The following is a 243,793-nucleotide window of genomic DNA, read 5'->3' on the forward strand; positions in this document are numbered from 1 at the left end:
AGACGCCTTTCCAGGCCGTGGGAAGGTCCGAAGCCCCCTTTCCCTCCCCAGAACCCATTCTCTCCTTCAGAGGAGTTATGTTTATTTTCCTAAACTATAGTATTTCCCAGGCCGGCAACCGGCCCTGGGCCACCGAATGGCCCCTTGGGAAAAGTAGTTCGATTTCGCTTCCAGATAAGTTCCCTTCCTCTCGCCCGCCATTGCCTCTCATTCTCGGTAACTCAAAATTTTAGAGGGTTCCACAAGCGCCCAAAAAGTTGAAGTCGCGGCCGTCCCTGTCATCAGGTGTCCAGCGTCCCGGAGAGGCGTGGGAGCGAAAGACTACACCTCCCAGCGGCCACCGCGCGTCTCAGTGCGCAGGCGTAGCCGCGCCTCGCTACCCCTCCCCCTCCTCCAACTGCTCCCTTCGGTCCGTTCCCGTATTCCCCCCATCAGTTCCAATGTCCTCTCTGCCTCTCCGGCACTTCACACTCACCGCGAACTCGCGGCGTCGGGTACAGCCGCTGCGCCTTCTCCAGGAAGCGGAGCGCCCGGTCGGGCTGGTTGCTCTGGATGGCCTTGAGGGCGATGCTAATACAGCGCTCGGCTTCATCCTTGTTGGACTCCATGGCGGAACCACAGCGCGGAACCAGGGAGGGGGAGGCCGGGCGAGCGGAGGGCTGCGCCAGCAGCCGGCACGTCGCGGGGCAGGCGGGCGCAGGATGATGACACAAACCCCTCGCCCCTCCTTTTCCGAGATTGGAGCGCGAGTTGAGCGAGGGCGGAAGTGCTACCGTATGTATTCTAAGAGGAGGACGGCTAGGAGAGGTATTAACGAAGGTGCATGCCCAACATTCCTGGATTCCAGAGGGTCCTATTAGGAGGTCTTAAAGTTGCATATGCTTGCACGTTCTTGGTAGTAACTCTGTGAGTTTGAGACGAAGGTCATTTATTTATTCGTTCCAGAGATACTTGCGAGGTTGGGTGTACAGTGGTGAACAAAACAAAGCCCCTGCCCTCATAGACCTTAAATTCTAGTGTGTGTGTGTTGGGGGGGCGGGGGGGGGGGTAGGAGGGAGACCGAAATACTCAGATAGTGACAAATACTATGAAGAAAATAAAGAAAAAAGGAAATAGAGAGTGGTAGGTGATATTTTATTTTATGTTTAAAGATTTTATTTATTTGACAGATCACAAGTAGGCGGAGAGGGAGAAGCAGGCTCCCCGCTGAGCAGAGAGCCCCATGTGGGCTGGATGTGGGGCTCCATATCGGGCTCGATCCCAGCACCCTGAGATCATGACCTGAGTGGAAGGCAGAGGCTTAACCCACTGAGCCACCCAGGCAGCCCAGTGGATATTTTAAATAGGCTGATCAGAAAAGTCTCTCAGAAGCTGGCATTTTAACAAATCTGAATTCAGGAGAAAGAGCAGGTACTCCAGATATGACTCTCTGGAGGGACGATGGTCCAGGCAGAAGGAAGAGTTTGCAAAGGCTCTGCACGGAAATTTTCTTGGTGAGTTATTACAGGAGCATGTAGGTTTACACCGCAGAGTGGAATCTGTTCTATCAGGCTTTCTTTCAAGCCTGCCACTCCAGTGAAAGCAGTCTTGTCAAGGTTACCTGTTGGGTCCATGGTCAAAGGAGCGAGACTGATAGAAAGCGAAGGTCAAGCAAAGCTTTGTTTCGTGCCAAGCATCGAGAATCAAACTGACCAGCCAGGGCCGTCTCTTGCAAAGAGGCAACCCCTCCCAGCCTCACAGACTTTTAACTTTTATAGAGCAAAGGCCATGTGGTTGAGCCTGGCCACACACAGGTGGCCAACTGAATTACAATTCACCCTATAGTAGCTATTTGAACTAGCCCATCACTCTGGTCGGAATTGGCACCCAAAAGGCAGGACCCACATTCTTGGGTGGTTAGGGAGGTGCTTTCCTGATTGGATGTCTCCACCTGGCTTGACTCATCCTTGTATTCTGGGCTCTGTTACCTCCCCCTGACTTGACACGTCCTGGTATATGGGCTCTGTTATCAGGAGCTGGTCAGCCATATTTTACTGGTTTCCCAGACTTGTTTCTAAGTAAGGTCCTCTGTGGGGGGACAGGGTCAATCTAAGTTTACTGCATAAACAACAAAATGGCTCGCTCTGGCTAAGTAGGCCCTTACATTACCCACGTTGCCAACTCCACTGGTCATTTCTCATCCTTCTACTGGACTTTCCTGCAGGATTTGGTAAGAGGCTACTACTATAGTCCAGGTGAGAATTACCGGTAACTCAGAGCTGGGAAATGGGTAGAGGTGGTGGGAAGTAGTCAAATTCTAGATATATTTTGAAGACACAAATCAAACAAGTTTGCCAGTGGATTGGATGTGGGATGTGAGGAAGAGGGGAGTTGAGAATAGATTTCAGGGTTTTGGACTGGTCAGTGTGAGAACAAAGGCTGCCTTTACTGAAACTGGGGAAGCTGGAGAGGAGCAGTTTGGTAGAGGGGATATTAGATGTTTGATTCAGAGTGTGTTAAGTTTTTGATGCCTTTTAGAGTCAAGTGGAGATGTCAAGTAGGAAGCTGCATATTTGTAGGGTTTAGGGAAGAAGATGAGGACGAAAATACAATTTTGGAAGATAACAGATGGTATTAAAGCTATGGGACAAATGAACAAGGGCAGGTAAATGGTATTTACAGTTCTGGCCCTGGATGCATCGAGGAAGAGAGGGTAGATAGGAAAGAATATTAGTCTGATTACTGAGTCCTGTGGCTCGCTTATTTACAGGTCTGGGAGAGGAGGAGGAACCAGGAAAGGAGAATGAAGAAGCAGCTTGTAAGTAAGAAAATGAGTTCTCAGAAGTCAAGTGAAGCAAATGTTTCAAGAGGGAGGGCGAGGCGCAACTTTGGCAAACCCTGTGGGGAGGCCAAGCAGCAGGATGACTGAGAAACGACCCCCGGATGTGACCAAGTGGAGGTCAGTGCTGACCTTGACAAGGTTGCTGTCAGTGGATGGTAACGGTGAAAACCTGCTAGGAATGAATTCGAGAGACTGAGGGTGAGGAAGAAGTGGACTGGTGGTGGAGAGGAACGTGGAGAAGTTTTTGGTTTTGTTTTTTTAAATCTGGGACAGGAATCATTTAAGTGGTCAAGAAATGTTGGTGATGCAGGAGAGAGGGGAGACAATTAGAGCAGTCAGTGGGGCATCTGGGGCACTAGTGAGGGGATGGCCTTAGACAGCTGTGTGGATGCCTCTTTGGCTTTCGGGAGGGAAGACAGTGTGCTAGGCACACGCAGGGCAGCTGGTAAATTTGGAAGTGAGAACATAAGGACATTCTTTACAAATAGGTTTTATTTTCTCTGTGTCATAAGAAGCAGGGCATCCTTGGCTCCACGTGCTCACACCTTGGAAATCTCTTCACGTCCAGCTTTCCTTTCCATCCCCTCAGTTCCCTTCCTAAGGGCAAACCCTTCGGACTGCCAGCTGGCCTGCGAGAGAATAGCCTGGTGGCGAAGAAATCAGCCCCTCCTTTGAAGACAGCCCTATCCTTGGAGAGAAGGCCTCCACAGGTCTTCTAACATGTGTCCCTAACATATGTTAATGGATAAACACTAGGACCCCTCTCAGATGGCCTTTGTGTGGTGTGTTGATCTAGGACCGCCACGCCCATCTTCCCCTCTTCCGCTAAGTATCCTGAAGTTTCCTCTTCCATTTCCTGAGTATCCCGAGGCCCCTCTTCTCTGGCTGACCACAGGCCCTTCACTTTGTGAAGAGGGCACTTGTGGAAAAAGAGGCCTGCAATTTCATTGCGTTAAGGAATGATCGCCCCGATACTGGCTGGTGAGCCGTCTTCTCCTTTCCCACAACACATATAAATGATAAAACCTTACTTAAATTTTGAGTCTGTAGTCAATAATTTGGCCTGGTTGGCAGGGTCTAGAGCAGTAAGGCTCTGGAGAGACAGGCTGAGCCTGTATATGTGGTAGGACTTTTCTGCATTTCTCTCCTTCCTTCCTCTCTGCAGCTGGGCTGGGGTTCAGAATTGTTTCAATTCAGGAAGGCTTTGTTGTTTCAGAAGGGATTATAAACTGCACCTCAATGCTGATCGGACTAGCCTCCACGTTATTAATCCTAACCTTTCTTCTAGATCTCAAACTGGGTGTATTGTTTTTTGTCTTGAGGCAATTTGACTTTCTATGGGTCCTTCTCAGTCCAAAGGCCAGGAAGGGAGCCACACTCCTGCTCAGTTCGAGTTAAACATTATGGTCCTTGATCTATCGATTTTGTTTAAAAATGGAACTGGCATGCCAGCTTGGAATTACAGTTTCTCCTTGATAGTTCTTGAAGCCAAGATGTCATGATTTTGATCTGAGGGAAAAATTGGAAATGTCTCTCCTGACTAGCTGGGATCCTGGTGTTTGTGGGAGGATAAGGCTCAAAAAGAGTGGGGGAAAAAGTCCTTAATTGCCTCCACAGATACCCAGGAGAAGACACTGGGGAAATCAATCTGCAAATGACTCTCAGCATCTCCTCATTTTGCTTTTAGAGCAGACACGGTCTTTGTGTTCCATGACCACCAGCCTCCGTATTTCTCTCCTCTGCGGACACCAAGAATTCAGTCTGACCTTACCAATCTCCTATGGTCCCCTCCCCATCTCTGCTAAGACAGTTCTTCCCAGTGCTATCTGCCTGTCCTCCTAAGTCATTTCCCATCTGGCCAAGCTAACCTGCTCTTCCAGGCTCAGCTTCACCTCCATCTCTGTGAAAAGGTAGAATTAATTTTTTAAAAGATTTTATTTCTTTATTTGACAGAGAGAAAACACAAGCAGGGAGGAGAGGGAGAGGGAGAAGCAGGCTTTCCCTTGAGCAGGGAGCCCAGTGTGGGGCTCCATCCTAGGACCTTGGGATCATGACCTGAGCCGAAGGTAGATGTTTAATGACTGAGCCACCCAGGCGCCCCAAAGTAGAATTGACAGCCAGATGTGTATATGGGAAGCCAGGCACTGTGCAGAACTGAAGGGATTCAGAATGCACCATGACTAAAGCACAGCGCCCGACCTCCGGGAGCTCACAGTCTAATAGGGGAGCTCGATATTAACGAGAGCTCAGTGTGGCAAGTACAACAGACAAGGCTCGGGAGGGGAAGTTGCTAGTTGTGTCTGTAAGATCCTCGATGACATCCGAAGCAAGATCTGAGGCTGGGAAGCGACCTCCTCTGTCAGTCCGGCCTCTCCACGGACCCTCACCCTCACTGCCCCCACAGCTGGCACACCTGTCTCCAGGAAAATCAAGATGGAGATTTTGCCCTTATGTTCCCCATGGCCTGAGCACAGGGCCTGATACCTACTATGGGCTCAACAAATGAATAGTAAGTGAATCCTAGAGACAGGTTTTTCTCTCTCTAAACAGTTTATTCAGAGTTTCCCTGAACTAGCCCAGGGGCTAAATTCCTGCCTAAAAACTTCAGGAGGAATTGCCGAGTCAGTGGAGTATCCCCCACTCCCTGTCCTTTGCTCTTTTGCTCCCTGGTTCCCCAGTGTCCCTTGCTGCCTCCAAATGTGACCCACCAAGCCCTTCAGAGAGCTCCAGGCTCCAAAATCTTTCCCTGAGAAACTACTTTTATTGATTAAACCATGGTTTACAACGGAATACTATGCAGCTGTGGGAATGGCTGGGAGGCTTTCCAACGTATGCCTTTTTTGTTTTTAAAGATTTTATCTACCTATCTATCTGTGAGAGAGAGAGAGAGAGGACGGGGAAGAAAAGAGGGAGAGGGACAAGCAGACTCTGTGCTGAGCTTGATACCCGATGCATGGCCCGATCCCACGACCCTGAGACGAAACCCAAGTCGAAACCCAGAGTGGGATGCTCAATTGACCGAGCCACCCAGGCACCCCTGTACACCTTTTAATGTTAGGGTTGATCTTGGAACCATATGAATGTTCACATATGGGAAAAGAAAGAAGAAAACCTAAACCTCACACCGAAGATAGTGAAAATTCACATGTGTATGAATGACTGACAGGTGATTGAATATTCAGTTTGATTTTCAACAAATTGTTGAGTGAATGCATAAATATTTCCCCATCACATCTGTGGATCTCTGCTGTAGTCTTTCGCCTTCTCACTTCCCCTAGAGAAAAAGGTCTTGACACCTAAGCGGGGCTGGAGACTGGAGGACAGCACAGAGCACAGGCAGCCCTTTCTTTCTTTTCTTTTTTTTTTTAATATTTTATTTATTTATTTGACACAGAGAGAGGTCACAAGTAGGCAGAGAGGTAAGCAGAGAGGGAGGGAGAAACAGGCTCCCCACTGAGCAGAGAGCCCGATGCGGGGCTCGATCCCAGGACCCTGAGATCATGACCTGAGCCGAAGGCAGAGGCTTAAACCACTGAGCCACCCAGGCAAAATTTTATTTTTTTACTTGACAGAGAAAGATCACAAGTAGGCAGAGAGGCAGGCAAGAAGAGGTGAGAAGCACGTTCCCTGCTGAGCAGAGAGCCCGATATGGGACTCGATCCCAAGACCCTGAGATCATGACTTCAGCAGAGGCTTAACCCACTGAGTCACCCAAGCACTCTGGGCAGCCCTTTCTACCAAACCTGTCTCCTCATAGGTAACCCACCCACCAAGCACAGGTTCTTTGATTCAAAGTCCTTTTACTTGAATGATCTTTACTTCTAATTTCCCCTGGGGAAGACACGGAGCTGGTGTTAGTATTTTAGAGTTGGGAAGACAAGTCAGACTTTATGTGTTTGTGATTAGCTGGCCTTGAACCTGGGAGAACCCAGGGTTTTAGGATAGATTCCTACACCATATCTCCACCCTAGATCCCTTTCCTGGGTCCAGATTTTTTATTTATTTATTTATTTATTTATTTATTTAAAAGATTTTATTTTATTTATTCGACAGTGAGAGAGAGAGATCATAAGTAGGCAGAGAGGCAGGCAGAGAGAGAGGAGGAAGCAGGCAGTTAATGTTTCATATATTCTTTTTTCCCTTTTTTTTGTAAAAAGATTTATTTGAGAGAGAGCGATAGCAAGTGAGAGCGAGCAAGCACGTGAGTGGGGAGAGGGGCAGAGGGAGAGAATCTTCAAGTAGATTCCCCGGCTGAGCACCGACGGGATGCAGGGCTCAATCTCACGACCCTGAGATCATGAACTGAGCCGAAACCAAGAGTCAGATGCTTAACTGACTGAGCCACCCAGGCGCCCCTGGGTCCAGATCAATATACCTGAGCACCCATCAGACATTTCTACCTGGATGTCTTAGGCACCTGAGCATGTCAAAGAAGCCTCCTCTTCCTCCAGCCACACCTGGTTCTGTTTCCCATTTCCACAGAGGAGCACTAACATATACTCCCGTTACCTAAACAGAAATCTGGGTGTCATTCTTAATTATTCCCTCTCCGTCATCATCCTCCAGCTTACATGACCCCACCCCCACCCCCTGACTTGACGTAGACATCTCCCAATTCTGTTAGTGACTCCAACTCTGCAGCCATTGCCCTAATCCAGGCTCCCAGCATCTGCTAACTGGATTATTATAGCAGTCTCCAACCTGGATCCCACTCCAATCCATCTGTGGCTTTGCATGCAAAGTCATCATTCAAAAATGCAAAGCTCATTACATCATCTTCCGGCTTAAAATCTTTCAGTGGCTCCTAATTATAATGAAGATAAAGTCCCAACTCCTTAATGGGGCTTTAAGGATCCTACAGGATCTGGTTCTATTTTTTTCCTCTCATAAAGCCATCTGTGTTTGGTATTTTTTGTCGTAAGTGGATTTTTTTTTTTTTTTTTTTTTTTTTTTTTTTTTTAAAGATTTTATTTATTTATTTGACAGACAGAGATTACAAGTAGGCAGAGAGGCAGGCAGAGAGAGAGAGGAGGAAGCAGGCTCCCCGCTGAGCAGAGAGCCCGATGCGGGGCTCGATCCCAGGACCCTGGGATCATGACCTGAGCTGAAGGCAGAGGCTTTAACCCACTGAGCCACCCAGGCGCCCCTGTCGTAAGTGGATTTTTAAACTACTGATTCACTTTATTATAGCCTAGTTGGATTTTAAATTTTTTCTTGTGTTATATTTTCTAGGAAACTATCCGTTTCAAATTTATTGGCATAAGTTGTTCCTAATATTGTTTTTAAACTTCTGTATTATTTAGTTATATACATTTTAAATTGTCTAATATTTTTTATTTTTGCTCTTATTTTTTTGGATGATTTTTTCCCCAACTTCTTTTAAAACTTCTGAACTTCTAAAACTTTTCATTTATTTATTAAAAGATTTTATGTATTTATTTGAGAGAGAGAGAGAATAGGCAGAGCAGGAGAGGGAGAAGCAGGCTCTCCATTGAGTAGGGAGCTCGACACAGGGCTCAATCCCAGGACCCTGGGATGATGACCTGAACGGAAAGCAGAGGATTAACCAACTGAGCCACCTGGACACCCTTTTTCCAACTTCTTGAGGCAAATGTTTAGGTTACTGTCAGCCTATCATCTGTAAGTATGGAAGTTAAGTTTCAAGTTTCCCTTTAGCTGTGTCCCACAAGTCTTAATATTTAGTATTTTCATTATCATATTCAGTTCTAAACATTTTAGAATTTCCATCATGGGGTGCCTGGATGGCTTAGTCGGTTGGGTGCCTGCCTTTGGCTCAGGTCATGATCCCAGGGTCCTGGGATTGAGCTCCCGCGCTGAGCAGGGAGCCTGCTTCTCCCTGTCCTACCCCTCTCCCCGATATTTTTCGCTTTCTCTCAAATTAAAAAAAAAATAAAATTTCCATCATAATTTTTTTCTATAACCTATGTGTGTTCTATAATCCTCAAATGCATTTTTAATCTGTGTGTGTGTGTGAGGATTGCCATATTAATTCATTCTTAGGTCACAAAATCACTCCCCAATCTGTCCTGGATACTCCTTAGAACTCAGTTCCCAGAAACATGCTTTTTTGGCCTTCGGATCTTTTCAAGCACAGTGGCCTCTGCCTGTCCCCATGCCCCACCCCCGTCTCCAGTTGTTAGCTCCTTCTCAACTCACAGACCTTAGTGACTTTTTTTTTTTAACCTTAAAAATAACTCATTTCCTCTGCAAGCCTGACATGAGCTCCCAAACCTGGACTGGGTGGCCCTTCTGCTGTTCTAAGTGCTCTCATACCAGCATGTATTTAACCTTGTTGTTTCCTTTCTCTAGAACACAAACTCCTTGAAGACCTTGCTCAGTGCCTGGCACATGGCAGGTGAGCAGTCAAGAGCTGTGGAGTGAACAGAGTAACTCACATCCTCTCATTTGCTGGTAAAAATTCCTATTCCGGAGCCACAGGAACAATCCCCAAGCATTGCTCCTTTCTGCTTCTCCGTTATAATCCTATCCATATCGTCTCTCTTCATGGTTAGGGTCCATCTCTGGCTGTTCATCCTGCCCCCCACCGTGCCACTCTGGTCCCTGGGGGGGCCTACTCTCAGGAGCAGGGCTGGGGCCAGGCTGGATTCAGGGAGCCTCCCCTCACCTGCTCCAGACCAGACTCCCTGTGCTAAGCCTTCTTGCCAGCAGGTGGCATTTGAAGCCTGAAAGCTGAACTCGAGCCTCCAGTCCGTCCTTCCTTCTGTTAGCCTCTTGGGGGCACATAATCTGGCTTGGGCCAGGCTCACGCTTGGAGAGGATGTTCCAGCTGGGGGACCTGGTTGCTGGCTCCCAGGCTGCTGTCCCTTCTTTCTATCTGGTAGCAGCCGTGGTCTGGACTTCTCCTTCCTTAGCCTCCAATTCAAGTGCATATACTTCAGCCAGAGCTAAAATTAGGTGGGGCACTAAAAGCTATTCGTATGATGATTTTTGAAGAGTACACATATCCTTAAGCCCATTTTCCTTAGTAATTCTCTCTCGGTATTCTCTCTGCTTGTGCTTGTGGATGATGCTGAGCCCAGGCTTGCAAGGAAGCCCAGCAGCCTGGGTCCCCCACTCGGTTTCTTTCCCTTCCTGAAGCCTAAGGGCTAGAGCTGGACAATTCTTCTTGTTTTGTTCTTTGTTTTTTAAAGAAATGAAAAACAGCAGCAAACAGAGAGAAGGGCTGTGGGTAGGTGGGAGCAATTTATGGAGGCATTGCTAATACTTTTACATCGTCCAAGAGTTATTATAACATCAGCTTTTGGTGGTGGACTGTTTCTTTGATCATGTCACTGCTCTGGGTCTGAACTTTGGGAGTGATGATCTCACAAACATTACATCGATTACAGCCGTGTTGTTAGGGGCAGGTCCGTGAGCCTTGGGACGGAGAGGAGGGGCGACTTGTCTTGTCAGGAAGATGGCCCAGGTGGGTCTCTCAAGCAGGGGAGCGGAGGCTTGAAAGAAGAGGGGGGAGATTATTCTATGCAGGCAGAGCAACAATCTGAATGAACAGAGAAGCATGTTATCAGCCTTTTGTGTTCCCCCCTGCTCCCAGCCTATCCCAAATGCTGCCTGGTAGACCCTCTCAGCCCGCTCCCATGCTACCTTGCTCAAGGATTCCTTTGGGGGACCCTGGCCTCCTCTGGGTGACTTAGCTGGTACCTCTCACCTGACCATTAAACCCTATTGTGCCAAAGTACGGCCATCCTGTCTTGAGCACCTGGACCCCGGGTGCTGCCTCGGGCACTCCTGGTGGCTAAAGGAGCTCAGCTGGAATTCCGTGTGCCTGTGATGGGTGAGGGCCCTTGACGCTGGGTTTCAAGATGTAGGGAAGATCTTTACCCTCCCCTGCCGTGCTCTGCTTTTCAGCTTCAGTGAACCCAGGCCAATCAGCAGTTCTCTTTTTGCGGGGGAATGACTGCCCCATGAAGGCTGTGAATGGGACTTCTCTTTCAGGCTGGAGAAACGAGGATTGTGGAGAATAGTGATTTGGGGATCCTGGGACCCATTTAAGACAAGCTCACATTTCGCTGATGCCTCAGCTCCGGAGCAATGAGCAAGGCAAATGCTACACTTGGGTGCCAGGAATTCCAATCCCAAGAACGGAGAGAAAGAGCAGAGGGTAGACGAGGTGGGTGAGTGGCAAGCTCCTTTGAGAGAGAATTGAATCTGCTCCCAGAAAGGATGTTGGAAACGAGGCTATTAGCTTGCTCTGGAGAAAATGCTGGGGTTGATACTGTCAGAGGGGCACAGATCCAGGCCTCTGCTCTTATTTGGCAGATAAACCCTCCCTGCCAACTTGCAGGCCTCACAATTAGCACTGGAGTTTCAGTGTGGAGGTTATTACACTGGACTGGAGACGCTCTGATGCCAGGGAGCATCACCGGGAGGCTCGGGAGGCTGCAGGCATTCTAGAAGAGAAGCGAATGAGAGGCTTTTGGACCTGGAGGAAATCTGAGAGCCCATTAAAGCTCAACCCTGGCATTTTAGAGTTAGGAAACAGATGGGAAATTGCTTGCTTGTTCAAGGCCACCGGAGTTCGTGAGAGTGGAGTCCATATAACACGCTGGGTGCTGGGCCTCTGACATGGCGGTCCACCACACTGGGGGATTCTCTTATACTCTCCCGCCCCATCTCTGTTCCTAATCGTGGGGTCCCAGTTATCAAGGAATGTGCATCTGGCCCAAGATGAAATGCCATCCAAACCATGTGGGGACAGCGCCACCGCTAACCTCCTAACGCCCTCACTTTTTGTGTCTACAGTTGCCCTTCAATAGAACCAGACACTGGTAGAAAGAAACCCAGTGGAGAAATGAAAAGAGAAGTACCCCAGAGGATCCTAAAATAAAAGACATAAGAGCCTTTGGCGGGTTGGGGGGGAGTTTACTGCAAACTATTATAATTAAAGTGATATTTTACAAGTGTTTAAGACAGCGGGCAGACAGGCTGTGAGCCAGGCTTCGGCTTCAGAGACACACTCCTGGAGGGAAATGGCACTTGCAGGGAACACGGACTCAATCACTGCTGCTCTTCAGGCACCGAGTGCTGGCGGAGTCCTCTCAGGGAGCCTGAGAGCCATGAAGCAGCTGCTCGAAATTCCAAACCCTGCTCCATTCCCGATGCGCATATCACCTGCCCGGAGCAGGCCTCAGAGCCACCCTGGGGACCGACATGGATCCTTTCCCTGGCCCAGACTTCCCGCCAGCTCAGGCTGCCCGGCTCCTCCTCATGACTGTTCATTACAGTCTTCCTTCTGCCCTTCAGACATCTGCCCAACTTGTGGCTGAAAATCACCAGCGGGAGGAAAAGCAAGGAATGCTCCCGATGTAAATCCACAGCAAAAAGGACTGAAGAACTGAGCGGTCGCCAGGGTTGGCAGGTATGTGGATGGTTCCCTGCATTCTTTATCCATAGGGTGCTTGAAGGCATAGTGCTGAGGAAGGTGCCAGAAGTCTGACTTTTTAGGACTTGTTCATGTTTCTGAGAATCTGTGGGGATGATCACTGGGCAGAAGCAGAGCCTAGAAGAAACGCCGAGCCAAGGGAAGAGGGGAGAGGGGAGACTGGTTGAATGCTGAGATCATTCCCAAGAGGAAGGGAGCACTACTTCCAGAAGCAGCAGCCGGAAGGGTTGTGCCAAGGCTCTGTCCCAGGGGTCAGGGTGCTCTGGGTGGAGGAGGAGGTCCCTCCTGCAGTTTTGCGTTTTACTGTTTAGGCAAAGCGAAGTCCCAGGCAGTTTCCTGTGCACATTTCCACATGGCCTGCATGAGGCGGGTGAAGCCCATGTCTTTGGGCTTCTCGAGGCCTCTCATCAGCCGCTGCTTCATGATGGAAACAAATTCCTTATTGCTCAGCTCCCCGTTGCCTAGAGGAAGAGGCAAACACAAGAGGGATAAGTGAAGGCCTTGGAACAAAGACACTGAGAAAATTCCATCGTTCACACAACGTGGGTTCCAAAGCCCAGTGTACTCTCACAGCCAAATTCAAACAAACGGTTTGCTCCTTCCTTGATATTTCCGATTACAACTCGGTGACAGTTTAGTGTGTGTGGCAAAAGTTGAACAAGCATATTCTGTAGGTTAGGTCCTGTACTAGGAATTGAGAATAAAGAGGTAAATAGGACTTTGTCCCTTGAGATACTCCCAGGTTGTGGGAGAGACAGATACATTATTTCAACAGTGCGGTAAATTCCATCATGGGGTAAAGAGAAGATGCTCTGTGGGCACAGAGGAAGGGATCGAACCAGGGCTGGGGGTGGTGCAGTACAGAGGCGTAAAGGCTTCCTGGAGGTGACTCCTAAGTTGAATCCCAAAGGATGAGCAGAAATTGGCCAAGTAAAGGGGAGTGGGACAGGGAGGCATTCCAGGTAGCGGCAGAAGCATAAACAAAGGCACAGGCAGGGAGCAAGGCGACTGCTGAGTAGTTAGGAAGTACACACACGGCTGGGGAAGTAAACGGAAGAGGCGGGCAGGAGACAGGTCCCCAGAGGTCTTGTATTTTCACTAAAGGGTTTGTGCTTTATCTTCTAGGCAGTGGAGCACCAGGAAAGGACTGCCAGTAAGTGAGAAAGAGTTAAAGATACCCATTTTGGGTGGATTCCTCTGGCTGGATATATGTAGATGGGACTGGAGAACGGCAGTAGGGAGTCAGTCAGGAATAGTCCAGGTGAGAGAGGGGAGGGGTGAGGTTCATGGTAAAAACCCAAATTAAAATCTGGTTTTAGGTTAAACCCATCTTCTCATGGCCTCCCACTCCACCCTCTTCAGTGACAGACTTTCAGGTCTGGAGAGGAACTTGGAGAACATCTCATTTAACCAAAGGTCAACCTCTCAAGCCACACGGAAGAGTAACCACTTCAACAGTAGAGGATAGTTACCCATTGACTACATGCCCAGGAGTAAATGTCTGCTTGAAAGAATGGCAGCCATTACTGGTGGTGATAAGACAATAGGAAACCATAAAACAGACTTTTACTAACGATTGATCGGTCTGGGAAGAGAGTGGAAAGAAGAACAACTTCTGTACTTCTGTACAGAGTACCTGAAAACCTATACTGGCTCATGTTTGCTGGCTGAAGGGAGCATGGACAGCCTCAAAGATACCTCACAGCAAGATCAAACAAACAAGCAGACCCAGCGAGCCTTAACCTATGGTACCAGAAGTCAGGAGAGGGACTGCCGGTGGGAGAGGAAGTGGCTGGAAGGTGGCACCAGGTTCTGTTTCTGGACCAGGACCTCTGTGTCCTGCCAATGTGATGTTTCTGGATAATATTGCTTACACAGGTCTGTTCAGTTCTTAAAAATTTAGCAAGCTGCATACTTAATGATATTTGCACTTTTCTGTATGTGTATACTTCAACATAAAGAGTTAAAAAGTAGCCTGGCTGGCTCAGTGGGTTAAGTATCTGCCTTTGGCTCAGGTCATGATCTCAGGGTCCTGGGATCAAGCCCCACATCGGGCTCTCTGCTCAGCGGGGAGCCTGCTTCCTTCTCTCTCTCTCTCTGCCTGCCTCTCTGCCTACTTGTGATCTCTGTCTGTCAAATAAATAAATAAAATCTTTAAAGAAAAAAAAAAGAATGTAATTAAAAGGGTACCTGGGTGACTCAGTCAGTTAAGCGCCTGCCTTCAGCCTCAGGTCATGATCCCAGGGTCCTGCAATGGAGCCCTGGTAGGGCTCCCCGCTCAGCAGGGGGTCTGCCTCTCTGCCCTTCCCCAACTCCGGCACACACACTCTCTCAAATAAATAAATAAATAAATAAATAAATTTTAAAAATCTTAAAAAAAAAAAGAATATAATTAAAAGGATTAAAAAAGATCCAAATGAGATTCTTAATATTTTTATAAAGAGAGGCTTAAAAAATCTGAGGTCATTTAGACTGCCATGTGATTTGCTTCCTTCTTCCCTAGGGCCAGAGGTGATCAAGGTGAATGGCTTACTTATGAAGCAGGTACATGACTGAATTGTCATCTGTGTGCATGTGTGATCTGTGAGTGCAACTCTAAATTCTCAGGTCAGCAAGTCTGAAAAGTCAATGTCCTTTGGCATTCTGACCTAAGATCTAGTGCGTAAAAATAACAATGGGTTTTTAATTTAATATATACTTCGTTTTTCTATAGATTAAGAAAATAAGCCCCAGAGATGTTAAATTATTTTTTAAAAGGTGGATTCAAGTAGATACTGACAGAACCTCCTTCTGAAAGGCAGGAAAATCAAATTTCATTTCTCAGGCCTTCCTAGGAGAAGAGGGGAGCTGTGAGGCTGCTTGCCTTTATTTCCGTGTTTACTTTGCAGACCAGCTCTCTGGCTTCAAAAATTATAAAACTGTGGTTTTTGGAAAAAACTCAAGCCACCCAGAAGTGATTAGGATAAAAACCAAAATCTGAGGAACGGTAACCTCTTTAGAGGAGTGTTTTCCTTAGAACCTTCTTTGATGAGGGAAATTTTTAAATTTGTGTTATTTAAGACAGTAGCCACTGGTCACATGCAGCTAAGTACTTGAAATGTGGCTACAATGACCAAGGAAATGACTTTTAAATTGTTTTTAAGTTTAGCTAATTTAAATTTGATACCCACATGAAACTTGAAGAATATCATGTCGGACAGGGCAGCACTGGAGAATGACCCACCCCTACGTGAGGGTGAGGCCATCTTCTTGCCCTCACCCTGCAGTTTTCTTCCACTCAGACCTTGGTTGTGGGTGCAGGTGGGAGGTTTAAATAACTCAAGTTCAACGAGATAACTTCAATAACTCAAGTTAATGACATCTGTTATGTGCAAAGTACTACCCGAGGTCTTATGGAGGGGTCCAGCGGAATAAAGAACTTGCAACGACCCTTTAAGAGCTCAGAATGTATTTACAGCAGCATTATTTACAATAGCCAACATATGGAAGCAGCCCAAGTGTCCATCATCTGCTGAATGGATAAAAAAGGTATGGTGTGTATGTATGTGTGTCCACACACACACAGAATGGAATATTATTTGGCCATAAAAGGAATGAAATCTTGCCATTTGTAATGACATGGATGGAGCTAGAGAGTATAATGCTAAGCAAAATCAGAGAGAGACAGATACCGTGTGATTTCACTCATGTGGAATTTAAGAAACAGAACAAGCCAAAGGGGGGAAAAAAATAAGAGAGATAAAGCAAGAAACAGACTCTCAACTGTAGAGAACCAGTGGCTGGTTACCACAGGGGAGGTGGGTGAGGGGATGGGTGAGACAGGTGATGGGGGGATTAAGGAGGGAGCTGTGATGCTCTCCCGGCGGGGCCGAGGTGGGGGGATGTATAGCGTCATTGAATTTCTATACGGTACACTTCAAACTAATGTAACACCCGCCTCATTGGAATTGAAGTAAAAACTTAAAAAAGCTCACAATATAGTAGGGAAGTTAGGTCACGTACACAGAGTGTAACACGTAGTAATGAAGACAAACTGAAACAAGCTGAGGAATGAAAAAGCCAGAGTGTTTCATTATTATGCCGGGACCAGAACGAAGGTTTCACCAAGGCAGGAACTTTTGACCTGGTTCCAGGATTCCATTAGCTTCACTTCCTGGAGGAAGCTGAGCATGAACCCTGGCTGGGAAACAAGCAGGGGAGGGAACAGAACATAGAGGGAGGCGGCCAGCTTGGATTCACAGCCTAGCTGTGCTCCCTACCACTACCTGTGTGCTCCTGGGGAAATGACCTCACCTGAGTCTCACCGTCCTTATCTGGAAAATGTGAAAAACAGTTTCTACTCAGAGGGTTACCTGAGCAGCTTATCACAATGCCTGGCTCTTAGTAAGCATTGAGAAAAGGTGTGAGCCTCCATGGTGAATAGTAGTATTGCATCGGGCAAGTAGCTGAGAACCGACGCCACAGGGGAACCAGGACCTCTCCTGTGGGCTAACCTACAGAGCGGTCGCAGACACACCGCTGCGAGCTGGAAGGCAGAAATGGGATGTGAATGACTGCGATGTGCTTTGGGGGGTGCGGGGAAGATCAGGACCACCTTCCTTCTAGACACAGATAATCATGTGCTCCTAGTCTATGAAGCAGCAAGTTGGATCTAATATTTTGTCTCCTTTTCTGAGCTTTTATATTTGAGTTTATTTCCCTTTTAAAATCACCACTAGAGTTGAATTGTTTCCTTTTTAAAGATCCTTATGGTCATACATTCATTTAGGTCTACAGGCAAATTGGAATTACAAGAAGAAATGGAAAACACAAGCCCAGACCGGGGGTTCTAGCTCTCAGTGTCACGGCGCTGAGGGCTGAACTACTGCTGTGGGAAAGGCGTAGGCTCAAGAGGCGCAGGCCAGTGCACTGGAGCGCTGTGCTGGCCTCCGGTATCAACAGTGTCCACTTCAAGGATCGTCATTTTTCCCGCCAGACTCCAGAGGGCCCCACTCACCATCGCAGTCGAAGAGCGCAAACACCACATCACACACGTGGTCCGAGAGTTCCACTTTGGCCACGGTCCTGGCCACCTGCTGCATGGTCACTGCAAGAAGAAAGATGCTGAATTAGCACATGGCAGAGGGACTTTCAGTCTGCTTTCTCTGAATGCATGGGATACAACTACTCAATTGTAATAAAAAGTTTTCAACTATATTTAAGAGAATGAGAATTTGGTTTTTAACCCTCAAACAGCCTTTCCTTTTCACCTCAGGTTCCATTCTTTTCTACTGATGCTACATTTTAGGAGGTGTATACAGTTAAGTGAGAATGCCTGGGGGGAGGGCGCCTGGATGACTCAGGTCATGATCCCAAGGGTCCTGGGATCAAGCCCCACATCAGGCTCCCTGCTCAGTAAGGAAGCCTGCTTCTCCTTCTCCCACTCCCCCTGCTGCTGTGTCTCTCTCTGTCAAATAAGTAAATAAAATCTTTAAAAAAAAAGTAAGAATGGCTGGTATGAAGTTCATAGAGACAGAAAGTGGATTAGCGGTTACTAGGGGCTGGGGGGTATTGGGAATGGGAAGTTAGTGGTCAGCGGATACAGATTTTCTCTTTGTGGTGATGGAAACACTTTGGAAGTAGTGGTGATGGTTATACAACAGTGTGAGTGTAATGAAAGCTGATAACTTGTCCACCTAAAAATGGTTTAATTGGCATCTTTATGTTAATATACATTTTTACCATAGTACAAATTTTTAAAAATTTTTTAAAAAGATTCATCCATTTATTTTAGAGAGAGAGAGCATGAGTCTGTGTGGTGCAAAGGGCAGAGGGAGATGGAAAGGGAGAGAGAATTTCCAGTTGACTCCCCGCCAAGCACGGAGCCTGGGAGCCTGACTGGGGCTCGTCCCCATCACCCTGTATCAATTATGACCTGAGCCAAAACCAAGAGTCTGAGGCTCAACCCACTGAGCCACCCAGGCTCCTCCATCACAGTAAAAATTTAAAAGGTGCAAGTCCACATAATATTTAAGGATGTGAATCTAATGGTCTAGAGTATTCATTGGCGGCTTTCCTAGTAAATTATCACCAGAAGAGTGCCTAGAAAAAACCCCCAAAAAACTGAGAACGCCTGATATTACAATAGTCTCCATCTTGGCATTTTCCTCCTGCAGGGAAGAATATGATAATAAGGGGTGGGCCTGGGTGGCTCAGTGGGTTAAAGCCTCTGCCTGTGGCTGAGGTCACGATCTCAGGGTCCTCGGGTCGAGTCCCGCATCGGGCTCTCTGCTCAGCATGGAGCCTGCTTCCCCTTCTCTCTGCCTGTCTCTCTGCCTACTCGTGATCTCTCTCTGTCAAGTAAATAAATAAAATCTTAAAAAAATATATGATAATAAAAAGTCAAGGAAATAAGTAGGCAGCGAACAACGGGAGCTGGGGAATGAGGAGGCCTGTGGCAATACCCTAGGACATCACCCTTCCACTGCTGGCTGCCAGGAAATACCTGCACGGATGAGCTCCTTGCCCCTCCTCCCTACAGGCTGCCCACCCATCACTTTGTCTCTTCCAACCATGCCCCCTGGGGTAACAGTGGGCCCCATCTCACTAGTTCAGTGTCAGGCAGCCTTTTTTGTTTTTCTTCTTCCAGACCTCCACAGAAAATCTCTCCTCTCTTACCATTTTCTTTTTATCTGCCATTTACTGTTAAACACTGGCAATCGTGTGCGAATTGGGTTCTTCTGAAAAATAAGCCAGGAAGGGCTAGGCTGTTTCCATTGCCTTTTCTCCCTTCTGTCCTCCAACCTGATCTAGGGGCACGTATAAACTATGCTATTGCTTACAGACACACTCTTAAGTGAGATGAACCTTGGAGGAAAGAAAAGGATTGATTTTTACTTATCAATCACCTGGCAATGAAGTGTTCTAAGTATCAGATTAGATTCATCCAGAAGCAGTGGGAACTTGAATTAGAGTCATTGTGCCTTCTCTACTGATTTCAGTCCTGTAATCTCAGTTCTTTCCTGTCATTTTCTTCTGCATTCGGCCTTTCACTTGGCCTCTGTCACCTCCCTGTATTCACTGCAGGGCCCCTGACAGAGCCAGGCAGGGGGTAAGGGGGTGCAGGAGAGAGAATCCTTGGAGTCACCAGACCCACGCCCTGGTCCCAGCGCCACCACCCACTTGCTGTGTGACCCTGATGAAGTCGCCTGATCGCTCTAAAAATTTACTTTTTTCCTATTCATATGAGGGGATCCACAAGATAACCGCTAAGATGGCTTAGTAGTGCAAAGAAGAGTTGATCGGTGTCTTCTAGAATCTGAGGGTGGAGGTGTACAGAAACAGCTGACGATCTGTGTGAAGAAGGGCAGAGAGAAGTTGTACCGGCCACAAGCTAGGCTATGCCTTGGTGTTCACAGCCTACAGCTTGAGGGGGACGGCTGCCCAAGAGGGCAGGAAGAGCCAGGTTTCTCATCCCGCACCCAGGACGGAGCTGGGGTGAAGGAGGAACCAATGTCCCTTGGACCTTTAAGACTTAAGCAGAAGACATTATTTTAGCGGATGTTCAGGAGACGTTAACTACTGACAGGGGAGCTGGAGAATCTGCACGACTGTAGAAGTTCTAGGGTTTTAAAAAACTTTGCCTAGTTGGTCTAGACATCTGATTTTTTTTTTTTTTTTTTTTTTTTTTTTTTTGCTGGCCCAGGAAGAACGGATTCCTGCTAACTAAACTGCCCAGGGAAGGAACAGAAATCAGCAGGCCAATTCACAGCAAGAATAGTTACTGTTACGAGAACTAAAATGATAACAGCTGGTTATTATACTTCTCAGTTGGAAAATCTACTAAGGAAATTCAATTCACCTCAGAAGATTGCTCAGTGCAAACAGTATCAGATCAGAAGAAACTGGATGCTCTCAAACTGTGACAGAATTACCCTCTGCAGTCACAGAGATATGTTCTGAGAAATGGATTAAAACATGTTTTGTATTAGATAAACAGGAACACCCTGTTATTAGCCATTCCTTTTTCTGCATTTCACATCAGTCTCACATTTCCATCATAAAGCCTTTTTTTCCTCTTTCCAAGTTCCCTCCATTCTCTTGGGGCAGAGTGCCTACTGTTGATCCCTCTTGATATTCCAAGTGCCCATCCTTCGCCCCGTGAAGATGGGCCTTTTTCTCTAAATAAACTGTTAACTAAAATAATATCCAAGGATGTCAGTGAGAGCTCCTGACAATTTTTAGGGAAAAGCTCATTAAAGTGGTACTTAGTGGTTACAGAATAGGGACCTCTGGAGGCCACCAGCAGGAATGCCTCATTACAAATGCTAGTTCTTGGCAGAATAATTACAGAGTATATTCTGTTTCACTCAGAGAGGGTTCTGATACCATTTGTACTATGGGGGAGAAAAACGAGGGCAGCTGAGTCATTGTAACTCAAACCACTGGGAAGTTACCAGCAGCAAAGAGCCTAGCTGGGGAGCCCTTTCCCTGTCCAAGATCCTCAGGTCCCCAGGGTATGAATTAGAGCAGTGGAGGAAACAGATATTTCACTAGCTGGTGAGCTGTCAAACTGTGAACTCTTTTTGGACAAGGAGGATGACAGCAGATTACAAGCCACATGCTTGACAGTTGGTCCTAAGAGTTGGCTCATTGATAGTTGCTTCCACATTCCTGAATCAGAAAATCATAATTAAATCATAGCAAGCAGAACACTGCGCACCCCCCCCCCCCAAGCCCCACCCAGGTCTTGACCTCCCCAGGTAGACCAGGTATTGGTACTGGAGTCTGGGTCTCTCTCATTTGATGATGCTAATTGATTGATGGCTGGGATTCCAGTTTCTAATCTGAAAGATGTCCACCTGGAGCATGAAGTCACCCCAAAGAAGGTCTAGGTTCCCCAAGGCCTACGTATTTCTTTGGTACAAATGTGGTCCGGCTGCCTGAACAATAGATGCACATGAGGTTGGGTGACTTCTACTAGATTTGGATAAGGAAGAATTTGTAGACGCGGGTGCAACTGGCTTTTAAAAATGTAATACCGCTGGGCCTTTTGAAAAGTCCAGGCAGAATCTGAATCATGCCTGGTCTCCCGTTTACTCTCTGGCATACGGTGCGTAACTGGAGAATTCAACGGGAGAAAGAACACGTGCTGAGTTTGTGGGTCTGTAATGTCAGAAGCTACATGATATAAAATTATTTACCACAGTAGTCAGACAGAAGAAGGGAGAGTTCTGGAGGGATAAGAGCCCAGAGACCCACTTGGAAGGATATACTCTTAACTAAAACCAGAAGAGACCTCAGAGAAAGTGTGAAAGCCAGAGAAGTTAATAGCTCGCCCAGGGTCACACAGCTAGCTGGCAGCAGAGCTGGGTCTAGAATCTAGGCTCCTGACTTCCAGCCCAAGGATCTTTCCCCTGTGCATGCTGGGGCACCCTGAACCCTTACACGGACAATACTAGCTCCCCCATGAATCTGTCCCCATAAACAACAGAGAAAGCTCAGGTGAAAGAAAGGCTGAATCAGCAAGTACTCGGGGGTGAACGACCAGACAGCCGGAGGCTGTGAGGAGTCAGCATTACAGCTTGATCACAGATCCGATCGCCCTACATGCTGGAAGACATCAGCAAGCATTCCCTTGGAACTTACACCGGCAATTCTGGGGACAACGTAAAAGGCTCATTAAACTGCAACTGAATGAAAAACATGTGAGATAGAGGCGGCCCTGGGAGCTCTTCCCCACAGTTGCCTCTGATGCCCAGAGACGGGGTCCGAAGAGCAGGCCTGACCCAGTTAGCAGCTGCCTGTCTCCTCCTAATTGCAAAGGTGTTTGGAAAGGTGATTCGCCAAGTTGGGCTGACAGCCTCTAGCTGTGTGGCCATGTGATTATTCCTGCCTTCCTGGACTGCAGCAGGGAAAATGAAAAGCTGGCTCGTTACTGCCAAGGTTAAGTGAGGGGAGACAGTTCTGCTTCGGCCCTGGAAAGGCTTATGATACAGATGTCTTCGTTTCTTAAGTCCATCCAGAGATGGCTTTGGGGGTGGGGTGGGGTGGGGTGGGGTGGGGAGAGGGGGAAGGATTTTCCTTTGGAGAGCCCCTGTCCTTTCTTTTGTATCTTCTTCCAAGGTACTCTGGGTAAGACAACACACACATTTCAACCTGATCCTGGGGTTCGGGGGAGGTGGGCAGGACAGCATTCAAGGCAACTAGCAATTTAAGGAGCCAAGAGCAATGCAGCATACTAATAATGAAAATGGTAACAATTCCTTGTTCTGGCTGGGGCTTTTAAGCTGCAGGCCCGTGGCTCCCTCTGTGCCCTCAGGCTGCCCACTTGTCAGAGGCGATGCTGGTGGTTCTGGCTTCTGAACACCAGTACCAGCCACAGAGACAACGTGCAGTCAGGTTTCCTAAACCTCAGAGCATCATCTCAGAGGACTGCTTCAATGGGGTTACGTGCTTAATCTCGTACAAACCCATTTACAGTAAGGTTTACTGCCATTATCCATGATTATATCTGGCTTCATCAAAAATCCTCATCACATTCTGTCCACAAAAGGCAATCGTTTCTACCAGCACCATTAGGCAGTGATTTCAGCTGACACACCCAGAGAATGATCAGTTTAGTGGGGGAGACCATATGTATCATGAAGATTGAGAAATATGGAGGAGAAATGTCAGACATAGTAGCAGACACGTATGGGCTATAGTGGAATAGTGTGTACTGGGGAGGAGGCACATTCTGGATCTGAATACTAAAGGACTAATGGAGGACCGCCCCAGATCTGGGCATGGATGGTAGTGGATGATGTGGGGTGGGGGGTGGAGGAGTCAGTCTGAATAAAGTCCTGAAAGCAGGAAGGGATGCTAATGTCAGGCTAGGGAGCTACAACAGAAGGTGCAGGTGTAGGCAACATGGCCCTTTGCAAGGAAACCTTGATAACAAAGCCAACTCTTATCTGGAGACCGATTTCCAGTATTCACTTGTTTTTGTCTCCCTGTCTCTTTAAATTCTCATTCCTTTTACTTGACAAAGCTGTTTTTCATTAGGTAATACATGCGTCTGTTTGAAAATTCAAATGGTACCAAAGGGCTGAAGTACCATTCCCAACGTTATTCCCCAGTCACCTAGTTGTCCAGAGGCAACCAATATCTCGTTTCTCCAGAAATATGGAAGTAAAATCAAATATTTGTTCTTCATTTCTTCCCAGAAAAATGGTAGTATACTAAATATATGGGTTTTGCTTTACTCATTTAACGACATATCTCAGAAAGCATTCCATACCTGTACATAAACAGGCTTTTTTTTTTTTTTTTAAGATTTTATTTATTTATTTGACAGTGAGAGAGAAAGCAAGAGAGGAAACACAAGCAGGGGGAGTGGAAGAGGGAGAAGCAGGCTTCCCACTGAGCAGGGAGTCTGGTGCGGCAGGATCCCAGGACCCTGGGATCATGACCAGAGCCAGAGGCAGATGCTTAACAACTGAGTCACCCAGGCATCCCAATGGTTCTTTTTTTTTTTTTAACAACTGCGTAGTATTCCACTGACAGGATATATCATTTATTTAACCAGTTCCTAATTTATCCAACTTCGGTTTTGAGGAAGTACCTTTGATTCCCCCTTCCCTTACAACACTACTTCCTTGGTGGCCTATAGTTTTCAGGCTCAACAGAATTTGAATCTCTGATAGCTAAGGGGAGAGGCATGGATATATTTAAAATTTGGCTTACTGAAATAACGTAAAAGGCTAAATACTCTCCAGCTTTACAAGAGTCTCATCAAAGTCCCAGAGGCTTCTAAGGGCAGTAAACCTTGAAGTCCCTAAAGAAACAGGGCTTGCAATAAATACTAAGCTCTATACTTCCCCATGGTGGAATTACTTTCTGATCCTTTTCTCAGTGGGACAGAATGTTGGCTTACTTTGTCCTTATGTAGCTATTTATGTGGATTTTGGTCAGTTTATCCTCCCCCACCCTCCCCTCTCTCCCACTGGTAATCATGAATCCCCAAAGCAGCTCTCTCCCACCTTGGAGCACTTATATAATTTTACTAAATCACAATATAGCCAAGGTAATGTAGTTAACTCAGAATCAATCTTTGGAATGGCTAAGTGACTTTAAATCTGGGAAAATAAACGAGGTCTCGGCAGAGAAACTGCCTCATAAAACAAACATTTCTTTCAGAATTTGAGCTTCCTTGACTTCATCATGAGTCATTTTAAACACTGATGACTTTGTCTTAAATGAATGGAATTCTGGCCAACACTCCTCTTCACATATAAATGTTTTTACAAAATGCAATGATGAACTGAAGCACAGGGCTTGCCTCTCACAAATTTTAACAGAATTTATAAAATAGGAGCTTTTCCCCCCATATAACCTGTTCCTCACACATCTTTATGACATTCCTTTTCCTGCCTTCATGCTATGGCTGTCTGAGGGATGGCCTCTCATACGTTTTTGCTGTGAACTTTTCCCATTTCTGCTTTCACATATACACACTGAATCCCTTATATAATTCTCCAGCAGCTGCCATGAACCAAAGAAAACAATGGTGTGGAAGTCAGTGAACCTCAATCTTTGGTCTCAGTTTTGTGTCACACTACCTGTGATTTGAGCAAGTCATTTGCTTCAGGTGTAAATGAAGGGGTTAAAAACAATAAAGCAGGGGTTTAAATCAAATTATTTCTAAGCTCCCTTCTCACACTAAAATTTTATGGCTGCCATGTTATTTTTTAGATAACAAGGCTTAAATCAGTTAAAATGTCCATATCTTCAGAAGTCTTCAAAGAATAAACATAAAGGTGTGAATTTCTGGAATTATGGTTGGTGTGGTGGGCAGAATTCTGAGACGTTCCCCAACATTCCCATCCTCTGTGTGTGTGTGTGTGTGTGTGTGTGTGTGTGTGTGTGTGTGTGTGTGTGTGTGTGTGTATCCTCTATAATGTCCTCTCCTTGAGCACAGGCAGGACCTGTGAATATAATGGGATACTACTTCTGTGGTTAAGACCACTTTATATGAAAAACATAATGGGACAGTCGCTCCCGTGGTTAAAACCACTTTATATGAAAAACATAATGGGACAGTCGCTCCCGTGATTACAATTATATAATAAGAGAATGCAACACAGCACACCGGGGATAGAGAGTCTCCTGCTGACTGTGAGGAAGCGAGCTGCCATGTTGTGAGGGGGCCACATGGCAAGGATCTGCGGCAGCCCGCTGACAGTGATCTCTGGCTGGCAGTCAGAAAGGAAAAGTCCCACAACTGAAAGGAACTGAATTCTGCCAGGATCCTAAATGAGCTTGGAAGAGGACCCTGAACTGCTGACGAGGATGCAGCCCTTCTGACACCTGTTATACTTTAAACATTGTTATGAGCCGAGTAGAGAAGCTTCGGCTTCTGCTCTTCCCCGCTGCTCATGCGCTCTCTCTCTCTCTCTTTCTCAAATTAAAAAAAACAAAAAACAAAAAAACAAAGACCTAAGCAGAAAAGCCAGTTATGCTGAACCCAGATTCACAGAACATGAGGTAACACATTGGTGTTTTCAGCTGCTAAATTTGTGGTCATTTGTTATGCAGCAAGAAAGCTACGCGGAGAAGGTATTTATGGCTGGGAATGTCCTTCCGAGGTTCCTGAAATCATACTTCATATACAGCTGCACTCATGTAGGTCCATTTTACAGGACTGTTGGTCTTCCGCAACCACTATACCAAACTCCACAAACGAGATCTCTAGATACACTGGCCAGAGTCTAATTACGTTTTACATTTCTTAACAAGGAAATAAATTAAAACTGCCACCCTACTTTTGGGAATTCAGCAGTGCTGCTCTGATTTCAAATGTATCTGATAAGTATAAGTTGGTTCATTTTCATGCAAATCTGGATATAACTTTAGGCTATAACATGTCCCTTAAAACATTACTACATTCAGTAAAAAAGCTGATATAATTATAGTCCTAAAATTTCCAATCTGGAAGAACCTTTGGAGACATTTAGTATCACTTTAACCTGAGGGTCAGAGAAGTTGTGACTTGCCCATGGTGTCAAGAAAACTAATGACATGGGAAGGTGACAGAGTTGTATCATTCTCCCCCTCACTAGGCTTTTATTAGGGCATTTCACCATCCTTACCAGGATCTGATCATGTCTAGAATTAATTCACTTGTTTAGTCAACATTAGATGAACATCTACTGTATATAAAGAATTGTTCTATGATCAAGGGGCGCCTGGGTGGCTCAGTGGGTTAAAGAATTGTTCTATGATCAGAGTCAGACACAAAAGATGTGGAAAACATGGTTCATGTCCTCAAGAGTTTATGGGTAGTGAACCCCCCCACCCCCCTTGAATGCTGAGGATACTAGGAAGAGTGAACGTAGGTAAGGATAATGCCTTCTGAAAGCAATGATCTCAAGAATTTTTGGATGAATCATGAAACTTAGGAAAGGCTCGAAGCTCCAGTCCTCCTTATTAATAAGTACAAACAACCTGTAATTTCTAAACTAATATGAATCTCAAAAATGACTGAAAAAAAGCAATAGGTACTACTTCCTAAGAAAACAAAAGTAAGCCCCACTAGGCCCTAGGGTAATCTTTTTACTTTTGTTTAATAACTTTTTGCTAAGTTCTCACATTGGGATAGCTTGTTTCCAGTCTATAAGCTCCTTAAGAAGATAAGGGGGCAAAGGAAAGACAGTATCTAAGGACTAAAAACCAGAACAGGCATCTGGGTATAGTTATACTTTCCAACTGGTATATTAGTATAGTATTCTCTCATTAATTGTCACAATAACCCTGAAGCAATATTCTATTATCACCATTCTACAGATCAGGAAACTGAGGCTTTGAGAACTTACGTGATCTGCTGAAGGCCACAAAGCTAGTGAGTAGCAGGGACTCGAACTCAGATTTGAGTTTGAAACCAAAATTTATACTTACAGATTTCATACATATAGTTAACTCTGAATAAATGCTAGGTGTTAGGACAGTATCTAAAAGTGTAACAAAACATTGCCACGCCAATGAGTAGAGGTGGTGAAGAACATCTTGATTATTAGAATCTGAGAGGTCCACATCTGTATATCCTATGTTTCAACTGAGAAATGGACCATTTAGTATATACACGTCTTTTTCTGTTCTGTGGTAGCCTTTAAAGGGATACCAACTTTTCTTGTTATGTGACCTTTTTAAGTGACTTCAGGCTTCTGTGTATTGGTTTCTTTACAGAGAGTGATACGATTAGAAAGGTGAAGAACACAGATGTGCCTAGTAAGACGTTCCTATGTGGGATAAGAAGCTAGATTAGGTAACTTCAAGTCTATGTCCCTATAAGGTGTTCATTACAGAGGTCAGAAGAACTTGGTCCTGAACAGAAGAGACAACTGCATGGGGAAAATGTCATGCCATAGTTCATATTCAAGAGAAGGGCACCAACTCCAAAACACCACAGTTTACTAAAAGGCCTTTATTCTCACCCTAAGAAAGGTCTACTCTTAGCCAAAGGGAACTGAAAAGAAATAGCCTAGAGCCTGTCATTCTTTTTTTTTTTTTTTTGAGCCTGTCATTCTTAAACTACTGAAAAGGATGGTTCAAAATGGTGAATCTTCATTGCCTTCAGGATTGTGTTTCAGCAAATATTTCCAAGTTCCAGTGGCGTTTTGGTAACTACTGAGAGGCAACATAATGGTGTGGGAAGAATACACAGACTGGGATTAGAGAGGCTTGAGGCTGAATCCTGGCTCTATCTGCTTAGCTGGGTAACTGTGAGCAAGCTGCTTTATTTTATATTTCCTTGTCCACAAAGTGGGGGATAATACCAACTACTTTTCAGGTTTCAAGGATTAAGAGAGATAATGTTCCATAAAGCACTAGAGTTATGCTTGGCATACAGAAGTTGCTATGAAATGATAGTCGCTATTAGTGTTCCAGATGCGTGATGGCCTCACAGTCCTCCAAATGATAACGCTATGCGATTCTTACGGCTCAGGAGAAGGTGGCGGATACAGCAGTTTTTTGTGTATTTAGAATTTACTCCACTACTAATTTCTAACTTCCCCAACAACCCAGTAGGGACCTAAATATCAAAAGACTAAGACCCCTTTACTCATTCAAAATAAGAGACTCAAAGAATTTCAAAGCCACAAAGATTCTTAAAGATCATCTATGCCAGCCGGTCCCTTCAGAAATAAAGGCAACAGAGACCATTTGATATGACTGATACTTTAGAAAAAACACCTGGGGTTGTAACAAGAGCATCCTGTAGGACTTATGCCACAGGCCTTACTAGTTATTCTCTTGGCTTGTCAGACAAGAAGGTAAACTGCGCATATAGAATGTCTATAAAAAATTAAGGACAACCATCTCATAAATGATGCTTTTCAATCTAAGCAGGCTAATGGGGGACATGAGTATTAAAGGCCATAGTCTGTATTTGTGTGGTTATTTTCTTGTCTTACCATTCAAATGACACAGGGAACACTACTGGACCTACAAGTTGACCAAATCTGTACTATCCTGAGGCGCTTTAAAACGGGGCCTCACCATACCTGGAAATCTTTTATTCTCTTCACGAAAGTAAGACTATTCTAAGCTGGAGAGCCTGGGTGGCTCAGTCGTTAAGTGTCTGCCTTCAGCTCAGGTCACGATCCCAGGACCCTGGGATCGAGCCCTGCATCCGGCTCCCTGCACAGCGGGAAGCCCGCTTTTCCCTCTTCCACTCCCCCTGCTTGTGTTCCCTCTCTTGCTGTGTCTCTCTCTGTCAAATAAATAAGTAAAATCTTAAAAAAAAAAAAAAGAATATTCTAAGTTATACAAACCATAGCTCATTCTAGAGCTCCAATTCAACTTTTAACTTTTCCATCATAGGATGCCATCTGGGAGGAAGTCATGTTGTTTTCCATTACCTTCTTCAGACCAGGTAAATCATTTAGACAGCACTTGAGAGGTTATATATCTAAGTTTATGCCCCGTATGTGTACGAATAAGCAAGAGAACCAATTCCTCTTAAGTGCTAAACAAGAGACGACCTATAGGGGAAATACACACTATTTCACCGAGGAAGGTTCTTTCTTCAAATGGTCAGAATTCACCAAGGACATTTCACATTTGCCTGGGAGTTTGTTATTCTCACATGGGCCATGGAGGAACTAAAGAAAGCGCCTTAATGAACTTTGTTATTTTTACTCTGGAGGGACTGGATCATGCTGTCGTGTGGTAAATTTGTAGCTGCCACCTGCCTGGGTTCTCAAACTGTTCATTAGCTCCATAAGTTGTTAAAAAACATTTTGGGGCAAATCAAGTTTGAGAACTCTAACGGCTCTCTTGGAGATTAATAACGCACATTAGCATATTAAAAAGTTGGCAGGAGTAGAGCTGCAGGAAGAAATTCTATATAACCTGGCATTTTCCAAACTGACTTGGACCATGGAACTTTTTTTTTTTTTAAACCCACAGAACCATTAACATATTGCAGTAAATAGTGTTCTTCACAATGCTGTTGGGGAAATTCTGTGCTAAATTATGTCTAAAGACAGGTTTGCGAGTTCTAAAATAGCCAAGGAAGAGACAGTGCCAGGGCCTCTAAAAGATGCCAATTTCTGAAGGTCCTAACCTTTTGGGGAAAAAAGAAGACAGCCAAGACTGAGAGCAGAAGGCAGACAGAAGTCCTCTCATTCTATCCCCACCCCACTCTTTCCCCACTCCTAGTATGGCGCAGAGGCTCCACTTTTAATCTCTGCCACACCAAACTGGAACAGTGTGTATATTTCTCTTTCTCCCCTGTGAGACTGCGAGCTTCTGAGGGTAGAACCCAGCACAGTACCCATGCTGCTGGCTGAACAAACGGACAAACCACCCTAAATCTGGTTTACATCATCAACTTCATAAACGAAATGTTCATTTACTGAACAGGCGCTGAGTGATAGGCACAAGGTTAACAGCCTATGAGATAGGGATCATGATCCTGATTTTAAAAACATGGAGACTAAATTCAGAAATGGCCCAAAGCAAATCAGCCGGTAAATGATAAGAGCCAAGCTTAAATCCTGGACAACAGGGGCGCCTGGTTCGGTGGGTTAAGCCTCTGCCTTCACCTCAGTTCATGATCCCAGGGTCCTGGGATCGAGCCCTGCATCAGGCTCTCTGTCAGCAGGGAGCCTGCTTTCCCCCACTCTCTGCCTGCCTCTCTGCCTACTTGTGATCTCTCTCCCTCTGTCAAATAAATAAATAAAATCTTAAAAAAAAAAAACACAACAAAACCCAGACAACAGGACTTCGGAACCTGTGTTCTTAACTACTACACTTATCCCCCTCCCTTCCAAGTTCCGTCTTAGCAGTAAAGTTCCAGGATTCTGCAGAGGGAGAATTCGGATAGATCTCAACCCAGTGGAAAAATCACCTAGGGCTGTCAGGATTAGGAAGGTTTGAAAGCAAAGGGGAAAGTGCAAGGAAAGGCTGCAGAGGACAGGCACAACTGGCAGAGTAAGGGAACGTGGCGCGGAGAGCTGAACACACGCCAGCCTTTCCAGGCACGTGCTAGTGTGTGAACAGTTCACAGTACTGATATCACCCTTTTAAGCATGCAACAAGGTGACACAATGTCAATTCTAAAAGATAGGGATCACCGAAGAACATGATGAATTAATGGCATGAGTCTGTTCTCTGGGTCTACTGGGAAAGGTGAGGGTTTACTGGCTTGAGATCCAATGTCTTATTCAATCCATCAAAATGTTTATTCACTTATTCATTTGTTGGTCAAGTATTTACAAAGTGTCTACTGTATCCCGAGGATTGTCCAGGCGTGGGGATGGGGAATATATCCATGAATAAGTCAAAGAAGCATGCTAGTATGCGGAGTCAGAAGAAACACATGAGAAAATATTGGGTGGTGACAACTGTTCTGACACACAGGGCGACGGAGTTACTTTAGGACGCGATGGTCTTCCTGGGGAAGTGATTTATACGCGATTCGGATTCCGGGGGCCCAAATACACCGACCGCATGGGAAAGAGCACTTGAGGTGAAGGCACAGCTAGAACAAAGGCCTTCGGGTGGGAATGAACTTGGTACGTTTAGAATATAAACACAGAAAGTGTGGGGTGGAGTGAACTGGGAAGGAAGTGGTATTTGATGAACTCAGAGTATACAGGGCCACGGCATATGGAACTCCATAAGGCAGTGTAGAGAGACTGGCTTTAGCAGGCGAGATGCAGAAAGGGAGTCAGATGCAGGGTGTATTTTGGAAGTAGAGAGAAGGATTTACTGAAGAAATGAATATGGGAGTGAGAGAGCAAGAAATCAAGGCTAATGCTTACTTTTTTTTGAGCTCCTGGATAGGTAGTAGATAATTCAGTAAGTTACTGAGGGCCTATTACATACAAAATATTGTTGTTAGTGGTCTCAGCTCTGCCCGATTAGCCACATCTGTGGAAATTAAAGCCCTTGTCCATAATTTATGCTAGGAATTGATGACAATCATGAAGACAGAGGATTTTAGGTTAATGTGTCTTTTAAAAAACTGTAAGAATATAGACAATATAGTTAGTTTTTTATAATTTATATTGAGTAGTTAGGGAAGGCCTCTCTGAGGAAGTTTGGCCCTTGAAGTTGAGTCTTAAAAGATAAATAGAAGTTACCCAGGTAAGTAGCATAATTAGGTTTCTAGAAAAATTTAAGCTTTTAAACAGACAATAAATTCGCTCTCCTCCCTGCTTCCCATTTTAGTCTTACTTGGTGGACTACTTATGGGTGATATTTAGTTCTTGGTTGCTATGGTGGGTTGAATGGTGGCCCCCTAAGAGATATGTCTACATCTTAACCCCTAGAACTTGCGAACGTGACTATGTTTGGAAGAAGGGTCTTTGCAGATGTAATTAAATTGAGATGAAATCTGGGCTAAGGATTACCCAGCCAGACCCTAAATCCAATGATAAGTGTCCTTTTAAGAGATACACAGAAGAAAGACATGGGGAGAAGAAGGCGAAGGCCACGTAAAGACAGAAGCAGTGACAGGAGTTCTGCAGTCATGAGCCAACGAGTGACTAGAGCCGCAAGAAGCTGGAGGAGGCAAGGAAGGATTTTCCCCCCAGAGCCTTCAGAGGGAGCACGGGCCTGCCATCATCTTGATTTCAGCTTTGTGGCTTCCGGAACTATGAGAGAATAAATTCCTGTTTGTTTTTTTTTTTTAAATCACGATGTTGGTGGTAATTTGTTACGGCAGCCCCAGGAAATGAATATACTTGGCTTCTCCCTGCTACTTAGTATGAATCTAGGTCAGCTTCCCCTAGATGTCTATCGTTTTACACCCAGGGAATCCAAAGTTACACAGATAAAACAAACCAAGAAGTCAAAACAAATGCTAAATATCATATATCTCAAAGCCAAACATGTATTTGGATATCAGATATGACTGTATAATTTTTAACATTGCCTCTATTAGCAAAGATAATGAGGCATGGATTATATGGAGACGAAACATCCCAGGAAACGGCCTGAAGTCATTTGAAAGAATCACTGTCTTTTTTTTTTTTTTTAACTACTAGGTTGCACTTTCCTTTGCCACTACTACCCCAAATCATTCTATTTTATACACCCTGTAATTTTAACACAGACAGTGATTCATCCAGGATAATTGTGCTTTAAAGCCATATCTTTAGATGAGTTTTTCAAAAAGGTATGCAAATATAAAGAGGACCTTATTAATTTTATTTTTATAATAAATGACCACCTCCTATCTTTGGATTTTTATCTTATATCTTTGGATTTTCAGATGCTGTCAAATCCGTTTTGTAAAACGGAGCAATAGAACCAAAGCTATTCTGGAGAAATAACCCTGTGGTATTACACATACATACATAACCTCTATGATACCATTTGTTTTTTTCAAGGGATTCTACAAAGGTCAGAGGAGGTATTCTTTTACATAAAGAAACAAGCAAACAAGCAACTGTTCTTTAAAAAACCTATGTCAATTAAGAAAATGAAGTAAAAGGCATCCAGTTTGGAATGGAAGAAGTAAAATATTTTCTATTTGCAGGTGGCATCATCTTGTATTAGGGAATCTTAAGGAATCTATCGAAAAGTGCTGAATAAGCAAGACTGTGTTTATAAAAGCTATCAGAGCTTCGGAGAGATTTAAAACTTACACATTGCAGTACCCAACAGTGAAATAAAGACATTGTCAGATCAACCAAAATCTAAGAGATTTCATTGCTAGCAGGTCTGTACCATAAGGAATAACAAAAGTTCTTCAGACCAATGAGAAATGATACCAGATAAAAGTTTAGGGGCGCCTGGGTGGCTCAGTGGGTTGAAGCCTCTGCCTTCAGCTTGGGTCATGACCCCAGGGTCCTGGGATCGAGCCCCACATCGGGCTCTCTGCTCAGCGGGGAGCCTGCTTCCTCCTCTCTCTCTGCCGGCCTCTCTGCCTACTTGTGATGTCTGTCAAATAAATAAATAAATAAATCTTTAAAAAAAAAAAGTTCAGAGACTTAGGAATAAATGGAAAGCACTAAAAATGGTAAGTACAAGTAAATGGCAAATGTGGGTAAGGATAAAAGATTATTTTTTTTCTCTTTATTTCTTAAAAAACTGTTGGAAGCAAGAATCCTAATATTGTATTGTAGGGATTATAACATACACAGAAGAAACACAAATGACAACTATAGCATAGAACACAGGGCGATGGTAAATGGAACTATTTGACTGCAAGGTTCTTACACTTCACTGGAAGTGGCACACTATTAACTTTAAGTGAACTGTGAAATGTTATAATTTCTAGAGAAACCATTAAGATATGAAATGCAAAGAGATATACCTAACAGGCCACCAGATCCAACTATATGTCTAGAAGAGATACACTTATCTAAAGACACAGATAGGTGGAACATAAAGGAATAGAAAAAGACATACTATGCAAATAATAACCATAAAAAAAGCTGGAGTAATTATACCACTATCAGATAAAATAGATTTTTTAAAAAGGCATATTACTAAAGATAAAGGGGGAACATTTCATAATGATAAAAGGATCAATTCATAAGGAAAGCAAAATAATCCTAATCAATAAATATATATTCTCTTAATACCAGAGCTCAAAATTCATGAAGCAAAGAAATAAATTTATAGCTTCAAAAGCTTATCTTGGAAAAGGTTGGAAAAGGTAGGTAAAGGGTGCCTGGGTGGCTCAGTCTGTCTGCCTGGGATCAAGCCCCGAGTCAGGCTCCCTGCTTAGCAGGCAATCTGCTTTGCCCTCTCCTTCTCCTTCCCTCCCACCCCCACTTATGTTCTTTCTCTCTCAAATAAATAAATAAAATCTTTTAAAAAAAGAAAAAGTAGATAAAGTTCTATCAAAAGCTAGAAAAAGAAAATTTTTTTTTGTACAAAATAATGTACAATTTATTGTACAAAATAATGTACACTGCAAAGTCAAAAATTGGTTCTTTGGGGGCACCTGGGTGGTTCAGTGGGTTAAAGCCTCTGCCTTCGGCTCAGGTCATGATCCCAGGGTCCTAGGATTGAGCCCCACATCGGGCTCTCTGCTCAGCAGAAAGCCTGCTTCCCCATGTCTCTCTGCCTGCCTCTTTGCCTACTTGTGATCTCCGTCTGTCAAATAAATAAATAAAATCTTTAAAAAAAAATGGTTCTTTGAAAAATTTAACAAAATTGCCAAACCCCTAGATAGACTAAGAAAGAAAAAAAAAAAAAGATAGAAGCTGTAATTCACGAGGGTTAGGGGAAAAAGGTGATTTCAGATTCTACAGATTCTAGATGGTAAAAGGATAATAATGGAATATTATGAGCAACTTTTTGTCAATAGATTCAGTAATTTAGGTGAAATGTGAAAATTCCTAAAAAAAACCCCATAATGCATAAAAATTCACACAAGATAAAACACAAACTCTGAATACCTATGTATTTATCAAAAAAATTAAGTTACCAAAACCTTCTCACAAAGAAAACTGCAGGCCCAGATAGTTTCATTGGTAAGTTCTACCAAAATATTCAGAAAGAAAGAACAGTAATCTTTCACAAACTTTCTGAAAACAAAGAAGAAAAATTTCCCTGATTCATTTTATGAGAACAGTACAAAACCTGAAAAGATATTACAAAAAATAAAATTACAGACCAATATCCCTTAATATTTAATAAAATGTTAGCAAATCAAATCTCACAATATATAAAAGTCTAATAATACATTATTATAAAGCTGGGTTTATTTCAGGACAATAAGGGATAATCATATCTCTTATGGTAATCTATCATATTAACAAAATAAAGGAGAAAAGTCAAATAATCATTTATATATACACAGGGAAAGTATTTGACAAAACTCAATAGCCACTGATGATAAAAACCTTTTTTAAAAATTAGAAAGGGAAAGGAATTTCCTTAATTTGATAATGGGCATCCGCAGTCTAATATCTAACTCAACAATGAAATACAGAATGCTTTTCCCCTAAAATCTAGAAGGAGTCAAGGATCAGGGATGCCTTCTCTTACTACTTGTATTCAACATCATACTGGTGGTTGAAGCAAGTGCAACAAGGCAAGAAAAAAAGGCATAAATCTCAAAAAAGAAGTGAAACTATCTGTTTGCAGGTGACAACTGCCTATATAGAGAAACCTAATGGATCTATGAAACAACTAGAACAGTGAGTGAATTTAGCAAGATTGCAGAGTACAAGATCAATATACAAAAACCAATTGTATTTTAGTAACAGTAGCAAATACTTGGAAAATGAAACAAAATTCCATTTATAATAGTATCAAAACCATAATATGCTTAAGCATCAATTTCTAAAAACATGTGCCAGACCTGTCTACTTAATACTACAAAACCGCTGCTGAGAAAAATCTAAGATCTAAAAAAATGGAGAGATGATATTATAATATGCTCATGAATGGGAAGACTCAATATCACTAATATGTCAATTCTCTCCAAATTAATATATAGTCAATGTTATTGTAATCACAATCCCACCTCTTTTTTTTTTTTTAAAGATTTTATTAGAAAGAGAGTGAGAGAGAGAGAGCCGGTACACGAGTTGGGGGGAGGGACAGAAAGAGAGAGAGAGAGAGAGAGAGAGAGAGAGAGAGAAGTGGACTCCCAACTGAGCAAGAAGTTCGACATGGGGCTTGATCCCAGGACCTCAAGATCATGGCCTGACTTGAAGGCAGATGCTTAACCGACTGAGCCACGCAGGCACCCCAATCCCACCTCTTCTTTACATAGGAAGCGATAAGCTGATTCTAAAATTTAAGTGGAAATACAAAGGACCTAAAATATCTACAGGAATCTTGAAAAAGAAGAAGGAAGTTGAGAGATTAATAGTACCTGACACGTCAAGACTTCCGATAAAGCTACAGTAATCAGACTGAGCATGGGCAGAGACATTATAGTAAGTGTAACAGAACAGAGAGCTCATAAACAGATAAACACTTAAAAGGTAATTTGATTTCTGTTAAAGGTGCCAAAGCAAAACAAGGGAGGGCTTTTTCAGCAAATGGCACTGGTTCAACTGGGTATCTATGAGGAACACTCTCCTTCACACCATATATAGAGATTAATTTGAGTGGATCACAGAAGACACGTAAGCGCTGAAGCGCTAAAGCTTGTAGGAGAAAATACAGGAGACTATCTGCACAGTTTGGGGGTAGATAAAGCTTTTATTAGGAGCAGAAAGTAATGATTAAAAAATAAAAATTCAATAAATTAGACTTCACACAAAATTGAAGAAAACTTCTGCAAATGAAAGAGAGACCTTTAAGGGGTGCCTTGGTGGCTCAGTGGGTTAAGCCTCTGCCTTCGGCTCAGGTCATGATCTCAGGGTCCTGGGATTGAGCCCGGCATCGGGCTGTCTGCTCGGTGGGGAGCCTGCTTCCCCTCTCTCGCTGCCTGCCTCTCTGCCTACTTGTGATCTCTCTCTGTCAAATAAATAAATAAAATCTTAAAAAAAAGAAAGTGAATAGGCAAGTCACAGTCTAGAAAAATATTCACAATATATGTAAATGATAAAGCATTAGTATCCTAGTATGTATCAAGAACTTTAATAGGGGCTCCTGGGTGGCTCAGTGGGTGAAGCCTCTGCCTTCAGGTCATGATCTCAGGGTCCTGGGATCCCCGCATTGGACTCTCTGCTCAGCAGGGAGCCTGTTCTCCGCGCCCCCCTGCCTGCCTCTCTGCCTACTTGTGATCCTTTTCTCTCTGTCCAATAAATAAATAAATCTAAAAAAAAAAAAAAAAAAAGAACTTCAATAAGTGAATCATAAGACAAGCAACTAATAAAAATGGGCAAAAGATTTCAACAGACACATCACCGAAGAAGATATCTGAATGATAAGAACACAAAAGAGCTGTTCAATAGCAGAAGTCATTAAGGAAATACAAAAGAAAAACAAAATGAGATGTCTTTATCTACACTCCAGAATACTGCCAACCTGTGGACAAGAATGTGGAACAACGCGAACTGTTGTCACTGCTGGTGGGAATATAAAAACACCGTGCAAAAGGGAATGACAGTTTAAAAAAAAAACTAAACACCTTCCCCTGGACCCAGCAATTCATTCCTAACAATTTATCTGAGAGAAATGGCAAGACATGTCCTGAAAAAGACTAACACAAGGATACTCAGCTTTATTCAAGATAGCCAGTAACTGGGAACAGGTAAGGTAACCAATGGAAGAATGGACAGATTGTGGAGCAGTCCTCCCAACAAATTACCACCCAAAAAAGGAATGAACTACTCTGCCCATGACAATATGGATGGACCTCAAAAACACACTGAGAGAAACTTTACAAGATTATACATCGGATAATTCCATTTTGAAGAAGCTCTAGAACAAACAAAATTAATCTATGCTAGAAAAATACACAGATTAAGGTTGTCTCCAGGCATGGGGGCAGAAAAAGACTATGAAGGGGCACAAAGGAACTTTAAACAAAATATTGGACTTCAGTTAGTATTCATGCTGAAGTATTTAGACATGCTGATGTCTACAACTTACTTTGAGTGCATCAAAGAATAAGACTGATAGAGGGATGAATATATACACAGAGATACTATCTGGGAAATAAAGAAAAATGTTAACGGAAGTAGATATATGGATGTTCCCTGAATAATTACTTCAACTGTTCTCAATGTTTTAACTTTTTCATAATAAAATGTTGGGGGAAAAATAATGTTTTCACTTCCCCTGCTCTCTCACATCGCCTGTACTAAGTCGCACTGAATTTGTAGGAAGTAAGCCAGTTTTGTCGGGGGGTAGCTGTTCTGAGCCATGATTTTATCTAAAAAACAAAGCAAAAAACCATATTAAACCATATGAACACAGGAAATAAACCAAACTACTGCTTCCCACCAAAGAATGGATTGAAATGCACACTGACTTTAGCTTCATATTAAGTATGTCATGACTCTGGCTCCAATGAGAGAAGTTCCAAAGTTTCTAAAGATGGGCGTCTGCCTTGACCCAGCCTTTGACACAAGAAAATGCATTTGCTAAGCTTGGACACTCTGGGTGAAATGCAAGGCTCAGGCAATGGCAACAAAAGGAAACAAATCAAAAATAATGTCAAGAGAAACTCCTATTACTGTTAAGGAAGGGTAGTCACCTAACAGATTACAGATTCAATGTTTATACCCTCAAGAAAACATTTTTTGGGTTTCATTACCTTTATCAAGAGATGCCCCGGCCATATGGTAAAAGCTTAATGCAGTGTCCACATCATTAATATTCTTTAGGAAAGTAAAGAAGTTCTCCACTTCCTGAAATGTCAGACCCTGAAAGAAGAGAGACAGCAAGATCAGGCAGGAACCTGTAACAAAAAGCAGCTCAAAATGCAAAGAAGTAGGCAGTTATTCATGTCTATAAGTCAGAAATTTATGCTATGTTTGGAACAGAAACTGCATAAATTCATCAAGAAATGCCTAATTTGTATACAAGGGAATACAACTCTAGAATTTTACCCTGAGAAAGGCAAGCTGGCTAATTGCTTTCCCCTCCCATGTAAAATCTGACATGAAGCTGTTTACAGTGATGGCTGGATATCTTCAATGAGAATATTTCTAAGTGTGCCCTCCAATTAGTCACAGTATCTATTATGACATTTCCTAAATGAGCTGTAGTCTCTTGAACTATTACACGTTACACATCTTAACAAGTTGGACTGGAGTCAGGACTTCCATTTTAATAATCTACCCTTAGGCCAGCTAAGCTTTTTGAGGCTTAAGTTAATTAAAAAATCACCAGAGTCAGTGATACACAGGCGAACGGTTTGACCTGGGAAAAGCTGTTCATTATGTCAATCTAAAAGCTACTAATGAAGCAATTTGCCACTTAACTTTAATTGGATGATATTCTCTGAATGAAGCAGCTCTTTTCAAAAGCTGCTCCTAGGATTTGCTGATCTCTGATTGGACTTTCTCTGACGGCTCGAGAGAGAGTAGCTGTATAACGAGGGGCAAGGGAGTCTCCCTACAGGGTGAGGATTGCTTCTATTTGACTATTTCCCACTTCTCACACATCATGCTGTGATGGAAATGAATACAATTTCTAAGAGGTGAGCAACACTGGAGAGAAGCTGAGGTGAATGCCTTTTAGTGAAGCATCAGGTCCTTAACATTGCCCATGCTGACTGGCCTCTAATGAGCGCTGCCCCTCTTCCAATCTCCATTTCCGCAAACTAGAGAGCCCTGCAGTCCACATGGGGAACTTACAAATAAGGAAACTTCATTACTGACAGTATACAGTTCTTTTCTGGTACTCTCCAAACTGGGTCAATGGTCTCTTTCTCATTTAATCAATCAAACGAAGAGCTAAAATACTATGAGAGCTAAAATGATTATATCACGTGATCTTTTATAATTTTCCCTAGAATAATAGGAGCTAAAAAAATTTTTATTGTGGGCTATTATGACCATATAGGAAGCTGCATAAAATATAAATGTACAAGAAACTGCTGTACAAGGAACACCCATAGAACCTCCACTGAAGTCAAGGAACAGACTATCACCAGCATCCCTTAAGCCTTCGGGTCTCCCCTCGAGATAGCCTGTCTCAGTCATAACCCCCTTTACTCAGTGTTAATCACTATTCTGACTTTTAGTGGATTCATTGCCTTCCTTGCCTTTTTAAAAAATTGTGCTACTATTGGGGCACCTGGGTGGCTCAGTTGGTTAAGCATCTGCCTTCGGCTCAGGTTATGATCCCGGGGTCCTGGGATGGAGCCCTGTGGTGGGCTCCTTGCTTAGCAGGAAGCCTGCTTCTGCCTCTCCTTCTGCCTGCTGCTTCCCCTGCTTGTGTTCTCTCTCTCTGTCAAATAAATAAATAAATAAAATCTTAAAAAAAATAGCTTTACTATCTATTTATGCATCCTCAAACAAACAGTTCAATTACGTTTGCTTTGAACTTCATCAATGGAATCACACGGTATGCATTCTATTATATATGGCTTCTCTCTTTAATATTTGTCTATGTTTTGTATTCTGTAGTTAACTCATTTTTATTGTTGTGTGAATATACCACATTTTTTTTTTTATCCATTCTGTTTGGACTGTTACCAGTTTCTGGCAATTATGCACAGTGGTACATCTGTATTTACGCATTCAAACATTTATGGACTACCTACTATGTGCCAAGTTCCATAATTTTTGGCAGTGAACTGGAAGGCTTAGAGTAAATAGTTTTTCCCTAACTTGAGGCCATTCTCTTGGCCTTGACTTAGAGCATTCGGAAATAGGACTTATTCCTTATATGAATGCCTTAGTATGCTATCTAATGGAAACACTAGGCTAGCATCAATCTTAGAGAGGAGAATTCTCCTGGACCAGAAGTACAGACTCTATAAAATCACCTGCTTGTGGATGGATACACTAATACCATCTTCTCTCCACTCCATCGAAAGACATGCAGTGGTCGAAATGTGAGCGATTTCACATTTCAACCCAGTGTCCACTGATGGATGAATGTATAAACAAAATGGAATATGATTCACCCTTTAAAAGGAAGGAAAATTTTTAAAAAAATTTATTTATTTGACAGACAGAGATCACAAGTAGGCAGAGAGGCAGGCAGAGAGAGAGAAGGAAGCAGGCTCCCCGCTGAGCAGAGAGCCCTTTGTGGGACTTGATCCCAGGACCCTGAGATCATGACCTGAGCCGAAGGCTGAGGCTTAACCTACTGAGCCACCCAGGTGCCCCAAAAGGAAGGACATTCTGACATAAGCTATAATATGGATGAACCTCGAAGACATTATGCCAGGTGAAACAAGCCAGTCACAAAAGGTCACATACTATATGATTCCACCTATATGAGGTACCTAGATTATTTAAGTTTACAGAGACAGAAAGTAGAATGGTGGTTGCCAGGGCTGGGGGTGGGGGAGGAGGAATGGGGATTTTTTTTTTTTTTTTTTTAAAGTAAGCTCTGTGTCCAGCATGGGGCTTGAACTCATGACCCCAAGATCCATGCTTTATTGACTGAGCTAGCCAGGTGCCCCAGGAATTGTTGTTTAATGGGTACAGAGTTTCAATTTGGGAAGATGGATGGTGGTAATGCTTGTACACAGTAGGAATGTACTTAATGCCACTGAACTATACACTTAAAAATGGTTAAAATAAAATTCCTAAAACAAAGCACACGGTACAGGAAATGCTACCCTACTCTGACAAATAAGCTCTAATGTTTGCTAGTAAATTTATTGTGAAACATCAAATACAAGAGGCCACAGTACTCATGCTGAGAATTATTTAAGGACAGAATGAAAAATCTGAATTGAATGGCTATTCATTTGATGACTTAGAAAAACAGTGGGATACAAATCACATTAATGCCATTATTAAGTTGAAATACAAAACATTTTACCTTTTATTATATAGATATAATAAAAAATATTTATTGAGCACTTCCTAACAACTCAGCACTATGCTAGGAACAGTGACGGAAATAAAATTGCTTTGGACATGGGCCTTGGACATTTTATAGAGCTTACAATTTAGATAGGTGTCCTTAAAGGAAAGATGATGCGGTCACAAAATTCTTCTTCCTTTGTAACAACTTAGCAAAAAATCCAGAGGAGTTTTTAGCAAGAAAGCTATCATAAGACTATAAGATGAGGTTTGTGGATGCAAAGTGAGAGGACGTGCTTTCTGCAAGTTGAGGTGTTCAGACAGGAAGGCATTAGCTCCAAGCAGCCTTTGGCAGGTGACCTGACCTGCAGAATAGAATTCAAAAGGAAATAATCTTCCCTTAAGCATGGCATCAAGGGGAATGTCTTGACACACTATGGGGAAGTGGAAGAAAGAGGAGTTATTTTATCCTGTGACCAACTGTTCAACAAACTGGTTATCTAGCTACTTTAGGGATGACGGACTTATATAAAACTGGACTCTAGGTGATTAAAAAATATATATACATAGTGTGGACAGTACAAACACTTGAAACACTTCTTTATGTTTATTAAAACATGAATTCAATTAACATTAAATTTGTTAAACAAATAAAATTGTCTTTTTTTATTTAAAGGTTTTATTTATTTGAGAGAGAGAGAGCATGAACAGGCAGAGGGGCAGAGGGAGAGCTAGAAGCAGACTCCCCGTTGAGCAGGGAGCCCATTGGATGTAGGGCTCAATTCCAGGACCCCGGGATCATGACCTGGGCCAGGCAGGTGCTTATAGATTTAGCCATCCAGGTGCTCCTAGAGTTGTCTTTCAAAACTAAAAGCAACTGATAAAGTGTTTGAAGAAAACATAAAAAAAAAATCTTCATAACCTTGAGTAAGACAAAGAGTTCTTAGATATGACACCAAAAGAACAATCCGTAAAAGAAAAAAAAAAAAGATAAATTAGACTTCATCAACATTAAAACCTTTTGTGCTTCAAAATACTGAGAGAATAGGGGCACCTGGGTGGCTCAGTCACTTAAGCTGCTGACTCTTTTTGGCTCAGGTCATGATCTCGGGGTCCTAGCATCAAGTCCCAAACTGGGCTTTGTGCTCAGCGTGGAATCTGTTTCAGGATTCTCTCTCTCCCTCTGCCCCTCCCCTTCCTTGCTCTAAAATAAAGAAATCTTTAAAAAAAAAATTACTGCAAGAACAGACAAAACACAGACTGGGAGAAATATTTTAAAATATTTAAAAATCATTTATCTGATAGAGGATTTGTATCCAGAACTACGTAAAGAATTCTCACAACTCAATAATGAGAAAAAAATAATACAATTTTAAAAAGTATCTGAATAGATGTCTCACCAAATAAGATATATTAATGGTTAATAAGTTCGTGAAACAATGCTCAGGATCAACAGTCATTAGGGAAATGCAAATTCAAACCACAATGAGAAACTACTACATACCTATCAGAATGACAATAATAAAAAAGATAGACAATAACAAGTTTTAATAAAGATGTAGAGAAACTGGAACTCTCATACATTGTTATGGAAATGTAGTACCCACATTGGAAATCAGTTTGGTGCTTTCATTTAAAAAAAAAAAAAAGTTAGGGTGCCTGGGTGGCTCAGTTGGTTAAGCATCTGCCTTCAGCTCAGGTCATGATCTCAGGGGTCCTGGGACAGAGCCCCACATGGAGCTTCTAGCTCAGTGAGGAGTCTGTGCTTCTCCCTTTCCCTCTGTTACTCCCATTTGTGCTCTCTCTGTCAAATAAATAAATAAAATCTTAAAAAAAATTAAACTCAATTTTCCATACAACCCAGCCATTCTACTCCTAGCAGTATTCTTTTTTCTTTAAAGATTTTTATTTATTTATTTGACAGACAGAGATCACAAGTAGGCTGGGAGGCAGGCAGAGAGAGAGGAGGAAGCAGGCTCTCCTCAGAGCAGAGAGCCCGATGTGGGGCTCGATCCCGGGACCCTGGGATCATGACCCGAGCCAAAGGCAGAGGCTTTAACCCACTAGCACCCAGGCGCCCCTACTCCTAGCAGTTTTCTTAAGAGAAAGGAACGGTTAGGTCCACATAAAGATCTGTATGCAAATGTTCATAGCAATATAACCATACAGTGGAATTCTGTTCACTGTGTTCAGCAATAAAAACAGTAATACAAGCAACAACATGGATAAACCTCAAAACAGGATGATAAGTAAAAGAAGCTAGACACAAAAGGCTACATTATTTTATGAATGCACTCCTATGAAATGTCCAGAAGAGACAGATCTGCAGAGATAGAAGATGCCTGGCTGTTTGGGGGCAGGGGTGGAAATGGGTACTGAGTGCAAGCTAGCATGGGGATTTTTTTGGGGTGATGCCAACATTCTGAAACAGGATCGCAGTGATGACTACATGACTCTGTAAATTTACCAAAAATCATTGAACTGTTCACTTAAAGTTGGGGACTTTTATGGCCTAAATTATACCTCAATAAAGCTGTTAACAACAACAAAAAAAGCAGCTGGAGTAGAAAAAGAGATAAGGAAAATTTGGCTTCCTTTGGAGTCGTCCGGTAATGCTAGCGACCCAGTGCTGACCGGCATGGGTGAAGGTGAGACCTGATTACAGGGCAACACACTGTCACACATGATTTCCTTCCCTTGTCTTTTAATCAGTCACAGGAAATCCATCTGCCAGGAATCAATCCCACTGCCGAATTCCCTCTATGGCTCACTGAAAAGATAAAATAGCCTCCTTTCTACTTCTATATTTGCTACGCCTTGTACCAGTCTTATCACTTATCATCTGCTCAGTCTTCTGCTTAGTTTTTTAAAACATTTAATTATTTTTCGAGTTTAAAAAAATTTATTTTAATATATGAACAGCACAAAGCAAATTCTTCCTCTACCCTTGTCTTCCAGTCTCCCACCCTACAAGCGGCCACTGTCACCAATTTTGTGGGTACATTGTCAGGGGTGTAACTATGCCGATCTTGCTCCAATAAAGCATCTTCCCATTGCAAACCCCAAACTTCAACTGTTGCCTGGCAGTGGGGGGAAAGTACACCACTTCTATTACTTACATTTCTACAAGTACCTAATCACCCCGCAACATCACTTTCTTCCTAGTTCTTCCTCCTACTCACAAAAATATCAGTGATTTCTCACTGTCAACTGGATAAACTCAACTTTTTGCCTAGTACTTAAGGTCCTCCACAAATGCTTCCATAAACTAACTTTCTAGCCATCTCCCTAGAGGCTAGGGTCTAGCAACATGGTTTTGTTCCCCCCAAACCCTTATGCTTCTTCAAATCATGGAGAAGAAGGAGCGGCAATGAATAGGCTCATTAGTGGGAAGACTGCCGACTATGGAATGACAGTCCTGGCTTGGACTCCTGGTGCCACCTCTTAACACCCTGTGTGATCTCAGGCAAATCACTAAGGCTCAGGAAAGTATTTTTCATCTGAAAAACAGGGATTCTATTCATCATGCAGATGTGATAATTAGGGAGAAGATAGGTAAAATGCCTAGTACTTGGCAAGTACTCAGTAAGAAGTAGGTTGAGTCTTCAGTAAGCCAGCGGGCCCACTGCTACAGAGCAAATGGCAATGACTTTATTCAATTAAGCTCTGAAATATACTCTCTTCTCTGGTATGTGCAGGACCTTGAGGGACAGATAACAGGGGAAAGTATACCACTCACATACCTTTGAAGTTTATGAGACTAATAGCAGAGACAAAACAGAAATATAATAGGGGAAAAATCCACAAATTCTTTTACTAGTAATTCACAGCTTAATACTTTGGGGGAAGTACAAGTTTCAAAGCTAATCAGTAAAACAAAGCTAATCAATAAAGGAGAGTTCTGGTCTTTTTAGTTTAATGGCCACACCTCAGATGTTCTACTACATGGTGAAGCTGATACAAAAGCAAACTGATTTATAACTTTTGCTTGTGAAAACTGTACTTTTTCTTTCTTTCTTTCTTTCTTTTCTTTCTTTTTTTTTTTTTTTTTTTTTTGTGCAGAAAGGTGATTTTTTTAAAGCACAGGGACCGGACCCTTGGGCAGAAAGAGCTGCCTTGGGGTTGTGAGGAATGACTGATTATATACTTGGGAGTTGGGGGAGGTAAGGAAAAAGGGAGATGTCCAAAAGGACCTTCATATGCTAAAGAAACTCTCAGGATACTGGAGGCCTGGCTATTGTCAAGCTAAGGTGGGTTTTCCCTCTAGCTGCCTCCACCTTTCCTAACTCCCCTATACATACCCCAGCTGACCAATACTGACCCACAGGTAGGGAAATTTCTACACCCCTCTTCAGCAAGAAGGGATTACAGAAGATGAGACCTTCTGCCTTCTCCAACCTGAAAGATTTAAGGATCAACACTGTTCTGGAAGAAATGATGAGGGAGCAGAAGGCAAGTTGAGGACAAAGCACAAACTGACACCCTGCAAAATCCTACTCTGCTCTTAAGACCAAGTTCAAATTGTATCTCTGCCAAGAAATCTTAGTCTCTTCAATTGATTCTAATCTTTCTTGTTGGTGTTCCCAAAAGGCTTCAGAGATTTATATGTATACTTAATACATTCACCAATGCGTTTGACAAAGATTTGCCTATGGACACTCACTGTACTGGGGACATGCAAACATGAGTACGACCATGCTCTCAAGAGGCTCAAAGTCAAGTGAGTTGCCTTGTATTATAATTATTTATCACCTGTGTCCCAGCACTAGGAATGTCAAGTTCAAGTTCTGTGAAGCAGAGACTTGTTTTTGCTCATTATTGTATTCCCAATATTTATAAGAGTGCCTAGCACAGAGTGGACGCTCAGTAAATACTGAATATGAAATTACATAGTTCTTTGCACGTGTGTGTATATATGTTTTCCTACTCAATTATTACAGACTATATATTTCTTGGGGATAGATGACGGTTTTTGTTTATCTTTTATCTTTCCCACAGCACCTAGCTTAGTGTCTTGCACATAGCAATGTCTGACATTGAACTCAATATCATTTTCTACTCAGCCTTAAGTGGATTTGCTAAATTATTAAAGCTTACAGCTTCTGTGCTCTTAAGCATAGAGAACCATCCCTGTGAATTACATTTATAAACTCTCAGAAAATTCTTTTAATGAGAAGACAATATGGAGCAAGGAAAATAGGCAAATTTTAGAGCTCAGTCAGATTTGGCCTAGAAGAATTATCCCAAGAAAAAGGATAGTGAACGGAATGGGAAAAATCTGATAGAGGATAGGGACTGATTTTTAAAATAAAGGCCATACAAACATGTTCCCCATTAAAAAAAAAAAAAGGAAGAAATGAAAACTGTCTTTGTTAAATAAGAAACACGGCAGTTCCACAGGGCATGAATAGAGCAATCTGTCCAGCATGCCAGGTTCCCCCAGTCTGTCCAGCTATTATTCAGGGGCAGAAGATCTAGAGACACGGACAGAGTACAGCCCTCCAGACCAGTGGCTCACAAGCTAAACTGCATCCGAGAATCCCCTCGGGAGCCTTTTAAGAAACACTGATGCCTGGACCCACCCACTGAGCTGCTGATTTAGTTGGTTTGAAGACGGCCCCAACAATCGCATTTCTGAAAAATCCCCCAAGAGATACTGGGAGACTGGGCTTGAGAAGCGCTGCTTTGGACGAAGGGTATGGCTAAGGAGAACTCTGCTATGGAAAGGACAAGATATGGACTAGAAAGCCTTGGATTACAGTCCAGACTCTGGGTGGGTGATTCATTTCTCTTTCTTTCTGTCTCTAGAATCTCAAAGGCAAAAGGAGATCTGTTGGAAACACAGAGAAAGAACAATGTGAACGGCAGTGAAACATCGCAGAGTCATTAAGTGATGTGCAAATATTTACTTAATATCACCACTAGGACCGCCAGTCCTTTAGGTCTGAGTTGATAATCTGTGCAGAATCCCACGCAGAAAATGATTAATATGAGCCAAATGAAAAGTTACATTTTCATGATAACAAATCCAGAGTGGAATAAAAGAAACAATTAGGAAGCAGATGGTGATTCCCCTTTAATGAGACATGGTCCTACAGAGATGGACTGGTAACCTCAGGAGCAAAGGCCCTTCATTAACTCTCATTTTAGTTAATTGCTATGTTCACAAAGTTAATCAACGTGAGAGGGCAATCAATCTCAATCTCCTGGCTAAAGCAGCCTGGAAATTCTGGGCCAGAAGTAATTTAGCACCCCAGATTTTTCTCATCTGACAAAAACTGTCCTTTTGCTTCACAGCTCTTCTGTAAGATCTCCAGGTCCTAAATTAACTCCTGCCAAAGACACCTTATTCCTTCAAGGGAGATGTCTCCAACAACCAATTTATTGTTTTTAAATATGAATTAATCATAAAATACAAATTAGGCTATTATGGCAGTTAATTATTTTAAGGTCAAATAAATGAGTGAACCAAACTTATTTAAAAATTACTCCGGGGGCACCTGGGTGGCTCAGTGGGTTAAGCCTCTGCCTTCGGCTCAGGTCACGATCTCAGGGTCCTGGGATCGAGTCCTGCATGGGGCTCTCTGCTCAGCAGGGAGCCTGCTTCCCTCTCTCTCTCTCTGCCTGCCTGTCTACTTGTGATCTCTCTCTGTCAAATAAATAAATAAAATCTTAAAAAAAAAAAATTTACTCCGGTAAAACGAAAAGAGTGTTTCCTAATGCAAACACCATGCTTTCGGCCTAAGGGCTAAAATTCCACCTAAACATTCACCACTAATTTTTGGAAATCATAATTTCTAACAGATATGAGCTGGGTACTAAGCACTGTAAAAGCTGTCTCTAAGAGACAGGATTGTTCTCTGTCACTTTCTGTTAATGATGAGTCCTCCCCCCATTAACCGAGAGAACACCTGCTGTAGGGACAGAACAATTTTAGTGCCAGGTCAGTTTCTTTGGTCATGGCCAACTGGTAATCACTGTACAGGGGAAAGGGTATTGGGCTGCAAATGAGAAGGTCTGGCAACCTGGGGCATGTGTGCGTGTGCATATGTGTGTGTGTGTGTGCGTGACGATTAAGAGGTATGCCTCTTTAGTGATCTCTGCTTCAGTATGTCCATCCCACACCCTGGCAAAACCCCAGTGCTGACTCAGTTCTACCATCTGCCCATTCCTGCACCAGGTGCAGCTGGTGTGCAAAGCTATCAGAGAGCAGTGCTAGCTGGTGCCGCCACCAACTCATGGTTTCCAATCGCAGTGCTGCTCAAAAAATGCTCCATCATCTCTTCCTGAATTCTCTCATCATCTGAGTATCAGACTCTCTCTGCTTGACTTATTTCGCTCAGCATAATCTCTCCCAGTCCCGTCCATGTTGCTACAAAAGTTGGGTATTCATCCTTTCTTTTTTTTTTTTTTTTTTTTTTTAAAGATTTTATTTATTTATTTGACAGAGAGAGAGATCACAAGTAGACAGGCAGGCAGAGAGAGAGAGAAGCAGGCTCGTTGCCGAGCAGAGAGCCTGATGCGGGGCTCGATCCCAGGACCCTGAGATCATGACCTGAGCCGAAGGCAGCGGCTTAACCCACTGAGCCACCCAGGCGCCCCGGTATTCATCCTTTCTGATGGAGGCATAATACTCCATCGTGTATATGTACCACATCTTCCTTATCCATTCGTCCGTTGAAGGGCATCTTGGTTCGTTCCACAGTTTGGCGACCATGGCCATTGCTGCAATAAACACTGGGGTACAGATGGCCCTTCTTTTCACTACATCTGTATATTTGGGGTAAATACCCAGCAGTGCAATTGCAGGGTCATAGGGAAGCTCTACTTTTAATTTCTTGGGGAATCTCCACACTGTTCTCCAGCGTGGATGCACTAACTTGCATTCCCACCAACAGTGTAAGAGGGTTCCCCTTTCTCCACATCCTCTCCAACACACGTTGTTTCCTGTCTTGCTAATTCTAGCCATTCTAACTGGTGTAAGGTGATATCTCAATGTGGTTTTAATTTGAATCTCCCTGATGGCTAGTGATGATGAGCATTTTTTCATGTGTCTGAGAGCCATTTGTATGTCTTCATTGGAGAAGTGTCTGTTCATATCTTCCGCCCATTTTTTGATATGATTTTCTGTTTTGTGTGTGTTGAGTTTGAGGAGTTCTTCATAGATCCTGGATATCAACCTTTTGTCTGTACTGTCATTTGCAAATATCTTCTCCCATTCCGTGGGTTGCCTTTTTGTTTTGTTGACTGTTTCCTTTGCTCAGCTGCACTACTTTCTCTAACTGCTTCCTTCCTGTGCTTTTTTTTTTTTTTTAAAGATTTTATTTATTTATTATTTGAGAGAGAGAGAGAGAGACAGAGACTGAGAGAAAGCATGAGAGGAGAGGTCAGCAGGAGAAACAGACTCCCTGTCAAGCAGGAAGCCTGATGTGGGACTCGATCCCAGGACTCCAGGATCATGACCTAAGCTGAAGGCAGTCGCTTAACCAACTGAGCCACCCAGGTGCCCTTTCCTGTGCTTTTTAAACATCTCATGGAGGGGGATGAGGGTGGGGAAAAAAGAACAATAAATGTCTAGTGGCTTTAACCTGAATAATGTATTGATGATTCCCAAACCTATCTCAGTCATCTGAAGTAGATGTGAATATCCAAGTGCCTGCTAATCATCTCTAACTGGAGAGTCCACAGGCATTTTCTTTTTTTTTAAGATTTCATTTATTTTTTGAGGGAGAGAGAGAAAGCACAAGCAGAAGAGCAGCAGAGGGAAAGGGAGAACCAGGCTCTCCGGCAACAAGAGAGCCTGACTCGGGGCTGGATCCCAGGACCCTGGGATCATGACCTGAGCTGAAGGTAGACGCCCAACTGACTGAGCCACCCAGGCGCCCCATACATAGGCATCTTAAATCAAGGTATCTGTAACTAAACTCTTTCTCTTCCTCTGGAAACCAGTCTCTCTTTTTAATTTCTCTCCAGATAGACTTTCTGAAATTTTTTTTGGTAAGTTCTAAGTCCATTGTGGGGTTTGAACTCACAACCCTGAGACCAAGGGCTGCGTGCTCAACCGAGTGAGCCAGACAGGTACCTATTTGATTTCTCAATCTAGTTCACAGTGCCACCCCTTGAACAAGAAACCTAAGGGCTTATTCTGCCATCTCCTTTCTTCCTCATCCACTGCTTGTGTTTTTTGAAGCACCAGAGATGAATTAGTTATAATCTTTGTTTCATGACACTCTCATTATGATAGTACCTTTGCAATATAACCATACCTTCCCATGGTTCCTTTTCTTCCTATAAACAAAGATACCTACCTTTCCTTCTTTGAAGTGCTTCTTGAGCTGCTTCTGCATGGCGGTCAACTTCTTGGACTGCACCCCACTGTAGGCCAGCAGCATGCCACCAAACTGCCTCTCAGTAATTTTCCCATCCACAGGGTCATGGCGTTCGAACTGGGAGAGAAACAGAGTGTTCTTGGGGTCAAACGCAAAGAATTTTGACATGGAATGTGGAATGATCAAGCTGGATGCCAGAAAATAGTTGGTGGCCACAGAGACTGTTATTTTTGAACTGTAATTCTCACTAAGATTTGAAAAAAAAATCAGAAACAGAAGATTTGGGTTCTTATTCCAGCTTTGTCACTATTTATGACTTTAGGAAAGTCACCCAACTTCTCTGGGCCTCAACATCCTCATGGATAAAACAGAGCTGCTATAACACCTTACACCTTACAGAGCAGGAGCGTCCTTGTGGGGATAAAAACAATGTTAAAACTCCATTCCAATTCATGAGTAATATTATTGGTAATAAGCGCTCTCTGGATCATCCATGTCCCTGCTACTCAGAAATAACTTCTAAGCTAATTATGGCCCCCTGCCAGTACTTATTATAATCAATAAGGAATGACAAAGGAGGGGGATCCTCCCCCAGGAATCAAACTAGGGAAGACCATCTTCCTGTCACAGACTAGAGGACTGGCAGCTAATTATGGAGCAGATGGGACCAGATTGAAGGAATGTAGTAAACACCGATTCTCAAATCCCCCTGCCTTCTGGGAAATCAGTGCAGTCTCCCAAGAAATGGTGGAGGACACTGGCAGAAGCTCACTGAGCCCTTGGACAAGAACACTCGCAATGAGTGCTACAGGTGAGAGAGGGCCATGCAGAAGCTCCTCACAGTGGGAAGGAGGTGTTCTCAGACAGTGGGGAATATGCCAGAAACTAGAAGTTAATGATGGATGTCTATGGAAGTCACAGACACAAAACCTGCAATTATGTACTGTTAGAAATGAATGGGAATGGGAACACGATAAATCAAATCTTAGAAGGTATGGCCAAAGGTGATCTTCCAACTGCCCAAAATGTCCCCATAAAACTTCAGTTTGTCTAATCAAAAAAGAAAATCCTAACATACAAAATCAGAAATGATAAATTATTAAAAAAATAAAGACACTGAAGATGAATGCACTTTATAATTTTAGGCTGCGATCTTAAATCTCAAGAAATGGAAGATTATTGGGGTGGGGAGGGACAGAAGGAGAGGGAGAGAAAGAATCTTAAGCAGGTTTCATGCCTAGCACAGAGACCAATGGGACTTGATCTTGATCCCACAACCCTGAGATCATGACCTGAGCCCAAAATCAAGAGTCAGACACTTAACCAACCGAGCTACTCAGGTGCCCCAAGAATGGAAGATTCTTTTTTTTTTTTTTTCTTTTTTACAGAGAGAGAGAGAGAGAGATTACAAGTAGGCAGAGCAGCAGCCAGAGAGGGGAGGAAGCAGGCTCCCTGCCAAGCAGAGAGCCCGATACGGGGCTCGATCCCAGGACCCTGAGATCATGACCTGAGCCGAAGGCAGAGGCTTAACCCACTGAGCCACCCAGGCGCCCCAGAATGGAAGACTCTTAAGAAAAATATTAATTACCCACCCCTCCAATTAAGTCAAGAAGTAGAAAATCTGAACAGGCCAATTACCATTAAAAAAATACTCTGAAAAAAAGCTAATTATAAATTTGATCAACTGTATATTTGTAAAGTCGTATCAGTTCCTCAATCTGTATTTAATATTGTTATACACTCACACCTTTAAGGATTTAAAAGAAAAGTAATGCATTTCCAGGTTTTCCCCAAAATGGCAATCAAATACTAAGACATCAACAGAGCTTGAAAAAAAATACATAGTGTAGGATGCCTTAATTAGACATGCTTATTTACCACAAAACTACTGAAAAATCATTAAATATATTTAGATATGCAGATGGAAAGGTTAAGTATAAAGGACTTCTAACTAATTTCAGTAGTATCAGAAAACTAAGATTTTCATTAAAAAATAGAGACAGGAAAGGGTGCCTGGGTGGTGCAGTCAGTTAAGCATCTGACTCTTGGTTCCGACTCAGGTCATGATCTCAGGGTCGTGAGATCAGGCTCCAAGTCAGGCTCTATGCCAGGTGTGAAGCCTGCTTGCAATTCTCTCTCCCTTTCCCTCTGCCCCTTCCTGCCCTCTTAAAAAAAAAAGGAAACAGCAAAGTTATTTCAGTGCTAACTGTAGTGTTAATGAAACTTATAAATGCAAAAATAACAAAATGGCTAAAGATGAGCCCAGAAACCAATTAGAAAGCAAAAACAATTTGAAGATGGTAAAATATCCCTCCAGTTTTACTGGAAAATAAGTTACCAGGAAATTTAAGATTCTTATGTGGCAGGGCATAATCCTATTCTCATAAAAGGGATATTAGAAAGACATAAGACATTTACCAAGTAAGGTCATGTCAACAAACATTTCTGGAATGTCTACTAGTTATCTAGCACTGTTAGTCATTGTGGAGTATGGAAAAGATTCAGTTTCTGTCCTCAAGAACATCACCATCTAGTAGGGAGATAAGACTTACATATGAGACACAAAATAAGGAAATATATAGTCAAGAGTGAACTGCTCTTTCAATTCTTATTTCCTCAGCACGGTAAGTTGATATGCACTCATACCTTCCCTAGTGAGACTGCATCAGTGGGCAGGACACAAGAACGACATTTTAACAACAGCAACAATTTTCTGTACTATGGGCCAGGAACTTCGCCCATATATGCCTTTATTTAATCATTTGACAATGCTATGGAGTAGATATTATCAGTTCCATTTTACGGATGAGAAAACCGAGGCAACAGGAGTTCCCTGTGGCAGAGCTGGGACTGCTCATAACCCAGCTCTGTTACGGATCCAAAGATTCTTTCTCAATATCACAGTCTCATCCTTCTAAGCAATGGTACATATTCATTCCATGGGGTAGCACTGCACTGTTTTAGATAAACTAACACAGCCATGGGGCTTGGTCGTATTTAAAACTACTGAGAAATTGCTCTTGAAGCAAAACTTCAAAACTATTTCCAAAGAAATCAACATCGTCAATATTAAGGGAAGGCCTCTTTTTTTATTAACTCAGCTACTCAATGCTTCATTTTTGTTACCCTGTCACTTCTACACAGCTGATTAATTTTTCTGATTAAGTTTTGACAATATCAAAAGTTTTCAGTGTTCAATTTAAGTTTGATTTATGGTTCAATTTACCACCGTGAAACAAAAGGGAGGGCTGGTAAGAGTTCTGCAAGGCCATGTTTCCATCAGATTATTAGTGAAAGGTGGTACCCAGGCAGAAGCTGGAGATCGAGGCGCTTCGAGAGGCGAGAGAAACGGAGCTGTGGTCCCTGCTCCCTCAGGCAGGCTTCAACAATTTAGGGTGCTCATTTTACCTTCATCTGGGAGACTGGACAACTATGGAGAAATTCCATCTATCTGCATTAGATGAGTCTGAGGCTTTCTCCTACATGACAGACTCAAGGGTGAAATGCTTCTTGTTTTTAATGTCGGCAGCAGCAGCAGCGGCTTGCTCCAGGCTTATGAAAGGCCTGTATTCATCTGCTCTCCACAGGGGCATAAGGCCTCACCTCGGTGATTTTCAAAGACAACAAAAACAATTTCCAGGAGAAATTTCCGAGTGACAATTCTAATACTCAAATTATTATTTTTATTAATGTTCTTCTGAGGACTCAGACTTGACTTTGGGCAACGGGTTCTACTATTGTCATTATTTTTGTGTGGCTGGAACCTGAAAGGGCCTAAAAACTAGAAAATTCAGCTCCATGGAGCCCACTTCAAAGTCACTACCTGCTCTGGAATTTGATTTCGGACAGCACTTCTTCTTTTAGGTTTTTAGGCTCCTTTGAGGCAAGACTGCCTTATTTCTGAGGTCTTTTTTTTTTTTTTTTAATTTTTATTTATTTATTTGACAGAGAGAGAGAATGAGAGAGGGATCACAAGCAGGGGGAGTAGGAGAGGGAGAGTCGTTTATTTCCACTCCTGCTCAGCAGGAAGCCTGACACGGGGCTCGATCTCAGAACCCTGAGATCATGACCTGAGCTGAAGGCAGACACTTAATGACTAAGCCACCCAGGCACCTTATTTCTGAGATCTTAATGCAGCTGGAGGAGGTGGGAGTGGGAGAGAGCGGTTTTTCTTCACATACAAAACTGCTAATGGAAACTGGCTTGAACTAATGTGCTATTCATTCAACATTTATTAGCTGAAGACCTCCTACGCTGAGACTAGGGAGCTTCAAGGGCAATTTCTCAAGGACATTTGTTGGGGCTACATTTTCACAGGCTATCGCTAGATACCGTGTGGTTCTCAGGATGAACTGTTTATCTTAAGCCTATAAAATCCTGGGGGTGCAACTCCTGGAGCACAGTGTGCATGTAATTCCCCAGGTCATGAGACTGTCTTTGGGGAGAGAGGTTATTACAAAATTATCACAATGCAGAGAGCTTCCAACTGTGTATCTGGAAGGAATTCAAATGACTAGCTTGCATTTTACTTAGTCAAACATTGATAGAGCCTCTTATGCTCCACTTCAATAAGAAATCCCAATCTATTTGGTCTTGTGGCACAGAACGTGTACATTCCAGCACACCATCCACCATTTGTATTGCTTTTCTGTCTAGGAAGAGAGCTGAACAGCTTAGCATTTTCTCTTCTGTGGCCACTATCACTTTCTCAAATGGATACAAACTGTTGGCTCCTTGTCATTCCCTAGGGGGTTGCAAAGAGGGGCCAGGGAAGAGGAGCCAAAAAACTGTCCAAAAGATTTTCCCTGGCTTTCTTTCCATATTGTGCCTCTTATTTCCACTCCTGCCCCTTGTTGAGAGAAGGAATAGCCTTTTGGAAGGACAGATGGTCTATATATCTAGATGAAATGACTTAAGGAATATGGGAAGCCAGAAAAAGAAAATATGTATTATGAACCAAAAAGATTTTAAAAAATCATAAAAGGAAAAGGAAATCAGTATCTGCAAGTGGATCTTAATTTATTAAAGACATTTGACATTAATATATTTCAACAAATGTAAACTTCAACCATATTCTCTTTTGTGCAGTTATCTTTCAGGAGATTTTATCTATCTCCTATGGTAAATCCTGAAATACACAAGTGTTTCAGAATGATAATTTTCTTAATAGGCTTATTCTAGTTTTTGAACCACACAATGCAATTAATATAGGGTAATCTTAAGCCACTGAGATGAATACAATCTGTTTTTCAACTTCACTATATTTGTCTTTTGATTTTTTTTTTTTTTTTAATTTTAAGTAATCTCTACTCCCAACGTTGGGCTCGAACTTATGACCCTGAGATCAACAGTCACTCACTCTACTGACTGAGCCAACCAGGTGCCCAGAGTATTTGCCTTTTGAGATCTTCACCATGCCACTGCTGCTCCTACCAGAGTCTCAGGACAACATCTGTTAGGTCCATGAAAAGGCAAAACAATGACAGGCCACGTTCTCTACTGCAAACCCACGCGGAGAGCATGACATACACACTTCACTGTCTGCATGGGAAATCTGTTTCTATAGTTGGCAGGGGACATCAGAGAGCCCCAGGTCAAAGTGCCTGGAGTCTGAATTTTCTTGATGATTAAATATAAGACGCATCTTCACTGTCAATACTAATATCACACCAAACTAAACTAATGAACTTTTCTATTTCAAAACCAAGGATATTTTCCATTTTAAAATGATTTTTAAGTTCAGGGTGGTGATCAAATGAAGTAACTAAATGGCATGAGTGTCAATCACATATAGTTAAACCAGAAGGTTAACTTTTCAGTCTGACAGTCAAAACCAGAAGATAACAAGACTGATACATGAACTTATTACAGGATAGTAAAAACCAAGGTATACTTGACTGAGGGTGTCTGGGAAAAAATGTTTTAGATCTGGAACAAGGGGTTTGAAGATATGCTAAGTTTTGGTTTCATTCTACGAAAGGTAATATATTAAAGTGACTAAGAACAAGGGCTTTAGAACCAGCAAGGCCTGGGTTGAACCCATATTTGCTGCTGAGACTTTAGCTAAGTGGCTTACTTCCTATAAGGCTTCAAAATCTTCCCACCAAAAAAATGGAGATAATATTCACAAGCTCAAAGTGCTGTAAGGATTAAATGAGGTATTATATGTAAAGAATTAAGCAAAGAGTTTGGTGCATAGTTAGCATTCAATAAATGTAGCAATATTTTTATCATCATGATACCGCTTTCCAGGAAGCTAAAAGCCTCAATTAATTATTCTGTTCTTAGCAGGTGTTAACTAAGTTCAATTACTATTTCTCACTATTCTTTTCATAATTGCTTTGACCAGTCTTTGATTGCAGAGTATTACTTTCACATTTGGAAAGCAGAAAAAGTAAACATAACAATTTTTTTTTTAAGATTTATTTATTTGACAGAGATTACAAGTAGGCAGAGAGGCAGGCAGAGAGAGAGAGGAGGAAGCAGGCTCCCAGCTAAGCAGAGAGCCCGATGCGGGGCTCGATCCCAGGACCCTGGGATCATGACCTGAGCTGAAGGCAGAGGCTTTAACCCACTGAGCCACTCAGGCGCCCCAACATAACAAATTTTATTTATTATTCAACACATTAGAATGATTTCAAGATTAGACTACTTACAGTTGGCTGAATATTTATCCATATTTATACTTTTCAGACAGAAAACGTGCATAAAGGATGTGCCTGATAAATATGTATTAAGTGAACACAGAAAGAACACTAGAACATTAATTCACAACACTGTCCTACAATTGAGAGGATTTCCTACCTGAGATGAGGGTGACCTTTCCATTTCTCCCATAATGGTATCTACTTTCATGAGTGTTTTCTGTACGAACACTTTAAAAAAAAAAAATTTATTTATTTATTTATTTGAGAGAGAGAGAGAGACAGAGATGGAGAATGAGCTACTGCATGCACAGCGGGAAGGAGCAGACAGACTCCCCACTGAGCAGGGACCCCCCCCCAGGACCTTGGGATCATGACCTAAGCCAAAAGCTGATACTTAAACAACTGAGCCAGCCTTGAGAATGTCATTCATTATGGCTAATCAGTAACCTACCTGAGTGATTATTACCTGGTAGGTGCTTTCCGGGGAACTTAACCTTATGTAAGCTGCACAACACCATTATTAAGAGGTACTGTTACTCTGTTTTACTGAGGAGGAAACACAGGCAGAGAGAATGTAAGTAAGTTGCCTGCAGAGTTAATCTGAGGAGAAGTTTCCCTCTGGTCTCACTAAGAACAGTTGATTTGCTCTTATCTTAAGTGCACCATGAATCATCTTTCCTTTTTTATCCTGGTTACTGGAAGCCTGGAGTCAAATTTGTGGCCTATCTCTAGTAAGAACAGGAGATGTTTTAATTTATCTAGTTCAGAATAACCTTACTCCTGGCTTTTTTTTACCTTCTTCCTTTAGCTTTCACTTCTCGGCAAATTCTAATTAACTTTTATCTCACTTAATATATTTAAAAAATTTTTTTTATTTAAAAAAATTTCTTTTAAAAGGTTTTATTTATTTATTTGACACAGAGAGAGAGAGAGAGACAGACAGACAGACACGGGAACACAAGCAGGGGGAGCGGGAGAGGGAGAAGCAGGCTTCCGGCCAAGCAAGGAGCCTGATGCAGGGCTTGATCCAAGGACCCTGGGATCATGACCAGAGCCAAAGGCAGACGCTTAACGACTAAGCCACCCAGGCACCGCACCCAGACACTGCACACTTAATGTATTTTTTAAGGCTTTTTAAAGTCCTTTCTTGGGCACCTGGCTGGCTCAGGCAGTAGAGCATGTGACTTTTGATATTAAGAGTTGTGAGTTTGAGCCCCATGTTGAGTGCAGAGATTACTTAAAAAAATAATAGTGCTGGATATCTAGTTTTTTTCAGTTTGGGGTCACAGTAAATACCACCACTGGGATAAACTTTTTAGCACTTATTTTTTATTACTGTTTTGGGATTGATCTCCAAAAATGGAATTATGAAGTAAGACTCTACAAGCTCTTTTAAATTATTAAATATTTTATATATATGAAATAATATACATAATAGACAAGTTATAAAAATAATAACAATAAAAATAAACACCATGAATCTCCCAGTTAACCTCAGAGAGGAAGAATTAGCACAACATTGGAAGCTCACATCTCTCCCTCCTTTAAGAAGTAACTACCAACTGGATTTCTCTTTCTTTTGTTCTTTTTCTTAGTTCAAAATACGTTTGTGTCCCAAAACAATATATTATTTCTGCTTGCTTTTGTACTTCATAAAATGGTATCTTAGTGAGTGTATTCTTCCATAATTTTTTTTTAAAGATTTTATTTATTTATTTGACAGAGAGAGAGATCACAAGTAGGCAGAGAGGCAGGCAGAGAGAGAGGAGGAAGCAGGCTCCCTGCGGAGCAGAGAGCCTGATGCGGGGCTCAATGCGGGGCTCGAACCCAGGACCCTGAGTTCATGACCTGAGCCGAAGGCAGCGGCTTAATCCACTGAGCCACTCAGGCGCCCCTCTTCCATAATTTTTTTTAGTGCTATACATTTTTTCAGTGTTATATTTCTAAGACTCATCAATGTCAGTACATTTATGCATACTTCTTTCAGTTTTATTGTTATAGATTTCTATTGTTTGAAAGTACTACGTTTTCCTACATATGAATATCTGAGTTATTATCAGCTTTTTTGCTATTATGAACAATGCTATTATGGATATTCTTCTATCAATGTCTGTGAAACACGAACTAGAGTTCCGAGTAAAGGGGCAGCTGGGTGACTTAGTTGGTTAAGTGACTGCTCCAGCTCAGGTCATGATCTCGGGGTCCTGAGATCGAGTCCCATGTCCGGCTTCCAGCTCAGCAGGGGAGTCTGCTTCTCCCTCTAACTCTCCCCCTTCTCATGCTCTCTTTCTCTCTCACTCTCTTTCCGAAATAAGTAAATAAAATCTTAAAAAAAAAAAAAAGAGTCCTAGTCTAAGGTATAGATTTAGAAATGGAACTGCTAGCTTATGAATATCCAATTATTATTATGTTCCTTTTAAATATTTATTTTATTAATTTTAAATTTTATATTATTTTGGTCACATTTTTGGTCTCTATGCATTGTATATGATATTACAAAATATATGTTATTATTTATTATATATTATAATAAATTTTGATATAAAATATCAAAAGAATCTCCAATACTTTTATCAGCTATGTATAAGAGTTCCCATTGCTTCTCATCTTCAGCACTTGGTGTTGTCAGAATTTTAATTTTTTGCCCAATCTAGTGTGTTGAAAAGTGGTAGGTATAAAGTCTTCAGTGCTCTTAATTCCTATTACCAAATTAATTTCCAGGAAGATATTTCAATTTACAGTCCCAGTAGTATATATGAATACCTATTTCTCGGTATACTTGACAATATCAAGCATGATAATAAAATATTATTACTAGGGGAAAAATAGTAAAGATTTCATTTATTTGAGAGAGAGAAAAAGAGAGAGAGAGAGCATGAGTCGGGGGGAAGGGACAAAGGGAGAAGTAGACTCCCTGCTGAGCCAGGAGCCCAATGGAGGACTCCAGCCCAGGATCTTGAGATCATGATCTGAGCCGAAGGCAGTTACTTAACTTACTGAACCCCTCAGGTGTCCCAAATGGTAACTTATCTTAATGAATATTTCTTTGATTACTAGTGAGGCTGATGAGAATTTTTCTAACACACGGACTGGCTGGCCATTTCTAGTTCTTCCTTTGAATTTTTTGTGTATGTTCTTTGCCTATTTTGTTTTTTTAGGAGAAATGCTCATATTTGTCTCATTAATTTATAAGATTAAAATATTTGCTTTATTAATATAGTTTGTTTTATGCATAGAAGTTTTATTTATTTTTTGAAATGTTTTAAATCTTTATTGCAGTGAAATGCATGGATCTTTTTCTTTATGAATTGTATTGTTGGTTTATATCTAGCAACTCTTTCCTTGTGAGTTAAGAAGCTAAGTATTGACTTATAGTTTCTTCATTTAAAAAAAAAAAAGAAAACGGGTGCCTGGGTGGCACAGTCTGTTGAGCGTCTGACTCTTGGTTTCAGCTCAGGTCGTGATCTCAGGTGATGGGATAGAGCCCCACATTGGGCTCTGTGCTCAGTGTGGAGTCTGCTTGAGATTCTTTCTCCCTCTGCCCTTCTTCCTTGTACTCTCTCTCTCTAAAATAAATAAATCTTTTTAAAAAAAAGAAAACATAGCAAAATATTAAAACATATCTCTTAATACCAACCAAAGGGATTAAATCCTCAGAATAAAAAAGATTATCAGTTTAAGTTTGTTTTAAAAAATCCTCCAGTCTGGGGGCACCTGGGTGGCTCGGTGGATTAAGTCGCTGCCTTCGGCTCAGGTCATGATCTCAGGGTCCTGGGATCGAGCCCCACATCGGGCTCTCTGCTCCGCAGGGAGCCTGCTTCCTCCTGCCTCTCTGCCTACTTGTGCTCTCTCTCTGTGTCAAATAAATAAATAAAATCTTTTAAAAAAAAAAAATCCTCCAGTCTGTTGACTTTGAAACTAGTCTGAATGGGAATTTAGACTAACATGGGGTGGTTTAAGCCTAATAATGTCAAGTAAATGCAGTCCAGTTAACTTCCTTGTTTTGTTTAAAGTTATATAAACGAATATTGAACAAGGGAGAAAGCAGGGAAAAAACCCATAGTTCAGCGCCAGAGAAAAATAAGGCATAAAAGGGTAATACACTTACTTGAAAAAATTTCTTAGGTTGTTAAAGAATAATCCATACTTTATCATCTACAATACAAACATTTATATAGTACTTACTGTGTGCCAGATCCTGTTCTAAGTGCTTTCCATATATTAACTCACATGGAATTCTTAATTACACAAAATTTGTGTGGCTATTTTTCCCTGAGATAAGACTTTGATCAATATGAACAAGAGATTCTGGCAAAATTAACTGTTATTTAATATTCCAATCAATCTATAAAGTTAAAATCTATAAAGTTAAAAATCTATAAAGTCAATCTATAAAGTTCCACATGGAATTGGTATATAGGATTATTCTCAAGTTATTTTTCCTTTAAGATAACTCTTTCAGCAAGCAGATCTTATCATATCCAATTCTGCTTTCAAATAACCATTTTACTCTAAACCACAGCAACAGAAAAAGAAGTCTGTCTTGTGTTAATGTGTTCCTTTGAGAGTTGAGGCTCAGCATTATTCAGAGTTCAAGGACATTCTTCTTTCATAGGAGATCACAAGAGTTTTGGAGACAATCTGACTGTTGGAAAAAAAATATAAGAGCTCCAATTTTAGAAGGTAAGAACCAAGGTCTAATTGTAGTAGGAAAGCAAAAAGTGCTGTCTCCTTTCACTGCATGTCACTGTTTTCCTCTGACTTCATCCTTTCTTAGACAGTTCTCTGGGATCCACTGTCAAGGTGAAAAATACAACATTTTTCCATACTGTTTTTGTCCTAGCATTGCTGACAGCATGTCAGCATTCATAAGACAGCTGGAGATTTAGCTTGTTCATTACTTGACACTTAATGACCACTCTACGAGCCTCAATGTGCCAACTTTACCTAAAGGTGTGGCAAACTGTGGAAGACAGCAGCCAGTGTGAAAAGCTGTTAAAAAATAATGATGACAGTTAAGATAAACAATTTACTTTGGCCTCGGTGTATTCACAGTTGATCATTTCCTCATCACAGTGAGTGACTGAATAAAGAAAAATGAGTTTCCGTAAAACACCAGCAAACCAAACCTAGCAACATACAAAAAGGATTATATACTATGACCAAGTGGAATTTATCCCATAAATGAGAAGGTAGTTTAACACCTGAAAATTAATTACTGGAATATATCATATCAATAGAATAAAGACACAAGGAGCCTGGGTGGCTCAATTGGTTGGGCGACTGCCTTAAGCTCAGGTCATCATCCTGGAGTCCTGGGATCAAGTCCCACATCAGGCTCCCTGCTTGGTAGGGAGTCTGCTTCTCCCTTTGACCCTCCCACCACCCATGCTCTCTCTCTCTCTCTCTCATTCTCTCTCATATAAATAAGATCTTAAAAAAAAAAAAGAATAAAGATACAAAAATTTCATGAAGAAATTGCAAGAAAAAAGGAAAATAAAAAACGAAATCAAATACTTTCTAATAGCAATCTTGGGGGGAGAGGCACCAGTTTCTTCATGTTAACATTTTCATAAGAGAATATGGGTAATTTCTCCCATTATTATAATGGGAGAAAACTCTCTAAGTCAGTAGGTGGTAATCACTGGCAAATGATCAGAATATCAAAACTTGTATAACAGAGGCAAGGAGGATATTAATTTTTAGTGGGCTCCAGCATGATGTAAATTAGCCATCAACTCACTAAAATATGTAACATGTCCCCCAAGCTGGGACGATCAAGTGCCTAATGCTTTTTCACAGCAATAAAATATAAACACAAAAGCCTTTCTATAGCTAGGGGAATCCAATCAATTTCAGACCTTCTATATTCCAAAGGAAACTTTCATCAGCTGTGAAAGGACTTGGACTCCCTCCTGGTTCCAGAAAAAGACTTGTTTTATGTTCAGCATTTGGGTTTTTCTTTATGTTATTTTCCCTTTCTGGGGAAGGGTATAAATTATATGGGGAATATAAATGAAGCCAGTATGTTTCAGTGGCAAGAATTCAGGTTGTGGGGTGCCTAGGTGGCTCAGTTGATTAAGTGTCTGTCTTCGGCTCAGGTCATGATCTCAGGGTCCTGGGATCGAGCCCCAACTGGTTCCCTGCTCAGCAAGGAGCCTGCTTCTCTCTCTGCCCCTTAACCTGCTTGTGTTCTCTCTCAAATAAATAAAAATCTTAAAAAAAAAAAAAAAAAGAATTCAGGTTGTACAGACTGACTTGGTCACCACCCGAGCAATTTATGTAATCTTTCGAGCTTTGGTTCCCTTATTTGTAAGATTGGTGTAATAAGTACTTTCCTCTTGGGATTATTGTGAGAGTTAAGTCAGATAATGCTTGAGGAATAATCACCCTAACTTATCTTTCCGAAGATGCATTTACTTATATTTTTTTACATTTAATACCTCTAAACTCAGTATACTTTTACAATTAATGTTGGTTAGGCAGCAGCTGTGACGTTGTCACTGGCTGTATGAGTATGTTACAGCGTGTAGAACAGGGACCCATGGCTCAGAAGAAAATCCCAGGTAGCAGTGCAGTGTTCCTTTAAGAAATGCTGCATTACTAATGCTCTTGAGAGCTCAAAGAACAGTACTATGTGGAAAAACACAGATTTTCAGTCAAAGAGAAATTTAGAAGTGTTAGACCTGAATATAATGAAGTTTCAGGCCAATTTATTTTGTTCATAATTCCTTTTAATGTGTGTACAAGAGTGACACATAATATATCTTAAGTTACAGGAGCATTTTAATGGATATTAACCAATATTTTTGGTGTAAAGAGAGCATTTTTATCATGGTTTACTTGACAGCTTTTTTTTTTTCTTTCTTAGTGGCACATAAAATCATGGTCTCTCTTCCCACTGTTGTTTTTTCTTTTTTCCACTGTTTATGTTTTAGATTCCATGAAATATGGTAGTACCACACCCACCTAGCACATACGAAGAGCAGAATAAACATCAGCTATTAGTAATGGTATTATTAGCAACTACAATAAATGTCAGCTACAAATAATAACTAGGGGGTCACACTTGCTTCTGTTAACTTCAGCTCTACTTAAAGAGAAATAAACCTCGTTCTCTAGAAAGACAATACAGAAAAGAAATGGAAAAAGGAAAGAAAAACAGTTCAGTCATTCTCTTAACTCTCCTTTCTACTCTCACATTCACATTTTGCATGTTTATGAGGAGGAAAAGCAGCAGGAGTGGAACTAAGTTTAGGGCCTGGAAAGTTAAATGATAAAACTCTCTTTTCCCATTGAAACTGGACTTAGACAAAAATTTATGGAAATAGGAGCTGTAAGAATAAATTGTAAGTCCTGTAGTCACTACATATGGGATATAAACAAATGGACTTAGGGATAATAATGTACAAAATGTTTCCTAATCATTCTCTTATTTGAGTCTCATAATTACCCTTGAGATAGGTGTATTAGCTATAGTCTCCATTTATGTAAAAGGAACCTGAGATGTGAAGACTACAACACAGCCTGGTAGATTTTAAAGTTACTCTACATGGAGGGGCACCTGGATGGCTCAGTTGGTTAAGCATCCAACTCTTGATTTCAGCTAAGGCCATGATCTCAGGGTCATGAGATCAAGTCCCACATCGAGCTGTACCCTGGGCGTGGAGTCTGCTTGGGATTCTCCCTCTCTCCCCCGCAAAATAAAATAAAATAAAATAAAAATAATAAAATAAAATAACTCTACAAGGATGTGTATTACTGGCATGATTACAGTCATGACAAAATTGCATAATATTGTTTCTAGAAAAAAATGATTTAACAAAGCCATGACTAGGGGCTAAGATCACATAAGTGTACATATTCCTAATAAATAGAAAAAAACAAAAGAGCAAATTATAAGTTACACTGCCAAATTGTACTCAAGAGGAGATAGCATCATAAATAGTTATTAGTTGATGTTTTCTGTAAGGACAACGTCCAGAGACACAAGATATGAAAAAAATCAGATGACTATATTATTAATGACGTCAAGAAAAAGTACAGGGCGCTTTGGAAACATCTAATATAAAAATGTGGTCTAATTTGGGTTTGGAAGACAGTGAAGCAGGGAAGACTTCCTTGATTGAGTGAGGAATAACTGAGCTCTGAGGTAACTAGGGGAAGGGAAAGGAGGACAAGAGTGTCCAGGCAAATCAACAGTAGTAACAAAGGTCCCTGGTGGAAGACTGATTGGTATGAGATGAATTTGGAGGAGGCAGCTGCAGAGCTCAAATAATACCGAGACTCTAGGCATGGGTTTAAGTCTTTATTCTAAGAAGGACAAGGATAACAAGAGTGGCTATCCTAAGACTAGTAAGGAGGCAACTGAAGTAATCCAGGCAGAAGATGACTTTAGTTTGGGCTAGAATGGTGGCAGAGATGGACAGAAGTGGTTGGATGAGATGATGTTATTGACAGTGACTGCAGGAGTAGGTGTGATGAAGAGATACGGGCTTAAGTAGGTACTTTCCTGATGGAAGAGATCTGGGCCAAATTAGGTTCTTTTTTGCTTTGCACACATTTTTCTAAGTGTGTGATTCTAGCTACGTGCAAAGCCTATGGTTGCTTGACTTTCTTGCTGCTTAACCCTAAGCCTTTACTGAAAGAAAGTCAGGTGACTCCTCGTTTCTGTCCAGCAGGTCTTGCTCTTGCTGGTGCTGGCAGAATGTTTACGTTTGAAATTATACTCCCTTAAATATTTAAATTATTTTTAATATCTTTCCTTCTTGGGGTCCTATTAGATTTGAAACATCCAATACATCAATGTGAATGGCCAATGCAGGGTAATGGGGCCGAGGTAACTATTAAAGAAACTGCTCTTATCATCTCCTGTAGCTCCCCAAGATGGCAGAGATCCCCCACTTCAAGGGTATTTAACTTGAGGAGCTAGACGTAACACAGGAGACAAAGATACTGATATTAGTTGGTCATTCTCAGTTCTATCCCTTTACTACAATTCAAATACTTACTTCCTCGCCTCCAGCTGTCACGTGGCTGGGCAGCAACAATAAGCCCCAAATCACCTAGGGAGGATACATGCTGTCCGTGGCTTTGCAGTACCAGTAAAGACTACAATCATAAACCAGAGGCCAAGGTTACTCCACTGCTTTTAGTATGGAGGCAGAGAGGAAGTTAACCAGTATTTTCGATCACAGTCAACTCATGGAATACACTAAAATCATGGGAAAACTGCACATTGTTCTATCATGTATTTACCAGCAAATGCTGGCAGAGAGAGGCAGGCATTTTAAATATTTGAAGCTATCTAGGAACTAGGGTTTGACATATACTAATTACAGCTTAGCAGTACTCATTTATCAAGATGATGTAGCTTTTACTCTGCTCTAAGGATCTGCCCGTTGAGCCCTCTGGCAGATGAATGTGGTGACTACTGAAACATCTATGTGGGAAGGTGAGTCATTTTGGATGACCTCTATAAAGCAGGTTTAGAAGGGACTGGAAACCTATGCCCCATTTTGCTGGTTTGAAATTAATTATGTTTCACTAAGAGAATAGGCTCCCGGGCACAGTTGACAAAGTAGATCTAAAATCTGATTAGCTTTGGTGAGTTAATGATTGTACATTCAAATAAATGGACTTAGTATACTCACTGGATCAACCAACCCCACAATTTATTATTATTCTTGGGCAGAAATAGAATGTAAAACCACAATAACATCACACCTGAGGTTACACATACTCACAAGTGAGGAAAACCAAAGAGATTGCTCCCCCAGCTACCATAACCCTGTCAGAGCATAAAGATATATATTTAAAGTGAACTATAAAACTTAATTTGAATCCACAGAGAAAAAAAAAATCCCTCATAGGCTTTCTGAAGTCAGACTGAGATAAAATCAGTAAACCAACCAGTATAATTTCCCAAGCATTATAAGAATCCCAGTCATTATTTTAGATCCAAATTTTAAAATGAGTCTCAGTCAGATTCAACCTGATACACATTTACTTAACACGAAATGCCAGAAGTTCCCTGAAAACTCTAGCTCAATTTGAGGTGATAGGGGAATTCCTGATGGACAGCAGACTTTGTTCCCATTTCTTTAATTAGTATCACAGATGGTTAAGATGAGAGATTATACCTAGGTGAATAATTGGAAATTATGTAAAAGCATAGCTAGAGAGTAGCTACTTCCTGCTTTCAAAGTTCAGGGATGCCTGGCTGGCTCAGTCAGTTAAGTGTCTGACTCTTGATTTTGGCTCAGGTCATGATCTCAGGGTCGTGAGATCAAGCTCTGGATTAGGAGCCACACTGAGCGTGGAGCCTGCCTAAGATTCTCTCTCTCCTTCTCTCTCTGCCCTCTGTCACCCACTCTCTCTAAATAAATAAATGAATGAATGAATAAAAAAAAACAAAAGTTCAAAGTTCATCACACTTAAGAAATGAACATTTTCAGGCACCCAGAAGGCTAACACTAAGTCATACATTATCTAAGTGTTTTTATATGTATCATATTCTGTGTATCAGAGAGTAAAATTCCTTACATCTTGAGTGAAAACGTAATTTGTTAGGCTTTTAACACACCACCATTATGTCAGTGGGAATTTCCCAAGTTGATTATAAAATATCATGGAAAAAATTTATTCTCATAATAGATACTAAATTAGAGAGTGATCTTTAAAGACATTTTCCTTAAATTGAGGGAATAACCAAAACAATGAACACTGTTATGCTGTAAATAAGCAAATAAAAATAAATAAATTAAAAAAAAAAAAAGAACACATTCTGTAATAAATATTCAAAGCCAAAAAAAAAAAATTGAGGGAATAAATTTATAAGCATGGAAACTAAACACATCCTAATGCTTTGGCCATAAAGTGAGATTTATTTAAAATATTCAATACTTCTGCCACTAATGGTAGCAATAAACCATGGTTTATAGTATAAAAGGGACTAAACCCCACTCTGGGGGGAAAATTGAATCCTGAAGTTTTAGGGGAGCCCTCCCCCTCAATTCAAAAGCTACATAGAAGACGCATTCCTCTGGGGATGGAGGGGCCTGGGATAGGAATACAGCAAGCATTTGCATGGCCTGGATTGCAAGAACATGTGACTGGGTATCTGGTGAAGCAGAGACAAACTATTAACATACAGTGCTTCAATACTCCTACGAAGCAAGGGAAAGGAATGAGGCTGCCATTCTGCTCACTAGATTCAAAGTTAATGAAACACGGGGAAGACTGGGGTGACCCTGAGCAGTGCCAAGTGGTGCAGACAGGCAGGAAGGCATCTGAAAATAAAATCAGCACAGAGCTGAAAGATAAACTGCTGGGTCAGCCTCTACAACGAGCCAGCTGCTGGAAAAGCGTGCAACGGCACTGTGTCCATGAGACAGCATGACTGTTGACAGCATGTCACTGGAACGGTTTTTGTCACAGCCCTCCAAAGGCCAGTCTTTTTTTTTTTTTTTTTTTAAGATTTTATTTATTTATTTGACAGAGAAGCAGGCAGAGAGAGAGAGGAGGAAGCAGGCTCCTTGCTGAGCAGAGAGCCTGATGCGGGGCTCGATTCCAGGACCCTGGGATCATGACCTGAGCCGAAGGCAGAGGCTTAACCCACTGAGCCACCCAGGTGCCCCTCCAAAGGCCAGTTTTATCTTCTGGGGAAGGTGGTGAGTTTATAGGTGTGGTAGTCTGTATAAAGACGTCCCCCTGTGTTCCCCCGGTCTTCAGAATCATGCTCTTGTGTAGTCTCCACTTATAATGGTCCACGATGGGCCTTTGTGGCCAAAGCAATGCAGCAGAAGGGATGTCACTCCTGAGAGTATGTAAGAAAAGACATCTTGGTTCCACTTTCTCTCTTTTGGATCACTTGCTGTGCAAGGCGCCAGCTGCCATGTCACGAGAGCCTTGTGACAGCATCCACAGAGTGAGGAACTGAAGCCTTTGGCCCACAGCCGTGTGAGTGAGCTTGGCAGAGGATCCTCTAGCCTCGTCAGGCTTGTAGAGCACTGTAGCTCGGGCTGATGGTGTGAGATGGCTGGAACCACCCAGCTAAGCTGCGCTCGGATTCCTGTCCCTTAGAAACTGTGTGATAGAGTATTTGTTTTAAGCTGCTAAATTTGGGGATAATTTCTTAGGTAATAATAGCTAACTAATAGAGCTCTAATGCTCCAATTTTGGAGAGAAGGGGTTAGAAACTATCTTCTTACTTTGCAAAACCACTAGAGCTTGAGCAGGTGTCTACACTAGCAGTGGTGGCGGCACCAGAGCTGGAGTTGCAGAATCAGACAGGTTACCTCAGACAAGAACAACCGTTAAGTTGTCCCCTATGAACATTAATTCATCCCAAATGTCATTTTGTTATACAGAGAGAGGGAAGAGGGAGAGAGGTGGGGAAGGGAGGGAGAGAAGTAGAGAGGGAGGGAGAGACAGAGAGAGAAAGAGAAACAATTATCACAACAAAAAGCTACCAGACAGGGAAGGTAATTCCACTACAGCAAATGCTTCCAGATGCTTCCAGAATTTCTCAGTTTTCACTTTGCCAACTTTTAACAGTACAGAAAATCCATGAGAACTACTGCTCTGTTTTCAAAGATTTTGTTTGAGAGAGAGAGAGAGAGCAAGCATGTATGCACAAAAGAGGGGAGGGTGGGAGAGAGAGAAGCAGACTCCCTGTTGAGAAGGGAGCCCAACATGGGACTCAATCCCAGGTCCCTGAGATCATGACCTGAGCCGAAGGCAGATGCTTAACTGAATGAGCCACCCAGGTGCCCCCATGAGAACTATTTCTACACTAAAAGGAAAATATAGTATATTAATACTCTTAACAATGATGACAGATACACATAATTCTGTATATGATGTCCAATAAAGAGAACATGACCAATCCTGTATTCAAGGGAACTACTTCAGTTTCTGCCTTAATTTCTGGCATCATGCTCCATAAATGTATCTACATAGAAATATAAAAAATATTATTAAGCATCTCACTGAGCAATATTTCCAGCACAATGAATTCAACACACCTCACTTATTTTTCTAGTTGGATACAATGTAAATCACTGATTTGGGATTATAAATCTAATCCACCCAATGACTATGAAGTTGGCAATTTCCTGGAATCTTTCCTGGAATCAAACTTTAATGGCAGTAAAGCTGCAGAAAATATCAAGATGGGCCCTGGCCAGAGATGTCAGGAAGCACAGGTCACCACTCTTCCCTTACTTCCTGTGCTAATAATGGAAGATGTGCAGGAGACACCAACAGTCTGTAGGAAGGTGCTCTGGATAAGGAGCAGCTGGACACAAAACAGCTCAGTGAGAAGCAGGCGGCCATGAAAGAATGAGGAAATGAACCAACCACCCTAGAGCACATGGTGGGTGTCAGGCATTGCCCTGGCTGCTTCCTTATCTCAGGAAGACTTCCTGACAACTTTGTGAGGTAGATATTACTATGACTGTACATTTGAAGAAATTAAGGCTCCCAAGGTCAAAGTGTAAAATTTAAAATCCAAATGACATCACTGTATACTGATTATTCTTTGGACAAATATTTACTGTGCACCTACTGTGTGCATACCTCTATTGTTGTACTTTTCTTCCAGGGCTGTAATAACTGTCTAATTTCTAGTCTGATTGTAACTCCTTCTATTCAGGAACTAACTGCTTTTGTACCTAACCTAATGTCTGGCACGTACTTAAGAACTCGCTAATTTTGTGATTAGTAAAAACAAAAAACCCAAGCCCCAAAACCCCAAGTGTTACATTCTTTGGCTTTATTTTTCTGCTAGGTAGACAGGATATGAGATTTCAAGGAAAGACTGGTGAAGAGTAGAGGAATCCTAAAAAAAGATGTTTTGGCATTACTTTATTTGGAGGCTTTTTTTAATGCTAAAAAAATTACTGACGTAGCTTGTACTTCATTAGTCCGAGAAGCTTTGATAAGAAAAACCATTCATGCTAATGTGGTAGATTTGATATAAAACAAATGAGGAGAATGGGGGGGGGAGAAAAGGCATTCTATTATAATAGGAAAAAGGAGAAATGAAGGAGACTTGAGAAAAAAACTTTTTTTCTATGCTGTTAACTGAATTCGGAGGATAATAACCTGATGTAATATATATGATCCTCTAAAGTGGCATTTGCTTGGAGTCTGAATTCAACAGGCTGTAATGCATTATTTATTCACAAATTACTGCAAAGCTGGCTCTCGTTCCTAAGACATTGTCTAGACTCCTCTAAGGCTGAATGGCAGGCTAGAGGCTAAAGTTATTTTTAAAAAATCTCCTTTTCCTCTAAAAGAGAAAAAGATCTATTAGAGTCATTTGAGAAATTAGTTTAAAGAAGGGTGGAGAAAAAGGACAAAAAAAGCTTCTTTTTTTTTTTTCTACTCACGACTACAACTGTCATTCTTTAAAGCCCTAATTCTTTATATTTAAATGTTCATGAATCCCAAAGACTGCAATTCTGAAAGGCCTTTGTGGCTGAAGATGGCTCGAAGAGGAAGAAAAATGAAAAGGTCTACTCAGACACCCTGCCCATCATTTAGTCCAGATTTCTTCATTCTAAGTCTGGGTCAGAGGCCAAAATTGATCTGCCCTAGGGCCCAGCTAACTGTTGGAGAAATCTGGAGAAAGCATCTTTTCTTATCTTGCCCCCTGCTTTCTGTTTCTTGATGATCTCTAGAGACCTGGACTTGAGGGCACAGGGCCCCTTTCCCAAAATGAGAACACCCTGGAGACACATTAATTTCAGCCTGGTTTGGGAAGGACCTGATAAGAAAGGTCATTTTCTCTCTCACCCTCTCCTGGCTCCAATCCCAGTGTGACTCAGGGCTCCCCTGCCTCTTCTCATCTATCCTACAACCAGAACAAAAGATGAATAAAAATTAACCAACCTATTCTTCGTACAGAATGAATTTTGGCAAGAGCTGACTCAAATATTGCGCTCTTCACAGACTGATCGACATGTCCCCTTTTATATTCCCACTGCACCATAAAAATACATCTGGTACTGTACTTAGAACACTGCAAGAATCTGTGGTTCACTTGTCTCATCTTTGTAAGCTTCTTGGGAGAACACTGTTTTGTTCATCTCATTTAGTAAAACTTCTAGAAAGTGCGTATAAGTTTTAAGAGCAGACTCTGAAAGCAGACTGCCTGGAAGAAAATCTCAGCTTCTCTTTGGGCAAGTTACTTAATCTCTTTGTGCTTCAGTTTCCTTGTTTGTTTAGTATTGATAATTATAATACCAACCTCGTAGCTTGTGAAAATTAAATGAAATATTGTACATAAAGCACTTAGAATAGTGCCTGGCTCAATGGTAACCTCTCAAGAAATGTTGGCTAGTATTTTCACTTTACGCAGTATGTACTCAAACCTTGGTTAAAATAGGTCATATTGCTAGAGGTCTATATCCAAGAGTGCTGTGGCTAGAAGGATACGTACAAATTAAACAGTGACTATCAATTCACACAATCATCTTCTTTCATACTACTTCTCATTTCACTATTATTGCATTCAACAGTATTTTAAGAATTCTGTTGCATACAAAACGGGGGGAAAAAAAGTATCACTGCATTCTGAATTCCAAATAACTGACCTATGAACTTTTGATACCTTGGTACACAGCTCACTCATAAATTGAGAAGCATTTGTGTTCTACTAAAAGATGGCTGATAAGACTATATGAATGACATATTGAGGAACAATTTCCAGAGAAAGATCAAATCTTCATGATTTATTTGAGCTCTTTTTGTCTTGCACCCAGTTTAAAATTAACTTAGAATATAAAGTTAAAGATGTTGATGATAGGGGCACCTGGGTGGCTCAGTGGGTTAGGCCTCTGCCTTCAGCTCAGGTCATGGTCTCAGGGTCCTGGGATTGAGCCCTGCATCGGGCTCTCTGCTCAGCAGGGAGCCTACTTCCCGTCCCCCGCCCCCCACCGCTTGCCTCTCTGCGTACTTGTGATCTCTCTCTCTCTCTGTCAAATAAATAAATAAAATCTTAAAAAAAAAAAAATATATATATATATATATTGATGATAGGAAAATCCCGGAGATTTCCCAGCATTGCAAAGGTATCACTAACATACTGACTTTGGAATCCTAAAGCTAGCTGCAAATCAAAGAAAAATATCAATCTCTAACAGTTTTCTGCACTTCAATTACTAATCCAAAAGGTCAGATTCAGAAGTGTCAATCAATGCCTTTTAAAAGTCCTGTCTAAAAGGCTGAGTATAGGTTTTCCAGTGGCCTTGAGCATGTCACTTCCCCCACTCTGAGCCTCTGTCTGTCTCCTCTTCTGTAACTGAGGGGAGAATATGCTCTGTGAGAGCAAGCCAGATAATGATAGAGAAGCTGACAGTGTTTCAGGGTAACAAAGAGCTTTTCATACAGTGGATGTTATTGTTATGCACCTGGTAGGTTTGCCAAAATAAATATCCAATACAGAAGGAAAAAAAAAAAGTCATGTCTAGGGGCGCCTGGGTGGTTCAGTTGGTTAGGTGTATGCCTTCCATTCAGGTCATGATCCTGGGATCCTGGGATCAAGTCCTGCATCGGGCTCTGCTTAGTGCGGACCCTGCTTCTCCTTCTGCCTCTGCCTCTCTTTCTCTGCTTCTCATGAATAAATTAAAAAATCTAAAGGTCATGTCTAGAATCATATATTGTAAGCAACAAAGTATCACTCTCTGCCTAGTTGTGATTTCTCTCTGTCAAATAAATAAAAAATATTAAAAAAAAAAAAAGTGTTGACATCAAGTCATGGGTGACTTATAAATAATTGTTGAAGGCAATTAAACTTTTATTCTATTATTTTTATATATTTCTATTTTTTTAAAATTAATGATCATTTCCTAAAACATCCCTTGGTATCCCAGGCAAAGAAAGACTAGTAGGTTGGATCGATCATGGTTCTAATTCAATTTTTTGAAGATTTTATTTATTTATTTATTTGAGAGAGAGAGAGAGAGAGACAGAACATGCATGTTCTTGCATAAGGAGAGGGGCAAAGGGGGAGGGACAAGCAGACTTACTGCTGAGCATGGTGGCTGATGCAGGGCTCCATCCCAGGACCCTAAGATCATGAACTTAGAGGAAATCATGAACTTAGAGGAAATCGAAAGTTAGACACTTAACTGAGTCACCCAGGCACCCCAACTTGTTATTTTTATAAAAGAAACAGATGCCTGGATTTAAGAAATAAGAAAAGGGATAAAAATAAATAACTTGAAAGAAGAAATAAAAATATTTTATATGGCTAAAGAAATAGATCTCTTTTTTTTAAAATATCTGGGAAAATAATGCTTGCTATGGCCTTTTCTCCTCAGAATTTTATAAGGTGAAGTAGTTCATGTTGGCTAAGTACTTTAAATTTTTTAGAAAACATGAACTAGTAAAATAATTTCATCATTACAACCAAATAGCAAAGTTACAATTTTTCTATAGTGGGGATTATTACCTTAATAGGTTTTTACTTTTTACCTTTAAACATATCATTGGCTCCTTAAGTTATAAATACCTAAAAGAGACAAGTACTATTTAATAACCCATTTAATGATTTTTGGAAATTCAAGCTGAAAACATCTAAGGATGAAATAAGAAACTACAGATTTATTATTGACATTCTACTTTGTATTGGCAAAAGCTGAAGACTAAAATTAAAAGAAACGCCATTGAACATATCTCATTTAGTTCCTTAGACTTAATTAAATCAAGAGTCAATTTTCATCTTTGAGTTTACATAAGAGTTTCTCAGAAGAAAGAACAAGAAACAAAACTGGTATTAGGATAAAAAGCAATCTGATCTGTCAAGGGTCTTCTAGTTCCAGAAAGTGTTTGGTTGAAAGCCTTCTTGCCTTCTGGTCTCCTACTTCAAATCTTTGGGCCAGGAAAAGAGCTGAGGTTTGTCTCTTAATATGGTCCTCCGCATTGGAGCAAGACAGATTTAATTCTACTTTAACACTTTAGAGAGTTGAGTGCAAAGATGTCAGCTTGATGATATAAAGTAGGTGATCTGGAATTTCCTTAGGCATTTTCAATCATGCAGTTGTAGCTATATAAATATGAATTATGTAAGTTAACTCATTTTAAATAATTGAGTTTAATAATTAATAGTTAAATAACTAAATTATATAAGTTATATATGCTTATAGAGCTATAAATTATATTAAGTTATATAACTATAAACTATAGTCATATAATTTTTAAAAAATCTAATATTTAACTTAACCTTCTCTTTTCTTTTTTTGCTCTACTTTTATTGACAAATGAAAATAATTAGCATTGTTCTTTATGCCTCCCTTTTATCTTCCTGACTGAAAGATCTGTTAACTTCAATTTTTTTTCTTGAAGACTGGGAATATAAGACAGACACTATTATTCTTTTTAATTTTTTAAAAAAATATATTTTGGGGGGGGGGATGCCAGAGTGGCTCAATGGGTTAAGCAGCTGTCTTTGGCTCAGGTCATGATCCCAATGTCCTGTCAAGTCCCCCATCAGGCTCCCTGCTCAGTGGGGAGCTCACTTCTTCCTCTCCCTCTGTCACTCCCCTGCTTGTGCTCTCTCTCTCGGTGGTAAAATCTTCAAAAAAAAATTTAAAAAATTAAAAAAATATTTATTTTTTAGAGAGAGATAGCCCATGCACACAAGAGCACTTGTATGTGCCCATGTGAGTAGGGGAGGGGCAGAGGCAGAGAGACTCAAGTGGACTCCCCGCTGAGCTCGGAGCGGAAGCTGGATGCAAGACTCCATCTCAGGACCCATGAAATCATGACCTGAGTTGAGACCAAGAGTCCATCACTTAACCAACTGAGCCACCCAGGCACCCCTCACTGTTATCCTTCGAAGTATATCCAGTTTGCCTTCATATAATTGATACTCATACCTTCTTAAAATGCAATAATCTGATTGGTTATGCAATAAGCACGTGAACCCCAAAACCTATAAAAAAAGGATCATGCTACAGCCTGGAATTTTATTAGATGATGCTCTTTCAGTTTTCTTGTATATTCTGGAGTTGGCTTCTTCCTTCTTGTATAAATTAGCTTTTACTTTTCTTTGATGACATGACAGCTCCTTTTTCCCCTCCCCCCAAATTAAAATTAATTATACTCTTTCAAAGAGTTTTCTATTACCTTTCATTTTTGACTGACATCCTACTTAACTGTAGTCTTCAAGAAATCAATGAATATATTAATTGGAATCAGACTTGGTACCTGTCTCTAAGGAACTCAACTCAATAGTTCTCTGTAGCCTTAGATGGAATTTTTAATAACTTCAAGGTATTTTTTAAAAAGCCAACTGTGTATCCTTAAGTTATTCCTTCAAACCCATGTTTTTTTGAGTTTCCAGATAGAGAAATAAGGGTGTAATAAAATGACCAAAATTAAAAGCATTAAAACATTTATAAAAACCTAACAAGTTAATGATTATAATAAAAATATATTAAACAACTAGCTTAGGTAATATAAACACAAAAGAGGAGTGCATTTCTTTTCAGTTGTAAGACTCAATTTGAGGGGCAAAAGAACTAGGAAAAGATGGTGCTAAAGCAGGTAGACCATAGATATTCAAGAAATTTGGTCTTTTTCTGTTCCTAAAATTCAGAACATTTCCTTTTTCTTTACAGTTCCAAATGAGTCAGGCAAAAAAATCTTGTACTAGACTAAAACTAATAATAATCAAATAAAGAACAAATGATAGTTCTGAAAGACTGAGCTTGAATTCTCACTCTTACCCTTTGATAGCTCTACGACTTTTATCTTTTTGAGTTTCAGTTTCCACATCTGAAACACAGGTATAACACCACTGAACATAACAGGGTTGGCAAGATTTAAAATAAAGGCATGTAGTATTTGTAAGGTGTCTGGCTCATAGTAGGCCCTCAAAAATGTTTATGGACCGTCTTTTCCCCTCTTCCCTGACCCTGCTGGAAATTAAATTTGACAGATAAATAGTATTCTCTTCACTCTCAAAGTTACTGTAATGAGAAAAAGATAGAAATAACTAAATGGGGTGTTTGGGTGGCCTAGTCCACTGAGCATCCAACTCTTGAGTTTCGGCTCAGGTCGTGGCATCGGGCCCTGCGTTAGGCTCTGTGGTCACCATGGAGTCTCCTTCAGACTCTCTCTCTCTCCCTCTGCTGCTGTGACCCCTAAAATAAATAAATAAATCTAAAAAAAAAAAAGACTAAATGGAATAATAACTTTCCCGGATCTGAAAATTTAAAGTAAATAAATTATGAAATAAAACTAGTAAGAGGTAAAAGGGGTGCCTGGATGACTCAATTGTTAAGCGGCTGCCTTCGGCTCGGGTCATGATCCCAGGGTTCTGGAGCCCATGTAGGGCTCCCTGCTCGGCAGGAAGCCTGCTTCTCCCTCTCCCACTTCCTCTGCTTGTGTTCCCTCTCTCGCTGTCTCTGTCAAATAAATAATAAATAAATAAATAAAATCTATTAAAAAATTAGTAAGAGGTAAATAGAATGATGGAATTATAAAAACCCATATGAAAGTTAAGATATTATTAATCACATCCATTTTCCTCTTGGCTATGATTATGAGATCATGTTTCATATTCAGTGAAGGGAGAAACTAACCAAGCTTTGAAAAGTGATATCAAAAGTGTTTCATAAAAACAAAAATTTGCTTCCATTTTACAGAAGTTCTATCAATAAAAGTATTTCAAGAAAGGGCCTTTCAGTCATTCGAGATGACCCATTTACGTGCATCATATATGCCAACTGCCATACTAAGGGGCAGAGGATATACAGAGAAGATAAAAATACTATTAAAAGTATAGAACAGGTCATGTGGCATCAGGCATATCACTGTATTAGTCTGCTAGGGCTGCCATAACAAAATACCTAGAGCTCGGTGACAAACAACAGAAATTTATTTTTTCACAGTTCTGGAGGCTGCAGGTCTAAGATCAAGGCATAGGCAGAGCAGGTTTCTTCTGTGGCTTCTCTCCTTGCCTTGCAGTTGGCTACCCTCTTGCTGTCTATTCACATGGCTGTCCCTCTGTGCATGGCACCACTGGTCTCTGTGTCCCTAAATTTCCTTTTCTTACAAAGACACGGGCAGAACTGGGTTAGGACCCACTCTAATGGCCTCATTTCAACTCAATCACCTCTTTAAGGACTTTATTTCCAAATATGGTCAGATACTACAGTACTGGGGGTAAGGGCTTCAAAATAAAAATTCTGGGGGAACAGAATCCAGTGCATAAGAAACATGATTAACCACTGCCCTGTTTTACAAATGTGGAGCTAGGCTCTAAGAGAGTAAATAACTCAACAAATGTCACATAGCCAGTAAGTGGTGGAAACAAAATTTTAACTCAGGTCTCATTATGAGAGCACCAAAGGTGTGTATTTTTCTTTTAGTCACACACCTCCTCAGAGAATTACAAATCTGATTGGAAAGACAAAGCACCGATTCATGAAATTATAAAATATGGGGGTTAGTGATAAAGAGGCATTTATTCACTGGACTTGTACCATCACATGGAAAGAATGGATTCAGGACTAATAGACATTTATAGAATATTTATTACATGTTAGGCTGGGCTCTTTCACAAGAGTCTACTGATGGCCTTTCATGAGGAATTGCTGAATGGCAAGGAATAGTTTTTGGTAGTCTTGGAGCAAAGCCAGTGTCAAAATACAAAAGAGCTTTCTGTAGTAAGTTATCTTACACACAACTGTCTTTCAGATCTTTTTTTCCCTGCACTTGAGTGTAGGCTCTGTGCTGGTCCACATGTATGAAACCCCTAATCTGCTTGATAATATTCTACCTCATTGATAATCTACCTCATTGACAATCTTAGGGGGCTTCCAACTCTATAGCATCTCAAAGTGAAAGACAGAAAAGTCCCCTGCTGTGTCTCTTAAGAGTCCCACCTGTGTGTCCATGAATGAGTGTCAGGCTAGACTGTGTGTAAATATATATGTGTGTGTGAGTGTGTGTGTGTGTGTATACACACACACACACATATGCATATACATACACACACATACATAGCACTAACTATTTATTATAGGGGCCAAGAACTGCCCTCAAGAAGTCTGATAATTGGGGCGCCTGGGTGGCTCAGTGGATTAAGCTGCTGCCTTCGGCTCAGGTCATGATCTCAGGGTCCTGGGATCGAGCCCCGCATCGGGCTCTCTGCTCCGCGGGGAGCCTGCTTCCTCCTCTCTCTCTGCCTGCCTCTCTGCCTGCTTGTGATCTCTCTCTCTGTCAAATAAATAAAATCTTAAAAAAAAAAAAAAAAAAAAAAGAAGTCTGATAATTTGGGCACCTGGGTGGCTCAGTGGGTTAAGCCACTGCCTTCGGCTCAGGTCATGATCTCAGGGTCCTGGGATTGAGTCCCACATTGGGCTCTCTGCTCTCTGCTCGGCAGGGAGCCTGCTTCCCTCTCTCTTTCTCTCTGCCTGCTTCTCTGCCTGCTTGTGATCTCTCTCTCTCTCTCTCTCGCTGTCAAATAAATAAATAAATAAATAAAATCTTTAAAAAAAAAAAAAAGAAGTCTGATAATTTGGGGGGCGCCTGGGTGGCTCAGTGGGTTAAAGCCTCTGCCTTCGGTTCACATCATGGTCTCAGGGTCCTGGGATTGAACCCTGCACTGGGCTCTCTGCTCAGCAGGGAGCCTGCTTCCTCCTCTCTCTCTGCCTGCTTCTCTGCCTACTTTCGATCTCTCTGTCAAATAAATAAATAAAATCTTAAAAAAAAAAGTCTGATATTTTTTTTTTTGAGGTAAGTTCTTTGGATATCAATTATACCATTTTCAGAAAACAAGTACAAAAGCACATTTCAAAGTTTGATTTGATTTTTAGTATTATCCATACTTCTTTCCTAGAGTAGGGACATTCAGTGGTGCTCTTACCAATAATGAGAATTCAGTTGTGATTTTTCAAACTGTCTCAATGGAGTTAAGTGGGTGGAAGAGGTGGGAGTACCTTATCGGAATCTTGGAGAAAAATGGAAAAGCAGATAAAGAATGTACATAGTTTAAAAAACAAAGCAGTGCTTTTCTCCAGTAATGTTTTCAAATTTCAAATAATATTAAAAATGTTTAAAAAAAAGAAGTTGAGAAACACCAAGGTGTGGGAATTTTTAAAACTCTGAAGATCAGATTTCATTTTTTTCCAGGAAAAAAAGTGCATTAGGAGGCATTTAGTGAATGTTCTGAATATAATAGACTTAGTAGCCAATTAACCCAAAATACACTTAATTCACTAAATATACACATAGAGAAAGGCAATGCTCTCACAGAGTTGTGTCTAGGAAGTCAACAGCATGATGGTCTAAACTGTAGGTGGAAAACTAAATCTCCAAACACAATATGACATTTCTGCAACTCTGAGCACGGATATTTTTATTCAGCCATTTTTGTGTTTCTAGTTGTTTTTTGCTTTGTAAACTTTCAAAGAAAGATCTACTTATTATCCCCCCTCAACTCTACCTCCCAGTGCCTTCTATGAAATAAACATAAAACTGGGATACATGCTCAAATTGAGAAATGCTCTTACCCCTGAATTTCTTTTTCCTCAAGCTGAGAATCCCAAGACAACTAAGATTTTCAATTTAGGCTTTTTTGGTTTTCAGTCCCAGAACCACCTACCTCCAAACATCTTCACAGAACATAGTATTTCCTATCTGCTGTCAGGTTCAAACCAATCAGTTCTCACAGCTGGAGACAGACTGAAAGAATGTCTATAGTGCATGCCCTCCCCACCCAGCGGCTCTATGTGCTTCCATGATGCCCTGTTCCTCTGAAGTCCAAGGAATACCTACCTCTAATTTCAGAACATCATGTTGAAGTTTACGCTGAAATTCAAGGAAGTTTTTGATTGTCAGCTTCCCCTTAAGATCAGCTCCAAAGAAGTAGGTCGTGAGGGCTGAACACAAGCCAGACTTGAGGGTGTTACCAGTAGTAGGACGATCTCTGTGACGCATACCCATACTGGTTTGGGAGCGAATGATGCTCTGAACCTGTAAGAGAAGCAAAGCCCCATTCAGAAAAACATTACAAAGTACAAAACTATAAAAAAGTAAGAACAATAACTGACTACTGATTATTTATTATTTGCCTACACTGTGCTACAATTCTCTTTTAATGCTCACAATCCTATTAAGTCTTATGACGGTCCTCATTTTACAGATGAGGAATTTGAGGCACAGTGTTTAATAACTTGCTCAAGGGCAAGTAGCTAGCAAGTAGCAGAACCAGGATTTTAACAGACACCTGACACCTTTGTAACTGAGACGCTCTTAAAAATCTCTTTCAGAAAAGAGCATGCATTTGTTTTTGAGGCTCAAAACCTCTCACAAAACACCAAAATAAGCATCAACCTCTCAGTAATACATTCCATATCTGAGGAGACTTTTCACACTTTTCATACTTCTAACTACTGACTCTCTAGTTATGACAAGAGGTAGTATAGCTATAGGCAAATATGACATCTAAGAGAGAGAGCACATTTATTAGAATGACAAATTTTTAAAATAGATTTTATTTATTTATTTGAGAGAGAGAGAAAGAGCATGAGAGGGAGGAGGGGCAAAGCGAGAAGCAGACTCCGCTGACACTCAACGGACGGAGACTACCCAGGTGCCCCTAGAATAATAAATTAAATACAAAGTTTGTATGAAATAATTCCCCAAGAAAAGTTGGGAAATTAATTTAGTCCTTGAGAGGTTTTATTTTTATTTTTATTTTTTAAAAAGATTTATTTATTTGAAAGGTGCCTGGGTGACTCAGTCAGTTGAGGTTGAGTGTCTGCCTTTGGCTCGGGTCATGATCCCGGCGTCCTGGGACTGATTCCTGCATCAGGCTCCCTGCTCAGTGGGGAACCTGCTTCTCTTTCTCCCTCTGCCACTAGTGCTCGTTCTCTCTCTCTCTCAAAGATAAATTTTTAAAATCTTTAATTAAAAAAAAGTTTACAAAAGATTTATTTATTTGAGAGAGAGAGAGGGAGAAAGCATGCATACAAGTCAGGGGAGAAGCAGAAGGAGAGAGAATCTCAAGCTTGACTCCCCCATGAGTGGGGAGCCCCATGCTGGGCTTGATCTCAGGACCTATGAGATCATGATTTGAATCAAAATAAAGAATCAGACTCAACCGACTGAGCCACCCAGGCACTGCCTTTGAGAACTATTTATTTATTTATTTATTTGACAGTGAGAGAGAGAGAGAGAGATCACAAGTAGGCAGAGAGGCAGGCAGAGAGAGAGGAAGAAGTAGGCTCCCCGCTGAGCAGAGAGCCTGATGTGGGGCTCAATCCCAGGACCCTGAGATCATGACCCGAGTTGAAGGCAGAGGCTTAACCCACTGAGCCACCCAGGGGCCCCTTTTGAGAACTTTTAAATGAACTTTTTGAGAAAGGATGTTTTTTTTTTTTAATATTTTATTTATTTGATAGACAGAAATCACAAGTAGGCAGAGTGGCAGGCAGAGAGAGAGGGGGAAGCAGGTTCCCCGCTGAGCAGAGAGCCCGATGCAGGGTTCGATCCCAGGACCCCGAGATCATGACCTGAGCCGAAGGCAGAGGCTTAACTCACTGAGCCACCCAGGTGCTCCGAGAAAGGATAAGTTTTAGAACTAGCAACTATGGCCTAACTATACAAATGAGCTTTTGAAGCAAGTCTATGACTACTGTAGCATTTTTTTTTTACTAGTTCCTGCAATCTTTTCTACCTCTTTAGAATCTAAAAAAGCAATTATTCAGAATAATTAAAATTGGGATATGTAAAGATAAATAAGGAAGGTCTGTTATATAAATAAACAATACAGAAAGCTTTGTAGGTAATTTTTTTTTTAAAGATTTTATTCATTTATTTGACAGACAGAGGTCACAAGTAGGCAGAGAGGCAGGCAGAGAGAGAGGGGGAAGCAGGCTCACCACTCAGTAGAGCCCAATGCGGGGCTCGATCCCAAGACCCTGGAATCATGACCCACGCTGAAGGCAGAGGCTTTAACCCACTGAGCCACCCAGGCGCCCCTGTAGGTAATGATTTTTAAATTGCCAAATTAGAAAAGCATAACACTTAGAAATTTAAGAGCTGTAACAACAGATTTACCTTAATTAAATGTATCATGTATTTCATTTTTTACCTGTGACCATAAAGAAGATTTAAGTTAAGTCTATGGCTGTATAAACAGTGGAGTAGTATAATGGAAAGACATGAGACAAGGGGTCAGGAGACATGAGGTCTGACTATTGTTCTGAGAAAGAATTTATGAGAGCAGAATTTATGCAGGTCAGTGAAACTCTATGGGCCTTACTTGTCTCACTAGAAAAGTCACAGAGTATATTATCTTTAAATCTCCTTGTAATTCTAGGTTAGTATCATACTTGGTTTTGACATGATATCTTCGGGGTCCACATTTTATTGTGGTAATAAGATAAGTTGAATTTGTTTCTTATGTACACAGAGATTTGAAAGACAGATATTCAATGGATTTTTTAAATTCTTTAGGTTGAGGATTTTTAGACTTTAAACTGAATACAGGGGATGTCTGGGTAGCACAGTTGGTTAAGCATCTACCTTCTGCTCAGGTCATGATCCCAGGGTCCTGGGATTGAGTCCCACACTGGGTTCCTTGCTCAGCAGGGAGCCTGCTTCTCCCTCTGCCTGCCACTCCCCATTTGTGTATGGTCTCTCCCTCTCTCAGACAAATAAATAAATAAAAATCCTTTAAAAAAAGGACTTTAATAATTAAATTGAATACAGGATAATCAGAACATTTTTTTGTTGTTGTTTTGAACATAATACACAATTCATTTTATCTGCTTAACTGTGAGTACTCTGTGAGGGCTCTGTGAGAAGAATTTTCACTAACAGTGAACCAGTACTGAGAACCTATGATTTATGTTTTGCCTGTGGCTGAAAATATTGCAGCTTATATCCTTCCTATGGTGGAAACCGTGTGTTAAGCTTCAAGTGTGTGGTGCTGGGAATGTGTGTGGGTAAGTGACTGGGAAAAAGAGTTTAGGGAAAATTAACTAACTCATGCTATATGGTCTTCATTAGTGATTAATAATCACATAGTCTCAATACTACTGCATTATATAGAAACTACTATTTATAATAGGCATTCTTTTAAAACTTTGAGAAGTATCTTTTTTTTTAAGATTTTATTTATTTATTTGACAGAGAGAGAGAGCAAGAGAGGGAACACAAGCAGGGGGAGTTGGAGAGGGAGAAGCAGGCTTCCCACTGAGCAGGGAGCCTGATGTGGGGCTTGATCCCAGTACAGTGAGATCATGATCTGAGCTGAAGGCAGACGTTTAATGACTGAGCCACACAGGTGCCCCTCTTTTTTTTTTTTTTTTTTTTAAGATTTTATTATTTGAGAGAAAGATAGCATGCATGAACACAAGTGGAGAGGAAGCAGAGGGTGAGGGAGAAGCAGGGAGCCTGACAAAAGGCTCAATTCTGAGACCTGGGATCATGACCTGAGCCAAAGGCAGACGCTTAACCAATGAGTCACCCAGGAACCCCAATATTTTCTTAAAATATTTTATGTAGATAATTTGTTAAGGGTATAACATGAGAATCAATCAAAACATCAACTCAACTAGTCATGTGAATGCTTACTACATGCTTTATGCTGTGGAGAAAATCAAAAGAAATATAAAACAAGATTTCTGAAATAAAATTTCATTCTTCTATCTCAAAAATGAGTTATTATTTCTCATACTTTCATACTAAAAAAACATTTTCTGTCATGGCATTGGGTGAAAGGAGCCCAAACAGTTATGAGGGTTGTTTTTTGTTTTTTTTAAATTATCTTTTGCTACGATCTTTTGCTTTGATCTGCTATGAAATGGGTTAGAGAAAGGATCTGTGTGATAGAAAGGTCAGAGAAAACTCACAGAGTATTAACAGTAGATTAATGCCTTTTAGTAATATGTTTATGCATGATCAAAGTGATTTTAGAAAAAGATGAATCAAGGAATTAGCTATTAGTTTGCTTCATGCAACATTAACTTTGAAATATGTGAGGTCCTCTTCCTGCTTCTGTTTAACTTTTTTTTATAAGCTTGATGAATACACTGTCAAGAAAACACCTGTTTACCTGGGAAGTAAGTGCAAAGTTTGAATGTTTGGAAGCCTAGAGCACTGTCAACTTAATAAATTCTTATATTTCCCAAGAATGTAAAATGTATAAAGATGAAGCAGAGAAACGTCTAAAGAGAGCCATTTGTTCATTAGCTACCTTATAATTATTTTTTTGTTTTTGGTCTAAAAGGCTTTTTACATCAAGATTCCTTGTGGTCAATATTAGATGTTGTATCAGTTTAATGTGCCCAATTATCAAGGGATCATATTAGATGAAATAGCACTCCCTTCTCTAACATCTGAATAGACATTTTCCCAAAGAAGACATAGAGATGGTCAACAGGTATGTGAAAAGTGCTCAATGTCACTCATCATCAGGAAAATGAAAATCAAAATTACAATGAAATAACCCCCCACACCTGGTAGAATGGCTATTATCAAAAGGACAAAAAATAACAAATGTTGGATAGGATGTGGAGAAAAGGGAACCCTTGTGTACTATTGCTGGGAAGTAAATTGATGTGGTCACTATGGAAAACAGTATGGAGGTTCCCCTGAAAATTAAAAACAGAACTACCATATGATCCAGCAATTTCATTTCTGGGCATTTATAAGAAGGCAACAAAATCACTATTGCAAAGAGATATCTGCACCCATCCATGTTCATTGCAATATTATTTATAATAGCCAAGATATGGGAACATCAGTATCCACCAATGGACGGCTGGATGAAGAAAATACATGCATTATGTATGTGTATATATATGATGGAATATTATTCAGCCATAAAAAAAGAAGACAATTCTGCCATTTGTGATAACATGGATGGACCTTAAGGGCATTACGCTACATGAAATAAGTCAGAAAGAGAAAGACAAATACTGTATGATTTCACTTATATATGGAATCTTAAAAAAAAAAAAGGCCTAACTCATGCATACAGAGAATATTGTTGGTTCACAGAGAAGGGGGGATCCCCATGGGTGAAGGTCATCTAAAGGTGTAAACTTCTAGTTATAAGATAAATAAGTCCTGGGGATGTAATGTAGAGTATGGTGATTATAGTTCACTGTATTGTACTGTAAATTTGAAAGTTAAGAGAGTAGATCTTAAAAATTTTCATCAAAAGGAAAAAATTTGTAACTGTGTGGTAATAGATGTTAACTAAGCTTATTGTGGTAACCACTTTGCAATATATTCACAGATCACATCATTATGTTGTACACCTAAAACTAATACAATGTTATTAGTTATTAATGATACCTATAATTAGCCTCAATAATAATACCTCAATAATAAATAATAATAATAATACCTCAATAAAAGTAAAATTAAGTAGTTTTATATAAAATAAAATCCAGGAATGAGTTGAATATGTGATGGGGATTAAAGATGTACTTGTGATGAACACAGGGTGAAATATGGAAGTGTTCAATCACTATACTGTACACCTGAAACTAATATATCATACATTAACTGGAATTAAAATAAAAACTTAAAAAAAAAAAAAAAGAAAAGTGGGGGCAGCAGGAGGAAATTCAGTGTTTTTAAAGTCCAAATGAATATAAAATTACCCCTCTTCTCCCCTAGATAAAATAAACTTTTAAAAATACCAAAATATAAATAAAATCTTAAAAAAAAAACAACTTTAAAAATACCAAAATAAGTTCTACATGTAATGATTTGATGCCACCTGTCAATATCAGGAAAGTGCAGGATTATGGAAAAGTGAAGGTATTTGATGGAAACAGGGTGCAGATTTGAATAAATGTCTCCAGGTATTCAAAAATATTTGTCTCTGTGGATTTCTTATTTAAAGATGTACTGTACTTCATACTTTCTCCAATTTCCTTTTTGCTACATTCCTTATTTTAAATACAAAATGCTTTCTCCCATATATCCATATATATTTTGTCAGTCTGAGAATCATAAACATTCCATCTACAGAGGTCTCATGGTCCACCAACGATAGAAGTTTTATGGAAATGTAATCTCTTCCTAGGATTCATCAGAAACTGTACACATCTCTGGCTTGGACCTCCTACAGATACCTCCTATCATTTTTCCTTCTTTTATAGAAATTCTTTCAGAACATCCTTATATTCTGAACTATCTGGCAGAAAGGAGCTGTTTAATAAACACTGACTAAACATATGATTGAATAGCCATAATTTTTCCTCTCAGCATCATAGTCTAATCCATGTTGGAGAATCAGAACTTTGACCTTAATCATACGCTCAAGTAATTCCTTATATTTAGAGTAAAAACAAACAAAACCCGCTTGTTAAAAATAAGGATTTTTTTTTAATGACATATTAGGTACTTCAAAAATTGTACAGCATCTGAGTATGCTGATCAAGACCAGAATAATTCCAAGATACATGAAAATGTATTAAATATTATTGTACTTAAAGAAACTTTCCAGGACAACTTGCCTGTTCAAATTCCTCCATGTCTACTTCTCCATCTCCATTCAAGTCAAACATCTTAAAGGCGATTTCAAAATTTCTCTGAGGAGCTGCAAGTAGAAAGGAAGGAAAGGATAGGAGAGAAGGAGAAGGAGTGGGGGAGAAAGAAAAGTATTTAGACGGCATTGACTAAAAATAAAAAATCATCCCTTTAAGAAAAACAGATGGTTAGACACAAAGTATTATCAAGTCACAGAATGCCACTCTATTTATCTAGATTAATATGTAGTGATACTCTTAAAACCAAAAGAGAAACTTGACTATGGCCAGTAAAGCCATATAGCACTTGCCTCTTGAGTTTCAACACTAATCTCCTAATCTTCTAAATACTTCTGCTTTGCTTTATTAGAAACCATCCTCTTAACTCTGTATTAATGTTGTGCTATTACTTAAATATAGCTTTATTTATCTGGGCATGAAAAGTCTGCTTGGAGTGAGACATACTGCTGCAAAGAGGCTGAAACTCTAAGCCTTCGTCTTGCCTTTTAAAAACCAGCTAGGTTTGGGGGCACCTGGATGGCTTAGTCAGTTGAGCATCCGGCTCTTGGTTTTGGCTCAGATTGTGATTTCTGGGTTGTGGGACTGGACTGCATCGGATTCCAGGCTCAGTTGGGAGTCTGCTTCTCTCCTTCTCCTTCTGTCCCTTTCCCCTCTCTATTTCTCTTTCTCTGTCTCTCTGTCTCTCTCTCTCACACACACACACTCCCTCTTTCTAAAATACATAAATATATCTTTAAAAAAAAAACCCAGCTAGATTTCTACTTTGGTCTTTCTAGTCTCTCCATTTTTAAGTGCAATCAGGAGTTCAGCAGATGTCATTCAGCCATCAGGTTACTATCTATAGGCAGAAAAGCATACTGGTAGTTACACAGCCTCCTACTTCAACCATGTCAGCTGGGTACACAAATTACTGAGCAAAGTATATGTAAATGCTAAAATAAAGCTGAGTTTAAAAATAAAGAGAAAAATGCAAAGCTTGAGAAGATGCATGTATATATTTTCTTTCCCTTAACTGAATGGTAAAAACTCTTCAAGATGTCTTAGAGTTCCTAGATCAAGCAGTATACTATAAATATAATTAATATACTTGTATATTAGAATAAAATGTAATGTCCCTTCTTCCTTACCATGCTAAATATTCTGGTAAAGAAAACAAAGTTATTTACTTCTTTCCTTTGGTACTTCAAATTTATATAGCTGTGGAGAATAAACCAAAATAAAACATCCTATATATGCTAATACTATTGAATTAAATTTTCAGTTAACACAACTTTTATTTAAAAATTTAAAGATTATATGTAGACAAAAAAAGTAAAAAAGGCTTAGCACATTATCCACAGTTACAGAGAATCCATAGTCCCATCTTGCTCATGAATTTGTCAGTAGTAATACCTTGTAGGGTTAAATTCCACTTTCGGCCAGCTAGCCAGCAGCTAGGCTGGTGAGCTCCTGGTTTTTAGTGGCCTGGGTGAATCACATATGTGCTTGTCAGCTTCCAAGTGCCTGGCTTACTTGATAATGGCTTCCAACGGGTTTGTGCTTCTTTATGTCACAAGTACAATTGTTGCAAAGGATATAGCTGGGGAATTAGATTTTTGTATACTTACTGTCACTTCTTTAGTTTTTCCTACTTGTCTGGGTGCTTTTACTGAAGAGTTACTATGCCAAGCATTGAGCTCGATAATTTAAAGCTTGATAATTATCTGATTTTGTATGCTTAACCCTGAAAAGCCATACATGACTAGCTCAAAATTGCATAGATAGTATGTGGCAGAAATGGTAGGTGAAACTAGATCAACGATGACTCCAAAGATAATAAACTTTTTCATTATGCTCCATGGCATCCAATAGTAAGACAGTGGTTCTGAACAATAACAAACACATACTCTATTCTGGTATGTTTTAACCTAGAAAAACAAAAAACAAAACATGACTCACTGATTACATCAGTCTCTGCAATAGCTGAATTCCAAGCTGTTTATTTCAAGGACATAGCTGCCGTAAGAGAAACATTGCATATGCCACGTTCATACGTTAGAACTGGCTGCACTAACTGAAAACCCACAAGCAACATTAGATTCTCAGGTTTGTCACCTGTTTTTAAGGATTCTGAAAATGAATTGCTTTAGGCAGGTATGTATTCCCCTATTCTTCCCTACTGTCTTACACGTGGACCACTTCATTCAAATACATTACTTGCCTATTCCTGTAGATACCTGAGATTATAACAACTGCAGAAAATATGAAGCTGCTGGAAGTTTTCAGTGGGGGAGTAGCACCATCAAACAGGCATTGTAAATTATTTCTCTGGCTACAACGTGAATTGAAGGATGAGCTGGAAAAGAAGAACCAGCTTCAGAGATCACACAAGCTCTCGTAAAGGTTGAAAATGTGAACTGAGGTGATGGCAGTGGTAATTGAGAGGAAGAAACACATTTGGAAAAAGGAGGTGGAATTATGCAAGTTAATGATTAATTAGCTGTGAAGAGTTGAGAGTAAAAAAGGCTGACAGCATGACTGCCTTAGGCTACTGGGTAGCTTGCATGTTATTAACCAAGAGCTAAAACAGATGCAAAAGGTTTGAGAAATAAAAGGAATTCAGAGCCGACCTGCTGAATTAAGGGGTCCACAGCCTGTTCAGATGAAAACGCTGAGAGAGTGGGAAACAAGGGTCTATAGGTTCAACAAGAGGGTTGAAAGCTGGCAGTTGTGGGCACAAAGAGCCTGAAGTGGGGGTGCCCACAGAGAAATGAAGGGTTGAGGAGAAGGCGGAGGGAAGGATAGAGTGTAGCTGGAATGCCAATATTTAGGGTAAAAGGAAGGAGAAAGGAAGCAGTGACAGAGGACACGGCATCAGGAGGAATATAGACCTAATGAACAGAAATAGGGAAAAACTTGGCAAGAGCCAGTAACTATGTTGAATTAAAGCTCAAGAATTAAAGCAGCATTCCCATTCCCTAGCTCTACTGATTACAGAGGGTGCACAGAGTGCTTAAAATTTTAGCTTTATCATCATCTTTCATTCTTACTGTCCTGTGAGTTTTGTGAAGGCACAGTCATCATTTAAATGATGTAATGAGTTATTTCAGCAAATCATAGTTTATATGGCTTCCTACAACTAAGGTTAAATTAATTTTACCAAACAAAGCACATCCTGTACTTTCTTGAGCTTTCTATATCTCTTGATCCTGGCTTACTTTCAAACACAGGATTTGCTTTATATGGAGCTCTGCAGAGCATTCATTGAAGTATGTGTACAGACACTACTCCAGAGGCTGAGCTTCTAGAGCACCGGCCACGAAAAGACAAGTCAGGGCAGCGGCTTTGTGCACTCTCAGTTAGGCCTTAACCAGTCTATCAGGAAAGGTCCTTATAGGAGTAGTTCTCTCAGCCTATTTAGTCTTCATCTGCTGATCATGTTCTCTTGTACTTCCCTGTCTCCCTTTAAATGTAGGCTTCAGGATAACAAATATATTCACTTTTTTTCTTCAAGATTTATTTATTTATTTGAGAGAGAGGGAGAGAGCAGGGGGAAGGGCAGAGGGAGAGAATCCTGAAGCAAACTCCCTGCTGAGCATGGAGCCCGATGTGGGGCTCGATCCCAGGAACCCTGAGATCATGACCTGAGCTAAAATCAAGAGTTGGGTGCTCAACCAACTGAGCCACGCAGGTATCCCTCAGTGTAATTTTTAAATCTAGCTGTTCTGGAAAGCTTTAAGGTGTCCAGGGTTTCTGCTAACTCACAACCCATTTCCACAGAAAGGAACTGAGAGAGGAATTCTTTTGAATCCCAGGCTACTTAGACAGTGAACAGTGAAGTTTTCCCCAACTGTGTTGACGACATAATCTACCTCCTATACAATGATTTCCAAAATGATAGCATATGTTGGAACTGATTAAAACAGCAAGATTCTAATCAAAGTTCATTACTGTACAACTTTAACTTAGAATTCCAAGACCAGGGGGCGCCTGGGTGGCTCAGTGGGTTAAGCCGCTGCCTTCGGCTCAGGTCATGATCTCAGGGTCCTGGGATCGAGTCCCACATCGGGCTCTCTGCTCAGCGGCGAGCCTGCTTCCCTCTCTCTCTCTCTGCCTGCCTCTCTGTCTACTTGTGATCTCTCTCTGTCAAATAAATAAATAAAATCTTTAAAAAAAAAAAAAAAGAATTCCAAGACCATCTCTGGTACTAGGAAATGGAGATGCATTAGGTCTGTTCTAGTCTAGAATCTGTATTTATATTATTCAATCATTAACAGTAGTGATAACAATAATGACTCTAGATTGGAAGCACAGCAGATTTTTCTGCTTCCTTTCAGTAATAAGAAAAAAGCAGCATCTTTGTCTATGTGTAGTAAATCAAATAATCACAGCAACAACACTGTCTCAAGACTTTCATGACTGTTTTCACTGTTTTTTAATAGAAAAGGCACAAGACCAGGGCTCTAATTCTGGCTCTTCCAACAACATGAGTCATTATGCTTTAAAATTCTTTTTGGTAGTACTGACAGAATAAACAAAAACATGAATAGGTTAGATTCTTATTTCCTGTCAGTTTGATTCTCCTACCACAGAATTCCTACCTGCACTATTCTTGTTTTAAAATGATGCTATAGGATAAATGAGGTAATTAATATGCAGTATCAGAGAACTCTGAATTAGAAAAAAACCCTTTAGATTATGAACAACCTCTATTTAATGACAAACTTGCCTACTGAATTTGTAAGGATAATCACATAGCTTCTGATTATTTCTGAGAGAGAGAGGTCACCCACTTCTGAAGTCTAATAAGCACTGCTGGCTGTATTGAGTTTTTCTTCTCATACAGAATACAAATCTATTTTGTGTAGCTCCTGCAAGCTAACGTAGCTTAACTTTCTACAGAGATAAAAACATAAATCTGCTTCCTCATCTCTATGATGGCCTTCTCAATATATAAAACATATTATTTGTCTCTATTAGGGTTTCTCGGAACTTTTTTCCAAATTCAGCACTCAACAGCCCTCCCCTGGGGTACTTCAGATGGCCATTGTCTCCCATGAAAGCAGAATATCCTAAATGTAATTTAGGATTAATTCTGGAATTCCTTAATTCTGGAATGCCATTATCCTTTCTAGAAACAACAGGATTGCTTCTTTGCTAATTAATGTACTAGCATTCCTTTTCTATGAAGGCTTAGTGTCTTGCTTTCTATCTGTCTTGCTTTTTTGGCGGGGCGGGGGGGGGGAGAAGAGGGGAAAAAAATCTATAAGATTAGATTTCAAAACATACCCCTCCCTGAATTCTTCTACGTATGATGGTTATATGCAGTCTGAAAGAAATCTTTCTGCCTTTTATACAGAGGAGAGAAGGAAAGTTCTCATAGCACAATATGTTGTAGCTGTGCATTTCCTTGGGATGATTTAGCTTCAGAAGAATGGTGTAAATGATGTTTACAAAATGAAAACATCCTAAGAATTATTTTAAACACACTTAAGCAGTAGCAGATTGATTTTCTTTTCATCAATAAGTTGCCTTGAAGTCTAATTTCATTTCTCTTAGTATTTTACAGGAAGTAAATATGATAATGTTAGCTTTTTCAGCATTTTCTAAAGTTTCATGGCAAGTGTCACATTAACACTATAGCTAATGAAAAAGGCTGCAAATATTTGAAAAATATAAAAGACGTAAAGAATGACAAAAGATACGTACAAAGTCAAGAACAACTTTTTTTATAAAGTTATGTAATTTACATTTAACTTTTATACACAGTTAACTGGCATATTATGTGAAGTAAGGTATAATGAGAGTACGTACCAGTGGTTCAAAACTTTAACTATTATACTTTCTGCCTCAACTCAGAAGTCCCATTGTCCAGCTTCCCCTTATCTTTGTCTTGTAGAATTATCTACTGACCAAAATATCCATTATTAATCTTGCCATTTGAAGTTAACAGGGATGATGAGAATAACTATGGCATTCTGCTCTGAAACTAGGCAAAGAGTTGTTCTTGAAATACAAAATATGGAATGGTAAATTTAAGAAATTCACATGGAGTATAACTGGTTCATAACCAGTTACTGTGAAATAACATGGACACTGTGTTATGAAATAAAGTTAAAATCAAAGGGTTTTTCCCTGTGGATTGTGCTAGAATTATAATTTTAAAAACTGTAATGAGTTTATTATACATTTTAGTTCCTTATCATTTTGTGATTTAATATGCTCAAGCAAGGGTAATTCAATTAGACTGTTTCTTGACTTAAAAAAAAAGATTATTTATTTATTTGAAAGAGAGAGAGGGCATGGTGGCAGGGGAGGGAGCAGGAGGGGGAGAGAGACTCTCAAGTAGACTCCCTGCTGAGCACAGAGCGAGATTGTGGGGCTCAATCTCACCTGAGTTCTTGATCTGAGCCAAAACCAAGAGGTAGATGCTTAACTGACTGAGCCACCCAGATGCCCCTCCTGAATGTTTTCTGTGGCTATTCAGCTGTATGCTTCCATTAAACAGGAACCAAACTATATAATACAAAATAATGAACATTCTGCCACTTAAAACACCGTATCACACCATATGCAATTCAAAATGATAAACAATGTTCATTGCTAACTTCTGGAATACTATATATATGGAAAATGTCTTTAGTGGATGAAAACAGACAATAATGCAATCTGAAATAGCCAAGTTCATGGTACATCAATCCAGTTCTTCTCTTTAGCCTTGTTGTTTTAGCACAGAATAGAAAAATAGTTCCCCTGGTGAAATGACAAATGTCAAGGATAAAGAAAACAGAAATCCTCAGCCATCCAGGAGGAAAAAAACATTAGTTGTCATAAAGAAAGAAGAATTGGGTTGTATCATAATTGTCTGCAACCCTTGAACACTACAGAGCAAGCTCTATAAAGTCTTGAGGGAAAACAGCTGTCATCTAAGAGTTACATACACATGAAGTCATCATTTACCTACATTAGTGACAGAAGATATTCTCAGACATGCAAGAGTCTGAAACTGTATAATCCACATACCTTAATTAGATTACACAAAAAAGAAAAAGAAAAAAAAAAGAAAAAAAGTGTTGGTAAACTATGCCCTCCTGGTGAGCCACTGGTTTATGTACTGCCTATGGCTGCTTTGGAGCTCAAAGCAACGGAGACCTCTGTAGTTAAGTAGTAGTTGTCATGGCCAGCAAGCCTAAAATATTTATCAAGCCCTTTAAGAAAAAGTTTGCAATCCCCGGTTCAGGAAATTCTTTAGCCAACAACCAAAATCAATCAAAGAAAGAGAAGAGGAAATCAATTAAGTGAGCAATAAATTGAGTCATAAAATCAGTATAACAGAGTTAAGTTTAAATAATGGTTATTAATACAATAATAATCATGGCAACTGGCATGACATTTATTAAATGTCATTTATTATGTATAGGCACTTTATATCAATTATTTAATCCTCCCAACGGCTCTGTGACATTGTACTATTATACCCATCCCTTGTTAAAGAAAAGTAAACTAAGGTACAGTGTGTTCAGGGTCAGAGAGCCAGAATTCAAATCCAGGCAGGCCACTAGTACACATACACACTTGGCTATTCTCCCCAAATGTAAAATAGATAATAATGAAGTATAAGAAATATCCCTGAAAGAGAAAATATGTAATGTAAAGTCATTTAAAGAAATAACATGGGGGTGCCTGGGTGGCTCAGTTGTTAAGCGTCTGCCTTTGGCTCAGGTCATGGTCCCATGGCCATGGAATTGAGCCCTGCATTGCGGCTCCCTGCTCAGCGGGAAGCCTGCTTCTTCCTCTCCCACTCTCCCTGTTTGTGTTCCCTCTCTCACTGTGTCTCTGTCAAATAAAGAAAGAAAGAAAGAAATAACATGGAATAAAAAAAGTCAGATTATTAAAATTGTGAAAACTGAGTAGAGAGAAGAAAGTGAAAGGAAGCTAAATTTCTCAACTCCTAAAACATCAAAAGAAATGGATGACTTCATCCTGGATAAAAGTCATGTTACCCCCACACTCCCAGAGACACACACACACACTCATAATTTAATTCAAATGCTACCTGTATTGTAAGCCTTGACAGCGTTCTTTTTTGTAATGCAAGTGCATTAAGCTTTGGTGGCCAAGGCATGCACTTCAAAGAGAGCTATCTCAAACAGACATATTGCCAGCTACCGGACCACGAGAGCTGGGCCACCTCCTTGCACTGAGGCTCCTTTGTTCTAGAGATGGTGGGTGATTTTGATCACTAACCATTTGGGTCGCTTATCTTTTCCCCACACTTTAAATTCTGGTCCTTATGTTTTATTTTCAAAATTAAAATTTTTTTAGAACATTTACGAGAGAGAGAGAGAGAGAGAGAGAGAGCAGAGGGAGCTGGAGGGGCAGAGGGAGAAGCAGGCTCGCCACTGAACAGGGAACCCATCATGGGGCTCAATCCCAGGACCCTGAGATCATGACTCTAAGCCCAAGCCAGGAGCTTAACCCACTGAGTCACCCAGGCGCCCCCCCACTTCTGTTTTAAATTCACCAATGAATGGTAAGCCTGTGAAACCCTAGGCCCCACCCTCAATCCAATAAAAGCAGAGCCCCAGGCCAGTGTACCCTTGGGCAATCTCTACGTGTGACAGCACTCACTGTGTAGGCCTAGGTGTACTGTGTAATTTCCAGGTCTTTTAAATAATAAACCTTTATTTTTTCAAAGTTTCCTGATGGTTGTTACTGAAGGGCATATTGCAATTATAATAACCACAGGGTCGGTCCAGTCATAACATTGTTTCTGGAAAGGGAAGATGCCTGTGGGAAGCTCACCGGGAGGATGACTCCCCCCAGGGCATTTCTAGGTGCCTGAGTTACTTTCTATGAGGCCGAAGCTAAAGCCCGGGCAAAGCAACCGGCACAGGCAACAGAAACGCATGGTTGTCTGTGTGGTTAACTGAGGGGAATGCCCTTTCCCAGCAACTTGCTTACTAAATTACCTAACTCAGGAGGTAACACCATCAGAGAAACGAGCACTGCTTGCTTGGGAGGGGGGGCGGGGGGGGCAGGTTGTCAGGCTGCCCCATGCACTCTTCCCCTTGCCTCTGTTCTGTGTTGCCTGGGCTAGCCAACCCAAAATGCAGGGCTGCTGTAATAATTCTAACTATCTCCCTAGAGCAGCATGATCAACGGCATCTGGTCTAACAAGACTACTAGACTACTAATTACAAGGCCTTAATTGACTATCAATGTATATCAGGGTATTCCGTGCCTCAAGGCCATGGCGAGTTAAGGAGAGCTGACTGGATCACAAGGCTTTGTCACTGCCTCTAGGCTAAAGGCACAAGGCAAAGATTGCCTTAGGAGACCTCCACCTTTGACCAGGAAGCCTGTGGGCCCCTATATGTTCTTCTCCAGAAGAGTGAAATAGCCTTGCAAATGGAAACCAGTGGCACAACCAGAGGAAGAATACAACAGAGGAAAACAAAACAGGCCTATGGTCTTTGCGCATTACTACTTCACTTACTACTGCTGCTCTTCATTCATTGACCCAGTGGGATATCATGAGTCCAATTCCTGGTGTGAGGTTGCTAAAACAATTAACGGATAAATATAAATGTTCTGAACATCTGGTGCCAGCCAGTGTCTCCTAAGAACCCTGAGAAGGTACATCAGCTCTTTGATAAATGCAAAACCTCATGGATGCTTTCCAGATGTCATTCATTTCATGTATACCAACATGCTAAGACAAGTATCACACTCCAGAGGCCTCAGGACTTTTCCCAAAGACCCTCTGCATATCACACGAGTGGAGGCAGACCTCAGTTGTGGAGAGGTCTCTTGGGACACCCTGATAAAAGAAGCACCCACCTATGAAGAGGGCTCAGAGTGATGTCATCCAAAATTTTCTGATAAAAACACGTAAGACTGGGGCGCCTGGGTGTCTCAGGGGTAAAACGTCTGCCTTCAGCTGGGGTCATGATCCTAGGGTCCTGGGATTAAGCCCCAGATCAGGCTCCCTGCTTAGCAGGAAGCCTGCTTCTCCCTCTCCCACTCCCCCTGCTTGTGTTCGCTGTCAAATAAATAAAATCTTTAAAAACAAAACAAAACACATAAGATTAAGGTAACAGGAAAAAAATTAAGAAGTAGAAACTGAGATGAAAACTACTATATCTTATAAGTCAAGCAGAGAGAGTCAATTATCATATGGTTTCACTCATTTGTGGAGCATAAGAAATAACACGGAGGACATGGGGAGATGGAGAGAAGGGAGTTGAGGGAAATTGGAGGGGGAGATGAACCATGAGAGACTATGGACTCTGAAAAACAATCTGAGGGTTTTGAAGGGGTGGGGGGTGGGAGGTTGGGGGAGCCAGGTGGTGGATATTAAGGAGGGCACGTATTGCATGGAGCACTGGGTGTGGTGCATAAACAATGAATTCTGTTACACTGAAAAGAAATGGAAAAAAAAAAAAAACAACCTATACCTTAACTGAAATTCAAACCATTAAGATTTTATGTAGCAGGACACAAAGAAGGGAACTAATTGGTTATTCCAGGTTTTCTTGTTTGAAAGGGCTCTGGATTGTTAGTCACAACTGCCAAAATGTGTCAACTGGACAGTATCTCTAATGACCCTAAAATCTGTAACTTTCTTGAAGATCTGGGCTATATGCCTGTTTCTTCCAAGATACTACAGATCCTGAGACCCATCAGTTTTTCCCTGGGCAGAAGCAAGAAACACACCTCAGGAGACATCCCTGCCACCAGTGAAATAGCTGCCTGGGTTACTGAGGCCTCTAGTGGGAAGGAAAAAGAAAAGGGGAAGGAGAAGTCCTCTTGAGCTACTAATACTCATACCAGAGCCCTCCCTCTCCTCACCTATTTGCTGCCTGGATCTCCGTGCCCATCCTTCCATTATGGTGATCATGGCTAAGGCTCACAGTAAATAGAAAACATTAAGATAAAGCCCATGTCCTGCTGTGCAAAATTGGCCTGGTCCAATGGGTTTATCATTTCCATGACCATAGTGACCCAAATGACACCCCTCCTTCATTTCCAACCCTTAGAGAGGCCCCATTTGACCCCGAGTCCAGAGAATTATTTTCAGGGCACTCCCTCCAATCACAGGGTGATGCTACTACATTTTACTTGGGACTGCCAAAACCATCCAAAAGACACTAACATTCCCAAGAGTTTCTTTCTAGGTCCCTTGAAGAGTAAATCTTACCATGTTGCTCAAATGTAAATACCTCAGGGGGTAACCAAAATACTGCTAAAGGAAAGAAAAAGGAGAAAGAGGCCTTCTAAAATACAAACTGCCATATAAAAGCTCCATGAAAAGTGTAATGCCTAGAACAAAAGTTTAAAAGAAAAGAACAGCAAGAAAGTGTAGAAACATGAGGTGAAAGACCAAATAAAATCACAACAAAGTTAAATGAATGAATTTCCTCTACTAAAAGACAAATGCTCTGAGATTGAAGCAAACCATGTTATTTATAAGACATATATCAAAAAATTATAAAGATAAAAAGATTGTTGAAAGTGGAGTATTGAAGTCCCCTAATATTAATGTATTGTCACTTACCCCTTCAGATCTGTTAGTATTTGCTTAATATACTTAAGAGGTCCAATGCTGGATGTATGTATATTTAAAACTATTATTGATGAATTAATCCCTTTATCATTATAGGATGACTTTGTCTCAGTTGTTTTTGACTTAAAGTTTACTTTGTCTTGATACAAGTATAGCTATTCCTGCTCCCTTCTGGGCTTCCATTTGTGTAGAATCTTCCTGCATACCAGTACTTTGAACCTATGTGTTCCTTTAGATAAAGGGAGTCTGTTGAAGGGAGTATATAGTTGGGTCTTGTTTTCTATGAATTCAGCAACTCTCTGCCCTTTGTTTGAAGAATTTAATCCACTTCATTTAAAGTAATTATTGATTGGTAAGGACTTAGAGTTGCTATCTTACAGTTTTCTAGATTTTCTGTAGTTCCTTTGATCTTTTTTTTTTTTTTTTTCTTTTCCTTGCTGTCTTCCTTGGTGAATTTATGATTTTTTATAGTGGGTATGATGAGGGAACAGAAGGCAAGCTGAAGACAAAGCAGAAGATAACACACCTGCACCCCCCCATCCCTGGGGCACCGCCCATGGGATATATGTGACATTCCTCAGGCACTCTTGGCTGCCCTAAAGCTAAGGAAAGGAAAAACATAGTTAAACTTATAAAGATTACAATCCTACAAGACAGGAGTCTCCCTCAGTTTATAAATATTTTAGCAATCTATAAGAATAAAGCATTTCTACCAATAACTTAGCTTCCAGAAGGTAAAGTAAATACAATTAAATGTCCTTATAACCTGCAGACCACTGACAGATACTTGATGTAGGCCGAGTGTAACTTTCTTTCAGGAAGTTCCCAACTGTCTTAATGTTAATGCCGTACTTGAGGGATAAACAACCTAAACCTGACAATGGCAAGGCCTCTGGTATCCTGTGAGTCAAAGCTTTAACATATATCAAAGTTTTTTCTCAAAACCTCCCTTTTTCCTTACCTCTCCCAACCCCATAGAATGTAATCAGCCACCCCTCAAAACCCTGCAGTAGCAGCTCTTTCTGCCCACGGGTCCTGCCCCTGTGCTCTAACAAACCACCATTTTTGACCAAAGATGCCTCAAGAATTCTGTCTTGGTCATCTCACTTATATTCTCAAACCCCATCACATACACTTTAGTTTCCTTCTCTTTATCTTGTGGGTCTCTACTGTAGCTTTTGATTTTGTGGTTACTATGAGGCATACTTGAAACATCTTCCTAGAGGTGGAGTTCCCTCTTGGTGCTGAGCAATGCTGATTTGAGGGATGGGATGGCACAGGAAAGTGTAACTGTTTTTCCTTCCTTTTTGTGTGGTTATTCACAAATTATTTGTTCCACTGTGTTGAAGTTTCTTTTCTTTTTAAAGATTTATTTATCTTAGGAGCACCCAGGTGGCTCAGTCAGTTAAGCATCTGCCTCCGGGTCAGGTCATGATCCTGGGATCTTGATGGAGCCCCAAGCTGGGTTCCCTGCTCAGCGGTGAGTCGGCTTCTTCCTTTCCCTCTGCCTCTCCTTGTGCTCCTTCTCTCTCTCTCTTGCTTACTCTCTCTCAAATAAAATCTTAAGAAGAAAAAAAAAAGATTTATTTGAGAGAGAGAGAGCGCGTGAGCAGGAGGGCCAGAGGGAGAGGGACAGAGAGAGAGAATCTGAAGCAGATTACACCCTCAGCACAGAGCCCAAGGTGGGGCTTGATCTCACCACCCTGAGATAACAGCCTGAGCCAAAACCAAGAGTTGTATGCTTAACCAACTCTACCATCCAGGCACCCCTGCTAAAGTTTTTCAAGTAGACTTCAGAGCTCTCCTAGGGCTGCTTCTGTTTGTAGATAGCCATCTAATTGTTGATCTTTATTGGAAAGGATGGAGGCCGGGTTCTCCTGCTTCCTTGTCTCTGTGACATCACTAAGTGGGACAGTCACTGGGGTGGTTCCATTTCTGGAACTCCAATTTTTTCAGAGAAGTCTTTGGGATTTCAAATTAAAGTCAGATTCCTATCTTCATGGATCTTATTATTTTACTACTATACCCACTGTATGAACCCCATCATTTAGAAAATGTTATGGACCTACAAACGTCTTCTTGAAAATATTTCTAGACTATGGGAATTTACAGTCATTTATGATTTAGAATGAATTCATTTAATCTGAGGATTTAATTTTTTTTTAAATTTATTTACTTTCCCAGTAATCTCTATACCCAATGTGGGGCTTGAACCCATGACCCCAATATCAAGAGTAACATGCTCCTCTGACTGAGCCAGTCAGGCGCCCAAGATTTAATTTTTTTTAAATCTAAATTCGTTGTGGGAAAGACAAATTTGTCTTTTGGAATGCAGGATGAGGAGAGGCAAATATAGATATCCCTCTGGTGGCTTAGCACAAAGCTGGCTTAGTAGATATGAATTAGCTCAATTAAAGAAGATGCTGATATCACCCATGGAGTGGAAGCTCCCTCTTTCTAACAAGATCACTTTGTCAACCAGGATGCTCTCATTGTTATATAGCTTCTTGGATGTTCTCTGCCTCCCATCTCTGTAATTACAGAGAGTTATGGGGGCTATATCTTTTTCCTAGAGTCCTTTCTATCATGCGTTCCAGCTGTGTCTGAAATAACTAAGCATACTTTCTTCTGCTAAATGATAAAAAGATGGGGACTGGGTAATTTTGCTGCCTTTGTCCCCATGAACTGCTCCACTATTTTATTTTAAAGATCTATTTATTTGAGACAGAGAGGAGAGAGAGAGAGCATAGGGTGGGGGCATGGTGGGAGAGAGCAGAAGCAAGTTCTGCTGAGCAGGGAACCCGCAACATGGGGCTCGATACCAGGACCCCGAGATCAGACCTGAGCTGAAGGCTGACGCTTAACCGACTGAGCCACCCAGGTGCCCCTGCTTCACGATTTTAGATTACATTTAGACTACACAGTACCAGTAGTATATGTGTCTGTGTTCCTTTTGTACAACAAAGGGGGAAAGTAACTTTTTGGATGAAGAATTTCCTAGAAGGCAAAGAATTTAGTCTCCTTTGACACTGAAGACCAGCCTTTTTTTTTTTTTAAGGTTTTATTTACTTGTCAGAGAGAGAGAGAGAGAGAGAGAATGGACAAGCAGGCACAGGGGAGGCAGAGGCGGAGAGAGACGCAGGCTCCCTGCCGAGCAAGAAGCCTGATGTGGGACTCCATCCATCCCAGGACCCTGGGATCATGACCCGAGCCAAAGGCAGTGGTTTAACCAACTGAGCCACCCAGGCACCCCAAGACCAGCCTTTTGATACTGAAGACAAACCTCATTTGTCCTGGTACAGATATAAGGGCTTCCTTCCATCTGTGGAAAGAACCTAGGCAAGAAGGAAGCCCTATTTGTCTAATTAATAATGTTCCACTACTGGAAAGCCTAGAAAGCCATGCACAAAACAGATTTCTGAGCAGGGTTACTCCTACAAAAGGCTGAGGAAATATTTCCTGATGAATTCTGCAGAAAACAAGAAGACGGATGACCCCCATCTGTGAAAAAAAAAATGGTGTTAAGATAAAACAATGCTCTCCTTTGAATATTTTTACCTCTGGGCGCTGAAACAAGTTGAATTAACAAAGTCATTCTAGCTCCTGTATTGAGAATGGATTGTAGAGATGCAAGAGTGAAGAAAGAATAACCAATTCAGGAGGTACTAACATGATCCAAGAGACATGAGAGGACAGTGAAAAATAGTGGGATTCTGGACTATTTCAAGGTAGAACTGACAGGATTTGCCACAAATCAGAAACACAAATATTCAGACTATTTTTTAAACACACACACACACACACACACACACACACACACACACTTTTCTCTTTTCCCAAAATAGATTCATGCAATATGTATATTTTGACTTATCAACACCTTGTGAATGTTTTCCATGCTAACAAATCTGTGTTACATACATAATATTAAGTGCTGTACTGAAAATCACTGCACAAATTTATTGTAATTTGTTCAGCCATCTGACATTTGCATTATTTCCAATATATTTTTTGACCATCAACATCATTATACATGTGATCATTTTATTAGTCTAAACTTGTACAAATGAGATTGCTAGGCTAAAGCTTAGCACTTTTATTTATTTATTATATAGTATTTATTTATTTATTAGTCCTTTTGAAAGTGTTTGATAAATACTGTCAAGATTCTAAAAAGGTATGCCAATAATTCATGCTTTCAACAATACTATATATTGTCAATTAAATTTAAGTATCATTCCAGTAGTTAATTCTGATGCATAAATGGTTTTGAGTATAATATGAACCTGGTAGTCAAATGAGAAGAGGAAAAACTGCCCCTTTAAAAGAGGTAATCAACCCTCATCTTTACCCCAGTTTCTCAGAGGTCTAAAGGATTTCACCTTTGAGAGTGATCTCAGGTTAGGAAAAATTTGATTCACCTCATGCAGTTTTGAGGACTAAGCCCAAGTCTAAGCTAGTTTAACTGTAGGGCAGATGGGGGATAAAGTTGCCCAGGATGCAAGGGACAGCCATGATGCCTACTCTTTGTATAGCTCCCAGACAAACCCATAGTATCTCTGATTTCCTGGTCTAGAGTCAGTCACAGGATAGCCAGGACATTTATGAATGCAGGGTGTAGGGGGCAGGAGTTAGGCTGCTTTTCCTAGCAACACTTACTGAAAGGATCTGACTAGAAGATCCATGTTTTTACTCTAATAAAAAAAATTTTTTTTTCAAACATGGAGCTTGATCTCATGACACTGAGATCAAGACCTAAGCTGAGATCAAGAGTCAGACACTTAACCAACTGAGCTACCCAGGTGCCCAGTAAATTCTGACCATGATGAAAAAACATTTAGAAATGTAATGTATATTGGAACAGACTTAAAATTCACATTTACTTAGTCTTGCTTTTATTTGGAAATCCTAAAAATGAAAACAAACTACATGAGCTTTACCATCATGACATATAGACTCTGCAATGGCTATAAAGAGAACTCTTTATTCTTTATTGCCTCTCAGTGTAATTTAGTTATTTAATGTCAGTTGGCAAGGCTTTGTTGTTGCTGTTATTGTTTTTTAAAGAATATGAAACACTACATGTCAAGTACCTGGATTTGAAAAATTCATAAGGTTGTGAAAACTATCTGAATTCCTTCAGCAAGGCTTCAGCTGTATAGACTTATTCCTTCTAATTATTCCATTTACATTTTTCTAGAAAATACGTTTCAGCCCTGATTCTCAAAAAAAGATTTATAACTTCCTACCTGAAGAGAAGAAAGAGCTATGTTTCCAGTTCATAGTATATAACCTGTCTTCGAGCTGCATCTCAGCCTCAGTTACTGGATGACCTTCTGAGAGCTGCCAGAAACAGTCTTTCATTTAAATTGCTCTTCCTTACACTGTTGCTTGACAGCTGTGTTACAGGAGAGTATTCAATGCCAGAGATGTCAAAAAGCTTGGATTCCCCAAGCGTTCCTGGGAGCAAGATTCTGAAAGGCATGCCAGTGCTTTACTCTTGATTAAGGTCATGCTCTACTTTAGGAATATATTTTCTTCAAATGCATGTTACTATTTTTAATGCCCAAATTACATATGCTATGAGACGGATCCCCACTCCTGTCTTGAAAGATCTTAAAAAATAAACACCTACAGGGGTGCCTGGCTGGCTCAGTCGGTAAAGCATGAGTCTCCTAATCTTGGGGTTGTAAATTCAAGTCCCATGATGGGTGTAGAGATTACTTAAAAATGTTATTTTTAAAAAATTTTTTAAAAAGATTTTTTATTCATTTATTGGACAGAGAGAGAGATTACAAGCAGGCAGACAGGCAGGCAGAGAGAGGTGGGAGGAAGCAGGCTTCCTGCTGAGCAGAGAGCCTGATGTGGGACTTGGTCCCAGGACCCCGAGATTATGACCTGAGCTGAAGGCAGTGGCTTAACCCACTGAGCCACCCAGGTGCCCAAAAATAAAATCTTTAAAAAAAATTATCTTGCTTGACTTTTATTTCATTCTATGTGGTTTTAGTCCACTCCATATACTCAATCATAGCCACAGTGACAGCTTATGCCAAGATGCAACTTACTGCATAGATGCTTAGGATTAACTGCTTTAATAAAGAGACTGGATGTTTGATACTTAATTCTTGCTAATTTGAAGGACCCTCTTTACGTGTGACTTGGTTTGGCGTTCACCCAAAAGTTACTTGTTTTTTCAGTTTAGTGTCCAAATAGAAAAATTTAGCTGTTCTAATTTTCTAGATTTTATCATGTATATATTCATGAAGAATAACTGTTATTTTATTTATTTATTTATTTATTTATTTATTTATTTTTAAAAGATTTTATTTAGTTATTTGACAGAGATCACAAGTAGGAAGAGAGGCAGGTGGAGAGAGAGAGAAGGGGAGGCAGGATCCCTGCTGAGCAGAGAGCCTGATGTGGGGCTCAGTCCCAGGATCCTGGGATCATGACCTGAGCCGAAGGCAGAGGCTTAACCCACTGAACCACCCAGGTGCCCCAAGAATAACTATTATTTTAAAACAATTTTAAATACTAAGCAGGATTACTAGTATACATTGGTATTGTATACTAAAGTAACCATTCAGAAAAATTCTTAGATACTTATTTAGCCAACAAATATACATGGGTACTTATTATGTGCCAGATACTGTGTTGAACACCTCTTCAGAAGCAGCAGTGTGATTGGGTGGCTCAGTTGGTTAAGCATCTGCCTTTGGTTCAGGTCATGATCCCAGGGTCCTATAATGGAACCCTGTGTCCGGCTCCCTGCTTCTGTGGGCAGCGGGCAGCCTGCTTCTCCCTCCCCTTCTGCCCTTCCTCCTGCTTGTGCTCTCTTGTGCTCTGTGTCAAAGAAACACATAAAATCTTAAAAAAAAAAAAAAAGGTAGTTATTAAGGAAACCATTCCATGACAACCACTATTTTCGCCTTGATTTCCCTTGTGTACCCTCAAATTCCCCAGCACAACAAATAAGCATTTTGTAAAATTGTTACAGGAAAAGGTAAACACCACAGAATGAAGCCTAAGCATACCAAATACCATTAAGTTGTGGTTTTAAGGAAAGGTCAACATATAGGTAGACAGATATTTGATTCCAGTCCAACTTCTAAGAGACAAACAATGTGAAAGAGTGGGGCTCAGGAGGCATAAACAAAGATCTTTAAATATCATCAATTATTAAGGACTGAATTCTTATACAGCCATCCCAACTATCAACAGAACAAAACCAGGACAGGATGGAGCTTGAGGAAGACAGGATAGAAGAATTAGGAGAGGCTGAAATCTGGAAAACTTTCTATAATTTGTTCTAGGTAAAAAAGAAAGGTAAACTGAGATCCATTTCACACTGTAATAAAGGGTATGGAGATGGGTGGGGGGCTGGGTCTCCTTTCTACTTAAAGGGACTCAGAGAAGCCACATCCCAAACATCCTTTCACTCACATATTCTTAGAATGAACAGTATTAGTAGGATATAGTGTTAGGTATTTTGGGGATACAAAACCACATGACACACAGTTCCTACTTCAAGATATTATTTACTGATATATATCCATTGTCTAAACTTTCACTAATTAGAGATTCTTTTGAATAATAAGCATTTTCCTGCAAATATCTCTGAAGCCATAACGAGTCATAATTCAATGTCAAGAATTTTTTTTTTTTAAATTCTAATGTTTGTTTTAAAAAACACAAAATCCTAATTGAGGTATGCTAAGAGAAAGGTAGTTTTGATCTAAGAATGAAGGGAGAAAAAGAAATAATTTTATAGGTGAGGGAACTTTCTTGAAAGCAGAGAATTTATTCTATTTTGAAGTTTTATTTTTCTTGTTCCATGAACTTTAGCCCATTGATAAATGCAGCCAATTAGGTTTCCGTTTCCAAGCGCCTAAGGCAGAGACGTAGAACCAGGAGAGACCTCCTCTCTTTTGTCCCTTCTGGAGTCCCTACCTGAATCTCAGCTATCAGAGAGAATTGACTCCCTGGAAGAGCAGCACAAAGCCAACATAAGCCACCCACGAGTGGACAAAGTATGTGCAGACATAACTGTGGTGGCAGCATCAGTCCACTGAGCATACAGAAAACACTGCTAACTATCTCACTCATACCCTCTTCTTTAAATCACAGCCCTAGCTTGATTATTTTTCCTGAAAGAGGAGAGCTCCAGACATCATGTGCCCTTAACCAGATTTCTCTAACATTTTAAGTCGATATTAGAATTTTATTAGAATTTCCAAAAATGAAAATGGATCAATTCAAATAAAATATACGTACGAAAAGGCAAACAACTAGTTTCCTTAAAGTGTAAAATTATGAAATCCTCAAGATACAGTCAAACTACATTTTGGTCTTATTTTTGTTACAAGCCATAATTTGCTTCTTTTTGGTCTCCGTTCTCCTCTAGCCTTGTGAACCCGCAGAAGAAATCTTAAGCAATTGTTCCCAAAACATTTTAATCTTCTCAGTCATACGCAGATCTAAGAGCGTTAAACACAAATACCACTTACATCTTGCTCATCTGAGCTAAAATTCTTATGTGGTTGTTCATACAAAGATGAAAATGTTTCAGCTTTCTCTAACAGCGGGGTTACTGAAATGGCATAGTGTTCTCAGATACAACTGGCTGAAAATAAATTTAGCATTATAAATATTTGATACACTTAAAAGCATTATTTTATTGTTTTGAGAAAGCTGATTATAAAATCAACAAATTAACCTCAAGATCAGGTAATGCCACAGAAAGTAGTTACTGGTAATCAATACAATGAAATACTTTTGGCTTTAGAACATGCAAATTAGTATTTCTAAAATTCTAAGCATCTCTTATAGGCAGAGAAATACCATGGAATAAGGTCAGCCTTTCATCTCCTTTGTCTCCTCATAATGTCAATTTAGCAATGGTAGATAATCCTAGACATAAGAAACATACCCAGATGAATAGCTAAACCAAATTTTTTCCGTAACTTCCCCAACTCTGATGTCCCAAAGATGTGTAGCTGCCTCTTATCTGTTGATAGGTCTCAGTATGTCACCTTGCCCAAATTTTTCAACAGATCACTTAGGCTGAAAAACATTTTCATCTCTAACTTCTGTAACATTTTCATTAGATGGAATGGCACTAATCAGCACCACTATCTCTAAGTCACATACACTTTGTGATCGGCTCCTGAGTTTAGAATGGCAAGAGAAATAAATACAAACTTTCACTTGAATGCTGTTGTAATTTCTCAAAACATTTGTGAGAAATAAGCGTCACAATGAGAATGTGGTTTACTTGTCAGTGTATCAAATCCTGCTATAGTGAAAATCAATTCAATTTCTCCACTGATTGCTCAAAATCTAAAGAGGGAATCAAAATCAGAATACACTGAATTATGCCTGACTTTCATTAGGTCTGTTCCTAGGTACTGAACATGCCGTAGCATGTTTGGCTTTTGATTTTTCTGATTAAAGATTAGTAACTAGTAAGGAAGATGCTTAGTAATCAGCTTTTATAATTGTTTTATTACTACTTACTTAAGCTATCTAGAATTGTTTTCATGCTACAAGCCCACCATGCCAATAACTTCAGTTAGAACACATATGGAGACAAAGAGCACAAAAATAAATATTTCATAATTGTCAGTGGCCAAGATCCAGATCCTAAGTCATACCATCATTACCTATGAATCTTAGCATTAGCAAGAATGATCCAAATCAATAAATGCTGTGTAGCATTCTAGAAGAATCTGGATGACCTTTCTCTGCATCTGGTTATGAGAAAAACCTCTGACCTCTATTATAAGATTTAAGACCAAGAGAGGAGCAAGATGGCGAAGGAGTAGGAGACCTGTCTCGTCTCTGGAATTCAGATTGATTAGTTATCAAACCATTCTGAACACTTACGAACTCAACAGATCAAAGAAAAGAATAGCAGCAATTCTATGAGCAGAAAAGCAACCATTTTCTGGAAGGTAGGACATGTGGAAAAGTGAATCAGAGGAAGTATTTGGGAGGACAGACCGCAGAGGTATTTGGGAGGACAGAGCCTCCATCAGCCGGCTACTGGCAAATGACAGAGCAGCAGAGTGCAAAATCAGAACTTTTATAAGTCTGCTCTGCTGAGGGATGTCACTTCAATGGCTAAGTAGGGGGTGGAACCCTTGCTGGGACAGTATGGTCTCAGGACCCTCAGGGTCACAGAAAGATCAGGGGTACCTGAGTGTGACAGAGCTCCCCGGTATCGGAGTGGGGAAGCCGGCTACAAAGACTGAGCGGAGGAGTGGGCTCTCAGTTCAGGGTTGCCATAAACTGTAATCTGTGGCACAATCGGGCCACTACTCATCAAGCAGGGACCCTACAAGTGGCAGATCTGGGGAGACTCCTCTCTCTCCCCTGGGAGGAGCAGCACAGGAGCACACTGCAGGAATCTGCTGGGTTTGGAAACTCCAAACAGGGCTGTGAGCCAAAGATAGAAACGCTTGGTACAGGCTGGGTAGCACGGAGCGCTGCTGGAGACCAGGGAGACAGGAGGGATTGACTGCTTTTCTCAGAGGGCACACTGAGGAGTGGGGCCCCGAGCTCTTGCTCCTCCAGGACTGGAGATTGGGAGGCTGCCATTTTAATTCTCATCCTACAAAGCTTTCAGGGAACAAATGCTACCGAGAGCAAACCCAAGCAGGTTACTTAGCCTGGACCCTTATGGGGGGGTGCAATTCCGCCTGGGGAAAAGACACTTGAGAATCCCTGCAACAGGCCTCTCCCCTAGAAGATCAGCAAGAACATCCAGCCAAGGCCAAGTTTAGCGATCAATGAGAACAGAAAAATTCCAGCACTAGGAGAATACAGTACATAGAATTCATGGCTTCCCCCCCCCCATGTCTGTAGTCTTTCAAAGTTAATTACTTTTTATTTTCTTTAATTTTTTTCTGTATTTTTAGAAAATTTTCTTTCCTTTTCAACCAACATCTTATCAATTCCTTTTTAAAAATCTTTTTAAAATTTCAATTTATTTCATTGTATTTACCCTTATTTTGTGTGTGTGTGTGTATGTGTGTGTATATGTAAGATATATACACGTAAAAAATATACATATATATGTACATATTTTAGGTGTGTGTGTGTGTGTATACATATATACACATACATATACATTCTTTCTTTTTAAAATTTTGGGAGGCAATTTCTTCTTTTGTTTTTTTTTAAGATTTTATTTATTTATTTGAGTGAGGGAGAGAGCACAAGCAGGCAGAGTGGCAGGCAGAGGCAGAAGCAGGCTCCCCGTGGAGCAAGGAGCCTGATGTGGGACTTGATCCCAAGACATTGGGATCATGACCCGAGCCAAAGGCAGCCGCTCAACCAAATGACCCACCCAGGCTACCTGAGGCAGTTTCTTCTAACAGACCATAATACTACCAAAATCTAGCTCTATTCTATTCACCAACCTGATCATATTCTTTCTTTTTTTTTCCCCTTTCTTTTCCCTATGGTTTCAGGTCTCTTCTGATTTGCTTAGTGTATATTTTCTGGAGTTGTTGTTACCCTTTTAGCACTTTGTTCCCTCATTCATCTATTCTTCTCTGGATAAAATGACAAAACGGAAAAACTCACCTCAAAACAAAAAACAAACAAACAAAAAAAACAAGAGGCGGTACCAACTGCCAGGGACCTTATCAATACAGACATTAGTAAGATGTCGGAACTAAAGTTCAGAATGACAATTATAAAGACACTAGCTGGACTTGAAAAAAACAAAGAAAATTCCTTTCTTGAGAATTAAAATCTAACAAGTCAAAATCAAGAAGGCTATTAATGAGTTGCAATAAAAAATGGAGGCTCTAACTGCTATGATAAATGAGCCAGAAGAGAGAATTAGTCATATAGAAGACCAAATGATGAAAAATAAAGAATCTGAGAAAAGGAGGGAAAACAACTACTGGATCACAAAGGGGAGAATTCGAGAGATAAGTAATGATATAAGACCAAACAATATTAGAATAATATTTAGGAATAACTGAGATCCCAGAAGAAAGAGAGGGGCAAAAGGTATACTGGAGCAAATTATAGCAGAGAACTTCCCTAATTTGAGGAAGGAAACAGGCATCAAAATCCAGGAGGCACAGAGAATCCCCCTCAAAATCAATAAAAAATAGGTCAACACCCCAACATCTAATAGTAAAACTTACAAATCTTAGAGACAAAGAAAATCCTGAAAGCATGTCAGTACAAAAGGTCTGTAACCTACAACTGTAGAAACATTAGATTCACAGAAGACCTATCCACAGAGACTCAGCAGGCCAGAAAGAACTGGCATGATATATTCAGGGTATTAAATAAGAAAAATACTATATCCAGCTAGGCTGTCATTGAAAATAGGAGGAGAGATAAAAATCTTCCAGGACAAACAAAAAGGAAAAGAATTTGTGATCACCAAACCAGCCATACAAGGAATATTGAAAGGGGTCCTCTAAGCAAAAAAAAGAGCCCAGAAGTAACATAAACCAGAAAGGAACAGAGACAATGTACAGTAACAGTCACCTTATAGGTAATACAGTGGCACTAAATTCATATCTTTTAATAAATAGTTACCCTGAATGTAAATGAGCTAAATGCCCAATCAAGAGACGCAGGGTATCAGCTGGGATAAGAAAACAAGAGACCCACCAATATACCGCCCATAAGGGACTCATTTTAGACCCAAAGACACCTCCAGATTCAAAGTGAGGGGGTGGAAAACCATTTACACCATGCTAATGGACATCAAAAGAAAGCTGGAGTGGCAATCCTTATATTAGAAAAATTAGATTTTAAACCAAAGACTATAATAAGGGATGAGGAAGGACACTATATTATACTTAAAGGTCTGTCCAACAAGACACAACAATTGTAAATATTTATGCCAATAACATGGGAGCAGCCAATTATATAAGCCAATTAACAAAAAAATCAAAGAAACACATTGACAATAATACAATAATTGTAGGGGACTTTATCACCCTCCTCACTGAAATGGACAGATCATGTTGATCTAAAAAAAGATCAACAAGGAAATAAGGGCTTTAAATGACACACTGGGCCAGATGGACTTCACAGATATATTCAGAACATTCCATCCCAAAGCAACAGAATACACATTCTTCTCTAGTGTACATGGGACATTCTCCAGAATAGATCACATCCTGGGTCATAAATCAGGTCTCAACTGGTACCAAGAGACTGGGATCATTCCCTGTATATTTTTTGGCCACAATGCTTTGAAACTAGAACTCAATCACAAGAGGGAAGTTGGAAAGAACTCAAATACATGGAAGCTAAAGAGCATCCTACTCAAGAATGAATGGGTCAACCAGGAAATTAAAGAATTTAAAAAATTCATGGAAACAAATGAAAATGAAAGCACAACTGTGCACATGAAAAAGTGGTCAATATCACTGGCATCAAGAAAATACAAATCAGGGGTGCCTGGGTGGCTCAGTGGGTTAAGCTGCTGCCTTCGGCTCAGGTCATGATCTCGGGGTCCTGGGATCGAGCCCCACATCGGGCACTCTGCTCAGCAGGGAGCCTGCTTCCCTCTCTCTCTCTCTGCCTGCCTCTCTGTCTGCTTGTGATCTCCATCTGTCAAATAAATAAATAAAATCTAAAAAAAAAAAAAAGAAAATACAAATCAAAACATGGATGGGATACTACCTCACACCAGTCAGAATGGCTAAAATTAACAAGTCAGGAAACTGACAGATGTTGGTGAGGATGTGGAGAAAGAGGAACCCTCTTACATTGCTGGTGGGAATGCAAGCTGGTATAGCCATTTTGGAAAACAGTATGGAGGTTCCTCAAAAATTTGAAAGTAGAGCTACCATACAACTCAGAAATTGCACTAGTGGGTATTTACCACAAAGATATAGTGATTTGATCCCAATGTTTATAGCAGCAATGTCCATAACAGCCCAACTATGGAAAGAACCTATAAGGCCACCAACAGATGAATGGATAAAGATGTGGTTACACACACACACACACACACACACACACTATGGAATATTATGCAACCATCAAATAATGAAATCTTGCCATTTGCAATAACGTGGATGGAACTAGAGGGTATTATGCTAAGTGAAATAAGTCAATCAGAGAAAGACAATTATTATATGATCTCACTGATATGTGGAAATTGAGAAACAGGGAGAGAATCATAGGGGAAGAGGGGAAAAAAATGAAACAAGATGAAACCAGAGAGGGAGACAAACCATAAGAGACTCTTAATCTCAGGAAATAAAGTCAGGGTTGCTGGAGTGGTGGGGGGTTGGAGGGATGGGGTGGCTGGGTGATGGGACATTGGGTAGGTATGTGCTACAGAGAGCACTGCAAATTGTGTAAGACTGATGAATCACAAATCTGTACCCCTGAAACAAATAGTATATTAATGTTGAAAAAATTAAAAATTAATTAATTCATTAAAAAAATTAGATTTAAGACCATCAACTAATGTTGCAGTTGGTTAGTTCAGATAATTAAGCCATTAATAATCATGCTTCCGTATTCTCATTCAATTCTTATTAACCTATTTTAAGGATCAGAGGCTTTTTGGAAATTATTTAATAATAGTAATTATTAACAATCTCTTTATCTTGCCCAGAATGAATCTAGATGTTATTGCTAAGTAGTTATTTACTAAATACTTAATATTCTATTTAATGCAGATGCTAAGGCTCATGTGAAAATTCTTCAAGTTAATCCAGCAAACCTGATCACACAGATATGTTATAAAGCAACAGAATGTGTGAATTAGGAATAAAGGGAGGATATAAATACATAAATTCTAAATTATAAGAAGCCAAGCTTGTGTGGAAATTGATTAATTGAAAAACACATTTCCTTCATTCCAGTGGTACTGGATGCAGACTAAAGACAACAACTACAAGAATTGTTTTCAAGTTAGGGTATAAACAGCAAAGATGAGTCTTACATTTGCTAAACTTCCTTTTGGAGAAAATTTTTAAAAAATGTTATAGTCTTGCTTTGTTACTTTGCCTCAATGCTTTACACGGAATAGATACAGCTATAGTGAATACCATTGCAAATTTGTAGTGAGTATTATAAACCTGTGATCACTGTCATGCAGTTTACATTCTAGGTAATCATACATAAATAAGAAAAAGAAATCAACTCTATAGAATGTTAAATGCTAAGTGCCAAGGAGAAAAAAATAAAGTAGGAAAGGGTTTTACGAGGTATATATGTTTAAGTGTGTGTGTGTGTGTGTGTGTGTGTGACAGTGTTTAAAACTTTTAAAGATGTTTAAAAAATTTCAGTTGGGGGGTGCCTGGGTGGCTCAGTGGGTTAAGCTGCTGCCTTCGGCTCAGGTCATGATCTCAGGGTCCTGGGATCGAGTCCCACATCGGGCTCTCTGCTCAGCAGGGAGCCTGCTTCTCCCTCTCTCTCTCTCTCTCTCTGCCTGCCTCTCTGCCTACTTGTGATCTCTCTCTGCCAAATAAATGAATAAAATCTTAAAAAAAAAAAAAAATTTTCAGTTGGCCAAAGAGGGCCCCCATTATCCAAAGCACATACAGATTAGAGTGAGAAATTATGCCACTGGTGATTGAAAGTACACAATATTTCTGCCAAATTGGTTGTTACTCTTGGTGGGTGTCCAAGATATTCTTGTTTAGCTAAAAATCAAACTTCTAAAAAAGTTTAAATAAGAAGAACTGACTCGGGGCGCCTGGGTGGCTCAGTGGGTTAAAGCCTCTGCCTTCAGCTCAGGTCATGATCCCAGGGTCCTGGGATTGAGCCTCACATCGGGCTCTCTGCTCAGCAGGGAGCCTGTTTCCTCCTCTCTCTCTGCCTGCCTCTCTGCCTACTTGTGATCTCTGTCTGTCAAATAAATAAATAAAATCTTAAAAAAAAAAAAAAAAGAACTGACTCTATTTAATAGTCAAATTACAATAACATGCTTTTTAAATATTTATTTATATAATATGCTTTTTAAAGAAAAGCTTCTTTATTTTCTCCCTTCCCCCCTCCCTCCCTTCTCTTTCTTTATTTCTTTAATAAGGGTATCTAGCTTTATTTTACATTGTTGCCTACTCTTTTTTTCTTTTAAAGTTCTATGCCCAATGTGTGGCCCAAACTCATGACCTCGAGATCAACAGCTGCATGCTTCCCTGACTGAGCCAGTCAAGCACCCCAGAAGAGCAGCTTTCTTGTTCTTATTTTTAGCAGCAGTAATTATAAATCGAGAAGGGAAATGAATGACTTGCTATGTATAGCTGTCAAATTTTATTTTAGACAATATAGTAGAGCTTTTAAAGTAGTGGAGGTCCTAAATGTCAATCCATTTGGGCACAGAGTTCATATTCTTCAAAATGATGGCAATTTCTTGAATAATACTGAGCCTATCAATTTTGGAAAAAACCCCAGCTACTTAGAAATATGACAGTCTTGCACTGTCTGGGTTATGCTGTTTTATACTGCTCCACTGGTTTTCTGCTGGAAATCAGAACAGCCTCTGTTGTCCACCAGAGTTAATAGATTAATAAAAACGCTAATTCACGTCTCCTTGTCCAAACCACTCCTTGGCAAATCTTTTGATATTTAAAGAATTGCATTCTCTCCTGTAGGATGATGTGGGAACCATTTAGTTTGTCTAGATTGTAATGAAATCTTGTTAACCACAAGGAAGATGATCCACTGAAAGCCTCATTTCCTATCATCATAGCAGCAAGCTAGAACATGGGAAAGAACTGATCTCAGTATAATTCCTATGGCACATTTTCCCCCCAGTGGTCAGCTAGGTAAGTGGACAATGCAATGTGCAATGTTCAGATTACAAGAATGCTTGAATTGCCCGTTACCTACAGGAGAGTTTATGACCAACCTTCTGACAGCCTGAGAGAAAGAAGAGGCACTATGTAAGTTATGGCTTATCACTGCTAAACATGTGACCATAGACATAAAGCCAAGCAACAGGAACCTAGATGGTGCAGTTGGCCTGGGTTCAAACCCTGAATCATCTACCTACTATGGAACTTGGAACAATTTTTTTGTATGTAACCCTCTGTATGCCTCAATTTCCTCACCTGTAAAATGAAGATAATAATAGTATAAACATTATAAGGTTGATGTGAAGAAAATATATGTGTAACTGAAGTCCCCAAAAGAGAAGAAAACGCATCTCAAGAAATAATGGCTGAATTTTTTCCAAATTGGATGAAATGTACAAACCCACAGATCTAAAAAGTTAAAGAACCCCGAGACAGGAGACACGAAGAATACTAAATCAATGTACACAATAACACAAATAAACAAAAAACTTTGTTCCAAATTGGGCAGTGGCTCTCAACTAGGGATGATTCCTTCCTATCCCCAAATCCCAGGGGTATTTTGCAATCCTGAAGACATTTCTGATTGCCACAATTGAGAGAAGGAACAGGTGTGCTACTGGAATCTAGTTGGTAGAAACCCAGAATGTTGCTAAACCTCTTACAATGCACAGGATAGCCCCAAAGCAACAAATTAATCCAATAGTGCTAAGTTAAGAAACACTAGAGGCAGGGCGCCTGGGTGACTCAGTGGGTTAAGCCTCTGCCTTCGGCTCAGGTCATGATCTCAGGGTCCTGGGATCGAGTTCCGAATCGGGCTCTCTGCTCAGCAGGGAGCCTGCTTCCCCAGCTCTCTCTGCCTGCCTCTCTGCCTACTTGTGATCTCTGTCAGTCAAATAAATAAAACCTTAAAAAAAAAAAAAAGAAAGAAACACTAGAGGCGTATAATCATCAAAATGCTTAAAACCATTGATATAAAGAGAAAACCTCAAAATCATATCCTTATATTTTCTCATTCCTGACAATATAGAAAGTACACTTGACCCTTGAACAACACAGGCTTGAACTATGGGGGTCCACTTACATGTGAACTTTTTTTGATACAGTACAGTACTGCAAATGTATTTCCTCTTCCTTATGGCTGTATTAAAAACATTTTCTTTTCCAGCTTACATTATTGTAAGAGTACAGTATAAGAACATATAGCATACAAAATATGTGCTAATTGAATTTATGTTTTCGGTAAGGTTTCCAGTCAACAGTAGACTATCTGTAGTTAGTTTGGGGGGAATTAAGATTTTTATAGATTTTCAACTGTGGGGGTTGGGGAGAGTATCAGCACCCTTGACCCCAGAGTTGTTCAAGGGTCAGCTGTATGTGACATTGTAATACTAAGTACTTTTTGTAAATCACCCACTATATTTAAGCTAGGAGCTGACCACCAAAAAGCAAAGGTGCCTAGACTAGGAGAGGTACTTGGAGTGGTTTCCAGAATTTACGGGTCAATGCGATTTTACCTGCCTTAAACGGCTGAATTAAAGGAGTTATACAGTGTGCTTGGTAATCTGAAGGTTCTCCTCTGTGGTCCTTCTGACGCTTTGAAAGATATGAAGGTAAGAGAACTGAGTAGTAGCTATAAATTAAAATCTCATTTCAGCTCAACAGACATTTACAGGGACTGCTGCCATTGCACACAGTATTATCGTACAGTTCTCCAAGCTGGTCTCTTCATTTGAAGCAGTATTTTCTGACATATCATGCCTATTGAATGCAAATTCTATTCAAAGTCACAAAAAAGGCTCAAAAACTCCTATCAATTCTGCTGCTTTTTTTAATGACAAGATTTATGGATCTTTAAAAATCAGGAATGAAATGGCATTCTGCGATAGAATATCAAGAATAAAAACCCAGGCAAGGGCACCTGGGTGGCTCAGTGGATTAAGCCTCTGCCTTCGGCTCAGGTCATGATCTCAGCGTCCTGGGATCAAGCCCCGCATCTGGCTCTCTGCTCAGTGAGGAGCTTGCTTTCCCCTCTCTCTGCCTACCTGTGATCTCTGTCTGTCAAACAGATAAATAAATATTAAAAAAAAAACAAAACCCAGGCAGAACTGTAAACTTACTAAATCTTGGGCACTGAACTAGGTACTTTATATCCATGATATTATAATCCTCAAATAAGTAATTCGCATTTGATATTATTGCCACCTTTACTTTGTAAACAAAGCAGATGAATAAGTTCACTGACTTGCCCCTAATCACAAAGCTAAGAAGTGGCGGGCCAAGATCTGAACTGAAGTCTACTGCGGAAAACCATGCCCTACCAAAATAACAACTAGCTTTAACAATACTCAACTTCAGATCCTAAGTGTTCTTTTTTTAGTTCACTATTCTGGATCTTCATAACAAATCGATACATAGCTACATTGTTAGAGCACTGGTCCACCACATGAATTTATTCAGACACGTTGGTATCCCAAAGACAGCTGTGGTAAGGCATATTAGCCTATATTTCTTCATTTTTCTGTCAGTGGAGGGAAGAAGGGTAAGAATTGTCAGAAGAGCTATGGCAGGAACTGTCTATTGTGTGTGTCATTTATCACAAACTACCTTAAAGTTTTATCTTTACAGATGACTAGCCTAGAGAATGGAGGAAGAGGCAGTTATTTTTGTTTGATAAGTGACACCTGAAAAAATTTTCAGAATCACCTCTTTCAAACATACAAATCAGATCTCTTTGGTTCAATTTAGGTAGATTTTTTTTTTAAATTTTTAAGATTTTATTTATTTATTTGACAGAGAGAGAGAGAGAGACTAAGCATGTGCACAAGCAGAGGGAGCAGCAGGGAGAGGGAGAAGCAGGCTTCCTGCTGAGCAGGGAGCCCAAGGTGGGGTTCGAAACCTAGGACCATGTGATTATGACTTGAGGTGAAGGCAGACATTTAACCGACTGGGCCATCCAGGTGCCCCAAGTTAGATAGACTTTAATAAAGTATACAAAGAAAGCTAGAAACATACTTTTTTTGGTTTTTCCGAATGGTTAGGGAAAAAAAAAAGCCATATAAAGTAGTGTGCTTATCAACCAAATTGTTTAATTAAAAAAAAAAATCAGCGGGGCGTCTGGGTGGCTCAGTGGATTAAGCCACTGCCTTTGGCTCAGGTCATGATCTCAGGGTCCTGGGATCGGGCCCCGCATCGGGCTCTCTGCTCCGCAGGGAGCCTGCTTCTCTCTCTCTCTCTCTCTGCCTACCTCTCTACTTGTGATCTCTCTCTGTCAAATGAATAAATAAAATCTTAAAAAATAAATAAATAAATAAATAAAAATAAAAAAAGATAAAAAAAATCAGCAATTCATCAGTGTTTTAAATGAGTCAAATATGAATTCTGTGTTTTAAGAAGTAATCCTCTAGATTCAAAAGTGAATATTCAACCCAATTAGAAAAACTGAGCCAATTTTCTTCTTTAGTGGAGAAATGATAGATCAACATGTAAGTTTTAATGGGGAAGTAGAAACATTAATAAAGGCTATAGCACCAGGCAATGTATAATCTATTATCGCAGATAACAGCAGATAAATCTGCTTCAATCACTTGAAGGCAGATTTAACTTTTAGGGTTTTTTTTTCCTTACCTTTACTTTGATACTTTATTTTTCTTCCTTTTTCTCAGGTGGTTCTATATATAAGTTACACAGAATTCAAACAAATGAAATTACATGTAACTTATAATTCATTAACTCTACAAACATGTCATTTCCCCTCCAATCAACTTTTTTCATAGTCCTGTAAGCTCCCTATAAACGAATAAAAAGAAAAATTTATACTTACTGGAAAGAACAGTTGTAAGGAAAATGTAGTCCGAAAAAGATATGAGTCCACATTCTCCAAGGGTGTAAAATATGCTGCCTTCATCAGCAAATTTTTCTCGTTCCTGGGCAATTTTCTATTATATATGGGTCCCACCAAGAGAGAAAAAGAAGACATAGCAGAATGAGAACACAGATAGAGATCAATTACCACTTTTATGTAACAGTTTTATGCTATTTACCATAAGCAATTCTCTGATGGCCATTCCAGATTAATGGATCCTTTACAGTTTTCAAGATGATTAAAATTATAAGACAAAAGATGATATGTCTGTTTCAACACTGACTTAACATGAACACTAGAAAATCATTTCAATTTTATAACTCCTGCTATTTGACATATACTGGCTCATTCCAGGACTGGTTTTGTTTCTGGGGTTTAAAAACAATCCACCTGATTGTTGAATGACTATATTTTACACCTGAAACTAATACAACACAGTATGTTAACTATACTGGATTTAAAAACAAAGCTTAAAAAATTAAAATAAAAACAATCCACCTTTTTTCTATAGAGGCATACAAAGTAGGAAAAACAAAACAAAACAAAATGAAATCAGTACAATTTGCCCAAAGTCAGCTAACTGCCCAAGAAAAACTATACTTGGGACCATAAATGAGTAAGAAAGCAACTATTTTCAAGGACCACACAAATGCTCATAAAACTAATTTCTGAAATACTAATTTTAATTTTTACCTTTTGACCCCAAGAATCTTAGGTTTGAAATGTAGGACAGTTTGCAGAGCAAAGAGCACCTCTGAAAGATAACGGCAAATCAGACATGCATGCTAAGATTTAGACATGATTTAATTTAGTTGTATTATTGATACCTTGCTGGAGGTGCCTAAGTTTTAGCTATTTGGTGAAACTCTCCTAAAACTCAGATTTTATTCTAGATATATATTAATTTTCTTTAATCTATAAAACTCACGAAGAGTTAATTCTTAGCCTTAGTTATGTTGTGTCTGGCAAGTGTTCTCCTCCTGCATGTTTAAGCAAAGCCACTCTGTTTTCTGAATTTCTAGCCAAATGATAAACTGAGTGGTGACACTGAAGATATTTTCAAAAACTGAAAAGGATCCACCAAAGAGTTAGACTTGGAACTAATTTCCATAAATTCTGGACCAACTAAAGATAGTCAAGGAATTATTCTGGGTACCGAAAATAGAAATAGGAGGTTTTAAGGACCCCAAACCACAAAGAGCAATCAAAGTAATAATGTCATGCAAGCACAAAATAAGCAGCAGCATTGCAAGCACAACCTCAGGAGGAGTATCATGAAAACTAAACCAACAAGCACCACCACACCAGCATCCAGGTACACAACTATCCAATAGGTTACCTCTGTCTAGTGAAGATCCCATCATACATCACAAAAGAAAGAAAACTAGTTAACCAATTGAAAATTCAAGGACCAATGAATCATCACGGTCTTCTTAATAAACCTTTCCAAAATAGGCTCTATCGGGTATTCGCTTATTCATATGAAACAATAACCTTAAACAGGTTAAAAAGTCCATAGCTGAATGCTAACGAAGCAGTGAGGTTCTGATGGCACGTTCTAGTTAGGAAAAGACTTCTCTGACTCATCTGTGGTGGACGGAAAGCATGGTCCTGCTTGACAGCATTGAGAGATTTCTTTGAACTGACAAAAATGAACACATATTCCAATGTGTTGAAATTAAGGTTAGATCTCATATCACACTTGATCTTCTACCAAGAGACTGAAACAAATTTCAGACCAAAAAAAAAAAAAAAAAAGCTACTGGAAGAGAACTAGAGCAGCAAAGCCTTTCCCTGGGAACTTAACATTTTAATTTCTCAAAAAAGGGAAACAAATGGTTACATTTTTACATGACCCAAGATACCATAAAAATAAAGTATGTGAATAAGAAAAAATACATAAAATGAGAACAGGCTCCAAAGGCATATCATTACTAGCTAGAACAATAAATATGTGTAAAAGCTGAGTACTTTACATTAATTATGTAATGATCGTACAGAGAGATTGCTACAAGCCAGTAAAATAAATACTGGGATCCAGAAGTTGAGAAACACAAAAAAGTCTTTTAAAGAGGCAACTAAGACAAAGAAGGATATCTAGCAGTATTTTTTTCTAACAATCATCTGGACTATGGTGCTGTTCCAAAGATGACAAAAAGATAAATCTAATTCTGTTGCCAACTTTTAATTTTGATATAATTTCAAACTCAGAAAAGTGGAAAGATCAATATAATTATACTTTTTTCCCTCATATACATTTTACCTACATTCACCAATAGTTTACAATTACCTTAGTTGCTTTATCATTTTATATAAACATTCTTTTATACCTCTGAAAGTTCAATACACACATCCCTTTACATTTTAATACTTCACTATATACTTATGAACAAAGACATTCTCTTATATTATAGAATATATATATTCTATATGTATCAGAGTACAAATTTAATAAAACCAGGATATTTAATACTGATACATACTATTATCTCATCCATTCTTTTAAATTTAGTTAACTATTCCAATAATTTCCTTTATAACTATTTACCCCAGCCCAACATGCAATCCACAATCATAAGTGTGCTTACTTGTCCTGTCTCTTCAACCTCTGTAATCCAAAACAGCTTTTTTTGGCCCTTCTTTATTTTTTCCTATGGAACTTTATTATCATTTTTGATTGTAGGAAAATTTATGTAACATCAATTCACCATTTTAACCATATAATATAAATATGTGGGTCTTTGGGTATTGCTTCTTTCATATAACATGTTTTCTAGTTCATCCATGTTGAAGCATCAATTAATACTTCCTTTTAATCACCAAATAATATTCCATGGTATACATAACGATTTGTTTATCCATTCATCCATTAAAAGATATCTGTGTTGTTTTGAGCTTTTGGCTATTGAGACCAGTGCTACTGTGAACACTCATGTGCAAGTATTTGTTTGACTATCTGCTTTCAATTCTTTTGGGTATGTGCTTAGGAGTGGAACTGCTGGATCACATCAAAACTCTATGTTGAAGTTTTTGAGGAATGGTCAAAGTGTTTCACAAAGCAGCTACAACATTTTACATTACTACTACCAATGTATAGAAGTTCCAATTTCTCTACACAGTCATCAACACTTATCTTCCTATTTAAAAAAAAAAAAAAATTATAGCCGGGGCTCCGGGGTGACTCAGTCTGATAAGTGGCTGCCTTCAACCCAGGTCATGAGCTCCGGGTCCTGGGATCAGCCCTGTGATGGGCTGCCTGCTCAGCGGGGCATCTGCTTCTCCCTCTCCGTCTGCCCCCTCCCCCTGCTCAGGCTAGTAAGTAAAAAAACTTAAAAAAAAAAACCCCAAAAAACCATAGCCATTCTAGTGAGTGTGAAGTTGTATTTCATTGTGGTTTGATTTACATTTCCCTAGTGCCTAACAATGCTGTGTTGTGCATGTTTCATATGTTTCTTGGCCATTCATATACCTTCTTTGGAGAAGTGTCTATTCAAATCCTTCCCCTATTTTTTGAATTGGATTATTTGTCCTTTTGTTATTGAGCTGTAAAAGTTCTTTACATATGGTTTTTTTTTTTTTTTTTTTTTAGTTCTTCATATATTCCATATATAAAATCTGTATCAGGTATGATGTGCAGATGTTTTCTCCATTCTGTACATTGTCTTTCTACTACCTTGATAATATGATTTAACGCACGAAAGGTTTAAATACTGATGAAGTTCAATTTGCTTCTGCTTTTGATGTCATATCTAAGACTCCACCACCAAATCCAACGTTATGAAGGTTTACTACTAGGTTTCTTCTAACACTTTGGTAGTTTTAGCTTTTACATTTAGGTTATTGATCCATTTTGAGTTAATTTTTGTATATAATGTGAAGTAGGGATCCAAATTCATTCTTTTGCATGTGAATATCCAGTTGACCACACACTGTTTGTGGAAGAGACTATTCTTTGACCACAGAATGGTCTTCATACCTTGTTGAGTATCAATTGACTATAAATATGTGGGTTTATTTCTGGGCTCTCAATCTCATTCCACTGATATTTATGTCTATTTTATGCCAATACCATACTCTTTATGTTTGTATAATCTTTAAAAATTTATGGTAAAATGTATATAAAATTTTTTTATTTTACCTTATTTTTATTATTTTTTACAGGAATGAGAATGAGAGAGAGAGAGAGCATGAGATGGGGGAGTGTTAGAGGGAAAAGCAGATTCCCTGCTGAGCAGGGAGCCTGATGTGGGACATGACCCTGATCCTGCTCAGGATCATGACCTGAGGCATGCTGCTTAACAAGTGAAACACCCAGGCACTCCTGTACATAAAAATTTTTAAAGTGTACAACTCAATGGTAGTAGGTACAGTCACAATGTTAAATAACCATCACCACTATCTAATTCCAGAACTTTTTCATCATCCCATTTGAAAACTCCTTCCCCACTCAATAGTCACACTCCACTGCCCTGCTTCTTCTAGCCCCTAATTTACTTACTGTCTCTATGGAGTCACCTAGATATTTCATATAAATGGAACCAAACAGCTATTTTCTCAGTAGGCTACTCTGTAGATCACAATTAACATCTTAAATTTATAATAATCTAGTTTGAATTAATACCAACTTAGCCTCAATAATATTAAAACAAACTCTACTCTAGGGCTCTCATTAAATATTTTCATAAATTACATCTTTATACAGTGTTCCCCTTAACACAGATTTATAATTATTTTATGCATTTGTCTTCTAAATCACACAGGAGGAAAAAAGTAGTTAGAAACCCAAAACACAGTCACATTGGCTTTTATTTACCAGTGTTGTTAACGTTTTCTGGTGTCATTTGTTCATATAACTTCATGTCACCACCTAGTGTCCTTTCATTTCAGCCTTAAGGACTCCCCCGCAACTTTTAAAAAATGTTTATTTGTCTGAGAGAGAGAAAGAGAACAAAAGTGGGGGAGCAGCAGGCAGAGCAGGCAAATGGGGAAGCAGGCTCCCTGCTGAACAAGGAGCACAATGCAGGACTTGATCCCATGACCCAAGATCATGACCTGAGTTGAAGGCATATGCTTTACTCACTGAGCCACCCACACAACCCTCTCATTAGCATTTTTTAAAACAGGGTAAGACTACTAGCAACACTTACTTTCACGATTCTTTGTCTTAGTTTTTGACAGTTTCATTATAATGCGTAGGTATCTGTGAATTTATCCTAGTGTAGATTTACATATTTCATTAATATGTGAAGTTCTCAGCCATTGTTTCTTCAAATATTGCTTTCTTCTCTTTGTCCTTGCCTTCTGGAATTCCTATCATACATATGTTGATGCATTTAATGATGTCAGAAGGATATCTTCAACTTTCTTCACTTCTCTTTATTCTTTTTTCTCTAACACTGGATAATATTGACCTATCTTCAAATTCATGGATTCTTTTTCTACTGACTGTTCAAATCTGCTATTGGATCTCTTTGGTGAAATTCTCCTTTCGGCAATTGTACTTTTCAGTATCAGAAATTCTACTTGATACCTTTTTTGAAATTTCTCTTTGTTGATATTCTCTATTAGTTCAAACATCATTCTCCTTGTTTCCTTTGAATTCTTTTCCTATGGTTCCTTTTAAGTTATTGAGTGTATTTAAGACAATTGATTTAAAGTCTGTAGTTAAGTGTAATGTCTGAGCTTTTCTATTTCTTCTTTTTCCTTCGAAATGGACCATACATTGTTCTCTGAAAGCAAAATTTATTGAGAACTGTTGAAAACTGACATTTTGGGCGCCTGGGTGGCTCAGTTGGTTAAGCAACTGCCTTCAGCTCAGGTCATGATCCCGGAGTCTCAGGATCGAGTCCTGCATTGGGCTCCCAGCTCCACGAGGAGTCTGCTTCTCCCTCTGACCTTCTCTCCTCTCATGTGCTCTCTCTCTCAAATAAATTAAATAAAATCTTTTTAAAAAATTATACATTTTGTATAGTATAATGTGGTAACTCTGGAAATCAGATTTGTCTTCTCAGATTTGGTGCTGCTGCTTGAGTGGGTTTTAGCTATTTCCTTAGTGACTTTTCTAAATTCTTTTTAAAAAAATATTGTATCCTTTGTCAAGCATGGTCACAGAAGTCTCTGTTCCATTAATTTAGTGGTCAGCTAGTGATTTAACAGAAATTTCCTTAAATTCTTGGAGCCAAAATACATGTTTGGAACACTTTCCAGGTTTCAATACTCTCCAGGTTCTTTCAATGCTTAGCCACTATTTAAAAATCTGCCCTTGCCTTCACTTCTTGCTTGCACAGAAGCTAAAAGGCAGCCAGACGTGAAAGCTTAGGGTCTCTTAAGGTTTCCTCTAAGTATTCATTCAGCTCTGGACATGTAAGGCCTTCCAGATTCCTCAGTATATGGGAGAACATTTAAAAGTCCTTGTTCTCTCACCATCTCCAGCTGCAGCCTCTTCATTCCCAAGCTTTTTGTTTTGTTTGCTGCTCGTCTCGGGCTGCTATGGCTAGTATATTTAACTTTAAAAGCTTTTGACAAATGCCACTTGGGAGGCCACCCCAGCTCTAAGAAAGTTCCAGTGTAGGCAAAACAAAGGCAAGCCCACAAGCTTCCTCAATGACCAGACAGGTCAATGCCCACAACCATATTCTCTAAGAATTGCACTGCTCACTCTGGCACAAGCAATTCGTACCAGGAATAGTTTATCACTGCCATTATGCTGGTGAGTGGGGAAATGGTTGTCAAGTAAATAACACCACAACTTTATCTTAACAAATTTCAGCATCTTCTTTCTTCTTTAAGCATTCCCCTGGTTGTTTAGTCTTTTTTTTTTTTAAGATTTTATTTATTTACTTGACAGACAGAGATCACAAGTAGGCAGAGAGGCAGGCAGAGAGAGAGAGAGGAAGGGAAGCAGGCTCCTTGCTGAGCAGAGAGCCTGATGTGGGGCTCGCTCCCAGGACCCTGAATCATGACCTAAGCCAAAGGCAGAGGCTTTAACCCACTGAACCACCCAGGTACCCCTAAAGTCTTTGATTAGTTAGATTCCAGAGATCTAAAAAGTTGATTGATAGTTTTTGCCAGCTTACCAACTGTCTTAGTGGAAAGATGTAGTTTTGTAGTTACCTACTCTGCCATTTTAAAAAAATCTCTTTGTACTCTTTTACCTTGAAATATTTGAAAAGTGAATTATACTGAAGAAGATCCCTCAATTTAAATTAGACTGATACTTCATGATTACATTCATATCTATTATAAACTAAGAATTCATATTGGTATCTCTAATTTCATTCTAATACAATGGGGTACAAAGTAGTCTTACCCCATACATACTTGTTATTCCCTTCTCCAACAGGGAGAAACCTGGTTCTTATTATCTTCAATATATTTACTCATTTGCTTAAGCTTAGAATATACAGAGAGTAGCTTCACAATTGTTAATCATGTCTGCAAAAACCAAACGTATCATCTAGACTTCAGTATCTGTTTTGTTTTAAATAAAATACACTTTTGGTGAGATGCACAAATCTAATGATAGAAAACAATGAGTTTTATAAATATATATCTGAGTAACCCCATATTCCCATCAAGATATTGAACACTGCCACTAGAAACATTTTCTTTTATGCTCTTTCACAGTTAATTCCCAACATACTTTTATACCATTGACTGGTTTTGCCTCTTCTAGAAGTTCCTCAAGTGGAGTCACCAGTATATACTCTTTGGTGTACAGCTTCCTCAGCTCAGCATAACGTTGGGGAGAATCATACTGTATTTTTCCAGAGTTCGTTTTTATTGCAGAGCCTCAGAACCTCTCCCTGTAGGCTCTCCACAACAGTCAGTATCAGATATTTGGTGAGTCACCTTAGAGAGAATCTTCATCCTCAGTCAAGCTAGATGGCTAAGGCTTTAGCCAACCTCTTACTGCAACCTTATGAAAAAGCTGAGACAGAACCTTCTAGAGAAACTGCTCCCAAATTCCTTATTCACAGAAAGCATAAGTGACAAGAAATGATTATTGTTTTAAGCCACTAAGCTTTGGATTTATTACTCAGCAATAGACACCAAATACAGTCAAATACATGCATTAAAAATATTTCCTGCTAGTTTTGGCTTATAATTTCTATTTTATTTTAACAATGAAAAGTTTTAAATTTTCATTAAGTCTAATTTTTTTTTTCTTTATGGTTATTGCTTTTTATATCCTAATACATTTTGCCTCTCTTTAGTCTATTAAAATAGTCTCATATTTTCTTTTAAAAGTCTATAGTCATAGATTTTACATTTAGGTCTATGATCTATTCCATGTAAATTGTATGTATAGTGAGGGGAGGGGTAGGGTTTATTTTTTTAAATATGGATATATAGTTGTTTCTAAACTATTTGTTGAAAACACCTTCTTTTCCCCATTTAATTACTTTGGCACCTTTGTTAAAAATTAATTTACCATATAAGTGTGGCTACTTTTTCTATAATACTTTCTGATATGAGTAGGCCACCTTCTTTTGAAGGTCCTTTGATTACTAACAAAGTGCATGACTATTTTCCAAAGTAGAAATAAACATGAAATTACATGAATGGTTGAAAAGGTAACTTAAAACTCTGCACGAGATGCATCTGGGGTTATGGTTTAGACTTAGCCACCTCCACTACAAAACAGCTGTAAAGTGTGCGAACATACCTTTGATGTATACTGATTGAGAATTACTACTGGAAACTATCTCCATAGGGCCTAAATAAAAACACTTTACAATGATATATTAGTTAGTATGAGTTTTTCCAGGAAGGCATCTCTTCCTCTACTGTCTTACATAGAATATGCCCATGTCTGCAACCCTCAGTCCTCTAAAGGAGAAAATATTTCTATTTGTGCAGCTGTATATGAGATCTCTGATGAACTGAGTAGAATGATAGGAAGAAGAGGCCAAAAGAAGGCCAAAGTGCTCCATAAAGGAAAAAGCTGAAAACATCTGAACGACAAGATATAGAAGGAAAAAGGACCCTAGAAATGTGAAGGAAAAAAAGGTGGGGGGGGGGGCATATCAAAGTCAGGAAAAGTAGAGAAAAGGGAAAGCATATATGCACGTGTATGTGCATGTGTTTAAGAGAAAGAACAGAGAATGTGCATGTTGTGCAATAGCTCCTTAAAAATGGGAAAGATGTGGGTGCCTGGGTGGCTCAGTGGGTTAAGCGTCTGCCTTCGGCTTGGGTCATGATCTCAGGATCCTGGGATTAAGCCCCACATCGGGCTCTCTGTTCAGCAGGGAGCCTGCTTCCCTCTCTCTCTCTGCCTGCCTGTGATCTCTGCCTGTCAAAAGAAATAAATAAAATCTTAAAAAAAAAAAGAGAGAAAGATGTTTAAAGAGGATTTTAAAATCAGCCACCCTTTTCATTGTGCCCTGTGCAATGTAATCTTCTAATCCTTTCTTAAAGGTCTACATTGTTCTTCCATGCTTCTGGAGTTGTGGTGGGTGTGGAAGGAGAGGGGAAGGAAGTTACATGTATGTTTTTCAAGGCACCCATTTGTGAAAGAGTGGTTCAGGTGCATTTAAGATTATACACCTATTAACTCAGAATTTATAAATGGGTTGAGTATCCATAACTTCAAAGATATTTCTTAAAAGCAATTCATGACATTAATTAACAACACCAAAAATGCCATAAGACTATCAAATTTGATCTCTCAAATTATTGAAAGCTAAGAGAAGAATAAATAAATAAATACATTAAAATCTGGGAGGAAATGAGAGTTACTACAATATGAATTTTTAGACTATTTGGTTTTGTATGACAGCTTCTTAGGGGGTCTTTATAAATCAAAGGCCCGATTCTACTATACATAATATTCTCAAACCAACAAGCCATGGTACATAGGGAATCTGTAAAAATATAGATATTTGAGTTTGATATTGAATAAAATTTTAGAAGTCCCAAAGTGTGGTGAAAATGGAAAATTCAGATTCAAGGAAGGAAAGTGAAGGGACGGTTTCGGTTATTTTTTCTTACTCCAAAGTCTTATCAATCTTTAATTCTGTATATTGAGAATGTCAAATAAAATGTTTCTTCACTTACTCTTTTGAATAATGTTTAATCTATGGCTAAATTTTAAGTCACTTTTCCCCAAAGCAAATATCATTTATATACTATAGGGATGAAATGGGGGCACAGTCCAAGGAAGACATAATCTTCCTTAGCAGATGGGTAATAATGTCCACTTTCTCTATCTCAGAGGTAGTTATTTTATCTTTTGTTACTAATAAACATTTAAATAATAGTAGTGAACATAGATAATGTATTTTTACTAGGAAAATCTATCATAACGATTTGTATTTAATATAAGTAATAAACTCAATGTAAATAATAAACATTAGACAAACTAAAAGGAAGAAATTTCTGTATATAAGAGTCAAAAGAAGTAGAATATATTCCAAATCCACTGTAAGGCCATATAATGTGAGATTAATATATTAAAATACAAGTTTTGCCAAAAAATTTATAGTAAAAGTCTAAGAGAAACTTGTTTTCACCTTAAAGTTCCTAAGGTAATATTCTACTAATTCTTCAGTATATGTGCTGAAACGTAAGAGCAGTAGGTATTTTAAAAACAGACTGTAATTGCAGATACCTTCCAGAGCATTATGCGATTTTATTATTGTTATTTTTAAACTATAGTTGACACAGTGTCATATTACTTCCAGGTGTACACATCATGATTCAGCAATTCTATATATCATATTTCATGCATCTTAAAAGTTACATATTAAATTCTAGTCAAGTCACTTGAATCTCTGAAATTAAGGCTGAAATGTAGAAATGTAGATCAACTGATCAGAATAGCATTTCTACTAAATTTACTGACAAATATTACTCCTTTTAAAGAACATTATGCAAAATATTTCAAAGCAATGTGCTCACTGACTCAAATAAGGGAAATTTAACTGTTTTACTGTTCACTTATATGAACTAGCCTAAGATCTTATGTTTTGAAATTTAAACCACAACTATAGACTCACTATCTTTAAACATTCAAATTACTGAAGTTAAGTAAAAACAAATAAAGAACCTCATAAGGGTCTTGGTACTGACCTCAACTGCATCATATCCTGATTCTTTTTATTATTTAGGTAAACAGAGATACCTAATTAGAAACTCGAAGCAAATCATATCCTATACATGTATAAATGTTATACCTCTCAATGAGTCTAAAACTGAACTGTTTGGAGCACCTGGGTGGCTCAGTGAGTTAAGGACACAACTCTTGGTTTTGCTCAGGCCATGATCTTGGGGTCATTGAGACTGAGCCCCACACTGGCCTCACCGCTCAGTGGGAGTCTGCTTCCTCTCCCTCTGCGCCCCCTCCTGCTAATGTGCATGCTGCTCTAAAATAAATAAATCTTAAACAAACAAACAAACAAACAAGAAACTGAACTGTTTTACCAGGATGGTTTTGTGCTAAAGCATCCATGCTCTGGTTTCTGACTAATTGCATAAACTTGTATACCACTGCCAAAGTTGCAGGTGCCATTAGGAGCCTTCTTGGGACTGGGAGTTCCCATCATGTTTCAAATTCATTAATACTCAATATGCTCAGTGAATCCTAACTTTAACAGGGTTGATCAAAATAGGGCCAATAATTTTGCCTTTTAAGACTCAAGAGGATGAAGCCAAAAAGAAAAATCGTATCTAGGAGTTTAATCTCATTATTTATTCTAGTTTAAAACCCATTTTTCAATTGTGACAAAATTTCAATTTCAGTTTGTAATAAACTTCCTATCAAATAGTAGTTGATGAACCATGCCAGCAAAACAGATGCTAATATATCATCTAGAACCTCAAATCATCTCTGGTTTCTAGAAAAACCTGATAAACAGCTTTACTATTTAAATTAAGATGTCATCCTTTATGAGACTGAGAAAACTGGATTGTTTTAAAATTAACATTTCCCTAGATGATGGATATACATTTCAAAGTCTATTTAAATCCCTTAAGAACTACTTGAGGTTGTACTTCAAAAGCAAGGTAATAATAATAATACGCTTCTTCCAGAAAATGCAATTTTGACCTATCATTTCCAAATGACAAAAAGTATTTCTACATAAGGGTGAGGTTGGAGCAGGGAGGGGAAGTATGTTAGAAAATTCGGCAATTTCCCCATGCAATTAATGCTCATACTTCATTATTTAGTTGGTGCACAGATGCCAAAGCCTCGGTAAGATATCCATCTTAAACAATCACACTACTCCCAATCAAACAGAAAATGTTGCACAGTTAAAATGTGTATTCTTCCTTCCCCTTCCCATACCTGAACTTGCAGAAAGGTAGGAGTTGAGGATGTGTCAGATAAAATTAAGAAGTTTCTAATTTAGAGTAGTTTAGAACATCTCCTGACTCAAAGTTTGCAATCTTTTCAAAAGTCATAGAGCATTTGAGACAGACAAACAGAAATGACTGTGCAACAAACTGTGGAAGGTGAATGCTTAAGATACCATAAACCTCACGCTGCCAGAAAGCCATTCTCTTTTCAGTCCCAATTCTAACCACTTTAGCTCTGAGAACAACTCCAAATACCTATCATGCAAATGTTTTCCTAGTTCATTAAAACTAGATGGCTATAGAGAAAATGGACACAATGAAGATGCTTAAAAAAAGGATGGAAGAAGATTTGATTAAAGCAGTGATTAAAAAAATTTTAGGGGTGCCTGGGTGGCTCAGTGGGTTAAAGCCTCTGCCTTCGGCTCAGGTCATGATCTCAGGGTCCCGGGATCGAGGCCCGCATCGGGCTCTCTGCTCAGAGGGAGCCTGCTTCTCCCTCTCTCTCTCTCTCTCTGCCTGCCTGTGTACCTGTGATCTCTGTCTGTCAAATAAATAAATAAAATATTTAAAAAATAAAAAAATAAAAAAAATTTTAGGTCTCCTGGAATAACACTCACTTCAAGGAAGTGAGACAACATTACCGAAGGGATTTATTTCAGTTTTCGGTATCTGATGAGGTGTTAGCAAAACCTTAGAAAAGGAAAACTGCCAACTCTATTATTTCCTACCACATTAAACCCGCATACTTGCTTCAAAGCAGCAGTGGGTGGGAGAATTTATGTTTTACTGTTATTGATTATTTGCTACCTAAATTTTTGAATTTAATTTTGAACTCTGGCCACTCAAATCAATCAGTACTGAAGAGAAGTGTCGTGGGCTCAGCAGCAGTCTCAGTTTCAGTCACATGGGTTAAAAAAGGCTTCCCTATTCATGGAAAGACCACCTCAAATTTTTTGAAAAGTCAGTAACTACAGCATCTACTCTCTCCCATTTGGAAAAAATTATTACAAGAAAAAAAATCACTTCATAAAAACTGAGAGTTTCCCTCTGAGGATCACTAACCATTCCACACTATTCTAATAACTACCATTTCCCAGGAAGGCCTTAAGATGAAGAATTTTTACATCACTTTGAACACTTACAGGTATCCCTTGAACACCACTGACCATCAAAGATATATTAAGAATTTAAAAATTATAGTTTGCATATTTCATGCTGGGCACTGTGCTAAGCACTTGAGGTGCTAAGCACCTCTTTAAGCCCTCACTGCAATCCTGTGAGATAGGTAATACTACTATCTGCACTCCACAGATGAGAAAACTGAAGCACAGAGAAATTAAATAAGTAGTGGTAGCTCATGATGCTATAAAATGGCAGGATAGGTCATAGTTTGACTCTAGAACCATTATATGTTATATTGCATCAAATGCAAGAGAATTACTTCCAACTTCTGAAACTGTTAATGGGGGCTGAATATTTTCAAAGCAAAACAAGAGTTTACTATGGTAAAATATTAATCCCGGGGCTTAGCTTGTATCAGCTCGGTTATCTTGAAGAGGAAAGTCTAGTTAACAATGTAGGTGCACAATGTATTTTTATGCCTTGACTTGTTCAAATGTATATTTTAATCATTTTGAAAATGAGTATCATTTCAAAAATGTAATGGCTCTTAGTGCTCTTCTTAATAGATGTTAGACTAATCTGTAACTGGAAAATCTTTTAAGTTTGGAATTTTAAAAAATGCACATGACAAAGACAAATAGGCAAAGCAAAAGCTATCCTCACACATTCTCTGCAATCAAAGATCATCGACAGATGTTTAGGCTAAGTTGAGAACCCATTTTTATTGGAACAGGAGAAATAAAATGTTCTGAGTATCTTTCCTTTGTGTAACCTCAGAACATGTTATGTATTTGCTAACATAATAAGACAAAGAAGTTACCTGGAACCAAGTCCTCCCATGTCAAAGTGTATTTCAAATCTTGTTTCATGATGGAAAAGTGAAACATGAAGGTGTTAGAAATATAATGTGTAGTCATGTTTATGCTTTCAAATCAACAATGATAAATCAAATGGGTTGTTGGCCCCAAGTTCAAACAAAACAATAGAAAATAAAAATGTAAGAAGACATATCAATAGATGTCTGAATATTTGTGGCAACCAAGTAAACTACACCCTCCTTAGGAGCACTTAATGATTATCATTTCTTTTTTTAACTTGAATAATCAAACACATGAATTAAATCAACAGACTTTAATAGTGGTGGAACTCAGAGACTGGAAAGAGACATTATGAATACTCCACACAGCAATATAATTATATCACACCATTCATAAGCTGCATCTGAAGAACAGCTCTATGCTACCAGAAAAACAAAATGATTCCAGCCTTTCCACAGGCAATAGGAACTTAGCATGCAAAGGACAAATTCCTGTTAAGGAAGCAAGCAAGAAAGCTCTCTTCTATAAAGTAACTGCTCATTGACTTTTGGAAGCTTAAAGGACTTATGCTAGTGTCACCAAAATAAGTGATATTACAGTGATATAGATAACCAATCCCCTATTACCTAGTCTATGAAAAAAAAGTTTATTATTTCCAATACAAAAAGCTTATTCACAAGATATTCTTAATAAAACAGTAAAACCTGACTTTGAATCCTTACTCAACAAATGATATCACCTTCGAGGGTCAAAATTTAAAGACCAGTGCTCTTCTATCAACTATGGTGGCTGATTACCCAATGCTGCAGATTCCAGAGACTTCCAAGCACTTAATCAATTCCTACCTCTTTTCTCTTCTCATTCTCTAAAACGGGTATCTATGTGAGGCAAGTCATTTTAAATTTTCAAGCCTTAATCCATACAACCATCAAGGAAAGGAAGAGTTTTTAGATGCCTCCTACAAATTGTCCTGCCACAATTTCAGAAGTAGAAGCAGCCTTCCTCAATCACAGGTGTTAAGTATCTTATCTGATTTACTCTTCTTAGTACTATGCATAGACTGGTTGTGCCACAGCTATTCTAAAACGGAATCTCCCGGTTTAGAAACATTGATACTGGGATTATCAATAAGTTATTTTGACATAATCATTCAAGTATTCATTGGTTTGTTTCAGACTGCAGTGAAAGTCAAAAGTTCATCAATGGCACCAATAACAGGACAATTGGTTTGGGGTTTGGTAAGTAGACTACTAAAAATATATCCCATTTTTAAAAAAAGGAAGCATAGGAAAAATGTTACATAAAAATAAAGAGCACACTGTGTTATCGTTAATTATATCTAACTATTTTAAAACCAAAGATAGACTAATTTATTTTAGTTTCTATTTCTATTAAGCAATACAAGAGTAATGTCTTTTTAAAAATAGATATTTTAATAATTTATAAATTATAACTCAAGAGTCTAAGTCTTCAACAATCAATGTAAAAAGTACTTCTTAGGCCAATCCTTGAAATTCTCCTTTGCCAGATTACAATCTATATATTCTCTTTCATTATTTTCTTCATGTATTTGCTTACTTTTCCAAGGTAAAGTTGTTGATTAACTCAAAAAAGCTAAATAATACAGTCTTTCTAAATGTTCCATTTCCTGTGAAGCCATTTTATTGAATGAAGAGCTAATTTGTATTGTATCATCGAAGAAATTTCCAAAGAAAGAAGATTTTCACTTGAAATTACTGCTGCCTCACCATTCCTGTTACAGTTTAACTAAGAACATGACATCCAACTAAGACTAGTCAAATGGCTCAATTAACTGAGTATCCCTTGCACAATACAGTGGTAACAGTTCCTTGACCTTCCTAACACATAATATTAAAACTTCTTTTTAAATCATGCTAGGTATTATATTCTCAAGGACCAGTGCAGTGTTGGAATATTAAATATAAAATATGTTGATTTACAGTGACAGGAACTGAATCATTCTGAAAGGAGCAGGGGAAGGACATGAGCATGCACTGAACCTTTGTCCCTGAAGCATTACTATGGATTTTGGAACATTAATTAATTTAAAGCACATGCTGCTGAGTCAGTACCTGCCAGAAATCCTGATCAGAAGATGAGAAAAAGAAAAAAAATGGACATCATTTGATTACATGAACAAAAATACCAAAAATCAAACATATATATCACAAAGTATTATAACATATAAGGACGAATTTAGATCTGTAATAAAGTCACTGAACACCCAGAAACAGGAAATGAAGAATACATAGAAATGTTTTATATATTATCTGCTAGGTACAATCAAACAAAAACCCCAACACCTCAATTCCTAACTTCCCCCAAATGAAACACACAACAGTAGAAAAACTTCATAATACTATAAAAAGAAAACATATGAATAATAACCTGTTTCTAAAAGAAACGGGAAAGCAACATTTCATTTTCTGTCATGGGAAATCAAAGCATTTCTTTAATTAAGGTTTTCTACTAGGATGTCTCATGGATATAATATTTTTAAACTTCATGACAAATTTGTTGCTTTACCACCCATAATAAAATACAGGCAACCAAACTCAGATCAATTTAAAGGATTAGTAATTACTTGAAGAGTTCAGAATGACTACTCAGAAACAGGACTCCTGTAAAATTATGTTGCACTAAATGAATTACTATTCATATTAGTGATAAAAAGCCAGCCATCATGGAGGATGGCATGTGATTAAGCAGTGTAGGTTAGCTGATTTACCTGGGCACACCACTCCAAAATATCTTCATCTATCAAATGGGCTTAAAGATTTTTTTTCAACAAATGAATTTCACTGTGAAATAAAATTCAACCCAAACTTACCATACTTCTCAAAACAAGCTTAGCAGAGTGATAAAAGTTCTTGACTGAGAAATATATGCTATTAGCAATTTACAAACTTAAGGCTGGGATTGATGTGACGGAGGCCCAGAGGATTTTACAACACAAGGGTGAGATGAATCACTGTGAACAAACGACAGCTCAGATAAGAGAAAACAAACCAGAGGTCTCTCTTTAGCTCCTGGACTAGCTATTTAATCCCAGCCAACTGCTCCTTATAGAGAGCTCAAGGAGGTTTTTATAGCTGATTTAACTAGCATGGAGAGAGCAATTAGGCAGAGGAGATGCTATTCCGTAGCATTTCATAGAAACCAAGAGGATAATATGTATGACAGCAATTAACTCCTTTTATAAACTGAGGACAGGGCTCAAAGTCATGAAAAGTAGCTATAATTTGTAGAGCCAGATACTTTACCATATTGTCCTGATTCTATTGAGAAGATAACTGATACCAGAGGTTAAGTGGTCTCTTATCCAAGGTTACCTATCAAGTATGTGGCAGAGCTCATTTATGAATATACAAGGTCACACTCTTTTCATCCTGTGCTATTACATACTAAGAAGTACAGCAATCCATAAGGTTGTATTTTTCATACTCAAGTTCAGCATACTTACAACATCTACTAATTCACACATCTGTCAAATACTTAGATGCTCAAAATGGAAATCCCTTGGAAAATCTTTGAGACATCAAAGCCAGATTTTCTTAGGGCTGTAGTGTGTTACAAAAGAACTAAATTTGCTGATTTGTAAGAGAAAAAAATTGAGAAAAAGGTTTAAAAACAATTTAGAGAACTATGGATGAGAAAGAAGAAAGATGAACAGACTAAAAGGAAAACAAAAAACTGCAACAGGTGTCCAAGGATTTCTTGAAATGCTGAAACAGAAATGTTGAGTTCCTTGGTAATGCAATTACATTCTAAACTTTTGCTTGTTTCAAGACTCACTACAGTACGTGGCCCTATTCAAATGATGCTACATCCAACATATAACCAATCAATATTTGAAAGTATAGTTTGTAACAGAAACATTATTTTCTCTAATATCTTGATGACAATGAGCCAAGATCCAATTTTTCAGATAGAGATGACAGTGCACACTTTAAGAGACTGTTTCAATAAAAAGAAAAGACAAGCGTTTTTCAAAATGCCCACTGGTGTTTGTGGTGTAATAGAAAATAATGGAACAAATAAAAATGAAGTTGAAATTCTGATTCTTAAATTTAAGTATTAAAATTTATATATTCCTTATATTTTCTTTCTTTAAACACTATGTGGTTTCTCAGGTTAATAGGAGTTTCTAGTTGTACTTTACTAAAGCAGAAAAAATTAACTTCAACATGCTTAGCAAAAAGAAAGTGAAATACCAAGGAGTTTTCTTTTGCACAAATGGCATTAAGGTATTAAAATAACTACTCAAAAAGAGAAATTCCTATTTACAAATAGATCATATAGACAAATTGCTTAGATATAAGAGTAAGATATCACAGTACTTAAGACAGTGAACTCTGAAGCCAGACTATAAAATTTGGAATCATACCTCTACTACCTACTAGCTTAAATGATCTTAGGTCCACACACAAAAAATTCAAGTTACTTAATTATGTAGTTTCTTATTTGTAAAATAATGATAAAAGTAGTAAGCTATCTAAAAGAGTGGCTGTGTGGATTAAATGAGTTATATTTAAGCACTTAAAACAGTGTGTAGGAGTGCCTGGCTGACTCAGTAGAACATGAGAATCTTGATCCTGGGGGTCATGAGTTCAAGTCCCACACTGCACATGGAACCAAAACAAACAAACAAACAAAAAAACAAAAGAAAAAAGAAAAAAGAAAAAAAAAGAGTGTAGCAGGTGATCAACCCTCAAAAAGCTTCAACTCTTCTTCTTCACAGTTATTATTAGTAATAATTCCTGAAGGGGCAAATAGAGTCACGTATTTTTCATTTAGAGAGTTTACTTTAAATTGTAAAAATAAACAACTGACAACCAATGAGTGAATATGTTAATGTGGTTTTTAAAATGGGCTAAATCTTTAGCTTTAGAATAAATACATGAATATGAAATTCACATGAAGAACGTCAAGCTTCCAGGAATTACAGGTTCTCTGCTGTATGAAAGTTGCTTTATACCACTTCTCTTTTTTGAAAGACCTTTGTTGATATGTGTTTTTGCTAGCTGAGAAAAATCCAAAGAGGATTCTTACTTTTATGAAAATGGTAATAGTTTCTTTGCTTTATGCTGTTTCAGCTTAATGAAAGCTTCCATAGAAATGCTCTACTTTTAGACAGTGGGGGAAACCTATGCATTCTCTGGGAATCTGCTATGTTTTTTTTAAAACAAGAATTTCCCTATTATAAAAGAAAGACAACAGAGGTGATATACTCTATTGTAAAGATGGAATTGGTAGTGCAAATAAAAACAGAAACATGGTGAAAAAATAATATAGTTCTGTCTATATATTTGTATTTATTAATAGAAAAACATGAAAAAATACATGAATTCAACAAGAATTTAGACTTGACTAGTTTCATCTTTGGAAACTGAAAAAGAGAAAGAAAAATGTGCCTAGGACACATAACTCATAACATCATAACCTGCTATATAAATGTGAGCAGAATTAGAACAGTTCAAATAAATGTGAAGATTCAACAAACTCTTGGCCCAAGGGAATTTCAGTCCCTCCCCTCTCCTAATTTACATTTCCTTGATCTACAATACATTTCACATTACTATGCATGTCAAGAAGTAATATACTTGCCCTTATTCTACACTAAGATCTTATCTATGATATGAAGTAAATAAACAAGTTAAGTAAACCATTAAGAGTATTATGTTACAAGAAAAAATATGCTCACATTCCCCTTAGGGGAATATCATTTTAAAGTTCATTTATCAATATTTTTTAAAGAAGTTTTACCTGGTAAGCAATTAAAGCATTTGGTTATATTAAAACTTCGATGTTTAACTATGGCTCCCATCCTTTTTTTTTCTGCCGGTAACTTTTTCTGTTATAAACACTGTAATCAGTACTTCCCTTTCTAGGCTTTGACCATAATTTCATCTCTTTCACCTGAATGTGGACAATGTCGTTTTTTAAAAATAACGTCATTTTAATTTGATGTAAAACCTTTTTTCTGTTCCATGTATACAAATATTCTTGTAGATATCATAAAAGAGATAGGAATAAAACACACATTAACTCTTTCTTCCACACTGGAGAGATTCTAAGGGTACTGTAAATACAAGTAACGAAAAATGCAGACTAGAGGCAAGCTTTCTGACATGTTCAGGGAGTGGTTGGGGGAAAAGGGAATTTGATAGGGAAGGAAGCATTAAAAAATCTATCTTCTGAAAAAGAAATACATGGTAAAATGTCAACAGTCAAGAATTTAGTTTCAATGGGCAATTCATTGTTACTTGACAAAGAGTATGAGCTTTATAAAGTTTTTAGAGGACAGAAGTTAGAACTCTGGAATACAGGTATTATTTGCTTAAGAAACAGTTTTACCTAGACTATACAGTTTTCTGCTGTAACTTGAAAAAAAAAATGGTGGTGTCTGGTCCAGAGAGTGTTGTCTATTACATACAACAGGAACAGAAAATCCAAAACAATTTCTATCTTTGATATGCTAAGGGAAAAAAGGGAGGGCTAAGAAAAACAGGAAAATAAAGGGTATAATAACTTGAGATAAGCCACACCAATAAAAAAGGCAACTAAATCATTAAGTGAAAGAAATATTTGATGATTATATATTATAAAGGCTCCATTTACAAATGATGCTTTATTTTATAGACCACTTATTATGTGATTAAAAAATTAAACCCAGAAAAAAATATAGTTTTCATTAAAGAAAGAACCTAAACTTCATGAAGTAACTGCAGTAACAAATCATAGAATGCACAGAAATTACAAGGGGAGGGTGATTTTTTTATAAAGATCTATGATATATGACACTAAAACAAAATCCAGACTGTATTTTATATTACCATCTGAATAATAGTGCTAGTACTCTATAGTGATATTCAAATACCCTTTAAGAGAAAATCTGAACTTTCAAGCTTTGAGGTTTTTGAACTTGCAAAATCTAGTCTGAATGTCTTTTAAAGTATCACCAATCTACAAAGCATTTTCTTAAAATGGACACTATTGCTTCTTTAAACAAGGCCTGTGTTAGTAGATAGTTTTGAAATACATAAATGATGCAGGTGCCAATAATAACATATTTCATGACTTTTCTACAAAGGAAACTGCTACTGAGAGTAAAGAATTAGTGTACATTAACATAGGTAGTGATGGGCTCTGGAAAAAGATGCTCCCCCAAAATCAAAAGCTGCTTCATAAAATTCAGTTTCACTATCAGCTGAAACAGGAATGTTTCATTTTACTTAAGGGCATTTTCTAGTCAAACAAAAGAAAAGATGAGAGGCACTGAAACAAGAAATGACTGTCCAATTATTTCTCAGTATCAGTTGGACCTCCTACTTTGCATTCAGAGGTTATATGAAATTCAAACACAAAAGAGAAAACTGCAAAATGATACTATTTCTACATTTGTTCTTACTTTCAATGACAACAAGTAAACTGAAATTCAATTAAAAGACAATAAAATAAGGCAGTGTTACTTACTGGTCAAATGATGCACTTAATTAAATGGTGTGTTAAAAGTTAAAACAATGGGAGGCGATAAGGAGACAGGAGTAAATCTTTAAGTAGTTCATAACTAGTTTATCTTTCAAGTTAAAACAAGAGGGAGAAAATGACCCATTTAAAAATTAAAGCAAGCTTAAAAAGAAATTCCTCTAGGGTATTAGCTTTGGACTAAATTTCTGGGCATCCTGAATAAAATTTATTATAATTACTACACAAATCTGTTTTTTTCAAGAGGAAACTGCTTAGGATTTATATACTCTGGAAGCGGCTACTTAAGAATTAAGATATTCTGACTGAGGGAATGAGAGATATGAAGATTTAAAGGAAAATAATAAGACCGACAGTTGAGTAAGCACTGATCCTTATCACAAATATCACAGAGAGAGGGCAAAAATCCCTGGAAAAAATTCTAAACTGATTCAACCCTAAGTGAATGTTGTATTCCTCATTATACCAGGTTTAAAAATAGCACAGAAACTATTCTCTTAAACTTCATAAGAAATAAAAGCCTATTCATAAAGACATAAACTAGAGATGAACTCGGTTTAAAAATCCTACTTAAGAAACATAACCTTCAGGATCTATTTGATGGAAATTAATACAGTATTTAAATGAAGTACCTGGCAAAGGGATTAAATATGCATATCATAACATGGATGAAAGGAAAATCCATGCGCTCTCTGCTAGGGGAGAAGCTGGCTCAGTTCTATACTACCCCTATGCAAGTCTGCCATTCTTCTAGTCTCTTGCAGAACCTGTTCCCCTGGTACCATAAAGTCAACTTTCATTTGCCTGAATTTCACACAAGTCATACTTTCAAACACTATACGCTGAGATCCCTAAATCCTGTTTTCCTACTCCCATTTCAAAATTTTATACTTCAGAGCCCAAACATCTGCACTACAATCTGTCACAAAGTCTGCCCTCCAAACAAAGAAGTACTGCCGTTTTGGTCTCTACAGCAAGGCGGGCACTCAAATGTTTATAACGCTTTATCGCAGTTTACTTCTGTTATTTTATAAAAATACGTGGAAATCAGAAAAATGCACAGGACACTAATGGGAGGAAATACAGAGCTCATAAATTGAATATAACTGAAACAAAAGCGGAGCTCAGTGGTCATGCCTAAAGCGGCAGATTTTTAGCCTCAAGTGTACAGTTACAGGCTGAAATGAAAAATTTAATTGGCATTTATGAAACATGAGTGACCACCAGGGATTTTATATCTGGGAGACCTCCAGGAATGGAAATTCCCCAACATATAAATTTGCTTTCAACTTACATGTATTCAACTTCTTTCTGTGTTTTTAGTTTTACAACATACATATTATGGAAGACAAAAATGTTCCATGCTCCTGGATTGGAAGAATAAATATTGTGAAAATGTCTATGCTACCTAAAGCAATCTACACATTTAATGCAATCCCTATCAAAATACCATCCATTTTTTTCAAAGAAATGGAACAAATAATCCTAAAATTTATATGGAACCAGAAAAGACCTCGAATAGCCAAAGGAATATTGAAGAACAAAGTCAAAGTTGGTGGCATCACAATTCCGGACTTCAAGCTCTATTACAAAGCTGTCATCATCAAGACAGCATGGTACTGGCACAAAAACAGACACATAGACCAGTGGAACAGAATAGAGAGCCCAGAAATCGACCCTCAACTCTATGGTCAACTCATCTTTGACAAAGCAGGAAAGAATGTCCAATGGAAAAAAGACAGCCTCTTCAATAAATGGTGCTGGGAAAATTGGACAGCCACATGCAGAAAAATGAAATTGGACCACTTCCTTACACCACACACGAAAATAGACTCCAAATGGATGAAGGACCTCAATGTGAGAAAGGAATCCATCAAAATCCTTGAGGAGAATGCAGGCAGCAACCTCATCGACCTCAGCCGCAGCAACATCTTCCTAGGAACAACGGCAAAGGCAAGGGAAGCAAGGGCGAAAATGAACTATTGGGATTTCATCAAGATCAAAAGCTTTTGCACAGCAAAGGAAACAGTTAACAAAACCAAAAGACAGCTGACAGAATGGGAGAAGATATTTGCAAACGACATATCAGATAAAGGGCTAGTATCCAAAATCTATAAGGAACTTAGCAAACTCAACACCCAAAGAACAAACAATCCAATCAAGAAATGGGCAGAGGACATGAACAGACATTTCTGCAAAGAAGACATCCAGATGGCCAACAGACACATGAAAAAGTGCTCCACGTCACTCGGCATCAGGGAAATACAAATCAAAACCACAATGAGATATCACCTCACACCAGTCAGAATGGCTAAAATTAACAAGTCAGGAAATGACAGATGCTGGCGAGGATGTGGAGAAAGGGGAACCCTCCTCCACTGTTGGTGGGAATGCAAGCTGGTGCAACCACTCTGGAAAACAGCATGGAGGTTCCTCAAAATGTTGAAAATAGAACTACCCTATGACCCAGCAATTGCACTACTGGGTATTTACCCTAAAGATACAAACATAGTGATCCGAAGGGGCACGTGTACCCGAATGTTTATAGCAGCAATGTCTACAATAGCCAGACTATGGAAAGAACCTAGATGTCCATCAACAGATGAATGGATCAAGAAGATGTGGTATATATACACAATGGAATACTATGCAGCCATCAAAAGAAATGAAATCTTGCCATTTGCGACGACGTGGATGGAACTAGAGCGTATCATGCTTAGTGAAATAAGTCAATCGGAGAAAGACAACTATCATATGATCTCCCTGATATGAGGACATGGAGAAGCAACATGGGGGGGTAGGGGGATAGGAGAAGAATAAATGAAACAAGATGGGATTGGGAGGGAGACAAACCATAAATGACTCTTAATCTCACAAAACAAACTGGGGGTTGCTGGGGGGAGGTGGGATTGGGAGAGGGGGAGGGGGCTATGGACATTGGGGAGGGGAGGCGAACCATAAGAGACTATGGACTCTGAAAAACAACCTGAGGGTTTTGAAGGGTCAGGGGTGGGAGGTTGGGGGAACAGGTGGTGGGTGATGGGGAGGGCACGTTTTGCATGGAGCACTGGGTGTTGTGCAAAAAGAATGAATACTGTTACGCTGAAAAAAAAATAAATAAATAGAAAACATAAACTAAAAAAAAAAAAAAAAAAAAAAAAAAAAAAAAAATCTCATAATTCTCCGAATTCCTCCAGTGACCAAAAACTGTCATTTGTTAGACTGATTTTGCTAGAACATATTGCTGACTTAATGAGTCATATCTCCCAAGACTATGTGATTGATTAGTTGATTTTTCCAAGTTGTCAAATGCTTATTGGTGCCCTCCTGTAAGGCAGACATATGCTGGACTCTGAGTGACACACAGACAGATAAAAACAGGGATCTGATTTGCCAGAGATTCTGAAATCAGATCCTGACATCAGTGCCTGAAGCAAACCTTCACATGGATATGGTACTTGATTATACATGAGGCAGGGACACCAAGAATCAAAGATGTGGCTGCCCCAAAGCAAAGCCAGCTCTGAACCCGTCTCCTAATATTCTAGTTCAATGCTCTTTTTGAACATTTTTTCTTTTAGAATATGTGATTTTAAAAAGAGGATACCCAGCTGGAGACAATGGGCCATATGAATGGGAAAGGAAATTGTTAGGCTGGAAGCCTTGACTGAGATCTCTCAACTCTTAAGATGGGCACTCATTCTTTTCACCTGTGCAAAAGATCTTAGCATTTGTATCTTCACCTTACCAGTATGTAGAGTTTTATGTAACGATGCAGGATCGACATATTCCTGCAAGATCAGTTTCTACTAACCCTGACCTCCACCCATTTAGACCCTCTTTTGAGATCCTGCCTTTTCCAGCCACTGCATGATTTTCCTTCTGATTTCCTTCTCTTTAAGCTTTGTAGAGCCAGCCTGGGCTCTCTCTTCTTTCTGATGTGCTTTCTTCCTCCTCTTTAAAATTGACCTTTTACTTTTCTTTCTGACCCTGTGCAATACTTTCTTTTTCTTTTTGTAGAACTCAGCCTGAAAGGGAAAAACATGTTTAACTGACTGCTTTAAGACAATAAAATTGAAAGTTTCATTTTCTATACTTAAGAACAATTTATTATGTGATTTATTTGTGCATAAAATAAGAATTGAAAGTATAATGCAAATGTATGTGCAAATTGGGGTGGTCTTCATAATTATTACAAAAGCACTACTAAAAACTTATATAATTTTCTAGTGAGGATTACTCCTATACAGTGTCAAAGTTTGAGGAAGATCAAATAAGTATTTTTATAAGAAATGCAAATGTAATACTGGGGGGGCGCTTGTTAAACTTTATGATGGCAATTGAATTAAAATGCAAATGTCAACATATACTGAATCAGACCTCACTAAATACAGCAGGTACCCATGAGTGTTACCTTGTATGGAAAAATGTAGAAAAACCTTCTGCTTGATTTTTTCTGTAGAAGCATTTGAAGGCCCTTATAGGCCTTCCAACCCAAGAAACACGCTCTTTTGATAAGATAAACAGGCATTCAGAAATTTCTCACAAATAATTCTAGAGGAACTTCAAAATCTTCTTAGTAAACAACAGGATATATATATTAGTGTCATCGTTCGCTCACCTTTCCATCAAAGCGTTTTATTGTATATTGATCAAGACCCAAATCTGTAAAAGAGAAAAAACCATTAGTCAATGATCCTAACTCAAATAAAACATGAAATGACAGCTCTCTGTCATTTCCAATCATTCAATTAAATAGACTAGATGGTTTAGCCACAACAATATTCAAACGCTATGGGAATGAAAAATTTTTCCACTTTGGGATTCAAAGTGTCAGTGCTAAAAGATCTAACCTTCATTTTACATATGAGAAAGTGAGGCTCTGAGAAGATAAAGAGGATAAAAATTCATGACTAGAACGTTGGACTCTTTCAAGGATGGGTTGTTTTCATTATCAATGTGTTATATCACCTTTAAATAAGGTGAAGGATATTAGTTGAATCTGAATGCATAATAATTTTTTTTGGTATCGATTTAAAATGAGAACAGTTTAATATCAAATTTTGCAATACACCTAAACAGATACAAATAGACCATCTTAATATTACCTTTTAAAGTAAGGTTAAGTAACAAATATTTTCTCTGGGAATACTTAGCATCTAATTCTAAGCACTGTGAAAGATACAAGTAATTAACTGTCCTTGAGGGCAGGGATTATTTGTCTTTGACTACTGCTTTCTCCCAGCCCTTGGCATAAGGGTAATGAGTCAGATATAATCCCTGCCCTGAAGAGTCACAATTTAGTAAGAAAGACGTACACATATAAAATTAACACTATAAGGGAGCATATAACTAGTTCACTGAAGAGGTGCTGTGGGAGTTTTTGGAGTGGAGAAATCAGTTCATAATTACACTTACTTTTCTTGCATAATTACCCAGTTCTCTTCTTTTGGTTCTCACTGTATTCATGCTAGTTTAGGCCCTCATCTTATTACGTCCACAGTATTACAATGATCAGATTATCACTGCTCCCAGAGGAAGCTTTCTGCATTTCTGCTTCTACACACTTGGTTAGATATTTTCCTTATCTAAAATGTGTTTCGGGGCACCTAAGTGGCTCAGTGGGTTAGACCTCTGCCTTCGGCTCAGGTCATGTTCCCAGGGACCTGGGATGGAGCCCTGCGTCGGGTTCTCTGCTCAGTGGGGAGCCTGCTTCCCCCTTTTCTCTGCCTGCTACTATGCCTACTTGTGATCTCTCTCTCTCTGTCAAATAAAATCTTAAAATGTATTTCACTTCTAGAAGCCTGTCCTGAACAAAATAAACCACTGACTGTAAAACAAAGAAGTAAATCAGGAAACAAAGAAATTAAAAAAAAAACAACAACAAAAAAACCCCCACAAATCTAATTTGAAACCTCACATATATATTCAAGAAAAGAGCACCGTCATCAAGGCAGAACACACTTCTATGACAAAAGAACAGAGAATAAGAGAGAGTTGTAGACAACTAAGGCTGTGTTTTGGTTTTTTTTTTTTTTTTAAAGTTTTATTTATTTAAGTAATCTCTGCACCCAGTGTGGGGCTCGAATTCACGACCTGCGGATCAAGAGTCACATGCTCCTCTGACTGAGCCCACCAGGTGCCCCATCTCATCCCATTTTTTTTTTCAAAACTGTCAAAAGGTTAGGATAAGGTTTCCTCCCAGGACCACGGCCAAACAGACCACAGAATGGAAAACAGAAAATGTAAAAGAGAATTATAGAAAAACAGAGACTTTAAATACTAGAGGTCTAATATCATACAAAACCTTTTCTCATTCAGAAACCGGAAGGAAATTAAAAAAAAAAAAAAAGAAGAAGAACACAGAAGAAATAATCCAAAAATATTAGTAGAAAATTTCTCACAGCTGAAGAGTAACACAAGCTAGGGCACCTGGGTGGCTCAGTGGGTCAAGCCTCTGCCTTCAGCTTGGGTCATGGTCTCAGGGTCCTGGGATGGAGCCCTCCATTGTGCTCTCTGCTCGGCAGGGAGTCTGCTTCCCCTTCTCTCTCTGCCTGCCTCTCTGCCTACTTGTGATCTCTCTCTCTGTCAAATAAATAAAATCTTAAAAAAAAAAAAAAAAAAGAGTAACACAAGCTAGGGCTTACCAAGTCTTCTAATAAGCAAAATGAACAAAAACTATGTATAATTCAGTATATGCTTATGGAATTTCAGAATACCAAAAATAAGAAAATCCTAAGACTTTCCAGAAAAAACCTTGGTCTTTTATAAAAGAATGAGAATTAGACTAGAATCAGATATCTTGTGAGTAAAATTGGTACCTCAACTAAGGGAAATACATGCTTACTAATAATTAGAGTGGCACTGTCCAAAAGAAATATAATGTGAGCAACAAATGTGAGCCACACGTACAATTTAAATTTTCTAACAGTTAACAATCTTAATTATTCTTTTTTTTAAGGATTTTATTTTTTTTCACAGAGCGAGGTCACAAGTAGGTAGAGAGGCAGGCAGAGAGAGAGAGGAGGAAGCAGGCTCCCCGCCAAGCAGAGAGCCCAATTGGGTACTCGATCCCAGGACCCTGAGATCATGACCTGAGACGAAGGCAGAGGCTTAACCCACTGAGCCACCCAGGCGCCCACCAATCTTAATTATTCTTAAAATAATCAAAAGAAACCGGGAAAATCAATTTTAATATATTTAACAAAATACATTCAAAATTGCATCATTCCAACATGTAATCAATATAAAAATTATTAAGACATTTTACCTTTTTCATACTAAGTTTTCAAAATCTGGTGTGCATTTTACAATTTTTGTACATTTCAATTCAACAGCTGCATTTTAAATTATTAGAGTAACACTTAAAAGAACTAAAAAGTTAACTTAAAACTTAAAAAGTGATTGCTTATGTGACATAGAATCGGAGGGTGGCAAAGATGGAACAGATTTGTGTTTTTGCTGAATGCTCTTTGTTATAGTTTGGAAAATGTTATACCATGTACATTCACATTTTTGGTATCCATGTAAGGTTTGGTATACCATGTAAGGACAGCTTGGCACACACTGAGAATTCCTGCCATTTATAAGCAAATACATACATAAAGTAGGCCAAGAGATTAATACTTTTAACATGAAAAAAATGATTATTTCATCTTATTATATTTAGATTTCTTTACCTAATGTCACAGATGATCAGATTAGATCAGTTCTTAACATGACTGGGTTGGATGGCGTATGGGAAATGTGGATGGATGAAATAATTCAAGCTATTCTTACTCACTACTCCTCTACTCTATTAGGTCCAATTACTGGGAGGAGGCAGAGTATGGAGAAGGAAGGGGCAACACAGCCTGTGTAGTATGAAAATGATACCTGAGTGACTCCCTTCCATTTCTCCATCTTCACTCTTTCTGTCCCAGCATAAACACTGGATATTACACTGTTTTCCTTAAGGTGCTTCCTGTGACTCTTAAACTTTTATCCAAAGAAATTTCAAAGTCATTAAATGATCCTAGTGTGATGTAAACACTATCTTACTGTTGTTTATGATGAGAAAGCTGAAGCTCAGAAAGATTAAATGAATGTTTTCTGATTTTGTCTAAAAACTTTTAATTGCGGCTATTGCCACTCTTTCTGAATCCACAACAAAATAATATAAATGTGCAGAAATAGTGTAAGAATACTCTCAGTAGGGTGCCTGCGTGGCTCAATTGGTTAAGCAACTGCCTTCAGCTCAGGTCATGATCCCAGGGTCCTAGAATGAAGCATGAGCCCTACACTGGGCTCACTGCTTGGCAGGGAGAATGCTTCCCCCTATTTTCAACCTCCCCCCAACCCCACCACTTGTCCTCACTCATCTAAAGAAAGAAAAAAAGAAAGAACAGAATGCTCCAAGTTTAAGCCTCAGAATGAACAATATAAAAGATTTGTTTTATTTTCTTAATGTTTTTAATTTAAATTCAACTAATTTATTATTTTCAACATTTTATTTATTTATATGACAGAGATCACAAGTAGGCAGAGAGGCAGGCAGAGAAAGGGAGAAGCAGGCTCCCTGCTGAGCAGAGAGCCCGATGTGGGGCTCGATCCCAGGACCCTGAGATCATGACCTGAGTCAAAGGCAGAGGCTTTAACCCACTGAGCCACCCAGGTGCCCCAATTCAACTAATTTATATGTACTAATAGTTTCAGAGGTAGAGGTCAGTGAGTCATCAGTGTTATATAATATCCAGAGCTCATAATATCATGTGCCGTTCTTAATGTCCACCCCCCTCTCTTCCAACAACTCTCCGTTTGTTTCTTATGATTAAGAGCCTCATGGTTTGTCTCTCTCTCTCTGATTTCATCTTGTTTTACCTTTTCCTCTCTTCCCCTATGATCCTGTTTTGTTTCTTAAATTCCATGTACTAGTGAGATCATATGGTAATCGTCTTTCTCTGATTGACTTATTTTGCTTACATAATACCCTCTAGTTTGACCATCCATGTCACTGCAAATGGCAAAATTTCATTTTTTTGATGGCTTAGTATTCCATTTTTTAAAAAGATTTTATTTATTTATTTATTTGACAGAGAGAGAGGGAGAGAATGAGAACAAGAACAAGCAGGGGGAGCAGCAGGGAGAGGAAGAGGGAAAGGGAGAGGGAAAAGGAGGGGAAAAGCAGGCTCCCGCAGAGCAGAGAGCCCAGTGTGAGGCCTGATCCCAGGACCCTGGGAACAAAAGTGACCTGAGCCACCAGACGCCCCTGAGTAGTATTCTACTGTGAGTGTGTGTGTGTACCACATCTTTATCCATTCATCTGTTGATGGTAAAAGACTTGTTTTTTGTTTTGTTTTTTTTTAAGATTTTATTTATTTGACAGACAGAGATCACAAGCAGGCAGAGAGGCAGGCAGAGAGAGAGGAAGGGAAGCAGGCTCCCCGCTGAGCAGAGAGCCCGATGTGGGGCTTGATCCCAGGACCCTGGGATCACAACCTGAGCCGAAGGCAGAGGCTTTAGCCCACTGAGCCACCCAGGCGCCCCAAAAGACTTGTTTTAAAAGAAGACAGCAACTCTTTTGTCAAAAGACAAAAGTGAAACTGAATCAAATAGATAATTTCAAGCTCCATAAATTAGATCAGAAACTCTGAATAATTATAGTTAAGAAGTCTCAGTTATTTCTCAAAAATTTAGAGATTCATTTTTAATACCTAAAATTATCCTAAAAATTTATTTAAATGATTATGTTTTTCAGTAATACAAGCTAATGTAGGACAGAAAAAGAAAGGCACAGCTCTAATTAATCAGATGTGACATATTGTACTATATTCACTTGGTTTTATCTTGTCTTAATCACTGTAATAAGTTACCATTTATTGAGCATTTTTATAGGTATACTACATGCTTTCCATTATCATTTAATTTTCATAACCCTACAAAATTAGTTGCTATTATATCAATTTTACAAATGAGAATATTAAGATTTAAAGATATTAAATAACCTGCCCAAGATCACACCTACATTTATTTCTTCTAATCACCTTCATTCATTCTTATTAACTCCTTCTTAAATTCCTTTGGTAGCTATTCTGTCTATCTCCTAAATATACGGACTTTTTAGAATTTCCTCCTTAGACACCATCTCTTCTCAACTTTGTTTGTTGTGAGCAATTTCATTACAGATTAAAGACGCCTAGTAAACCCAAAACAATGTACATTAAAAAAAAAAAATCAAACTGCCTAAAACCAAAGACAAAGGGGAAAAAAATCTCTGTTAACAGCCAGTTTAAAGTGCTGAAAGAATTTCAACTCAGAATTCTTTAGCCAAAATATTCTTCAAGAACAAGGACAAAATATAAAGGTTCTCCTGTGAAGGTAAACCGAGAATTTACCACCAGTAGACCTGCTCTAAGACACACTCTATCCTTCAAGGGGGGGATGGAAATAAAACCATAGGGAAATTTGGAATTTAAGAAATAAAGAAAGAATAACAGAAACAGTTAACATTTAGATACACATAACAGACTATTTTCTCCTCTTAAGCTCTTTATGTATGACAGTTGAAATGCAACGTGAAATGAAAACAATGTCTGGTGGCATTTTCAATGTATGTAGTTGTTATACATATGACATTATACCATAAATTGGGGAAGAAACTATATAAGGGTAAGACATCTATATTCTACTTGAAGCTGTAAAATATAAATTCTAAGTAAACTGTGAAAAGTTAATTAAGTATAATATATAGAATATAATATTATGTTATAATCTCTATAGCAACCACTAAATTTAAGATATACAGAGAAACATAGTCAAAAACCAAAAAGTAAAAACCATTAAAAAGTCTTTGAATAATCTGAAAAGATGGCAAGGGGTAAAAGATCATAACAAAAGAGAAAACAAATAATAAAATGTTAGACCTAAATTCAAGCATATCAAAAATTACATTTAATATAAATCCTCTAAACACATTAAAAGGTAGAAACTATCATATTGGATTAAAAAATAAGATCCAATTTTATGTTGTCTACAGAAACCCATTTTAAAGATACTGCTATATTTATTTAGATAGATTAAAAGTAATAGGATGAAGGGATGCCCGAGTGGCTCAATCAGTTAAGCATCCAACTCTTGATTTTCAGCTCAAGTCAGGATCTCAGGGTTATGAGACTGAACCCTGTGTTGGGCTTGCATTGGGTATGGAGCCTGCTTAAGCTTCTCTCTCTCTCTCCACCCTAAATCAAACAATCAATCAATCAATCAATCTCTCCCTCTGGCCCTCCCCACCCAAAACAAACAAACATACAAACCAACAAAATAAATAAGATGATAGGATAGAAAAAGATATAACATGAAAAATGAATCAAAATAAAGAGTGTTGGGGCACCTGGGTGGCTCAGTGGGTTAAAGCGTCCCAGGGTCCTGGGATCAAGCCCTACATTGGGATCTCTGCACAGCAGAGAGCCTGCTGCCCAGCCCCGCCTGCCTCTCTGTCTACTTGTGATCTCTGTCAAATAAATAAATAAAAATCTTAAAAAAAAATAGAGGGCTACATAAATATGAGACTAGGTAGACTTCACAGCAAAAAAATATTAGCATAAACGTCAGTTACATAATGATAAGAGGGTCAATTCATGAGGAAGACAGAACAATACATTTTGAACATATATGCACCTACTAGGAGTTTCAAAATATTTTTTTTTAATTTTTAATTTATTTTTTTTCCCTTTTTATTAATTTTTTCAGCGTAACAGTATTCATTCTTTTTGCACAACACCCAGTGCTCCATGCAAAACGTGCCCTCCCCATCACCCACCACCTGTTCCCCCAACCTCCCACCCCTGACCCTTCAAAACCCTCAGGTTGTTTTCCAGAGTCCATAGTCTCTTATGGTTCGCCTCCCCTCCCCAATGTCCATAGCCCGCTCCCCCTCTCCCAATCCCACCTCCCCCCAGCAACCCCCAGTTTGTTTTGTGAGATTAAGAGTCATTTATGGTTTGTCTCCCTCCCAATCCCATCTTGTTTCATTTATTCTTCTCCTATCCCCCTACCCCCCCATGTTGCTTCTCCATGTCCTCATATCAGGGAGATCATATGATAGTTGTCTTTCTCCGATTGACTTATTTCACTAAGCATGATACGCTCTAGTTCCATCCACGTCGTCGCAAATGGCAAGATTTCATTTCTTTTGATGGCTGCATAGTATTCCATTGTGTATATATACTATGAGCAACTCTACGCCAACAAATTGGACAATCTGGAAGAAATGGATGCATTCCTAGAGACATATAAACTACCACAACTGAACCAGGAAGAAATAGAAAACCTGAACAGTTTCAAAATATTTGAGGCAAAAACTGATAGGACTAAAAGGATGTTAGACAAACCCACAATTAAAGTTGATCAACACCCTTCCCTCAATAACTGTCAGAGAGAGTAGACAGATAATCAGTAGGAAACAGAAGATACTAAGCATATCACTGGTTGCCTGGGACCTAGGAGATAGGAAAAAAACAGAAAGGAAGAATTACAAATGGGTGTGAAGAAACTTTTGGGGGTGACGAGTATGTTCATTTTATTGATTGTGCTGATGATGGATGGCTTCACTAGTAAACACATGTGACTAGTATGTCAAAACTCATCAGACACTTTAAATATGTGCTATATATTCTATGTTAATTACATCTCAATAAAGTAGTTAAAAAGAGAGAGTACAAACCATCAAGGAAGTGATGGCTACAACTGAAAATATTGGCCATTTCTGTATACTGAAAATTCACATAAAATAAAAAGATAGGCCATCGACTAGGAAAAGGTATCTGCAATATATATATGAAGCTTTCAACAGAGAATCCATAAAGGACTTTTGTTAATTCCTCCCACCCAAAAAAACAAAAAACAAACAAATAAAAAAAACCAAACAGAGAAGTGAGCAGACAAGAGAATTTGTAGAAATGGCAATAGGAGTAGCCAATAAACATTCAGAGATGATATGCCTCATTAATTGCTAGTGAAATGCAAAGTAAAGCCACAAAGATACAATAATTCATTCCAATCATGATTGTTTGCTAAAAAATTAAGTCTGACAATACCAAGTGTTAACAGGAATGCAGAAGAGAAAGCACAAACATTTTTGGAGAATATGTTAAATTCTTATATCTATTCTGGAAACCAGGCTGGCAATGTTTAGCAAATCCGAAGAGGAATGGTCCACAGGCCAGCAAGCCTACTTCTAGATATATGTTGAAAATAACTTCTTGTAAATATGCACCAGGGCAACAATGGAAGAAGGTTTACTGCAGTACAGTATATGATAGTAAAAACACTGGCATATTATAGTTTTCAAATATACACTTTCTTTTCCTTGACCACCATGGAAAACCCCTTGAATTTGGGTTCAGCCACATGACTTGTGTTGGCCAACAGAATATTAGCATTATGACATCACAGATCCTCAGAATGGACTTCTGAGGTTGGCTTGCTTTCCTGTACCTCTCCCTTTAATATAAGAAGAATACATTCTGGGTAGCGCAGAGGTCTAAAAAAAGTTGAGAAACATAACAGAGCAGCTTGACAAATCTCCTGACAAAACCATGAAGCAGAACTACCCTTGCCTGCATTAGCCAAACCTGAGCCTATCTACCGAGCAAGGCCAGCTGAGGTCAACAGAGTATACCTCACATGACCTGCAGATGCATAAACTAGATACGGGCTTATGCCCTTTATGTGGTAACTGTTACATAGCAATAGATGACTAATAAAATTGCAAACAAGTTCCATCTACATGAACATGGATAAATACTAACATATTTATGCAAATGATAAAAACAATTATACATCAGTGAAAATAGGAGAACAACAGCTACCTGGATCAACAAATATACAAACATGCACATATAAATATATATTTAACATATTAAAAAACAGGGGAAATGTAGCAGCCAGAATAAGCTAGGTTTTGTTGCGGTAATAATCTTAAAATCTCAGTGGCTTACAAAAAGGAAGGCTTATATATTGTTTATGCAACATATCTATCACTCATGGGGTGCAGCTTTACTTCACAGAATACTGAATCTGGGATCCAGGCTAATAATAGCCTCTATGTAGAACATGGAGGAGGTAAACGAGAACACAGCAAACCACAAACTGACTCTTAAAGATTTTGATTAAACATAATGCATATCATTGGTCAGAGGAAATCACATGGCTAAGCCCAAAGTCAATGCTGGGGGATGAATATAATCACTGTTAATAAAAAAAATAAATTGGTTCTATCTCATTTTTTAATATTCTATCGAATATAAAGAGGAAAGGAAAGATAAGGTAAGGGGAGGGAAGTGGAATGGACTTAAAAAAAGAATGGACTTACACTGTTATGCTGTAAATAAATAAAAAAAAGAATGGACTTTAAAAAATCCATTTATTTGAGAAAGAGAGAGCACACAAATGGGGATGGAAGGGAGGAGAGGCAGACAGAGAGGGAGAAGCAGACTCCCCACTGAGCAAGCAGAGCTGGACATGGGGCTCAATCCCAGGACACCAAGATCATGACCTGAGCCAAAGGCAGACACTTAACTGACTGAGCCACCTTACGGCACGGACTTTTTAGGTTGGCTTGACTTCTTACAACTCGGCCATCCATATGAGAAGACAGATTCTGGGTAGCTCCCGGCATCCTAACTATAAGGGCTTTAGGAGCTCTGTGTCAGAAACAAAGAAGAAAACAATACATATGTGTCTTATTATTTTGGAAGGGGTCATAATTTTTTTTCCATATAAGGTCCAATAGAAAATATCTTAGGCTTTGTGGGCCACACATAGTCTCTGCTGTAACTATTTAACTCTGCTATTGCATGAAAGCTGTCACAAAGAATACCTAATCAGGGGACCTGGGTGGCTCAGTGGGTTAAAGCCTCTGCCTTTGGCTCCCATCGTGATCTTGGGGTCCTGGGATTGAGTCCTGCATCGGGCTCTCTGCTCAGCGGGGAGCCTGCTTCCCCCTCTCCCTCTGCCTGCTGCTCTGCCTACTTGTGATCTCTCTCTCTGTCAAATAAATAAATAAAATCTTAAAAAAAAAAAAAAGAATACCTAATCAATGAGTTCAGATGTACTCCAATAAAACTCTTATGGACACCAAAATTTGGGTTTTATATAATTTTCAGGTGTCACAAAATACTCTTCTTTTTAAAATGAATTTAAAAAGTAAAAACCTTTCTCAGCTCACAGGCCATACGAAACAGGCAGCTCACTGCAGCTGACCAACACCTGCTCTACACTCAGCAGCACTGCAAAGAACCAAAAGTAAAAGTAGAAGACAAGGTTCTCCAACTGAAGTGACTTGCCTTGTTAGGGAGAAAACAGTAGCCCAAAAATGCTTCATAAATACGTTTATTGTCTGTACTTCCCTATGTTTTGCTGTTCCTAATTAGTGTTCGTTTGTTTCAGCTTAAAGAACTCCCTTTAACATTTCTTAAGCTACTCCAGCTAACTCAAACTTTGTTAATGTTTGCTTGTCTTGAAAACTCTTTATTTCTCCATCAGTTATGGGCAGATTTGTTGGGTAGAGTATTCTTGGTTAGCAATTTTCTGCTTTAAGGATTTTCCGTAATGGTGTCATTTTCTTCCAACTTGCAAAGTTTCTGCTGAAAAGTCTGCTTATAGTCTTATGGAGGTTCCCTTATACATAACAGGTTGTTTTTCTCTTGATGCTTTTAAGATTTTCTCCTTGCCTTTGACTTTGACACTTAATTATAATGTGTCTTGGTGTGGGTCTCCTTGGATTTGGATCTTCTTATTTAGAACTGAGCTCCTGGATCTAGATGCCTGTTTCCTTCCCCAGCTCAGGGAAATTTTCAGACATTACTGTTCAAATAAGATTTTTGCCCCTTTCTTTTTTCTCTTTCTAGGCCTCCTATAATGTGGATGTTGGTCCACTGATGTTGTTCCATAAGTTCCTTAAGCTATCTTCATTCTTTCTTATTATTTTCTCCTTTGTTACACCAACTGATTAGGTTCCACTACCCTGTCTTCAGGTTCACTGATCCTTTCTTTTGCTGCAGCTACCCTGCTGCTGAACCCCTTTACTGTATTTTTCACTACAGTTATTGCATTCTACAGCTCTGTGACTTCTTTTTGATACTTTCTTATATTTTCTCCCTTTGTTGAAATTCTTACTTTATTCACACATTATTCTGTTGAGCTTGGTAGGCATTTTTGTTATTTTGAACTCTTTATCAAGTAAACTACTCATCTCCATTTCATTAAGGTCTTTTTCTGAGGTTTTATCTTTTATCCTTTGAAATATGTTCCTCTATTTCTCCATTTTCCTTGACTCTCTATGTTGGGTTTTTATACACTGAACAAAACAGCCACTTCTCTCGATCCTGAAGGAATAACCTCATGTAGAAATTGAACTTCACTGTTCAACCCTGCCCTAGTTCTTGGATGTCTCTCAAACCTTCGATTGTCTAATCAGTCTACTTTACTCTTAGAGGATATGCCAAGACCTCTCACTATCTCAAAGAGGAGAATCTCAGCACCTAGATTCAGACTAATTGGCAGTCAGACTCTCAAGCAGCAGATTTTGGGAGGGAGGGGTTGTGGGAGGGCAGAAAAAGAGGGAGAGGGAGAATCCCAAATAGGCTCCACGCCTGGCATTGAGCCCAACCCGGACTTGATTCCACAACCCATGAGATCATGATCTGAGCTGAAACCAAGAGTTGGACACTTAACCGACTGAGCCACCCAGGTGCCCCAGGTAGCAGTTTTCAAAGAACGCAAATATGCCCCTTTCAGGGGAAGAGTAGGAGATGGGTGTTTCTGGTTGCTGCTTCTGCACTGAGCCCTGAATGACAGCCAGCTAAGAATTGATTTTTGTTTGTTTCTTACTTTCCACTGAATCTGTAAACACAACCTTACTGCTACCAGAGCCAAATTATTCAAAAATGTACTCTCTGGGTGGAAGCCACAACAGCTGGGAAGCCAAATATGTACACAAGCTCCTTTCTCAGAAACCTACCACCTGGGGCAAGGCAGGGAGAGGATGAAGATAATACCCATCATTCTCCCTGTCTCTGGAGAGGTTTATAGCTGGTCCCTATATGTGTGTTTAATTAGAAGCCTGTTCTTGGGCCACAGCTATAAAGATAAGCCAATAAGCCTGTATCACAGAGAAACTCAAGGTATTTTTCAGTCTCAGGTTGCTGCACCATGCCCTGGGGGAGTAGCCAAATAAGAACTCTTTTTCCATTTGTTATAGTATGGCAACTGCAAACATAAGCCCTAACAGCCAGACCAAGGGGTGTGTCCTGGGGGCACTGACACAAACCAGAGCTCCAGACATCTGCGTAGTTCCCTTTCCAGAAGATCCTGGTGATCAGGAGTGAGGCAGAGGTAGAGTACAAAGATGGCTCCCACTGGCTTCCAAGGTCTTTGGAGAGTATTTCAGCAGTCCTTTGGATGTGCATGAAACCAGAAGTCAGCCCCACAGGCCAAAGCTTCAAAATAAGCTAACAGGCCTCTTTCACAGAAAGACTGGGGATGTGTTTCAGTCTGTTGTCTTTGCACTGTGCCCCAGTTAAGAATTGTTTCTCCGTCTGATACAGTCCTATGGAACCTACAAATGCAAGCCCTGCTGGCCACCAGAGGCAGGCAATCAAGTCCTGGGTGGCAGTGACACAATCAGTACACTGGACATGAACACAAGCTCCTTTCTGGGAGACACTGGCCACGTGGAGCAAAGCAGAGGGAAAGTGCAAAGATGGAGCCTAGCAGCCTCTGTCTTTGGAAAGTGTTTCAGCAGGTACCTAGAAGTGTATTAAATTATATGCTTGCTCCCTCCAGCTGAAGCTTTAAGTAACATAGGCCTCTTTCACAAAAAGACTGGGTGTTTTTCAGGCAGCTGCCTCTATGTGGGCCCTTTGTATGCTGTAGACATAAGGCCTCCCGGCTTTAAAGCTAGAAGTTCAGGAGGCTCATCTCTCAGGTGCAAGTCTTAAAAACCGGGGTGCCAGCTGTGGGGTTCAGTGCCCTCACTCCTCCAGCAGAAGCTCAGGGCTGTGAATTCCCTCCCAACTACTGGTTGCTGTGCCAGGGATGGGGTTTATGGCAAGAATGTGCCTCAGCCTCGCCTACCTATTTCAATGTGGGTTTTCTTCTCATTTGCCCAATGTGTAGGAGTCGCTCTTCTAGTTTTTGGGTTTCTTTCAAAGGAAGTTGTTTTGTATGTAGCTACAGATTTGTTGTGTCTGTGGGAGGAGGTTCAGAATCCTCCTACGTCACCATCTTGAATCAGAACCCACTGTATAGGATCAAGTATAAAATTATGTGGTCTCAAAGTAAAGGTAAGATTATGAAATGCATGAAGGGTCATCCCAGAGGGAATATGAAGTCCAGGACAAGTAAATCACAGTATGATCTATGTTTACCTTTTTACACTCTTTTCATGTTCCAGAGACAAAATCAGGTCAATATAAATACAGTCAGCCAGTGGGATACAGTAGAAAGGAATGAGGGATCCTCTCTGCTTTGACTAAAGCTCAAATTTGTCTATATAGTTCTTAAGAAATTCTCCCTTTGCTGCTGCTTCTTCCAATCACCGGGTGGCTGGCTATGTAATACTGGTTACTATGGTAGCAAAAGTCAGGCAAAGCCCAGAGCCTGAAGCCAACTGCCTTACTCACCATACTTAGGGATGGTGCTGACATGAAGATTGCCCAGAAAGGGAGACAAGACATATTCAAGTATATACTATACTTTCCCCCCCAATTAATATATATTTCCGACTTCGCTACTCTAAATTTTCTTGGTATTCAATGCAGAAATATTCTTAATCAGCTTTTTACTGAAATTCATTAGCTCTCCACTTTTTTTTTTCTCTTAAAGATTTTATTTATTTGGGGCACCTGGGTGGCTCAGTCAGTTAAGAATCTGCCTTCTGCTCAGGTCATGATCTCAGGGTCCCAGGATCGAGCCCTACATCAGGCTTCCTGCTCAGTGTCGGGAGCCAGCTTCTCCCTCTTCCTGGCCTGCCGCTCCCCCTGCTTATGCACTCTCCCTCTCTCTCTCCAATAAATAAATAAATAAAATCTTGAAAAAAAAAAAAAAGATTTTATTTCTTTGACAGACAGAGACCATAAGCAGAAGGAGAAGCAGGCAGAGGGAGAGGGAGAAGCAGGTTCCCCAAGGAGCAGGAAGCCCGTTGCATGGCTTGATCCCAGGACCCAGGGATCATAACCAGAGCTGAAGGCAGACGCTTAACTGACTGAGACACTTGGGCACCCCTAGCTCTCCACTCATTTAAAAACTGCGTAGGGGTACCTGGGTGGCTCAGTCTGTTGAGCGCCTGACCCTTGATTTCAGCTCAGGTCACGATCTTGGGGTCCTGGGATTAAGCCCTATGTCAGGCTCCCTGCTCAGTGGTGAGTCTGCTTAAAGATTCTCTCTCCTCCTTTGCCCCCCTCTCCACCACTTGCCTGCAATCTCTCTCTAAAATAAAATCTTTGGGGAAAAAACTGCTTACTTTTAGAACTTTGTATGCTTTTTGATTATTTTTAAACTGTTCTAAAACTAAAACTTATAAATTTAGATCTGTTAGGTATCCTGGGATATGGTATGTGTGAAAGACATGACACAACAAAGTTGAAATATGAACTACTGGCTAGAGTCCAGCCATCTGATGATAGAAATCCAAACTATAAAAAAAAGCCTTATTCTTTTCTTTATTTCAACCCATATAGGAATAATATACATTTTACTTCTGCTGCATTAACATTTGTGGAAATTCTTGGTCATGAGCAAACAAAAATGAAGCCAAACTTTCCAAATGAATCTCATTTTAATATATTATAATTTTCCCTCATGATCATCATCTTAAAAGAAAAGCAATTATTCATTAATCTGGCTTTTTATGAAAACCAGAAATGTGCATGACATATTAAACATTTAGTAACTATTCTGTTCATGTAACAATTTTTTTAATAATTAAAAACCAAAAGATTACAAAGTGAAATATCAAAATGTGTAGAAGTGATTAAAATATATGATTTCTAGAGGGAAAAAAAAGCTTCCTCAAATGACCAAATGATCTTTAGTGACATGCCTAGAATATTGCTTCATTTTCACTGTCACATTCTTATTTAAAATTACTAATATAAATTAGACTCAGAAATAATTTGACAGTTACAAAAACATTTTACACTATCATAAAAACCAGGAAAATATTTTACAATCCTTTTTTCTCCATCTTAAACAGAAACCTTTAATCTTTTTCCATATCTCACAAAACAAGGAGCTAAAACTAATTTAAAAGGTTCTTAATTTAAAACTCAAAGCAATTAGTAGAAGCTTTATATACCTTCTTTCTGATTATAAAAGACCATGTACTCTGTAAAAGCAGGGATTTTTGTCTATTTTATTCATTACTGTACCCCTTCCACGTAGAATAGTGTCTGACAGCAGAGGTCAATCAATCGACTTGTTGATCAACTTGTTGAATAAATGTGTATGCAGTCTATTACAAAATAAAGGAACATATAAAAAAGAATAAAATAATTCCTTATAACTTCAGCATTTAGAGAATACATTTGGTATAGTCTCTTTCAGTTGCTTTCTATGATGTTCTACATGGATGAAATGCAAAGTATGGAAGAACATATTAAATAATACCATAGGGAGACAATCCATAAAATCCAAAATGTGGGAAATTTTAGAATATAAATAACTTGTATTTTTTCCACAAATAAATGATGTCTAGATTGGGTTTCCTAAAAAGTAGGGAACCAGGGCAAGAGGATCAAGAAAAGGCAAACAAGAAAGGAGGGAAAGCCAATTCAAGGGTGTGTTACTGAGCTGATTACTGCTCTAGAAAACTAGGGCTCACTTCTCCTTGGCTCATCTGAGAAACCATGTAGTGTGTGTCACAGAACTGACCACCCAAGACAGTGGAAAAGCGAGTATTTATCCACGACATCTCAACAAAGAGTAAACTCCATCGTACCTCCATAGTGTGCAGATGGCAGCACAGTCGGTTGGGCCCCTGCAGAGATCACGTGCTACAGCAGCAGAGATGCTCTGAAACGTATTTGGTACAGGAGTAGGATCTAAAAACGAAACTACTCTTTTAGAGGATATGTTTAAGGAAAGCATCATAAGGAGTGGCATTTGAGTCTTTAAGTTGGATTCTGAAAAATGAGTAATAATCGTCATGTATTTGAGAGGGAAAGGGCTTCACTCAGCCTGAGTAAATTATATGGTCAAATTACAAACGTGGGGATGCCTGGGTGGCTCAGTTGGTTAAGCGGCTGCCTTCGGCTCAGGTCATGATCCCAGCATCCTGGGATGGAGCCCCGCATTGGGCTCCTTGCTCAGTGGGGAGCCTGCTTCTCTCTCTGCCTCTACCTGCCACTTTGCCCACTTGTGCTCTCTCTCTCTGACAAATAAATAAATAAAACCTTAAAAAAAAATTACAAACATGTGAGGGCGCCGGGGTGGCTCAGTCGTTAGGCAGCTGCCTTCAGCTCAGATCATGATCTCAGCATCCTGAGATGGAGGCCCCACATCAGGCTCCCTGCTCAGTGGGAAACCTGCTTCTCCCTCTCCCACTCCCCATGCTTGTGTTCCCTCTATCTCTGTGTCTCCCTCTGTCAAATAAATAAATAAAATCTTAAAAAAAAATACAAACATGTGAAATAGCAGTATGAGGTTGGGGAACCAGAAAGAGTTTATGACATTTTTCTAACCAGGGAGTTTATAATGTTTCTTTCATATTTATTAACAGTAACACATTTTTAGGACAAATGAAAACTCTAGGTAGAACTATCACCCCTCAAAGGTGTGAGAAATCTGCATGCTTTCATTTTTTTGTTATGGAAACTTTCAAATATAAAAATACACAAAATAATATAATCAACCTATATATACTCATCACTTAGCTTCAACAATTGTCAACACATTGCCAGCCCTATTTCATTTATAATCTTCTTACTTCTTCTCCACACTCCAGATTGTTTTAAAGCCAGTCAAGACATCATATCATCATTTCTTGCTAATTGTGGTACTTATATTCTATAAAATAGCCACAAAAACCGAATTGCTAAATACTGACCAATTTCTCCTAGGGGAAATACAGAGTAAGGTTCCTTGAGAATCTGGTCACAACATTTTTTTTTTTTTTGTTACCCGATCAATATATAGAAAACCTTGTTTTACGTGTGTTTCTGTTTAAAGACATTTTATTCTCTCTCTCTTTTCTCTCCTGCCCTCCCTCCAAGGACACATGTTTGAATAATGAAAGCTGAGGGGCACCTGGGTGGCTCAGTTGGTTAAGCGACTGCCTTCCGCTCAGGTCATGATCCTAGAGTCCCAGGATCGAGTCCTGAATTGGGTTCCCTGCTCAGCGGGGAGTCTGCTTCTCCCTCTGACCCTCCCCCTTCTCATGCTCTCTCTCTCTCATTCTCTCTCTCGCAAATAAACAAAATCTTAAAAAAAAAAAGAGAGAATGAAAGCTGAAACAAAAAGGCAGAGCTTTAGCTTGCTTGACTTCAGCAGGCCAACATATGTAAGGGGTGACTCAAATTTTTGCTGTTCTGCATGTATCTGCAGATGACAACAAAAGCTGTGCAGGTACTGATCGTGGGGTTATGAGCACATCTGAGCGAGTGTGCCAACTTGCAAACATGAAATCTGCAAATGATGACTGACTGCACATGCACTTTTTTCCCCCTTTAAAAACTGAGGTGAAATTCAATTAAAATAAAATACCCATTTCAAAGTGTGTGGTTCAGTGACATTTAATATATCACGGTGTTGTGTAACTACCCCTCTATCTAGTTCCCAAACATTTTCACCGCTCCAAAAAAGAAATCCCCACAGCAATTTAGCAATCACTTCTCATTCCTCCAACCCAGGGGCTGGCAACTAACAACCCACCTTCTATCTCTATGGATTTACCTATATTAGATATTTCATGTAAATAAAATCATATGGTATGTGGCATTTTGTGTTTAGCTTGTTTCACTTAGCAGGATGTTGTTAAGGTTCATCCACACTGAAAAATACTCCATTGTATGTATATACTATAATCTGTTTATGCATTCAGCTATTAAGCAACAATTGGGGTATTTAACAATGTTGTTGTGTATATTCATATATAAGTACTCATCTGAGCCCTGTTTTCAATTCATTCTGGCGTATATTAGTAGTGGAAGTGCTGGGTCAAATGGTTAATTCTACGTTTAAGTTTCTGAGAATTGTCCAAATTGCTTTCCACAGTGTTGGCACCATTTTACATTCTCACCAGCAACAAGTTAATTTCTACATGTATTTATTCACACTTGCTTTTAGATTATAGCCAATCTGGTGGGTGTGAGGTGGTATATTAAGGTTCTGGTTTTTGTTTTTTTAAGATTTTATTTATTTATTTGACAGACAGAGATCACAAGTAGGCAGAGAGGCAGGCAGAGAGAAAGGAGGAAGCAGGCTCCCTGCTGAGCAGAGAGCCGGACGCGGGGCTCGATCCCAGGACCCCATGATCATGACCTGAGCCGAAGGCAGAGGCTTTAAGCCACTGAGCTACCCAGATGCCCCTATATCAAGGTTTTGATTTTTATTTCCCTCATGATTAATAAATTAAGCATGTTTTCATGTGCTTACTGGCCCTTTGCATATTTATTTGGAGAAATGTTTATTCATGTCCTTTGCCCATTTGTTAATTGAGTTATCTTTTTGTTGAACTGGAAGAGTTCTGGTAGTTTGGGGGCACCTGGATGGCTCAGTCGGTTAGGCATCTGCCTTCAGATTAAGTCATAATCCCGGGGTCCTGGGATGGAGTCGTGTATGGGACTCCCTGCCGAACAGAGAGTCTGCTTCTCCCTCTCCCTCTGCCCCCAAGCCCTCCACCCCTGCTTGTGAGAGAATGCATGTGCTCTCTAATAAATAAAATTAAATTAAAAAAAAAAAAAGAGTTCTGATAGTTTGTATGTTTCTAGCACTCTATCCATATTTATCTAGGTATAATCTAGTTTGTTGGTATAAAATTCTTCATAGTATTCTCTTATAATCCTTTTCATTTCTATAAGTAGGTAGTAATATCCCTACCTGCATTTCTGATTTTAGTTATTTTGCTTCTCTTTCTTTTTTCCTGGTCTAGCTAAAGGTTTCTCATTTTTGCTGTTCTTTTCAAAGAATGAACTTTTTGTTTTATTGATTCTCTCTCGTTTTTTCTATTTTCCATTTCATTTATTGCTGCATTAACTTTCATTATTTCCTTATTTTACTACCTTTGGTTTTTGTTTTGTTTGCTTTTCTTTTTAATTTGAACACCAGTTTTTAGGAAACTGATTTGAGATCTTTCTTCTGTTTAAATTTTGGTGTTTATATTTGTAAGTTTCCCTCTAAGCACCGCTTTTGGAGTACTGCATACATTTTGGTAAATTCTGTTTTCTCTTTCATTTATCTCAAAGTATTTTCTAACTTCTCTTGTGATTTCTTCTCCAATCCATTGGTGGTTTACTTTCCACATATTTGTCATTTTTTAGTTATCCTTCTGTTATTGATGGATAGTTTCATTCCATTGTAATCAGAACAGATACTTGGTATGATTTTAATCTTCTAAAATTTAAGATTCATTTTATTACCTAAAATATGGTTAATATGGTCTGTTCTGGAGACTATTTGATTTGCACTTGAGAAGACTATGAATTCTGCTGCTCTTGAGTGGAATGTTCTGAAAATATCTTTGGTCTAACTGGTTTATAGCATTAAGTCCTCTTTCTTCACTAACCTTCTGTCTAAATATTCTATCCATTATTGAAATGGCAGTACTGAAGTTACCCAACTATTATTATTATTATATAATTTAACCATTTTTAGCGTTAAAAACGATTTATTTATTTGAGAGAGAGTGAGAGGAGAGCAGGGGGGAGGCACAGAGGGAGAGGAGAGAACCTCAAGCACACTTCCTGCTGAGCACACCTGATGCAGGGTTCCATCTCATCACCCATGAAATCATGACCTAAGCCAAAAGCAAGAGTTGGATGCTTAACCAACTGAGACACCCAGGCACCCATCTCCCAACTACTATTGAAGAACTATTTCTCACTTCAATTCTGTCAATGTTTCCTTCGTATACTTTGGGGTCTGTCATTTGGTATGTATTTATGATGCTTATATCTTCTTGATGAACTGGTCCTTTTATCCATACATAATGTCTTGGTCTTGTGTAACAATTTCTTAGAAAAATCTATTTTTTCTGATATTAGTAAAATCACCTCAGCTCTCTTTTGGTTACTATTTGTACACTTTCATTTTCAAAGTACTTGTGTCTCTGGATCTAAAGTAAGTCTCCTGTAGACAAAAAGTTAGATCATATTTCTTCCCCTCTCACTCTCTTTTTTAACTGGCGAGTTTAACTCACTTGAAACTGACTGCTGATAAGAAAGGATCTGCTTTGGCCATGTTGTAATTTGTTTTCTATATATCTTACATATTTTTTGTCCCTTGAATCCTCCAATCTTGCCCTCTTGTGTTTAATTTTTTTCGAGTGTACCATTCCTATTTCCTCCTCATTTCCTTTTCTGTGTATTTCAAAGTTGTTTTCTTAGTGGTTAACTCAGGGATTATAACCAACATTTTAAATTGAAAACAATGTATTTTGATTCAACATTAATATACTTATAATTGTTATTTTATGAATTTGTGTTTTAAATCATAAATGAAGCCAAAGGGAGTTACAAACAAAAAATAAAGCAATACTGGCTTTTATATTTCCTTGCATAGTTACCTTTACTGGTCTTTATTATTATTATTATCATTATTATTATTTTTTAAAAGATTTTATTTATTTGACAGACAGAGATCACAAGTAGGCAGAGAAGCAGACAGAGAGAGAGGGGGAAGCAGGCTCCTTGCTGAGCAGAGAGCCCAATGCGGGGTTCGATCCCAGGACCCTGGGATCATGACCTAAGCCAAAGGTGAGGCTTTAACCCACTGAGCCATCCAGGAGCCGCATGGTCTTTATTATTTTTTAATTTCTTTGTATGGCATCAAGTTACTGTTTAGCATCCTTTCATTTCAGCCTGAAGAACTCTATTTAGCATTTCTTGTATGGAAGAACCACAAGCAAGAAACTTTCTCCACTTTTGATTATCTGGAAATGTCTTAATTTCTCTTTCTTAGACCCCCATTAAAAATCTGTTGGTGTACTTGATGGTGTCTCTTATGTATCTTAGGTTATGTTCATTTTCATTCATTCTTTTTGAATTCTGCTCCTCTGACTGGACAGTATCAATTAATTTAAGTTCTGTGATTAATCTATCTCCCTGCTCAAAATCTACTATTGAACGGTTCCAGTGAATTCTTCTATTTCAGCTACTATACTTTTCAAGCTCAAGAATTCTTATTTGGTTCCTTTTTTATGATTTCTATTCCTTAATGGGTATTGTCTATTAAACACATTGTGTACCTTATTTCCTACAGTTCTCTGTCAATGGTTTCATCTAGTTCTTTGAGCATATTTAAGGCAGTTGATTTTAAGTCTTTGATTAGTAAATGCAATGCTTGGGCTTCCTCAGGGATAGTTTCTGTTAATTTCTTTTTCTTTCTGTTGATGGGTCATTTATTCCTGATTATTGGTATGTCATACAATCTATTAAAACTGGATATTTGAGGGGCGCCTGGGTGGCTCAGTGGGTTAAGCCGCTGCCTTCGGCTCAGGTCATGATCTCAGGGTCCTGGGATCAAGTCCCACATTGGGCTCTCTGCTCGACGACGAGCCTGCTTCCCCCTCTCTCTCTCTGCCTGCCTCTCTGTCTACTTGTAGTCTCTCTCTGTCAAATAAATAAATAAATAAATAAATCTTAAAAAAAAAAAAATTAAAAAAAAATCTGGATATTTGAATATTACAATGTGGTCATTAAAACCAATTCTCCCTATTTCCCACTGTTCGATTTATATACCTTGTTAAGGACTACAGTCATCAATGTTCAGTAATTTTTTTCCAAAATATTTTTGCAAAGATTGTGTTCTCTGTCATGTGCCATTATTAAAATTTCTGTTCTATTATCCACACAGCCAGCAAGTGAAATGACAGAGACTTCTTAAATATTGGAGACAAAAAGAACGAAAACAAAACAAAACAATACCCCAATATCTCCTAACATTTACAGACTGGCTCTGAGCTGGGAACCCCCTTAGATTTTTAGCTAGACCTCCTACAACTCTGCTTTAACTTTCACTACCTCCTCACATGGAACACAAAGATCAACAAGGGGTACAAGCCCACTCAAGTCTTTTCCAAACATCTCTGGCCCTGAGCATACTCTGGATTTCCAGGTAGGTGTATGCAATGGTCCTTCAAAGCTCCTATCCCTTGAAATGTCTTCCTTCTCAGTCTCTTCCTTTCCTGGCTTTTTGGTCTGTGTGGAGCTTGTCCCATCTGTGCTCCCGTTGTTGCCCAGTGGCAACAAGTATATGTCTTTAAATTTCTCTAGTAGATAACGCCTAGGTACAATCTCCTCAACTCAATACTCTGGTTGAGGATAGGCTCATTGATTGTTGGCTCCTCCTCTGTACTCCTAAACACTGGAATAATGCCTGATATTCAGTCCCTACACAATGAGTATAATTACTGCATGTAACTACAATGGCTAGGTAATACAAAGAAAGAAACAAAACAGAATATAACAAAACTAATATCATAATCTCAATTTTCACTTTAGCACTTACGTTCTGGTTGTTTTTCATTCGGTGTTATGGATCGCACAAAATCTTGTGGAGTCATGAACACTTCAGATTCACCAGGTTCATTGATTACTTTCAAGGTGGCAAAATATCGGAAGATTTTGTCTGGTGTAGAATATGCTCTAATCCTATTCTCATATTCCATCACCTAAAATTAGAAATACAGAGTATTACTGTATTAAGCAATTTTCATTTTCATTTATTTTCTATCTTGTTTCTGGAGATATATTATTGTATCTTTTTTTTCCATAACTGAATTTTTTTATATTAGATATAAACTTGAATTTCAAAAACTTATGAACCTTTCCCCTCCAATGTACTATTCATACTCCAGTTGAGTATTACACAAGCATTGTGTAATTTTGTTCAGTTTTCTGCAAATAATTTCCTGATTTCTTAAATCATTAAAAAAAAACAAAACTGAGAAGTGTTATACAAGAACAGGGTAGCCTATAGATTTTTAAATACCAAATTTTTAAAAAGGGACTGATTTTATAGTTTTTACTTTGATGCAATTTCTTAAATCCCAAAACAAAACAGAATTGGAAATTCATAGGTTTAAATAGGAAATAGTCTTTCAACCACAAAGTACATTAAGTAATAGTATTAAAAAATAAAATTACATATCATGCAAACGATTAACAAGTCTGAAGCAAGAAGACTTTTACTTTTGACTATTAGATTAATATTTTACAAACACCATATTTAGGAAAAAGCAGAGCTGGGAAGAACACAATATTTGAATAGTATTTGAATAGTAACAAAATAAAATATGGTACACATTTCACTAAAAGAGTAAAATATTAATATGCCCATTTTTTAACCTGGCATCCAAGTTGTGATTTTGTGCATGGAACATACAAAACACTATACCTTCTATATAATATTCTTTTCCAAATATAAGAATGAGAGAATTTTTTTTTTTAAAGATTTTTTTTATTTATTTATTTGACAGACAGAGATCACAAGTAGGCAGAGAGGCAGGCAGAGAGAGAGGAGGAAGCAGGCTCCCTGCTGAGCAGAGAGCCCGATGCGGGGCTCGATCCCAGGACTCTGGGATCGTGACCTGAGCCGAAAGCAGAGGCTTTAACCCACTGAGCCACCCAGGCGCCCCAGAATGAGAGAATTTTTTACCAGAATACTGACTACATAGTATTCTGGTGCAAAGATTTCTCTCATACCTGAATTCAAGATATTGAGGTGGCAAAAATAAATAATATCTAAAAATAACTGGTGGGAACTGTGTCAAGGCAATACGATCTAAATATCTAATAGTTCAATGTCTAAAAGTCATTTGCTAATATTAAGAAAAAATGTTTTTAATTTGCCATATTAGTACAACTAACACTGTAACTGCCAGTCCTGGCTAATTGGTCATTTTGAGTTCACTGACAACAGCTATTGTGGTGGTCTTAATCCCACTACCAGATGTACATTCAGTAACTATGAAAGGACTGCTAATTTGTAACTATACATGACAGGAAATCTTTCAGTGCTAATTTGCATTAAAATATGAGTGCCGACTTCAGAGATTTTATCAAAATATTTGGCATGTGGCAAATACACTAAGGAGCTTTTCAACCCTTTAGCGGCTTTAAAACTCAGCTACAAGTCTTAACTCAAAGGCATTTTTTATTATATTACAACTACCTGCTGGATAATACTGGCTACAGAAGAAAAAACTTTATTTAGGACATCTGTATTCTTGGTCTTTTGAACAACAGCAATAAAAACATTCAATTTGCAATGTTTAGGATATAAGCTATAGCTACTGCAAAAGATGTTTTTCTTTTTTCTTTTCTTTTTTTTTTTTTAAAGATTTTATTTATTTGACAGACACAAATCACAAGTAGGCAGAGAGGCAGGCAGAGAGTGAGTGGGGGAAGTGGGCTCCCTGGATGTGGGGCTCCATCCAGGACTCTGGGATCATGACCTGAGCTGAAGGCAGAGGCTTTAACCCACTGAGCCACCCAGGTGCCCCAAAAGATGTTTTTCTGAACTAAAAAGTTAAGTCAATCCTATACAAGATAAAGACAGAAAGACAACACGTTAAAAGTCAGTAATTTTCAGACTCATCAGATTCCTGGCTTGTTACAAGTCCCTAAATTATGTTGCTGAATATTATTAGCTTTAGTTTAAAACAACAGGCCAAAGAATGTAATAGACTTTTTGTATTCCCAATATTAAAGTTTAATACAGACATACTGTGCAATACATATTTTACTTTTTTTCACTTAGCAATGTATACTGGAGACCGCACCATATTAAATGATATAAAGCTGCCTCCTTTTAAGTGGTTATATTCTTTTTTTTTTTTTTTTTTAAGATTTTATTTATTTGACCAAGAGCGACAAAGCGAGAGAGGGAACACAAGCAGGGGGAGTTGGAGAGGGAGAAGCAGGCTTCCCTCTGAGCAGGGAGCAGGCAGACACTTAATGACTAAGCCACCGAGGCGCCCCTGAGTGGTTATATTCAAAGGAATGCTAGCAAACTATAAAGGGTTTAGAATACAGCATCTAAGGTAACAAAGGCTTAGAAGCTAAGATATACAGCAAACTGTAGGATTGAAATGGTTAGCCTGGGGAAAAGATTTACTGAGAGAATAATAATAGTTGCATTCAATCATTTACTTAAAACATTCTTGAACTTCGTGATGTCAAGACAGTTCTCTTCAATAAAACTGCTGGTCCTGAAACCAGTTCTATGGTTTAATTTTGGTATAATGCCTAAAGAAAATCAAGGCTATAATATCTTGGGGCCAAGTGAACGCAAGTGACAGTGAATCCCTGTGGGCCCTGATATTAGAAATCTTACATAGGCTTTGAATGCTAACTGTAGCCAGACCCTGGAAAAGGCAGCAGGCAGAAAGATTTTGTAAATAAATTAGTGTCTGGCACACTTTCTCTCAAGAGGTGATTTATAAAACCTAATTTGTACCCCAACAGCTGTCCTTTATGTTAGGAACTCCTCTTTTTCACCTAGTGAATCACGGGCCATCCATCTTAATCTATGGTAAGATGACTTTTTGAAATTCTATGAAATTCCAGGCTCAATGATACCAGTCTCATTAAATTAAAAGCCAATTATTTTTTTGGCAGCAAAATTAAGGAAACTGCCTAATTAGAGGAACAAAAAGAAAAGAAAATGAAAAAGGATGATGATAGCTTAAGGGACTTTCAGCATCAAATGGACCAAAATGTGCATCACTGGGGTCCCAGAAGGAGAAAGATTGAGAGAAAGAGGGAGAAAACTTATTCAAAGAATTGATGACTGAAAACATTCCTAATCTGGGGAAAGAAACAGACATGCAGATGCAGGAAGCTCCAAGAGTTCTAAACAAAATAAATTCAAGGAAGCATATATTGAGACACTTCAGAGTTTTCCAAGAAAACAAAAATCTGAAGGAATTCATCAACACTAGATCAATCTTACAAGAAATATTAAAGGTAATTCCTGAGCCTGAAGAACCAGGCTGACTCAGTCAGTACAGCATGTAGCTCTTGATCTTGGGGTCCTGAGTTTGAATCCCATATTGGGTATAGAGATTACTTAAATAAATGAACTTACTTTAAAAAAAAAAAAAGGGCGCCTGGGTGGCTCAGTGGATTAAGCCTCTGCCTTCAGCTCAGGTCATGATCTCAGGGTCCTGGGATTGAGCCCCGCATAGGGCTCTCTGCTTGGCAGGGAGCCTGCTTCCTCCTCTCTCTCTGTCTGCCTCTCTGCCTACTTGTGATCTCCTGTCTGTCAAATAAATAAATAAAATCTTTAAAAAAAAAAAAAAAAAAAAAAAGGAAGGTAATTCCTGAACCTAAAACCGAAAGACACCAGTATCAGGAAAACAAAAATGTAAAACTCACTGGTGAAGGTAAATGTATAGTTAATTTCAGAATGCTCTAATTTTGGGGGACACCTATGTGGCTCAGTCAGTTAAGTGTCTGCTTTCAGCACAGGTCATGATCCCAGGGTTCTGGGATCGAGTCCAGCATCGGGCTCCTTGAGCCTGCTTCTCCCCTACCTTCTACCTTCTACCACTCCACTTGTTCGCGCCCTCTCTCTGACAAATAAATAAATAAATGTTAAGGAAAAAAAAGAATGCTCTAATTTTGTAATGGTGGATAAATCACTTCTAACTCTAGCATGAAGATTTTTAGAAAGTATTAAAAGAACTGCAATGATCTGTAACTGGATAAACAGTGTAAAAACATACAAACTGTAATATTAAAAACATAAAACACTGGGGGCAAATAAATGTAGAGCTTTTGTATACATTAGAAGTTGAACTGTTAGTAGCTTAAAATACACTGTTTAAGATGTGTTATGTAAGCCCCATGGTAATTACAAAGCAGAAACCTATACCAAATACACAAAAGTTGAAAAGAAAAAAAAAACCCTAAGCACACTACTATAGAAAATGATCAAATCACAAAGGAAGAGAACAAGAGAGAAAGAAAAGGATAACACTCAGAAAACAAAATGGCAATAGTAAACCCATATCTGTCAATAACTACTTTAAGTGTAATGTAATCAAAGAAACAAAATGGCAAAAATCCCCCCCAAAATAAAAAAAAGCCCACAAAAAACAAAAACAACTTTATTGCATACAAGAGGTTCACTTCAGATTTTGGGACACACAAAAACTGAAGCAAAGTTCGTGGGAAAAGATATTCTATGAAAATGGGAGCCAAAGAAAGCAGGAATAGTTATACTACCAAACAAAATACAGTTTAAGCCAAAAACCATAACGAGACAAAGAAGAGAATAATATAATGATATAAGGTCAATTCATTTCTAACTAGTTATGCACCTAAATATATAAAGTAAATGTGAACAGAACTGAAGGGAAAAATACACAGCAATACAATAACAGTAGGGGATTTGAACATCCCACTATGTACAATGGACAGACCACCCAGACAGAAAATAAATGAGGAAACACTGGACTTAAACAAAATGAATTTTAAAAGACATTTACAGAATATTCCATTCTGTATTGGAATGCAGCAGGATACATATTATTCTCAAGCATACATGGAACATTCTCCAAGAGAGATCACATTAGGCTACAAGTCATAATAAATTTAAGAAAACTGAAATCATATTGAGCATATTTTCTGACCATAATGCTAAGCAACTCACAATTACAAGAATACTGGGAAATTAAAAAATGCATGGGGATTAAACAACATGCTCCTGAAAAACCAATGGGTCAACAAAGAAAAGAAAAATTTAAAAACATCTTGAAACAAACAAAAATGGAAACACAACATACCAAACTTTACAGAATGTAGCAAAAAACATTTCTAAGAGAGAAATTCATAGCAATAAACATCTATATTTTAAAAAATAAAAATATCGGGGCGCCTGAGTGGCTCAGTTGGTTAAGCGTCTGCCCTCAGCTCAGGTGATGATCCTGCAGTCCTGGGATCAAGTCCCCCATCAGGCTGCCTACTTGGCAGGGAGTCTGCTTCTCCTTCTGCCTGCTGCTCTCCCTGCTCGTGCTCTCTCTCTCTCTCTCTTTCACTCTCTTTCTATCTCAAATATATAAATAAAAATCTTAAAAAAAAAATAAGAACTCAAATACTTCAAGGAACTAGAAAAAGAACAAACTAAGCCCACAGCAAAAGGCAGGAGATAACAAAGATGAGAGTGGAAGAAAATGAAACGGAATAAAAAGACAGTAGAAAAGATTGGTGATAATAAGAGCTAGTTCTTTAAAAGATAAAACAGATGTTTAACTAGACTCATAAGAAAGAAAGGGATACTAACCCCATATTCAATATATGGTTTGCAAATACTTTTTTGTAGGTTGTCTTTTCATTTTGTTGATGGGTGCCTTTGCTGTGTGGAAGCTTCTCAGTTTGAAATGGCTCCATTTGTTGATTTTTTCTTGTTGTGTTTTTGGTGTCATGACCAAAAAATTCATTGCAAGATGAAAGATAAGGAGCTCTTCCTCTACATTCCCTTCTTTGAGTTTCCTTCTAAGGAGACGTCTACAAGTTTTATTGTTTTAGGTCTTATGTTATTTAATACTTTTGAGTTAAATCTGGCAAATGATTAAATAAGGGTTCAATTTCATTTTCTGTATGTGGTTATGAAGTTTTCCAATACCATTTATTGAAGAGACTATCCTTTGCCCCTACAGTATTCCTGGCTCCCTTGTCAAATGCTAACTGACTGTATAGGTGGGGGGTTTATTTCTGAGATCTCCATTTTGTGCCACTGGTCTATATGTTCTATTTTAATGACAGAATACACAGTTTTAATATAACTATGTAATTTGATATCAGGAAGTGGAATACTTCGAGCTTAGCTCTTCTTTCTCTGGTTCTTTTGTAGTTCTATACAAATTTTAGCACTTCTTTTTCTGTGAAAAATGTGAATGGAATTTTTATAGGTATTGCAAGGAAAGTACAGATGGCTTTGGGTAGCATAGACATTTAAATGATATTTATTGTTCTGATCCATGAACACAGGATATCTTTTCATTTGTGTGTCTTCTTATGTATCTTTCATCAAAGACAAAGTTTTCATTGTACAGATCTTTCATTACCTTGGTTAAATTTATTCCTACATATTTTCTTATCTTTGATGAAAGACAAAGTTTTCATTGTACAGATCTTTCATTACCTTGGTTAAATTTATTCCTACATATTTTCTTGTTCTTGATGCTATTATGAATGGAATAATTATCTTTATTTCCTTTTCAGGTAATTCCTTGCTGGTGTATAGAAACATGTATGATCAATTCTGTATATTGAGTTTATTTCCTGCAACTCTGCTGAATTTGTTCATCAGTTGCAATAGCTCTTTGATTGAGTCTTTAGGATTATCATTATATAAGATCATATGATCTCCAGATAATAACAATTATCCTTCTTTCTTTCCTATTTGGATGCTTTATATTTCTTTGTCTTTCCTAATTGCTCTACGTGGAACTCCCAGTACTATTTAGTGAAAGACTGTTTAGAGTGGGCACCCCTGTGGGTCCTCTTCCTCATTACAAAGGAAAAGATTTCAACCTTTCAGTGTTCAGTATGATGTTAGCTGTGGGTTTGTCATATACTGCCTTCTGAAGTTGAAGTTAAGTTCCTTCTCTACCCAATTTGTTGAGGGCTTTTATCACAAAAAGCTGTTGTATTTTATCAAATTTAAAGAACTCATACAATTAAAAAAAAATCTGATTTAAAAATAGGCAGAAGATCTGAAAGGTTATTTTTCCAAAGAAGACATAGAGATGACCTACAGGTACAGGAAAAGTGTGCAACATCACTAATCGGGAAAATGCAAATCAAAACCAGAATAAGAGGGACACCTGGGTGGCTCGGTGGGTTGGGCCTCTGCCTTAGCTCAGGTCATGGTCTCAGGGTCCTGGGATCAAGCCACAAAGTTACAAAAATACAAATACTCTATGATTCCACTTGCAGGAGGTTCTTTTAGTATTCAAAATCATGGAGAAAAAGCAGAAAGGTGGTTTCGAGGGGCTAGGGAGGGGGTAGTAAAGAGTTACTGATTAATGGGTATAGATTTTCAGTTTCATAACATGAAAACAGTTATGGAGATGGGTGGTGAGAAAATGCTGACACTCTGTGAAGAAATGTACATTTAAAGATGGTTAACATGGTAAATGTGACATTTTAACTATTTTACCACCATAAAAAAAAGAGGGGAAGAAAAAGAAAAGAGGCCCCAGGACAACAGGGGAAGAACTATTGAGAAAAAATATAAAGAACAGTTATAAGATATGCAGTATAGATTGTGAGGATGCAAGATAAGAGTTCCAAGAGAAGAGAAATGGCCATGAAGCAATATTGAAGCAGTGTGTGAGAATTTTTCAGAATTCAGGACTTGATGTGTCAAAAGGGACAAGAAAATTGAAAATTAATTAAAAATCAAAAATCAAATGAAAGAAGATAAAGTAATATAAGTATTAAATGAAAGAGGAGCACGTACAACAACAGTATAACATAAACTGATTGATAGGGCTGTCCTAACTCTTTGGACCTGGGAATTTTTTTTTTTTTAATTAAAACAAAACACACAAAACAACCAGGCCATACATGACATTAACAAATCACAAATTAAAGCAAATGGTTCACCTCTGAAAAAGAGGGGGAAAATGGGATTGGGAAAAGTATACAGCAATGTATTTTTTATATTCATTTTGTTTCTTTAAAAAAAATGAAGCAAATATAGTCAAATGTTAAAACCTGACAAAAATAAGTGTCAGATATATACGTGTTCATTATAGTAGGCTCTATTTTTTTCTCACTGAATATTTGAAATATTACATAAAAATCAAGACAATATAAAAGAACAAAACCAAAAAGCTTAAGAGAAAAGTGAGGATGTCAAAGAGCTAGCCTGTAGAGGCTAGAGCAGTTTGGTGTAGCAGGGAAAGAAGGTGAATGGCAAAAAACAGAAACAAAAAACCATGCTCAAAAATGCAATTTATTATTTTATTAAAGGTGGAAAAATCTTTAACATGTCTATGTATACTATGTAATAAATGAAAAGACAAAGAGTAACCGAGGAAACTGGACAGAAGAAAAAATAAGTGTTGAAACAGGTTCTTGGGGAAACAGGATGACATGTGGAATGGTTATCCTTGAATATGGAAAACAAAGCTCTTCCACTCAGACTACAGTGAAATAAGAATTATTTCAGAAATAGATTAGAAAGGTTTTATAGAAATGGGAATTACAAATTAAGTACATTATATTGATCAAGCTTTCATTTTTATCTGCAAAGTATGAAATATGGTCACTGTTAAGCAGAAAGCAGAAGAAAACAGAAAGTTCAAAAATAAATGCTTATTTGGGTAATTTTAGCTCTATTTTATAAAATGTAAAAACTATAAATGAAACTGCTGGCACAAGATAAATTGAAACTTTACTCAAATTCACTCAGGGCAAAAGATTAAATAAATATATCATTGTGGAAACACTGGGATAGTTGACGATTAATGTATCATTTTTGTTCAAATTAACCTCAATCAGAAACAGATTTGAGAAATGAAGAAACATATTTAATAATTTCATCCAAACAAACAATCCAAATTTCTCAAAGGAACTTTTTTTGCAAATATATACCCACCCACCCAAACACGCATGCAACACAGAAATAACTCAAATTATCGTGCTACACTTATTAGCTACATTTTATCAAAGGAAGAAATTCCCTGAATTTCAACATTAACATGCAGATGTCTAAGAAATTCATCCTTTTGACTTTTCATTACTCATGTCTGACGAATTCAAATGCTCAGTATCACAGGCATACTATACCGGAATTGAAATTTTTTTGAGGTAGAGCTCTGTAACAGCAGGTTGTGTTAAAGATATTAAAAGCTGAAGTCATTCAACGTTTATACTATCATCAAAATTAGTTGAATTTTTGGAAGTATTTGTGTATTTCCAAAGAGAGGTTATTCTGCCTTTACAAATTTGGCATCATAAATCAATTGTACCAAAGACTTCACATTTCCAAGAACATTTAGCACCAGAAAGATCTGGAAAGCAAGAATCAACTAAAGTAGTTGTATTAAAAGAGTGAAGAAAATATATGCAAATCCTGATTATCAATTCTAGATCTCTTCGCTAGATCCATTAACTTCACATTCCAGGACTATATTTGCCATTTTAGAAAATGACAGAAAAACACCTGTACCCCTGGGGCTAAAAATACATTATATGTTTATAAAAAAAAATAAAAAAATTAATAAAAAAAATAAAACGACAGAAAAAAATAGCAGAGAGGTAGCATCACTGTAAGGAGAATACGAACCATCTGAAATGAACTATAAAAGAGACTAAAATGCATTATTCTAATTTAGAATTAACAACAGCTTTGACTAATTTATAAGACTGTGTTCCATACTTTTCTGTCTCTGAATCCAGAACGTTTCTTCTTTTTCTCTTCTGGATGAGACTCAAGACAAACATCTGCAGCTTTTTTTTCATTGTTACCAACTTCTCCTTCATCCTTATTCTTCCCTTTATAACCGACTTCACTCTTTAAGTTGTTTACGGATGGTGGAGATTCTGCAAGCGCTCTGGATATGCAAAAAAAAAAAAAATTGCATTAATCAAGAAATAAAGATTTTCAGATAGTTTAGCAGAAGCAACAGCAATGAAATTTGTGAGAACTCCATGAAGAGGTTCCTCAAAAAGTTAAAAATAGAACGATCATATGATCTAGCAATTCCACTTCTGGTTATATATCCAAAAGAATTGAAAGCAGAGTCATGAAGAGATTTTTGCACATTCATTATTCACAACAGCTAAAATGTTTGAAGCAACTGAGATGTCCACTGATAGATGAGGGATTAAAGATAATGCGTCATCTACATACAAAAGAGTAACATTCAGCCTAAAACAAAGGATATGATACTAAAAGCACAGGCAACAAAAGAAAAAAGAGACAAGCAGGATTACATGAAACTAAAAAACTTCAGGACAGCAAAAGAAATAATCTACAAAATGAAAAGACAACCTATGAAATGGGAGGAAATATCTGCAAACCATATATTTAATAAAGGGCTAATATTCAAAACATATAGAGAACTCTTACAACATTATAACAAAAACCCCCAAATAACCTGATTAAAAATGAGCAAAGGAAGTGAACAAAAGATACATCAATAGCCAACATATATATGACAATGTGCTCAACATCATCAGGGAAGTGCAAATTGAAACTGCAATGGGATATTACCTCATACCTGTTAGGACAGATAGGATAAAAGAAACAAGAAAGATAAGTGTTGGTGAGGATGTGCAGAAAAGGGATCCCTGGTACACTGCTGATGGGAATGTAAATTGATACAGCCACCTTGGAAAACAGGATGGAAGATTCTCAAAAAAAACTAACAATAGAAGTACAATATGATTCAACAATCCCACTTTGGATATATATCCAAAGAAACTGAAATCAGGATCTCAGAGATCTATATTCCCATGTTCAATGCAGCATTATTCACCATAGCCCAGACATGGAAGCAACCTAAATGACTATCAGTCAACAAATTAAAATGTGATGTGTGCAACACTTACACACACACACACACACACACACACACACACACACACAGAATACTATTCAGCATCAAAAAAGGACATCTTGCCATTTATGACAATACAGATGAACCTAGAGGGCATTATGCTAAGTGAAATAAGCCAGACACAGAAGAACAAATACTATACCACTTACATTATGAATATAAAACAGTCAAACTCATAGAGGCAGACAGTAGAATGGTGCTTTCCAGAGGATGGGCAAAGGGGAAAGGAGAGATATTAATCAAAGGGTAGACATTTTCAATTACACAAAGTAAATAAGTCTGAGAGATCTACTGAACAGCACAGTGCCTATAGTTAACAAAACTCTATTGTATACTAAAAACTTTGCTAAGGGGTGGGGGGCGGGGGTGGAGGGCCTGGGTTGCTCAGTGGGTTAAGCATCCACTCTTGATTTCGGCCCAGACAGTGATCTTAGGGTTCTGGGATTCAGCCCTGTGTCAGGCTCTGTGTTCAGTGCGGAGTTTGCTTGTCTTTCTCCCTCTGCTCTGCCCTTCACACACACAATCTGTCCCTCTCTCTCTCTCTCTCTAATAAACAAATAAATAAATAAACTCTCTTAAAAATTTGCTAAGAGGGTAGGCCTTATGCTAAGTGTTTTATCACTAAAACAACCTATAATAATAACAAATAAGAGGGTGGGAGAAAACTTCTAAAAGTGATGGACAGGTTTATGGCATAGATTGCAATGTTGGATCACTGGTGTATACTTATCTCTAACTCCTTTAATTTGTCTGCATTAGTTATGTACAGCTTCTTGTATGTCAAAAAATTTTTTAAGTAACTCTGAAAGAAAACTAAAAAAGGAAAGGAAATTGTATCACATGCTACAACATGGATGAACCTTGAGGACATTATCCCAAGTGAAATGAGCCAAAAAGAAAAATAATCTATGATCCCACTTGTATGAGGTATCTAACATAGCCTATTTCACAGAAACAAGAAATAGAATGATGGTAATCAGGGGTTGCAGGGAGGGGGAACAGAGGTATTTAATGGATAAAGAACTTCAGTTCTGTAGGATGATAAAATTCTAAAAACCTGTTTGTCAACAGTGTGAATACACTTAACACAACCAAACTGTACACTTAAAAACAGGATGGCAGTGCCTGGGTGGCTCAGTCATTAAGCATCTGCCTTCGGCTCAGGTCATGATTCCAGGGTGCTGGGATCGAGCCCCACGTTGGGCTCCCCACTCAGCAGAAAGCCTGCTTCTTCCTCTCCCACTCCCCCTGCTTGTGTTCCCTCTCTCACTCTCTCTCTCTCTGTCAAATGAACAAATAAAATCTTAAAAAAAAAAAAAAAGTTAGGATGATAAATTTTGTTATTTTTTAAACACAAAAAAATGAATTGAAAGAATAAATGTGGGGCCAAAAGACTAAAAAATTGGTATTTAAATAAAAACACGTACATAAAAAAATTCTATATGAAGACATAAATCTGATGGACTTACCAGGTTAATTCAACTATTAATAGCAAGAAAAAAACTGAGATGTTTGGGAGAAGCCCCTCTAGCTGATTAGAGATTGAAAGTGAAACTGTATTCTATGATAAAGTTTTTCCTAACTTCTTCATCCAAGCTAATGACTCTATTCTTTCAAATTGCTACATGACTTAGTGACTAAACCATATCACACAATTTGTTATTTTACATTTCCAAAATCTATCTTGCTCTTTAACCTTTAGTCAAATGACTCTGTTCTTTTTACCAACCAAATACTGTCAAATATCAGCATTGTCATGTGGTTCAACATAGTATGATCATTAAGAAACAGGCTACCCAGAAGAAAGAAAGAATAAAAATTAGAGTGTGTGTGTATATATATAGAGAGAGAGAGAGAAAGAGAGAGAGAGGGAGAGAAACTAAAAAAAAAAAAAAAAAAATAGAACAGATCAATGAAACCAGAAGCTGGTTCTTTGGAAAGTCAACTAAAATTGATAAACCTTTAACTAGGCTTATCAAAAAGAAAGAGAGAGAGAGAGGGAGAGAGGGAGGGAGGGAGAGAACTCAAAGAAACACAATCAGAAACGAAAGAGGAGAAATAACAACTGACACCAGGGAAATACAAAGGATTCTAAGGGAATATTATGAAAAATTATGTGCCAACAAACTGGATAAGCTAGAAGAAATGGATAAATTCCTAGAAACATACATATAACCTCCCAAAACTGAATCAGGAAGAAACAGAAAACTTGAACAGACTAATTACCAGCAATGAAATGGAACTGGTAATCAAAAGTCCAGGACCAGATGGCTTCATAGGTGAATTATACCAAACATTTAAAGAAGAGTTAAAACCTATTTTCTCAAAATGTGCCAAAAATATGGCACCGACACAAAAACAGACACAGAGATCAAGAGAACAGAATAAAGGGCACAGAAATAAACCCACAATTATATGGTCAATTAATTTACAACAAAGAAGGAAAGAATATGCAATGGGAAAAAGTCTTTGCAACAAATGGTTTTGGGAAAACTAGACAGCTCCATGCAAGAAAATGAAATCAAAGCACTTACACTATACACAAAAATAAACTCCAAAGGGATCAGACACCTAAATGTGAGACCTGGCACCATAAAAATCCTAGAAGAGAACACAGGCAATAATTTCTCTGACACTGGTGGTAGCAACATTTTCTAGATATGTCTCTGAGGCAAGGGATAAAAGCAAAAAAACCCTAGTAACTACTGGTACTACATCAAAATAAAAAAAGCTTCTGCACAGCAAAGGAAACAACAGAACAAAAAGACACGGGGTACCTGGGTGGCTCAGTTGGTTAAGCGTCTGCCTTCGGCTCAGGTCATGATCCCAGGGTCCTGGGATTGAGTCCCACATTGGAAATATGCTTCTCCTTCTCCCTCTACCCCTTACCCCAACTTGTGAGCTCTCTCTCTTTCTGACAAATAAATTAAAAAAAAAAAAAAAAGACAACCTACTGAATGAGAGAATAATATATCTAATAAGGGGTTAGTATCCAAAATATAAAAGAACTTACACAACTCAACACCCTAAACACAAATAATCCAATTAAAAAATCAGCAGATGACATGAACAGACATTTCTCCAAAGAAGACATCCAGACAACCAAGAGTCACCTGAAAAGATGCTCACCATCACTAATCATCGGGGAAATGCAAATCTAAAGCACAATGAGGTATCACCTCACACCTGTCAAAATGGCTAAAATCAAAAAACACAAAAAACAACTCATGTTGGTAAGGATGTGGAGAAAAAAGAACCGTTGTGCACTGTTGGGAATGCAAACTTGTGCAGTCACTGTGGAAAACAGCATGGAGGTTGCTCAGAAAGTTAAAACTAGCATACCATATGATTCAGTAGGTCCACTAGTGGGTATTTACACAAAGAATATGAAAATACTAATTAAAACAACAGATGCACCCCTATGTTTATTGCAGCATCATTTGCAATAACCAAAATATGGAAGAATCCCAAATGCCCACCTATAGAAGAATAGATAAGAAAGATGTGGTGTGTACACACACACAGGAATACTTCTCAGCAATGCAAAAGAATGAAATCTTGCCATTTGCAACAATATGGATCGATCTGGAGGGTATAAAGGGTATAATGCTAAGTGAAATCAGTCAGAGAAAGACAAATGCCATAGGATTTCACTCACATGAAATTTACAAAACAAAACAAATGAACAGAGGGAAAAAGACAAAACAAAAAAACAGACTCTTAAATATAGAAAACAACTGGTGGTTGGCAGAGGGGAAGGGAGTGGGTGGCTGAGTAAAATAGGAAAAGGGGATTAAGAGTCCATTTATCATGATGAGCACTGAGAAACACACAGAATTGCTGAATCACTATACTGTACACATGAAACTAATATAACACTGTATGTAAATTAGACTGGAATAATAATTAATTAAAACTTAAAAAAAAAGAATAAGAAGAGAATGGACACTATTCTTTTAATCATCCAGGGTTTCCAAACCAGTGCCTTACACAAAGTATTCAATGTGTCTATGGCTGATTAAGGAACAAAAATCAAAGTCCTCATCTATACTGGATCAGAAAAGGGATTGGAAAATACACACTGGGATTAAAATACTGCAATATGAGAAAATTCTTAATGCATTCCTTTCATATGACTATTTAAAGAAGATAAAAAATAATAGTTATTTCATTTACTTACAAATAATATTTTATGCATACGAACAAAGGCAAAGAAGTATTTTAATTTTAAGCAAGAAAAATAACTTTTTAAGGTTAAGCCTATAAAACACATTTTTAAAAAGCAACAAGAAAATAACTCCCCACCTGGTTCAAAAACAATCTTTTTTAAAAAAAAAATTTATTTTTTTAAATAAAATTTTATTTATTTATTTGACAGAGAGAGACACAGTGAGAGAAGGAACACAAGCAGGGGGGAGTGGGAGAGGGAGAAGCAGGCTTCTGGCTGAGCAGGGAGCAGGGAGTGGGGCTCAATCCTAGGTCCCTGGATCGTGACCTGAGCCGAAGGCAAATGCTTAATGACTGAGCAGAGCCACCCAGGTGCCCCCAAAGTAATCTTTTCATCACACCTCAAATTTCCTTCAACCTTGACCCTAACTCATCAAGGTTAGATCATTTTCCTGTTTATTTCCCTCTGAAGAGTTTGTGGAACCAAATGATTAGGGGCTGATAAAGTGGAGACCTAAGGTATTTATTCACAAAGAAAAGAGACAGCATTCATTCATTTCTTCATTCAAATGCTATAGGAGCTACACTAGTTGCTAAGATAAATATAAATAAGACTGTCTGTCCTTAAGAGAGTCACAGTACATAGGGAAAACAGATAAGTCAAATGGTAAAGAATATATAAAGACAGAGAATAGGGTCAGGAAAAGCCTCCTGGAAAGGTTGAGTCATAATCTGATTTCTCAAAAACCTAACACTCTAGAAGAGAAAATCTACAGACATTCAGTGTCATTTGGTATAATCTCCTAATTTGGTATAATCTCCTAACCACATTGCTTTATTCAGTTCATTTAGTTAAACAGCATTCATAATCTCTTCTGAAAAACTTGACCTGAATGCTGCTCGTGTGTAGTAGGTGGGTTACACCCTATTACATCCCTACAACTTTTATCACCTTAGGAATTGCACATTTCCAAGAGTGGTAAAGATATAATAATACAGTGATTTAAACATTATAGAGTTGGTGACATATAATGATGTATAGAAAGAAGACTTCTGCTTTCAACTACGATGGAGTAAATACACCTGACTTGCCTTCCCAGTGTAAGGAAAAATACAGAAAATTTAACAAAATATATAAAACATGTTCAGATATTGAACAACCGACAGCAACTGTCTGAAAAAAATTAGACCTATAATTGTCCTGAAGTTCTATTTGGCGACATTTCCAGATCAGGAGCAGGATTCCAAGCAATATGGAGTGACCGACCATGCTAAGTTGAGAAGAGAGAGATCACAGTTTGGAGAGGCTGAGGTGGCAGGAATGTGTGGCGAAGAGGCCAGAGAGGAGGAAGTTACACAAAGACAAAGTTCCATGAACCTAATAGGGTCTCCCTTAAGTTAATAGTTAAATAGTTGGGGCGCCTGGGTGGCTCAGTGGGTTAAAGCCTCTACCTTCGGCTCGGGTCATAGTCCCAGGGTCCTGGGATCGAGTCCCGCATCGGGCTCTCTGCTCAACCGGGAGCCTGCTTCCCTTCCTCTCTCTCTGGCTGCCTCTCTGCCTACCTGTGATCTCTGACTGTCAAATAAATAAATAAAATCTTTAAAAAAAAATAGTTAAGTAGTGCATTCTTAGGAGTAAAATATTCAATGTTGGGCAAAGAACAATTACCAAAGAGCTATAGGCCAAATACTTTTCAGAACTTACAAGCAGGAAATGTTCAACCTGTGATAAATCATTGAACACTCAAAGCATTTAATAAACACACCAGATGGGCCATGTCTTATTAGTAGGGCTAAATTAGCCCTAGAGCAAAGAATACTCTATCTAAACCATGCTGACAAAAATAAAATAAAACAGCAATAAACAACAATAAAAACAAACAAAAAAAAAACAACTTAAAAACAAGCTTTGCATGATCAGAGTCTTCAATAAATTAACTGCCTACGAATACAAAAATCAATATACTTTTAAAGGAAAACAAAACAATTCAGACACTCAAAAATGTTAACATACACAATGAAAAATATCTAATACGGTAATTATTAGATGTCAGCAAGATGGCAGAATACAAAGTCCCAGGCTTTGACGACCCCAGAAACACTGATTTAACAACAATATACAGATCAAAACACCTTTATGAGATTCCCCGCATCCAATGAAGAAGTTGTAGTACACCAGGAAAAACACAATGCCGAAGCAGACACAAGGAAACGCATATGAGGAGCAATTTCACTTTACCCTTGTCAGCCCCTCCCCCCAGGCAGGAACAGCTCAGCATCTCCTACAGGAAGGAATGAGAATGGAAGTGTGTTCAACATTCTATCAATTCAGAGGGCTGCTCAAGGGACTAGTTTCTGTTCACCTCACTTGGAGTGCTGATGGAAGGTGGCATAGTTTGCATTCCTGAGGGTGGGTAAGAAAAAGAAAAGTAGGGGCGCCTGGGTGGCTCAGTGGATTAAGCCGCTGCCTTCGGCTCAGGTCATGATCTCAGGGTCCTGGGATCGAGCCCCGCATCAGGCTCTCTGCTCCACGGGGAACCTGCTTCCTCCTCTCTCTCTGCCTGCCTCTCTGCCTACTTGTGATCTCTCTCTCTGTCAAATAAATAAATAAAATCTTTAAAAAAAAAAAAAAGAAAAAAGAAAAGTAGGAGGTGGTTTGTGGAGCTGGCACAGCTTGGCACAATCAGGAAATGACAAGAAACAAGACTTCTCCCTCAGGAGGGAGGGAAAGAAGTGGAAGGTGTGTCTGATATTCTAGTTTTTCAGAAGGATGTCTGAAAGACTGGTATGTGCCTCACCTGACTTGGGGTGGGAATGGGGAGCAGGCATACTCTGCCTGCCTGGCAGCTGATGAGAAGAGACAGGAGGTGGCTTGCTGCTATGCACAGAGAACTTGCAGTGCTGCAGAGAAACACCAGAGGGAACAAGAGATGAAGAGCTCCTGAAAAAGAAACTGGCAAGCTTCTGCCATTGAGAAACTGCCCTCATAAACCCAGAGAAGCTGTATTCTCCCCAAAAATGCTTCAGAGGCACCAGAATCTGTAACTGGGCTGATTGCTGTATGAAGCCAGTCTATAAAGACTGGGGTATGTGGTTGATTCTTCAAAAATGTGAATCTTGGGGCGCCTGGGTGGCTCAGTGGGTTAAAGCCTCTGCCTTCGGCTCAGGTCATGATCCCAGGATCGAGCCCCACATCAGGCTCTCTGCTCGGCAGGGAGCCTGCTTCCCTTCCTCTCTCTCTGCCTGCCTCTCTGGCTGCTTGTGATCTGTCTGTCAAATAAATAAATAAAATCTTAAAAAAAAAAAATGTGAATCTTAACATAAAGTTGCAAGACACATGGAAGTAACAGAAATGTGGCCCAAAAAGAGGAACAAAATAAATCTCCAGAAACTGACCCTAAAGAAATAGAAATATTTACTACTTGAAAAAGAACTCAAAACACCCATCATAAAGATGCTCTATAAGCTCAAGAAAAAACTGCATTAAAAAAACTACCCTCAGGACACCTGGGTGGCTCAGTTGGTTAAGCAGCTCAGCAGGGAGCTGATTCTCCCTCTGCCTCAGCCTGCCACTCTGCCTGTGCTCGCTCTTGCTGGGCTCTCTGACAAATAAATAAATAAAATCTTTAAAAAAACAAACAAACAGGGACGCCTGGGTGGCTCAGTTGGTTAAGCGGCTGCCTTCGGCTCAGGTCATGATCCCAGCGTCCTGGGATCCAGTCCCATATCGGGCTCCTTGCTCAGCAGGGAGCCTGCTTCTCCCTCTGCCTCTGCCTGCCTCTCTGCCTACTTGTGATCTCTCTCTCTGTCTCTCGCTCTCTGATAAATAAATAAATAAAAATCTTAAAAAAAATTATAAAACTAACAAACAAACAAACTACCTCGAGTTTTTTGCTTTGTTTTTTTTTTAGATTTTATTTATTTAATTGACAGAGAGAGATCACAAGTATGTAGAGAGGCAGGCAAGATGGGCGGGGGGTAGTAGGCTCCCCGCTGAGTAGAGAGCCCGATGGGGGGCTTGATCCCAGGACCCTGAGATCATGACCTGAGCCAAAGGCAGAGGCTTAACCCACTGAGCCACCCAGAAGCCTCAAGAGAGTTTTTTAAAAAAGAAAATTCTGGAGCTGATGAGTACAATTACAGGCCTGAAAAATTCACTAGGGTAGCTTAAAAGCAGACTCAATGAAGCAGAAAGATAAACTCAAAGATAGATCATTTGATATTATCCAGTCAGAGAAACAAAACACAAAGGAAAAAGCCTTAAGGGACTTATGGAAAACCAATATATGCCTGAAGGAGAAGGAAGACAAGAAAAGGGTAAAAAAAAAAAAAAAAAGAAAGAAAGAAAGAAAGAAAGAAAGAAAAGTTTATTTAAAGAAAATATGGCAAAATACTTGAAAATTTGAAAACTCAAATTTGGGGAAGTTAATGGATATCCAGAATGAAGAAGTTCAACAGACGTCCAAGATGAGGAACCCAAAGAAATCCATGCTAAGACACATTATAATCAAATTGCCAAAGTCGAAGAGAATTTTTAAAGCAGGAGGAGAAAACTGATTCATCATGTACAAGGGGAACCCATAAAACTATAAGACCTTGTAGTCCATAAAAGAAATGGGATGTAAGGGGCGCCTGGGTGGCTCAGTGGGTTAAGCCTCTGCCTTCGGTTCAGGTCATGATCTCAGGGTCCTGAGATCAAGCCCTGCATCGGGCTCTTTGCTCAGTGGGAAGCCTGCTTCCCTCCCATCTCTCTCTGCCTGCCTCTCTGCCTACTTGTGATCTTTCTGTCAAATAAATAAATAAAAATCTTAAAAAGAAAAGAAATAGGATATAAGATGGAAGGTGCTGAAAGAAAAAATTACCAACCAAAGATACTATATTTGGTAAAACTATCCTTAGAAATGAAGGAGAAAGAATGTTCCCAGATAAACAATGCTGAGGAAGTTCACACCACTAAACCTGCATTACCAAAAAAACAAAACAAAAAACCAAAAACACCCTAAAGGGAGTCCTTCAAGTTGAAATGAACTATGCTGCAACATGAAAGCATTGAGTATAAAGTTACTGGTGAAGGCAAATATATAGACAAATACAGAATACTGTTGTCCTATAATGATGATGTGTAAATCTCTTTAAATTCTATAACAGAAGTTCAAAGATCAAACATAAAAAAAAACCTTAAGTATAAAAATATGTTAATGGATCCACAGTATAAAAGATGAAACTTGTGGGGCACCTGGGTGGCTCAGTGGGTTGGGCCGCTGCCTTCGGCTCGGGTCATGATCTCAGGGTCCTGGGATCGAGTCCCACATCGGGCTCTCTGCTCAGCGGAGAGCCTGCTTCCCTTCCTCTCTCTCTGCCTGCCTCTCTGTGATTTCTCTCTGTCAAATAAATAAAATCTTTAAAAAAAAAAAAAAAAGATGAAACTTGTGACATCAGTACCATAAAGGGTGAAAAAGGAAGGAATAAAAGTACAGAATATCTGTATGTGACTGAAGTTAACTTGTTTTGTACTTTCTAAAAATAATGTATTTTGGGGGCGCCTGGGTGGATCAGTTTGTTAAGCGTCTGCCTTGAGCTCAGGTCATGATCCTGAGGTCCTGGGATCGAGCCCCACATTGGGTTCCCTGCTCAGCGGGGAGTCTGCTTCTTCCCTGCTCTGTGCCCTTCCCCCCTGCTTGTGCCCACTCACTCTCATGCTCTCTCTCTCTCAAATAAAATCTTGAAAAAAACCCCACACATTTTGTTAATTTATCCTTACTTTTTATACTGGCCATCAACTAGAATAGTCAGCAAATTAGTAAGGTCTTTTTCCACAAGCTTTGTGGACTCAATTCTACAATTATTATTATAATTAGTTTTCTTTACCCTTACCTGAAAGTATATTTTACACAAAAGCATATTTTCAAAGCAGTTTTTATTGAGCTATAATTGATGATAACATTTTATAAGTTTAAGGTATACAGTGTGTTAATTTGATACACCTATGTGTATCAATCCAATTGCCACCATTGCATTATCTAAAACCTCCATGTGCCCATCACATAATTATCACTTTTTTTGAGTGAGACCATTTAAAATCTATCTAGTCTCTTAGCAGTTTTCAAGTATACAATACTGTATTATTAACTATAATCACAGTGTTGTGCCTTAGACCCCAGAACATATTTACACTCTGAGTGTAGTTTGTACTCTGACCAACAACTCCCCAGTTACCCACCTTCAGCGGGCCAGCTAGGCTGAAGGAAGGCAAAAGAAAAGGTGGCTGCGAGCAGTTCCATTCCCAGAGAAAGTTCTTATGGAACCTTGCCCTTCTGGCACAAGCCCTACAACTAGTAAATAAACTCTCATTATGGCCCAGGTGCTTTTGAAACTGCTTCCAATATGCTGGGTCTCAGAGTAAGATTGTTGATGGGCCTTTAAAAAAAATTTGTTTTTTAAATTTTTGTTTGTTTGACTGACAGAGATCACAAGTAGGTGGAGAGGCAGGGAGAGATAGAGGAGGAAGCAGGCTCCCTGCGGAGCAGAGAGCCCGATGCGGGTTTAAAATTATATCCCGCCCTCTTTCAAAAAGAACTCTAAATCTCACTTCTTAGGAAAACAATTTTAATTTCTGCTCATTTCCCAATTTTTTAAGAGGATGGAAAAAAGATATAAAATTAAATGGCGAACTCTATGCCTCCATTCTAACAAGATAACTCACAATCACTTTAGAGTTTTTGCTACTGATCTTGAGCTCAGTATAAGCATGAAAATCGCAACAAGTTTTTTTATTTCAAAACTTGAGAATAATTATAAGTTCATCTCTTTATAGCTTCTTATATGCCACAGCAAAGGCAGAAAACTGTTAACAATCTTTGTTGAACACTAAAATCTCGGCACTTGGTATATTTTTTATTTTGAAACATTCATGAAATTAGAATCTGTGGTAAAAGCATATGCTTTAGAAGAAGCATCGTATTGAGGACACACTCAATATGTAGATTTTTCTGCTTTTGGATGCTTTGGAAGATAAGATTGTCTTATCTTATTCTTTTTCTGGGAGTAATATTACCCAAAAATACCATAAATTAATAATAAAAGTAAAATAACCTAAAGTTGTTAATCAGCATTTAACCTGAACAGTATAAACAAAGTGACTCAGAGAAAGAAAAAACTTTTTTTTTAAAGGTTTTATTTATTTATTTGACAGACAGAGATCACAAGTAGGCAGAGACGTAGGCAGAGATAGAAGGGAAAGCAGGCTCCCCGCCAAGCAGAGAGTCCGATGTGGGGCTCGATCCCAGGACCCTGAAATCATGATCTGAGCCTAAGGCAGAGGCTTAACCCACTGAGCCACCCAGGTGCCCTGAAAGAAAAAAACTTTCTTAAAGTAACTTCTTAAATCATCAAACAACTGCTAAGGTACAGCTGCTGTCACCTTTGGTGTTAGACTAAGCCAAAGACAATGCTATATGCACCTGCATGGGGTCCTCTAATTGCATTGCAGGAAAGCATCCCTGAAGAAATCACTAAGCATTTACTATTTATTACACTGAAAGGACAAAAGGTGCATTTCCTATTCCTCCTTTCCTTCTTTTGCCTCCGTCTCTTCCTCCTTCTGTCTGTGTCCCACAGTCTAGGTCTTTCTCTCCCTCTCTTCCTGTCCATTTTACCTGGAAATTTTTTAAACTCATACACTTCTTTCTAAGATTCCAGTACCCACATCGTCATCTCAAACTAGTATTAGTGTCTGTCTGTAGCTTCGTCCCACTCCAGTTTATTCCACTGTTGTTGCTATATTAATCTCTCTTCAAACTCGTCGGTGATCACCTCTTTCTTCAAAGCCTTCAAAACTTAAAAATCGCAACTTCTTGGCATGGTATATAGGATCTTTTATATCACAACTCCAGCTTTTTTGGGAAACTGTCTTTTCTGCTGTACTCTATCTCCTTTCTTTACTTCCCATCTTCATAGTATACCCAGTAATAACACTTAACATTTATTGATAGTTTACTATGTACCAAGTACTTTCTCCATAAATGTTTTTTATTTACAAAGCTATGTGCCAGGCACTTTTTAAAGCATTTAATAAATAATAACTCGGGCACCTGGCTGGCTCAGTTGGTGGAGTATGCAACTCTTGTTCTCAGGATTGTGAGATGGAGCCCTACACTGGGTGAAAAGCCTACTTTAACATTAAATAAAATAAAATAAAATGCTATTTTATTTATTTATTTGACAGAGAGAGATCATAAGTAGGTAGAGAGGCAGTCAGAGAGAGTGAGAGGGAAGCAGGCTCCCTGCCGAGCAGAGAGCCCGATGTGGGACTCGATCCCAGGACCCTGAGATCATGACCCGAGCCGAAGGCAGCGGCTTAAACCACTGAGCCACCCAGGCGCCCCTAAAATGCTATTTTAAAAAGCCCCTGGAGCGCCTGCATGGCTCAGATGGTTAAGCATCTGCCTTCAGCTCAGGTCATGATCCCAGGGTGCTGGGATTGAGCCCGTCATCGAGCTCCCTGCTCAGTGGGAAGCCTGCTTCTCCCTCTCCTACTGTTCCCCCTGCTTGTGCTCTCTCGCACTCTGTCAAATAAAATCTATAGAAAACAAAAAAGTAAATAAATAAATAAATAACCCCACATAGTAACTCATTTACTCTTTATAACAACCCTCTGAGATAGGTGTTATCATTATCCCCATTTTACTGTCTATTGACAGAAAGTAGATCAGTGGTTGCATAGGATTAGGAGGGATGGAGAAAGTGGGAAGTAAGTGCTAAATGGCATGGAGTTTCTTTGTGGAGTGATGGAAATTTTTGGAATCAGATAGTGGTGATGGCTGCACAACTTTGTAAATATACTAAAAGCCAGTGAACTGTACATGCTAAATTGGTAAATTATTAAATATGTTGGTTTCTTATTATATATCATTTATTTAAAAATTATTGAAATTATTAAATCAGTTTATTATTTAAATAGTTCAGCAGAGGAGACAGGCAGACCTTGAAACATTGTTGCTTTGACACAATAGTTGAATTCTTTGAAACATCCTATCTCACAGACAAATTATTATCAATGGCAAATGATTTGGGCAAGAAATTCTGGCACAAAGTTAAGCCAGAAATCCATGCAATCCTTTGAAATAACAGAGACAACGAGAAAAACGAAAGCTCGTGCAGGAGACTAACTCTCCTAACTAACACTCTCAGAATAACACTAACCTCTTCCACAGGAGACCAGTACTTGCAGTGACTGCAGATGCTCCCAGGAAAGCCACCATCATGAGCCGTCGCCTCATCTGGGTGGGCTGTGATCCCCCATGGTAACATCGAGAGCCCAGAGCCAGTTCTGCCAATGCAGAGAGGGAGTTAAGACGAAACATCCTGTGGATAAAAAGGAGAAATATTACTCCTAACTAGTGGTAGCAACAGTGATGCTGAAATGATGAAGATGACAGTATAAATGTCACCAATAATCATTATGGACTTACTCAGTGGCAGATAGTAAACACTCTGCAATACCATATAGTATCCTATTTAATCCTCAGAACAGTTGTATGAGAAAAATACTACTTATATACCTGATATATCAGTCAAAGTATAATTGGAAGAAAAAAAAACATGATAATTTGAACAGGAAAAGTTTAACATAAAGCAGTATTAATTTTAACAGGGATAAAATACTAAGGACATATAGGACTAAGGACATATACAGGAAGCAGCTACTATTGCAAAGGCTGATGCGGAACAACAGGAGAGGAGTAAATCTGTGAAGGGGTCACTCTCAACAGGGCTGAGATACAGGTCTGTGGTGAGGACATGACCATGGATGTCTGAGAAATTTACTAGAGTGCCAGGCCAACAGAAGTCACTATAAAGTCATCTAGTAGGAGAACTCAGTATGCCAGTGGAACTCAGGAAAGTATCCATGGGGAGATGTCAGAGTATGAACTCGCTGAAAAAACTGCGTTTGGGAGTACTGCCTCTAAAACTACCTAGGGATTGAGAGCCCCAAGGTGTCCCACATGCTACAGGCCACTGTGTGTTACAGTGCATACAAGAATAGGAAGAAAAACTTCTTCCTTCTCTAGTCTCCCTCGAGCTCTTCCACTGACAAACCTTAACAAAAGGTGGCAAGAGAGAAATTTCCAGTATCACAAAAAGGACAATGAAATATGGATTTAGAATTACAAAGCAACAGGTTTATAAGTGGCACAACCATTTTAAACATGTGGAAACTGAGATACAGTGACTTGCTCTGGAGTATGCAGCTGGGCAGTAGATCCAGAATCTAAAATAAATGGACTAACATCAGAACCCAGGTTTTTAAGTAGGATACTTTGCTGTCGCCCCCCCGCCACCCACGTAATGCTGATACAGTTTTTGTTAAACTAATTTAAGTTTTTTGGGGTTTTTTAAAGATTTTATTCATTTATTTGGGGGAGAGAGAGAATGAGAGAGAGAGAGTATGAGAGGAGAGAAGTCAGTGGGAGAAGCAGACTCCCTGCCGAGCAGGGAGCCCAATGTGGGACTCGATCCCAGATCCCAGGATTCCAGGATCACTACCCAACCCGAAGGCAGTCACTCAACCAATTGAGCCACCCAGGTGCCCAAAGTAATTTAAGTTTTAATGAAATTTGTTTCATTCCCAAGTCCTTGGAAGGTCTCCTACCCACTAAATTCTTTAGTCTCATACTTCTAACTTCACCTGTTCCTCTCACTGTACCCAGGTTTTTAACTAGGACACTTTGTTGCCCCCCTACCTTGTAATGCTGATATGCTTTTTGTTAAAGTAATTTAAGTTTTAATTAATTTTTTTTTCATTCCCAGGTCCTTGGAAGGCCTCCTACCCACTAAATTCTTTAGTTTCATGCTTGTAACTTCACCTGTACCTCTCACTGTTTAACTCAGAAATACCTGTATTAGGTCACATTATTGTCAAAAACATTCACTCTCCCATTCCCCATCCCATAGGCAAATATTATTTTCTACACTCTTCATTTTGGGTATATCAAATATATATCAAATATATCAAATAGCCATTGACCTTCCTTTGACCAACAAAATGTGGGCCAGTTCCACAAAGCACTTTTAAGAAGTATTGCTATTAGCCTTCTTGTGCTCCTGCACTCTATGAAGAGAATATCATGCCCCAGATGGACTTTATCCTTCAACCTGGGTTCTCTAAGGAACAGATCTCAGCCTGGAGCCAGGCACTGTGAAGACCAGCTGAGCCAGCAGAGCACAACCAACCTACAGAATGCTAGTGAGAAATAAATGTTTCTGATTGTAAGTCACTAAAATTGGGAGTTGTTTACTGTCACAGCAAAGGCTAACTAATTCAGCATGTAAGAGAAGTACTGGGAAGTTCTCATTCAACAAAAATGTTTTAAGTTCATACTATTTATTAGACTTAAAAGGTCAAAAAGAGTTTAACAATCTAATTTTTAAATGATATGTTTTTAAGCTGGTATCTTGAAGAAGTATTAAAAGGATACTTTAAATGGGTATAGATATTAGAGAATTAAAAAATTTTTTAAACAGCAGGGTAAGACTAGGTTAGTCAGCAAAGGCTTTTGTTTAGTTCTGAGACTCAGAATGGCAAACAATTTTGATCAAGTCACAGAAATTTCATGGACACCAAAAAAACGACAGGATCATTTCTGGCCTCTATACAGAGAATTGATAGAAAATTATTTTCTTCCTCTAGACAGTATCTTGAGGCCAGAGTAAAGACTTCATTCTTTTATTCTACCAGGCAGACTAGAAGAGAAAAGGGCATTTCATCCTGGTTATAGGACTTTTTTTTTAAGATTTATTTATTTGATTGAGAGCGAGATCACGAGCAGGGCGGAAAGGGTAGAGGGAGACGCAGGTTCCCCGCTGAGAAAGGAGCTGATGTGGGACTCAATCCCAGGACCCTGGGATCATGACCTGAGCCAAAGTCTTAACCAACTAAACCACCCAGGCAACCTGGTTATATAACTTTTTTACAATGACAATTCATTCATACTTGAATACTTCATACTTGAAGTATTCATCCTCTTCCCCGCTGACTGTCCCAAAGCACAGTTCACTGCTTCCTAATTTAAATTATCTTGCACTTTATACATACCTTCCTATGGCAATTTCTATATATGTAAGTTTCTATATATGTAATTCTATATATGTAAGTTTGTTTTCCCCACTTGGCTCTCACTCTCCTTTAAGGCCAAAATTATTTTTTTTTCCTCATCATAAACATACAGTCTGGTACAGGGCCTGTTACATTATAGGTGTTTAAAATATCTATGTAATGTACTTTCACATGAAGGTAAAGGTACAAATCACACAGGTACTGGCTCCTAACATTTAAATATACTTCTAAGCCCCAATACACTAAGAAAAGTATGTCCTTTACCATTTGGGTTCAAATCAAGTTATATTATTTAGCTGTCTCTTAAGATCACAGAGCCAGAAATGAGCTCTTCTCTGGGACCTATACCAATAATCTCTTAAGTAAACCTTTCCCATAGCCTTCTTCATTCAGCTTAGGCCCAATTTCAAAGTTGAAGCTAAATCCTGCTTTTTTCCCACTTTATGGACAAAGTGGGAAAAGAATTATTTTTCTCTCCTATTTCCTATAACCTAAGCTGCAGCAATACAATTCTTATATCCTTCTCTAACCCCAGAAATCATTTCATTTTGCTGCACATATTCTAGCAAAATATAGCACCAAGGAGACTGTCCACTATATTTTCTTCCCGCCTGTCAACAACTGATACATTTCTAAAATAACATTTTCTAAACCCACAGTGCATTCAGATACACAGCATTTCTCTTGTCTATAATAAAAATGAATACTCTGGTTTCTCTTCAGATCAAATACATCTCTCCTTATAGTAAAAATGAGCATACCTAAAACATAAATCTGGAGAAAACATTATTTATCACTGACAACAGAAAGAAAAGAGTGCTCAGAAGTTTTCAATTGTGAAAGGCAAGTAACCTAACCAGTTCAAAAGTTGGAACAGACAAGGAGTGTGTAAGACTGGAAGATAAATTCACAATTAATCAGATATTCTCCATATATAGACATATGTCCAAATAATAGACATCTCATAAATAGAAATATGTTCATCAGTGTAATAAATCCATTTTTCAGTAAGAATAAATAAATAAATACACAAATGATCAAAGAGGTAAGGCATCATCACTTGAGAAGGTCATCTGAATTATGGACTGAGAATTCTCATCATATATATAACAGGAAACTAGTACATACCATAAACTGGAAAATACATGATGGAAGATTTTTTCTTAAAGAATAGCCATTTACCAGTAGTGAACAGAATAAATTGCAAACAAACAAACAAGAAAGAATAAATTGCAAACAACAAAGGCAGAGAACGCTAATGGGAGTAGAGAATACAGCCAGAAGGCAATTAGTAACCTAAGTACTGGATGCCTAGATGATAAGTACAGAAACCAAAAATAAAATGAAAATGTCTAAAGAGAGACAAAACCATCAGATATCACTGTACAACACACATTAATATGCAGGTGTGAGGGAGATATGGAAGAGAGAAAGAAGAAAGAGATTAAAACAATAACAACACTAAATAGCAGATAGTAGAAAGTGAAATAGAATAGGAATCTAATGATCCAATGACCTAGGCTCAACTCCAGTACTAAACAGTTGTGCACAAAGGAAGCTTATTCTTCCTTAAGGAAGAATTTGAGAAAACGAGAGAACTGCCTAAATGAGCTTTAGGGTTCCTTTTATCTCCTAATGCTCTCTAACCGTGGTGAAAATCTATATGGCAGAGTTTAATCTAGTTCATTTGAGGTTGAGGGGGGAGTAAGATCATATCATACAATCAAGATTTATTAGTGTTGAGAATCCATGTCTGTGTGCTTTGGTGCTAGATTTTAAATTTTGAAAGTTCTGAATTCTACTAACAGTCTACTTACATTTTGATGTTGTAATTCAAATATTACTGTCTACATCTCATTTCACCACTGGTTTTAATCTCATGCCCCAAAATGCACATCAAAAGATATATCTAGGGCAGCTGGCTGGCTCAGTTGGTGGAGCATGCAATCTTGATCTCAGAGTTAAGAGTTTAAGCCCCATATTTGGTGTAGACATTACTCAAAAGTTGTTAAAATCTTTTTTTTAAAAAAAAAAAGATGCATCTACTCATCTTCTCTAGTGCAATTTTCAGTTGACAAGTAAACAACAACAACAACAAAAAAAAACACTGAAAAAAAAAAGACTATTATAATTTAATTCCTAACTTTGTAGTGAAGAAAGAGTGTTAACTAGTTGAATGTATTAATTTTTGATGAGAGACTATGTAAACAGATTTAAGGAGATCAGCTTTCCAACTGAGTCTGGAAAACTGAATAGGCCAACTGGTAGCAGTTATGCAGTAATGAAGCATGTTTATGAGAAGGATTAAATTAAATGAAAAGGAGCGCACAGTTTTCTTCCCTAACACTACCTACCCCCTTCAAAAAGGCATACCTTTTCTTCATGTGAATTCAAAAAAAAAGATGAAGATATATTTCCATCCAAGAAAGGTCAAGGGAGGGGCGCCTGGGTGGCTCAGTGGGTTAAAGCCTCTGCCTTCAGCTCAGGTCATGATCTCAGGGTCCTGGGATCGAGCCCCACAACATGCTCTCTGCTCAGCAGGGAGCCTGTTTCCTCCTCTCTCTCTCTGCCTGCCTCTCTGCCTACTTGTGATCTCTGTCTGCCAAATAAATAAATAAAATCTTTAAAAAGAAAAGAAAAGAAAGGTCAAGGGAAGCAAGTGAAACATAATTTTGTTACCAAAGAAAAGCACTATCTATCCAACAAGAAACAGAACAAGATTTTTAAACCTGTAACAACATAACATTGCTGTTTCTATATCTACTTTAAGACTATTAAGCTTAATATATTGCTTTTGAGCAACCACTCTGGAAAACAGCATGGAGGTTCCTCAAAATGTTGAAAATAGAGCTACCTTACGACCCAGCAATTGCACTACTGGATATTTACCCTAAAGATACAAACATAGTGATCTGAAGGCGCACATGCACCCAAATGTTTATAGCAGCAATGTCCACAATAGTCAAACTATGGAAAGAAACTAGATGTCCATCAACAGATGAATGGATAAAGAAGATGTGGTATATATACACAATGGAATACTATGCAGCCATCAAAAGAAATGAAATCTTGCCATTTGCAATGACATGGATGGAACTAGAGGGTATTATGCTTAGCGAAATAAGTCAATCAGAGAAAGACAACTATCATATGATCTCCCTGATATAAGCAAATGGAGATGCAATGTGGGGGGTTTGGGGAGTAGGAAAAGAATAAATGAAACAAGATGGGATCGGGAGGGAGACAAACCGTAAGAGATTCTTACTGCCACAAAACAAACTGAGGGTGACTGGGGGGAGGGTGGTAGGGAGAGGGTGGTGGGGTTATGAACATTGGGGAGGGTATATGATATGGTGAGTGCTGTGAAGTGTGTAAACCTGGCAATTCACAGACCTGTACCCCTGGGGCTAATAATACATTATATGTTTAGTTAAAAAATTAAAAAATATATATATTGCTTTTGATAACTTTCAAAGGGTCACAGGACCAAGAAATCATTTAATTCAGCATCTTTATTTTAGAGATAAACAAAAGAGATCCAGATAAGTTATGTGGTTTACTTACAGCTAATTAGTACAAAAACCTACACTAAATCCTAGAATTCTTGTTCCCAAATAAATAACCTAAAGGGGAAAATACTTTTTAATAACTGTTCTCAGCAAAATAAATGTAATAGCCACACGCCAAAAAGAGATCAAATGCCCAACCATAGAATATATAAACAATAGTAAAACATAATACAATGTAATATAAATATTAAATGTTAATCATAAAATATTATTAAACTGTTTCACAAACCAAGAAAGTTGGGCTAAAGAAATTTAAACAGTTGGAAAAAAGAAGTAAAAATGGCTCTGAGAACTATGAAAACATACTAAGAGAATGCATATTAAAACTATATTGAGATACTGCTTTTCACTCATCAAGCTGTCAAAAGTTTGAAAACACACTGGTTGGCAATACTGTAGAAATGGCACTGCTAAGGAATGTGTTAAGCTGGTACAATGTACTTCCTAAAAGAAAAGTAGTGCAATCTATGGAGGGCAATTTGGCAATATCCATTAAAATATCCATTAAAATCACCCATAATATAAAACTGCATCCAGCCAGCCAGCAACTGTACCTCTGATGAAATTTCCTAATGATATACCTGAACACCTGTGAAATTATATACACACAAACACAGTTATTCATCATATCGTGGTTGGTAACAGATTAAATCCACCTCAGTGTTCACCAGGAGAGGACTGGCTAAACCATGATAAATATATACAAGGCAATACCATGTAGCAATAACAGGGAATGAAAAAACTATGTATGGACTTGAAGAGTTTCATGACATACTGTCATCTTAAAAAAAACTAAGTTGTGGAACAGCATATATGGTATGTTACCCTTTTATGTAAAATGAAGAGCAATAAGAATGCATATCATGTTTCTAGTAGGTAGCTCTGGAAGGACACACAATAAAGTTAACAGTGGTGGGGCTGGAAGATGGGTGATATTAAGAGGGAGACTTCTACAATGTACTACACTTCATTTTTAAACATTTTTTAAAAAGATTTATTAATTTGAGAGAGAGAGAGACACCAGAGGTAGAGAGAGAGAGAGCACAAGCTTGGAGGAGGTGGAGAAGTAGGCTCCCCACTGAGCAGGGAGCCTAACAGGTGGCTCAGTCACAGGACCCTGGGATCATGACCTGAGCCAAAGGCAGACACTTAACCAACTGAGCCACCCAGGTGCCCTCTTACAAACTTTTTTTAAAAGGCAGAATATGTACATGCCAGCTAAAAAAAAAAAAAGTAAAATAAATGTGCTTTTTTTAATTATAAAAAAAAATTGGGTGATCCAAATAAAATTTAATGATATTCTAGGGAAGATTCTCTTTATACTTTACATATTTTAAGAAAAATAAAGGCAGGTTCAGAAGACTGGTGTTTCAATCTCCTCAGCTGGGGACTATCATTTACCAGCCCTAACAGTGGGCAAGGGCCCGATAATGTCTTAGCAATCAACCCATATCATGGCAAGCTCCCTACTAAGGTTAAGTTTTACCTGAATCAAATTCATTCCCTAGTACCCTGATTATTGGCACATCCTGATTTGACTTATTAAACTGTTGGAATTCCACACCTTATCCTGATCCTGACTTAAAATAACTGCTTGCACTTTTCTATATGATTAATTGCCTTCTATTTCTGATCTCTGACAATTGTACATCTAAAGAAGGACTGCTTAGTTCTTCCAATCCTCACACTGGCCTAAATAAACTTCTGGTATATACTATTACCAACAGTACTACTGTTAAAAGCAACATTTGCAGGGCGTCTGGGTGGCTCAGTCAGTTAAGTAGCTGCCTTCAGCTCAGGCCATGATCCCGGGGTCCTGGGACTGAGTCCCACATCAGGCTCCTTGCTCAGTGGGGAGCCTGCTTCTCCTCTCCCTCTGCCCCTTCTCTTGCTCATGCTGTCTCTCTCTCAAGTAAATAAATAAAATCATTTAAAAAAAAAGTGCAACATCTACTAATTCTGAGGCCAAGACAAATTTCTGAGACCCACCCAAATTTGGCCACCAACAAAATTTAGACCTCAGTTAAATAAAACTTCAAGGTTCCAAAGTGTTTAGTTTACATGAACTAAGAGCTTGAGAAAATAAGAACCGAGTGTCCTTCTTGTGTTTCCATGATCTAATACAACATCTGGCATATATATGTACATGATAGCTCAGTACACTCTAAGAAACTGAAATAGGATTGCTCTTTGAGAACTACATTGTAAAATCAGCACAATCAGGAGTGCCCACTAAGACTCACCTTATTCATCCCAGTGGCAGCTATATACTAACCCTGGAACCGAAGGTCATCAGAGCCTCAGCCACTAAGTATCTAAACTATATATTTAACTCCACTTTATTCTATTACCATGCTTACTAAGTATGTTATGATTCTAACAAGAGCTTCCTGTTTAGACTGCCTTCAAAGAGAGAACATGCTGATCAGAAGATGACAGTATCCTAGATCTCCACACCAGCTATATCTCTCATGGTAAACTAATAAATTAGCAATCTGGTTTAATCTCCTATGATACTAGTCTGCCTAAAAAAGCTTCTCTGAATCTGATGAATTCTAAGACTTAAGTTATAATTTGGTGACTTTCAAGGTTCAAGGGCCAATCTTGCACCATCGGGACATCTGGACACCCTGCCTTGCCATTTTATTCAGTTTTCCACCTGGGAACAGTTGCCAGTGAGAATGCCCCAAAAGTTTTGGATGGCTAGAGTCAATGAACTTAGGGAACCACATTCACCTCCCCTTTGCCCTGGGTACTGAAGTTAGGGGAAGGCAATAAAAGAAGAGTCTAAAGGTGGAAAAATTGTGAGAGTATTGATTTGCTGGATGTGATACAGATTTCGGAATAGAATAAGCAAGACTGCTTGCATTTTGTTTACAAGTAAGATAGGAATACATTTTTATTATCAAAAATGTCATTGTAGGGGCGCCTGGGTAGCTCAGTCCATTAAGGCTCTGACTCAATTTTGGCTCAGGTCAGGATCTCAGGGTGCTGGGATTCACTCAGCAGGGATACAGCTGCTATCTCCCTCTCCCTTTGACCCTTCCCTTGCTCATTTTCACTCAAGTGCTCTCTCTCTCTCAAATAAATCTTTTGAATGAAGTCACTGCAGAGGCGCCTGGATGCATTAGTCAGTTAAGCATCTACCTTCGGCTCAGGTCATGATCCCAGGGTCTTGGGATCGAGCCCCATTTTGGGATCCTTGTTCAGTGGAGAGCCTGCTTCTCCCTCTCCCTTTGGTTGCCCTTGCCCCTGCTTGTTCACTCTCTCTCTCACTCGTGCACGCGTGTATGCTGTCAAATAAATAAAATCTTTTTTTTTAAAGATTTTATTCATTTATTTCACAGATCGTAAGTAGGCAGAGAGGCAGCCCGACGCAGGGCTAGATCCCAGGACCCTGGGACCATGACCTGAACCGAAGGCAGAGGCTTAACCCACTGAGCCACCCAGGCGCCCCTCAAATAAATAAAATCTTAAGAAAAAAGTCACTGTACAGAAGTATAAAGGTTCATCTTATTCTTCATCTTTCTGAAACCCCACCACTCTCCCTAGAAGTAAACTCAGAAAGAAGTTTGTATGCATCTTTCCTGAAATCACTCCATTTGTTTACATACAAACAATATTCATATGTGTATACTCAAATATTTAGCATTTGGAATGCTTTGCATTATCATTTGTTTTATATAATGAAATCATATCATACACATCTACAGATCTTTAAAACTTAATACAACTTAAAAATCATTCCAACAAGAGATATCCTTTTTAATTCTAACAGTATTTCATTCTATGATTATGCCTCAATTTAACTGGCAGTTAATACACAATTTAACTATTTGGCAATTAATCCTTAATTAATTAAAGATGTTTCCATACTTTGCCATTACAAACGTAGCTACAGAGACATTTCCTGTGCATTTATTTTTATTCATTTTTATGCAAGTAAATCTGTGGGACAGACACCTACAAATGAAACCACTTAATTAAAAGTAACGCATGAGGTGCCTGGGTAGCTCAGTTGGTTAAGCATCTGACTGCTGATTTGGGTTCAGGTCATGATCTCAGGGTGGTGAGATGGAGCCCCTAGTGGGCTCTGCGCTGGGCAGGGAGACTGCTTCAATTTCTCTCCCCTTCTCTCTGCCCCAACCCTCTCATGATCTCTCTCAAAAAAAAAACCAAAAAGGTAATGTCATGTGATCATTTTTAACTTTGAAAGATACTGTCAAATCACCCTTCAAAACTGACATTCCAATTTATATACCACCAACAGTTTATCAGGGTACTTCTTTCCCTGTATTTGCTATTACTGATCTTTTCAATTTATATGGTGGATTAAAAAATGACATCTAATTTAATTTGTACCTTACCTATAATAAATGAGTTTCATAATCTTTGTTTAGTTTTCAAGAGTTCATCCCTATTTTTCTGAGGACTATTAGAATACAAGCTGTATTTATTTTCTTTTGTTCCATTCATATTCCCAGCCCTGAGGTTTCATCTTTCCTTCCTCTAAAAAGGGGTCGGTCATATTTTCCACCTAGATTTATTTTAGATATAAAATATTTTTAGGTCAGATGCAATTTTAACACCAATCCATCCAATGTTATTTTTTGGTAGAATGTTTTTACTAACAACAACAACAAAAGGATAAAACTTTCCCAATGTGAACCATTTCAATACTTTTCCAATTCAATCTTACTGAGCTCTATCAGAACTGACTGGGAAGATTTTTTCCATCTAACATTTTTTTTTCTTCTCTTTCTTTGTTGTTGTTGTTGTTTGTTTGTTTGTTTTTTAAGATTTTATTTATTTGTCAGAGAGAGAGCACAAACAGGGGGAGCAGCCCGCAGAGCAGGCAGAGGGAGAAGCAGGCTCCCTGGTGAGCAGGGAGCCCGATGTGGGACTTGATCCCAGGACTCTGGGATCATGACCTGAGCCAAAGGCAGATGCTTAACTAAGCCACCCAGGCATCCCTAACATTTGTCTTCTAATGGCTGGTTATACTTTCAAAATACTTGCATGGATTATGCATTCATTACACTGCTGAAAAGAATATTTTAATCTTTTTTTCTTTAAGTAGGTTCCACGCCCAAAGTAGGGCTTGAACACACAACCCTGACATTAAGACCTGAGCTGAGATCAAGCTCGATGCTTAACCGATTGAGTCACCCAAATACCTCAAGAATGATTTAATGTAAACAGCAACAAAGGTCTCAAAAATATTCAGCAAGTATTTCATCTTTACACACTACTAGAAAATGAGAATACACATCATTCTGCTGTCATATTTATCCTTTTGAAAACAGAAAAGAGATCACAAATGAAATTCTGACTGAATTAAAATGGTAAAAAAAAAAGGGGGGGGCGCCTGGGTGGCATAGTGGGTTAAGCCTCTGCCTTCGGCTCAGGTCATGATCTCAGGGTCATGGGATTGAGCCCCGCATCAGGCTATGTGCTCAGCAGGGAGCCTGCTTCCCCCTCTCTCTCTGCCTCTCTGCCTACTTGTGGTCTCTGTCTGTCAAATAAATAAATAAAATCTTAAAAAAAAAAAAAAGGGAATGCCAGAAGCCATACTAAAAATTACAGTATACCCAATTCAACTGTAGTATAGTGACATAACACAGATGGATGCACTTTTTCTTATTTTTACTAAAGCTACAATCTAGAATTTACTAAATACACACTAGGCAGTAATGCAAACATAAATAAATGTATTTATTTCACTGATATACATAGCACTTCTTCTTTGCAAAGAGTGTTATTCCCAAAACACATGCAAACTATGAACAACAATAGTTGTCATGAACATAGGAGAATAAATAACAGAAAAACTAAGCATCTGCTACTGCTAGATTTAAGATTTATGGACTTCTGAGAGCAGATTTAAGTAGTTTCAGTTTAGCCAGTTGAGTTATTCCTTGTGCAGTCCACAAGAATTACTATAGTGAATATAATTTCATAATGGAGTCCATAGTCATAGTTTATATACTCAAAGAACTTACCAAACTGGGCTTCTGCATCTCCATGGAAACCGAACTTGATTCCTGTGCCTAACACAACCACAAAGTCTAATAAAATAATTTGGGTATTAAACACATCTAAATATTTATTGATTTAAATGGAAACTGAAGTTCACTAATCATAAATAATTATAAATATGACTATATAATAGGCTATTGGACTAGAAATGAGGAGATTCAAGTTTCTGGCTAGGTTTTGTCATTGTTTCTACATGTCTTTTTTTTTTTTTAAGATTTTATTTATTTTGGGGAGAGAGAGAAGCAGGCTTCCCGCTGAGCAGAAATCCTGATGCAGGGCTTGATCCAGGACCCTGGGATCATGACCTAAGCCGAAGGCAGACGCTTAACAATGGAGCTACCCAGACGCCCCTGTTTCTACATGTCTTAACATGAAAAACTGTTTGTATACTATTCCTCAGCCCAGCCCTTCTTAAGGTTTACCTCATCTGTAAAAGTTACATAAAAACCATTATTGCTCTTGATTTCTTCCTCTAAATTCCTACAGAATTAACATTCTGTACCACTACTCCGGTACAGTGGATTAAGCCGCTGCCTTCGGCTCAGGTCATGATCTCAGGGTCCTGGGATCGAGCCCCGTATCGGGCTCTCTGCTCCACAGGGAGCCTGCTTCCTCCTCTCTCTCTGCCTGCCTCTCTGCCTACTTGTGATCTCTCTCTGTGTCAAATAAATAAATAAAATCTTTAAAAAAAAAAAAAAAGAAATAATTTCAATTATTATTAATAATTATGCAGGAGACTTATGCAGGAGACTACAAATCAAAAGACAGGAAGTATGTTTTAGGCTTCTTAGTATCCTCAGTGTCAATTAATGAATTTAAAATTATTACTAACTGTCATAACAAGTATTACTGTTCAATTACATGAGTAGATACAGAGAACTTCGGTTCTCTTTTCTAGCTCTAGCCTGCTATGGGACCAGTAAAAGTTTTATCCTCTTTGAGACTGAACTCTGGGAGATGAAGGGCACAGGTGGTATTTATTTCTAGGTTTTTTTCTGGCATTAAGAGTTCATTTCAGGAAAACAAAATATAAAAGTATTTTGAACTTTCTGGAAGAAGAAAGTCACCTTGAGTGGTTATGAATGAGGCAACATCACCATTAGCCTCAATAGCTGAGGCAAATTACATATAATCCATAATGTCCAATTGTCATTATTTCATTCAAGTCATTAGCTATGTATTTACTGAGCAAGATATTGTGACAGCAGTACAAAAGGCACAAAAATGAGCAAGGCACAGTCTGCCCATAAACACCTCATCATTTGGTAATAGACATAAAACAACTATTTGAATATCCATTATGCAAAAGACAAAAAATATATGGGCTCCAAGAACATATTAACAAGGATTCCAAAAAAGGAAAAATTACATTAGGTTGGAAAGTGGAAAGGGCTCAAAAAAAGCTCCAAGGAAGAATATTAACTTAGGGTAGGAAAAAACAAACCATTTTTAAAAATACAATTATTATTTGTTTCAGGGGGTACACGTCTATGATTCTTGAGTCTTACACAACACCCAGCACTCACCACAACACATATCCTCCCCAAGGTCCATCACCCAGCCACCCCATACCCCTCCCCTCCAACAGCCTTCAGTTTCCTAAGGTTAAGAGTCCCTTATGGTTTGTCTCCCTCTCCGGTTTCATCTTGTTTCATTTTTTCCTCTCTTCCCCTATGATTCTCTGCTTTGTTTCTTAAATTCTGCACTATCAGTGAGATCATATAATTGTCTTTCTCTGATTGACTTATTTCACTTAGCATAATACCCTCTAGTTCCATCCACGTTACTGCACATGGCAAGATTTCATTTTTTGATGGCTGCACAATATTCCATTATATATATTTATATACCATGTCTTCATTATCCATCATCTGTCGATGGGTATTTCAGCTCTTCCCATAGTTTCACTATAGTAGACACTGCTGATACAAACACTGGGGTACAGTGCCTCTCTGAATCCTCACATTTGTATTTTGGGGATAAATATACAGTAATGCAATTGCTGGGTCATATTTCAACTTTCTAGGAACCTCCATACTGTTTTCCAGAGTGGCTGCACCAGCTTGCATTCCCACTAAGCATTTTTTTTTAAAGATTCTATTTACTTATTTGACAGAGAGGCACAGCGAGAGAGAGGGACCCCAAGAAGGGGTAGTTAGAGAGGGAGAAGCAGGCTTCCTGCTGAGCAGAGAGCCTGATATGTGGCTCAATCTCAGGACCCTGGGATCATGACCTGAGCCTAAGGCATTCACTAAATGACTAAGCCACCCAGGCGCCCCCCCCCCCCCGACTAAGCATTCTTTATAAGAGTTTGGCTGAATGCACTAGCTTAGAAACCTTTGTCATATCATTTGAGAAATGGGTTAAACTACTAGATTTAATTATATTGGATAATTTTTAAAACATCTCTGTACATTTCTTTTAGATTAAATGAATCAGCTTGAAAGTTCTGCATTGAAGACACAAGGATGACTGCCAAAATACAGTAGAGATTAACGTTCATGTCTAGAAAAGATGCATTTTCATACCTCAAAGTGACATTACTGACAGACTCAATGAGGAAAGCTCACACCTCAGCTAACTCTGTTCTGGGAAGTATCTTCTAACAGCAAAGAAAGCTATTTTAAATGATCTAGGTGAGAATATAGAGTTAATTTAAGTTATGTAAGTCCCTAACAGTTTAAAAAAAAAAGGTAACTGTAAGAAAAAGAATCATCTAACAGAAATGTTGGGTTTGACAAAAAAATTTTGGTACATATTCTCACTAAATGAAGATGCTATGGAAAAGCAGGTCACTGGGAGCCTGGGTGGCTCAATGGGATTGAGCCCCACATGGGGCGCTCGGCTCGGCAGTGAGCCTACTTCCCCCATCTCTTTCTGCCTGCCTCGTGATCTCTGTCTGTCAAATAAATAAATAAAATCTTAAAAAAAAAAAAAAGAAAAGAAAAGCAAGGTCACTATCCTTCTGATACTCTGGGAAATATTCTTTCATCTATCAAGTACCTCCATGGCCACTTTTTGTGTGCATATGCACACAAACACACACATGCACACACCTGAAATGTATGTCTGGTGAAGAAAGAAAGACATAAACTTCTGTCTAGTTAAGAGTGACAATTTCCCTTCTTGAATAACCGCACAGAAAAACAAACTGCGCAAAGGGAAAAGAAAAAAAATAATCCAACCAAAGAAAAAGTATACTTTAAACTAAAAACAAACCTACCCAAAAACTACAGAAACAGTGATGATCAATATAAATTTTCTAAAATTCTAGGATGTGATAATGTGTTGATATCATGATTAGGCTCTCAATATTTAAAATTTCCATAAAACAAAATCTCCACCTTGTTTCAAGTCTTATAAAATAGGTAGCTGTAGAGTTTCAATGTTTAATAAATACTTTTAATGTACCTAAGCGCCATTAGAAAAATACTGGATGGAAAAATTCAGCTATCAATAAGGAAAGTTTAAGCACTGCTATAAAAGAAATTAGTGTCAATAAAGTATTAGCTTGTATAAAGCAAAGGTGAGGGTGTGTAAAAGTGAAGACGATACAGAATAGTCTAGAAAAAGCTTTGTGAAAAACTTTTTTTTTTTTCAGGATTTTACTTATTTGACACAGAAAGAGAACACAAGCAGGGGGAGCAGCAGGCAGAGGGAGAGGGAGAAGCAGGCTACCCTCTAAGCAAGGAGCCCGATGCTGGACTCTATCCCAGGACTCTGGGATCATGACCTAAGCTGACAGCAGATGCTTAACCAATTGAGCCATCCAGGGGCCCCATAAAAAACCATCTACTCTCCACCCTCCCCAAACTCTTAGGTTTATATTAATTTATCGAAAACGAAGACATTTCAGTTTCAAGCCCATTCTAAGCCTCACACATTTTATGACTACTTTGCTATATTTTATGCCAATACCAGCAGTCAAAATTTTAACATATAACATAAAACTCCATTTTAAATGTTTCTGTTTGGGGTACCTGGGTGGCTCAGCCATTAAACGTCTGCCTTCAGCTCAGGTCATGATCCCAGGGTCCTGGGATCAAGTCCTGCATTGGGCTCCCTGCTCAGCGGGGAGCCTGCTTCTCCCTCTCACACTCCCCTCACTCGTACTCCCTCTCTCACTCTCTCTCTGTCAAATAAATAAATAAAATCTTTATAAACAAAAAATAAATAAACAAAATGGTTCTGTTTAAACAATTTTTATTATAGGGTTAATCCAGTAAGATGCTGTTAATTAATATTTGATTATTCACTTGGGACTTTGTAAGCCCAAATTCCCATGAAGAATAAATCTTAATCTTTATCATTAAACCAAAGTAAAAAGTGTTAGATTAACTTCTGCTATGATGCATGTATGATTTAAAGACAACAGGGGCAGGTGAAGACAATGGTAGATGCTTACACCCCAGTTGAACAATATTTTCTCCATAAACAATACAGAACAATAACAAGGAAAAAAGAGCTGTCTTAAAACCATGTACTCTGCATAACTTGAAGACAGTCTAAACTTTAAAATAATACTAAGTAAAAGGAGAAAAGGAACCAAATCTTGGTGTGTGATCTCATGTGCCTCCCCCATCACTTTTCTGTCTCAAGGCTTTGGGGTGGAAAAAGTAGACTGAGAAAGCATGTCAGGAGTAATGAAGAAGAGAAACTAGGAATAGGGCCCAAGGTTGATCTGAAAATTCAATGGGTGATCTAAGTCCACACTAAATCTAAAATATTTTTTAATCATTTTATTTATTTTTCTTATGGTAAGTGTACTCTTTCATTCCCATACTCTATTTCCTCTATACCCGCATCCACCGCCATACTGGTAACTATCAGTTTGCTCCCTACAGTTAAGAGTCTGCTTTTTGGGGGGCACCTGGGTGGCTCAGTGGGTTAAAGCCTCTGCCTTCGGCTCAGGTCATGATCCCAGCGTCCTGGGATCGAGCCCTGCATCGGGCTCTCTGCTCAGTGGAGAGCCTGCTTCCCTTCCTCTCTCTCTCTGCCTGCCTCTCTGCCTACTTGTGATCTCTGTCTGTCAAATAAATAAATAAAATCTTTAAAAAAAAAAAAGAGTCTGTTTTTTTTTTTTCCATTGAGTCTTTGTTTTGTTTCCTAAATTCCACATAAGAGTAAAATCATATGGTATTTGTCTTTCTGATTTTAGTTCAGTAGCTCCATCCATGTCACTGCAAACGACATGTCAAGATTTCATTCTTTTTATCACTGAGTAATATTCCATTGTACAGACATAAAACATTGCCTTTATCCATTCATCAATCAATAGACACTTGGGCTGCTTCCCTATCTTGGATATTGTAAATAATGCTGCTACAAGTACAGGGGTACACTGTACTTGTACACATGTATCACTCTGAATTAGTGTTTTTGTACTTGGGGGGTAAATACCCAGTAGTGTGATTACTGGATTGTAGGGTAGTTCTATTTTTACCATTTTGAAGAGCCTCCATACCATTTTCCACAGTCTCTGTACCAGTTTGACTTCCCACCAACAATGCAAGGGCTCTTTTCCACACCCTTACCAATACTTGTTTCTTGTTTTTGATTTTAGCCATTCTAACAAGCATAAGGTGATACCTCACTGTAGTTTTGATTTGATTTCCCTGATGATGAGTGATACTGACCATCTTTTTCATGCACATGTTGGCCATCTGTCTGCCTTCTTTGGAGAAATGTCTGTTCATGTCTTCTGCCCATTTTTAAAATTGGATAACTTGGCTTTGGGGTGTTGAGTTGTATCAGTTCTTCACATATTTCGGATGGTAACCCTTTATCAGATATGTCATTTGCAAACATCTTCCCTCATTCAGTAGGTTGCCTTTTAGTTTTGTGGACTATTTCTATCACTGTGAAGAAAATTTTTATTTTGATATAGTCCCAATAATTTGTTTTTACTTTTATTTCCCTTGCTGAAGGAGACATATCTAGAAAAATGTTGCTATGGCCAGTATCAGAGAGATTACTGCCTGTATTCTCTTTAAGGATTTTTAAGGTTTCAGATCTCACATTTAGGTCTTTCATCTATTCTGAGATGACTTTTGTGTATGGTAAAAGAAAGCGGTCCAGTTTCATTCTTTTGCATGTGGCTGTCCAATGATCCCAACACTATTTATTGAAGAGACTATCTTTCTCTGATTGTATATTCATTCCTCCTTCGTTGAAGATTAGTTGACCATATAATTGTGGGTTTATTTCTGGGTTTTCCCTTCTATTCCATTGATTTATTTCTTTGCTTTTTAATGCCAGTAACATACTGCTTCAATTGCTACTGCTTTATAATATAACTTGGTATCTGGAGTTGTTCTGTTTTTCTTTTTCAAGATTACTTTGGCTATTTGAGGTCTTCTGTGGTTCCATACAAATTTAAGATTTGTTCATTCTAGTTCTGTGAAAAATGTTGGTAACTTGATATGGACTACATTAGATCTGTAGATTGCATTAGGCAGTATTACAGGTATTTCAACAATGTTTGTTCTTCCAACCATGATTATGGAATGTCTTCCCATTTTTTTGAATCATCTTCAATTTCTTTCATCAGTGTTTTATAGTTTTCAGATTATACGTTTTCCACTTCTTGGGTTGTTTATTTCTAGATATTTTATTGGCTTGGGTGAAAATATAAATCGGACTGTTTCTTTAATTTCACTTTCTGCTCTGTCATTAGCGTATAGGTTTGCAACAAATTTCTATACATTGATTTTGTATCCTGCAACTTTACTGAATTCCTTTATCAGCTCTAGTTTTTGGAGGGGTTTTTTTTTTTTTTTTTTGGTTGTGTATGTGTGGAGTCTTTAACGTTTTCTATATACAGTATCATGTCATCTGCAAATAGTGAGAGTTTTACTTCTTCCTTACCAATCTGGATGTGTTCTATAAACGCATATAACTATATAAATGTACAACCATATCTAATAGTTTTTTGGTGGAGTGCTTAGGGTTTTCAATATATAATATCATGTCATTTCCAAATAGTACAATTTGGATGCCTTTTATTTCTCTTCCTTGCCCAAATGCTCTGGCTAGTACTTTCATTCAATTCTATGTTGGGGAAAAATGGCAGGAGTGGGATTCTTGTCTTATTCCTCTTCTTAAAGAAAAAGTTTCCAGGGACACCTTGGTGGTTCAAGCCTTAAGTGTCTGCCTTCAGCTCAGGTCATGATCCCAGAGTCCTGGGATCAATCCGTGCATCAGGCCCCCTGCTCTAAGGAAAGCCTGCTTCCCCCTCTCCACCTCCCCTTGCTGTGTTCCCTCTCTCGCTGTGTCTCTCTCTGTCAAATAAATAAATAAAATCTTAAAAAAAAAAAAAAAGGAAGAGAAAAGGTTTCCAGCTTTTCACTGTTCACTATGATGTTAGCTGTGGGCCTGTCATATATGGCATATGTATGTTGATGTACACCCCTCTCAGTTTGTTGAAAATATGACCACTCTTCTTAGAGTTGAAATTCTGTATCTCTCCATTGTCAAATCCAAGAATAGAGAGGTATCTAGGGACATGGATCACGACAGTCATTCCAATTTTATAAGACCATACATTTAGGATAAAAGCAGTATTTAAAGGAATAATGCCAAAATGATTAGCAGAAATACAGGCAGAATCTGGACAAAGACTAATGTTATTTGATTCATACCAATCTAAACAATCACTTCTTCCACACACTTCTGACCACTATGATCACAAAACCAAAGTCCATGCTCCTGATACAGGGGCATTCAACTTTCTGTCATCTTTAACTACCCATGGAGGATCACACAGGACTAGTCAAGGTAAAAAAAAAAGTTCCAATTTCTGGAAAAGATGATCTCTAACACTACCATTAATCAGCAATCTTCCAAACAGAGGTTTATTATTCTTCCTCTTTTTTTTAAATGATACAGAACACTGGAAAAATCAAAAGGAAATAAATTCATAATTTAATCAGTCTCATATATATCAGAACTGCAATACATTTAAAAAATTATTTCTAGGCACACTTGGGTGGCTGTGTCAATTAGGCATCTAATTCTTGATTTTTGGCTCAGGTCATGATTTCAGGGACCTGGGATCGAGCCCCACATTGGCTCCCTGCTCAATAAGGAGTCTGCTTGTCTCTCTCTCTCTCTCCCTCATTCGCTCACTCTCCCAAATAAATAAATCTTGAAAAAATTATTTCTAGATGAAAAGTTATAGAGATTTGTTGTGCAACAAAGTGAATATACTTAGCACTACTATACTATGTTTAAAATTATAAATTCAGTGCTATGTATTTTTCACAATATGAAAAAAAACATAGAGTATCAACAAAGAATGAACCCTAATATTAACAAATGGCTTTAGTTAATGATAATGTTTCAATATTGGATCACCAATTGTAATAAATGTATCATAATAATGCAAGATATTAAAAATAGGGTAACTGAGAGGTAGGAACAGAGACAATATACACAAACAGGAAATACAATGGCACTAAATTCAAATCTTTCAATAGGTAATAGGCTAAATGCCCCCAACAAAAGACAAGGGTATCAGACTGGATAAAAAAGCAACACCCATCAAAATGATGTCTGCAAGAGACTCATTTTAGACCCAAAGACTCCTCCAGATTTAAAGTGAGGGAGCAGGAAACTGTTTATCATGCTACTGGACATCAAAAGAAAGCTGGAGTAGCAATCCTTATATCAGACAAATTAGATTTTAAACCAAAGACTGCAATAAGAGATAAGGAAGGACACCATATCAATAGTTAGAGTCTATCCAACAAGAAGATCTAACAATTGTAAATATTTATGTCCCTAACATTGGAGCAGCCAATTATATAAACCAATTATTAACAAAATTAAAGAAACATACTGACAATAATACAGTAATAGTAGAGGACTTTAATACCCCACTCATAGCAATGGACAGGTCATCTAAGCAGAATCAACAAGGAAACAAGGGCTTTGAATGACACATTGGACCAGATGGACTTCACAGGTATATTCAGAGCATTTCATCCTAAAGCAACAGAATACATATTCTTCTTGAGTGCATACAGAACATTCTCCAGAATAGATCACATCCTGGGTCATAAATCGGGTCTTAACTGGTACCAAAAGACTGGGATCATTCCTTGCATAGTTTTGGATCACAATGCTTTGAAACTGGAATTCAATCACATGAGAAAATTTGGGAAGAACTGAAATACATAGGGGCTAAAGAGCATCCTACTAAAAAATGAATGGGTCAACCAGGAAATTAAAGAAGAATTTAAAAAACTCATGAAATAAATGAAAATGAAAATACAACTGTTCAAAACCTTTGGGATGCAGCAAAGGTGTTCCTAAGAGGGAAGTATACAGCAATACAAGCCTTTCTCAAGAAAAAAGAAAGGTCTCAAATACACAACCTAACCCTACACCTAAAGGAGCTGGATAAAGGACAGCAAATAAAGCCTCAACCTAGCAGGAGAAGAGAAATAATGACGGTCAGGGCAGAAATCAATGAAACAGAAACCAAAAGAACAGAAGAATAGATCAATAAAACTAGGAGCTGGTTCTCTGAAAGAGTAAGATTGATATACTCATAGCTGGGCTTAGCAAAAAGTAAAAGGACCCAAATAAATAAAATCATGAAAGACGAGAGATCCCAACCAACACAGAAGAAAAACAATTACAAGAAAATAGTATGAGCAACTATACGCCAACCAATCAGGCAATCTAAAACAAATGATTGCATTCCTTGAGACACATAAATTACCAAAAGTGGAACAGGAAGAAATAGAAAACCTGAACAGACCCATAACTAGTAAGGAAATTGAAGCAGAAATCAAAAATCTTGCAGCAAACAAGAGCCCAGGGCCAGATGGCTTCCCAGGGGAATTCAACCTAACATTTAAAGAAGAGTAATACCTATTCTCCTGAAGCTGTTTCAAAAATAGAAATGGAAAGAAAACTTCCAAACTCTATGAGACCAGCATTACCTGGATCCCAAAACCAGACAAAGACCCTACCAAAATGGAGAATTATAGACCAATATCCCTGATGAACATGGATGTAAAAATTCTCACCTAGCCAATAGGTGACATTAAAAGGATTATTCACAACTAAGTGGGATTTATTCCTGCCTGCAAGGTTGTTCAACATATACAAATCAATCAACATGATACACCACATTAATAAAAGGAAGAACAAGAACCATATGATCCTCTCAATAGATGCAGAAAAAGCATTTGGCAAAGTAAGCATCCTTTCTTGATTAAAACTCTTCACAGTTTACAGATAGAGGGAATATACCTTAATATTGTAAAAGTCATCTATGAAAAGCCCACAGCAAATCTCATTCTAACAGGAAAAAACTAAGAGCTTTTCCCTAAGGTCAGGAACACAGCAGGGATATCCACTATCACCTCTGTTGTTCAACACAGTACTAGAAGTCCTAGCCTCAGCAATCAGACAACAGAGAGAAAGAAAAGGCATCCGAATCTGCAAAGAAGTCAAACTCTCCCTTTTGCAGATGACATGATACTCTATCTAGAAAACCCAAAAGAGTCCACCCCAAAATTGCTAGAACTCATACAGGTATTCAGCAAAGTGACAGGATATAAAATCAATGCACAGAAATCAGTTGCATTCCTATAGACTAACAATGAGACAGAAGAAAGAGAAATTAAGGAGTTGATCACCTTTACAGATGCACCCAAAACCAGAAGATATTCAGAAAGTCTACTTAGAAAACTATAGAACAATCATGAAAGAAATTGAGAAAGACATGAAGAAATGGAAAACATTCAATGATCATGGATGGAAAGAACAAATATTGTTAAAATGTCTATGCCACCTAGAGCAACACATTCAGTGTATTTGCTCTTCAGTTCAATCCCTCTCAAGATACCATCAACTTTTTTCACAGAACTGGAACAAATAATCCTAAAATTTGTATGGAATGAGAAAAAAACCCAAATAGCCATAGGAATGTTGAAAAAGAAAACCAAAGCTGGTGGCATCACAATGCCAGACTTCAAGATCTATTACAAAGCTGTAATCATCAAGATAGTATGGTACTGGCATAAAAACAGAAACATAGATCAGCGGAACAGAATAGAGAGCTCAGAAATGGACCTTCAACTCTACGGTCAACTAATCTTCGAGAAAGCAGGAAAGAATATCCAATGGAAAAAAGACAATCTTTTCAACAAATGGTGTTGGGAAAATTTTGGACAGCCACCTGCATAATGAAACTGGACCATCTCCTTACACCAATCACAAAAATAGACTCCAAATGGATAAAAGACCTAAATGTGAGACAGGAATCCATCAAAATCCTTGAGGAGAACACAGGCCACAGCAACTTCTTGCTAGAATGTCTCTGAAGGCAAGGGAAACAAAGGCAAAAATGAACTACTTGGACTTCATTAAGTCAAAAAGCTTTTACACAGCAAAGGAAACAATAGACAAAACCAAAAGACAACCAACCGAATGGGAGAAGATATGTGCAAATGTCTTATCAGATAAAGGACTAGTATCCACAATCTATACAGAATTTATCAAACTCAACACCAAAGAACAAATAACCCAATCAAGAAATGGGCAGAAGACATGAACAGGCATTTCTCCAAAGAAGACATACAAATGACCAAGAGATACATGAAAAAATGCTCAATATCACTTGGCATGAGGGAAATATGAATCAAAACCACAATGAAATACTACCTCACAATGGCGAAAATACTAAGTCAGGAAATAACAGCTGTTTGTGAGAATGTGGAAAAAGGGGAACCCTCCTACACTGTTGGTGGAAATACAAGCTGATGTAGCCACTCTGGAAAACAGTATGGAGATTCCTCAAAACGCTGAAAATAGAGCTACCCTATGACCCAGTATTGCACTACTGGGTGTTTACCCCAAGGATACAAATGTAGGGCTCTGAAGGGGTACCTACACCCCATGTTTATAGCAGCAATGTCTAAAATAGCCAAACTATGGAAAGAGCCCAGATGTCCATCAACAGATGAATAGATAAAAAAGGGGTGTGTGTGTGTGTGTTTGTGTGTGTCTACGCATGTGTGTGACAGACTACTACTCAGTCATGAAAAGAAATGAAATGTTGCCATTTGTAGCAACATGGATGGAATTAGAAGGTATTATGCTAAGCAAAATAAGTCAACCAGAGAAAGACAATTATCATACGATGTCACTCATATGTGGAAATTTAAAAAACAGAACAGGATCACAGGAGAGGAGAGGAAAAAATAAAACAAGACAAAATCAGAGAGGAAAATGAACAATAAGAAACTCTTAATGACAGGAAACAAACTGAGGATTGCTGTAGCAGAGGGTGGCGGGGGGATGGGGTAAATGGGTGATGGACATTAAAAAAGGGCACATGATATAATGAGCACTGCTCATTATATAAGACTGATGAATCACTGACCTCCCCCTCTGAAAGTAATAATACACTGTATGTTAATTAACTGAATTTAAATTAAAAAAAGACACTGGAAAAAAATCTACTAATTAAAAAGTATTTCCTAATGTAAGGTATTTTCCATTTATAAACATCATTTACCTGAATTCAACCACAATGATTACACATGTTCCATATTTCTTGAGGAAATAATTATACTTAGGAGTGCTCACAATATTTCTCCAAACAGGATGAAATAGATAAAAATATGCACAATCTTTCTTACTTGCACCCTTTCACCAGTTGTGATCTATTTATCCCTATATAGCAATGGTATGGAGTTAACAACACAGCATAGTTACTGACCTCTTGCAGTTTTTCTCAACAGGTGTTAGACAAGAAAATTAATGTATCCATTGGACAATGACTTAACTTTTTTCCTATAAATCTAGAATGGTAGTAGTTTTGTATGTATAGGATTATGATTTCTCAATCCTAAGTGTCACTAAGTGTCACTGAAATAATTTACTTTGTTCTGTGGTTCAGATGGGCAACCCTGGTTGCAAAGACTATTAGAGCTATGAAAACCTACACAGAACTAACTTACAGCATTAGGAGTAGCTAATACTATTAGTCATTACATCTTAATTTTGTACAGAGAATAGAGGACCTAACAAAATAAAAACATACATGTTAACACTGGGGTAAGACAGGTAAATGAACTACTTAAACTTCATCTTTTATTTTTTTACAGACTTATTTATCTTAAAGAGAGACAGCACTCATGCATAAGCAGGGCAAGGGGCAGAGTGAGAAGAAGAGAGAATCCCAAGCTAACTCTGAGTTCAGGGTGGACCCCGATATGAGGCTTAATCTCACAACCCTGAGATCCTGACATCTAGCCAAAATCAAGAGTTGGTCACTTAACTGACTGAGTCACCCAGGTGCCCCTAAACTACATCTTTTAAAATATCTTAAGGGATGCCTGCATGGCTCAGTCATTTAAGCATCTGCCTTTAGCTCAGGTCATGATCCCAGGGTCCTGGGATCAAGCCCCACATCAGACTCCCTACTCAGTGGGGAGCCTGCTTCTCCTTCTTCAGTTGCTCTCCCTGCTTGTGCTCTCTCTCTCTCAAATAAATAAGTCTTTAAAAATCCTTAAAAAAATAAAATAAAATAAGTTGCCTCTGCTAAACTTTATCGATCAGTTTAATCAAATATAGACATAGACATAAAATAACCATTAAGATTTTCCTGATATGTATATAATTACTACAAGAGAGAGTATACTAAAATCCTGATGGTAGTTATAAAGAAAGGCCAAGATTAGTCTCTGACCAAATTCAAACACAGGAAGCTCCTAAAAATGAAATATTAAAATAATACCACCTTAAAGTTTATTTGTAATTAGAGTCTAAAAAACAATTTCAGTGCATTCTACCGAAGAAATGCAACCCTATTCCTTCTTTCTTTTCTTATTGATTTTCTTCTCTTTTTTCTTCTACTCATATTCATACCTTAAGCTTACAAGTCTTTCCAAGGAACTTTTAGCCTCACTTACAGTTCTCAACACTAACACATCCTAAAAATTGAGTTTCCTGTTCTATCATCCATGGTCAGGTTTCTAAGTCAGAACACAAAGGAAACATCAAATGCCCAATCTTCACCCTTATACAGAGCTTTTGCTAGGTAAGTGGAAGTAGATGGTAATCTAAATCCCTCCCTTCATCTTTTCCTGCCTTGCAGCAATCATCTTAGCCTTCTGGTAAACAGAAAGCATTCCTTAATGAAAAAGAGAGAAGGGAGCAATGATGTGTAAAAAAGCAAAGTACACTGGACTTAGAAGTCTTACTTTTAAAGATTTTTCTAAAAGATTGTATTTATTTGACAGAGAAAGAGCACAAGAAGGGGGACCTGCAGAGGTAGTGGGAGAAGCAGGTTCCCCACTGAGCAGGAAGCCCAAAGATGTTAGGCTCTATTCCACGACCCCGATGCCATGACCTGAGCTGAAATCAAAAGTCAGGTGCTCAAACTGACTGAACCACCCAGGTGCCCCAACTTGTTAGTCTTAAATTCAAACCCCAGCTATTCAATTTAAATTCTGGATATTATCCGGTTTCAATTTTCTTACCTATACAATTAAGGGAATCAGGTTACAAAGTCTCCAAAAGTCTATCTAACAATCTGTGATTCTGTGATGTAAAGGTTGAAAATTCACAGAAATATCACATTACCTATCCCAAATTCTCAGAAGCCCCAAATTCCCAAAGCCCTTCAGTTCTCCCATACTTCACTCTTCTCCTCTAACCCAAACCTCAACTTCTACCCAGGTAGGTGCTACTACTCACTAGTAGCACCGCCTTCCCCATTTTGGTAGTGAGAACCAAAAATGTCTCCATACATTGGCAAATATTCCCAGGACAGTGCAGGGTGGCGAGGGATTAGGCCTAGCTGAAAACCACTGTGCCAGAGCATAGAAAAGAAAACAAAAACAAAAACAAAAACAAAAAACAATAGGAGTATCTTCCCTACATTCTTGCGATCCTTAGTCAAAAAGAGGAGTTTCCCCTTCTCAGACTCTAGATGCCTACTAGTGCCAGTGCCACCACTGCCTTATAGATGAATCTGCATTTCCCAGAATTTTCTATCATCATAAATTATATACAAAAAGCCCAAATAAAGAATGGACAGGTGATCTGAACAGACACTGCATCAAAGAAGATACATAAATGGCAAATACGCAATTGAAAAAATACTCAATATCATTAGCTCTTAGAAAAATGATCATGAAAACCACAATGAAACACTACTATACACCTACTGGAATGGCTAAAAAAAAAATACTAAAACTGTATCTGACAATATCAAAGATGCAGAGCAACTATAACACACTGCTGGAGGGAATGAAAGATGATATACTCCAAGACACTCTAGAGATGAAAACTCAGGTTTGCACAAAAACCTGTACATGAAGTGTTCGCAGCTGTTTTATTCATTCTTACCAAAGTTGTAAATAACCTAAATGATTTCCAACAGTTGAATGAACAAACTCCAGTACATCCATACAATGGAAAACTACCGAGTAATCAGGAATGAATTACTGACATGCTCAACAAGAATCTAAAAGATATTATGCTGATGAAACATAATCAGTTTCAAAAGGTTCCACACTTTTATGAGATTCTGGAAAAGTAAAACAGTAGCACTGGAGAACAGATCAGACTACCAGAGGTTACAGGTAGGTAGAAGATTTGACTACAATGGAACCACACAGAAATTTTGGAGGGGATATCCTGTATCCTGAAGGAAATTCTATATTCTGTGTGGGACGGTCATACAAATCCATACACATGCTAAAGCTCAAAGAAATGCATAGCAAAATATAAGTCAATGTTATTGTATACACAATTTTTAAAAATATAAGATTTTTTTTTAAAGATTTTATTTGTTTATTTGACAGAGAGATATCACAAGTATGCAGAGAGGCAGGCTGAGAGAGAGAGAGAGAGAGAGAGGGAAGCAGGCTCCCTGCTGAGCAGAGAGCCCAATGTGGGACTCGATCCCAGGACCCTGAGATCATGACCTGAGCCGAAGGCAGAAGCTTAACCTACTGAGCCACCCAGGCACCCTAAAAATATAAGATTTTAAAGTTCTATTTCATTCTTCTATATCTGTATTTACTATAGATAGTAGTAGTCTTTTATCTTTCTCATCTCCATCAAGTTTTGCTTAAATTCAGATTTAAATAAAGTAGTAAGGCAATAATTTGTGTTGCTAAGCTCTAGGCAGTTTAAAATAGTATAAAAAAAATGTTTCTGGGGCGCCTGGAGAGCACAGTCGGTTAAGCATCGGACTCCTGCTTCAGCTCAGGTCCTGATCTTAGGGTTGTGAGATCAAGTCCTGTGTCAAGCTCCACACTCAGCCATCTGCTCAAGTTTCTCTCTTCCCCTCCTTCTGTCCCTTCTGCACCAGTGCATGCTCGCTTGCTCTCTCTAAAATAAATAAATAAATACATCTTTAAAAAATAGTAATAAACTGTTTCTTTGGCATTCCTGTTAAACCATTTAATGATCATTGTGTTTTTTATTTTGAGAGGCAGTTCTCTACAAAATGTTTGTTTTTCCCCTAGTGACTGGTTTAAATTATCTACTTCTACCGATCTCAGGTGATGAAAATATACTTAAGGAAACATTAAGTAGCTCTAAGAAGGTAAATAAAGGTAAAAACCAGATAGGATCCCACATCTAAGTCAAAGGCCTTTTAAAAATTGTTATTATTGGGGTGCCTGGGTGGCTCAGTGGTTTAAGTCTCTGCCTTTGGCTCAGGTCCTGGGATCGAGCCCCACATCAGGCTCTCTGCTCAGTTGGGAGCCTGTTTCTCCTTCTCTCTCTGCCTGCCTCTCTGCCTACTTGTGACCTCTCTGTCAAATAAATAAATAAAATATTTTTAAAAATTATTATTATTATAAATTATAAATAAAGGCACTTAGAAAATAAATTATTTTCAGATAGTCTTATAAACAGGATAATTTATATATATATATATATATATTTTTTAAGATTTTATTTATTTATTTGACAGACAGAGATCACAAGTAGGCAGAGAGGCAGGCAAAGAGAGAGAGGAGGAAGCAGGCTCCCTGCTGAGCAGAGAGCCCGATGCGGGGCTCGATCCCAGAACCCTGAGATCATGACCTGAGCTGAAGGCAGAGGCCTTAACCCACTGAGCCACCCAGGCGCCCCAATTTTTACATATTTCTTAATCATAAATGTTATTTTGACCTTGAATGCTGGTTCTATCTTGCTAAAGCCAAGAAGTATAAATGATATCAGCCATTAAAATAAAGTCTAGTTTGAAGAAATAACTAGTACACAGAAATAAACTAGTACACGGTTCACCACTTTATACTTTTCTAACAACAGGCCCAATCTGATCTGAACTAGGAAAAGCCATACAACAATATAAGCTTCAGAGATGTGCGAACCCAACACATATTGTACTAATAAACATTTCCTCACATACTGGATGTAAGGCTTTTCTGGCCTTCCTTATGGCACCTGAAGTCTTTTACTAAGAATACAATCATTACTTTGTGTATTACGATCTCTCTATATTTAAATATTAAATATTCTTCTATCAAAAGAAATTATTTCAAACTATTTTTGTAAGTCACAGTTTTCTAAACATTATGCTAATACATAAACTTCTATTTCCACTGTCAAGCAGCCAAGTCGATACCACCATCCTATCAAGCTTGGATTTCTGCAATCGTCTCCTATACTGACTCCTTGCTTTCATTCTGTACATTAGCCAGAGTAATTTCTTTTTTCTAGAATAATCTTTAAAAAATGCACATCAGAGGGGAGCCTGGGTGGCTCAGTGGGTTAAAGCCTCTGCCTTCGGCTCAGGTCATGATCCCGGGGTCCTGGGATCGAGCCCCGCATTGGGCTCTCTGCTCTGCGGGGAGCCTGCTTCCTCCTCTCTCTCTGCCTGCCTCTCTGCCTAGCTGTGATTTCTCTCTGTCAAATAAATAAAATATATATATAAAAAAAAAAGCACATCAGAAATCTCCAAAATAGAGGCACCTGGGTGGCTCAGTTGGTTAAGCACTGGATTCGATTCGGGCTCAGATCACAATCTCATGATCCTAGCATCAATCCCTGAAACAGGCTCCTGCTCAGGAAGGAGTCTGCTTGTCCCTCTCTCCCTCACCCCTACTCCTGCTTGCTAATAAGATCTTTAAAAATAAAAAATAAAATAAATAAAAACCATGATATTCTACTTTCCTAGCCTACGATCTTTGTTGCCTGAAATAACTCCACTTTATTTTATCAACCACGCAGTACAATGAGGCTTCCCCATTCTAATTTTTTAATAAAATTTCAAATATTCAAAGTAGCAAAAAAATCCCTGATTCTGAATTTAACAGCTGAGATTTAAGGTATAATAAGGAAGACACATATTTTTTTTCCTTCTGCTTTCAATCTGCTTGCCGAGTAACTTCAGGTGACCTCTGCTGTCACCTGAAAAAGCACTTGTCAAATTTCATTAGTCTCTCCAAACACTTTAATCTCTCAATTAAATCCCATATATTTGTCTTTTTAGAAATCTGTATTTCTTGCTTTGTTTTTAACAAAAGAGCAAATAATATAATAGAAATTCATCCATTACAAAAATAAATAACCCACATAAAAAAATCATTTAAGAATCAAAACATTAAAATGCTGGTGTTAACTGACAATGAAAAAAAGAAACTGAACAGGGACAAAAAGATTTCTTTACAGCAGATAAGGAAGAAAACTAGGAAATGGGATATATGTGGTTTCTTCTTAAAAGCGGGGTGGGGGGGGCACCTGGGTGGCTCAGTGGGTTAAAGCCTCTGCCTTCCGCTCAGGTCATAATCCCAGGGTCCTGGGATCGAGCCCCGCATCGGGCTCTCTGCTCAGCAGGGAGCCTGCTTCCCCCTTTCTCTCTCTGCCTGCCTCTCTGCCTACTTGTGATCTGTCTCTCTGTCAAATAAATAAATAAAATCTTAAAAAAAAAACCTCAACTTCTACCATTTAAAAGAAACACAAAATAGGGGCGGCTGGGTGGCTCAGTGGATTAAGCCGCTGCCTTCGGCTCAGGTCATGATCTCAGGGTCCTGGGATCAAGCCCCACATCGGGCTCTCTGCTCCGCAGGTGAGCCTGCTTCCTCCTCTCTCTGCCTGCCTCTCTGCCTACTTGTGATCTCTCTCTCTGTCAAATAAATAAATAAAATCTTAAAAAAAAAAAAGAAACACAAAATATAAATCCTAAAAGTTATAATGAATTGCCTGACTCCTCCCCAAAGAAGATATACAGATGGCAAATAAACATATAGAAAGATGCTCCACACCATCTTTTCCCATATGTCCTCAGGGAATGTTTATTAAAATACTGATATATAATATCCACCAGTTATAGTAACCAAAATACGGAACACAGACAATACCAAAAGCTAGAGGGATGTGGAGCTAAAGCTTTAAAACTGCTTTAAAATTTATCATATAGCAAAATTAAGTTTTTTTCTCTTGGTGTAGTTCTGTGAAATTTAATATATGAATTTGAATAATATAGATTCATTTTACTACCACCATAATAGGATACAGAAAAGTTCTCAATGCACTCGAGCTGTCTCTCTCTCTCTCTTTTTAAAAATATTTTATTTATTTGAGAGAGAGAGAGTGAAAGAGAACGAGAGGGCAGAAGGTCAGAGGGAGAAGCAGACTCCCCATGGAGCTGGGAGCCCGATGCAGGACATTCTGGGCATTCTGGGATCGTGACCTGAGCTGAAGGCAGTCGCTTAACCAACTGAGCCACCCAAGTGCCTCATGCTGTTTCTGTATAGTCATACCCTCCACCTCTGTTTCTTGACAGCTTACTGATAAGTTCTCTATCCATAAGTTTTTCCTTTTTAAGAATGTATATACATGGAATCTTACAGTATGTAATCTCTGAGTTTGAGATTCATCCAAGTTGTTGCATGTATCAAGAGTTCATTCCTTTTTAAATGCACTTACATTCCATTGTATTGTTATGCCTTGGTTTGTTTATCCATTCAGCTAATAAAAGATACTCAAGTTGTTTCTAGATTTTGGCAATTAAAATAAATGTAAAATTCAAATACAGGTTTATGTGAGCACAAGTTTTCATTTCTCTAGGGTAAATACCTACGAGTAGAATTTTTGGGCCATATGGTAAATACATGTTAAATGTTAGGAGAAAATGTCAAACTGTTTTCCAGAGTGGAGGTACCATTTTGCATTCCCACCAGCAATGTATAAAAGTTTCACCTGTTTTACATTCTTCCTGCATGTAGTATTGTTAGCAATTTTTCTTTTAACCAAATAGGTATATAATGGTATCTCATTGTGGTCTTAATTTGCATTTTGCTAATCGCTAATGGTGTTGAATACCTTTTTATGTGCTCATTTATTTAGGAATAGAGCTGCTAAGAACATTAAATTACAGGTTTTTTTGTGTGTGAACATGGTTTCATTTCTCAAATAAATAAATAAAATTTTAAAAAATAAAATTAAAATAGAAGAAAAACAAAAATATAAAGTACCTATGAATAAGTCTAATAAAAGATGTGCAAAAATTGATAGAGAAAATGTTAGACATCATTGAAAGACCTCCTTAAAGGAGACCTAAATAAATGTAAAATCATGTTAATAAACTGAAAAACAAAATTTTGTAAAGATGGCAATTCTCCCCAAACTAAACTACACAGTCAATGCAATCCCAATGAAAATCTCGAAGGGATTTTAGTGGACCTTGACAAACTGACCCTAAAATGAATAAAGAAGTACAAAGGACCAAGAAAAACTAAGACATGCTGGCGGGTGGGGGAGGGGAATGACACACCCAACTACAAGGCAGAAGAACCTACTCTAACATTAAAACTAATTACAAATCTTAGTATCTAAGACAAAGTGATATTGCCACAGAGGTACAAACAGAATAAAAGAAAAAATTGTAAAGCCTTAGGACTTCAAGCATGACAGAAGTACAATACCAAATAAGCAGGACAAGGAAGACTTCCCAATAAATGGGCCTGGAACATTGAGTATACATAGAGAAAGAATGAGATGAATTCACAATACACAAGTTATCAGTTCTAAGTGGATTAAACACTCACTATAAAAGGAAAAACTGTGAAGTTTCTAGCTGATGATATAAGAGAACATCTCTATGACATTAGAGTAGGGGGAAAAAATACAAAAAATAGAAAAGACTGATAAGGCATATTAAAAGCAACCATAAAAACAACACACAAGGCATCATAAGGTACCATAAAAAAAGAATATAAAAGACAACATAAAAAACATTATTGGGGCGCCTGGGTGGCTCAGTGGGTTGGGCCGCTGCCTTCAGCTCAGGTCATGATCTCAGGGTCCTGGGATCGAGTCCCGCATCGGGCTCTCTGCTCTGCAGAGAGCCTGCTTCCCTCTCTCTCTCTCTGCCTGCCTCTCTATCTACTTGTGATCTCTCTCTGTCAAATTAAAAAAAAAAAACATTATTAAGTCCAGAGAGGGACAAAACAGTTGGTACACATATAACCATCAAAGGACTAACAACCAAACTTTATTAATAGTTCCAAAAAAGAAAAAAAAAAATTGAGGGACATCTGGCTGGCTCAGCCGAAATAGCTTGTGACTCTTGATCTGGGGGTCACGAGTTCAAGCCCCACAATGAATATAGAGACTACTAAAAAATAAATAAACTTAGAAGAAAAAAAGAGAATCACAAAATTAATTTTGGGAAAATTTGCATCCCTCCAAAAATGCTTTACAAGTAACAAATGGAAAGTCTCACAAATGTAATGTTAGTAAGCAAATCATGAAGAATATATATAGTTAGATTTCAACTATACATGGCTCCAAAAAAGGCAAAACTAATAAGGTATTTAGTGATACACATATATCAGGATTATCACCATAATCGTGGGTAGTGAACTGTCTCCTGAAGAGGGTTCTGATTAGGAAAAAGCAGATAGGGGACTTCTGGGTGATGGGAATGTTTTTTGGCTTGAGTGATGGTTACCTACATGGTTCACTCTTATAATTATTCTTTAAAGTATATATATGTTTCATATATCTATATGCAATATAGATAATATAAAATTATTTTTCAGTGACATGCAACCATTCAAAAACCTGTTATTAGGTCAAGATAATCTAACCATACAAAAGCATAAACCTAAATGGTTTATTGAAACCATGTCCCTATTTGTAATCTGCTAATTAGCTAATTCATTCATTGCTAAATCTCTTTGCTTTGTCCATAAAGCTTTAACATGGGAATGTATCATAAAAGTACCAGTTGATTAAGCCTAACTCTATAAAAGTCAGAGACTGACTGAAGAGCAAATTTTTTAAAATAAGGAAAATATAAAACTTTGATCAACCATACTGCATTATAAACACCACAGAACATGGAGTTCAGATACTTTACAGGCTTCCCCATTAAATTAAAAGCTCTAAATCCTACTGTGATATAGAAATGATATGTGAAGAACAAAGGAATCAATATTTAATAACCATGTTACCTTGCATTTGCAGAGAACTCTATTTTATAAGTGCTCCAATGAATATTCTCTCATCTGTACTACACTTAATTTTCAGATATGGAAAATGGGGCACCAGGATTAAAATGAACAATAATTCCATGTCAGAACTCCACTGTGGGTCCATGATATGTTACTCAGAGTCCCGTTCAACAGCAAAGAATTGATCAGTGCGATGGACCAATGTGTAAGAATAATATATATATTTCTGCCAAAGGAAGTCTGTTTCTGCATAAATAACAATTTCAGTGGGATTTCTTTTTAGTCTTCACAGCAACAGACATCTTTATAGATATTCCTTTATAACAATGTCTGTATTTATGTTCTCTCTAGAAATGAACCTGCCAGGCTGACAGCAATATCAGGTATTTCACTGCATAGTGTCCTGCCTTTTTTACCTTTACTCAAATTTCTATTTCCCCAGGTACTTCTTGTTTTTTTTTAGATTTTTCCTTACTTACTTGAGATGTTATTTTCAACTTTAGGATTTAATTAAAGAAAAATCAGATTGTAAATTAAAGCTTTACTGAACACATAGGTAAGTTTGTATTGCTGCTGTGTATTTTGTTTTGTTCTCTTTTGTTTTTATAAGCTGAGGACCATAAAGTTGTGTCAAGGTAATCTAGCTAATTCATTAATTCTAGATACTAGAACTTACTAACTTGACCTCTTACTAGCCATTAATTTGTCAGTCAGATTTGTGTTTGTTACACTTCCATAAAACAGGGATAATAACACTCACTGCAGATGTCTGTAAGGAGGATTAAATGAGAAAAATGCTTGTATAAAGTTGAGCACAGTGTCTAACACAGTAAATTATGAACAAATATTTGTTTGGACGTTAATTAACAGGTGCTGCTGATGGTGATAATTCAAATAAAAACTGTATTATGTAACATAAATTCACTAAGACATCATATAAATACATTACACATAAATACCTTCCTTTTAATGCAAACACTTAATTAAAATGCACAGTAAGACTCTAACCATAAACCTTGCTATTCTAATCCAGGAAATGAACAGAAAAAACAAGTATTAGAGAAACTGAAATCTTCGTACACCATTGATGGGAATGTAAAATGGTGCAGCTGCTATGGAAAACAGTACGGCAGGTCCTCAAAAACTTAAACACAGAATTACCACAGGATCCAGCCATTCTACTTTGGAGAATATATCCAAAGGAACTGAACGCCAGAGACTTTAAACAGCTATTTGTACACCCATACTCATAGGAGCATTATTCACAATAACCAAAAAGTACCCTTCAACAGATGAATGGATAAACAAAAAATGGTTGATACATATTATTATTATTCAGCCATTAAAAGGTGGGAAATTCTGACAAACTATACAACATGGATGAATCTTAAGAACACGATGCTAAATTTTAAAAGTCAGTTTCAACAAAATAAACACTGTATGATTCCATTTATATGAGGTACCCAGAGCAGTCAAAATTACAGAGGAAGAAAGCAGAATCATGGTTACCAGGGGCTGGGGCAAAGTGGTAATAGACAGTTACTACTTAATAGATGTATTTAATATATGTTTGCAAGTTCTGGAGATGGATGTTGGTGATGGTATTACAAGAATCTGAATGTACTTAATACCACCAAATTGTACACTTAAAAGTGGTTAAGATGGTTAATTTCATACTGTGTGTGTTCTACCACAATAAAAACAATTTTTTTTAAAAAGGAAGGATATTCTGATACATCCTACAAAAGGGATCAATCTTTAAAGACATTATGTTAAGTGAAATAAGCCAGTCACAAAAAAAAAACAAAACAAATAATGTAAGATTCAATTTATATGAGGAACCTACAGCAGTAAAATTCATAGAAATGGAAAGTAGACTGAAGATGCCAGCGATCAGTGAGAAAAAAAAAAGGAGAGTTACCATCTCCTGGGTATAATGTTCTGTTTGGGAAGAAGAAAATGTCTGGAAATGATTGGTGGTCACTGCTGCACAACAATGCATATATACTTAATGCCTCCCAACAGTACACCTAAAAATGATTAAAATGGTACATTTTTCAAAACTGTTATAAAATACACATAAAATCAACCATTTTATCAACTTTTTAGTATACAATTTAATTACTTTAAGTATATCCACCACATCATGGAATCACAACACAACCCAAATTTTCAGAGAACAGGGTAACTATATTACATCATTTCTCAAATTCTGGATTTCTGGATTTATCTAGTTGCTTCCTCCTACTATGGTTTAAATGTTTCTCCAGTCCCTTTATTTCCTATATTCTCAAATTACATCTAAAAGCATGATTAGAGGGGCACCTGGGTGGTTCAGTCAGTTAAGAGTCTGACTCCTGGTTTCAGCTCAGGTCGTGATCTCAGGGTCATGATGAGACTGAGCCCTGTGTAGAGCTCTGTACTCAGAACAGAGTCTGCTGGAGATTTTCTCTCTCCCTCTCCCTCTGCTCCTCTACCCACTTGCTCCCTTGCTCTCTCAAGAATAACTCTTTAAAAAAAATAAAAGCATGATTAATGTCAAATTAAGTACTTTTAGCAAGAATTCTTCATAGGTTATTTTGTATATTTATGAACTTTGACATATATTTTCTCCCCCAATGTCTAATTTGCCACTAATGCCATCTAGCATATCTTTCATCTCAGAAAATTTATAGTTTCTGTCTCTTAAAGTTTCATTTTGGTCTTTTTCTTTTTTTTCTTTTTAATTAATAAATTTTATTTTTTTAAAAGATTTTATTTATTTGAGAAAAAGAGCATGAGCACGGGGAGAGATGCAGGGCTCAATCACAGGATCCTGGGATCATGACCCAAGCCAAAGCCAGACGCTTAATTAAATGAGCCACCCAGGCACCCCAATAAAATTTTTAGAGCATTTTTAGGTTCACAGCAAAATTGAGTGGAAGGTACAAGGAGTTTCCCCACTTACTGCCTATCCCTGCACATGCACAACCATGCCCACTTCGTTTTGGTCTTTTTCTCATCTTCCATGTTTCTATTTAACATATTCAATTTTTCCAGGGGGACCTGGGTGGCTCAGTTAGTTAAGTGTCTGACTTCTAATTTTAGCTCAGGTTATGATCTAATAAGGGTCCTAAGATCAAGTCCCAAGCAAGGCCCTGCGGTGAGCGGCGAGCCTGCTTGAGATTCTCTCTCTCTCTCCCTCTGTCCGTCCCTCCCCCTACCCCTGCTTGTACACTCTCTCAGGGGGAAAAATATTTTTTTCAATCTTTCTTCTAGTTTCTTAAGCATATGAAATACAATTATAAAAACTGTTTTAATATCCCTCTCTACTAATTCTATCACCTGTCACTTGTTAGGTTTTGACTGACTTTTTTTTTTTTATCATAGGTCAGTCAAATTTTCCTGCTCCTTTGCATGCCTAGTATTTCTGATTGCATGCCAGACACTGTGAATTCTACCTTGTTGGGTGTTGGTTATTTTTGTTTTCCTCTATATATTCTTGAGCTTAGTTCTGAGACATAATTAAGTTTCTTGGAAACAGTTTGACCCTTTCAGGTCTTGCTTTTAAGCTTTCTAGGTTGGACTGGAACACCTAATTTTATCCCACTACTAAGACAAAATCCTCCTGAGCAGTCTACATGATGACCTGTTAAGACATTTTCCACTCAGGCTGGTGGGAAAAAACACTATTTCTGCCTTTGCAAAAACTCTGAGAACTGTTATATGTTCTTTTCAGGTGGTTCTTTTCCTAACTTCGGTAGTTTCCTCACATGTATGCAACTGATCAGTTCTCAGCTGAATACTTGATTGGAAGATTCCTTTTAACTTTCTCATCTCTAGTATTCTGCCCCACAAACTCCAACTGCCTTGACCTCCCCCAGACTGACTCAATTCAAGAAGACCACTGTGCCCTCTGCATGGAATCTCCCTCCCGGCTCTACAGCTGGGAGATTTTCCAGGCAGCAAAACAGAGCAGTCACGAGCTTACCTCGTTTGTTTCCCATCTCTCAGGGATCATTTTCCTTTGCTGTACAATGTCCAAAATCTAGGAAACCACTGTTTTGTGTCTTTTGTCTGTCTTTTAAGCTGTTTCAGGCAGGAGGGTAAATATGGTTCCTGTTATTCCTTCTTCACCAGAAATGGCTATTAAAACCAATTTTTCTGTCCCTTTTATTCTTATGTCTTTGTGAATTATTTTTAAGCAACTCTCAGACATTCTATCATTTCACTGCTATATATTTTAGTATGTATCCAAAAATATGGACTTTTCCTTCCACACAATCATGCCACCTTTACACTTAACAAATTTCACTTTAATTCTTTGGTATGTTCTAATATCCAGTCTCTATTCCAATTTCTCCAACTTCCTCAACAAGTAGTTTTCTTTTAAACATCTGGTTGTTCAAAACTCTAATGCTAGCATTTAATGAACACCACTCTGTGAGGGGTACTATGTTAAATGCCTAATATCTGTTACCTTATTTAATCCTCTATAACCCCTGTAGTAAATATTATTACTCCTATTTCACCAAGGATACCACAGCTCAATGCTTTTAAGAAATCTGCCTACAGTCAAAGTCAATAGAACAGAGGAAAGCTTGTCTGGTCCCAAAGCCATTGTTCTTAACCATTATGATTCACTGCCATCTCGGGAATTATTAGGATGGAAAGTCAGATGTTATCAATGCTGAAGTTAAAAATCAAATTCTGAAATTACTTAATTTAAATGCTATTATAGATCCAAGACCTGAAAAAAATGAGCAATGCTGCTTTATTTGAAGTGTACTATAATAAAATTCACTTGATAATTTTTTTAAAATACAACTTTCAAATCTAAAAGCAGGTTTAATTTGAACAAAGAATATGATTGAAATGAATATTAACTATCATCTGAAACTAGGGAATGTAAGTTCAAGTGTATGTTCTACAACAGCTCTGTCAAACAGAATGTGTTGCAATGATAGAAATGTTTTATATCTATTGTTCAATACAGTAAGCACTAGCCACATGTGGCTACAGACTGTCTGAAATGTGTCTACTGAAACCGATAAAGTGATTTTTCAATTTGAGTCTTAATTAGCATAAATCTAAGTTGTAATTATCAATTCATCTGTCTCTACCACTAGACTCTGAGCTCCTTAATGAATGGAATGTTTGTCCTGTCTCTCTCTCCAGTGCCTTGGTATATATTAGAAAAACACATTTACTGATGTGTGGTAGAATATGCGGATGGAATTTACTAGATGTGTCCAAGTAAGTTTTTTAAATATATCAGGCTGATACAGGTTACAATATACAGATTTAATCTACTGGATTACATCTATTCTGATATTAAAGCAGATGAAATATCTTACTCATATATTCACCAAACATGTTTTGAACTTACACAAACTACAGGCACTCCTTTCCATGTTCAGGATATTTTGATGAATAAGACCTGTTTGTGGCATCAAGAATCACTCCACCTCATAGAAAATAAATGCAATTGTTCCAGAAAATAAGAATACTTTTAAAAGGTAAAAAAATTATTATGGGAACCACCAAAAAAAAATAACCACTTGAAGGTAGAGGAAAGTTTTACAAATTGAAGAACAACTCAATCTAGTTTAAAGATGAACAGCAGCTCACCAGCTGAAAGATGGCAGGATGCTGGTGAGGCACTCCAAACACAACAAACAGCCTATGCAAAGGCAAAAAACACACACAAAAAGGCATGGTTTGCTGGGAGAAGCAAAAAGTAGTTCACTATGACTAGAACATGAGGGAAGCCATGGTAGAGTTGTAAGAGCTAAACTAGAAAGATACATAGTTGGTCCACAAATTATGATGGTGTGACTTAGGATTTTTCAACATTACAATGGTGTGAAAGTGATACACATTTAGCAGAAATCGTACTTCTAATTTTGAATTGTGACCTTCTCCCAGGCTAATGATACACAGTACAATACTTTCTCCTGATGCTAGGCAGTGGCAGCAACCGTAGCTCCCAGTCAGCCATGTGATCACGAGGATAAACCACCAGCACTTACAACCATTCTGGACCCTTACAACCATTCTCTCACTCTCAGGATTCAGTAAGTTACATGAGATATTCAACACTTCATTATAAAACAGGCTTTGGTTAGATGGTTTTGCCCAGTGTATGCGAAAGTAAGTGTTCCGAGCATGTTTAAGGTAGGCTAGGCTAAGCTACGGTGTTCAGTAGGTTAGGCGTATTAAATGCATTTTTCGCTTGTGGTTTTTTCAATTTACAATGGCCTTATCAAACATATACCCATTATACGTCAAGGAAGAGCTGTATTAAAGCAAATTTTAATGCTCTTTATGTGCCATGTTATAGAATGCTCACTTAATCCTAACAGGACAGTAAAGTACTGATGTTTATTTTTTTTAAAAAGGAAAAAAAATAGCAGGCAGATTGAATCCCATTACTCAATGAACAAACTTCAAAAAGCAAAAGCAAAATGATAAGCAGTGCTTCTAAGAGATACCAAGTAATTGTTCAACTCTGACCAAGCAAGGTATCAGGATAGGCCCTTTAAGGTTTTTTTTTTTTTTATGATTTTATTTATTTATTTGACAAAGAGACACAGCAAGAGAGGGAACACAGGCAGGGGGAGTGGGAGAGGAAGAAGCAGACTTCCCACCAAGCAGGGACCCCAATTCGGGGCTCGTTCCCAGGACCTTGGGATCATGACTTGAGCCGAAGGCAGACGCTTAACAACTGAGCCATGCAGGCACCGCAGCACTTAGTTTTCAATGACCAACATTAAACCACCTTGAAGAGAAATGTAAACATTATTTGTATACCTGACATTAATTATGGGAATATACTTCTCCAAGACTAAAGTTTCAATTTTCTCATAGTCAGTAAAACCTACCTTGAACTTATTAGCAGCCTAAGAAATGTTTACAATTTGCAAAAAACTAATTCTTAGTTGCGGGGGGGGGGGATTAATCCATTTCTACCTATTTATTTTCTCAGGGCTAAAGATGGCTAAAACAGAGCTAAATAGAACTAAAGTAGGGCTAAAACACTTCTCCTCCCAATATAGCAATTACCATCTTCCCAATGCCAGATCATTAACTATATTTAATGTCTATCACTTCTGATATATAACTATCACAGTATAAGTGATATATATATCACTTCTGATATATAACTATCACAGTTATTCAATTTCACAGTTGCTTTTTTGTTTTTTCAAGTCACATTCCAAACTGCTATCTATCTCTTCTACCTGCAGGTGCCCGATGTAACATGTTCTTAAAGCATTACTTCATGGAAGTATCTCCCTGAACTTATCTTTAAAAATAAAAACAAATCCATTTTTATTATTTCTGCCTACTACCACAAGTCATCATAATTTCTGATCTGAACACCCAAGGTACTCAACACCTAACTCCCCTTGTATAGTCAAGGAATGTGAGACCTTCTATTAATATTAAACTTTCCTGAGCATTTATGCAAAAATCTCTCAATACATTCCTCCAGGCTAATAGTCGTCACACTTGGGCCAGGCAATCTTCAAATACTTGGACAGTCCACCACTAATTAAGTAGTTCAAACAAAGTTTTCTAGTTAATTGCTATATGTGCAACATGGTATTAAAAATCTGCTAAAATTGTGACTTAGTCAGTTAAGTGACCGACTCTTTTTTTTTTTTTTTTTAAGATTTATTTATTTGACAGAGAGAGAGAGATCACAAGCAGGCAGAGAGGCAGGCAGGAGAGGAGGAAGCAGGCTCCCTGCCAAGCAGAGAGCCCGATGCGGAACTCGATCCCAGGACCCTGAGATCATGACCTGAGCAGAAGGCAGAGGCTTAACCCAAAGGGCCCAAGTGACCGACTATTGATCTCAACTCAGGTCTTGAGCTCAGGATTGTGAGTTCAAATCCCACACTGGGTTCCATGCTGGGGGTGGGAAGCCTGCTTAAAAAACAAAAAACAAAAACAAAAATACAACCCTGCTAAAATAAAAACAAATCTGAAGAAAGAACAACCTGATTAATTCCTTAACACCTATATATACATTTAAAATCCTAGGGCTAAACATTCTGAAACTGGGGAGATAAAAAAGTCTTTTTAGACACTATTTCTTGTTGTTGTTATTATTAACAATTACATTCAGTAAGAACCTACTATATCCTAGGCACTTGGCATACATTAAGTTACTCCTCACAAGACCCCTATGAGATAAGTATTATTATTTCTATTTTGCAGATGAATAAACTCAAATTCTGAGAGATTAAATAACTTGCTCAATATCAAGAAGTGATGGAATTGGGTTTGAGAATATAAATCTGTCTAAACTAAAGTTTGTGTTAGTAATTAAGTTCAAATGTCCACTGAATTGAACTACTAACATTTCTTTTAAACAAAATCAAGGCAGTGGAGTAAACAATGTTACTTTAATTATATTTTCTCTTAAAATGTAATGAACCATCAGAATAATCCATAAAGATACAAAAGCAGGCATTAATAGCAACCAGAGTTTTGAAGTTAATACCCAGTGACATCAAGTTATGACAATTATCGCCATTTATTTTTCATAAAACGATCAAAATGAAGTGGTTTCTATACGAAGATTTTTAAATACATAATAATTAAAAGAATGAAGCATTCAACCATAGTAACTACGTATACTTAAATTACTCAGAACATTTTTATTTACTATTTATAAACTGCAATTTGTTAATCAAGTTTACCCACAGTAATAAAAATATTTATCAATAAATGATTTTAACAAACAGGCTAAATACACAATATATTTGAAGTTAAAAAAGCCAAATACTCCAGAGCACTAAACATATAACAAATACATGCTACTTGAAGAGTTTAAATCTCCAAGTTCCATTAGTTAATAGACATTTTTTAAAAGACATTAAAAAAAAAAACACTCAAACTGTAAAATGCAATTACTTTATATTGGGAAAGGAAAGCAAGTTCTCTAAATTAAAAAAATACATGTAAAATTATTTCAGTGAACATATGTTGTTTTGTCTGGCCAGCAACCTTTCTCTCCTCTCCAGGAAATGACACCTCAGTTTTCGTAAAGAGGAACCATACTGTAGTTGCCTACTCCTTTTTTTTAAAGCAAACTCTATACCCAACACGGGCTCAAACTCACAACCACAACGAGAGGGGGATGCTTTACCGACTGAGCCTGCCAAGCACCCCGATGTTGCTTACTCTTAATTCATGTGGTTTAAAACTGTAAGAAAAAAATAAAATAAAACTGTATGCCTCTATCACACTATGGTGAGAACAAGAGCCAATCCTAACCACACAAAGCATTCCAATACATAAGAGACTGCTTCTAGGATGGGCAATGACACAGTCAGGTTAATGAAATTCCTGCAGTAGTCTCTTGGAATCAAAGAGAAAGGGAAGTTCTCTCTCTTTTGGAGTTTCTAAGGTTGTAGGAAGTAAGTCTGGTGTTATTAGTATCATCTCTCCCAAGGAGTTTTACTTGAGACTCTACTTTTCCATATTGATTCCCAAATATCCAAAAGGGACTAGTGGTTACCTGCTGGTAGGGGAAAAGATAAACTAGGATTTTGACTTTCAGTGTTATATTTTCCATAATGTTTCCATTTTTCAAAAACAGGCACAAACACTTTTATAATAGGAAATATATTTAAAAATACTGGCCCTGTGTTTTCTTCTTAAATATGCTCAGATACCAGTATTTAATGTCTTAAAAGCATTAACAATTTTATCATAATTTTCAAAGTGTAGAGAAAATCTATTTTAAAAGAATAGATTTTTCAGTTGGCACAAAACCAAGCTATTTTTGTTTTGGGGGGCGGGGGGGTAGTTGCAAATCAAACTTTTAAAAAAAAATTGGTTCTCTTAAAAAAATGGTTCTTGGGGCACCTGGGTGGCTCAGTGGGTTAAAGCCTCTGCCTGCGGAGGATCCCAGGGTCCTAGGATGGAGCCCGCATAAGGCTCTCTGCTCAGTGGGGAGCCTCCTTCTCTTCCTCTCTCTCTCTGCCTGCCTCTTTGCCTACTTGTGATCTCTGTCTGTCAAATAAATAAATAAAATCTTCAAAAAAAAATTAGTTCTCTTTTTAAAAGGAATGTATTAAACAATTCTATATGGGAATAAATTGGTTAACATCCAGCGAGTGTTACAGCCACTATAAAAATTACTCACTAAAACTTAAGATTAAAAGTGACCAAATTAGGGTGCCTGGGTGGCTCAGTGGGTTAAGCCTCTGCCTTTGGCTCAGGTCATGATCTCAGGGTCCTGGGATCAAGTCCCACATCGGGTTCTCTGCTCGGCGGGGAGCCTGCTTCCTCATCTCTCTCTCTCTGCCTCTCTGCCTACTTGTGATCTCTCTCTATCAAATAAATAAATAAATAAATCTTAAAAAAATTTAAAAAAAAAAAGTGACCAAATTAGGAGGAGGGGTCTGGGTGGCTCAGTCTGTTAGGCTTCTCACTCTTAAGCTCAGCTTAGGCCTTGATCTCAGGGTCATGAGTTCAAGCCCTGAGCTGGGCTCCACACTGATCAGAGAGCCTGCAGAAGGAAGGAAGGAAGGAGACCAAATTAGGCTTAATAACTTTATCAATTACTTTAGTCCTATAATTCTCAATAATATAAAACCTGAAAGGTCAGTGAAATCTTTTAGTTATAATTATTTTACATAATATTGCACTATGGGAGAAGTTACATACCATCGTTTCTTCTGAAATATAGGGAAGTCAGTCTCTGGGAATGTAAAAGGTCTACTGAATATAGTAAATAGTCTATAAATTATAAAGGAAAATAGCAATACATGCTTTTTTTTTGTTCTCTTGCTTTTGTTAGCTTCTATCACTCTTTCCCTTTCTCCCCAAGCTCAGAACCCACTCCTGAATCTTCTCTTTTTGTTAGTATTACTCTGTTTTATAATCTTTGGACACTTAAAAGACGCCAATGACACTTTCTTGACATAATTAGATGGCCAGAGTGATGTTCTTTTTTTTTCTTCAAATTTTTAATTAAGTTCTAATTAGTTAACATACAGTATTGGTTTCAGGAGAAGAATTCAGATTTATCACTTATATTCAATACCCAGTCCTCATCATTACAAGTAGCCCATCTAGTCCATTCCCCACCTACCGCCCCAACGCTCAGTTAGTTCTTTAAGAGTAAGAGTGAAGTTCTTAAGTCGAAGAGATAATGACCTATCAAGGGTGAGTACAGAGAACAGCTGGAGGCCAGAGGCATCTTCTTACAAACGAGTGGCAAGTTCTAAAAAGTTTTTAAGATAAGGTGATACTCAACCAGCTCATTACTTTGTCCAACACCACAAAGACAGCATGTTCGTCGTCCTGGGCAATACCTATGTCTCAAGATGCAGATGTTTTATTAATTGGTCATATGGTTTAACTTAACTCTAAACCTTAACCTAACTCTAAACTTTAACTCCCCCACATCTATCAAACCCCAAATTGATTTACTTTGTCTGCAAACTCTTCTACTGCTAGGTCACTTGCACACATGACTCAAGGAACGCTTTAACATGAACAAAGGTATATCCAAACCACCTTAGAAACTGAAATAAACACATTTATAAAAGTAACAAAGACAATAGATCTTTCCAGATACAACAGGGGGAATACTTTAGTCCCTTAGCCACAAAACGGGTATTCTGCTTATGTTTACAAATACCTACTTTTCAGGCATCTAAAGGGGAAGAAAAAGAAATAAACCCTGATTGCAGAGACAGCAACTTAAGAACAGCCCGTTTTAAACTCTTCTCTCAACATTCACACAGAGCAACACTCGGCTCATTCTCAAACATCCTACGGTGGGCCAGGATGGGATGGTGAGGGAAACTTGACCGAGGCTGAGAACGAAAAGACACTGGAAAAGATAAAAACTGAACTGTCCAAGAAGGCTGCACTTTGTTTTGCTCCTTCGGGTCCCCACTGATTTTCTACTTTTTTTTTTCCGATTTAATGATTAACATTTCTACCCATCAGAGATCTAAGCGTAAACTCCGATCACCCACTTCCATCCACATCCACAAATCCCAGCGGAACCAGTCCAGTCCACCCGTGCGTCTTTTGGGTTGCCCAAGAAGCGAGAGACGACGGCGGTGTCCAAGTGAACCCTGCGGTTGGAAGCCCGGCACTGAAAGATCTCCCGGGACAGCGAAAAGGGACGAGGTGAGGTGAAGGAAAGCGGAGGACGGGAAGCAGACACGACTAAGGACTCTTCTCAGGCCCCTGAGCTGAGCGTTTGAGCTATGCTGCCAGACCCGAGAAGTCGCCGGAGCCCAAAGCCGGCAAACGGTCGGCGCGGGAGGTCAGATACCTTAAGCTGCTTCGCCCTGACTTCCCTTTCGCCTTCCCTAAAAGGCTGTACCTTCACACCCTTCAGAGTCCAGGACTCACCTGTCCGCAGCAGGGTTGCCAACGCTCTCGGGTCAAAGCTGCCCGCCTCTGACAATCATAGAGATGAAAAACCAGCGGAGAAAAACCTCCACCTCCACCGCCCACCCTCACGTGACTCTCCAGGCCGCTGGGCCTGTTGGGATAGTGGCGAAATACTTGTGGGAGGGGCAAGGAGAACCCCTCCCGCGGGCCCCGCCCCGGCCTCGGGCCCCGCCCCGGCCTCGGGCCCCGCCTCCTCAATGTTAAGGCGGGAAAGCTCCTAGAAGCTCTCTGCCTTTCTCTTTGCTCCTCTCCTTCCAACACACGTGAGTGTACACAAAAAGTTTGTTAAATTGAATTTTTTGTGCCTGCTGCGACCTTATTGTACCCGTTTATCTGTTGACTAAACATAAAGGAGTCAGTGAAAAGAAAACGACCACAGTGAGTTGGGAATTTTTCCTTTTGAACTGTATTTAGGTTTAGGTTTCTAGTAAAATTTCTGTTTCCTGACCTTGAAGTTTCTTTGCATTTAGAAACCTCCCCACTTCCTCTACTCTGTGGGTTTTTCAGCTGTTCTCTTTGCAAAGTAACACTGTGGGAGAGTTTAGCCCCTAAGCTACTAATAACGTGTTTTTCTCCGAAGTTGTTGCTGTCAGAAGTGGAGATGGAAAAGGATCGTCTCTCTTGCTATAGAAATAGAATAAAAATATTTTGATAATGATACCAGAGGGCTTTCAAATAAAAAATTCCTTTTCGGGAGTTTCCTTAGCAGAGCTGTGAAAAAGGCAACAACCATAGAAACGAAAGGCGGCAGACAACTATCACTGGGTTGAATTGTGAAGTTAAGTTTAACTATTTTCTCCATTTCTTCTCAGAGAACCCTCCCTCCGCACTAACCTAAGAAAAAATCATTGTGTTCATGCCACTGTGCTAGCACTTTACTCACAACCCAGTGTTTATTTACAAATACCCTGTGGGATGGATAGTTTGTATTCAGTTGCAGGTGGGGAAGCTGGCTAAGACTCTAGGCAATGCTGTAAATTCTGCAACTGGGACACAGTTCTGATCTGGAGGACACCAAAGTCTGAACTGGTAACAGTATTCTTGTCTGTTGTCCTCTGGATCTACCTGTCATACGGGTTTTAGAGATATTTGCTTATTTGCTTCTCAACCGTCAAAATAACATTTTCTGTTTCTCCATTTAGAGCCTGCTCACTGTTAAATGAAAAATCTGATAAAGAAATCTTTTCTGAACACCAGCACCTCAGTTGGTTAAGCATGGGCCTTGAGTTCAGGTCACCATCCTGGGATTCTGGAATCAAGCCCCACTTTGGGGTTCCTGTTCAGTGGGGAGTCTGCTTCTCCCTCTCTCTCTGCCCCTCTCCTCTGCTAGTACTCTCTCTCTCTCTCTCAAATAAATAAAATCTTAAAGAAAGAAGTGAAGGAAGAAAGGAAGGAAGAAAAAGAAATCCTTCCCCATTTATTAGTAGGCACTTATCTTGGTATCCTTACCAGGCAGCATGTTTGTTAACTCTCATAATGGAAATTTCAAGTTGTGTTACAGATTACTATGGAACATCCTGAAGGTCCCATAAAATTTTAAGTAGTAGCTAAGTCAACCATTTCTCAGAACAAGGAAAAAGGGAAGTTAAATCATCATTACATAAATATTGAACAAAAATCCATTAATAAGAGTTGGTGTAATTTAATCTACTTTTAGGCAATATTTATCTATGTAAAACTGAATGTAGAAACATAAACCACTGGTTCTCAAACTTTTTGGTCTTTATAGAA

General features: G+C 38.7%; 2 protein-coding genes across 7 annotated transcripts in view; both read right to left on the reverse strand.

Annotated features, from left to right (window-relative positions):
- DNAJB12 (DnaJ heat shock protein family (Hsp40) member B12) overlaps nt 1-762 on the reverse strand; it is a 17,335-nt gene extending 16,573 nt beyond the window's left edge. Inside the window, exon 1 of one of the 3 annotated variants that reach the window (XM_046026573.1) lies at nt 476-762. In XM_046026573.1, coding sequence (XP_045882529.1) covers nt 476-608 — 133 coding nt within the window. In that variant the 5' untranslated portion in view covers nt 609-762. The remainder of the gene's footprint in view (nt 1-475) is intronic. The other 2 variants (XM_046026574.1, XM_046026572.1) reach the window with 2 other exon arrangements.
- Nucleotides 763-11,708: 10,946 nt separating this feature from the next.
- Nucleotides 11,709-242,161, reverse strand: MICU1 (mitochondrial calcium uptake 1). Of its 4 annotated transcripts, XM_046026568.1 has the most exons (14): nt 242,021-242,161; nt 194,682-194,843; nt 180,131-180,305; nt 170,240-170,402; nt 147,159-147,202; nt 137,122-137,133; nt 122,128-122,133; nt 120,747-120,861; nt 88,547-88,629; nt 81,840-82,037; nt 51,376-51,513; nt 38,893-39,001; nt 17,242-17,331; nt 11,709-12,706 (listed from the first exon to the last, which is right to left on the reverse strand). In XM_046026568.1, the coding sequence occupies exons 2-14, from the start codon at nt 194,840-194,842 to the stop codon at nt 12,546-12,548; spliced, it is 1,455 nt and encodes a 484-aa protein (XP_045882524.1). In that variant the 5' UTR covers nt 194,843; nt 242,021-242,161; the 3' UTR covers nt 11,709-12,545. The 4 variants fall into 4 exon arrangements, with proteins under 4 accessions (XP_045882524.1, XP_045882526.1, XP_045882525.1 ...); XM_046026570.1 differs by lacking the exon at nt 137,122-137,133; XM_046026569.1 differs by lacking the exon at nt 122,128-122,133.
- Between the last annotated feature and the right edge of the window lie 1,632 nt (nt 242,162-243,793).

Source organism: Meles meles, chromosome 13, assembly GCF_922984935.1.
Source record: "Meles meles chromosome 13, mMelMel3.1 paternal haplotype, whole genome shotgun sequence".
NCBI lineage: Eukaryota > Metazoa > Chordata > Mammalia > Carnivora > Mustelidae > Meles > Meles meles.

Coding starts and splice junctions, on each gene's coding strand:
- MICU1 (XM_046026568.1), bottom strand. CDS start 194,842: ATGTTTCGTCTTAACTCCCTCTCTGCATTGGCAGAACTGGCTCTGGGC. Junction 147,203..170,239: donor GAATGAAAAACAACCAGAAC/GTAAGTGCTAAA, acceptor TCTCTTTTACAG/ATTTGGGTCTTGATCAATAT. Junction 82,038..88,546: donor ACATGGAGGAATTTGAACAG/GCAAGTTGTCCT, acceptor CTTCTCTTACAG/GTTCAGAGCATCATTCGCTC.